The following is a 280262-nucleotide window of genomic DNA, read 5'->3' on the forward strand; positions in this document are numbered from 1 at the left end:
TTTGTGCATAAAACAAGCTTTTACATCGGTGGGCACTTCAAAATTGAGTGGGTGTTGTATTCGTTTGTTAATTTTCTTAATTTCTTGGGTCTATTTTTGTCCTGTTTTCACCAGTGTAAAGGGTCCTCATGTCCTAACCTTATCTTAACCTCATCATGAAATGATCCGTCAAACAATACCAAACCCAAATAGTCTGATCTGAAATTATTGTTCTTAAGAATATGCTGAGAACTCAAGACTCATGGGCAATGACCATAGTTATGGGTGCTGTCACACATTTCATTCCTTAGTCAGCTAGTGTTCCTTGTCACTAGTGTAGCGGTATTTAATTTGTTTGTGGCAAAAGAATGTAAACGTTCAGGTAAGGGTATTTAAGATGCCATTTTGTCATCTTTTCTCTTTCTTTCTACTTCTGCTCTCCATCTTTACCTTCTCTCTTCTCGTCATACTCTCTTGCTCTTTAATCATCTTTCCATATTTCATATATTTGATTATTTGTATCATTTTGGGTTTTATTTTACATTCACTCAGCTGTTGCAACCCTAACTCTAACTATGCTACTAAGTATTAGTTTATGTTAATTAATTACTCACCATTCTTCCAATATGTTTGATTGTGTCATGCCTATCTGCATAGCTAAATTAGCATCAATACATAACAGTGCCATTCTTATTGTTCTTATTAATTAATCGAGTCAGAAAAAAACAAAGTTAATTATATATGTTCTGAATAATAAGCAAACCTTTCATTTTTAGTCAGGACAAGTTTCATTCAATGTGAGCAAACACATCAAGGCATGTCAGTTGAGCTACGTGAGATGTTCAAAACTCACAATTCAAAAGCAGCGTGAGTTAACCCAAATATACATTATTCAAATCATATAGAGCCTGCTTGGAATGTGGCAGCGATCAAACTGTGTTGTGCCCATGTGTTTGTGTGAGTCTCTGCAGCTACCAGTGAACATACTCCTCCTCTGTTTTGTGAAAGTTGGAATTTATCATTTGTGTCAATAAGAGACTAGTGCAATCTTAGCCTGGAGCCTGTTGATCCACTTCCAGATAGAGGTCTATTAAAGTCAGCGATTGGTTAATGTCTCTTAAAGTGAGAGTTTTCAGCAGAACAGGAGTGAAACGTCAGAGCCAATTGCTCACAGTTGCTCAGGCAAATTGTGTTGTGTGTTAAGATCCTAGCAGGGTGCAGAGTGTTGCAGCAAAACAGGCCCTGCTTTCTCTTTCCTACTTACTACTGTGAAACAAAACAACTTTCAGCTAAATTCTTGCTGGTGATAAGGGGCCATATTCAGTTAGATTTTTTTCTTGCTTTAAAAGATTTATTTTGATCTCACTAGCAGCAGAATCATCCTGAGTTTGTTTGAGTAAGACAACATATAAGTGTAGATTTCGGTAGAGATGATGGGGACATAGACCCATTAATATTGTACACATTTTAGCAATCTCAATCAATTAGTAATTTTTAACTCATATACTATATAACTTATTTACTTTCATACTAATATAATTGCAAGGTTGTTGAAAGTTGTTTGATATTTCCGCTGATCTGGCAACTGGCGTCAGGCTGCACCATGTAGACCAACAAATGTTTCATTAGCTGCAGGAAACTCTTTAATTGCCATGCCCAAGTCAACAGACTGGAGGGGGCACAAAGCAAGACAATATCAGGTGAGGTTTTAAAAAAGACTATGACAGAATAGAACAGTAACTTTGAACTATTGTTAAAAATGACCTTAGCCTCATTAGTAAGGCTTATTTTGTCTCTCACAACCCAACTCATCGTGTAATTACATAACGGAAACAGTGTCAAGTAGTGATGATGTTTATAACTTTGTTTGGGGTCTATAGAGGTGGTTAGGGGATGTATAAAAATGGCCAAAGGCATACGAAATAAATACACTTAAAGTTTCAGATTTGCTGGTAAAAAATATCCTTGGTTACACTACAGACCAAACATGAACATGTGTGTTGTGTGTATTATGGTTAAAATGATTTTTCTGTTGCTGCTTATCTATATGCAGACAGTGCTCATATGTATTCTGTGACTGGTAGCCTTAAGTGGTTTTTAATCAAGAAATCAGTCTTCTTCTTCTTCTTCTCATAGTGTTATTATTTGGCCAAGTTATATGGATGAATACATTTACAGTAAAAGGGTAAATAGATGTTACATACATAGACACTGGCCTGATTGCTGTGAATTAGGGATTTTATTCAACTGTGTTGTGTAGTAGGTAGACGTAGGAATTTAATGTAGCAAAGAGGACCCGTAATTACTTGAGAAAGATATAGGTTGCCCTACAACCACCATCCTTCACTCTGCATCTGAGTATTCCCTCTCAGTATTCTGCTAGTATTCTCTGCCCTCACCTTACACAGACCAGTATTTCTTGGCAAGCTTGACAGATGAGAGAATGACAACACTATGAAGGTTCCAATGCCCCTCACTTAATTGAATGCATGAAAGCATGTAATCCCTCACACTGTAATTTAACGCACTTCCTGAAGAAAATGTGCTGTGATTGCAATTGTCAGAAATTGTTGCCAAATGCTGATGAAATGCCGGAAATTTAAGTGGGAAGGCCTGAAAAATGTGTGTGTGGTTTCTGTACCTGAAAGGATGAAAAGCCTGAAGGATATTTGAATGCATTTTTAACATGGAGTTGCTAAAAAATCTTTACATTTGGGAAGCATTTTAAATTGGTGCTATCTAAAAAAAACATATATGTGAAAATTAAATTAAAAGTCTGAAGGCCTGAAACATGTTTGAATGGTTTCTGTACTTGAATGAATGAAGAAGGTACAAGCAATTTGATTCACAGGTGACATCCTTTGTATCTGTCTTTTGTTTATAACGCAAAAAGCTCACAATTGTTGTAGACACAATTACCCTGATATTCCATGAGTTGAATCACAAGATTTATGATTTAAAGGAAAATGCAAGTATTGAATTTTCTTACACAATACTTGCAATACTCTGACTTTGTAAGACCTCCTTACAAAGTCAGAGTATTGCAAGTATTGTGTCAGAAAATTCTTTTTACTTCTAAAACCTTCAACAGTCACAAAGCAGTCATATAACTCCCTGAAAACGATACAGAAATCCTCCAAATCCACCATCCTGAAAATTGGTTACATTACATTACATTATGATCATTTGGCAGACGCTTTTATCCAAAGCGACTTACATTACCATTACCCTCTGGGAGGGGGGAGCAATTGAGGGTTCAGTGCAGGGTTCAGCAGGGGCTCGAACCGGTGACCTTCCGGTTCCCAAGCGGAAGCTCTACCCACTGAGCTACTGCCTCCCTGGTTAGCCATGTGTCTCACTGGGAAGCATTTTAAAACCCTGTTTTACTAAAAAGTGGTCCTTTTCTGAGAAGCAGTGGAATCAATGCACAAAACCTCAATGTTAACTAACTTTCAAGATAAACCACTTACTGGAACTCTAAGGTCGGGATTTTGCCTCATAGCTCTCTCGAACAACATCCGATCCAGTCATGCCAGACGTTAGAAATCGTAGAAGCTCTGCTATTTGATTAAACCGGCGTTGATCAAAATGGAGTGGGAGGAGAGAGCTTTGTCCATAATAAGAGATTGGTCAATTCTCTGTCAGTCTGACCAGCATGTGTTCGATATGAAACCACAAAGCCGGTGTAGCTCTGATCTCAGTGTGGTTTTGATCAGAGCTGCATTCAAGCTTCAAAATGGTGGCGAGTGTGCAAAGATTCCATATCTAACAGTGTTATGGCTGAGAAAATGTTAGAACCTCAGTTTAAAGTATGAAGGGCAGTTTTGTTGTTGCTGTTGTTTGTCTGGTGCTTCTACTGGCACGTGTGTGTGTGGGGTGATAAGCTAAATGGTACTTTGTGTGCTTGGGGAAGTTGCTAACTAGTTTGTTGAGGTGAAAAAAGTTGTTCAAACACTTTTATACAGCATTTTATAAAACTTTTATAAAGGCTTTTGTTTGGATGTTGGTGTTTTTGTTGTCATAACCTGTGCACAAAGAGGAGGTACAGCATGGACAAAAGTGCACCCTGTCATGTTTTGTCATGGTCCTACACTGTTTACTTTGAGATGCAGCTTTGGCTGTGTTGGGTTAATAAATGATAATACTGTATATTGATGTTGTATACCCATATTGATTAAGCAGAGACAGCACCAAAGACAGCTTGCTTGCTGTGGCGCTTGCTTCTGGTGGGTTTTGCAGTCCAAAGCCTCCTTTGTGGAGGGGCTGATAGGAGCTGTGGTCAGAAGGTCATCAGTGCCTGTTGTGGCGGGCACCCGAGAACCCGCTGGTGGACATAAGCAGCAAAGGACAAAATTCCATTTTGTTGTGGATGCTGCAAGAGAGGATTGGGAAGACAAAATGGGAGCACCTGCCCTACAACACGTATCTAGATTTGCCATGTAGTGTCTTTCATGTCATGTTAATTCATCTTCAGCTTAATGAATTAACATTCCGGTCATTTTCTTTCAGCAAGATCAACAATTTAGGCTCACCTAAGTAACCAGGCACAATATACTGTATGTGTGTCAGCCCTATAGAGGTAGTCTCTATGTAAGGTAGGGAGCCACATGTGGATGGTCACTTACACTCCGTCAAACAAGACCTCCTTACAAAGTCAGACAGCTGTCTCAATAAACAAGATTGTCAGGCCAAATAAATACTGTATTCAGCACTGACAGTGTGCAAAAAAATGCGAGATTTAATATTCCAGTGACTTTAACACACCTTCGCTAATTTGAACTTGCTCTTCAGAGGATGGGAAATTTCACACATAATTGACCCTCACTAATTGAATGACACTTAAGTAAATTTAATAGAATACATCCTTTACTGCACTTAAAATATCCCCGCCTGTTATTTGCGCGATCCTCCCAAAAGCGTAATGCTTTCATCAATACATAAAGGAGAGAAGTGCACCTTCCGATGACCCATGGAACAGACAGGCAAACTGTGCTTCGAGGTCCATGTGTTTGTTTGAGACATGATTTTTATAGCAGAATGCATCAAAATCTGCAACCCCAAACCAGTGCAAAGCGCTAAGTTCATCTGACCCTCATCACTCTGCTCAGCAGCCAGTTACACTGTCCCTTCTTTCTCTCTGGGGCTTATTGGATTCTCACAGCAGTGCAAGTTGGAAGCACAATGTGATTGGCTACAGCAGCAGAGCATTCTCATGCATCTATTTGTTAATGTTATTAATGTTGAGTAAAGACAGCTAATAAGAAAAGTTGCCCTTTTCAAGCGTTTCATGAAAAATCGGGGCCGGCCGATATCGTGTTCACTTAAGTTTAGCATATTATATCTGCTTTCAAAACAGAATAGACCAGTGCACGAGTCCAAGGTCTCTGTTAAATAATTTCATTTAGTTATACTAAATTCAACATTCCCCAAAAGGAGAAAATCATAGGTCCAAAGAACCCTTTGAATTTTTATTGAAAGTCTAGAATTGTACTCCAATGACTTTATAAAGGGCCACAGACTAAATAGTTTGGTATATGTATTTGTTGTTGTTTGTTTAGTTTGCTATTTTTTGTTTCTACTGTATGTGACTGGCAAGTGTGGTAAATGCCAGAAACACGTAGAATCGACACCTTAGTAGTGAATTTCAATCAAAAATATCTCTGAGTTTAAAATTGAATTGGAAACTCCACAAATGATGCAAGGATAACATGTTTAACTTTTTCAAGCAATGCAGTTGATGTACAGAGGCTGCAAAAAAGATGATAAGCAAATGTAGAATATTTTATTTTTATATAACGATTTACAGATAAAGATAGGTAGAACTCGGTAACAGCAACAGTAACAAGGACAGAAGGCATAGTACCAATATACCAATATACCAATACCAAAGGCTTTACTATCAAACAAGACAGGTAATATTTGATGGGAAAGATCAATATTTAAATGTTACTCAACAGAGCTGATTTGAGGCAGAACCAAAGAACACTGTGAACAGGAACTAAATTAATACAACCTGGAAAGACAAAATCAACAAACACAAAAGCAAATCTTCCGCAGGCAAAACAGCAGTGGGCAATGGATGAGCCTTGGAAGGAAGGAAATTAATTCATGAGATGTTACAACCTCAGTACATCCAAGAGGAGTGGGTAACTAACATCAGACCGGGGACAAATATACCAAATTTATTTTATTATTTAAACAACTGATGAAGGAATAGTAATTTATATGGCACAACAACTTCACTTACATTTAAACACAAAATATAACCAGTCAAGAACACAATGACAAGAGATACATGAAGGTGGATTCTGAAGACACACAACCAAGGGAGGGAATAGTGTTGTGCAAGGAAAGGTGTGGCTGTTAAGATGGATGTTGACATTTGCCTTCAGTGTGTGCCATATGTACAACTGAACAATTACAACCATGTCCAAAGCAAAAGGACTTCCCATTAAAAACAGGGGCCAAGAACATTTTGTAGTTCAGTAGCAATGTCTACCTCAGTTCAAGCAATTGGCTGTTGTGGAGCCAAGAGGCTCATCCTCAGGTCCTCATTAAGATCCTGCAGAGTTGCACTCCACTTGTTTACTCTCAGCCATCCTTATGCAGCATCCCCAGCTGGGAAACAGCTGGGAACGCTGTGGGTGTCTGACTGTGGGACATATCACAGCTGCAGACAATGACTGCCTCACATGTGCACGGGGGGATGTGACTGAGGTTTAATGGAGCCAGAGGAAAATCTTGTTGGTGTCTTCTTTTGCTGTAATGTGAGTCTCAAGATGAGTGCTGTGCAATTAGGCACATGAACTGCAATGCTTTGGCGAAAGGAATAACATGAGAATTACTTCTAGATGATCCTTCACCTCAATGCAAGAAAAAACTGGTAAAGCAACATGATGTGTTTTTAACATTTGACACGAAATAGCACGATATCTTTGTCTATAAAGGTCTATACTACTTTGCTAGTACTAGTACTTTAATGATGGGAGCAGTGTGAAGAGACTAACTGGTCATTGTGACATACATATTTACTTTTGACAGGAAAACAGGAAACTTCTGGTAGAAAATGTGCTCTGATCCACACCCATACACACACACACACACACACACACACACACACACACAACACGGATATTAAAAAACATGTTTGTCGTAAGAAAAATCAATGTATGTGTGCGTCTCCATGAACCCCATGGACATACCCCATTAAATATTCTTACCTGATGCACAAAACCATTTGCTGCTGGTAAGTGACAGTAAATGATGCCCAGATGTTCTCCAGCAAAAGGTTCTCTAGGGGGTTTGGTGGTCAGATGGGATTTGGTTCAGCCACACTGCTTCCAAATTTACTGTGCAATTAAAGGCACAGTAAATCACAGTGAATTAAAGGCTTGTACAAACTACTGTACAGTACCATCAAATGCCTTCACAAAATTGAGGTGGGTATATTTAAGGGAAATCATACAAAAGTTTTAATTGAATTTGCCACACGTATGATAAGGAATGCTTCTACACAGATGAGCAATAGGTCAAGTATAAGGCCACAGACAAATAATCCTAAAGCTGAAGCCTTTAATATCTGTTGGTGTTTTAATAGTTCAAATATAGCACTCCCTAACTCTCTAACTTTAATAGCTTTGATACACACTGAACAATCCATTCATATACATAACTTCACAATGCTAACTTATGGTTTAATGGGATGGAAAGGAAAGTAGGAGATAAGGTGGAAGAGACTGAGACATTTCCTATTGGAATTAAAGCTCCATATATTCTTATGTAAGGTAAAATGTTTCATCCAGAATTACACTGTACACTGTATCGAACATTATCAAAAACTATTATAGGATAAAGGTATCAGAATATTTGAAGGATTCAACGCCTTGGTCAGGATAAAAATAAATTTGAAAGAGGTATCAGTTCAAATGTTTCAGGTTTAATAAACAGCAAGTACTGACTTAAATACATGTTGTGTGTGTTGGTAAAAGGTAAGAATATAAGGACTTCATTACTTACAGGGAAACAAAAATGGTAATTTTAACAATTGAGTGCCCATTGTGGTTCTCCCTGGGGCATGTAATGTAGTCTTTAACATGAATGTCTTAACAGCCGTGTGGACTTAACATTTGATGACACTGCCAAGAACATTAGTTTAGCAAATGAAGCCATTCCACTAATGTCACCCTGAGGTGAGATCAACTCATCTCACTAACAAACCAGCTCTGTCTGCGCGAGGATCATTATGCAGACAGCAGCCTGTTAACTGTTACATTTAATGTAGCTGATCTGTACACCAAATGGCCCTTTAAATTGCTTTTAATTCTTCTGGAAGAGTCACTTTTGTAAAAGAGCAAGACATTCACCTCAAAATGGCTAACGCATTAAGAATGCTCATTTAGAAGAGAGACAGTTCTTCAACGTTTCTGATGCTGTCGTCAAAGCAGCAGTTTGTAAGATTGTGGAGTCGGTGGAATTGTAAAGAAAATGTATCCACTCCCTCTCCCTCCTCCCTCCTCCCTCCTCCCCCTTCTGCCTGCTGCACCCCAGTCCTGCCTGCACAACTCCTTCCACCAACAACATGATTGACAATGGAAGCAGCGATTCCATTTGTGGTAAAGAGTGGTACTATTTATTGGGTTCAAAGGTTTTCCCAGATTTCCAGGACACAATCAGTAGGAGGCACTTACACACACGGAACACTCAATTTATGGACTCCTATCAAGTTACACACTTTACATTTAAAAAAACATGTTTGCATCTAAAAGTGAAAACATGTTTTACAACATACGGCAAAAGCATTATCACTGTGGACCATATTCAGATTCAGCATTAAGATCCGCTCTAAGATATAGCAATGGCATCAAACACAACTTCTACAACATATCATAACTCTGAACCTTTTTTGTGTTAAGCCCGTATTACTGTATTACATGTTATTCTTCTCTCTTGTCACTTATATACATTAAGGCATGACTCTTATTCTTAATTGTAAACATAGGAGCAAAGTTGAATCATTCTCAGAATACAGATGCATTTGTGGCTGTACAAGTTGCTCTTATAATACACTTATTTAGAATGGGAATCAGGTGTACTGCCTGAGTATGTTCACACATACTTACATATACATATACAAGGAATGACTGGTTTTCAATCTCTTTTATGCTTTTTCCCAATCCACAACGATACAAAGAGCAAGAGAGATATACAAATTAAAACTGAAAAATGTGTTAGTGACAGAAAAATGGGTCAAGATCGGGAGGTAAGAAGGGAGAACAAACCATGATCCGCTATCAGAGATCCTATTACAATGCAGCACAATCCAGGTAATGAGAACTTTCTGCAATCAGTGTGTAAAGAGTTGATAAATAAATTTGACAAATTAAAAAAAGCTGATAAATAAAATATTGCCATACAGTATTCATGACTTCTCAGAGTGCTCAATATGCAGGGTATAAAGTAGCTTATTCTGGTTTGACGGTTAATTCTAATTTAAATCTTAACTTTTATTTTCAGACCATCGTGAAGATGCTGTTAGATCAAATGTGTCTTTCTGCACTTGCGTCATTGATGTCACCATTTCCCAATTAGTAACACAAAAACAACAGCGGCGTCACGTTTGAAATGCTAATGCTCATTCATTTGGGGTCAGTTTATGGACGCCGCACACGCACAAAACAGTGTTTACAACACTGCTGCAGCTTTGATGATTATTTCATAAAATACGGCAAAACGACACACACTTCAAAGATAATAACTTTAGAATGACTCTTACACCTCGACATACTGTACCAAACTACATGTTCTTTTCCAGCTCCTAATTTATCAATATGTCACTGCTATACAAGTGCATTATGGGAAACAGCATTTACTTTTACTTTCAATACTTGAGTTAAGTCATTAAGCATTGGATGTTCATTTTACTTCAGTATTTCTTAAACTGGATATATTTCATTTAAATTTGTTTGAGCAGTTGTATTTTTTCTTAGATATCTACTTTTATTCAGGTACGGCTCTTTACTTCATCCTCACTGGTTTTAAGTTATCATCATCACTGAAGGTTACAACTGGCAGATCATCAACGCCAGCAAAAACACATTCTGTGACCTCTCCAGTGTCACAAGGAGACGGTCTCTGTGTACGCTCCATTCTGTTGTTTTTATTTCCATATTGTTAGTGTATGAAGCCCAAAATAGAAAACTCCTCATCGCTTCACTTTCTTTTGGTCTCATCCGCGTGGCTTTACAGTGATTACATGATTTATTCCCTGGAAGCTGGGTAATCCTCAGGGAGTGACATAAATAACTAAAAGCTGTCTTGATCACTGCTGCGTTTAATTATGTCAGCGTTGTTATTTACAGTTTGACACAGGCATTAATTAAAATAGCTAGGAAGCCTGAAGAAATTCAATCAGAAGAACTTGGCTTTGGTAAAGTCTGTTGCGTAGTAAGTAGTAAGTAAGTAATCTAGAGCAGGAGGAAGATATTGATCGCTTCATCTGACCAGATCTTGCTTAACCACAATGACTCCAAGTAAAGGCATCGTCCTGCAGAATACATATAATGCTAAGTATTCATCAACTTTGGTTACACTGAGGAACAAACGCCAGAACAAAAGCTCATAAGTAGGAGCCTAAGAAAACAGGAAGTGAGGATTGAGTTGGCTCAGAAAAATTGCAAATCAACAAATCAATCAACAAAGCATGTGTGCTTGCAGTGATTATATCCAAATCTGTTCAGCATAAGACAAGTTGGACATGCAGACCGGAGACTAGTCACCTGACCTGACTGGGGTTAAGAGAGAGACGTCTGAAGAGCTCCACTATTGACTCTACAGGACACTCTACAGGACGGCTGCCAAAGTGATTTTGGACCCATTATTCCCAAAACAAACTGCCAAACAGGGACAATTGCTGTGAAAATGACCTGGCAACCCACCAACCAACAGGACGGACAGCAGCCCTGCTGCCTAGTGCCACAAAAGTGTAACTTACAGCTCCCAGATATGCCTATTGAACATACTGCTGTGAGAATCTTTGTGTTTCTTTGTCAAAGCAACAAACTGACCATTGCAGGCTGATAATTTCAGGCTGCAGATGCCAATTTGACCAAATGACAAGTTTTATAATTTAAATTGCTGTGATGGCTGCGCCTCCAGCTGCACAGCCGGATTTCTCTAACTGCTGCAATATGTTTGTTTAATTTAAGTTACTTTTTCAAGAACATTGCACCTACACCCATGGAACCACACATTACTCTTATTCAATATAGTTTTATCAGTTTGTCAGTGTTGCAATTTAGTACATTTTGCACTTCTGGTTGGATGCTAACTGCATTTCAATGGCTTCTACGTGTACTCTGCTCAATGACAATGCTAATCTAAATTAACCATCAACACAGTCATCAGTGTGGACATGTGGATATGTGATCCAATACCTGTAGTTTCAGATTACCAGGTGTGTAACTGCACTCATCCATCTTATTAAACTACTACTACTTAATAAATAAATAATAAATAAAACACCACCAGATTGGGGGGCAATGTTTTGAATTGTTTGTGACTCTTTATTCCACTGTTTTCCCATGCTCGGTCAGAATCTTTAGCATAAGTCTGTGTCAAGTCCATCAGTCAAAATCACAGTCAAGGTTAGGGCAAAAGTGTAGCGAAGTGCAACAGTACACTGCTTCCCCCTCCAAAGCCACTGACACCAAACAATCAACAACATAAAAACAATGCAGAACCTTACCAACTACTTCCTGGTAGAACTGTTCTTTATTATCTTCTGTTCTTTTCTAAGGGCAAAATTGGCACTGCTGGGAGACAAAGTTGCACCAAAGAGCTGCACCATCATCCTGAAGTCAATGAAGTCTTGATTAAATCCCCATCGGGCCACCAGAGAAACGTCTCAGCGTCTCAGCATCTCCAGCTTGTACCGTTACTTGGTGAAACATGGATTCCACGCCTGCCATGATCACCACAGGTTCCTTTCTGAATCTGGTCACTACACCAATCAATGAACTGGTAAGGTCAGACCCCTGTAGAGGCTGAGCATCAAGAGATGTTTCCTGGAAACTCGCCCCACTGTCAAACACAATTTGGATCTTTCCTTATTTTAGGTGATAAGAGGCTGCGCCTCTCTTGCAGCTTACAAGCTATAGTTCTCCAGTCATCCCTGAATGTAAAAGGCAATTTCCTTATAACGGTCTGCATGTTGACAGGCATGTCTAGTTCAAGCAAATATTGCACCTCCTCGATAGTGTTAGAACAGCATCTGAGCAAAAAGGAGTTATCTTGAAGAGCTTTTACATCTTCTGTTCTGATGAGAGGACATGCAAGAGCCCTTTTCATACACAGTATACAGATGCAACTTTCTGCCCATTTGTAAACTGTTCCCGTAGTAGAGTTTAGCCTTAGCACACATGTGTCAAACTCAAGGCCCGCAGGTTGAATCCTGCCCGCCACGTCATTTTATGTGGCCCGCTTGAGCAAAATAAACTCTATGTTGCTTAAAAGCGTACATTGTCCATAAAATACATTTCCCACAATGCATGTGGATTTTGTTGTTTTCTATTATTATTTCTCTACAATTTCTCTCCATATAGCAAGCACATTATTATTAGTTAGTATTATTTCCCTCCTGTATTGTTGGCAGTGAAAGAAGTTGTATCTGTCCACGTAGAATTAAACTATGTTCCTCCAAGACTTTTTTTTGGAGTTATTCATGGCTAGTGAGTCGCTCCAGTTCACATTACTACACAAATGTGGAAATGTATGTAAATTTAAAATAATTTCGAGATCTATTGTTATTGTTTTTTTTTCTTGAAATTGCACTTTTTTGTTGTTTGTTGATTGTTCATAATTTGTTTTGTAAAAAGATAGTTCATTAAATGTAAACATTTTCAATATGTACTTGTACTGTTTTGCACTAAAACAAAGGGAAAACTAGGCCTTAGCATATCCCCTCCCTGGAATAATGTGCTGGCAGCTTCTCACAATCTATTTCGAATGACCTTTAATGTAATGTTCCAGAAAATAGAGTTGGACGCTGTAGCTCTCAGTGTTTCCTTCAACACCATTCTCAAAAGCTTTAAATAATCCATGATACTTTCACAATCAAAAATGAGGATCTCTCTCTCTGGCAACAATGCATTGCTGTCATGTTGTTGCTATGTATCAAGAGCATAGGTATTTCTTTTTGCATTCTCATTATGTCCAGAATATAGTTTTGATCCTAATTTTCTGACTCATAATCTGCTTTAAACTGCTCAAACCCCCTCTAAATTGAATTTGTGTGTTGTCCTTGGAATTGCAATACACTGAATTTTGCTTGCGTTTGGGAAATGATAGGCTCAGAATGAATTTTCTGAAGTGCCATTTTCTCCTTAGATCTTGTTCCAGGTAGTCATGTTTTGTCCAGGTAGTCCTTTTGTTTGATTGGCATTTGTGGAACAAATTAATTGGCTTCTGCACTGAGAGCTGATTTTCCTGTTTCCAAATAAGGGTTAATTCAATCTGAAAGCTTGTTTATGGATTCTTTTTTCCAATTTAAGATTCTCTGAGATTGTAAACACATTTAATTTAGTTGTGTGTGCTGCAATTTCCTCATTCAATTGAAGCTGCTTCTTCCCTTTCCCTAGCTGTTCCAATTCTTCTTCCAGATGATGTTTGTCCTTCAATAATTTCTGTCTTGCCATTAATGCCATCAAGTCAGCCTCTGTTCTAAGACATTAAGAAGAAGTAGTAGATGTAGCTGATTTCCCTGCAATAGCAAAGTTTTGTGATTTATTTTCCCAGGTTAGGGTTAGACACACAGTCACCTGGTTTTACATCATCTTGAATTTCACCTGTCATGATCATGGAGACAGCCTTCAGTTGAGGTTCATTCAGTATTGGAAAGTAAAGCTCTACTTCAGCTTGGGCAGCTGGATTGGAGTGATAATGGCAGCCATCATGTAGCAATTCCTCAGATATAGTGAACCACATTTTAATGTTATTTTTATGAAACATGGTTGTATTTTCACAAAATTGACCTTAAACTCTCCTACTCCACATGGGGTTACACATGTGAAGCATTTTCATTTCCTCTCATCAGTGCTTTCATTGCTGGTATGAGCCTTTATTGACAGCAATTTTGTGTTTGCGCTGAAGTTTCTTGACTGTATTCACAAGGGCCTTGGCAGTGAGTGTTGTTTTTCTTTAACGCATTCTATTTTGAAACTTGCAACATTAGCATTTATTTGCACATTTTGTTCCCTTTTCATTTTTTTCAATACATTCTTTTGCATTTAAACACATGCACAGGTCAAAAGGACATCCCTCCAACAAGATGGAGCGGAGATTCCGAATTTGACAGCATGGAGATAATTCAGAACTGGGAAGCCTTTTCAAAATGAAAAGGCAGTGATTAAATCATCCATCAAGCAGGCCCCAATGGACAAACAGCAGTGACTAGTCCAGCTGCATTCCTTCCATTAATATACAGTTTCAATGCGCACATCCGCTGGTAAGCTTACCTGGATGTGGTTAGCTTTGACTGTGACTCCCAAAGATGTGCGTCTCTCACATGCTTTTTATTATTATTGCTTTCATACTTTTCAGTAAGGTCCTTGCCCTGATGTGCCATCTGTTGATGTCTGTTGACATCTTTTTTTGTTGACAAAATGTAGTGACTTCAGAAAACAAGCTAAAAGTCGCTGCGCGGCTGCGGTAGGTCTGATTTGATTTGTCTGACAAGGTATCAAAAAGGATTCGCTGAGATACTACAAAATGCCTTTGATAACTTTTATTAAAGAAAAGATCAAGTAATAGAATGTGCACTTAAGTATAATCTACATAATCACAGCGATTAAAGTTAATGCCAAAGTGCATATGTGCGTAAGTGCAGTCAACCGTAAAAAATCTGCGACTCACTCACCCTCTCTCCATCATCCTGATATTTTAAAACTGTGTCTCAGTTAGTCTTGATCGCCGCAACATGCCAGACTAGAGAAATTGAAAAATCTTTCTGGAGAAAAGGTTTGCCCATTTTAACTTCTATAAAGGCATGAGATAAGGGCGGCAAGACCAGAGAAGGGCATTCATGGGTGACAGAACCTGTGAATCTAATGTTGTGCAGATGGGAGAGAGACTGCAGTGGATGACCAAGGTCGTCCAGGCACACAAGTCTTGGTATGACGAGCCAGTATGGTATTTTGAGGCACTTAAGCCATTGCAGTAACTTGAATAATAAATAACTCAAATGTGAGTGGTGGAATGCAGTTGTTTTGGTCCCGAAGAAGGATGGTTCTAAAAGACTCTGCATTGAGTTTAGATACTTAAACATAGTGTCAAAATGTTATTCATACTCAACTCCCTGAATTGATGATTTGGTTTAGCGCCTGGAGAAAGCTAAATACCTCACTACTATCAATCTCGGTAAATACTATTTGCAGGTGCATCTGATAGGAGGGTTACCAGGATTTGACAGCTATCTGTACTCATTGGGCCTTGTTTTAATTTATGATAATATCATTTGGACTGCATGGAGCCCCCGCTACTTTTCAAAGGCTGAGGGACCAGGTACTCTCAGGACTTTCAAGCTTTCCTTGTGCATATCTTGATATTGTTGTTTACAGTTACACCTGGCAAGACCACTTGAGACATTGATCATTGGCATGGCATAGTTTTTAACACAGGTTCATTCCTAACTTTTCAGCCAAAGCTGCTCTGCTTTCAGATTGAGTAAAGATTCCCAAACCAAGTCCTGAAGTCACAGGAGGCCTTGGCAGGATTTGTGGATATACAGACTATTCTTCATAGTCCTGATATTCATCAACCTTTTGTTTTGCAAAGTGATAGATTGGAAAGCGTTGTAGGAATTGTGCTGTAAGTTGTTTCAGTTATTCAAAACTTCAGAAGGAAGCTTTGGCCTTTGTGTGCACCCTTGTCTCTTTCCAATATTACCTCTTGGGGAGGTAATTCATCTTGAAGTTTGACCACAGAGCACTATAGTAGCTTGAAAGACACCAACAGCCAAATCACCAATGGTACAGGACACCTTGCAATGCAGCCCTCTCTGTTCACTGTACAGTACATTGTAAATGTAAGTATATCTAATTTCTCTAATCTAATCTAATTTCTCCAGCTCTACTGTACTGTACAAAGATGTGGTTAAACTGAATGGAACTGCTACCAGTTAAACCGTTTGCCCCGGAAATCGACTGTACTGTGTACTATGTCGCACCCTGTTGACCCCAGAAGTATCTGAAATTCCAGGCCAGGTGGAAGGTGGGAGTCAATCCAACAGCATCCAGTTGTTTTACCAGTGGAGGGATTGCTTGTAGAATGAATGTGTATGTTGATTCAAATTTGAGATTGCAATAAAATGTAACTGATGTATGAATTAACTTGTGAATGAACTAATGATTATTTCAGACTTACTTGGTGATACCTTAGAAACCTGATATCAGATCAACTGTACAGCCACAGGACATGCAAGAGCCCTTTTCATACACAGTATGCAGATGCAACTTTCTGCCCATTTGTAAACTGTTCCCGTAGTAGAGTTTAGCCCTTGCACACATGTGTCAAACTCAAGGCCCCGGAATGAACTAATGATTATTTCAGACTTACTTGGTGATACCTTAGAAACCTGATATCAGATCAACTGTACAGCCAGTTTCCCCCCATATCAAAGAAAATCACAATTTCAAATGCTCAGGTGCCTACATTTTTTTATTTAACATTTGCTTGTGTCCTTTTCTTTTTTTGGTTAAGTTTGCAGAATGCAATTTGGAATGGGGTGTATAGCTCACTGTGTGCTGTATCACTGTATCATAGCAAACAACCTAAACTGGCCCTAAAACTCCTAACTTGTTAATTTCTAAATCTAAATGGTCATGACCACCACTCATCACCATCTTCCTTGTTCAGATCATATGAACATTGCTGTGTCACCTTTATTGTGGTTGCTCCACAAAAGCCTCTGTTCCTCTCCTTCTTTTATTGGAATCTTGGGTGGGGATTTAAGTTGGAACAGTTGGAAAATTATAATGGGTGATCAGGGCTTCTCACCCTTAAGAGATTGTGTCTAGTTGGAGTTTAATAAGTTAACACTTTAATAAGGGTGGTACAGTTATTTTTTCTCTAGCAATGTTTTAATTTAATTGTATAAATTTAGTCAACATTTCCCCTGGGTTCACTTCTTAGTCCCTTGCCAACTTTTTCTCACTGAACTCTGTCCTCTAATATGGTCTCTTCTTCAGTGAGTCCCACAGGGTAGCTAGTTTGAGCTTAGCGTAAACTTGGGTGGCCACTAGTTTAACATTACAAGCCCAGTTGTGAGGGATTTAACTAATAACTATTATTAACTATGCAGCAAGAGATTAAGCAATTACCCGCTGCTAGGTAGGAGAGCCATGGCCACACTCCTTCCTTTGCCACATCCTACCTATGTGAGCCTCAATAAACACAAAATATTGGTCCAAGCTGGACAATGAAAAGCGTCTGACAGCTGCAACCCCAATTTTAAAAGATCTGCAGCACAAAGCGAGCCCACACCAGTCACTGAAAAGATGTGCAGATAAAAAATGTGATTTTTGCAAAGAATACCTTAAAAAACATTCTTATCTTATCTGCAGAAAAAGTTTGGGAACCACTGTTGTAAAGTGCTCTGTCCCATCAATACCAAAATAAAATGTCCATAACAAGTGACAGGACATTACCTGAACAGATGCCAGACCAATCTGACATACCCAATACCCTGATGTAAGCTTTCTGTGTTTTTGTGTAAATTATGCACTTTTCAAATGATGTGTTGTATAAGATGAGAAAACTATACCTGCAATGCCAGAATGACCGTGAAGAATGAAACCTAATTTCCCTTTCAAGCAGGAACTGTCTGGGGTGGTTGTGTGGTGCAGCTAGAGGGCCGTTAATAACTTTAATAAAAGCTCCTACAGAAATAAGATAAAAAAGATAGCAATTACATCCTCAACCATGGCCACCCCCTGATAATGGCAACCCTGGTAATTTACACATCATTGTTAGTGTAGTTGTTAATGTTAGGGATAGCACTAACTAGCCCAGCCCATTTGAAGCAATGACCCGAGGCAACACAACTGTTAGGGAGCCACAGCACAAAAACACTGGATCCAAATGCTCGATTCCAAGACGAGGTTCAAATAGCAAAATATCCTTTACTCCAAAATCATTAGACTTTACAAGGTCAAAAACTAGACTTGATGTGATACTTGAACTTGACCCTCAACTTAACATGGCTTTACAAGACGTTGCAAGACAAACTGGCAGAGGACAAGGGGAGACATGGACTACTCATACATGAGGTAATGAGACACAGGTGACAACAATCAAGGGCGGGGCAGACGATCAGAAGACATGAGTGACGGTACTTAACATAACGTGAGACAAGGACGAGATACTAAACACTGAACATGAACCAAACTATAACATGACTATGATTTAAGGACATGACTTGATCACTGAACATGAACTAAAGTTAAACTATAACATGGCGTGACTATGATTTAAGGACATGACTTGAACACTAAACATGAGCTAAAGTTAAACTATAACATGGCGTGACTTTGATTTAAGGACATGACAAACACTGAACATGAACTAAACTATAACATGGCGAGCCATCACAACAACAAGCTAAAATGCTAATCAACGAATAAGCCCAAAGAACCATGCAATATATGCATTTATAAAACACACCTACTAGTTATACCATTTATATGTAACTATTTATGACAAAAATAATTTGGAAAAAAATCCACACTAGTAGAAATAATCATCTTCCCCGCTAGTTTTGGTCTCAACTGCATCCTCATATTAGTCAGGGGGCCAATTCTGAAAAGGGCTTCCGTTAAGACTTTTGCGGACATGTTTTGGTACAAGCTGTCAACCTACTTTTTCAGTTAGAAGACACCCATAGGTAAGATATTAGGGTGGTTGTCAAGCTGAAATTTTTTTGTGTGACTTTTACAAGCAATTTCAGGCCAATTTTTAGGTTTCCCGCTCAACATAACATGCCAACAATAAATGTTGAATATCTCCACAACCACAAGGACCATATACATAAAAATGGTATCAAATGAAAGCTAACACTCATGGGATGTGCCTAATATCACTGCTCTCTCTCTTGTTTAGGGTTAGGGGTTAGAAACTAGTTAGTAGTGAAAACTATGTAATAGTCATATGGCAAAGGTATTTCTTTCCCCATCCAAGCAGTGGCACTCAGGTAGGCAGCCAACGGAAGGCACCCAGGGACCATGTGCATGTGCTCAGTCTGAGTCCTGGTCAGGGACACGAAAGAAGAGTTTACTATTCTGATTCTGATTACCTTAACAATACAAAACATGCATTACTCCAAAGGGCACAATATAAATCTAATCTACAAAACTATATCATGCCAAATAATCTGAAACAATACAGTTGCATATAATGTGACAACACTCAATAATAATGATGTGAGTACCTGAGTATTCTTGCACCAAGCTGCACAGGCACACCCTCATCACTCACTGCAAAATATTCCACTTTTTCCACATCGACACAGCCTGATACTGCACTGACTTCCACTTTCCTTGCAACCGCAGTTTGTCAGCTCCAAGCATCTGGCCTGTACAGGTTCTTGGTTAAAAGCATTCCATCCTTCATGTGCCAACCACAACTGGTTGGTGAGGGCAACTGTGGATGGGTCACTAGTGACTGTTTCCAAACCTTTGTTTGATGATGAGCCCGCATGAGGTGCAGAGACAAGGCATCCTGAGTTGGTGGTAAAGTATCCACATTGGCTTTCACTATCCTAAACAGGGCACAGCGAACTTCATGCATTGAAGTGCTGGTCGTTTTTGGCTCATAAAGTTTGCAGAAAAACTGTTCTGCTGAGGATAGAATAGCTAGAATTGGTACTTCATCCTCACCAAAGTTGTGGAGAAGATGAGGGCACTGCTGGAACACTTTCCATGTCGTCCTATTTCCTTTTCGAGTGAACTGACTGGTAGTGTCACATCAAGTGATGGCATGAAATGCCAACAGACCATTTAGAATCTCATTTGACATTTGAATATCATGCACTTAAATGTAGCGTGGTTTCTTGGCAGTTCCTGCTTTCATCCAAATGTCTGGGCTCAGCAGGTGTGCAAACACAACAAGCAGCAACAGTACACCTGTGTCTCTGCACTGAATGATGAGCCTCTCATACCCTTTGGTTGTGGCATCAACAGCATGTAGCAATATGCGGGTATCTGCTTCTTCATGTGTAGCCCGTAGGTGGGAAACATCAATCCCAGCTGCCGATGCCACTTTTTCAGCGGTGTCATTTCGAGTGATGCCTACCAATCCTCCAGCAACCTTTCCCGTTTTGTTGATGTGCTGAAGGCAAAGATCAAAAGGCACCTCGTTGAAGCTGTGTTTGGCCACCATCCAGGAAGCTCTGGTAGACCCGTGGTGCCGCCTGTGCCAGATGTTCAATGTCTGCTGTGAATACAGCACCCCATCTTGTGTAATAGGTGTGATCATATGCAGCAAACCAGGGAATCATGCTCTTGAAGGCCGACATGTAAGCTTCCAGTCACCACATCTCAGTGCCCTTGTGAATGCCAGGAGAATAGACACAAGGTCCATGTATTGTCCCCAGAAGGTAAATGTTGGTTTGTCTTCATTAGCCTTGTCAAACTCAGCAAGGAGATCCTGAACCTCTCCAACTTTTGAACCAGATCTTCATAGCATGCTGCAGCTGCCTCAATTTCTCCACATCGTATGTGTTCTGAGAGTGCATCTGCCAACTCAGAGCAACTTTTGTCTATTGTGCTATCATTGTCATCCACCTATTGCAGACAGGTTGGCCACAATAGTCTCCAAAATGCTTCAAAGGCAAGTTTGTGTGCACAGGCTACACGGTTCGATCCCTTTCCCTTCATGATGTTTTCAGCTGTGTTCTTTCCGAACACGCCCTTTCCTCAAGAATGTCCCTCAGTCCAGAATCAGCAAGATGCTGGACAATGAACTTTGAAAAGTTAATCTGCACATGAAAGCCACCCAAGAGAATAATAATATCCTCACACTCTTTTTGGTGGTGCCACTGAAGCATCTTTGCTTTGCAGTAGAGCTGCTCATCAAAGGTTATGATTGTGTACCTTTGGCCCAGTTTTGTAGTCATTTTGTGGCAGATCTTTAACACTGTCCAAATTGTGTCATAGTCATGTGCTGGAGAATTTGTGATATCATTCCAGCTACTGTTTTTGGGTGATCTGATTTTGACACAAGGTGGTTGAAGCTACTCCAAGATGGAACAACCTGACCATCTGTCTTCTGTAGTCTGCATATAATCCAGGCAAGATCTTGGTTCTTTGATTGTTTAGTTAGTTGTGTGTCTGAATAAATTGGGTTGACACCTACTGTGATCATCTTTACTGGATCTGCTGCCCCAAATCACAGCTGTGCTGATATAACAGTGCCCCTTTTGGTGTGATACTCTTGTGGTATTTATTGATTATTATTTTTTAAAGATCATACGCCACATAAATTGGATTATGTCACACATTTGCCCAAAATTACAGGAGGTAACATGGAAGACAGAGGAAACACTTTGGGGAAAAAATCAGATCAAACTCAAATACACAGGGGGCCAAAATAAGAAACTGTGACCAAGACTCCATATTTATTGAAAGATTGACAACATATTTTCCCTTCTCTACAGATATATAATGATTAACTTTTTCATATGGAAACAAAGCTTAACATAACAAACACATGAGAAATCAAAGTGTGGCATTCGTTTCTCATCTTTACTTAAATAAAATAGTAATAAATAATAACATAATATAAATGTTTATGCCTCTCTCTACCTTTCATGTTAACTTTCAATGGAACCCTTTTTTGACAGAACAACATCAACAACAACCAAAATAGAATAGTAATTTCAATGAAAATCCAACAATTCAACTATAAACAGTCCAAGACAAAAGTGCACAATGAAAGCATTAATTCAAGTTCAATTTGCTCCATTCTACTCTGGTGCACATTGGGCCAAGCCAGATACCTGGCATCTCTTCTTAGATGCTAGTTCATCAATGTTTGGGGTCAGGCTCTGAACTGAGGAAATCCTCAAGCCTGATTGGAGGTGTTCATCAGTGAGACGACTCCTGTGAGATGTTTTGTTCATCTTCATCAAAGAAAATAGCTGTTCACACAGATATGTGCTGCCAAACATAGACAGCATTTGAGCAGCTTGGGTATGGAGATGGGGCATTGTGTCTGGGATATAACGAGGAAACTGTGCAACGCCAACAGAGTCATACTTTTGCTTGAGCGTGTCACTGCACTGGAGTTCAATCAGCTCCATTTGGAGGTTGGTTGGTGCGTGTTCCACCTCCACAGCAAAAGGGTAACTAAGCAGTCCAAACCTAGATTTCAGGGCTTCAAAGTCGTTAAATCGCCGGGTAAACTCGACGCTGAGGATGTTGAGTTTTTCACCAAACTGTGCACCTGGCAACACGGAGGTAGAGATCTGCTGTTGCATTGTTTTGCAGCACGGAAAATAGCCCAAGTTTCCTTGCAGCATCTGGGTTTTCCACAGGCACAACTTTGTTTGAAACACCCTCATCGCAGCGTACAGATCTGCAATAACACGGCCCCGGCCCTCTTATAAAGTTAACCACTCGTGGCAGTAGTCGAGTGGGTAGAGCTTCCGCTTAAGAACCGGAGGGTTGCCGGTTCGAGTCCCTGCCGAGGTGCCCCTGAGCAAGGCACCGAACCCTCAATTGCTCCCCCCTCTGCGAAGGGTGGTAATATGATGTAATGTAAGTCGCTTTGGATAAAAGCGTCTGCCAAATGATCGTAATGTAATGTAATGTAATGTGTTATGGTACTCGTAACATGTTCCATTTTCAGCGATTTGCCACACAACGATTCCTGGTGTATGATGCAGTGATAAACTGTAAACTCACCTGCATGGTTCTCCCGCCTCTTCTCTCACATCATGCCCAGTGCCCACCAAGCCACTCTTCCAACCGCACATTGCGGGCGCACCATCTGTCGTCAGTCCCAGTTTATCCAAAGGCAGCCTCATTCCATTGACACATTTGGATACCTCTTCAAAGAGTTCTTGTCCGGTGGTTGTGCCATGCATTGATTTTAATCCCAAAAGTTCCTCTGTAACGCACAGGTAACACACAGGCTTGAGTCCACTCCTTCAGTAAAGGGACGGGATGATTTAGCAATCTCTGCTGCCACAATAAAACCTTTAGCCTTTACAGCAGCCTCACTTTCTGAATTGGCGTTTGTGAACACAGACTGCCGTGAAACGAGACTTCTTTTCATCACCTCTACTTTCTGGAGCCTCTGCTTCATGACCAGGTCCTTGTACTTGTCATGGTGCTTCGTTTCATAGTGTCATTTTAAGTTATATTCTTTCGTTACAGCCACGTCGGCTCCGCACACAAGACAAACAGGTCTGTCCTTTACAATCGTGAACAGATAATCTGCCTCCCACCTGTCTTGAAAGCTCCTGTTTTCCATCTTGTTTGGCCATTTTTTCGATTTGTTAGCTTAATTTATTTGCACAAGGTGACTGGTAACACGTTGAGGAGGAGCGGTCAGTTGCGGTTCTTCATTGACGTGCCAACGCACTCGCAGAGCATTCTGGGATGTGTAGTAAGCGATGCATGCGCGCTATACCGGCGGGCCAGCTCTAATAGACATTTGATTTATCTCGCGGTCCAAATCTAGTTGAGTTTGACACCCCTGCCCTAGCTGTTCCTTTATATGGCCGGTTGGGTGGTTATTCAGTCAATGTGAGTACAAAGTACAGCACAAGTGGAAAACAAAAATGTTTTTTACGGAGTTTTGAAGTGCAGAAATATGCAATTGAGTAAACATGGAGAAATAAGACCCATGTCCATTCACAGAGAATAATTCAAAATGCCAAACCTCACCATGTGAACATTGAGGTGGAGGCCTTTACACTTTCCTCTCTGAGTGGCTCTCTGCGGAGGTTGGTAAATGCATATTATATATATATATGTACATCCAAGTTGGTTCAGCAATAAAAATAATGGCTTGTAGATCCCCCAGAGTATTTGAGAGAGCAAGAAATTTAACACTGTGGAAGGAGGCAACTGTGTGCAGTCCTTTTAAATGGCTCAGACATTTTAGCACAATAAATCTTTCTTATGAATCCTGGCTTTTAGTGTGAAATAAAGCAATGAAAGGAGCTGAAAACAACTGTGTGTTGTGCCACTGCAAGCATAGATTCCTTTTACTGTTTTGCCACACCTGCATGTGCAAATCTATTTCAAGAACAACATGGGATTTACAGTATATGTGTTGTGTCATCTATTCTTGAAAAACAACTCTTTCTGTTAATAAGTGTTAACATTGCTGCAGGGTCACTATTGTTATCTTTTAAATTATTAAGCAATATTTTTGGGAAAACCTGCACCTGTTGTTGGAAGTGTGACAATGACACTCAGATCAAACAATGTAAAGAGCAAGGATGATGGTTGAAAGTTTGTTCCGCCCTAAGGTCACATGGAGTCATGACAAAATAAACACTTTGTAATACTTTTGCCTTCAGTGACACTCTGGAATGACTATAATGGCTATAAAAATGACCTTGTATCTTGGTGGACCACCCTCAAACAGCTGCACCCTGTGAATCTGCTCCCACTTGGGGTTTCTGTCAAATCTGGAGTCCGGGTCAAGCTGACCTCCCTGCTCCAACCTTCACATCGTAATATTACATAGAAATGTTTATGTGCAGAGAAAACTGCTTCAACTTGCTGTTCCACAGTGCAGTCAGAGTAATGGCAGCTGTTCATGAATCATTTATGTGTCACTGCAGAGGATGGGGCTGCTTGGCTTCATGACAAAACATGTTGAGCCCCAATCACTCCAATCACATGGCTAGTAGAGATGAAAATGGTGATAATCATCTTTATTAATCATTTTTATTGATCATTTGAGTCTGTTTAACAGAAATAAACATGAAGATTTGACAAATAATTCATTCTGGCTCCGCAACTTCTTCTTCTTCTGGCTTTACAACACAACCACACCACCCCATAAAACGAAACTGGGCCAATGGCTTGGCTGTATAATCTCATTTCAAAACGCTTTGAAAGATGCTGTGGATGAGTGCTTTATCAGCCCAGAACTGAAGTTAAATGATGCTTTCACCTATCCCCATGTCAGACAGTGGAAGCAGACAAGTGATGAAAGTATGAAAGAAAAGAATAGAGTGAAAGACATCTCACCGCCGATAAGTTAAGTGACAGTGGATCGACAGCATTTACTAAAACACATGATTTACCTATAATGGTCCCAAAGTAAGCAGGACTCGGCAGCACGTTCCCTGAAAGTAGCATTGTAGTTGATGAGCGTAGGGGAGTTTGTCCTGCCTCTTCACTCTATGGATAAACTTCATTGGCATTATCTACCATCTCCACATTCTAGGTGCAGGTGCCTGTACCGTGTTGTTGTGAACTAGGCCCAACTAGACCCAAGGCTATAGCCAGCTATGAGGTCACAGAGGTCCGAACCAGAGTAACTATTTCAGAGTGGAAATAAAAACTGGCTGTATAAGTGTAGTCAGGGATTAGAAATGCCTCCTTTTAGTTTCTGGCGGCTGTGTGTGTGTGTGTGTGTGTGTGTGTGTGTCTGTGAGAGAGAGTATCTGAGAATGGTGATTGAGCCCACAAGCATGTGCAGTCCATCCAATATCACCTTCACCACCCGAACATCAGAGCAGGTAGAATCCAAGAGAACACGTGACAAGCAGCACAGCAGCTGCAAAGCAGCAAAGCAACAGCTGACAGCTCTGTAGCAAACAAGCTACATTAAAATACCAGTTATATTAAAATACTTATTACATTAATGAGAGGAAATTTCACCTGTATTGACACCCCGAATTAAGGAAAGGGACAGTCACCCCCCTGGCACAATACAAGTTCATCAGCCTGGCTTAAACTATCACATATGATGAATTCCTCAATTATCAATTTAATATGGAAATGGGTGGTAGACATACCCAGGACCATCCAAAACCAGCAAACTGGGACTAATCCTGCTCAACTGGCTAGCTGCGTACAAAAGCAAACCTGAAACTGGAGGAGAGGGTTCTCAGACAGTGGACAGCGACTGGGCACAGGAGGATCCACTGGAGTTCTTAAGACTGCAGCATTAATCATAATTTTGATATTTAACATTGTGTATGATTGAAAATAACCTTTTAATAGGGCTTTAAGAGCTAAAAACTTCACATGTTCTTTAATATTGTTATGAATGCTGTTGGGCTTAAGACATGGGCTTAAGTAAGAAAGATGGGCATAAACAAAGAAAAGAAAACATGCAGTATTGTTATCCTCACTTAGAAAATGTGCATTTTACTCAAAGTAAAAATTGAAAACTAAGCCCACAGACATGAACGTCACACAACAGGGTTAATCCATAAATTGACACACCTACTTGCTTCACCTGTTTGGGTAAAAAAATCCATGAAAAACGTTGTTACTGTGAATCTTTGTATGACAGTTTTGCTGCGCTTTGTCTGTTTTCAGGGTGCGCAATGTTTTAATCAGAATTCTACGCAATTTTTTCTAAATGAGGTCCCAGGTCCCTGGTACACATCAGTCAGCACATTGGGACACAGCCAAATTTCGTTCTCTCTTTACATTCATAGGATAAAAAAGAAACTGCATTTCAAACACACTGCTGAGAAAAAAAGAGCAGTACTTTGAGCCATTTATTCATAAAGGAGATACAATTTAAACAGGTCAAGATGGATTGTAAGCAAATACTAACAACTACAGATGCACTGTAGTGGTACAGGGGTGAGGAGGACCATGTGCCTAAATGGTTGGCACATGCAGTGGCTTTATTGTACAGTTAACAATGGCACTGTGCAAGCTACCTACAAGACCCATTGTCTTTGTGTCACGTATATTTTTTATGTTGCGGGTTGGGTGTTTTATGATGTGTCAAGTGACCTTTTGTGACTTGAACCAGACGTGCCACATGCAATTTTAGTGCCAATTGGTGAGTTATACACAGATAGATGCAACTGATCAGATTTGTCTTCATCAATATTACAACCATTAGTACTGAGAAAATGTCACTGTTATAGTGCCACGATCACCATCACTACCGATCAATGTGAATGTTATTTTCTGTAGCTTCCCAGTTTGGAACCAAACAAAACCAAATATAAACATAGGACCTTTTGACACTGACCATGTCTTTGGAACTGAAGCAGTGTGGAGCAGGTTACTCCTCCATTCACCTCCATGTTATGTTAAATGACTGAGACTGAGATAAGATAACGTAAGATAAAACCTTATTTATCCAGAGAGAAATTGCTGTGCAACAGTAGGAGTACAGTGGAGATTGAAAATATGTTTGTGATACACAGCTTTTGAAAATATATACCACTATACATTTTTCTTAATTCAGCATCTCTACATGTATGGCAGCCATTCCATTCCAGCATCGGTTGAATTCCAACACAAGCGCACCTCGTTCTACTTAATGCGCTACTGATGAGGTGGGATGGCAAAAACAGTGCTCGTAGTACCTCAAAAGTAATTGGAATCAGAAAGTAGTTGAAAAGAATAGTTCCATTCTGGCTTTACTGGCAGAGGGATACAGTGAGCGTCAGGTTTCTTCCATCCTTACAATTTCAAAGACGGCGGTCCATAAGAACAAGGTCAAGCAGCAGCCATTAGGGACAACAAAGCTACAGACCGGCAGAGGGCCAAACGGCTCTCCACTGACCGGGAAGACTGCCAAGTCATTTCAATGTCACTCAACAACCATAAAATGACATCAAGCGACCTACAAAAAGAATGGCAAACGGCAGCTGGGGTGAAGTGCATGGCGAGCACAGTTCAAAACAGGCTCCTAGGGGCAGGGCTGAAGTTGTGCAAACCTAGAAAAAAAAGCAATGTATTGTAGCGTGTTGGAGACTATGGGGGGTTAGAAACTTCACAGCATGCCTTGGGGCGGGGTGTTTACGTTTGCTGCGGTGTGCTTAACTATTGCTGAATGTTCTGTTGAATTGTTTAGTAGAAGTAGTAGTAGTAGTTAATGTTATTCACATGCCAGCCCCTGACACCGACTGACTGAGAAAGGGCAGGCATTCCAGTGGAGCGAAGACTGTACAAGTACCATTGCACAGCTCCGATCGGCACTCATCGAAGCTCCTGTGTTGGTGTATCCAGATCTCCAGCATCCCTTCATCATCGATGCCAATGCCAGTAATGTAAAGGGTGTTTGTGCAGTGCTGTTCCCGGAAGGTGAGCATGGTGAACAAGTCGTCGCTTACTTCAGCCATAGCCTCAGCCGACCAGAGAGAAACTACTGTGTCACTCGTCGAGAGCTGCTGGCGGTCATCCTGGGTCTGCACCACTTCTGACCGTACCTCTACTGGCAGAAGTTCCTCCTACGAACTGATCATGCATCCCTCACCTGGCTCCTGAAATTCAAAGAGCCAGAAGGACAGCTGGCCCGGTGGCTTAAGATATTACAGGATGATGATTTTGAGATTCACCACCGGGCTGGCCGACAACATGCCAATGCTGATGCACTGTTTTGAGGGCCCTACGAAGGAGAGGACTGCCAGTACTGTCAACGTGTGAAAGATGCTATTGCTCCAGTGGTGGCAGCCCTGAGGAATGCACCTACATGCGACAATGGTGGGCTTCCAGTGCACAGAGAAGATGGTTCCCAACTGTCCCCATCGTCGATGCATGTTCACAGCTTCACAGACATCAATCCTGAACACCTTCGCCAGGACCAGAGTAAAGACCCTGTCCTCTCCCGTATCCTGGATTGGGTGAGGGCAGGCCTACGACCAGCTTGGCCAGCTGTCTCTCCCCTGGACGCTGAGACCAAGGCCTTCTACTCTCAGTGGTCCAAACTGGTAAATTGTGACGGCCTCCTCCCTTGCTGTTGGTGTGCTCCTGACGGAAACCAAAATATCCTCCAGTTCCTGGAATCCATAACCAGTTTCCCTTAAGCAGTTTTTGGCCAATTATTGCTCCTGTCACATTTTTACTCACTGTGGGCTCATTTTTCACTGCCTAAGTGCTGCACCTCTATGGAAAGAGCACAATCATGGCTTAAGTAGGAAGAAGTCAAACATGGCATAAATCATAAACAAACAACAACATCACATATTTAACTTGGAGCAAGGTTGAGAACTCAATTGCATGGCACAAAACGTAAAGTAAAAAGTAATCTAAATGCTAACGCAAAAACTGAAGAAAAAAAGGAAATCCACAAAAGCAACAAAATGCTTGGCAGACATCAGGAAATAAACTTACTTGTAATAAATAATCCCTTCAGCTCAAGGAACAGATGAAGAATTAAGGAACAAGGCAAGAATCCAGAAAAAACAAGGAGCTGGGTTCATCTCAGGAGCAAACTAGAAACAGGGAAAAGTACTGGAGGAGCACAACTGGCTTAGCACAAGGTAATATGAAGAGATGAAGACCTGGCCAAGTGCATCGTAAAGTAGAGAATGTAAATCCATTAGGAATAAGTAAAGGGAGCCAGACCAGGAGTGTGATGCTGGAGATGAGAGACATAGACTGATAGGTGGACACAGACATGACAGTGTCACGGTTTGCAGAGCAGAAGACCCAAGCGCAGATTCACAGATACACAGATACACAGTATTTATTTAAACCGGCCAGAAGTATCCAGAGGAGAGAGACGAGCGCCAGGGACAGGCAGGGTAAATCCGTGGGCTGGGGGTGACAGAGGTCGAGGGCAGGCGTAGGTCCGAGGACTGGAGACGTAAGACGTGGTCAGGTACAGGCGTGGGTTGATGCACATGGGCGTGGTTTGTCCAATTTTTTTACAAACGCAAATATGAAGATGAACACTGGACGTTTTGCGTTGCTGCGCTGTTGTCTCTCTGTCTCCCGAGGCCGTCTGATTATGGGATGGACCGGTCTCTTTGTTTACAGTTTGAAAACTCTTTATTGGTTAATCTTTAAGCACTTTACCCGTGTGGGTTATCATCATTATCTTGTTTCCAGTTCCTTTCAAGTCATGGGTTGTCGTTCTGTATTTTTTTTCCTTTCTGTGAGTGAGTGAGTGAGTTGTCAGTTATTTAACTGCTAGCCTGTATTTGGATTTATTCTCTGTCACCTCTTCTCTATGGCTCTTCGCAATGGTGTTGGGATGTGTTGTGGCTCTAGGAGCTGGAATGGTTAACCACTCCTGATTTATTAAATTCAAAGCTTTGCACACCAAAGCCATCACCTCATTATAATCGCGTTGACTGTTTTACATTTATTGTCCACGCGATGGCACAGTAGAGCAAATGAAGCACCGCAAAGCTTTTGCCCATGAGTGAACGAATTGGATGGAAAGCTTCAATGCTTCATGAAGCTTCATCTAGCCATCACTAATATTGTTTATTGTCCTCGTCATTCCTATTTATTGTTGTGATTATTGTTTATGTTACTCTCCCAACCTCCTGTCCTATCTATTGCGCCTCCTGAATGCAGCTCACATGGCGGTGGTATTCTCATATGCAGCTTTGATAAGTAAATCTTCATTTGCAGACTAAATCTGTCTTGCCTAGCATTTAGACTCCTTATGCTGAATGTGTCATCTGTTATGGACTGGACAGGATGACTTGAAAAAAATTCAACAATTATAATATTATAACATATTTATTTTCCATTGGGTGAAGGATTCAGGTGACGAACGATGCAGGTTATTTTCTAAACCTGTGCAGACGAGACTTGTCCATCAACAATTTTTTCCCTTTTCCTTGTGGTCTGAGGACTTGCAAATAATGTCCTCCCCGCCCACCGGGCTGGAATAGCTGTAGCAATACTTCCTTATATGCCTGTAAAATTTGATGACCTGTGTCATTCTTCTGGGAATATCAGGTCAGTCACAATTTATAAAAAATGACTTATGAACAAAATAGTATGGTGTGTTTAAGAAACAGAGGACGTTACACATTTTCTAAAATTTTAGGTTAAGAGTTTTGCTAAACACTTTCCATTTTCCCTGCAGGCACAAAGAGACAGATACAAAGATAGAAGCTGAAAAAAAGAGAGCAGCTTGCTGTGAAAGTGTTGATGAATTCAGAGACTATGGCACATTTTAAATTGTAAATGTATATTCTGTTTACATTTCATTACATTACAATCATTTGGCAGACGCTTTTATCCAAAGCGACTTACATTACATTACCACCCTTCGCAGAGGGGGGAGCAATTGAGGGTTCGGTGCCTTGCTCAGGGGCACCTCGGCAGGGCTCGAACCGGCGACCCTCCGGTTCCCAAGCGGAAGCACTACCCACTGAGCCACTGCCTCCCTCAGCATCTGTTCGTCTGTTGTCATTTTTGAAAACACATTAACTACACATTAACAGTAAATGAAGTAGTAGTCTAAGCATATTGCATATATGCGGAGAACAACACATTTATGTTTTCTCAGGTTCTGTGCTTCTGACGTGAATGTTCATGTTTGCGTGCTGGGGTTGATGGAGCTCACCTTTTGTTTGTGTTTGGGAAGGATGTGACTTAGTAGTGTGTGACTCATACTGAGATTGCTTGCCTTATTGGAGCGAAGCTAGCGTGACAGCCAGGCGATGATCATGATGACCAAATCTATGAAAAATCACCCTCAGTATGCAAGTGCAAGCTGATCTGGGTCAGGTTACACATGTCACCCTGGGTTATGAAGTTAAGCCGTGGAATCAGCAGTATGCAGTTCATGCGAAACAGTCAAGGAGACTGTGAACATCTGTGAATGAGTTTCAGTTTGCTTTTAGTCCAAACAGGTGTTTCATTTATCTATTAATATCTTGAAACAAGGGTTGCTTCTTTACTATTCAACCACATCTAATGGAAAGTATAATGACTTTTTAACAGACTGTGCCCAGCATGTTCATTTTGATGCTATTTTGACAGCTGTTTCTTGTTCCTCATGCTTTGCAGCCCATATACAATATATAACAACATTACACAAAATATGCAGCTAGCAAAGCTATAACTGGTTTGCTTACATCCAATAAACCATCCCTGTCAGGTTTCACTTATGAAGCAATCTATGGCTGACATGGTCATAGATTTCAACCATTGCAGTTGAGTCACCAACCCTTATTAAGGCTTCCTCAATTAAAACACTCTCTACAAATACCTTGCTGTTGAAATTTACAACACATTTGTGGCTTGTGCAGCATACAAATTAAGCAAGATGCCACGCAAATTTCCATTTTGTTTGGAGTTTGAGAGCTTTAAATATCGACATTGTCTTGCTGTCACTTTTATTCTGTTGTGCATTGTTTGCTTATTTTTCTACGTTGTAAGCACTTTTGGCTCTATGCCTCATCGAGACCAGCTCAGACTCAAAAGAGCAGTCTGTCGAATCACTGGCGAATCAGTAGCTTGCCTGAACTCCAATCAAATGTGCACCGAAATTAGACTCATTAGGAAGCATCTTAGCCATCCTCTCTGTGGCTATCTGAGCAGGAAGCAGGCATCTGCTTCAATGTAACACCAGAGCCAAATGCTTTGGCTGTTTTGTTAGAGCTGCTGTTAGAATGTAAAACACGATACAAGGTTGATTCTCTGTACTACTCTTGTTTATTTTTGTGTAAATTATAGTGTTATTGTTATTATTTTAATTTATATTTGTTAAAGTGCATCTACCTAAATGCTGTTGTGGAATTAAAAACGTTTTTTTCGGGATATCTTGGTCTTGACTTTGAGTAATTCCGTTACACATGATTCAGTATAGACAGAAGACAATGGACTTATGAGAAGTGCCTGTACACAAGATAAAGTTCCAGTACTCCAAGTGAAAAATACATAACGATTAGTACCCCCCTGCCTCAAGCACTAGTCACAGTTCAATAAAACACATAAAGCCTGTTATGCTGTAGCTCCATGCTGATACTTGTGACTCAAACACTCCATTCTTTGTTCTTGCCCACTCTTGTTTTTCCTTGTTAAAGCACAGATGGTGGAGTCTGAATGCTTATGTGTTCGACTGTGGCAACCTCAGTGATATCTCGTGCATGCTCTCTGTCTGATGGGTACTAACAGCAATATGACCTCCTCCTATATTTGATACTATTTGCATTGTACTAAATGTCATGTCTTTCATGTGAACTACATTTTACTGAAACACAGATGTCAGATTCTTTTTTTTTGTGTGGAAATATTATGTAATTAAGTCAAGAGTATTTTTCATATCCTGGCCTTGGGTGTTTAAAAGCATTGAGAGCAGAGTGCAGATGTTTTCCTCTCTTAAGATAAAAAATGTAATCAAATAACTATAACAACGACAACAACATTAATCTGACCTGAATTAGATCCATTAAAAACCTACCCAAACACAACCTGCATAATTCTGCATCAAGAAATGAGACCCAACCTAAAATTGACCTGACCCAAGCCAATCCAAAGATGTCATCATAAAACATCCCATTGCATTAATTTATCTGCATCTAACAAGCTTTGTAGAGTATTTGTGTGAGGGACGAGTTTTCCCCTGTGTTGTTGTGAGGATATAAAAACTGAGGTGTGATCTGAAAACAATTTCCTTTCCCCATTTCTAATCTGTCAGACAGATAAAATGCCAGAGGACACAGAGACAATTGTCAAGTTTGACACAGAACATCACTGGTGTGAATTTGATTGCTGACACTTTCTCAAGTGCTGCTGTCACTCAAGGCCATGTGGGATGAGCATGATCAGGATGCCAAACAGTTCCCTGACTGCTAAACAATCGGTCCTCTGCTTCATTAAAAATACAACTACAACCACTCATTGTTCCTTCAACCAAACACAATATAGTAAAAAGTAATCATGGTTATATGATCAGGGATTCTCTTGGGTTACACTTACTGATGTACTGTGGTTTCCCAATATCCAAATCTGTTGACTCATTACTTGGATTCAAGTCATTAAGCGGTGTTGAATTTGACTGTTTTTCTCACACTCTGTTGTGGCCCTAATGATGTCACACGGTAGGTAAGTTATTGACACAGTGAAGCAGGTAGTGGGGATGTGATGGTGTTGTTTCTGGGGCTAAACACCATGTATGGTCTTAACTTAGCCGGACCATCTTTCTTCGTTAGACAACAAACAAAGACCTCAAGGACAACATCCTACATTCATAGTGTCTCTTTCCACAAATAAGTGACGGTTGGCTATTCCCAGAGGCAAGAACCATTCCTGAATTCTAGCAATGGCCACTTTTGTGCATCGCCTCTTGAAGATGTGGCTTCATCAGGGCCAGAGCGCACATCTGTGTATGTATGAAAGAAAACAAAACAGATTGAGAACACCCCTACAGGCACCAACAGCTTGGTAATAATGCCCTATCTGGTATTGCCTGCTAAAACAAAAACATGGCATGATGTTAAGTGCAAATGTGCTCATGCATTATTGATTATGAGCATGGGTTATTACCAATAGGGCATGTCATGATCCTGGATCGCCTTGTTTCCTGTTTTATTTTGTTCTCCCCTCTGCTCTCATTTCCGTTCACTTCACTTCCTGCCCTTGTGTGTCTCCTGATTGTTAGCCCCTCTCTTATTGGTTTCACCTGTTCCTGATTAGTTTCCCTTCAGTCATGTCACATGTCTTTGTCAACCAATCATTTGTCTCCTCTTCCCAGCCTTGCACTTCTGATCCACATTCCTTCATGTGTTCCTAGTATATTTTTACTCCCTGTTTCACCTTGCTCTTTCCAGTTCGACTTGCTCTCTTGTGATGGTCCAGTCGTGTAATCTGTTTCCTGTTTGCTCCTTTGTTAACTTGCTAGGTTTCCTATTGTGTCCCTTGATTCCTTGTTTGTGCCTTGAGCTACTTCATTAGTGCCAACAAAGTTTATCTCAGTCTGCTCTGCATTTTCTGGATTAGCTTTTTCCACTGTTATTTTGCCCTGTGGGTGATCAGTTTTGCCCTGTCTGTCCGGATTATGGTTTATGCCTGTAAGGATAAGCAGCTATGGAGAATGAATGAATCAATGTTTGTTTGAGTTTTGGACTTTGTATGCCCTGTGCCCTGTAACTGCCTATGTTATTTGCATTACCCCTCATTTCTAGGCCTATTTGTTTGTTTGACTGCTTTTTTCACCCTTCACTTCCTCTTAGTTCAATCTGTGGCAGGGGTATTGATAATGGTTTTGTGTTTGGTTAGGCCATAGTGTCACCTGGCCACTTTTCTGCAATGAAGGAGATCTATGCACATGAAACACAGCGCAAATTGCGGACGGATTAGTGTCCTGCATTTGCAATTGGCATGAAATGAACGTCTATTTAACTGGTAACGCTGGTAATTACGTAATCAGCAAATCTGCCCACCCATAAAACTCATTTGGCATGAGAGTTTAAAAGGTGCAGTTGAACGGTGGAACCTGTCCAGCATTGAGCTCTGGACAAGCTCGGAAAATAGATTAAAATTCAGTGATAGACATTGAAATACTCATCGATGACATGACAAAATATCAAAACATTTTACAGGCAAACAATACAACGCAGCTGCGAAAGATGAATTGGGATGTCTATTAATCATAAAATCAATGCAATAGGAGGCAGAAGAACTATAGACAAATTAAATCTGCCTTTGATCTGTCAGATGTTGCTGTTCCCGAAGATGAAACTGTCATGGACACAGTTAATGTGTTCCTTCCCTGCAAAGGCATCCTTGCGAATTTAGTAGTAGTAGTAAATTCAAGGCCATACGATATTGACATTCATCCCCTCTGGTATTTGTGCGGTCCTTCCTCAAACAAAGATGCATAAAGGAGAGAAGTGCACCTTACTCATGGAGCTGATAGACAAACTGGGCCTGTGTACCTGTTTGATACCGAACACTCATTTACTAGAGCCAGGGTGTCTATTCTGAACTCCAAAACCATTATATTCGAGTCAACTCAAACCTGATTGACATTATCTCACAGAACAAAGCTTAATTGTACAAATTGAGTAGCTTCTGCTTGCTGGCATGGTCATAGACAGCTATAAGAGGTTCAGTGCTTTGTCTTGTTGCAACAAATGCTTAAGAAAGGTAATGAGAAATAAGTAAATAAAGTATGTTTATAATCCTACAGTTCATACAATTGTCAAATCAAAAAAATAGGACAAAGTATAACTGGACATTGTTCTGTTGTAAAGGCAAAGGGTGGAAAGAATCTAATAAAAGCCATTGGCTGAAATCTGAAAACCTTTTTTAAGCTTTCAGAGTACCTTAGCTTGGCCTGCTCTGATTCCTCTCTCTTGTTTACACTTATCCTGCTCTTTATTCCCCTTCCTCTCGGCTTCAGTGTTGATCGGAAGAGCTGTCTGGCTTCTGTTGTGAACCAAGGTCCGTCATTATTGTACCTAATCGTGGTCCTGGTGGTGATGCGGCTCTCACAGTGCATTCATCCATATTTGTAGCTTCCTGTGTGAAGAAATTGCGATCGCAACAATACTGTAGATTTTCATTGTCCACCCTTTTCAACTCTTTCATAGTTGTGACTGCAGCCTTTTCCGTTTTTAGCTTCTGCCTGTAGGTTGGAATAAGGTGAACAAAGCAGTGAGTCCCTGTGCCACGCAGGGGGAAAGGCAATAGTCCAGTCCCTCCAGACATTAGGTGCAATACACCGCCCGGCCAAAAAAAAAGTCGCCACCTGGATTTAACTGGGTCTAGGTCTAGGTCTAGGTTCAGCAACATTATGTGCCCAAAGAATGAGGTCAGCTGACTACCTGAATATACTGAATGACTAGATTATTCCATCAATGGATTTTTTCTTCCCTGATGGCACAGGCATATTCCAAGATGACAATGCCAGGATTCATCGGGCTCACATTGTGAAAGAGTGGTTCAGAGAGCATGAGACATTTTCACACATGGATTGGCCACCACAGAGTCCAGACCTTAACCCCATTGAGAATCTTTGGGATGTGCTGGAGAGGGCTTTGCGCAGTGGTCTGACTCTCCCATCATCAATCAACCATCATCAATCATCAATCATCAATCATCATCATCAGTCATCAATCAATCAACAAAATATTAGAGTGTGTGACCTTTTTTTTTAGGTGGCGACTTTTTTTTTGGCCAGGCAGTGTAGTTGTAATGTTAATATACTTCGCTCTGGTTAGTGTGGTCCTTGGGATTCACCAATAACAGAAACAAAAGTGAAAAACAAGCAACCAAAGCACTGAGGACCTGTACTACAAAGCGTGTTTAAGGGCTTAGTCGTTGTTGAAACAGAAGTTGAATTTTCCGTATCACCAAGCTGACTGCAAAGATGAGCCTATAGCAATAAGATAGAAGGGTCACGTTCAGATGCACAATTCATGTCAGAGGAGCTTGTGTACATGTTTTGTCCTATTTTTTTATGATTCAGTGGAAAGTATATTGAGCCATTCATGTCAAATGCCCTTCAAATAAAGTTGGATTTGATTTGACCTCACCAGCAATTATGAGTTGTCTTTAGTGTCATTACTGTATCCTGTTGATCAAATATCACCTGTGATCGATACTTTAGATCAAGCATTATTCTCATAATTTTTTTAATTCAAGTTTTAGTTGCAATCACGGCAGCATGGCAAAGCAAGCAAGGGGCGAACATAAAGGGGCGGCAGTAGCTCAGTCCATAGGGATTCAGCTTGGGAACCGGAGGGTCCCTGGTTCGAGTCCCGTATGGACCAAGTAAGTGGACTGGTAGCTGGTGAGTTGCCAGTTTGCCTCCAGGGCACTGCCGAGGTGCCCCTGAGCAAGGCACCGAACCCCCAACTGCTCTATGGGCGCCGTAAATGGCTGCCCTGCACCCCCTCTGTAATGCATGTGTTTGTGTGTGTGATATGAGGGGGTGCAAGATAGATTTCAATTGTGTGTGTTGGAAGTCGCTTTGGATAAAAGCGTCAAGCTGCATGGCTGTAAATTAGATAAATTAAATAAAGGTCTGCCTTCCTTCGAGAATCTGTAGCATTTGTAAAGTCAATCATGATCAGATTCATCAAGGGTATCTTGTATGATGACACTTACTTCCAAGCAAGACGATTGGTCGAGATACTGTGCATTACATTTCAGCCCAATTAAGCTTCACCACATTCTGCACCAAACCTAAATTGCTGTGGAGCATAAATTTCCATGGCAACAGAGTGCAATCAGAAGTGAGCCAGCATCGTGTCACTGAAAAATCGATTTAAGCTTCATCATAGCGGACTAAGCCCTTAATTTGTAGTACAGGCCCCAGGTAATAATCCTGGGATAAAGTCTGTAGTGAATGATCAAAAGAACAATGTCGGGATGGTACCATGAAGGTTTATGCCCCTCTGATGAAAGACGCTTTCATGTGACCAGAGCAAACTATTCACAAGACCCAGCTGATGACGTATCTGTCCTGCTTTGGGGGAAAATGTTGTGTTGTTGTTAGGAGTTTTTATTTCAAGAATTGCTGCAAGTTGGAGCTTCTCAGTCCATGCTGAGCACAAAATAGATCGCAAACTGCCTGGAACAGTGCGAGGTACTGTCATTTACAAACTCCAATGCTCTCTTAATGACCTTTTTAAAGTTTTGAATATGGTGTTCTGATTCAATTTGATCACGCAAAAACGTTGTCTTGCTTTGAAGATTAAATAAGTTATAAGAACAATGGGATTGGACAAATACAGCTCATCCCCAGTTGTGTTATCTGTTGATTTTTAAGCAGTTGGCATCCTTACTGTTACTGCCATCTGTTGGACTGTCCCTTGCCCTTTGAATACATTAAAAAATGCAAGGCAGGATTATCTAGGCACATAGTTGCATGTGTGAATACGGAAACAAAATCACCAATCGCAGTGCAAAGACTGTTTAACACACCCAACAGGGGCACACAAAAGTAGAGACTCACCTGAGGCCTACGGGGCAGACTAGAGCTACTCATCCTACACGCATTAAGGCACTACAATTGCTTCCCTTCAGCACATTGAGCTAAATAGCAACCCAAAAGAAAATTATACTGGATATAAAACTCCCTGCACTCAATATCTAGTCTGACAACAGTTTAAAGTTGCAGCAAAACAAATCAAGCTAAACCCACAAGTAAAATCCAGGAACTACTAAAGAGGTCTTAAATCAGCAACAGTTAGGCAAAACAGTTCATAGGAGGCAATCTTAAAAGAAATCATAATAAAGAGGCAGCAGAGGCAAAACAACAGCTGAAGGACTCCTAACAGACGTGAAGTGGTTTAACACACACACCCAGCAAGGTACAAGTATAAATTCAGGTACAAAGTAACATGTGAAAATCTGTCCTGTACCTTGGCTGCCAGGCTATCACTCCTGGGGGCCACCAAAATGGTTGTACTCATCACTGCTCTGCTCAAACTGGCACTGACGGCTGCACACCTGTCCCCGTCAGTATTTATACACATGTATATGCATGAATATAAGTACACATATAGACACATATACACACTGCAGGCTCGATACAGCCCAATATGGTGACATTTGCCCTGTACCTTGAATAAAAGGCCATTCACTCCTATCATCAACAGAGTTTACAGTCCCAGCTGTCTTTCCCAAACCATAAGCAACGGGGAACGAGTCGGTCCGGTGCTGGACATTGCATAAATCATCCTGTTACATTAACATCAGTTGGAAAGGATGATGGTCCAGCTTTCTCTAGGTTCTTGCAGGGGATCCGAAGAGGAGCGATATGAATAAGTACCGCCCCAGGTAAATGAATGAATCGATACTTCTTCATCATCAGACCTAATATGATTATGATTTGATTATAAATATCACTTAAGTTGTAGGGGGAAATTACTTTATTTTTTATTTTTTATTGTATAAAATGTATGTTAACAACTTGGGAATTAATAAAATATACAAACTGAGCATAATCTTAATAATAAGCCATTATAAAATAAAAATATCGAGGGTTAAAAAGTATTGTCATCATTGTCATTAGCATTGGCACTGTATATGAGATTAACTGTTTTTCTCTGTAGAAACCACATGATTTATATTATCAGATATTGTACTGTATTATTCTTTGTTTCTGTGTTAGATGATGGCAGCCACTGCAGAATCCATTGTCAACCAAATCAAACCTGTTCAGAATCTGCTTTATGGGCCAAGCATGGATAAACATGCAAGGAATTTGACACAATGTACTTACACAAAATAGACTTACAGAACAAATGTAGTATATTTATATACTATGTAAAGATGTAAAATTAAATGGCAATGATGACGAATTTTACGTGAATTTTAGATTGTTTTTTTTCTCTGAATATACTGAATTTAAGAAAATAGAATGAAAGGCTTAGGAATAGTCTAATGATACTATAAAATCAATTACTGCAAATTAAGGGCCTTTGTTTTACATATTTATTGAGCATACAAAATAGAAAATTAATCTCTAAAATAAACTGATATATAGTGACGAACAGCATATTACCCATCTACATTTGCTTTAAGGTTAATATAACAATTCATTGGTCCACTTGGTCCATTCATTGGTCCATACAGAAATTCTTGTGTCATAGCTCATTCTTATCCTAGTCTGCACTTTAAATTGCTTTCAACTCTGGAGAGGAAGGGAAATAGATTGAATCCCAATAACCACCATCTGAATATGGATGTAAATGCCTGTTGGGCATCTGTGCGACCTTGGATCATAAAATATTCCCACAGCAAATTGACTGAGTCTTTTAACCGGTGACCTTGCAGTGAAAGTTCCTCTGTACAGCGATTCTGTGGAGAAAATAAATGACCGGAGCACAAAGTCATTTTTATTCCACAGCTACAGTGAAGAATGTGACATTTCTCACATGAGATCCAAGCCTTGAAGTCATTTGCCCCTCTACCTTTAAACACAAAGGCTTTATGATCATTATGTCATGGTGGGAAAGATTTGCTGACTGGAGACTCAACCTAATTAAAAGACATACAACTCGACTTTGGAGCCACTTCGTTGTGACTTTACTTGGACTTGAGGCTTTTGACTAGAAAAAAGCAGATACAATTACATTTAGTCATGTGGCAGATGCTTCTATCCAAAGCAACATACTGTGCATGTGAGATTTGAATACAACACAAGCAAAGTCTGGAGAGAACAACAAGTTAAGTGCCAAGAACCTAGGTTCTAGGTTGATCTTTTTTTTATTTTTATTTTATAAATATACATTGGATATAAAGGTATTCATTAAAGATGTGGGTCTTTAAAGACAGAGAGGGACTCAGCAGATTGAATGGAGTTTGGTTACTCATTCCACAACCTTAGAACTAAAAAGGATAAACGTCTGGCCTTAAATTTAAGGCCTCATTATGATGATGGCAACAGGCGCCATTCATTAGCAGAGCAGAGTATAAACATGAATGAGGAATTCAGGTTAGTTGGTGCCATATTGTAAACTGTTTTGTAGGCGAGCATCAAGGACTAGCTACAACTAGTAGCCAATAGAGGGATAACAGCGGACTCAGGTGTGCTGTTTTAATTCCATCCTGGATCATGTGTAATACTTTGAATGCCCATGCTGGTAGACCTGCCAATAAGCCGTTGAGACGTCAAGACACGAGATGATAAGATCCTGTACCAGGTGCTGTGCTGCATACTTAGAGAGGTAGGGTCGGTGTGATGTTGCACAGGGCGAATCTGCATGTTAATTGCTTTGTCTATCATTTTGAGGTGTTCCAAGTGGAGGTGCCAACAGACATTCAAGCTCTTTTAGCCAACTCAGTGCAAATTCATCGGACAGATGACTGCAGACCATCACGAGAGTGCAGGCTATAATGCTCTTGGCTTCTAAGCTGTACAAGGAAGAAGGCAGCAGTCCTATGAGAGTTTTATAAATGAAACTCATCCAGAAATGTCCACTCAGCAACTGCTTACAGAATACAGTGGTGTGTGTGATATTTATAGCCAGTGATGAGTGTAATGCGCAGCTCAGGCCATAGGAAGACTCAGCTGGGAACTGGAGGGGTCGTCGGTTCGGTTCAAGTCCCCGTGTGGACCAAGAAAGTGGACTGGTAGCTGGGGAGTTGCCAGTTTGCCTCCAGGGCACTGCCGAGGTGCCCGTGAACAAGGCACCAAACCCCCAACTGCTCCAGGGGCGCTGTAGATTTGCTTCCCTGCACCCCCTCTGTCATGCATGTGTTTGTGTGTGTGACAAATTTCAATTGCATGTGATTTGCTCGTAAATAGCATGTAACATGATGAATAAAGTATCTTAAACTAATGAATCTTAAATCATAATGACACACATACGCTGCTATGGACTATGGCAGTGGTTCCCAAACTTTTTCTGCAGGGCCTCCCTTTCAGAGATCAGAATATTCCCATACGTCCCTCCCCCCCTCCCACCACACACACACACACACAAAACTCACACACAAACTATGACACATGTACACATCTTTAGCTTCCAAACTCCCCTTCAATTTATCTTAAACATTGTACTTCATAAAACTGCAACTTATTATTTAACAAAAACCAAATAAATAATACAGTGACAAATCTCCTTTACAGTGGAATTATTAAAAGTCCAACTGGGTAATACTGTGTAACATAATTTCAAAATTAAGTTACTCTTTGCAAAAATTTCACCTTTAATCCCCGCATCTTCTCAGTGACTGGTCTGGGCTCGCTTTGTGCTGCAGATCTTTTCGAATCAGGGTTGCAGCTGTCAGACTGACACTCTTAGTTCATTTTAAATGTCCAACTTTGACCTGTATTTTGTTTTTATGGAGGCTACTCACATAGGTAGGATGACCATGGCTCTCCTACCTAAGCAGTTGGTAATCGCCCATTCTGCTGCTGCGATACGAATAAATTGTTAACAGTAATAATTATTTAAACCCCTCAAACTCGACTTGTAATGGTAAACTAGCGGCAAGCCAAGCTAACGAAGCGTCAGACCGGCTGATCACAACGCCGAAGAGTTAAGACCTGATAACAGAGGATACAAATACATAGAGAAATAATGTAATCTGGACGCTCATTCTCCTGCAGCCATAGGAAGAAGTATCGCCTCATTCATTTACCTGAGGTGGAACTTATTCATATCTCTCCTCTTCCGATCCCGCGCGGGATCGGTAGTGGGAACCACCGGACTATGGGCAGCATGTGAGAATGAGAAACAAGGCATATTTGTGAAGTAGAAGCCTAAATTCATGTTGAGTTTAGTGACAAGATTTAAAATATGCAATTTAAATTACAGAGGATGATCACAGAGAAAGCCCAAGTACGTATAACTCTAACTCAATTTCTTACTCTTTAGATGTAAAAATTCTCTGCAGATCAGGTTGTAAGGCTGTAGCATTGGTAAACAACATAAGTTTAGTTTTGTCAGCATTTATTATTAATGTAAGTTGATGCAATCGGAGACTAAACAGTATTACATTCAGCCTGCAAAGAGTCAAAGGCATGCTCAGCCTTAATGGTGAGAACAATAAATAATGGTATCATCAGCATTAAAACTATCCATAAACTGCCACAAAGGTTATTGACACATATGAATACCTTGGGATACTCCTTTGGACACTGTCAATAAAGAGGAAGAATGCCCCTCCACTTGAACACTTTCTCCAACAATTACCTTTTCTACTGACAAGTAATGTAAGACTAGTTCATGGACAATTAGTCACACAGACACCACAATACCTGACCACATGCTGTGTGAGAACAGAGGCTTATATGAAAGTGTGTGCCATATTCTTGTTTAGTGTGTTTGGGATGTCTCGGTGTGACTGCCAAATGAGCTCAGTTTCACAGTAATAAACATAAACTCAGTAAATTTGCTGGTAGTTAGGAAAGAATCTACACTACCCATAAAAGATATACACAGAGAGAGACCCTGTATGGCCATAGCAGTCATTGGAAATAAACAATACCTTCCTTGGTGTCTTTTTGTCATAATCTAAATACATTACTTTGAAAATGATTTATGGATTGACTTCTTAAATTGTGCTGGTATAACTATCCTTGCTATCTTTGAGTCACGTTGAGCTGACACATGATATGTAGGCAAGTTCATATAACTGTGATTCCTCTGCAAAATCAGATGCAACATGTACAACAATAATAAAGCTTGGGCCAAATTTAAAGCATTGACTGTTGCCTACAACTTGGTACAATTCAGGGACAAAGTGGAGCCTATCTATCAGGGCTCTAACAACAGAAACATGTAGGCTGGACTACAAACTATCACTACAAAAGGAAAACCTACAGTGCTGAGTGCATGTCTGCTTCTCTCCCATATGATCTGAACTCTATGCATGCCTCGAGAGCAACTCCTCTCTTGAAGAGCAACAAAAGACCCAGGACCCCTGCCCACCAGTCATATTATGGGCTAATGTGTGCAATTGTTTCAAAAGGATTAACCCACAGCTGAACCTCGTGGAATTCCGGACCGAGCTCTTAAGGCAGGGGTGTGGCCCGCGGGCCGCCATTTCCCGAGCTGCCAAACCATGAAAGAGCAGATCTCTACCTCCGTGTTGCCAATAGCACAGTTTGCTGAAAAACTCTACGTTACCAGCGCCGAGTTTACCCGGCAATTTGCAGAAATGTAAGTTTGGACTGCTTAGTAATCAGTTTGCAGTTGACGTGGAATGCGCACCAACCAACCTCCAAATGGAGCTGATTGAACTCCAGTGTAGTGACACGCTCAAGTCTAGGTACGATTCTGTTTCCTTGTTTCATCTCCGACACAATGCCCCAACTCCGTCCCCAAGCTGCTCAAATGCTCTCTATGTTCGGCAGCACGTATCTCTGTGCATCAGAGTAAATCAGAGTGAAGCAAACTCAGCCTTTATGCCTTTATTCACTTTTGTCTTGCCTGACCTAGAAGAGTTGACTTATTGGATTTTCATTTAGGGAAATTATCATTGTATTTGGGTTGTTCTGTGAAAAATAGGTTTCCATTGAAAATGAACTTGAGAGGTTACAGATAGAGAGAGGCATAATAATGATTTTCTTTTATTTATTTAAATAAACATAAGAAACGAATGCCACTGATGTATCTCTTATTAGAAAATCCATTTCTTCTGTGTTTATAATATTAAGCTGTGCTTGTTCCAGATTTAATGTTTAAGCTAAACTTAAGCATGTTTCCATATGAAAAAGTTCATCATTATATATCTGGAGAGAAGGGAAAACATACACAATTGTAGTCTAAGAAATATGGAGTCTGGCCTGCGACTGAGTCCCAGTTTTTTATTTTGGCCCACTGTGTATTTGAGTTTGACACCCCTGTCTTAAGGTGTGTGCAGATCAACTGGCGCATGTCTCCACAGACATGTTCAATCTCTCACTGCCCAAGTCTATAGGCCCCATATGTTTTTAAGAGACCACCATTGTCCCTGTCCTCAAAAAGAATGTCAATGTCTGAACCCAAGACCAATCATAACATTCTGTCGACAGATGTTGATGTAGTGAGAATATTTTGTTGTTGTTTGAATAACTATTAAAAAATCAGCCAACACAAAATCTACCAAGGAAGCATAAAAGGCCTCATGGTGGACTAGGCCAAAATAATGACCGAAACCCATAATTAATCTTTTAAATGAGCTTTCTCGTGTGTATTTTTGACTGACGCTAAGCAAGTCACAAATATGAGCTAAAATGTGAGGCCCAATCTGAACACATTCAATTGTTTGTTGTTGAATGTTTGTTGTTAGGCTACATCCATGTATGCCGGTGACAAACTGGCTGTCAAATGTATGAAAATATATTCCTTGAGAGCCCACCTAGTTTCCATATGTGCCCTTGGAGCAATGTGCAGAGCACATTTGACTACACTTTGGGAACATAATTTATGAAAATAGTACCATGAATGAGATAAAAGTGCCAGTCCAGGATTGTAAAGTTGCATAAAAATTGGTCACTTAGGCATATTGCTGTAATAAAAGCGAAAGGTGTTTCCACTAACAATTTGTTTATTGGTGAGCAGACTCATCCATTAAGAGTACTGTAAAGTGTGTTAAATTTGGATTGCAGAATGAGTGGGTCGGTGCTCAATATTTCACAGGGCATGTTAAATGTGAATACCAACGCTTTGTCCTTTTCCAGCTTTGATATGGCATCACAGTTGCCCTCCTGGTGTATTTGTTTTGTAAAAAGAAAACTAATTTGCAGTGTGAACACTATTCAGAATCAGAAGAGCTTAATTGCCAAGTAAGTTTTCAATTTGTTCTGGTCGTTGATGCGATCAACATATAAGAGCAACAACTGTGCAAAAAATGTAATTAAACCACACAAAATTAAATAAATGAATCAAACTAAAATGAATTAAACGAGCAAGTTACAAGGTACAAATGTGCAAGTATCAATTGTTCTGAATATATTGTAGTGACACTGAGAATTTAAACTTTACTCAGTAGAGGATAAATTCACTGCTCACCAGAGAAAATAAGTGACGTGAGTGCAGTCCATTCGTCTGGTAGTTTTTGTATTTTGTGCTGTAACTGCAGAGAATTGTACTCACACAGTGGGAGCTACAGCCCAGGACCAGCTAATGAACTCTGAGTCCACCTCATCAGTTTCCCCTGTGGACAGGCAGTGCTGGAGGTCAGAGCAGGCTGCAGGGAATGCATGTGAGTGAGAAATCTCGTTCTGTCACACATGGAGAAATAGCATCATGTGATGTTACACTATGAGATAAGACAGACAAGACAGAGGGCTGATAAAGAACTGATGAAAAACAAACCGAGTGATGAAAGTAGAACATGGGCTCTTTCATTCACTCCTGGATGCAGTGCTGATGCTGCTACTCTTGAGGTGCTCATTCCAATGAAGAATAACAACCAAACAGTTGCTCATTCGAGACTAGGATAATCATTTTGTATTAACAAGATATTTGCTTTTGTCCTGGGGGAACCAGTTAGGGTGGTGTAAAGTTGGCAGAATTACAGTTTACATTGAATTACAAGTATTGTTCCTCCACTAAAAACTATCTTTTCAACAATAGCCTTAATTAACTTTACCTCAGAAACTTTGCCGTGGCGTGTGACACCGGGCTGTAATTAAATATTAACTGCAGACACTAAATAAGCACTGCAATTACTGGCGCTCATAAAGCTTCCCTTATGTTAATTAGTGCATGGGTGGCCCATTACTGACAAGTTATTGGGATGTGTAGGTAAAAGCCAATGAAATCCATTATGTAAATGCATACGTTAATGCACACAACCTGCACGGGATTCAGGAGTGCTGGAATGACTGCTATTGCTAGAACACTTTTCACATTAGAAGCATCAGCTACAGAGAGACACAGCTACTCTGCAAAGACTGTTCAAACCCCAATGCAATATTATTTATTTGGTTGCTGTTGACTTTACCTTCAGCAGCTCGAGTTGTGAACTGAAGCAGCAAAGCACAAGAGTTTTGTGTGTGTATCCTGTTGCAGCTTGCTGTGGGCTACAAAACAAAGTCCAAGCACTAAAAGTACATGTCTTCAAAATGCTCATTCAGTCATTGTACACTTTTTATAATTTTTTATCATTCCTTCAGTAGTGCGTGAACAGCGAGTACCCACAAGCCATTATTTTGCCATATTCAGCTTGAAACAGGCAAGTGGAACGCATACAAAATAGATTCCTGCAAACAAGTCTTGCTCCCTCATGGTCCACTTCTGGGCTGCTTCACTGTTCTGGCTCCATCGTACAATGTGAATGTTGTAACCTATTAACATCTATGTCAAACCGAAAAGCAAGATGCTGCACTAGGGAAACATTCAGGCAGCGTCAAACAGTCCTTTGTACTTTTACCCTTTTTACCTTTTTACCTTTGTATGGCTTCCTGTTGTGCAAGAGCAAATAAGATGGGTTAAATCAGCAAAGAAAACTCTGCTTTAATTCCAAAAAGAGACTACTGAGTCTCTGTCTGTGTGTGTCACGGCACACTGGGTTTGGGGGCGTGGCTGTGGTGTGTGTGTATGTCAGAGAAGTAGATGGGGGCTGATGCTCGACAAAGAGACACAGCTCCAGAATAGGTGTAAGATGAGCCCAAAACGTTTTATTTAAATAAATTGACTAATCAACTGAATGTGATTTTCATTGAATACTAACATGTGAACTAAATACAGTTTACACATCATAAATATTTCAAATAGTATTTTGTGTCAGTCTGAAACAGGTCAGTGTTCATGACATGAAAAAGGACAGCAGTTAACCACAATTAAGACTTGGAGCTTAAGTCAGTCCTGTACTTGGGGGCTGCCTCAAATAACTTACCTGAGAGGTGCATAAGTCCTCTGTCTTCTGTCTGAAATGGAGGAGCACAGTTTTGCCTTACAGACTTACACACAAATATCTCTTAGTTGTACTTGTTACACTGAACATTACTGCTTCTATTTGTATTAAAGCACATTATTAACATGTGATTTACAATAATGAATCATTTAGACAGAGAGGGAAAGAGCATGCCTCTCCAGTGATTGATGACAGTGTTTGATCCTATTATTGTGAGTCAGTGTGATAGTGCAGCAAAATGGAAAATATTACCTAAATCAAGGATGTCACAATGTGTCATTGAGTAAAATAGCTTTTTCTTCTCATTTGCTCAGGTCAAATATTCCATTTATCACACCGCTGCCTTCCGGCTCTCACCTCCATCAGTGACCAATGCTAAACTTGGACAGGAGAGTGGTTTCATTTCATAGTTCAGCTTTGTTCAATCTCAAAGGAAAGTGATCAGTGCTGCTTTCATTTGATGAATTCTGCAGTATCTCTCAGTGTCCTGGTATTACTTTACAAACGTCTCCAGATAACCTCAAAGGACAAGGAATAGGATTGGTACTGAAAACTTGATTGTCATTCTGAAGTGAACACTGATTGAACACATTGATTAATTGGGTAAAAATAACATGGAGCATTTAAAATGACTTGATTGATCAATTAATTCATTGATACCCACCCCTAACCAGGAATGTATGTCAGACACAGAGGGCAAACAGTCACTAGATACTTCTTTTTAAAGAACACTGGGGAGGAACACCATGTTTTACTTTGAAGTGTCACAGAAAATGAAGTAATTCATCTGTTTTATGATTTCTCACATTCTTCTTTCTTACTCCATGTACTTTTGCAGCACTGTTTCTCTACTGTGTTCAGCTTTAATAATAACAAAGTATGACTGAGGATTTGCCCCTCGGCTTTTTGTCACTGTCGACACACTAAATTGTTTTATTGTTCTTTTTGTAAATAAAGCTTTCTTATGGCCTCAGTAACTCACAGTGCAGCCGTTAGCATTTAGCATCAGATGGAGATGGAATATATTCAGAGTGGCCTATGGCCATGATTCATCCCCACAGTGTGACTGAGCGTTGGCTCAGCTTTTCTCACTGAGGGATGTTATGGTGACACCAGTAATTTATCAAGAATACAAACCGTCAACCTTTCGAGTAACCTCTGAACACTCACTGGGCCGAACCGCTCTGACCTCAGAATATGCCGTGTTGGTGTGAATGTGTGTATTTTTGTCTATGAAGAGAAAGTTCTCAAAAGTATTCGCTGCAGTATGATCAAGAAAACCACACCAGATTCTAAAAAGTTCTACCCATACCATAACATTGTTAACAATTTGGTTTTAGGAAATTTCTTCTTGAATTATGCTCAGTCAAACGAGAGAAAATGTCTGGAATGTTCTTGTCATGTGATGTATTTCATTTTTCAACATGGTGCTGTTGTTGTTTCCAGGCACAAATTATTTTAACCTCAAAGAGTTCCAACAAAAGGAGCCCTTCATCTGGTTAATGATATGTTATTGTTAAGACAGGTTTCATATGTATATTTCATTTGAAACAGCTGTGTAAAATTCTTGCCTATATGTGCCGGTGTGTTTTCCAGCTGTTATCATGCTCAGGGAGTGTTTTCCAGCTGTTGTCATGCTCAGGGTGTGTGAAAGGCAGCAATCTGCTCTGGCTCCACATGATAAATGTGACCAATCACACCTCATCACCAGCACGCACACACATATACAGTTTACCCTGAAGAGCTAGGTGAAAATGTCACCTCAGTTATGTTGTTTTTCGATTTATGAACCATTTAAACAACAGTCGACCCATTTGATGCTGTTCTTTACCCAGCATGGTCAAAGTTTGATCTTATATTTTTTAGATCGATTCAAAACCACAATGAGTGAAATATTTTGTTTAATCTGTGTCAGCACACGCACCAGCTCTGTTGAAAATGATTCGTTTTCAAATGCAGCCATATTTGGGTGCTGGCAAACAATCAATGATCTTTTTTTTTACCATGAAAATAGTTTGGTTGGTTTGGCAAGATGATGTTTGCATTCAATGTATCTGCATCTATCATCATCTGATTGCATTTATTTTATTCTATGCAGTTGACGTTTTTATTGAATTAGAAGTCCAGTGTCAACACAATCCACTTTTCTAGATGATGTTGCCTGTTGCCTATTCGTAGTCCAAGTACACACTCGTCTATGCCTGGATAAATAGAGTCAGTCATAAATAGAGTCCCTATGATCAGTCCCTATCTGAAAATGGATTTTTGACCACCGGATCAAGATCATGATCCAGATCCAAACTAGATGCCATTAAGGTTTCTATCCATTGAGGAAAAGTATTAGTTCAAAGGTTGATGTATATTTTTTTTAAGAATCCCAAAACATTTCAAAAAACATAAGAAATGGCCGTTCTCACAATCATAACAAAAAAAAAAAATGTAATAATACAATACAAAAAGAAAATTTGTAGTAATGTGTTGTTAACATTTTGAATTATCTGGGCATCCATTGACCAAAGCAAAACCATGACCTCCTTGAGAGAGGTTATAAAATAAAGAACAACCACAGTAACTGACAGATGGCGCTATGGATCCTATTCTGCAAAATTGACAGAATCTTTTCTATTCTACCTGAGACATTAGACAGGATGAGGAATTGTCACCTGTAGGTATCTTCCAGTTGTGCATTTTCTTCTAAATAACAGTCATACTAAAAGATAGCAAATATTGGATTGTATCCCACTAGCTTCCCCGTTATGGGAAATGTTCACATGTAGTGCCTGGAGATCACAGCATTCACCATTTACTACTATGATAAAAAATGACCTTCACTTCCATTGCCTCAATGTCTAACATAATCCAGGAAAATAATTAGTGATGGTGTAACTAGGGCACAGCGGAAAGAATAAGGAAATGATGGAGGGGATCAGAGTGCAGCAGAGACCTCAGTGATAAAATAAGATGAGTGAATTAATTTCAAAGCTGTGTTATGCCTTCACAACTATGCATTCACACATTCAGTCAACACAAACCTCTACCAATGCTTAACTTTGTTCTTGAATTTGCAAAACGCCTAAACATGTATTTACACATATTTACATACATTTGACTATAATCTGATTCATTGAATGCAAAAGATCTCAAATTTGGAAATCGTGAAGCCGCTCAAGCTTACCTCAAAATCTATTCCTTTTTTACGGTCAAGCAGGCATACAAAGAGAAAGAAAAATAACTAACAGAAACAATCTGGATCTGGTTCAACCATGAAATCTGATCAATTCACCTTTAGTCCAAGACCCAAGTCACTTTGATAGCTACTAGCTTTTTAATGACAGTATCCCCGTATGGATGGTGGGCCCCATCATTTACTGTCTGCTATACCTCCTTCTGGATTCCCTGTTGCCTTCTTGATTCATCTGTGGTATTTGTTGCTTTCAGATGAGATAATTGGTCCCCTCCTAGTCCATAATGGGGTTCTCCTCTTTTGTTATGTTGTGAGATTGCCGATCTCAGGTGGCTTGCTTTTTTGCTTGACTGTGGGATCCATGTGTCCGTTTCACACCACATCTTATGTTCTTTCTTTCTTGTGCCAGAAACACAACCTGTATCTTAAATGTTTGATTTTATGGAGGAGAGCCATGGGAATTTCACCGGTGTTGTCACTTTTCTGTGTTGTGTTAATCTTTTAGGCTGTACTAGTAATTGGCCCATTATGATAAATGTGTGGGGGTGTGTTTGTGCAATGGTTTTTTTTCTTTGTGTGTGCTCAGTGATGCCTAACACTTTCAACACTTGAACATTTAACAAAAGGTTCACCAGTCTGTGAAGCAGAAACAATTTCACAGCTGTGCATCAGAGGCTTGATGAATCAAGTAACAAAATTAGGCATTTATCTATAATTGTCTTCAAATATAAGTTGGATTTAGATTACATAACATAATTTTGGCCTGAATGAATAAATGGATACATGGCTGAAAAAATTTAAAACATCCTTTGGTCTTCCAATCCCGGGCCCGGCCCCCACCTGCAGTAGCTCTGCGCCCCCCAGTTCAATAAACACTAATGCAATCGTGAGAATAAATGTACAGTTCACAGTCCATTCACCTGTCACACAGAGGTGAGCTGTTCAGTTTGATGGTGACAGGCAGGAATGATTTCCTGAAATGTTCTTTGTGACAGGACTGTTAGACAACAATCCCTGTCCAGTGTATCATGGAGGGGGCTGGGGCTGGGCTGTTGGTGATAAAGATCTTGCTGCACATACTGAAGGATCTCAGCTTCCTCAGTAGTACAAGTAGAGCTCATCCCCCTCCTGTACGCAGCTTCACAGTTGCCTTCCTGTCATGCCTGATGTCCAAGCAGTCACCCAAACATTTATAATCCTCCACATCCCTCTACCTCTTATCACAGCTCACAAGGAAAAGCACAAGGGTCAGGACTCATACGTAGGCCACAAAGGAAGAAGATGATCTGTCCAACATTTTAAAATGTCCGGAACAAAAAAAGTCCAAGCAAACAGTATCCAGAAATTAAATGAATATTCTTTGCAAAAATTCAAATTAATGGAATAGAAAGGAGGCAGAAGAACAAATGCATTCAAGAAAACCACCTATAATCCAGAAAAGAAAACGATAATAATAATTATCTGTCATAGAAGCAAAGCTTAGCAGAAACTTGGAAAAAGCGTATTTACTTAACAGTGGGGAACAGGAACACATCAGGAATCCAACAAGGGATTAACGAGCAAAAACAAGAGACCGGAGGAGCAATAGTGACCCAGGAACATCACAGGGAACCATAAAACAGGAATATGGGAACATGACGACATGGAAACCAGAGAACAAGAGCAGTGGAGCTGACAGAAAAATGTAACGTAATAAAGTGGCCAGGGGCAACAAAAAACAAGAAGAATAAATACACTTGGATAAGCAAGGGAACTGATAGGAAGACAGAGACATGGGACAGAAGGTGAGGAGAACATGAAGTTTAGTGGGAAAAAATGGATTAAAATCTTCCATGGAGCGAGGAGGGAACACAAACTGAGAACTAATTACAATGCAGGCAGCATGCAGGTAACAAGAACACTTCAGGCATAAATGCTGCAGGTGTCATTTGAAGAGACTTTCACTTGATGTCATACTTCCCCGACAAGACAACACTGTCCCATTTAGGATCAAAACAAAACAAAACGCTTTGCACGACTGATATTTGTTTCTGATATTTGTGACAGTTCTTGTTTTCTATGATACAACAAAGATCCCACCCATTTGTTTCGGAAATGTATGATGAACACGAATAGATTATAAGCAACATATTGGCAGGGGATCGGAATAGCTTTTTAGCTTTTTGTGTACTAATTTTTCAAGATTTTGGTTTGATTTTCAAAGAACAAAATAGGTTCGTGATTGCCCTTTATGGATATGTGTTTTGACTTTTAGCAAGGATCATATAATGCTGTTTTTCTTAATTTCTCATAACCATAATCATGGCCTATGTAAGAGTGCAGAGGCCACGCCCTACAAGGATACAGCCCATGAAATGAGACAGCCACAGTTCTGTAAGGGGCATTTAAGGGGCTGAACCCTCATATTTAAACACATTATTTCCAGCACATTTCCCTTTCCTGTACTAAGGTACCATAAATGTGAGCTTCTTCAAATGACTGGCTCCGTGTCCTGGTAATGAGCAAACTGAGCCGACCGTTACCTTTATAATGATAATGGACCATTGGTAAGTGCTAATTCACCAAGCTAATCTTTCCATGGAAATTAAAAGAGTTGTTTAATATTCAGCACAGTCCAGGTGATAATATTGAATTTAAAGTAAATTATGGTGGACAGAGAGTTTCAGATGAGGAGAGGAAGCTGTCAGCTGATGCAGATATGAACAGCAGTTTGTGAGGTCAGAGAGAAAGAATGGTAGTTCTGCACGGATTCACAGTTAAACACAGGCTGTAATGAGGGAAGATATAACTACCTCGAGGAGACGTACAGTAGCTGTGTGTTGTCATGGAAACAGCGGTTATCACCTGTAAGGACAATAATAACCTTTCAGGTCTAATCAGGTTTAATTTACGGCAAGAGAACAGCTGAGTTGTTATGGTAAAAACATGGCCGAAGCCAGTGTTTACAACTATGTCCGTGTGTGTATTATAAAATATTATTCTCTATGTATGTATGTGTGTGTGTGTGTGTGTGTGTGTGTGTGTGTGTGTGTGTGTGTGTGTGTTGTGTGTATGTTTATAATGACCTATTATTCTCAATGTGTGTGTCTGTGTGTATGTGTATGTACACATGTACCTGGGTTGATTGAACATTTCCCTTGGCATTTCCCTCCACCTCCTCACTTCATGGCTCAATACTATTTATACTAAAGCAAATAAGAGGTTTTCAAACCCTGACTACATAGTTTATATGTAGTTTTATCATAGATTTTCTTTTCACCATGACATAATTACAGAGGTCCTAATTGGCTACTGCCACAGCTAAAGAGGAAGAGTCATGGGACGTGCCATTGAGATAGACACAGAAACCAGTCAAATTCCTCAGAGAGACGTTACGGCAACAGCAAACAAGCATGCTCATTTGAGGAGACGGATCACTATCTAGATGTGACACACAGTGACCCTGCAAGAGATGATTTGGGAGAGAGTTGAACACTGATCGAGCCTCCCAAGCCATAGATGCATAGCTTGACGAGTCGATGCTTCAGCTGAGAGATGTTCAGGAAGTTGTGCACAAAGCTTTTTATCAAGTTCTGCTACAGTGTCAAGTGGTGTCACATACAAAGTCGTCAAGAGATTCTGCGGCGGCTGCAGACTGCCTACAGGGCCAAAAAGATGGTAGATTATGCAATTAATGTGGGACTCCATTTCATCTACCAACACCTTGACACCCCTGGGATAAACATGAATATTTTGTATTCATCTTCAACTCTATTTTTTAAGAATGTTTGCATCTCTGGAACAGTTTTGTCAACACAAGACAGCATTTTGTGCTTCTAGGTGGCCATTGGGGTTCTACAGGGCTTTGTACTCTCTCCTCTACTTTTCCTACTTACATGAAAGACTGCATCCCTGCCACCCCACCTGTGAAACCCGTCAAATTAAAGATGAAACCTCACCGATAGGTCTCATCCAACAACAATAACAGACAATGGTCCCAGGCTTTAGAAAAAAAGGCCATTATACAAAATCATGGACATAAGTGGCTAATTTGTAAGCAAAGCTGAGTTGTTTACATTCATTGGCATATTTATTTTGTTTCTGTTCAGTCCAGCAAGAAATTCTGATTACACAGCCATCATTGAGCACACTCAAGCATCAGCCACAGTGTAAATCTGTGTGGCTTCTGCTTAGGCCAGGGGAAAACTGCAGCAGATAATCCATAGGGCTGAGAATATAATTGGCTGTAGCCTCCCACCCAGTCACAACAGCTCACATACCTGGCCAGAGTAAACACCACACCAAACACCTTTGCCTTAGATTTCCATTTTTGGACCAGAACCACAAGACACCACAACATATTCCTACCAAGAGCCATCAGCTATCTGTGAACAATAGTCTTATTTAACTCCCAACTGATATTCATGACACAATGACTATCTTTCACACCAAGCTCCTTGTGCCCACCATTGAACACCAACATTTTTATTTTTTTGAATGGTCTCTTATATTGTATTTGAAGTTGTTGGTCCTTACCATTTATTCTATTCTTTTGCCAGTTAAATTCCATGTACAGTACTTTAGTTTTTTCATTCAAAATCTGAAATAAAGTATCTATTCAATGAAAAATAAAATAAAATGATTAGCTAAATTACTAAAAAATAAGACTGCAAAGGTTTCAGCAAGTAAAAGTTACAGTCAAACCATCCAGCATTAACTGATATACATCTTTTAAGATATATGAAGGTGCAGCAAAAAGTTCCCTGACAAATCCTTCCACAGATGCAAAACAAGAAATGTAATCTACTTTCAAATTCCAGCTCTGTCTTACAAACAGAAACATTGCTACTTCAATGTAATGGCATCCTCAGGGAGCCATAGATAGACTTTGCAGAGATAGATGGACCATTTCATTACGTGCCCCATCTTGTTGTAAATCTGCAGCGTTCTCAGAAGGGTGATAGAACAGACGCATCATTTTCAAGCTGTGGGACAAAAACAGAAGCTGGACTTGTGTTTTGTTTGACAGGGAGGAACAATATCCCCGTCTCCTGCCATTTAAATATACTTTACCCTTTGAGAACTGTGTGTGTCTGTATTTAAAGACACCGACGGTGTGTGTCCACCATTGGTCCCCCAAAAACGTTTTATTGCATCTAATATTTAATCAGTGAGATTGAAGTTCTCCTTAAGCTGAGGTAACATGTTTTCTGCTTTACAAGTAAAAGTCATTTTTGATTTGGAGAATGACATGAGAAGGTTTTGAAGGCACAGCAGATTGATGAAGGCCAGATTGAGAGAGATTTAAACTCCAGCTGACAGCCTGTGTGTGAGACTCTCTCCTCCTGCTCACACATACCTGTGTGCTCAGGTAATAGCTTAGTGGAAGACAACTGTAGTAGTTTGGTTTTGGCAGCTTATAGTGCTTGACTTCATTAGCACGGTAATTGTAAACAATGTAGATAGTTGTTAAGTGACTGAGCCGTAGGTGCTTCTCAAACCGTTTTCTTTGAATTGTTTTCTCCTGTGATAGGACTTAGTTAAGACTGTTGTATTTAGTTTTATTTGCTTTGACAGGGTCGCTTTGGGAAAACAGGTATTTTTCTTTGTTGTTTTGGCTGTGCTCACTCTGACGTTCTCTTTCGTGTCGTTAAAATAATGTTTACTGTGAAATTACTGTAAATCCTACCTCTATTGATCCTTAGAAATTTGGGAAAAGGGAAAGTCTCAATCATGTCCTGGTTATCAGCTTACTTTTACTCCCATTAATTGTCTCAGCATCCATATGACAGCCCGTCCATGAGTCAGACAACTCCTCTGTGGGTCGGTAGAAGAGACTGCTATTGTATGGTCATTAACATGCTTATTGCTGAGATGTGTGGCTTTATGATGGCACAAATGCTGTGTAAGACGTGAAAGATGGGGCCATTACTAATTGTGGTGAAGATTGTGGGCTCAAGTTTAAGATTTCATTTGCAACCCGCAGTTGTGCTGCCTGCTGTATGTAATTCTGTTCGTGTTGTTTTGCATACCCCCTCCAAGGCTCACCAGGGAGCAGAGGACTGGTAATATTTTTCAACATTTGTGGGACTATAAAAATACATGAAAGATACCAACACCAGATATCACAGCAATAATCTCCTGAATATGCTGAACCATTTAATGTTCGAACAATGTCTGAAGGTTAGTATGCAGAAGTGCCTGCAGAAGAATATATTGCACATATATTCCTAACAACATTGCTGCAGACAATCACAGCAACTGGCAGACCACATGATCACTTACCGCCAGAAAGCTGTTTCAGTTGTAAGTGTCAGTGATTTCACATCTGCCAATCTGACAAGCTGCCTGAGAAAAATTCATCCACTCATCTCACCCTTTGCCCGACCCCACCAAGCTATAGATTATAAGAAGTGTTATTATTCCAGAGCTGTAATGCTTCCCCTCTGTAGAGACAGGCGGGACTGATTGTGATAAATTTAATGAAGAACCAAATAATGTGTTTGGCACCGTCAGTGTGCACTCATGCAGGGATGAGGTGACTGATTTGATGTCAGAGTTGTAGTTGGCTGCTTTTCAGGTAGAGATTGAATGTCCACTGTCCTTATCTTGTTCTTCTGGGAAGCTGATGTTCTGAACTGAGTCCAAACAGTGACTCAGACACAGCAGTAGAGCAGAAATGATGCCTTGAAAAGCCCCTGTTAAAATGTCTAAGAATTTGGATCACAATTTGTTCCAGTAACATAGTACAATATCACCACACACCCGCTAGCAGCTGCAGTAGTGAACCTGTTTTTGGAGGTCGGTGACTCCTGAAAAGGTGAAATAGCACGACACAAAACAAATTCATAATTATTCTGTGGTAAATAAGCTCTGCAATAACTGAAGCTCATGCATAAAGCTTCACGTTAATTATACCACCGGTGTACTAATAGGCTCTGTGGAAGGTTTGTTCCAGGTATAAGCCAATTAACAGCCACTCTTTATCCTGCTACCTTGGATATCAAAGCTTAATGAACATGGAAAATCAGCAGAGGAAACATAGCGTCTCTACTCCTGCAGCTTTTGGCAGCCTGATCAAAACTTTCCCCTTGAATCAACTGACTAATCAGTAGAGTGTGCTCATCTATTAAATCTTGTGGTTATGAGAGGTCATGAGAGTCTGAGGGTTCCAAAATGTTGCTTCCTCCATTGTCACTCAGGTGTTGCTGCAACTTGAATATTCTCCAGATATTGGATGTATTTCAGATGTTGCACTCAGCCAACAGCTCTCTTAATGATGTCCCATTATAACAGGAAGATTTTTTGTTTCCCAAAATGCACTTATTTGTAACAATTTCACATAATCTAAGATTGTTTTCGTTGTATTCTTCCAGGCCATGTTAGTGTTTAGGTCAGTCCTGCCTGTGTTTTCTTTGGAACAAGGTGTTGGTTTTGCAGACTGAAGGAGGATTCTGTTGTAATTGGCTCCCTGTTATTTGCTGGGAACAGGGAAGCTGAAGAGTGTTAGTCAGCCTGCTTCCATTAGTTTAATGGCCCATTTGTTCCTGTGTTCTGCTGAGGTGAGCACACGCAACCTCTGTGAACAGAACTGTGTTTTTCAGAGTAATCCCTCCATCCCACCACTGTCATCAGGAGCTCATATTGTTCTTGTAGCAGCGGAAAAACTGGGTCTGACTCATTAAAACACAAAGAAGTTTTAAGGACATTGACATGCTGAGGCCACATGCAGTACTGCCAGACAATGTGGGCCACATTCAGTGTAAGTGACTTATGTTGAGTGTGTGAGTGGGAAAGCTTGAGTCAAACGTGTGCACATAGTTGAGCTGCATGCAATCAACACCTCTGAGAATTCCAGGATCGTTTGAATGTTCAGCTTTGTGTTAATTAGGTTTTCCTGTGCAACCAGTTCCTCCCTTCATGAACAAGCATCTGCCATTAATCACCTCAAAACCTGGATGATAGGAAGAGGACAGATACCCAGTGACAAATATTTGGATGTGATCACTATCATGATTTGATCAAAGGAATCAATTTAATACTAATAGATCTGATATTTGAAAATCATTTAATTCACTAACAGGAGTGTCAAATCATAATCTTAAATGTCCGCAGAGTTTCAGCTACAACAACAACAAAGGACCAAGGCACTGTAGGCATCTGTAAGAATAAAGCATCATTTTGAAAGTGAATTAAGAGATTTGTTGATCAATTGGGATGATATTCAAGTTAATGATCTGGATAAATGTTGTAACACCATGATGGACGTGCTCGTAATTCATTTAAATGTGTTCGACAGAGTTTATTCATCTTGGCTGAACAACGCTATTTGTTAGTTCATGAAAAAGAGAGAAATTGCATTAGCCATGTTTAAACAATGAAAATATACAGCAATTGTATCAACTACAAAGGAGGGAGTTGGTGAGCTGTGTTAAGCAAAGGGAGCTTATTTTACACAATACTACAGGCAGAATGACAGCTGAAATTTTTGGAAACATATTTCTAAAACCACATTACATTACATTACATTACGATCATTTGGCAGACGCTTTTATCCAAAGCGACTTACATTACATTACAGTACCACCCTTCGCAGAGGGGGGAGCAATTGAGGGTTCGGTGCCTTGCTCAGGGGCACCTCGGCAGGGGACAACAGAGTTATTTCACATAAATGTAAACACCTCTAACAGTATATTCACTACTGAATTTAACACTTACATGATTAGCCAATCAGTTGAAATACTGTCAGCAAATTTTCATCACTCCTGCCATCACAACTGCCAATTCTTTTACTATTTGTTTTTGTTGAAGCAAACATTTTACATGACAGTGCACATACAGTTATTAAGATATTTTGGAGATCATTTTTATACAGAAAGAGGGGGGAGAGGAGAACGAGTGATAGAGAGAAAGAAGGAAGGTTGTATTATTATTATTGTTGTTGTTGTTAAACGTTTTACGTAGACCCTGAGGCAATATGAGGTAAAAGTAGATTGATATTCAAACAGCCGGAAGCAACGGCCGCTGTAACATCCTTAGATACAGTATCAGAGGTTGATAAAAGTACATTGAAAGTCAACTTTAGAATACAAAAGCTAAAGACATATTTGGGTTGGACACTACTTATAAAAAACACAGGCATACTGTGATAAGACCCATATTAAAACTTACATTTATCAAATAAGTATTACATATTTTCCAAAAATCTATCAGAGCCCACATATCTGGAAAAGGGGAATCAATGTTCGAATTTACGAGGCTGGAGCAACTTGTAACGCTATCAGAGCTGCACAGCTACGTCTTCATGCTGGGAGATTCTCTCATCTGTCTCACTATGTCACAGCCTGAGGCAGGATTCCCAGTTAAAAATTACAACAGTAACATCTTTATACAATCAGACAATGAAATAATGGCTCAGAAATCAATGAGATAGTACCAAAGTTTTACAAAAGTATAATTGACTTTTGTTGTAGTATTGTTTTGATAACTTTGCAAAATGATCTGTCATAAATATATCTTCTATGTATATTTTAAATGCACACATGGTCATTCCCCAGAAATGTTGTGTCAGTCTATCAAAACATATAGATGTCGCATAAAGTGTTTGTTCCCTTAAAATACAAACAACAAACAAAAGAAAAATGGCCTGGTCAGAATTATAGATACCCCTTAAAGGTGATAATAAATCATTGTAATCATTTGACTTGACGTTATCCCTGTGTTGTTTGGTATCATCGTGTGTGGGACCTTTCATATAATATTTTATTTTATTCTGTTTTCTAATGCAGAGTACTTCTCAGTGCTGGATACTAATCAGGGGTTTGGTAGGTGAGGCTACATGAGGAGAGTTCCAAACCCTGCACTTTTAACACCCAACTGTAAGATACGGGTTTCTGCGTTTGGCTTTTGGAATATCATCAGCCCCTGAAGTGTACCAGAGGGCTGTCGAACAGATGGTTGAGGACTTGGAAGGACTTGTCAATATTATTGACGGCTTGCTGATGTGGGGAAACATGGTGGAAGAGCTTGATTAGAGACTGTAAAACTGTGTACAGAGCAAGAAAGTAGAACCTCAGACTAAATAAAAAACAAATGCAATATTTGAAAGTAATTTGGACACACTCAAATCAACGGTGAGAGCAGTAAGAGAGCTGCCTCCGCCAAAGGACCAACAAGGCCTACAAAGGTTTTGGGGATGATTCAGTATCTCACCAAATTAATTCTCAACTTGTCAAAAATCTATGCACTATTGAAACATACACTTGAGAGTGAAGCAGAATGGCACTGGGAAGAAGATCAACACAAGAGTTTGGAACATCTTCAAAAGGCACCGACCGAAAAGTTTCATGATGTCAAAAAACATTAACACTGTCAGTGGATGCACGCTCAGAAGGCATTGGAGCTGTCATAATGCTGGGAAGACATCAAAGAAGCACTGTTCCCTTATTGGACACTTAGAGATTAAATCAGTCGTGCATCTGGACTGATGTTTGGGCAGCATAACTCATTTTTTCACAACAACTGAGGCCTGAATTTCTCAATGAAATTCATAAGTCACATGTAAAGGAAGGGCCAGAGTTATTCTGTATTGGCTAGGAATGTCATTACAGATTGAATAGATGATATCTCAGTGTTCTTTCTGCTATGAGAATAAGAAAAGTACCTCCAGAGAACAACTACTGCCACACCCACTACCAGAGCACCCATGGGAGAGAGTAGGGACACAGAAGAGAGAATGAGAGAATGAGAGCATGCCATCATGTTGAGATGGTCCAGTTGACCTTGATGCTCATGCTGTCTCGCCCCAAATCCTCTTTTACCCTGCTTATCCTCTATGATTCATCTACAATTCATGAAAACAGAATAATTATCATAATAAAAATGACCATGTACAAACAGAGTGTGTGGAGCTGGCAGCATCCAGCACTATTTGTTAGTATTCTAATAGCGCAAAAAAGGTTTACATACATCTCTACTTAAAAATCCCAGTTGTCACAAGTGCGTCAAAAAATTACCCAGGATACTCTGCAGACCTGGAGTCCAAATTGGAAAAATGGTGAGGATGATAAAAAATTTGTAATGTGAATTTATGCATTTAAATCAGCAATGCACTGCCAGCAAACCTCTCTGACCTTATTGGCACCAACAATGTTGCTGTTTGCCATTAGGGGTTGTCAACTCTTCATATTACTGCATTATTTATCTTGCAACCCTCTCTTGACATATGGAGTGAGCAACATATTCAAACATGTGACACATAATGCTGTAACAACTCCCACTTTATGTGCATGCACAGACTTTAACGGTGTCAACTTCGCACTCTCTTAACTCTTTATAGCCAGTTTTACCATTTAACACTTATCCCGGCAGTGGTGATTTGTAAAGATGGATCTATTAAGTACCCAATGTTAACCAAGCTCCCTTCGTAGTACACTCTTTCGGGTAAAACTGAAGTTTTTGTGATTGCTGCTAAGAGAGATTTTGCATTCTTCACCACTATATATGATATGATATGAGCAATATATATATAATAGCAACAGATCAATGGATTACATGTCCACGTTGTTAAAAAAGAGTTGGATTGGATTTTGTATATATTTCAATATGTTTCATAAATTGCTACTCTTATTCCAAAATGAGAATATGAAGCTCTTCACTCGCATAAACAATGGATGTTGTCTGTCTCTTCCTTTAAGCTACAAGAGCTTTAGATGTGGTCAGGGCCCAATGTTGCTGCTAAGGTCTGCATCTCTGGCCCCATCTCAATATCTTGATAAGGATATCTGATGCTAGGATCTGAGGCAGTAGCTCAGTCGGTACAGCTTCCGCTTGGGAACCGGAGGGTCTCTGGTTCGAGTCCCTGCCGAGCTGCCCCTGAGCAAGGCACTGAACCCTGCAACTGCTCCCCCCTCTGTAATGGGTGGTAATGTAATGTAAGTCGCTTTTGATAAAAGCGTCTGCTAAATGATCGTAATGCTAATGCTACTCATTTTTGACTTAGGCTTAGACGGGCAGGTGTGACTTCTATTTTTTGGATGTATCAAAGTTTCATATGTCCGCTGTGCAAGTCAACATATTGGAATGGTTCAGTTTTATCAGTGCAAACAGAGCAGACTGTACAGTGGGAAGCGAGAAGTAGCAAGTCTGAAGCTGTGATGTAGTAAGAACAGATGGATTAATAACAACAATGACTGTGCTATTGTTCCCTGTTTATTTATAAGGTGTGTGAAAAAGATGGAACAATGAAGCTTTTATTATCTGAGGCGTGAAGCTTCAGAGGCACCGAGAGAAGGAGAAATATCTGCAATTTTAAATGCCAAATGTAAAAAATAGAACATAATGCATGAGTCACTGAATTGTGGTGGTAGAAGAACAAAAATGTATCAGTGATTTGACATTTGCATTTTCTCTTATGCAGTCAGATCTTGGCTTGGTTTCTATGGCTTTAACATTGCAAGATTGACATTTTGGCTTCGTTTTGAAAAACTAACTGGTACAATTATGCACTGATCCAGATCTGATGAATGTATATGCTGGGTCAGAGGTCCTATTTGTGCTGTTGCTATACATTATCAAGACAGAATGCTGAAACATGTAGCAACCACCAGTGTTACTTAGCTGATGCTGGTTACCATTTTAGCTACACACATAGATATACATCTAGATTAGGAAGATGTCACTGTAATTCATTTAAATGATGGATATTTTTCCATGTCTGATTTCAGTACAACCTGAATTTGTATTGGTGTAAATAAGAGAATCACAAGACAGTTGGGCTCTCAGCATGAACTCTTTTTGTGTGCCACCCATCCCTCTACCTCCCTTCATTTCTGTCATCTCTTGTTTTGTCCCACTTACCATTCCTTCATCTGTTCTTCTCTTCCCATCCCTCTACCTTCCTTTCTTTAATCCACCCTCACTGCAGTCTTGCCTTTCTCAAGTCTTCCCTGCGCTACATTTTAATTATTTACTGACACTTTCTTGCACATGCAGTTGCAGTATTCAAAGACAATGAATTATTAAAGTAGTTAATTAATTATAGTCGCTGTTTTTCTTTTCACGCTGTGCAGCGATCTCTGAGGAGAGGAATGAGACTTTCTTTTTAGATGCTGCTCTTTGTGTTGAAATACAAAACAAAGTTTGTTAGCAGGATTACTCCAAAATATCTCACGGTGGAGCATGGCCCAGGGAAGAAATTATTGAAATGTGGGTAATTTATTTCTAATTTTTTTTTTTTACTTTCTTCAAAAGACACCAATCTGAATGATTAAAAATAAGGCATATTCTAGCTGCTCAGTGGGGAAAGCAGCCATACATGAAACCTATTTACCTTATTTGCGACTCAAAATGGGTCTTTCTTGGCTGTAAGCCACATGGCACGACAACGGACTCAATTGTGTTGTCCAAGTATTTGATGCCTGGCTCAATGACACGGACATTTTGTTTAAGAGAACATCGTACATCACAACACATGAGCAATATCTTAACTACAGTATATTCACTTTTACTGCCAAAGATGCTGAACCAGCATTAGTAAATGCAAACAAACCAATATGATGGTACATCAACATGTCATTCCAGATATTGATGATATTTATTCCATGATAGATTAATAAAAAGGTTCAAGTTGGTCCAAAAGCAGAAACTCTTATGAGAAAAGTTCAGTTCAAAGTAATTTATTAACACGCCAGACAGTTTTCCATAAATGCTTATCTGTGCACCATGGAGCAGCAATGACGTGAGGGAGAGAGAGAGCGTGCGAGAGAGAGAGAGAGAGAGAGAGAGCACAGCAAACAGCAGAAGCAAGTCCGTCATACATTCCTCCACACACTTCATTTTGGTTGAACTCTTTTTTATTTCAGATGCAGCTCCACATTATATATTTTCTTGTGCATCTGGCAAGTTTGGAGGGTAACAGAATAAATGTAATGGCGTTATGTAATCAGCATGAAAAAAGATTATTATGTTTCTTTAGTTAAATTGGAGAATGCAACCTTTATCGCAAATCAATGATCGCCTTCCTTGGTTAATTAAATAATCTTCTGCTATTGTGTTTAATAGGCAAGTCTTTTTTGAGATGGAGTAGCACCAATACGCAATATTTTTTTCCTAGTACTCATGCATGTAAATGAGAGCACTGCACTTTGCATCATGCAGTCATAAATTTGATCCAAAGCAGCGGGCTAAACAGGCGTGACTTTAAGGAGTTACTGAGTGACATTCTCAGCGCACAGTGATCTTTTTCCAAGAGAATTGCCTAGCAATTCATGGAGATGAAGGGAAAACCTGTCGTGAAGCTCAGTAACAGCAAGTGACTGTGTGATAGCGTTCATGGTGGACATTACTGAGTACCTCTCAGAGCTGAACGTCAAGCTTCAGAGCCCCGGCAGCTTCTTAGCTCCCCGCTTTCAAACGTGAAATCATTTGAAGCGAAATGAAATCTGTGGAAAATGCAACTTGAAAGGAGGAACACTGAACATTTCCCCACTATGCAAGGACAAAAGCCATCTACAACATCTGAATAAGCTGGTGTGCAAAACAAATTGAGGCATTTAGTAAAGGATTCAGGGTGTGAAAAGTAAACAGTTGAGTTGAACATCTATGCTACATTGTTTAATGTGGAACCAGCTGATGAGTCTGATAACGTATAACATGAAGGAATTCAGCTGCAAAGCGATGACGAGCTCAGAGCAAGAAACCTCCCGCTGCTTAGTTCTGTAGGCGTCATGTAACAGCGTTGATGAGTTTCTCACTCTTAGGAGACATGCACTGAAATATGCATCTGTTTGGGACGACTTCCTGCTGCGAGCAGTTCGTTTCAAAACTGACATCCGCAGAGAGTTGACTGACCGATGCAAAGCTGGAAAAGCAGGTGGGAGAAGCAATATCATCAATATAAGCTGACACCAAATGCCAAACTACCAAAGAGAAACATCTCCAGTCAATGCACTAGAGGGGAGTCAAATGTTTGACATTGAAAAAATCTGATTGATTGATTGATTGATTGATTGAAATGATAATTTTGTATGCCCCATGATTGATATAATTATCCAAATAGTCCTTGATAGGAAATAGGTTTCCCATGCCCGGGTTGAAGCATGTCTGAGCGGTGAGAGGAAACTTGGTTCCTAACAAGAGGTTAATGGAATGAATGATTGTATTCTATTTATTTTTGGTAAAAGAGAGCGATGCCATGCTGGTTGAAGTATTTTGATCAGTCTGCTTCAGCACTACTGCAGCCCCTCACCATACACTACATGAGGAATGTCTTCCCGAACATGCAATGCAACGGTTTCTTCATCTAACTCTTAAAGACCCACAAAAATAACACCTGCAACCGTGTTCCATTTAGCCAAGGACATGTGCCAAATGCGCACTGTTAGAAGTGAAGGATTTAAGAAAAATGTTAATGTGCGTGATAAAACATGTGTCATCCTCCTGCACAACTGTGCAAGTTGCTCTCCGATCACTGTATGGTAATTGTGAAAACTGACTGTATAGTTAGTCGGTTGGTCTCTGCTAGAAGTCATGGCATAGCGCTGGAGGCATGAGAGCAAATTTGTGGCAAGACAAAAGGAACTGAAGCTTCCCACTCGCTTAACATCATATTCCAATAGGTGGGCAGCTCATGTCCTCGTCTCATCCCAACATGACAACACACTGATGGAAGCTGTTCACAAATCATATCAATAAAGAAGAAGCGTCTGGTGAGATCACTGTCAGCATCTCTTTTGTGCAGCCCTGTTGAAAGTTGAGGTAGATGATACGTAACTAACAACAGCAATAAAGAGAAGAATCCTATAGTACCTATGTACCGAAACAGAACACTGGACTCTGAACACACTGCCGGACTCTGCAGTTGATCCTACATTCAGTTATGGTGACGATTTGCTATTAAATGAAACTTCAGTTGCAGGCAATCATCATCATTACTAAACCAGAATGAAATGAAGCACTACAATGTAATCTACACACAGATACGTATACGCAAGTTCCTTTATATTTTTGTTGCAACTCTCAGCTACTGTTACGCCCCTCAGACTCTGACACACCACCAGTGGAAACCACTGAGCCTGAAACATCTGCAAAGGAAAGGAGGACTTTGGGTAGATTCTTTAAGCTTCCTGAAAAAACTTCACAAAGCCTTTTCAACATCATGAACGCATAGCTTGTAAGCTGCAGGCCTATCTACAATCAAGTAACTTTGAAGGTGAGGGATATCCGTATACGGAGGGGTTATTTTAGTACAGTGAGCTGTTGCACTCCTTTTCAAGTCAGATCATGAAAGGTAGAACTGTCTTTTTAGACAAAAACCTCATGCAGTAACCGATGCAACAAGAATACTTTTGTTATATACATTAAGCACCAGCAGACAAGAACCAAGCTTGTATTTTAAGTATAGTCTTATTTTTCTGTTGCAATGTTCTCATTTTTACTATGATAACATAGTTATTATGACAACTGTTAATTACCACGTTTTCCTTTTAAATTTGGCTAAATAGAACAAGAAACACTGTCGCAAAACTGAGCAGGATCTGTTTTCACACCACTGCTCTTTGCTATAAACTAGGATTTTCCCACACACCATTTTGATGAATGCCATTTTTTCAGTTACTTTCCTACAGAGCTCAGTGCTCCGTAACAGAATAAACTGCTATCTACTGTATTAACTAAAAGGAATCTTGGTGGTGGTGGGTAATAATGCTGTAGTCACATCTCTTTAGGTCTTGCCTCCAGCTGAGGATAATATAGAACTGAGCCTCAGCAGAGGCTGTGTGGCCAAAAATAAAACACAAAGCACAGTCCAACCACAGACAAGACATATTAACACAAATGGCTGTTCCTATAACAGGTTATTTTAAGGTAGTGGCCAACTCAAGAGAAATACAAACAGTTTTTTATTGCGATTGCCTTATGTAATAGCTGCTTAAACAATCTGTCGTGTTGTGTTGTGGACCAGGCAGCCAAGGCACTAGGAAACACAGGTTTAAGATTCAAAAAGTAGAGGAGTTAATTTCCTCAAAAAAAGATAAACAAAACAAATTACTGAAGGCAACTGAATTAACAAAGCTGTAAGGTCCTCAAAATAAAGTTAACAAAACAGAACTCTACTGAAAAAACATGAATATTAAAGCAAGATCTGAACTCAACTCAGAAAAACAGGTCAGAATGAAACCTGAGGGAATGTATATACTGGTGGAACAACCCAATGTAGACGACTCAACACAAACAAACTAGGCATCACCCTCTGCCCCACCTTGGGTCTGACCAGGACAGAGAATTCGATTAAAAATATATCAGAACAATGTAAGCTAAACATTCAAACACAAACAAGCTGAATGTGTTTTATGCAAATGTGATGCCTTCAAAATGAGCTCTGTATGTTTAATTCTAAATCAAATATATTACCATCAATGATGAAGACCAATAAAAAAGGATGGACCCACATTTTCCCCAAGCCATCACCCACATTTCTACCACAAACCTAGAACTCTATAGTTGAGGGACTGGCAACAGTAGACATTTCAGAGCTCGTTACTGTGGTGGAACAGTGGCTTTCAATAAATACAACTCTTCATTGAGCTTACTTTGGTTTATAATGAGATCAAAATTGAAGGTAGAAATGACTCAATTTCTGTGTTATTTATAGGTGAATAAAAAGATCAATCTCATTTTTGGTGCTGTCAGGTGTTATGTAGGATGTGATTGTGGGTTGATGTATGTTCAGGCTCCATACTGTTTCTCTCTGTTTGAAATCTGGTGGTCTCTTTTAATTGCTACGATTTCTTTCCAATAGTGGAACGTGTCCAGGATTGACAGGCCTGCAGATGGCACACAGACTGTGGGTGGGAATGAATTCCAGTGCTGCAGGAGCAAATGCTGGAAGTGTGACAAGACAATTATATTAACTGTTCAAGGAAAAATACATTCATTGTCTAATCTTTGCAGATTAATGATGCAACCAAAAGGTCTCTCATTGCACACAGACAATTTCTATTCTCACTTGCACATTTTAATTATCATTATTCTTAATAATAATGACAGTTTTGCCCATGTAGCTTGCTGCTGACTGAGAGTCCTTAACACCAACAACACACTTGTTACCTTCATCTAGTGTGTGAACTTTGCAAAAATAGAATAGAGGTGTGTCACAAAGAAGCTGGTCCAGGTCCAGGAACAAGGCCCCGGTTGCAGTGAAAATTTTGCATTGAAGTATGAGTGCACACAGGACCCCTGTAATTTGCTCTGAAATGAATTTAGAACCAAACTCTCCCTGGAACACAGAGGTGAGAACCACAAGCTGAAATCATCATATCAATTCCAGGAGAATACTTGAAGACTTGCAGCAACAGAGGAATCAATGAGAGCAGCTTGGGTGCGAAACAACACAAACAGAAAATTCTCTCACCTTGAAATAAGAATGTGAGTGAATGTGAGTGAAGAATGACATTAAGTTTACATTAAGTACCATACTGGTCCAAGTTGATGGTCCATGTTGATGGTACTTCATGTTGATGGTACTGTATGGTGCTTCATGTAGTTTTATTTATTTTCTGTTACATAAGGGATTTTGATGAATCTTCAGACAACACAGAAGATACTGGTTTTTAACAAACGTTTTCAGCAGTTTGAGCTCTGACTGTGAGCTTGCTAATTGCCACTACTGCTGCAATGAGCAGATGAAAGATGACAGAGAATGGATAGAGATGACACTTGCAAGCAGCTGTGAAATTTCTTTTAGGTCTGGATTAAATTGCATTTTGGAGCTGAGTCATCTTAGTGAACAATTGATGTGTGTGAGTGTCCATGTTGCTTCACTTGATGGATTCCATATAAACATCAGCAATGATGTCGGTGGTTAAAGTTTCACAATGGAAGGCAAGTCTATAAATGTTATATTCAGATCATAACAATAGATGTTTGCTCAATCAATCAAAAGCACATAAAGTACAGCAACTTCAATAGTTTGTTCTAAATGTTGTTACTGCCTGTTGAGAGATAATTTCAGGGTTTTTTAGAAACACTCAACATTCTGAAGTTAAACCCGAATAGTTGTGTGTGCAGATCAGTTCAGAATGAGAGGTGCAGCTGAGGAGTGAATGGATTCCTTTCAATGTATTTAAAACACGCCCATTTGAATAACATTTTGTATATTTCACATTTCTGGGACCAGGAAATCTCAGTGGACTGACATCTGCAAAAACATCCAAATGAGCTGAATAGATATGTGTGCATGCTCATATACATAAATGTGTGTATGTGTGTCAGGGTGGCTGTTTAATGTTGTGTGTGTGCCAGTGTTAGAGCGTCTGGCAGCTGCCATGTTAACATCCCCTGTGGATGAAAGCAATTGCTTTTCATGGGCTGAAGACACTGAAGAGGCTTCCATCCAAACACAAACACACTGCCGTAAATCTTCTACCAGTCACAAGGTCCACACTCAAGGGGAAATCAATTACCGTGCTTCTATTTCACACTCGCCGTTCTCAAGTTGACCTTGATGAGAGAGACGGCTCTTTCCATTCGGGGCCCAGACTAAACTCCTTGGAATGATGTCATTTAAATGGAAATGACTGCTCCGTTCATCAGTCTGCAGAGATTTGCCTGAATTGTGTGGAATATGAGGATGTGAAGGATGGAATAAATGCTTCCGGATGATCTGTACCGGTAACCTTAACAATCACCTGTTTGGAAGAAATGCATTAAAAACAGTGAGGACCTCGCACTTGTACATTTTTTGCAGAAGAGATCACAGTGGAATGTCTCTGCTGTCTAACCAAAGATAGTATTTGACTGATGAGGGATTGGGGTGATGGTGGTGAGAGTGAACCCATTTAACGTTGCTACATCCTGACCTCACTTGTCATGTACTGTAGGTTGTGGCTGTCTGCCTGAGAATATCTTTCATATTAATCAGTTGTCAATATCACGAGGAAGGACTTTGTGTTTTTGTATCAGGAATATGCTCCGGTTATTTATAACTACCAAAATGCAGTACTCACAATATGACCAGCAACGTATAGGGAGGACACCTTACCCGAATGCATACTGAGGTGAAGCTATTTTGTTTATTAACAATACCAAAAACGGAACAAAGGCTATGGGAGTTTGGAGGTCTGGACAGAAGCCAACCACACCATGGACCACAGGACCAAGAGTTCCTCTCCCTTTACTAAACTAAACTAAACTAAACTAATCTAAACTAATCTAAACTAAGTTGTGAAAATTTAGCCTATCATACCTCCATCCGAGAAATAAAAGGAAACAAATGCCACAAGATGCATATGGAGAGTTGCTTGGTCTACAGGTGAGTGAGAGAGACTCCTCCTCCACTCTCCCTTAGACTGGCCACGACGGCAGGCCAATCACATCACCTACGTCAGATCGCCTTGGGAGATCGAAGAGGAGAAGCACCCACCCTTAGTTAGTAAGTGATTTATGTCTTTTACACAGAAAGTCGCAGACAATATACTGCAGCAAGTTACAAGCAATATAACGCATCTGCGACCACATTGTCTCTGCCACCGGCATGTTTTACAGCAATGTTGAAGGCTTGCATGAACATAATCCATTGCATTATCCATTGATTAGGGTTGAGCATCTTCTGTAAGGAAACAATAGGTTTATCATCAGTAAAGACTGCAACAGGAACATTAGGTAACCCAACATACACCTCAAAATGGTTCAAGGCGAGAAACGCTGATGACGGTTGAACTTTTTTGAGAAGTAGGACACTGGTTTCTCCACTCCATCAACAGCTTCATTCGGCTGCAACAGAAGAAAAGTTCCTACAAAAACCTGTGTAATAACCCGCTATCCCAAGGAATCAGCTCAGGTCTCATCTGGAACCAGGAGCAGGGAATGCTAGGATTGCTTCCATCTTGGACCAGACAGGACACAATTCACCTCACCCACCACTTTTCCCAGACGGGTCATAGTCGCTTGACCAAACTCGCAAATTTGCAGGAAGACCAGACAGCACGACATTAAACAGCCTTTGAAATGTAGCGGCCGAATCCCGAAGGCTATCACTCTATTATAGTGCAGGAAATCATCAGGTTTTATGAATGTTCCAGTACCACTTTTATAAGTTAAGCTTGGTTACATAAGAAGCAATGCCAACCTTGTCAATACAATCCTCCATTCTAATGTAGAGGGATTTGTTATGTTATTATACTTTTGTAAGTCTGTGCAGAACCAATCAGACTTATCCGGCTTGTTAACCAATATCCACCCATCCATTATCTATCACCGCATATCCACTCGTGGGCCCTGGGGTCGCTGGAGCCAATCCCAGCTGTCAACAGGCGAGGGCGGGGTACACCCTGGCCAGCACATCACAGGTCACACTTATACACAAACAACTTTCATTCTCACATTCACTACGGAGTAACCAAATTAACCTGCATGTCTTTGGACTGTGGTAGGCAGCCAGAGCACCCACTACCCACGCAGACATGGTGAGAATATGCAAACTCCACACAGAATGGCCCTGGTCTTGTCAACCAATAGATAGGGGGAATTCCACGACCTAAAACTGGGCTTAGCAATCCCCTACTCAATCATATAATCAACCTTCTTTACAACGATGGTGTCAACTACAGGACTCAACTACATCAATGTCATGCTGTAGGACTGCTGTGCGTGAAGGTACATCAGTAAACAGCCTTTGAGGGAACCACAACATTCTTCCTTCCCCCGACAGAGCCCACACCAGGTCTTACAAATTCAGAACTGGACAGCGTCATCACACAAGTAGGGACGGGTTTAACATTATCAGCACTGGACAGCGCCGCCACATATGCAGGGCTGGTTTAACAGTATCAGCACTGGACAGCGCCACGACGCATGTATGAGGACAGGCTTGACTGCTATACGACTGGCTGTCACACAGAGCGGGCCAGGCTTGCGGACTGGAATGGGGGATTGATCGAAAAACCAATGTGTGGTTCAGTGACGAGAATGTAAATGTAATAGCACATTGTCCTTGCTACATTTTATGTAATTTACAGTCATTTAGCAGACGCTTTTATCCAAAGCGACTTCCAACACACATGAATTGCTTCATCATCAACCTTCTTAATTACTACTTCATATTACAGATCCAGTTTCTAGAAAAACTGAACAGCATTTATCACAGAATTGTAGAATTGCAGCTGAGAAAGAACACAGACGTAATATCTCTTGCCTCAACTGGAACTTGGAAGGGCCTCTGTTAGTCAAACCGCACAATGAACAGATAATAAAAAGCCAAAAATGATAAACTGACTAACCAAGACACAATCAGTCACACACAAGGAACACAGTCCAACCATTCTATCTGCTAACCCCAGATCTCTGACAGCTCCCTTAGGGCACTTTAACTGACAGATTTGTCGCCCAATTAGGTGACAGATTCACTGACACTCTGTAAAAGTGAACAACATACCGTTGTCTATCTGAACATATGAGCAGTATCTTAACTATATTCACTCTATGCTCGCTGAACTAGCATCACTGAAAGTAAACAGTCCGGTATGAAAGTAAATCAACATGTCATTCCCAGTCCATGACTTAATCTTTCTTTGGAGTAACTGAAAATACTTCAGTCCAAATATGCTCACACTGAGTGTTCCAACAGCCCCAGAGGAGAGTGGAACTCTGCTTCTAGGTATTTGTCCTCATTAATAATAATGTACACACTTGAGAGAGGCTTATTATAACAATGAAAACAATGGAGACATTTTTACTTTAGGCAGCAGCCCTCCAGCAAAGTCTTTTTGCATAATAGAGCATTTTAAAACAAGCAAGCCACTGCTGTGTAGCTTTAAGGGGGGCTCCATTCCTCTTTTCGTCTCTAAGATGAAAGAGAACAAAGTACCAAACAGGCAATTTTTCTTTTGATTAATGAATGAATAAAACTCTGCTCCTTTATGTCCAATCATCTGTGAAATAACCTATTCTGGGCATTAATAAAACATATGAATTCGTCAGATCAAGGGAACAGGCCCATTTAAATTGATCATATGTATTTTGAATCTCAGGAAACCACGTGGATATATATGTATGGTTTTAAGTGTCTGCTATTTCTAAACCTTGTTCACAAAAGGGCTTTAATGATTAAGTGATCTTTTTTGCTGGAACATGCTTTTCAACACTTTTGGAATTTTGGAATACATGCAGTATATTGATGAGAACTACATAACATGAGATCTGGTAACAAATTTTTTTTTAGATGAATGTTTGGATTTCCTCTTCATTTTTCAATAAACCAGAAAACATGTTTTCTGGTTTATTGAGACATGAGCTGCTTTGCAAATCATCATTTATCATTGCCTGTGATCTCACATTTGAAAAGATTTGTTGTTAAGATAAAGTGCTGCCTGCTATCATCGAAAAAGAAACTTTGTTCAAATGTATATGTCCAGTATTTGTACAGTGTAAATTACTAATTGCAATATATAAGTTTATGAAGATATATTAGGGGTATGGATTTCTGAAAAAAGTCATTATAGCCTATCCATAATAACAATGTATGTGATATATACTGTATATATACGTGTATATATACATTGACTATAAACCAGTAAACCCACAATCCATCCGTCTATTGTCTATACCCACTTATCCTTTCAGGGTTGCTGGTGCTGGAGCCTATCTTAACAGTCATTGTCCCCAGTCTATTGCAGGGCAAACACACCGACTCAGACCACTCAGTCACACTCCCATTCACACCTTAGGGTAGTTTAAAGTTTCCCATTCACCTTAACTGCATGTCTTCAAGGGTGGGAGGTAACCGGATATAGCGGAGAAAACCCACACAACAATGGGGAGAAATCTACAAACAGAATGGACCTGGCCCCACCAGAAATCCAACCCAGGACCTTCATGTGGGGCTAGAGTGCTAGTCACTGGCCCCTCTGCATATCCGCTACAGAGGTGTGGATAAAGACTCTGCAAAGGACGCTTATGCGGATGTCAACAAGATGAGCCTGGGTGATGCCCTTACAACAATGCCATGCCTCCTTGTTCATGGTTTACTCTTGTAATGGGGTATTTTTACTATTAATTGTGCCTAATAATACACAATGCGGATTCTGTCTGATTTATTTCTTATCTCTTATCTCCCAGGTTTAGCTTAGTTCATTCTTTGAGTTCGTGCCACGGCCATCTGGCAGCAATTGTTTTCAACTGCCTGCTAACTCCCTTTTGGTGTGTGTGTGTCTGTCTGTCTGTGTGTGTGTCTGTCTGTCTGTCTGTCTGTGTGTGTGTGTGTCTGTGTGTGTCTGTGTGTCTGTGTGTGTGTGTGTGTGTGTGTGTGTAGTGGAATCCTGGCTATTGTTGGAGGTATTACATTTCTTTATTTACATGTTTATGTGTTAATTTGCTGATTTGAATCCAAAGCATTCCTGGTTCAGGCAGACATATTAATTTCTTCAGATTGAACATACATGGTATGGGCAATCCAACTAAAGGTTTTATGCATCTGCAGCATCAATGGCTTAATTCTGGAATTTTGGCATGAGCCTCATCTTGGACTCAAAGCCATCCTTGGTTCTGGTCTTCCTGGGTATTAAAGGTGGAACACTAATGTTGGTGGTGGCGAGTTGCCAGTTTGCCTCCAGGGCACTGCCGAGGTGCCCCTGAGCAAGTAGAATGTAGAATGGCTGCCCTGCACCCCCTCTGTAGTGCATGTGTTTGTGTGTGTGATATGTAGGGGGTGAAAGACAAATATCAATTGCATGTGATTGCCGTGAATTGCGTGCAACATAACAAGAATAAAGAATCTTAATCTTCAGATCTAAATGTTGAACCCTCCGATGGGGTTAACATTACATAATTTCCATTTTTATCTACTGATGTTATTACTGATAAAAATGTCAGATACCTTATAGTTACAGGTACAATAATGCAGACCCAGAGTGGTATTATTATTATTTTATTATTTTTCTTCTCTCAGGTACATCAGTCATACACAAGAATAAATTAATTCATCATAGACAATATTATCAACTCATGATTTGTTGCATTGGGCAACTCGTGCATTCTAATAACTGACCATGCACCATTATTTTTTAGATATTCACTCATCTACACTTATCCCTGTTTGGAGATTCAGACTCATTGGGAGTTTCTCTCTTTTGATGATTATACATCTTATTCATTGCTTAGGGAGTGGAAGCATTTCTTCGAGGACCAATTATTTCAGATTTCTCCAATTTCAGTAAAAATCGCAAAAGCAGCCTTCATCAAGAATGTGCATCTGATCCCTCCCTAGATGTGTTTAAGTATAGCATCTTGTTCTTCAGGCGAAGTTTGTCTCATTTCTACCAGAAGCACTGAAAGACTATTGTGTAGTACTCAATATGAACATGGTGACAAATCATATCTTTCTCTGGCACACCAACATCAGTCTACCTCACTTTTGATACCTCAAATTACATAACTTATTCAGATCCTGTGCAAATTAATGCCATATTCAAATTGTTTTATTCTTCCCTATAATTCCTTATGCAACATAATTGGACACCCCAATTTCCCTGAAACAATTACATTCAGAATTACACTAATCCAGTCCAAGCAGTGCAATGAAATCGAATACAGCCCCAGGTCCTTATGGATTTCCAATATTTTACATAAATGTATTGATAAATTGGCACCTTTACTGTTGTTGGTATTAAATAAATATTTGAATAATGGTTTGTTGCCTTCCACACTGACTCAAGCTTCAATAGCCCTTCTTTAAAATAAAGACAAAGAGCCCACCTCATGTGGTCCTTATGGGCCTTTGTCTTTATTGCATGCTTATGTAAAAGTTTTGGCCAAACTGGGTTTTGCCTCACATTATCTCTGAGGAATAAAATGGTTTTATCAATGGACATCTTTTTTAATACTCATACTTACTGACTCATATAATTAACTCGACATATTCTTATAGTTTTCCTGATAGTAATCTCATTGGATGCTAAAAAGGCATTTGATAGTAGAATATGCAGTATTCATTTTGTCCTTAGAGATAAATTAGTCAGTTGGGTGAGATCATAATACACTTTGCCACAGTCTAGTGTTAACAATACTCGTTCTGAATACTTTGCACTAGAATGTGGGATATGTCAGGGCTGCCCTTTATCATCACCATCTCTTCACCTTGGCTATTGAACAACTGGCCATATCATTCAAGTCCCCTATTCAAGGTGTTTTTTTTTATAATGGTGTTGAATATTGATTATCATTGTACGAGGGCACCTTGTTGCTGTATGTGTCTGACTCTGCATCTACCACTACTACTCTGGATACCTTCAGTAAATCAGGATATAAACTAAATCTTTCAAAGAGCGATTGTTACCTCATTTACGCAACAGGTTTGTAGCTTCAGCCGGCTGACTTTGCGTTAACATTGCTCATTCTAGTTTTAAGGACCTCGGTATCAATGTGCCACATTCTCAGGCCTTTTATCTTCAAATGTTGCCTCACTCATATTGAAAGTGAAATTTGTAAGTCTGTCTCTGTCTATGCTCCCTGCCTTGTTTATTTGGATGTTTTCCCCTTCCTCTTGCTCTCCTGTCTGTGTCTCTCTCTGTTTGTTGTTCCTGGCTAGCAGTGGTTACCTGGTTCCTAATCCAGCCAGCACGTCCACATACCAGTCACCCATCAGCCGTTAATCTATCATCAGCTGCCTGTATATCATTTCATCTTGAAGCACTTTGGATCTCCAGCTTCAACACTCCAGTTTCTACAAAGTCTTCGCCCAGCTTCCGTTTTCCTGACTGCAGCTTGAGCTCCTGCTCCCAGCGCTTCAATGCCCGCCTGCCTTTGCTTGGTCCTGTTCCAGCATTACTTCCCCAGAGACTTTGAGTGTATATTAAATCACTGGGAAGCCACTCCATGCACCTCCTAGCATTATTGTGTCGCCTTTAATACATGCTATTTTGGTAACAAAGTCTGATTTCAGAGATGGAACAGTCTGTTTCTCTCTCTAATTGGGAAGATTAATGTTGTCAAAATTAATGTTTCATCTAAATGTCTTTATTTGTTTCAATCGATTACCTTATTCTTACCTAAACATTTGTTTTACTCCTTAGACAAAATGATCAGCTTTGTCAGTTGCAAGGTCTCCAAGGGTCTCTAAATCATTGCGCCATAGATGTAACTTCAGTTGTGGTTTCACCTTAAATACTCTATTACTGGGCTACACACATTCATAATAGACATTATTGGATTTTATTTTCCTCATTTAGCTTGGTGTAAACTGGAAGTCCAGGCTTGTAACAATCACCTGTTTGTTGTGTGTGGGCTTATACGGTCTTGTGCTTGTCTTGCAGTTATTCAGTAATTTTATACACAGGGTCAATTTATCTCATTTGAGATGAAAGAAATTATAATATGGATAAAATACTCTTATCTACCAACATCATTTTTCATACAGAAAGAGGGGGAAAAAGAGAGAGAGATAGAGAGAAAGAAACAAGGTTGTATTATTATTATTATTATTATTGTTGTTACTTAACTTTTTACGTAGACCCTGAGGTACAATAGGCAATATGAGGTACAAATAAATTAAAATTGAAATAGCAGGAAGCCACGGATCCTGTTGTTACACGCTTGTGTTATGTTGGGACTCTGTGTGTTATTTTGTACCTTGTCTTAACTTATTATTTGATTGTAATTGGCTTCTAAAGTTACCTCTTCCTTTGTGCAATTATTCTACTAGTTTCCAGGGCAGGGTTCTCCAACACGTCGCTTGCGAGCTATGAGTAGCTCGCCACCCGTTTCTGAGTAGCTCGCTAAAGGTTCAAAGATTACATACATTTGACAACCCAACGTCACTTCGTAAACCTGTTTAAATTTCTATCCAATCAAATTCACAGACATCCCGCCCCCCTTTGTCACAGAATGAGTATAAGCCAATCAGCTGTTAGTCAAACAAATGACGCTGCTGTCAAGTTTGTTTATGTCGGTGACATCGTAACATTAGGCAATGTTAGCAGGCTAGGAAGCGCAAGCGGGATTGGCCAATGACGACAGAAAATAGCCCCAATAAAAGGCACAAAATATTTCCATGAGGAATTAAAGTATGTGTGTGTGTCCTATTTGCTGCACGAGCGCACAGCAACTTTCCAGGGTACTTTCCGGCTGCTGGCTGGCTACAAACAGAGAAGCTAAAGGAGCTCCATAAGAGTGAACCTAAGAGGATACACTCCAGCAGACACCACACACTCTATGTCATCTCATTAGCATCAGAACAGACTGAATGCATGTGAATTACAGATGATAAAGAAACTACAGGGAATTCCCAGAATTACAAGGAATGTGAAGGGAAATTGGGACAGTGATATGTGGACAGACAGAAAATGTGAAATATGAAAGGTAATGTGTTAGAAAAATAGTAAAATAAGTAACACACGTAGATGATAGAGCTTAAAGCGTACCAGTTCAGCCTCTGAGCTAACAGGACATGCTTGCCACTCCGTCCCTGAACTAAGTTAGTTAATGAACTAAATAATTATGGAGTCAGATAAACGAAGGTGTTGAACTGTAAATGAAAACAATTCCTCCTGGAAGCTAGAATGGGATCCACCTGCCTTCACGTGACACTGATTTCCATCATTGGGCCAGGGACGGTCCTTACAGGTTAATCCCTTTAAATCCCCCCATTGTTACGGTGAATGGTTTACAGGGGATGGGGACTAAACTAGGTTTAGGGTTGTGAATTGATATTAGACGTTGTCACTTCTCTTGTGCTGTTTTGACTTATTTTGTTTTTTTTGGTTTCGGGGGGTAAGGATTAGGGTTATGTGAAGGGGGTGAACTATTTGGGGTAGGATGTTACCGGAGGGTTTGCAGGAAAAGGTAGAAACACCCAAACCACTTTTAAGGGGTGGGGCAGCGTTTTGTGGTGAATTTCCTAATGTTAACGCTACTTCCGGGGATAGGGAGGAGGGTAAGAGAAGACTGGGGTTAGAGGTGATGGGCACAGTTAGAGTGAAATATCATGCGGAACATGTCGGGGGTCAGCAGGGAGAATGTGTGTCTTTAGCATTTTTGGTGTGGAGTTGCGAGGAGTACCATATACAATCTGATCCTCTACAATCGCCTCCAAACTTGTGAAAAACATCAGCTCAGGGGTCTGGTCTTTGCATAGGTGCATTGTATTGTGTCATTGTATTTTACATAAATACTTAATCTTATTATCTATTTGTATTACCAAAAGGTTGACATGATGACATAATGAATGATGTCACAGTTGACATGAATATGATCTCCCCAGCAACCCCCCATAATGACTTTGAAGGAAAACAAGACTAATAAGAATAATCATGATTTGGGTCATGGGTGAGCAATTTACCTTTTTAACATTTAGCATGTATTCAATGTCAGAGATGAATATGTATTTTGTATTGGTTTATTATGGTTTGACAGGTTTGACAGGTTTGGTTTGGGTTTTTTAATGAGGCTCATAGAAATCCAGTAAATGGGTAAAATCCTCAAGCTTGCAACCCTTTATTGAACATTTTAAGATACAGTATCTGTATAATTTAATCCTACAACACTAAACTTTGGAAAACAGATACAGGACTCACTTTCACTTTGAAATTAGATATCGATCCTGCAAAATGTTTAGTCATGGTAAGGAGTTCAATACCTGTAGTGTATACATGTGTCAGCAGAGACTATATGCATATGAGCATACCATTATCTGATTACAAGAGAAGTTATATGTCCATGCAGTGATCTGACAACACAGAGAGTTGTATGGTGTGTGTACAAGACTGTACAAGTCTGTACAAGCAACTAGATTCAACTCTCAGCAGTGTACATATTTTAGACAGTGAGCGGAGGTAACATGGCTGCTCACTCTCATCTACAGAGACTGTTTCTCTTGCTGTAGCTGTGCTTGCTCTCATCGCTGGCTGTACATTCATCAATCTGTCCCTGTGTGCTCTCAAATCTGCAAGACTGATTGATGCGCAAATGTGTTTTGAGGTCACTCAGTAGTTTTGTCAATAATTAATTTCCATATTTATTGCAGTTACTAGACCCATCTCTCACACAATACAGCCTCAATAAGAGCCCCAGAAATATTTATAACTATGACACAGCTGCTGTAAGAATGTGATGTTTATGTTATTTTGTCTAAGCTGATTTCCCTTAACAAAGAATACTTATAATAAAAGAAACAACAGTATGCTTAAACTACTTTGATTTTTTTAATACATTTATTTATTTTCATACATTTTTAACCTTGGCAATGGTCTGTTGGCCATTTCGGTCAGCAGTGCAACCAAATAACGCTGAATGGATTCCTATTAATTCACTGACATTAACTGTAGATTCAGGCAAGCGTGGCAGACATCATTAAGATTTCCCAGGATATCCTAGTTTCCTTCCGAGCACTTGACATTGAGTTGTTTCTATCAATCAATTTATTCTATTCATCTAAATCATTCTATCATTACCAGCACAACAAGATGATACATAACTCTTGAGCTTTTACTCTCAAGTGCATGGATTCCACTTCCAACTCCCAAAGTCTCCCATACAGCAAACAACAGCTGCGGCAGATCTTCATCCTGCCCGTGATGGATTCGGCACAGTGTTTTCGGAACATGGCCTTTAATGTGTGGTGGAACCTTTCCAACATGCCCTGACATCACTTGACTACTTGAATACTTTTGACAGAATATTGGTTCCCTGGTCCGTCTAGACATATTTTGGCAATCCAAAACATACTTCATCACTTTGGCTTTCACGCTGTGCAATGCCTCAGCAGATCAGTCATGAACCTGTCATTGGAATCAACCATGTCATCGAGCTTCCAGTCTTGGTGTGTGCACCCGCACATGCAGTCAAAACTCAGGGGGAGGAACCACTTTTCTTTAACTAAGCTGGATACAAGAGAGGAGGACATGTACAGTGTAGGGAAAGCATAGCTCAATTTAGCATTATTTTCTGGAGCTGTCATGTATCAAATACTGTAAGTGTCAACTTCACACTTTGTAAATGGTGAGACTAACGCAATGCATGTCACTTTCATTCACACTGAAGCTGTCATGGGTATTGGGTGAAGATGGTGTTAGGTTTTGTGAAGTAGCAGATGATATGGCTCTTGAGCTCTTACCTGAAAGAATTGCTTCCACCACCAACTCCCAAGGTCTTTCTTCCACGTCTTTGATATGCATTGTTAACCTGAGCCCTCCTACAGACATGCCTGGTTAGCTTGGAAGGTTGTGAGGTAGAATCCAGCTTTCAAAGCCAGCTCTACACTTACAGGCGGAGCTGGCTTGAGAGACACACCTCTTTCGCCCTCTTACTCAGGCTTCTTTGCCTTTAGAGGCACTCAAATCAAAGAAATCTAATTAAATAACAATTATCAACAGACCAAAATATTTAACTTCCATTATTTTTTCAATGAAAGGTTTAGTGGCAAAAGCATCCAAATCAAATCCCTCCATTTTTCACCCCACAAGGAAAAAAAGCCAAACGAGTAGACACAATAGTAGAGAAATTTACAAAATTACTTGCTCAGAGAATGGCAGATGAACAAATTATCCCCCGGTTTATTTAATGAAGGACAATCATCTAATTTACAAAAACGGGAAACATGCAACTGAGTCACCAATCTATGAATGAGAAAATGTGACATCCCCAATTTAGTAATTTGTGTCATGCTCTGGGCTAGGGAGAACACAATTTCCCCTTTTAAAACTTGCAAAGACCCGCGGTCTATTGATAGTGAAAGTTTTATTTGAACAAATATGAAGCATAAACCTGTAAGGATGAAAAACCTTATTCCAAATACGATCAGAGATGGTTAACTTTATTTTATCCGACTTGCTTCATTCATAAGAATGGCACTGTGATTTAGTGATGCTGATTTAGCTCTGCAGAGAGGCATGGCACAATAGAAGTTACATGAAGGATAAATAATATATCAGCATAAGATGATAGTTGACATTACAGTTATAGTTGCAACAGCTGAAAGAATGTAAAGTAAACCCCAAACAATACAAATTGGGTAATAAAGTCAATCAAACCAGGAAATTATGATATGGAATAATGGAGAAGGAAGCAGAGAATAAAAGTCAAAGTAAAAGTAAGAGCAAGAGAGAGCAAGAGAAGGAAAGACCCAGAAGAAAAAGGTAGAGCCTCCTCCATAATGGCCCCACCAGTTCTTTGGAATGCCGATTGACTACAGAACAAGATGTGTGACTGCATGGACCACATGTAGTATTCCTTTCTGTGGTGAAAGCATCATTCTTGGCCTTTTATGTTGAAGCTAAGATAAAGATAAGCCCTGAGATCCCTTTTCAGTCACAGTGTAAACACTGATGAGAAACTCGACAACAGCAGACCAAAGCACAATTACACAACACAGGAACACAACTAAATAATTGCTTCACTTTGAGACGTCCACTGAGGTTGAAAATCACCAGGCTGACTTCTGTCTTGTGTGCAACAATTTGGATGTCCATTTTGTCTTATGCCTCATGGCCAAAAAGAACAACCTAATATAGTCTCATCCTTACAGCTTGACAACAATTACTACAACAATTTACAATATTTCCAAGTACACCACTAAATGAAATGGAGCATAGGCTACTAAATCACCAATACCAATAAACAAATTGGAATGGTGCCTTGAGTTGTGATATATAAATACAATTGAATTGAATTAAATAAAACTCAATCAAACTAATATCATTGTCACACATTAAATGAGCAAGCCGAGGACACCAGTGTCTTGTGAGTGGGGAAGGAGAGAGTCTCCCAGGCAGGGTGGCAGGTGTAGTTTAAATCTCCTCCAGTCTGGTTTGCAGTCTTATGTCTGCAACAATTGAAGAAGGGGCCACACCTGCCTGCTCATTTAGCCAACCAGGCCATCTGTAAGACACTTAACTCAACTACACACACACACACACACACAAACAGAGGGTAGAGAAGCTTCACTACATTATATAAGCATTAAATTCACACAAACTAGTCATAACACTATTATGTGAATGAGCACAACTGCAGTCATTGCAATGAACTGCTGATAATAATGATCCGCAGGCTGTTTAAGACATGATAACAAATGTGTGGAAATTGCTAAATTGATTTTGCTACAACACACAATTATTGGCTGAAGTATGTGTGGACTAGAGCTTGAATCAGGTCTGAACCTTGCCCAAACTTTAAGCAAAAAGTGCGGTCCCAGTCCATCACGGCTACACTCAATAATGCTTTGAAGCTGAACCAAATTGTTGTCGGAAGAATTTGTGTTAGATTGTTCTTCCTGACACAGAGCACACCCCAACTAACTGTAACATCACAAAACTCAACAACCACATTAAACAACAGCATACTTTTCATCATAATCAGCACACAAAATCATTATTGGCAAAATCATTAAATTTTTGACAAAGTCATGGCAGTTAATTGATGTTGCCATAGTTACACATCATGATATAGAATTGCTGGATGCTTGGAAATATAAGTAGACTCTGAGGAACATAGTAATCAGTTTATATATCAAGTTCTAACCAGAGAAAGACACCTCTCCACATGTATTTCCCTTGCTGGTGGATTGTATATAATATATACAATCCCCCTATATGCACCTGACTGAAAACAACGTGCATATATACATTCTGACTTAGACTGTAACTTTTGTGATGCAGAATGTGTATATGTGATGCATGCAACCTTTAAACATTGATCCAAAGTGAGCTGATTCTTGGCCAACTGAATGTCTTCTTGCCTCCACCAATGAGGTCATTCGGTGCTGCTTGTTAGTCACTTAGCTTTCTCCAAAAACAAAGCTTACTGTGAAATGTAGGGTGAAGACTAAAGAGGATCTATTAAGTACTTCCCTCATCATAACTGTGATTCCATCTCTAGATCTCTGATTCCTACCTCATTTGACACATTAATAACAGCCTAACATTCTTGGTAAATTTGGCCTGTTGATTATTGTGTTTTTTAGCATTCTGTCAGATTTCCTTCTGCCAGTGGTGCCAGTCAGGGTTCTTTATACTCCAATAGTGAAATGCTTTCTTTCAGGGATATGGAACAAGCAGACACCTGATTACTGGTATTAAAGCAGCACAGACAGTGTCATTCTTCTCTTCAGGGACATCTATGATGCAACATCTGCTATGTGCTGTACGATGCAGCTGCAGAGGTTGTCACGCTTGATGAAGCTGGTAACGGCAACACCTATTGCAAACTGCTGTATGACTTTGGCTCGAAGGGGATTTTAGAGTGATGGACTGTCACGCTGGCTCTTAGCATATGACTGGGGGTCACAGGCTCAGAGGGAAGAAACGAAACTAGACTCGTGTGTATGAAGGCGATGATATGTCACATATAACTGCTCCCTAACCTTAGGGAACATAGAGGGATGTATGCAATGAGTGTGTGCTGCTTGTAAGAGAATCAACTCACAGTCACCACCGTACAGACCCAAATGTGTGTATACATATATACAGTTTGTATTGTATACAGTATATATATACAGTATATATATACAGTATATATATACTGTATATATGTACTGTATATTAGTAAGTGAGTAAGTGATCATGTGTGTATTATATCCTGTTAATTACTTTGACTGAAAATGAATTTTAACAATTTTACATCTGCCAACATCATTATAAATAAATATAATCCCGCTGCTGTGATAGGAAAGTGTGTGTGTTTGTGTGTCTGTGTGTTTGTGGGCGTATACTACTGACCACAATTAAGGGGTTAAAAAGCTATGTTTAAGCTGGAGTCGAGCCGAAATGAACCAGTATTAAACAGGTGAACAGGAACAAGCAGTGATACAGTCTGTCTCACTTTCTCCTGCTTCCGGTTGTTTTATTAAACAGTCATCAAATCATCATCACAACATCACGCATTTCAGTCATTTCAGTTCAGTTTCCGTTCACTCAGTATTTCAACTATTTCTACACAACAATTATTTACTCTCTTTAGTAGTTACAGTACGCATTTTCACACTATCTAACTGGTTGAAATGCTCTATTGTCTCTGGAGTCGTTGACAACAGTATATCATAACACTCCCCATATACTCTACCAGCCCTGATATTAACCTTGTGCAGAAATTACAGGCCACTGAAATATTTAAACTAGTGCATGAGTTCCATTCTTTTTAACCATATATTATACAATACTGGCCTTAAATGTCAACTAGTATTTGTGTTGACCTCTTGACCAGTCACCACATTTGGAATCCTTAGAGGGTTTTCTGTACAAAGCGAGGCGAGGATACTTAGCTAGCCACAAAATACATTTGAAATCCCAGAGGAGATCATTCACCAACATTTCTGAATTACCGAATAATTATTGTGGAATCCCCAACGATCCGACACAGCTGGCATACATTTTGTAATCTAATGCTATTTTTCTACATTCTTGGATACATCAGCTAAGCTAGCTATAACTATGAAATTTCAAAACTGCTACAGACCAAACATATCAGTAATTCAACACATTGCTTGTTTGGCAGAGCTATTATTATATAGTTACAATATTTCCTTGATGGTAAGATATATTTTGTTTTTATTCAGATTCAGATTTTCCTCTATCCCTCATTCGTAGAAATAACAAATGAAGAAAAACACATTTAAGCTTCCACTATATTCCATTCTTCTGAAGCCCCATCATCAGTGTTCATATATGGTTTCCACTGTAAAGGACACATACTATCTTATTAACATGAAGACCCTGCTTATATAATAATAATAACAGTAGTATGTAATAATTGGGGGATTCACATTGCCAACATTTTTTTCCCTATTGTACCATCTCTAAACCATCACAATGAATACGTCTTTCTTTGAGCATAAATCATGGTTTCAGTTTTCTCTCATTTGCTTTGGTGCTGCTCTAGTGTTAGTGGTGTGGTGTGGGGGAAGATTAGGGATAAAGATCCACTGACAGCGAAAACCTGATGGTAACATACATAAGGTAGATATACTGTATATATACATCAGAAGGACAGGCCCCTGCTGGAACACAGTGACAAATGGGTGGAGAATCTGTCCAGCGGGCTTCTCACCCAGTCGAAGATCACTGTAATGTCCAGGGGGCTGAATTCCAAAGTTGCTCCAAGGGAAATCCTGGTGGTTGAATTATGGATTTTGCCATCGTGGATAGAATGAAATATAAAGGACGAGGCTTCTGACCTACAATGCCTCCAACAGCTTCAATATGTCTCCACACCTTCATTTTATATCACAAATTCATATTTTCATTGTTATTATTATTATTTATTCATTTACTATATATTACAAAAACAATTTCAGATTCAATTTTGTTTGTGTTGTATTTGTAGCGTTAGCATTTATATCATCAATCAAAAATGAAATTCAAAAGTATTATCCTCACAACTATATCAAAAATAGGTTGAATAGGGGCTTGGAAGTATGTGACTGATTCATACAATATTCATACTATGGGAATTTTCTTCCCTCACTAAGCCTTATATTGACTGAGGTGGTTTCCATGGAAACCAAGAGGAGAGCTGCTAAATGTCACAACTTCATTAAATCAAGATAACAAATGCTGCTTTTATATTGATTTTCTGAAACAATTTGTGAAGTCAGATTCCCGGTGATCAGAGTTAAAATGTGCTTGTTTTTAGTGGTGAGCATTTGATCTTTTCTTCCGAGCTCTTTGCTCACTATTTTCCTCCTCTGGCTTTGCAACTGTTTTTTCAGCAGACATCTCACTAAAACTATGATGCAGGGATGTGCCTGTCTGTAAGGATCAGGTCAAATGTGGAGGACAAATCATGTTCTGTTCAGTTCACCACATTAAGAGTGAGAAACATTTTCTCTCGAGTCGCGTCCCTGAGGTGTTTTGAGAAAATACTGTATGTAAATCTATCTGGATATGAATAATGGCAGAACATGTAATTACATCAGTGAAGTGCCTTGGGAAACACCCTGCGTGTGTGTTCAAATTAATAGCTGAGACCGCCTCTGCCTGACATTTCTGTGAGGAGACTGGAGCCCCATTGAGCCTACGAGTTTGAGAAACCCCAAAGGGAGATGAGAAAGCGCTCTGAGCCTAAAGCTGAATCCATCCCTGCAGTTTTTCCTCTGGCCCACACCTGCTTTCCAGCCCCAAGGTGTCCTTTCCCCTGTTTACTGGAGGCTGTTCATTACTGCTGAGAGACACCAGTTTACCAGCAGCAGCTCCTTCACCTCCTCCAAGGTTAATGAGCAGCAGTGTCTCACTCTGAAATAATTACACGACCAGTTTCTAAGGAGCAGATAAGATTCATCACAAAGATCTCTTGACTGAGCTGCTTTTTATTCATTTATCAGCAGGGATTGAGGGAGCAGGTGAGACCACACAACTCAACCCTGGTTGATTTAATTATATGTGCACGGATGTTTTTGCTGATTAGATGTACAAAATGTATTAAAAGTCAAATTCCTATTTAGCGTTAAGTAAATCCCCAAACTACTGAAACTGAAAAAAAACGTCATCCAATGGAAATAATATCAATACATGTTATATAGCTTATGATCTTGAAAAACTGTATGGTGTTACAGTGGTTGCCAGTGTAGCAAGAAGGTCCAAACTCTGCTCTTACCTCCTTAACCAGTGTGAAGTTTAAGGAGTACGTAGTTAGGATGGGATAAATCCAGAGGTGGAATTTCACAACACAAGCGTTGGATCATTTATGAGCACAAATGCTTGATGAAGTCTTTCTAATATATCAGTGACTTTCTTGTCTTCCTCAATTAACATCCACTCCTCAGTGAAGTCATGCTGCTCTTCTTTCTTCCCCGCCCCCTGTAATTTTGGCGAGTATGTTTGTATAAAACAGAGGGTTACAGAGTGTTACGTTTTACTGGGAAAAGAGGAAGGACTCCAGTGCAGAGAAAACTGATTTGATATGACGGAACTCACGCAAAGAAATAGCAACCGCAAGGATACAAGCAATGATGGCAAAGGGAGGAACAGATTAAAAGGGAAAGCGCAAATACAGGCATGCAAGCCACAGGACTAAAAGGTAAACACAAACACAGGAGGGAATCAGGGGAAAACAAAAACCTACTCTAGTGTGTATCCATTCCGTCATGTTACACACACGAGCAATATGTAATATTAAATTCAATAAACCTTGTGTAATGAACATTTTGAGGTTATGGTATTTTTGTCACGCTGCTCACGCTGACATATTGTGATTCGATTGCCATTTAGTTTTTGTTTTTAAAAGAAATCAATTTACTCGGCCCCTGCAGTGTTTCATTATTTGACCTGCCTTCTCAATCATGATTCTCACTATTTTCCAATTATCTTAACCTCTAAACATGCACACAAAAATAACATTATTTTCCATGGCTCATGAAATTACAGAAGAGACACACACAGCCAATCCATTTGTTTCTCAGTAGCTATTTGGAACACATGCTGGGCGTGTGACTCGCCAAGCAGTGTTGATACCAAGCAATGTGTCACATGTGATGCACACTGTATAAATGCCTTTTGAATCTGGATATTGGTTATTTTCACTGCTTTGGATACCATTTTAACATTACAAAGCAAGCAGTCAGACTCATGGAAACAAATTGACAGTTTGCAGGACACAGGCCTCTCTGGTGGGAGGAGCTGAGATGCAGCAAGAAGGAAGGGGGCAACCACAATGTTGCAACCAGTATAACGCTGCTTAGGAAGACTTAGTTTTGCAAAACATTTCTTCTCGACTTCAATGGCGGAGCAGTGAGATCTGATCCAGCAGAATGCCCCAGTCTTCCACATGCTGTTAGTGAATTGTCCAATGCCTGATGTTAGAAAAGTGGACAAAATTTATCACAATTAACCATAAATGGTACCTGATAGTTGTTCAGAGGCACGTGCGACACTAAAATTATTCTACTGTGACTTGTATCATACACAGAGATGCCCCAAGATGGTGCCAGGTTGCTTTTTAGTTGTGACTGTTTGCTTGCGTAGTGATACAAGAGAGTAAACCTGGAACGGAGGTCAGATAACACATTTTGTGGTCATTACTAGCACCCAAATTTTGCGATTGATCAGTCACGATTGGGCATTACAGAGAGACATAGAATAATTTGTTGTAACTGATTAAGGGTTTAGGTTCGATTACAACCTTTGCGGCTGTCTGATGTCGTTGGACTCTGTTTGAGGTGATGTCATAGATCGCAACAGGTAGGTGAGAGGAATGTTGACATAACTGACAAAAATGTAAGAAAAGAATTATGAAAGCAAGAGATTAAAATTCATATTTAAATTCAAATAGCAACTGTAAAAGAAAAAGAGGCTAAGGTAGGGTAAGAAACCACGGCTACCACAGTTTTTCAATACAATAGATTGGATATCTTCATAAATTGTTCCTGAATTTCAATAGTACAACAGTGTTCCACTAATGGCACTTTGAATAAAAGGCATGTCTTAGGTAAAAGCCAATGAAAATGAACATATATATGAAGTGCTACATATTTAACAGAGATACTCTAGACTGCTTTATCTGGTGTCAAAGCTAAATGGACATCAATCACCAAAGAACACCAAATTATCTGTTTTAGAATTCCATACTTTCAGAGAGAAGGAACAGAAATTTGCATCTGCATCCTTATAGGATCGGGTTTCCTGACCCATAGAGATGTGGTGTCAAGTGTGTCAAGTGTGTCTGTGTGTGTATGCGCATGTGAGGGGAGATACAATGCACAGGGGTAGATGCTTGACTCTGTACTAGAACAATGTGCCGAAGATCTATTAAAATAGATTATTAACTAATCAACTGAGTGGGCTTATATATCAAAGTTATTGATCCTATTTGTGGCAAATAATTAAATTGTTGTGGGATGGTGTGTTTTGAATATGGCTTACACAACAGTTAAATAACATCTTCCAATACAAACCCAAAAGAGGCCGGTAACTGATGTTTATGTTCTAGTGTGGCTTAGTGTGATGATTCCCCTAAGACACATTAAATTCCACATTAATCCTAATGTTTAACTACCAATTTTCCTCTCTCAGCTGTCCCCGGAAGAGTTCGCAATCAGGCAGCAAAGTAACAGGAGAAAGCACATTCACACATTCCTATACTGTGATCACTCGGTAAGTCTACTCTACTGACATTCATCTTACTGAATAGTCTGGAAAGTGTAATCATGACCGGATATGGTTAATTGCCCATTAAACAGAATATCATTGCTACCACCAAACCCCTGTGTCAACCTTCATGTGACTCCTGAGGACGCTTAGTGGGAAGTGTCCCTGATTTACATGTGATCCAAAATGTCCTCAACCCAAACAGGATTTCAACCGTGAAAATAACAACTTTCTTCTTATCAGGAACGGCAGCGAGAGCCGATTTCTGCCACCTCAATTGGGAATTTACTAAATGTGACTCTTGGCAGCTGCATGCTCTAAAAATAAGCCTGACTTGTTCCCGCACTGTGAATATGAGATTGCCATATCGCTGCCTCTTCCCATAACAATTAATCAAGTGCAGCTGAGCTATCCTCAAATGAAGTTATCCCTTCCAAAGGTATCAGAATACATCAAACAATTCAGAGGAAATTGACTTTTGAGGAATGGCTGTATCCCCACCACAGTATGGGAGTGTGTTTAGGCAGAATAACAACAGAGTCCGCTAGCATTTCAAATGAAGGAGAGCGTGGAGTCGCTACTACTAGCTCCCCTCACATTCATGCAGAAATCATCAGTACACAAATTGTATATATGCTGTATATTACTGGGCTTGGATCATCTTTTCATCATCATCATCATTACAAATTTGTGCAGTCGTGGAGTTTATTTTGTAAATGTTAAAGCTGGTAAATGATGAACCAAACATATTTATACTCACCCTCTAAAATCTTATCAATTTGTCCATGAAGTATATAGAGCATCATGGTCCACAAGGAAATCTGATTCCTGATTCTGAGCAAAAACAGAGTGTTCGTTCTGTGTGATGTTCCGCAAATGTTTTCATCCTTTTAAAAGCTCCAGATGGAAAAAAACAAGTCAGAAGTAGTTAAGTGAGGGCTTTCATACTTTTGTCCCACCAGTTGAATAATATAAAATACCAAGAATAAATACATATACGTCAATAATTTAGTGCATTGCCATTTAGAGAAAGAAAATAACTCAATGTGCTATGAATTGTAGATGGAAGTTCTGCACCATAGAGTTCCAAAAGCTCACCGTTCATTAGTCACATACAAAATAGATGACAGTGGAAAACATCAAATGTCAAAAATATCTTGAAAATGCATAAGTGCTTTTAAAACCTGAACAATAAACAACAATAAACAAAAAACAGACTGTGTTCTGTGAAATACTTGTTCTGACTTTTAACTCTAACTACAATATCAATTTTGATTCAAACACTTCCTCTCAACAATGCCTATATGATTATTATTGTTATTACCATCAAATAATTGTTGTTTATGTCAACTGATTTAAATGGACAACAGTGGAGTTAATTCACTATCTTCATGAACATTTAAATATGTATTCCTTATAATCACATGGACTACAGTGTGTAGTGCAACATAACATAACATAATGACTACCCACCCACTGTAGCACCGGGGGCACGACTTACAAGCTGCATGTGATCTCTATATCTGGATAACGCCATCTGGTCACATCCAATACTTGCCTGTGTACCATGAACTACAGCATATATTCTCATTATATGTAATTACTGCTTGTTGAAATCACTTGTTCAACCTCTACATCATCAGTCATTGTTCACAGCAATTTCTCACTCTTGTGAAAAATTGCAAATGCTTGAAATTGTGTTAGATCAACAAACCGGTTCCCTTAAATAGCTTCAACTATATAAAGTATACAGACAGAACACAACGCAGTGTTAGATTTTCTGACGATAGATCAAGAAGAAGGAAATGAACACGGTCCAAAGCTGGGAAGAACAAGAGGAGTAAGGCTGCATCGTGGTACGGTAAGGAGGCAAAACAGAGGGAGAGGTAGAATCGACCAAGGACAAAGGCAAGTTCCCCAAGAAATAAGGGTTTTTTCATCTTTTCCATCATATGCGTACATTGGCTGGTCAAAGAGTGCAGCCAAAGCTTGGGTCAACAATCATGTCCTCAATCATTCTTACGACTTGTGAGACAGAATAGGTCTGAAATCCAACACTGTGCACTGCACTGTAATACTCTATACTGTAATGCTTCTTATTTACCTTTTTTCCATTTTACAGTATATAGTAAATATACTTTATAAACTATATGACATAAATATTTGCTTTTGAGAGATAAATAAGGATTTGGAGCAGGTTACCACTTTTGCAGGTAATCCATTGTTTACTGTTTTGCAAATGTTGATTAGGATAGATGATTTAAGAAATGAACCAAAGCGACTGAGAAAACTGTAATCCCCTGTAGAAAACTGTAATCCCCCCCCAATCACTGTACAGTGATTGAAGGGCCTCTGATCCACAGCAACAGATTTACAGTTTTGGAGTGTTGGAGATGTGCATGGTTACAGGGTTGAGTGTTTGTATGTATCTGGATAGATGATGATGTCTGGACTGGCGTTCACAAGAAAATACATTATCTGATTCTGCTGCGTGTGATGCGATGTGACTGTGATGTCAGTGGGCAGGTTGCTTTCCTTTGCCTTGAAGGGTTTTGGGATTTTGGCACTGAAGCTCACTCCTCTCCTCCTACACTCACCCCCTTGTGATGACTTCATAAACTGGACTATTTCTGTAGTGCAGTGCTAGGAATATACTTAATAAATATAGATGTGTACGGTGTAATACTTTGTGGCTTTGCTATAGTCCCTCATGGTTATCAATAGGGAACTGACACGAGAAGAGATACAGGTTAACTGTATTTATTAGTGCAGTGTCCATCCTGGGTTATAACTCACACTGCACTTATATAGTGCTTTCATCCAAAGCACTTTACAATGACCTTACAATCATCCATTCATACACTGATGGCAGAGGCATACATGCAAGGAGCCATCCTGCACATCAGGAGCAGTTAGGGGTTCAGAGTCTTGCTCAACAACACTTTCACAGGCTCTACCATCCTGAGCCTCGTCTTGGGGTGAAAGGTCATTCAGTAGTACTCAATGTTACACCATTTGTGCAAATAAGCGACATGATAATACATCCCCTTTTTTGGGGGGAATAAAAGAACATTACATTTGAAAGATAAAGTCTGGTGATTCAGTGTCATAAATACTGTGTACTTAAATCTAAGTATATATAGGACGCAGGAACGCTAGGTTAAATTGTGCAATGTTTGCTCAGTCCCTTTCTCTTTTAAAAAAAAGTGAGTAACAGTTAAGTTAAAAAATTCAATCTGCATTTCACTTCTCATATGTCATGTCTAGTTTTTTCTTTACAGACAAGGAATAATTCAATGAACATCTGGACAGGATTTTTCTTCAGTTGTAGTACTGGCACTGTCCTCGTCGCTCTCTCTTACTGACCTTTGGCAGATGACCTGTGGTTGCAGGTGAATAGCTATGGTGGGTAGGATGGATTTCAACCTTCAGCTCATGAGAAGCCGTGCTGATGACTTGCAGCCATCCACTGGAGCATTCTGATACTCCAGTAGACTGATGCCTTGTCCAGCATTTCTTTGGTGGTTTGGACTGTTTTTGGACTTTTCTCTCCATGCCTGTTGCTTTGCGGATAGGCTTGTTGTTGTGGGTTTGAAAGGTCATGTGCTCACAAAGCTCTTGGAATTCTTGTGAGAGACATTATCTGAAATTACTTCTCCGGAATGCCATTCCATGAGAACATGGCTTTTAGCTTTTGGAGTGCAGCTGATGATGTGTGTGTGAGACTTCAGCTACTCAAACTCAAAATAACTGCTTTATAGTGCTCTCCTTTCCAGGAGCACTGGTCATTGGCCACAACCTGCCACAGGTTTGGGTGACATCATTAGCTCTTTCGCGTTCGCCTTTTGATATACAAGGCAGGTGGAACACTTAATAATAATATTAACTTTATTTGTATCGCACCAAGAAAGATGCTTGACAATATGCACAAACAAACGGATAAAACATGCATATACATATATATATATATATATATATATATATATATATATATATAGAGAGAGAGAGAGAGAGAGAGAGAGAGAGAGAGAGAGAGAGAGAGAGGGCCCAAGTTTGACTGACTATTATTAGTCTTATTGGGGAGAACAGGGGGGAGTTATTACAATCTCAGTCTTAGAGTCATTACCTGGAGGGGAGGAAGATATAGTTGTATGTCATCCACACATTTGCCCAAATGGAAGCATAGATACAAAATAGTAGAGGATCCAAGATGGATGTCTGGGGGAACCCTGCAGATGAGAGGGGTGCTCTGCCTGACTGAGAATTATCTATTCTTTAGGTATGACTTGAACCAGTACAACACTGTATTGGTTGTGCCAACAAACCTTTCCAAGCAGTTGACTAAAATGTTATGGTCTACTGTATAAAATGCAGAGCTAAGATGGAGGAGAACTAACACTGAATAAAAACCTGCATCTGCATCAAGCAATAAATCATTGCAGACTCTAATCAAAGCTGTCTCGGTGCTGTGAAGAGCATGAAAGCATGAATATTTGATTGCCATCCATAAAGGAGATACACAGAGACTATATTTTCTAAAATATTAGATTATAATGGTAGTTAAGAAATTGGACGAAAACATAGGGATCCAGAGAGGGTTTCTTATGGAGCGAATAAACTGTGGCCTTTTTAAAATAAGAGGGGAAGACACCAGAAGACACAGAGCAGTTAACAATAGGTAAGATTGTCGGCCCAACACAAAATACTTCTTTTAAAACCACATTTTTTAATCTCACTGCCTTTATTTTATAACAGGGGTGCCCACACCATATAGTATGGAACCCTGTGACTACCAGAGGCCCCCAACTGTTGAGTGTGTGTGTGTGTGTGTGTGTGTGTGTGTGTGTGTGTGTGTGTGTGTGTGTGTGTTCACTGATCATTTCAGGGGTGAAAAAGGGCATCTTTTGAGGGGTGTGTCTCATGTGTCTTTGAAGAGATGCTTGAGTAGAAACATGGCCTCCTGCCAGGATGAAAAGTCCTATGTACGCTTCAATCTCTTGGGCATCCACATCACTCCATCCTGACACTGAACACCCACTGAATGTAGCGCAGCGTCTCAGCATAAGATGGAGACCAGACTTGCCGGTTCTTCGCTGTCCACGCAGAGTTAGGATGGGCAGGATCCATACTGTCTTCTCTACTTTCAAGGGAAGGGTAAGGGCACTCAAAGAAGTGGAGGACTCCAGTGAGCATTCCGTGTCAGACTCCCCCTCGAAGCTTGTACTTCTTTGGATGACTCCTGCATTTTGCTGGCAGGTAAAGGCTGCATGACCATTTCCAAAGCCTCTTCTGCACTGAAATGCCTCTTCATTTTTGCTCCAGTTCTTTCTCCTCTTCTGCTCACTAACGAAATAAGCCCTCAGCCAAGCATGTTTGTCTTTGGCTGTGAAAGCAGCCAGGTGCATAAACACATTTACAGTTGTTTTTGTTTTTGAGCACAAAAGTAGAGAGGACACTGAGGACGGGGAAGTCTGGTCTCCATCTCATGCAGAGACGCTGTGCTACATTCAGGCACCCACCGGCATGATGCCAGGGCCCTTGAGATCAGGAATCCACAATGTGGCATCCTCTTTTGACCTTTTCTTCACTCCTGACATGGTCCAGCTGATTTTTTTTTTTAAAAAGGACAAAACCTACACGGGAGGCGTTCAGTGTCAGGATGGAATTATGTGGATTCCCAAGAGATCCCAAAGAAACATGGGACTTCTCATCCTGGCAGGAGGCCATGTTTTTATGCAACTCTTTTTTTGCAGGTCTTCAAAGACACATGACACACATCCCTTAAAAGATTTTTCACCCCTGAAATGATCAGTGCCTGCTTACGGAGGCACACACACAACTGTTGGGGCTCCCTGGTAGTCACGCGGCTCCATTCTATAACTGGCAAAAATACAAGAATTGCATGCCTACAATGGGAAAATGGTTGAATCTGGTAGAATACACTAAAAATGTCACTTTTCTTCCAAATGAAATGTTGACATTACAGAACGCACAATTTTATAAAGTAATGACAGTGAGAATAAATGTGGTTTAAATGGAAGTCAATGGGGGCATTTTTGGCCACAAAGGTGTCCAGAGGGAGTATCTGACACTACATAAAAAATACTAATGCAATCAAATCACTTTTGTTGCTGATCTTTGACATATCTAAGACTCTAATGACCACCAAAGCCCCATCTCTACTATTTATTGTCAGGAAAATAATGACCTTTTTGTGGGTTTTTTGTCAGAAATAATGACATCCTTCAAATAGTTAAACAGGGTTAAAAGGGTAAATATCCTGAAAACCATTGAATGTTTGGTAATTTTGAGCGACTAAGAAGTTGTTTAAAAGATTTATTAAATCGCCGCTCTCTCACTGACCATGGCAGATTTCCTGGAGTTGCAGGTGAATAGCTATGGTGTGCAGGATGGATTTATTAAAAAATTATTTTATAGCAGTTTTTATGTGTGGCATCTTTTGCCACAAAGGTGTCCAAAGGGTAATACATTTGAGGAGGGCATAAGGGTTAAAAACCAAAGTGGGTATGCAATCAGCATCACAGATGGATGAGTTTAAAGGTGTCACAGTGCATTCCAGAGACAGCAGATATTTACACAAATATCAACATAATTATATTTTTATACAAGTACTCCTAAAATTGCCTAAAAAGAAATAGAGTAAAAAAGAGTCTATGAGTTTAATAAAATCAAAGCTAAAAATGGAGGCGAGACGAGATCTATGAATAAAATACATGAGACAGGGCTCTTTCATTTTAGAATAAAGGAATTAATTCTAAATGTGGAAAAGCAGAGATAGGAGAGTAACTAAAACCCTTTCTAGAGATCACTGCTAGACCACCACCACCGTCATTCTTGCCTGATGAAAAAAATGAAAGCCAGAGGGGGGGGACTCAATAATGGGAACAGATTCATCAGGATTGATCGAGTAACCATAAAAAAGCAATATTGGGAGACATAATAAAATATTGACAGATAAAGGATTTGTTGGCAAGAGAACTGACATTTATTAGACAGAAAGCAGCAGTATTGGTGGTGGGGCCGTCATTGCAGTCCTAACAGTTGTGAGGTTAATTCTGTGTAGACTTAGTATATTTAGGTTCTGTAAAATGCCTTGTTGTATTGTAATCCTCACAGATATGACGTAGCATAAGTAGAAATCTAGCTTGTGCCAGCAGAACCACAATTGTCAAAAACAGAACTATTAAAGCTTGAATTAAATGGCTGTGAATGGTCATGCTGGGGAACCAGCAAGAAATGTTTCTAGGCAATATGTTTAATGAATGAATGTGTTCCTTTGTCCCTCTGCCTTTTGGATGCAGACCATCAATTTTAAACAGTTCACAGTTGGTCTAGAAGTTGTTGAAATTGCTGATAAAACCATGACCAGTAGCCAGAAAATGCAACGGTGTAAGCTAAAAAGGCATCAGAAACTGTCAGATGTTAGACATTCACTGTACGAAAGGGTGGGAATAGGCCCATATAGAATAAACTTCTTCCCCATAGAGGTAGCTAAGGACTCAATGTCATACTGCAATTAAATTGGATTTCTGAATCTGATATCATTGGTGCCAGTGTGCACTATTGCAGAGTGACCTGAGGGATGGATATCAATGAGAGCAGGAACAACCTCCATAAAATAAGTTTTACCTCCAGAGAGACAATATCTGATGGCACCAAGTAGCTTTACAAGTCTGACAATTGAGTAACCGACATTTAAAATTTGAGGCTGGTCATGACAGGGGTCGCTAGTGTACAGAGATAGTTTACGGTGCAACTGCCGGTTAACGCTGCTAGCTTATCTAGCTTATCTAGCTTTTTTTTGTTTTAATTTAGCTTCAAAACTTAACTCATTAAGATGGCGTCAATGAGTTAAACACTCGTCTCAGGTCTATCCCACCAGTTATTCTTACTGGTCACTGTTCTTCTGGTTTCTGTTTGCAATGTTTTTAGGGTATAGGGACCAACACTCCACGACTAAACTAATAATGAGTTCCACTGTGTTGTTAATTATAATAGACGTTGATTACTTAATCAGCAGACTTTCACACAGATGGAAGAAAGCAAATGGATAAACATCATCAACATCATTAGTAATGATTACAGCACAATAATATCAAATATCAAATGGAAATAAAACAAGGGAAAAGACAGAATCAAAATCATTTTAAGTGTGTGAGAACAGAAAGTAATGTAATGGATAAGTGTAAAACAAATGAAAAGATCAATCAAATAATCTAGATAGTGAAACCGGTAGTTATATTTTGTTATGAGTCTGGGGGTCATATGTGTTGGATTCTGTTATGTCCTGCAATTGGCTGGTGGCTGTTGAACAAAGCTGCTTCCGGATTGGACAGGCTGGTGGCAGTATGCTATTTAAAGCTCCAGCTGACAACAATATGCCTTCTTCCTCTCTTTCGTCTCCTACTCTCAAGAAATACGTCTGCCGTAGCTGTGCTTGATCCTCAGTGAGATGTTCTGTGTCAATCGTGTTCATTGTGAAATGCCATGTACTAGCATTAAGTAGGAGGAAGAAGCAATCTTTTGTTTTACCAGCTTTCTTCTGTTTTGTGTTAGGAGTTTAGGTAAAGGCGAATGTTATTATATCATTTTTTATCTTTGCTTTGTTAGGTTAACTCATTTAGCTGACGTTTTGGACATTGCTTCCTCGGAAGCCAACAACATTGCTACTGTTAAGTTGCAGATCTATCGCAACTGGCTGTTTCTTGTGGAATGAGTGGGGAGGCACTCACCATGTTGGGTCTGGCTAACTTGAAAACTTCAATGTAATTAAAACACCCCGATGCAATGTAAAAGCTCGCCTGTATTTTTGGCTTGTTATTTATGCTTATAATTTTTTATAAACAAATCACAGAAACGCAGCAAAGCTCACAATTGTTCTAGCCACCTTCACCATGAGATTCAATGTGTTGAATGAAAAATAATTATTTTAAATGAAAATACAAGTAAAAATCCACCTGTTTTTCAATTTGATATCAATCACCTTCCACAGAAGTCATAGAACAAAAAGCATGCTTTTGTGTTCCCATTGCTGTCTAAACTGTCTGAGTTTGTGGTGTGATGAGCTTTATAAGTCATATATCTAGCAAAACAAAGCTAAAAAAAAAAGGTTTTCCTGTGAAAATTAACTTATAAGTTAATTTTCACAGGAACCCGTCTGTATCCATTCAACTGCTTTACACAGGGCTGCTACCCGTCAACTTTCCTTTTGGTCCCTTGCGCTTCTGGCTTCATTTCTCCCTCAAGGATTGGCGAAATGGCGTAAACAATCTGAAGACAACTATCTTACATTGTCAAAAAGAAGCTTAGAAGCTCTACTATTGAATAAAACCGCTGTTGATCAAATCGGAGTAGGTGGGACAGAGTAGTATTCAGTCAAAGTGATTGAACAGTTCTTTGTGTTAGCTGTACCCAAGCTGAATGATGTTGCTTCCGGCTGAGATTACGTGGCAGTGCCCCATCTTGGTGGTGATCGTTTCAGGACATTACAACCTTCTGAATGCCGCAAATGTATTTGTAAAATGAGATATGGTACAATTACAATTGTTCCTGTAAAGAAATCCAAGGCAGGTAGGATATTGAAACTTGTGTGTGTGTTTGTGGCAGTAATCAGCTCGTCTCAAAAGCAGTGATTCCATGTGGCTGCAGTAATTATGGATTGTATGAAATTAATATTGATGTGGGAAGGAAGGTTCTGCCAAATGGGTAACATGGGTTTTTAAACTGTAATTTAATTTATACCGATTTTTCTTTCATAGCATATCATGGTGAAGGCTGTGTTTCTGTGGCGTGTTCATAAAGAGTATAAATAACAAGCCAAAAATACAGGCGAGCTTGTAGCACAGGGAGAGGCAATAGGTTAAAAGGTTAGGAAAAAATTTATTAGGAAAACACTGCAACCACTGAAAGATGCAGGACCATAATAGTATTTCATGATCAAAATCATACCAGAAATGTTGGCTTCAACAATTCTTTAAGGCAACCATGGAGCAACAAGCTATGTATTCTATGGCACACCATGATATCTGCAGCCATGAATACAAAATCACACGGAAGAGGGAATGAGAAGTAAACTTAAAGGCAATATGTGTTAATGCATACATTTATCAGCTGACAGCTAAGAGGAAGAATCATAGAGTGATGAATTGAAATCAAAGAAAACATGACAGGCTGTCAGTGAGCAGACAGCTCGTCTAACACAGACACAAGGACAACTGAGACACATCAAGATGCTCTGGAAATGATTTGTCACATACTGGTGATAGAGAATTGTTTCATAAAAGGCCACGGTGAAATACACATTTCCTCTTGGTTTGGTTTGAAGCACACTGAGACATTGCGACAGGCACCGGTATTCAGGATAAATGAGCTTGTTCTCCTTTCTGGGCTGGGAATCCAAATGTATGAACCAGCTGCTTTGGCATTTAGAAAATCCATTTAGCCTGATTGAAAGTATCCAGCTGAAACCACTATAGTCAGTCTTTTCACCCTCGAGTGCCAGAAAATCTCACAAATTATTTTTGTTGAAAAAAGAGTCAGTTTCCATATATGGCTCTCAAATTATCCTCCTTCCTTCTGTCCATCACAACACTATCTGCAGCCATCCATGAACATACCATGTTTGACATCAAGATCGGAAGTATTTTACTGAGACATAAAATATTCATAGTCTTATACCTGAAGTAAACCTCTCCTCATTCTGACCATTTTATACCCCTGAAGAGCCAAACATTGCTGCCTTTATTGGAACCGATAAATGCTCTTTATTATTTGTGTTTATTTTATTGGATCCTCATTAGCTCCTGCAAATGCAGTCTATCCTGTCGGCCTTTGATCCACAAATACACAAGAAACTGATGCTAGATTCATATTTTCATATACCTATATGATAACAAATAGTAAAAGATTAAATATGAAGTAGACAAAATAAACAACATTTATAAGAAATAAACAGAGCATATATATATATTTATTTATTTATATTTTAAACCATATATAAATGACTCCCATAGACAATAAAATTGGTAATCGATCATCATCATGACACAGACATTAACTGATGGCAGAGGCATGCCATGCAAGGTGCCAGCCTGCTTATCAAAGGCTCCGTGTCTTGCTCAACAACACTTTGACAGGCTCCCTAGGAGGATCTTGGAATTGAACCAGGAACCTTCTAATCCCTAGACAACTGCTCCACATTCCAATCCATGCTACACCAGTAAATGCAATGTAAACAAAGCAGGACTCGATCATTTCAAAGATTGGCAATAGCAGTTGATTCGCTGCAAGAAAAAATTCACTTGCACTTTGATACCGTTTCTATGTGATTTATATATGTTGGCAATGAATTGCTGTCAGAGGAGGTGTAAAGCAAGAATTTACTAATTAGTAATTTTTTAGCATTTCTCCTGAAATCACTGGGTCTGTCCCACTACCTAGTGAGCTGCCTACATGCATTTTAAGTCGATCAAATGCCATGTCGACTTACTGAGTAAGGCAATCCCACAATGCAATGTGATGGAGCCTCTTGTAAAACAATTTTAATCCATAATGACGGAAGCAGACAAAAGCAGAGTGACTGACAAGCCATTTTCAAATGTAAGTTATTTCACCCACTATGGATGTTTTGGATTTGTTTTGCCAAAAATAGTAACAGGAAATTGTATTTGTACATAAGTAGTATAAATGCTCTTTTTGACATTCTTGTTCAATGATGTTTTTCATGGGTTAGCATGTTAGCTAGTTGTGTTGCAGGTTAATGCTAACATGGAAATAGAACACTTAATTCAAATCAACAGGGTTATTAAACTAATCAATCACTGTTTACTGGCACTTATCTGTCAGTTAGTGGCTGGGCAGTCATTTGTTCTTTGGTTATATGAGTCTTCTCATGTGAGTGTTCTCGCAAACCTGCACATAAATCTATGAAGGAAGTTTCCCTGGTGTTGGCACACAGTCTGCAGCTGTACTGAGGGGAAGAGTTTCGGTTGCCATAGCACCAAGCACCCAGCTCACCTGGAGCCTTAAAGCGAATATGGCTGCCTACAATGACCCCAACAACATGGGAAACTCTGTGCTCTTTCATTTGTATTTATCTATATTTACATTTCTGTGATGTTATGTGTTAAATAAAAAAATGTGTATTAATCGCCTTGTTCCTGTTTGGCTTGTATGTCAAAGCACTTGGTGCTATGCAAATAAAGTTATTATTATTATTTATGGAGTAAAATGTTCTACTTAAACTGAGGTAAACATCAAAGGTTTCTTTTTATTAACGTATTATTTTAGATTGTAATGAAATGCACTGTGTTTACAAAGATACGAAATATAGGATGATGCATTCTCCGAAAAACTGTATACATTACAGCAATGGTTTTTTTGGGATTTTTTAAAATAACTTCAAAGTTTGTATATGCATACTGTATGTTCTTCTCTCTATTATTAATGGGTTACTAATGTGAAAAGGTCTGTTTCATTTCCTTAAGTCTTTAAAATTACCTTAAATGATTTTATTTCAAGCATACCAATGTATGGGTTAAGATGTTAATCATAACAAGAAGAAAAGTCAAATAAAAACGCAGCCAAAAATAAGCTGCCTGCGGACATATTAGGCTGAGGCTGTTTACCTGTGAGTTCATCCACTAGGTCTGTGACAACTGAAACAGAACATATTAGTGTGGTACAATACTTACTGATTTCTGAGGATGTGTCTCATCCCTGAGGCTCCACAGCATTTGATCCCCTACAGAAGATAACATAACGTCTCTCATCATTCAACAGGAATGTCAGCTAATGTCAGGCTATTCTGTGCTATCAAGATAGCATAACATTTAGGTGAATGTGCTTGTTCCCCTCATGCTCTTAGAGAGATTTATCACCACTTACACTCTTCTCATCTAAGTGTTAAAGTACGCCTTAGGAGATCAAGAGAGTATGTGCACTGGCTAGGCGTTAACAAACAGATTGAGTCCTATGTATCAAAGTGTGAGAACTGCCAAGCAGTGGGAAAGAGACAAAACACTGAAGGGCCCAGCACAGCTTTGGAAAAGATAGGCAGTGATTTGTTTACATTCAAGAAAAAAGTCTACCTCACCACTGTAGACTACTACTCAACCTTTTAGGAAAAAGACTACCTGTTAGATACCTTGTTTACAACAATGATAAAGGATCTGAAAGCCTGTTATGCCTGTTAAGGTACCTCCAGAAATGTAGATTGTATTTTGGTCAATCTTCAAAGCCTCCATTGCAAAGCTGTGAAGGAGGCCATCAGACTGAAGAAGGAGGCTTTTGGTGTTTGCATAGCCCAGGGGCCTCCTGAAGCACTAGACAGGTACCGGCAAAGCAGACAATCTGCAGCTTCAGTGGTTGTAGAAGCAAAAACCCAGATCAGAAGGTCTCAAAGACATTCTGATAAACTTTCACATAACTCAGGAAGTTACAACTGAACTCATGGAAAGGAAGGTTATGGTGCTTTTATGTCAGGTGAAAGAGATATACCAGCCACATCCTGGTCAGGTTGAGAGCCAAGTAATATTTACCCTTTCATGTAAGGGCATTCTAAAGTGCTTTTAGCAGTTTAGCGCAGATACTTTACAGTTCTTGTGCGGTCTTAGTGGTTATCGTCTTAGCCAACTAGCCACTTGGCTTGATTGTCCTGATGTTGGTAGTGGTAATACTGCTGCATTAGCATCCCCTACCATACTGTCCGATGGTATCTTATCACTGAGCCACGTCACATATACATGGTTGTAAAATGATTTTCACAGACAATTTAAGTATGTCACCTCCATGTGCATTTCCTCAATGGAAGGATGCGCCTCATACAGTAAATTTTGCAACGTGTGTAATCACAATTTTGTTTTAATTACATGAAGGACAAATTGTCAAAAGTACTTGGAATGTAAATGTCTAGCCTGTTGATGCTCTTCCTTGTGATATCAGCAGCTGTGTAAAGTCTATGAAGGTATAGGTTAAATATTGCCAGCTTTTGCTTTTTTTATGTATTTTACTTTTTGTATGACTCATGAAAGCACTTTGAATTTATTTTGTGTCTGACTGGTGCTGTATCAATAAATATTTCTCTGCCTGTCCTTCCTCTAAGGGAGGAGCTAAAGGCCCGCAGCCCCGGCAGCCAGATTACCACGCATATTGTACATGAATTCTGTGATGTGAAATTGAATTAAAATTGAATTTCAGCTGTGAACTGACAGCTTTGAGCTCTAATAACCTCTCAACATTCCCAAGTGGATTTGGTGTAACATGCTGATATAAAGAAGCTGACAGCCTTTAATCCTGGATTATTTCAATGAAATCACTTAATAAATCTGATCTCCATATAGACAACATCATTTATCACATAAACATTCATTGTGTTACACATAAAATAGGGAAACTCATTGATACCAAGTAGATTCTCATGGATTTTACTAATTCAGAGTTCAACCTTTTATGCTGAGTCACTTTGTATTTTTCATCATAAACAAATTCATGTTACATTGTCTCTTGTCTCTCCCTCTGGCGTTTGTTGTAATGGTTTAAGGTTTCCCATGTTTCTGGTTTGAAATTCAAGACCAAAATGGTTGAGTAATGATCTTTTCATTATATTATTGAAATTTAGGCACAGTAAATGCAACAACCATATTCATTCTGAATTGCTGTAGGCCTGCATCCTTCACAAATTACCAATGAACAAAATTAGTGATCTGTCCGAAATAGAAGTACAACAGAAGTGAACAGCTCAATTGTCTGATTCCAAAAGAAAGAGGAACATGATATAACGGTTGGTTTATCTCTCTATATACTCTGAAATATATGAACTACAGTATAGATTCTTCATAGGCATATCCCAGTTTATCAAAGTGATGCTAATGCCTCAGTCACTCTGTTACAAGCTTACATTACATTGTCGACCAAACAGGCATACTGTTCCAAATAGAAAGGAACAGAAACACACACATTATGTCAATATTCACAGCGTTCACATGTCATATTAGCACACACCACCTAACCACTCTCTGTGGACAACTCCACTCTGAATTCAACTTTCATCAAAAGATAGTTGCTGGATATCACATCCAGCAACTATCTTTAGCCTTTAGTTTACAACGCCTTTTCATAAAGAAATGATTTCCATATTGTTTTGCAACAAATCTGCTCCCTGTGGAAATTCCCAGATATATTGTTTTGTGTTTGTAAATGAAAGATTTATTGGAGGGATTTGTATAGTATGATCCTATCCAGTACTGATTATCAGTGGATTTGTATTTAATTAATGTCACGCATACAAATCTAGCAACATTTTAATCCATTGAATCATCAATTCAGCTATTTTAGCTTCTGTTGGTGGATCCTCACAAACATCTCAATGGTTTGCCTGTGTGTTATTATGAAATTTGCAGAAACAGGCAGAAGGGTGGATAAATTGCAGCTCATTCCACAGCAGCATTCCTCTCAGAAATTCCACTCGATATGTGCTTCCAAACCTGGAAATAGTGCCATATTTGCAGAGCTGCAAACACACATATTTGGATTTAATGCTCAGGATAGAATTCAGGGCTCCTGGTGTGAAGTTCTGCTTCATTTATTCCTTGATGAATTCATCATATATTTGATAGCTTGGTGACATCACCTGAATTCCATTTGCATTAATCTGCATAAGAAGTTTAAAGAGGACAGAGAAAATAAAACTTCAAGAAAAACCTCAGCAGTGATCAGATCAGAAATCTAAAATTATCCTCAAAATCAGAATTTCAGATTACGGCTGCTGACTGATGTTTTATATTCCTGTTAATCATGTATGCTGTTAATGTTTATTTCCATGCTTTATCTGAACTAACTGTCCCACAGTCTGTATCAGCTGAAGTGGGAGCATTAATAACACTGCTGAGAGATTTTGGTTTATTCATTGTTTTATTTTCCAAACACTCATCTGCCTGCACTGAACACAAATTCTGTCTTTAACCTGCAGCTGTCAGGCTGCTGACACCGACTCAGTGAGGAGCGTAATACAACATGTGGGATAAAAACATGTCATCCAGCACTCTAATGGATCTCTGTGCTTTTCCTCAGAGGCCTCTGTTTTCTGAAAGCAAAAAGCTTTAAAAGTATCCTGATCTGCAGGACAGATCGTGTTGCTTTCAGGGAGCAGAGAGGCTGTAAAGAGCAGCTTCTGTTATCTTTGAGCAAGAGGACGTTCCTCCTCTGAGAGGATGTGGCTGCTATATCTCTGTCACCTGACACAGAGGACACGGTAAGCAGCTATGATAGATCACCTGCTTCTCAAAGAGTGGCCCAATCTGCTCCATCTCATCTGTGGAAAACACATTATTGTGTCCACAAGAAAACCACATCAGATCATGATGCCCAGAGTCCTTACAAACATGAAGCTTATCACAAAGAACAAAGGAAAACCAACAAGATGAAAATGTTTTACACAGAGTTCAAGGACATGCACAATCACCAGACCAGAGAGGATTTGGCAACACGGATGGAAAATCAGAGAAATAAGTCAGGTTTGTCTCATACCAGCCATTCCACCCCATCATTCTAACGTAGACTCAGTCAGACATATCAAACACTAACACCAACAGTGTCACATTTCTGTTCTTATTCAGGAATTACTGAATTTCTGGACGATTGAAAGACTATGTAAAGCAATTTAAAGAACACCAAAACAAAACAATAACATAAATGTACAAAATACACAACATGTATGTATACATTTATAAATACATAGACAGTACATATGTACAGTACAGACAATAAAACAAACTCCACAACCCATTATCTATACACTAAACATATAATGACATACAGTCATTATCTATTATGATTGTCCTCTTGTGTGTTGTCACATCTAAGAGGTTCCCACTGAAATCCTTCCTCTCTTCATTGCAAAACCTCATAAACACCAAAAGCTGAGTGAGATGGGTTTATATCAGTTGATACATCCACTGCTTACCCTCTTAATGGCAGCATAATGCTCCGTCTGCACATCTGCTGCTAATACTTCAGATCTTTTACAAGCTACAGTATTCTAGCTGACACAGGTATCTGCCTTACTTTTCCCCTCAGTTCAGTCTTTTTGTTTGCCATCTAGCAAAGTCTCTACACTTGCATACATGCACTCCTTCACTATCTCACCATCAGCAAATGGCTTTTTAATTTGTCCCAGTATCCGCTGTATCAGTATACATTTTCGCTATCCGACTTGGAACCGGAAATCTGATTTGGACCACACATCTCTATCACACACACAAATCTATATCAGGACTTGTTTTTGAAGTTCAGTAAAGATATTGAGTTATGTCTACGTTTTTTACATTTAGAGATGTTAATAATAATATGGAGTTATTTGTTGGGGAAGAGGTTTAGGTTAGGCTTAGAGGGTTGGGGACAAATCTACAACTTTTTGCAATTCAGTGCCCGGATGTGGACGCCTTTCTAAATGCGACCTGCATGCGTGGTCCAAATCAGGTTTCTGTGTCGAAATTGACTAGCAAGAATCATGTTCTCACATTTGATCAAGAAGCAGCAGTCCGAGGACCTTATGTAGCTCTGCTGAGCTGCCCTATCAGCACCTGTACAAAAATCTCACCTAGCTATTGCGTATAATTTTTTATCATTTGACGTTTTGGGGTCCTGATAAAAGCATCTTGCGCTCAATCGCCACTAACACACACGCACACGCACAGCTAGACATGCACTGATTACTGAGATCTGGAACTCTGTGACCTCTAAGCTAGCTACAGCTTTAAATGTTAGCAAATAGCGATACTGGCCTTTCCCAGCATCTGCACAGCAGCAACCTGCGTTTGGACTGATCCATTCTGTACAAGCTGGAAGGGGGATATTGCTTGCATACTCAGCTATATGGTGTGTATGTTAATGTCTGAGTTTTTGTAGGAGTGAAATAGTTACAACTTAACTTATCTTCACTGGCCCTTGTAAAGTCCTGCCTCCCCTGTATCATTCAGGGTATTCAGGCTGCTCCTGCAGCCCTGCCACTGTAATACTGCAGTAAATACCTCAGCTGACCTCCTGTAGTCAAAAAGCTCAGTGCAGAATTTCCTTTTTAGTGGAGATGGTGCAGAGGAAATGTGGTAGGTGGTTCAGGAAACCAAAATGTCCAATCAGAAAAGAACTTTTCACTCTGCTGGATCAGAGGGGCTATGTGTGAATGTTAAGAAGATGTTTCATTACTTTTTATCAAAGTTCTCTGGTACTGAAAAATCAATCTTATCTAGTCATTTGTTGTTGAACGAGTCTGGCTTTGATACAGTTTTTTTAAATTTCACTTTCATTGTAGATTCTAATATTTCTTCCAATCTGAGTTTGAGTTGAAGTTATAACTACACAACCACAAAGATTTAAAAAAAAAAAAATAGTTTCTGGGTTTTTTTTATAATAGACAAAGGACACTTGTAATCGTAATAATCGTAATCTTTCCGTACAATCTTTTTGGAATATCTCATATCTCCACAATCTCCAATCTCGTGTTCATGAAAGCGGTCATTTGTTTTTAGATGGTTATATCTGGAACAAAATGAGAGGGAAGAATGAACCTGAATCCAGCAGCAGCACGGAGTGAACGGGGCCTTTATCTGTCCTGCGCTGTGATAACACACAAAGCACAACATGAGTTATTTTACAATTGGCTCAGCTGCTGCTGCACATCAGTGCTTTAAATTATAGATGAGCTCATTAATTGATTTAGCTCGAGAGTGTCAGGAGTGTGTCTGGTTACCTCACACTCACTTCTAATGTATGCCGTTCTTGGGACATCATCTCTACTGCACAATTTAGTGTGGAAGATGTGTAGATGATGACTAAATATACTAACCTATATTACTATACTAACAATTTCTTTTGTGAAGGAGTATATATTTTACATTATGATTGGTAGACAAACACACGTGAAATGTTGAAGATAAACCTTTCAATCATACAGAACTGTAAATGTCAACTTAAAATTTGGACTTTAAAACGTAAGAGTATACGGGCAAGGGAAATAAACTCAGAACATTATTCCACCCAGTAAAAATGTCTGCCTTTTTTTTCCCAAAGCACTTAGCTCATAATGCTTTACATTCCTACGTTTGGCAAAGTAACTTGAAGGACATTACCTTCTATAAGTGATGTCATTTTAAGAGGCAGCATTGTTTTATGTGTTCCTCTCCAGTGTGTGTTGGTGTATGTAAAGTAACTGTACACATTGAATGCTGTTTAAATAAAGGTCACTTATCCTGTCTGGATTCCATCAGTCAAACACTGCGTCTCTGTTGAACGATGAGAAAGTCAAACATTTGGACATGTGACCTGCTCTCCTCCATATCCTCTGAGTCTCTCCCTGGGGTTGGATCAGTTCCCATCCTCTGATGCTTGCTCAGCTCATCTGTGCTGCAGAAAGTGGGTCTCTGTGCTGGGGTGTCATGTTTCTCCTTACGCTTGTTGGTTTCAGTGAGTTTCTCCACAGTCGTGACCTTTCAGTCCAAAGCTCAGTTTGAGCTCTCACAGTTCACTGCAGTGCAGCTTAACCTAGAACAACAGGTCTGCTCTCCTCATCCGATCAAAGGCTCTGCTGCCATGGACGCCATGACAGGAATTTACCCCTAAAAATAAAAGCTACATAATACATATTTAATATTGATTTATGATTTATACGTTATACATTTTTCTTTTCTGACTGTTTATCCATGGAAAGCTTTAATGGTGATGGATGGGGATGATGGATTGTCCATTCCCCATGATATCTAATCTAATGTGCAGTTGTTCTGAAAAATTCACATTGAATTTTGCGGTTCAATTATGTAAAAGTTCTACAGATAAAAACGTCTAAATGCACATATTAAAACACGTATTTGTGTAACCTTAGAGTTAAGTAACATTAGAGCTTACTATAAACTATATATTTTGTTGCAACCCTGAGTGAGACTGTATGTGTGATTTTTTAAAGTCTGTAAAAGTCTAGGTAATATAGGAAATGTAAAAATATTCTTTTTGTTTATACTTCTCAGGAGAACCCAGGTAGCCTTAATGTTAATTGCAGACAATTGAATGGGATTAAAAGTGAATTAATCATGCATTAAATATAAATTTTACAAAACATATCAATGCTAATTTGACGGTGAAAGCCTGCTGCCGTTATTATCGAATCCTGTTATTTAAGTTAACCACATGCCATTTTTCAACAGTAAAATTTGACCTAATTTCCATTTTGTACCGTACTTGTGTGTGCATGTATTCGTGCGTAATGTGTTCATCATATTTGTTGTTGTTAAATTCTTCAATTGTTTCACTTATTTTTTTTAATCCAGCGATGTCATGGGCCAGAAGCAGGGAAAATACATCAAACATCATGTTGGTGTGCCTTGCGTAAGCGCTTTGACCAAACCATTGTTATGAACTGGAGGAGACACACGCACATTTGGCCATTTGGGTGCCAAGAGGAATCCAGGATATATCTGAAAAAAGTTTCCACAAGCAGTTTATAATTGTTTGTCTCTGGAACCTGTGGAAGTTTGTGTCCTATGAAATGTCCAGGCTCTTCTAGGACAGACACTTTGTTTATGGAAATTCACTGTGTATGCGTGTAATTTATCATTACTGCACCTGAATGTTCTAATGGGCCTTTGTTCCCTTTGATGTGAATGTTTGTGGGGAAGAAAAAAAAATTGTTCCTCAGCCAAACTACAAAGGCTAAAAGCTCATTTTCTGTCTTCTTGTCTCTCAGGGCTACTCAGGGAACAAAACAGAAAGGCAGAAAATGGAGCAGCGAAGAAGACAGGGAGCAAATATCATCCAGTGAGCCACTCCAGCTGCTATGAGACTCCTGTTTGGAATGTCATTGGAGGGGGTGATTATCCCATTTACTGTTCTTCCTTTGCTAAGATGGAGGTGCCCCTTTTGTAAAAAACCAACTACACTGACATAGCTTCACATAGGAGTGAAATGCAAAAGAAGGACACCTTTTTCAATCCACAGTGAGCATTTTGTACAGACTGAAGTAGAGAAACTTGTTACCTCTCTGGATATTGCTGGGTTCACATCATTAAATGTTGGCTCTGAGTTTTCACCCAAATAGCCGCTGGTCTTTATTATGAATCCAATTTTCTCAAAACACAGTCTGTGATGCTTCTCTTGTAAACATCCTGGGTAATGGGGTGACATTATCATCACAGGGACAAATGAACAGACAGCTTTAATCAAAGAAAAGTAAGCTCTAAAGAAACAACTTTTGTCTGGTAGGTCCACATTTGGGAATGTTTCTTGTTGGATGACTAATTCTCTTCGCTGTTGTTTCCCTGACAGGTCTTATCTCAGAATTATCTTAAAGGAGACATGTTATTCGAAAAACAGTTTATGTTTTCTTTGCTCAAAAAAACAACAACAGATTGTTCATCATCATTCCCCGGTTTGATTTACTTTTTTTTATATTTATATCATTTTAGTTTTTTTACAAGGACTCTGCTGTTTCAACTGTAACTGCAATGATAAGTATCAGTTTATGTGAATAAATTAATCACCGTTCTTGTAACCTCTGTTGTGCATTCGCAGAGATAAATCAGCTTCAGTGCCATATTTATCAGTTAATAGAGTCAGATGAAACAAATTGTATAATAAGCAGATGTGGGTGTTATAGACAGAAAGAAGGCAAACCCAAACTTTAGACCTATTCCTCCCTCTCCCTTAGACACATGGAGAGTAAATTTTCTGTAACAAAGCCATGCCAAGACACTCCACAGGAGCTGTAACAGAACCAAGATAATGCTCTGTGGGGACACGTGGCGAATTAACAGCTTATTAAATTTTGAGTCTTTAATTCCTAATTAATAATATACACAACTGTGCACACATGTTTTCAAGAGCTCAGTTTTTAATATATTTTCTATTTTACCAGTTTCAGTATCCGCATTAATCCCTCTCTGACCTAAACTTACTAAAGAAGATCTCTCATTTCTTTTATTTATTATGTAAGAACTTTTTACTTAAACTTTTAACATGGCTTTTTAAATGCTGACCGGAGAGGTCAACAGGATATTGATCTATATCTTTCACTAGTTACAGCTAGTTATACCCAGCAACTTGCTGGGTGGAGGCAGCTATTCCAGCATAGATGCAGCAAATCCAATGGGAATTTAGATTTTCGTTCAGAGTGGAATGCTCCACTGTAGTCCATTGTATTTTGCTATCCCTGTTGCTCACCTCCTCCGAGACACAGCACTTTTACAGTTCTTGTTAACAAAGCCAGAAGTGATTGGTAGTACTGATGAAATTGGCCAAAGAAGCCCAAAGAAGAAGAAGAAATGTACCCTGACAACAAACAGTTGTGTTGGCAATCCCCCCTCAAGTTTCTATGGAAGGCTATGGTCAACGCAATCCAGCAATGGCCCCAATCCCCAATTTCCTCCAGTTGCAACAGATCTTTCAGTAGATTTGAGACAAAGTCGGTAAGGGAGAACCTCTCAACACCTTCTGTTACTGCCATTAAATGAATATTGCTCATCCTGTATCTGCTCTTGAGTTCTTCACAAACATGCTAACCGCTGCTTCCAATTCAGGTAAATGAGCGTTGGGGTCTGTGGACAGACGTTCAAATTCATACACAGTTAGTCCTGGGTCTTGGGTCTTGGGTCTTTTTTTGCAGTTGAAGTTCAATCGATTTCTTTAGTTCCTGTCTCACATTGGTATTTTCAGACTGAAGGATAAAGCATCAATAGAATGGAAGATTGCTGCATCCTGATTGCTAGTACCACCAGCTTGAAGTTGAGTCAACAAGCTCTAGGAAATCTGTAGTTGACTGTTTTAGAGTAAGGTATATTGTAAGGCACATTGTCACAGAGGCACGTCAGGGAGGCACGTCATACTCATAAGACACTGTGTGCAGTGTCTCAAAGGCCTTTACAGGCCACCCTCACATATACTGCCACTTCACTGAAGAGCACTTAGCCTTGCATCCTGCTCTCAATGAAATTGTATTCGTGGGAGAACAGTAATATTTTCCTGTTATTAGTCAAATGTACTCCACTTCACTGAGAAAGCATATTAGTGGTCAAATCCTCTAGTCAATAAAGATATCCCAGGGCTCCAGGTTTTCTCTGTAATAAGAAACATGGCCTTCACCCTGTCAGCAAAATAGACGAGAAAGAAAACTTTGAAAAGTTGTATCATATTAGCAATGCCAGCTAATGATTTAAAAGCAGTACCACGAGAGCAGAACAACTTCAGCCTAAGAATCACATTTTCTTTTTAATTCAAACTGCTCCCACATGAAAGGAGACCAGAGCTTCAACAGAGCTTTCTCACCTGCAACAGCTCATTGTGCAGACCCAGAATATTTTGGACACATGTCATGAAAGATAAGCTCCATTTTTTCGTAATTTATTAGATTAGACATTAGTTTCATCGATGTTACTGAAATTGCACAGTAAACAAACTGGAAAACATGGGGTTATTATTACCATTTTATTTAAAAGGTGAGGTATCATCTTTTACAAACAACCTCATCATATTGTATACCCTCATTGATCGGTTCTGGGAACATCTGGAATCTCCCTGGAAAAGCTACAGGATATGGTAGCCCGGATCCCGTTAAATTGTGGAAAATGGAGGAATGTTAGAAGAGCACACCTTTGAAAACCTTTGGAAAAACTCTCTTTAACAGTTTGAGATTTGGTGGTTGGTGCAAAGTTGTATTCTCCCCTGAACAGACAATTTTAATGATTGCTAAACATGCAATTAGCTTGAATCCTACCTAGATACACTTTCCATCAAATGTAAAAAACAAATCAGAAATCTTGTTTTTATCATTAACACTCCAATATTAAGTCAACTAAATATATTATGACTTAAGAAATATCTCAAGAATAAAATCTCCAAATGTCGCCTAAATTCATTAATTTGCGCTTTCATCTCCAGCAGACCGGGCAACAACTCGTTCGGTTTTATTCACTACCTTAAATGTGAATATTTAACATACTTAAATGATTATTCAAAATAGAGAATCAATAGAAAGGAATTCTTTTGAATACAAACTTTGTATGCATTGTATACATTCATTTGAATCTGAGAAGGATATCAGCCTATAGTCATCATTATTTTTTGTTACAGATAAGGTATCAGTCTGTCTGTGTATTTGTGTCCTTTCATGTCACTTCTGTCACTCTGCTGATGTGATCCTGACACTGTACAGCAGGAGTTCTGTACTTCTCTGTAGTTTATCTGTTAGAAGGCTAATTCATATGTGGGCTCATCTACCAAACCACCTATCAAAATATCCATACACTTGATTATCTTCCAGCTGGATATGGCCAAAAACATGACACCCACACCTCGCAGCTATAAGGGTTGATGACTGTCTTTGCACATAGTTGAAAAATGCTGGCATAGCATGTGTCATCATATTATGTCAAGCTTGGTAAATGAATCACAGTAACTGAACATGAAGAAGGTGGGCAGAGAGGAAATGCTACAGTTTGACCCATTAAAGAGCAAATTGTTTTTGCAGCATTATTGATGACATGTCTTGTTGAGCAACTTAAAGGCAAAAAGCTTCAGGTAGCTCATACCTCATACATCATACCCCTGTATTACACCAATCCTGCAGTCCCTGTGTTGGTTGCCAGTGTCCCACAGAATCAAATTCAAAATACTGCAGTTCAGGAATCTCTTAATACATCTGAACTCTGCAGACTTTCATTGGTAATGCTCTTGTGTGGTCAGGTGTTACTCCTGATTAAAATATTGCCATAAACTTAAAGAATGGGTGTATGTGGTTCATGTTCATAGAAAAAACTGAGCGATTCCTGCATCTCAGTGAAATGAGCAGAGTGGTGTTGCAGCTGATTTTAGTGATTGAAGTCCAGAGGTGCATCCTGGAGGCCCATTGTGGCTGACTGACAGCTCCATCCATCATCTAGTTTATCAGAGTCCAATTCACAATGACAGCACGGCCTGTGCCCTACATTATGTCAAAAAATCTCCCTTAGTGTGATTATAATGGAATAAGACTGTGAAAGTGACACAAAACCTTCAGAACCCTCAAAATTCAGCCCATGTCAGGAAATACAGGCAGTCATTGTAATGTATTTAATCTGATTTCATTTGTCACTAATAATTGTTGACGTTAACATTGTTGGGACATAGTGTGAATGATTTTGACATCAGCAGCTCTTCTTTTAAAGTGTTAAATGTTCTTCACCTGGTATCAGCTTTTTTGGCAGTGTAGAATGAATGATAACTGACTACTGATTTTTTTTTTCATCCCGGGGAACTGTGTTTTGAGCCAGTGATTCAACACGGTTCATAGATGCAATGTAAAAGCAGCCGTGTATCAATGTAGCCCAGCGGCAGATCTCCAGTGGAAAATCGGAATTGTACCTGAAACAAAAGACAACCGTCGTTTTTCATTAAGTCTGATCATCTGATCTCATCATGAACGCTTAGTTACTTAGATATCTTGTTTGTGTCCATGTTCATCTTTCAGTACGTGGAATGAGACACACATGATGGAATAATGCAACAAAAGGCATATTTTGTGTTGTTTGATCTTTTGTATTATTGGTTTGTGCTTCCGGTGACACTGGTTAGGTTGAGTATCTATATTATTCATTAGTTTTCTCTGAAGGCTCCTGAAGTCATAAATCAATACTGAATAATTGTTCTAGTCTAGGTGATCATTATTGTGTGACATGTGCCAAAATATTCATTATTCATCGATCAGCACATACTGCAATATTTCTTGGCTTTGACATGTTGCTGACTTTGAATGAACTGAAAATTAAATAAATCTCTTATGACAATGGCAAGCTGAAAAATCTCCACATAGAGATGGATGAGACCAGAAATTCCCTTCTTGAATTCTTTAGAAATTCCCCTTCAGTGGGACCACGCAGAGAAGACACAGATAGCAGTGATACTGAATACACACCTTAAAGGTTGCACTGTTCAATTTATAATGCTCCCTTTAACATTCTTTAAGCAGATTACAAAGTCATTGCAACAGAACAATAGGGGCTATAATTACACAATTAATCAATGGTAATGCACTGCTCTCTGGAAGATCTTATTATGTAGCCGTCAAGATTAATCATCCTATTTCTCAAGACAAGGGCACGCCTAACTATTCCTATGTACTGATGATATAGAAGTGTAATCTTCAGCATCATCAGTGAACTTGTAATTAAAAACAATTTATCAATACATTATTTAACTTCGGTGAATATGGCAAAGGCACATTTATGTTTATTTGTCAGGTTCAAGGACTGTTCAGGTTCAGTTTGTGGGAAAGATATATATATCACTCAATGAGTCTTGTTTTGGTATCTGTCTTCTCGTCCGACAGGAGTAAAATCATATGGCTGCATGTTAAATTAAACTGTACTCTGCATAAATCTGCTCAACTGCTTTAAGGTTGTGAATTTGCCTTTCAAACCTCGATTGGATCTGTGTTGCTGTGGCTTTAGTGAGGCGCTCAAGCAAAGTTCTGTAGTCAGCTGGAGCTTTGTGATTCTAATCGAGTAAATGGGTGACTGGCGCGTAAGTGACTTTTGAGTTGAGGGGATTCTTAAGATTGCTCAGCTTTAAATGAGTACAATATATTATAGCTGAGGTTAAATACAACAGGTATCCATAGTAAATACCTTCTGTGTTTTGAGGTAGTGAAGAACTGAGCAGAACAGGATCTCTCAGGTCTTATCAGTGTGGCTGCCCTCACGCTTTCCCCACGTTCTTAAGTGATAACAGCCACCGCCAGCATTCATGGCTCATTTCATTTCATTACCGTGTCCCATTCGCCTCGTCGCCTCAGTTCCCAGGCTACCCTTTCATCTCAGCATGTAGGCAATCACTCATAGGCAGCGACCATAATGCAGGTAGGGGGATCATCTAATCCAAGGTTTGTGAAACCAATTTACCATGCTTTGAAAAGAACACTCCAGAGGCAATGCACTTACAAATGGCCTAATTATATGTGAGATGCACTTTCAGGGTACTAGTTATGGTATGAACTCTGACCTACCATATGAGATTGTTTATCAGTAAAATATGACACACACAATTCCAATTGCATCCTGTGTGTTATTTATGGATGTGTAATAGCATGAGGCTAGGCGGTCTGCTGTTTTGTTTGTCTGCCTCTTGAGTTATCATATAAGTCTACAGTGCCGTGAAAATATGCTACGTAGCTGAAAACGCACACACTCGACGTTGTAGATCAAAAGCGAAGACTTTCCATCATTAATGCAAAAGACTTCTTCAGTTCAGGTCAGTGTGTGTGAACCGGAGCCGGTATTTCTCACCTGCCAGACCTGTCCATCACTGAGACAGACTGCCAACTGTGAGATACCACGTCAAATCAAGTGATCCCTTATCTAAGATGGGAACACTGCGGCTTTTAAAGCTGTGTTTTTTTTGTATACTATACCACTGCTGAATCCTGTCCACAAAAAGCTGAACCTATGCTGAACCATATGCCTTTGGGGTGGATGTTTTGGTCTCCCAAATGTATAAGCAAGCACACTCCTGACTGCACTGAATGGCATACATAAAGATGCTCTACTGCTGTATGGAGATGTGGTCTTTGGGGTGGATTAAGTGGGTTTGAAAAAAACAGTGTTGTTGTGTTAAGAGAAACTAATTAGGAAGTTCTGAGATACTCCTGCTATGTACAGAATAACAATGTGTCTGCATTTGGCATGCTGTGTCTGTTGTAACCTGGTTTTGGGTTAAATGAAAGCCCAATTAGGATATTAACATGATTTTAGTGTTTGGTCAATGCGTTTGTGCGTTTCCTCTCAGGAAAATATGTTCAGTGGACAGAGTCATAAGTACGTTAAAAGATCAGCTTTCTGAGCATTCTGGGAGACACAGTGTCAGTGGGCATTGTGACCTGTGAAGGTCACAGTTTTGCAGCCCCCTCATATCTCATCATTTGGAGGTTTTATTGAATGTCACCTGGTCAGATGGAGCTCTGGCAGTTTCTCCTAAAATGGACCATGAAAGATGAATGGGTCAGTCCTCTGATCAATAACAGTTATCAAAACACATCAACCTGTACCTTGTCCTCTAATTTCTGCAGAGCTTGACTTCATCCCTTCTGGAAACAGTGCCTGCCATTTTTCTTTCAGTGTGTGTAAAGGAAATGTAGGTTCTAACAGGTTTGCAGGGCTTCTTTCTTTTACAGTATTCTTTGGCAATCTCTATGTGAAAAACAAATTAAAATCAGCACACTTGTGCATTCATTGTTCATTGGTTTGTTGTTAGAAGAACAGGGTGAGATTTTACTCAAAGGAAACTGTGAAATTGATGTGGCAGCCTGGTGGTCTCGAGCATGACGGCCACTGATTAAAGGAGACATCGTGTCCTTACCTCTCCCAATGCCAGCCTGCCAGGCACAGATTACTGTCACTGACACCTTATCCACTTGCCAGGGCCAACCAAGGCTTTGTTGATGACCTAAGTGACAATTTGTGTAGGTAGGTTCAAGCACTGCCACAATTTTCTGTGAGTAACAAACCTGTCACCCAATCACATGATGGCTTCATGAATCTATTTTAGTTGACTGATTTATGTTTATTACCTTTGAACTCAATAACATGTTTGACATTGGTAATGTTTTTGTTTAGTATAATACAGCTGTGGACATAACATTACACAATAAAATAATAAAACACCACAAACTATTACAAATAATGACTATCAAATTATTAATAGTTTTACACTAACTTTTACTTTACATAAAATATTATCATTTTAGTTATTTCTGCACATCCGAAGATAGCAGAATTACCACAATACTACATTTCTAAAAACAACTATTAGCTCATGATGTGAAATAGTAGTATTGATATTACATATCAATCAAAGTAAGCTAATTTATTTAAAAGCAAATATCCTTTTTAATGAGTAGCATTACTACTTAGATAGTACATGATTCACCACAAGGCACTCTCAGGTCATCATAAACATCAAAACATTTAATGAGCTTTACTTTGCAGGAGCTACTCTCTGCTGCAGCAACTGTGATCCATCTCATACACTTCTTTATCAGAGACCTGTGCAGCAGCAAAGCCAGTACTTCAGTGTTGAGTCAGAAAGCCGTTGTTTTCCCCAAACAATGCCACATCCAGTTTACCTAGACCCAGGGTCGGCAACCTCAGAGTCGCATTTGTCTCTTTTGCCCATCTCCAGTGGCTCGCTGTGTCTTTGACAAAAAAATATTTGGAAATGAAATTCAGATGTTATTGTTGTGAGCTGTACATTGTTCAATTATAAGGCTTATACACCGACTTTAAAATAATGTTTTAAAACTAAAATTGCTTACATCTACCGCACCTTTTCCTCTGGGGATGAGAGAAAGAGAGCAATTTCGGAACTCCTACGAAAAGCAGAGCTGAGCCAATGTACTTTTAAGTATCTGATCAAACCTCCAAACTCCACCACTGCAGGTAGATGCTCAGGAGCTGAAAGACGAGGAAAGCTGTTGGTGGACGGTGAGTACATGAAAGCATCATTCATTAAAATAGTGGTGCATTTATCTACGAAAACAAAACGGAGATAGTTCAGAAAAGCAAAGACCATCAGAGACAAAGACAGGGCAAAGAAACTGGCAAGAAACATCATTCATCAATTCAGCTGCAGTATACTCAGTTAAACAATATCGGGTAGACCGTGCTGCCGTGCAGGTATATGAACTCTGATGGGCCAAACGAAACCACCCTTCTGGTGGATGGGAGAGAATCTGAAAATCTTAATCTCCACAGTGGTTCTACTTGTTGTCTTCACCTTCCCATCTGGCTGCATCAGTGCCTACTTGGCCAATGAGATTGTAGAGCTGCAAGGATCTACACAGTATACCTTCAGGAGGCCTGGTCGGTGCTTGCAGCTGTAGAAGGAGGCACTCCGCTTGTGCACTTCCTGACTAAAGCCTCCATCTGAAGATTAAATATGACATCCTTTACCTTCACGACGTTCCTCTTTTGGCCGCGGATTCCCAGCCTCTTAGATCTTACAACAGCAAACTCCTTTGAAATTTTGAAAAATAAATTTACATATTAATTTTATTCAGCTTAACTTTTTTATAATTGTTAATGTTTTATAGAACTGTTATCAAATGTCTTTCATCTTCATTCCTATTTTTGTATTTTACTTGTTGTTATGGTTTCTCTTGTTTGTTTATTTTATTATTTTAATCTGATCTGATCTGATTTTGTTCCCTTTGGGCTGCATCTTTGCATAAAATGTTTATTGAAATGTATTATTATCATCATTATATATATTCATCATACTTGAATTATAACATTACAACAGAATGACATTTTCAAGTAAATAAATACAAAATTGAATTGAATATTCTAATATCTTTTGTAATAATCTCCATCTGAATTTGTTGACATGTTCAGCATATAAACTTTAGAGCTCCACCAGCAAAGTTCAGTGGGACAATGTATTAATGGAATAATTGAGGAAAAACATATTCATAAACCACATCCTGGTTTGGCTCAGCTGCTTTGTTGTGAGTTGTTATGTACAGCATCCAGACAACAAGCGAGATAAATGTTTCATGACCAGCTACTAACTCACTCATATACAGCCATGAGCCTGCAATGGACTTCCAGTACCATTTATCATGTCAGACAAACAGCAATAGACAGAAATTATATGATTTTTTGTATTCATGGTGGATTTGTAGGATTTCTTTTAAATAGTCTATAGTTTCTATCACTTGTTTTGATACTGGTGAATATCAGTAGATTTTGTAATGTACATGTACATGTCAATTCTCATTTTACTGTGTCAAATCGGGAGAGAAAATCAAATAATTTCCCTGCTATTGGTATCAAGTACTAAAATTCTTTGAATATACTGACTTCCTGTTATTCTAGAAATATATGGAAGTAGAATGACTGGACGCAGTAAACAGGTCCCACTCTTCCAGCGACGGAAACAACAGGCTATAAATCATCTGGAAAAGATGAAAATAGTGCCAGATATTTTGGCAAACTGGAAAGGTCAGCTTCAAGTTGGAAGCAGCAGCTGTTAATGTCACCCTCCCCACCACCACCCACCCTTCAACTCGACCACACACAGCTTCTTATTTTTTACCAACTACAGCAGCTTGATCATAGTTCCCAACGTTTTTAACTTTGCTGCAGGACATAAGCATGTGGCGACTTTTCATCAATACTTAGAGCTTTTTTATAGTCTTTCATTGACTGATTTTCTCACCTGTTGTTGATTAGTTCTTGGAATCGGAGCATGATCGAAAACATATGCAGTCTATGCTTGAGAAGAGATCAGTGCTGCTCACACTGCTGATGGCTGAGAACAGACAATCAGGAAATTAACATTTACAGCAAAGGATTTGCAGACATGTTTAGGTCCAAATGAGTGAAATACTATGTTGTTTTACTAAATTAAACTAATTAAGTCATTTCCAGGTAGTTTGAGTAGTTCTACCTATTTCTGTGTTGGTAGGTGCGTATATTTTATATAGATTTTTACTTGATTCAAAGGGGTGACCTTGTTAAAGTCTGAATTTAACGACAGAATTAAATCCCAGATTGAGCCTCATAATTCCTGGATTCCTACAATTGAATTATTGACTTTTTAGTTGATCTGTCCTCAGCAGAATTTGATTAATATCTCCTCAGTCAAACAAACAGACTACATAGAGACACTGGTGTACTCAACTGCTTTCCAAATGTGTGGTTGTGTCTGTAAAGCATGCAGCAAATTATTTCATACAAACTCCCTGAACTGCCTTGCTCGTTTTACATCAGTGTGAGTATATACCCTGCACATTTTTTTAAAGCAAAATTCCACATCCCTGCCGGCGATTTGCAATGGGGCTAATAAACGCGCCCCATTGAGAGGAAACAGTGAGTGGCAGAAACCTTAAAAGGTTGCTGTAAATCAGAGACAAGCACCTAGAAAATAAAGAGAGAGCAGTGGAACAACTGCAGAGCTGAAAAACCTGGAGATAGTGTTCACCTCAAAGCAATGTCATGAACCAACAAGGAACAGCTCATAGTTTATGTCTGGTAATCAATAATACAGCAGAGCTACAAGACAAATTCAAGATATGATATAGCTCCACTGCCAACTCATTGTCCTTTTCGTCCTAAGGAATGCCTGTTATTATGTAAACACCATTTACCAGCACAATGCTACAGTTTTCCCATAGTAACATGGTCAAGGTATCACTTTAGTCCGGACCATGGCAAAAATGTTTTCTCACCTGAATTGTACTAACTCAGGGTTACTAAGAAATGTATCGACAGCTTCGTGGACCATGGTTCACTTGTTTGCGAGTGAGTGTGTCCTTTGTCAAGTTAATTGTTTGTTTTAGTTGTTACAACCACACTCAAACTGTTTGGCTCACGATATGAACAGCAACATATAGGGAGGACACCGTACCCAAGTGCATTCTGAGGTGAGGTTATTTTATTTATAAACAATACCAAAAATGTAACAAAGGCCAAAAGAGTCTGGAGGTCTGGGCAGTAAGGAAGAAAAAGATGAAGGGAATCTAGGCCAACCATGCTATTGGCCGTAGGACCCAGAGTTCCTCTCCCTAATCTAACCAAACAGGGAATAACTAAACTAATAAAGCTTTTTACTAAGTGCAGAACACTATGAAGCAACAACAGTAATTACATTTTTGCAGCGCTCAATATATGTTAGGACCTAAATCATTCAATGGAGGTATACAAATCACCTGAGGAGGGCACCAATACACGTTTGCTGCATCTAGTCTGCTGTAAATCTTAACAGAAGATTTTCTAATGGAGTGAAGATGAGGAGAGATGCAGTAAATGGCTGTTCTTCAGAATGGAATACGAAGCAAACGGCTGTGAAATATTTTATTTACTTACCTTGTGATGGGAGAATTTAATTTGAAACATTAAGAAAGAGAAACTTATGAAGGCAACTTAAACTAAACTCTATAAATACAAAATGAACATGTACTTGTGTTTCATAATACAAAGTTCACATGTTATCTTTACAATTCCAGTGAGCAAGCATTAGCTCATATCCCTAAATAATACTCTAAAGATTTATGTTCGTAATGTTTTAAAGTTGCATTATCATCTGTAAAATCCAAGTTGTTGTCCGAGTTGTCCTTGATTTGCTACATTCTCTGCTGGTTCTCCTCACAGCCCTCAGTCAGTCAGATAGTTCTTAGCTGTTCTGGAAGGTCTTGCAGGGTTCAACAATTTCAACGTACAGTTCACTTGCGGCAACCTCACCACTGATTGGGGATGCACAATCTCAGTAATTCTGTTTGATGCAGCAATGAGCTTTCTCATCAAGTTGGCAGACAAGTTATATTGGGGTTCAGTACTGGCGAGCAGCACCTAGCAGATGACCTTACCATCTCAGTGAAATAAGAACCTGATGGGTGATGGATATTGCAGAACTTACATCAAACTCACGTTTGGAGCATGGATGTAGTTCAAACCTGCAAAATCCAGAAGCCTGGTGCTGAGGAGACGGCCTATCCAAGATCAGTTTCGATTCGAGAGAATATAAGATAATAACTGGTGCTCTGGGAAGTGGTACAGGGCGTACCTCAACAACAAACAGAGTCAAGATGGGGGGCCCCAAGCTGTGTTTTCATCTCATCTACTACACGTTGCCATCCATAGGTTTCAAAGGATTTTGGTCAGATGTGTTGTTGCTGTAATCAGACACCCTCGAGGGCCCTCCTATCTCGAGTGCCACATGCAATGCCCTACCTTGCATCCCAGCAATGTTGAAACTCAGATTACCTCTGATCCAAACCCTGAAGTAGCTCTGTAGTAGATGCAGAGAGAGTTGGCTAGCAAATCACCTGAACTGCTTCAGCTTCCTGAATGCAGTCTTTGTTGTCTAGTATATCTGTATTGGCCCACCACAATTTGTTATTGGACTAGAACTGTGGATGTTGTCACTGGGGCTGCTTTCAAAGGCAGTGTGCTTTCTGGATGGATCTTGCTCGCTCTTGTTGTTAATAGCCAAGGAGACACCATCTACCACCACCTTTAGCACTCGGTACTATCACCATTGGTCATCTCCTGGAGCTTTTGGAAGGCTGAAATGAATATGTGTGAATGTCCATGTTCATTCTCTCCAACATAGAGGACAACATGGTGCCTCGCTCTAGCATTAGATATGGTTCTGCTGAAACAATGTCACTTAAGTTTAATTTGTGGGTTTGTAGAATCATTCAGTGACCTACATGTGCACGCATCTGTATGTCAGTGTGAACCAAGATACAACATTACAATTCTGTTAAACATTACAACTCACTTGTTAAAAAAGTATTGGTGTTTATCTGGCAAGTTTTATGACCACATTAGTTTGAGCCAGATATCTGACTTTTGCTTTTGGCCCATGCTAGGAAATGTGTCTTCCTCATCCTGCTCTCTTTCATCCAGTCTTTTCCCTTAAATCTACCTTGAGAATCTAATAATGCTGCTTTGGTCAGTTAAATAATTTGCTGTTTGACTTTTGGAAGATGCTACTGACCTGTGCTTGTTGTCACTACAGAATTGTGTAAGAGATTTCTATCTACTTTTTACCACCATGACGTCCGTTGTCTCTGAACACAGATGTTGGATTAGCGCCCTCAGTTTTTTAGCGGAGTGAAACAAATGTGCCTGATGATTTCATGTAAGCACAGATAATATGAATGTGGTCTTTGGATCATTAGTCATGCTAATGAAAGCATGGCAGATTGTAATTCCATCATGTTCACATCAGAACCTGGGAAATGCTAATGAAGAGTTCTGTATCAGGATCATCTTGATTTAATGCCTAACACATGGCGAATGGAATCTTTTTAATTCCAGTTTTCAGCAAGTTGATAATTATGCATTGTGTCTTAGTGTCATGCACACAAATACAAATGTTCCTCATTCACTTGAGACACACACCCTACGACACCTATTAATCATACATGATCTGCAGAAATATATTGCATCAATATGTCTTTCCCTCTGTTATTTCCTCTACACCCTCACATCAATTTGGAGGAAACAAAAAAGGAAGGGTGGAAAGTGGAGGAGAAAAGGAGACAGAAATAAGACAAATGTTTACTGATATCATCATAAAAATCCTGATTCATTGTGAGTGAGGGGGATGGGGAGGGGTAATAAAACATGGTGTAATGAAGAATTATTAATGAAAAGGAAGATGTACAGTAGGGAGGAAACGAAACATGGAAAAAGAGACTAGAGAGAGAAGAGAAGGAAAAGAAGAAACAGGGAAGGAAAGGATGCTGAAGTGTATGAAATGAGAAAGGCAGGGGAGTAAAGGTGAAATAGAGACTGTCAGGATCAACATATTATACAAAATAACTATTTTACAAGCCATTTGCTATCATCACAGCTTTCAACTGAGGTCAGAGGGAAAGGTAACCGATGACTTAAAGCTAACATTTCAGACAGTTTATCATGAGGAGCATAAGCAGGGAGATCTGGGTGAAAACACAGTGAGCAGACCAACTGTGACAGGTTTGCAATATTCATGAGGCCAAAGCCTCTACAACACATCAGGTGCTGTGTGTTGGATGCCTTTGGTAATTGGTAAAGTCAAGAACTGGCAATAAGAGCGAGTGAGGCGAATGAGAACAGAGAGCATATTAATTTTGTAATGGTGTTGGTGTCTCCTCAGTGGGTGTCATTGTGATGAAAACACAAATCATCTGATTGTTTTTTTAATCTTTGAGATATGCAGGTCAGGACAAACACTTCAACATGGGTTTGAGATAAGCAACAATAAGACAGATCACATCTATTCACACCTGAAAATCAACTATTAATCCGTCCTCTTCATAAATATCACAATAATAAGACATCATCAACAGCTTCTTGTGGAGTGGAGAAAAACAAAATTACATTTGCACTCTGGTACCCTAAGAGAGCAATTAAGTAAATACAATAAGGAAGCAAACAAAGCCAAACAGGAATACCATCCTTTTTTTATTTCAAGCAAAATGAACAACCCCAGAATGCTTTTGAAAACTATCAGCTGTTTTTAATGATTACAAACCACCAGTTATTGAAATTGAAGGTTATTTACTGCATTCCTCGATGATTCTAAAGACTAGGTAAATCCATTTGAACAACACTGAAAATTGGCAGGAATTATACCAAAATTATTACAAACATAACTCATATCCCTTTTTGTGTGTGTGTGTGTGTGTGTGTGTGTGTGTGTGTGTGTGTGTGTGTGTGTGTACATGGACCTGTGTTGATGTTTTCTCTTAGCCCTCCATTTCTTCACTTCATGGCTCACTGAAACAGATACAGACAGATACAGAAACACTTAAGTTATGATCATAAGTTTGTGCAAAAGCAGAAGGGAATTCTTTTTAATAACTATTAGAACAACACAACTAATCGCACCTTTCCATTGAGGGCTGTGCTGGATCATCATGTGTCCAGATGCATCCCACTGCATGCATTAGCCAGTTTCAGGTTTGCTTTCCAACGCAACTCGCCAGTTCAGCAGGATCAGTTCTGGTTGCCGGTTTTGGAGGGTCCTGGTTATGTCTACCACCCAAACACCTCACTATGTAACCATATTGTTTTGGTAATTGAGGTTTTCATTATCTGTTGTGGATTAGCCAGGCTCATACATTTGCACTATGCCAGCAGGGTGACACGCCTTTTCTTTATTACAAGGTGTCAGTAACAAATGGAATTTCGTCTTTTTAATATAATTAGTGTTTTAATGGATCTGACATTTTAATGAAACTTGTTTACTCTACAGAGCCGTCAGCTGTTGCTTTGCTTGTGTCCATTTAGCTGGGTCTCTGCACCAGTGCTGCTCGTCATGAGTTTGCTGGGATTCTCCCTGCTTTGCTGTTCAAGTGGTGAAGGCGATATTGTATGGACTGCGTGCAGTATGCTTGCACACTCAATCATCACACACACGCACACACACGCACACGCACGCGCACACAAACACACACACACACACACACACACACACACACACATAGAGCTGCCAGACACTTGAAGGAGATGCTTCACTCTGGTCAGGTGCAGGCTAGCGCCTTGCTCTGCATCATATCCATACTTCCTTCTTCAAAACTATTTTTGATCAAATTTCTGAGGAAATGCAGAATATTGTTCACTGCAGTATTCAGGTTTGTATTTTTCCAGAATCATTTTAGACAGCTTTGTCTAAAGAGCTCTTCTCAAAAAAAAGTCATCTTGACCTGAGATAGATAGATAGATAGATAGATAGATAGATAGATAGATAGATAGATAGATAGATAGATAGATAGATAGATAGATAGATAGATAGATAGATAGATAGATAGATAGATAGATAGATAGATAGATTATAATACTCCTCAAACATATTCACATAACATGTTACGTGTATTTACCGAACCACAGAATCCTATTAGTTCCAGCCATGTATATATCTTACTTGGATGTTTGCCTTAATCAATCATTGTATGTGGCCATAGATCAGCGGAGACTCAGCAGCTCTGTCTCCTCACAGTCCTTATCTCTCATCAGTGCTCAGAATGGAGGGAGGGCCCGGTGACAGCGCTCGCAGCTTCAACAAGTTGAATTTGGCTGCTGATCGTTCACGCTGAATGCTGGAAGTGCTGAGCTCTGTCAGCTGATAGTGATGTGTGTGACTGACTGCGATAAAATCATGTAGCAGAAACAATGATTTATGTGCTTGTCAACCATCCACTGAGAAAGTGCAATGGTTCTGTGTTTGGAACTGAATTGTTTGCATTAATTGTTGTTATTGGTTTTGGTTTCATCTATTTTCTTTCAAATTATTACAGCTGTTGGTACTTTAAGACCTAATTAACTAATTCATATAACGATATTGATAGGTAAATTAAATAGTATAATTGTTAGACTCATTTTATTGTTTTGATGTGCAAATATAGCAAGACAGACGAGCTAAATTCTTTTTATAGTTAACAATCAAGCCCATCCACCCACTATTATGGTCCATGAATATATATTTGTTATGTAACATTTAAGAATTTGTAATAGTTGAACAAATGTGTCTGGGTAAACCAAATACTATCTTCACTTTTTTAGACAGAACGTCTAATTCGTGATTGAAAGATATCAAGTTGAGGGTATTTGTTGTATAATCATTAACAGCACTATTCAGATCTTTAGTATCAAAAGTAGTGTGACTACACATCGAAATCAGCAGTGGTTTTCATTGATCCTTGTAAATGAGGAATGGGACCGATGGGATCTGGAAATAACTTCTGCATATAGTGCAGCTTAAAGAGAGTTTGTGTCTGAAAGTACACAATCCAATTTAATGATGGTTCTTTTCCTGGACCAGGCTATGTTTACACCATCATTATGATAGTCCATCAATAGCTGCAACTTAACTCCTTATCATTATAGCTGTTTGTTTGTTTTAAGAGAACAGTTTCACCATACAAGTGTGAAATTAAAAAACACAATTTGAATCAAACCTCTACTTTAACAATGTTTGGCAGGAACAGACTGGATTTACAACAAGAACTCCAGTTTTGACCTCAGAGGTAGAACATGACCATTTATCCCTGAGGTACTATAAGAAAAAAACACTCTCTTATCAGTAGTGATACTGTACCTTCTTGTGAAAGAGACTTGGACCTTTTGAGAAAAATAATGTTCTTCACTGCAGTGTGTTTTTCTGCATTCATCAGGCATAGAAATAGAAATCCATCTGCTCTCTAATGTTGATAGCATCATTGTGGCCATGTTATTAGTGGATGCTCCCTGTGTTCCTGTGTGGCTGTCTTCATCAGGGAACTCAACAAAGACATGGACAGGAAGTCAATGCCAATGTTGGTGTATAATCAAATGATCTGAATAGTCCTGTTCCTGGCAATATTAGAGTCGGAGACATTCACAACACAAACACCATTCTTTACTGGGGTGAGCTTTCACTTTCTCCAACATTAACATATTGCCGGTGCCTGAAGGATCAGATTAGAGAGTCCCCAGGCAACAGAACACGCATTAATCCTGCAACAAGCTGACACACCCGCGACAACGACGATATTGGTTGGGTGACATGGAGAGTTATCAGTGCCATGATTGCTTAATGACTTTTTAAGCTTCTTTGCTGGAACAAGGATTTTCATTAATTCAGTCAAAGCCTGGAAAGACAACACTCATTTTTAACCAAATACATCAGTATGAGTAGAAATCGACACGTACTGAAAATATAAGCAAAATAAACCTAAAAGTAACTTCACTTTAGCGAAGCAATGACATAACCCCATAGATTTGTTTTAATGAAATCCAAACCAAGAACAAATACTACATCAATATATTGGGAAACTGAAGTCCCAACTCAAATCAATAGCAAACATCAATAGCAGAGACACTTTGGAGGAAATTTGTGATTGAGAGGAGACTTTCCAAATGTTTGGACACTTCAGACGCACATTGAAAACTGTAACTGTAACTGTAACTCTAAATATGGATATTGTACTAAATGTTTCTGTACACAAATAAAAACAATGCACTTTTTTCAACAGTAATAGACATGTCAAAAATACATTACCACCGACCTGTATGGTTGGTTATGGTAGAGAAACCAGGGTTGACAGATGGACTAAAGGAAGCACCATTTTCACAAGTGATGTGCTTGGCCTGGCACTCCAGGTTTCATGTGAAGACAACCCTGCCGTGGTTCATTCCAAACTTGTGAAATGAATCCAACACAACTTTTGAATTTGTTCAAAACAGAAGGACATATGGATTAAGCCTCGTGCGCTGGTTTGGGGTTCAGATTTGACGCATTCTGCTCTAAAGAAAGAAGGTCCATGCAGAAGTGCATTCTGCATGTCAGCTCTGTGAGTCATTGTAAGGAGCTTCTATCCTTTATGTATATGCATTTAATGAGGGAGGAACGTGCATATCCTTGCATAATTGGCAAGGATATGATAAATGTAGTTAATTATGTATTCTGTTGAATTTATTAAAGTGCCCCGCAAGTAGCACGGGTCAATTCTGCCTGAAATGTATCCGCCTCTGAAGAGTTGGTACAAATTAGTGAAGGTGTATTAAAGCCTCTGGTATAATCACAGCATGCATTTTGTTGCACACTGTCCTTGGTGCTAAATACACTGTTATGGCGCTCAAACACATCGATTTCCCCACAGCCAAGAAGGTATTTTACGCACTTAACAGGAATTGTGTGAAATTTCCGGATGTTAATGGAGCTATAGCTTGTACTAACATACTGCTTGTTCCCACTTCCATCAGAAAACATTTATAGAAATCAAATAAACACAAGTTGTCCGTGTTGCAACACACAGAATCACAAATGTTGTGGCAAAGTATCCTGGCTCTGTCCATGACAGTTTCATCTTCAGGAACAACATCTTTTTTCTTCATCACTAGTGTTTATGGTGACTCCTGCTCATATATTTTTTTATTAAATTGGTATCATTAGTATTTAGATTTCAATAACACTGAATTTAGATTTTGGTTTATTTTCCAAGCTTGTTGAGGCTCCATGTTGGACTGATTCCACCATTCAACTGCACCTTCTGTTCAGAGCTGGAGATACTTTTGGCAGAATTGAAACAAATATATTCATATTAATAAATCGTAAACAAACCTCTCTGCATACTGCAATGTATGTGTTGGTCAAATGTCAATAAATGATCACATAATCACTTAATTAAATTGTGCAATATCAGTGTTTCTAATTGTACAGGCTGCCAGTAGGAAAGACTAGACAATGTATTACTAAATGTATATAAGAAATATTTGAAACAATTACTTGAATTACTCATGTGTTAATTTTGAAACAGAAACGCAAAGGTAAACACCAAAGAGAGGAATATATTTTTGAACATGAAACTATTTCAAAGAATGTATAGTATTTATTACTTTATTATTATTAACACTGTTCATACTGCTCTTAAGGTTTGTATATAACAGTTGCAATACTCTAACCGACACATTTTTTGAAATTAAACTAGTTAAACCTTTCCTCTCACTCTGGGAGTTGACAAAGTTCACAGGCAATCTGAGGAATTCTCAAAGTACCAGTTGTCAACCCAGCAGATCCTGAAGACAATGGTGCTTGGGTCCTTAATAATCTGAGCGATCCTGAGAGAATTCACAGTACTGTATGGTTGGACCTCTAATAATAAATATCCCAGCAAAAACAACAGGTTTCCAGCACTTGGACCCCTATTGAATTGCTCCCACTGCAACAGTAATGTTAGTCGATAATCTCAGAAATTCCTCTTGTCATGTGGCAACTCTTTGTATCCATATTTAAGAGAGTACAGAAGTTTATGCCATGTGCAGATCAATACTCAAAAATACAACAAAGCATGTCAGGTGTAGGTACAGTATATTTTGATTGTCTAGGGTGTATCAATGGCCTATGTTTCTCGTGTGAACACCTTCAAAGATGACCTTTAAAGATGTTCGCTGCTCCTGTCTAAGGTATTTATCCTGGTGAGTCAGTATTCACCTCTGAACATCACAGCATGTTTTGCTACTGTGAGGCTATGACCTTGTAAATGTAAAATAGAGATGCTTTCTAGATGCTTTTCTGTATGAAATAGTGAAGTATTCAGATGTTCCAAGCTTCCATTTAGACTTCATTATTTCTATTTCGAAAAATGGAAATAATTAGAACGATTGATAGCAACTAAACATGGTGTTAGACTTCTAAGATTCAACATTTACAGGCATCACAAAGGTTTCTGATAACAGTTTCTGTTACATTTAATTAGTTTAGTGCCTTGCAGTAGACTAATAGGTGGTGTCATGATAACATTTCGATCATCCTTTGCATGTGGCCATTTTATTATTGGTGATGTTGCTGAGATCCGATCATATCCTGTTATGATCCTATCAATACATACAATATAAAGTATAAGTCATTAGTATTCAATCCACCAGCCGTCTTTCCTAAGCTTTCCCACTCCTAACTGATCATCTGACTCCCACACCTCTTCCGCATTCCCTCTGATCAGTCCGTAGAACACATACCAGTAGCTTTCCCCTCATTCTCTGCCATATTATCTTAAAAGCATTGCTCAAGCTTCCCAGCCATTTTCTTGTCACCAATTTTCCAGTCTCTAAGAAAGACCTGCCTCCTCCACTTATTTCTTTATTTTTATTTATCTATTTATTATTTGGAGACGGAAGACATTGGAAAACAAATCCCACTCATTTAAACAGAGACCAGTATACTTAAGACCTCTTGCAAGAATGGAGTGCTTTGTTAAGGACTGCCTCGAGAGAACTATTCTACTTGTACTTCTTACTTCCACTTATTCCTTTGTCTTTTCGTCCCATACTGAGCAGGAGCTCTGTCGTATTTGCCAGCGGCTAGATACTGTGGTATTATAAACAAACATTGTGTAGAGGCATTGCCCTAACAGAGAACTGAAACACTATGATTGTACCTAAGCACAATGCCAGATTGAATTTAATGGTTTTTTTTGTTCAATATGTTTTGTTTAAGAAACCATTTGACATGGCAACACAGTTATGACTAGCATTGAGGGACGTTTTAAATTTATCTTAGTTTCTATATTGAGTCAAGAAGTGACTTAGGAAAGTACCGCTGACTCTCCTGGACTGTTTAAATTGAAATCTGAAGAGTTTAAACTTCTTAATCCAGCATTGTTTATAAGGTGGTGAATGTTCAAACTACTTCCTGCATGATTACATGCACTACTGGACCTATTAACCTGTTAGATAGAGATGCTGGCACAAGAGGATCTATTCAGTATTGCTAGTGGCATTGTTAACATGTTCGTTGTAATATACTCTGAGGCAATTTAACATTTTTTCAAACTTCTTGATAGTGCCTATCATTGAATGGAATCAGCATGAATCAATTCACTTTAACAAACCTTGATTAGGCAAAAGTAAATCCCATGCATTAATTCACTATGGACTAATAGCAATGTCTCATGTTTATTCTGTGAACCACAAACTCTTTTAATATGACTGTTGTACTGAGAGATTTTTTTATTTTATCTACATTACAAATAATGTTAAGTACAGTAAAACATTATTATCAACGCTGCCCAGCAGATTTTTATTCCATATCTTTATCAGTATTATATTATATATTATATATAATCAAACAAAATTATATTTTTTTGAGAAGTTTGGCATAATAGACAATTGTTTCCAGATCCAGGTCTAAATGAAAAATATTTTGTTATTCCAATAGCTTTTCAAGGAGTGTACAAACAGGGCAAATGAATTTGATCTCTGTTATATTGTTGATTTTTGTAGTTGTAGTGTGTGAGTATATATTTTCAGAATTAGTCAATAATCGTTTTTTCTGTCATGGATTAATTTCACAGTGTATAATCACATAGCAGCTGAAGCAGTTCAGTGGGTTCACACACTTGGAAGCAGCATGTCCACATGCCACACAGTAAAAAAAAAAATATTTTCAAGGTCTGTGTTGTATGGCTCAGGTTAGCTGCTCAGGTTGCTACTAAAGTACTTACACTTATTCTTATACACATATCCCCAGTCAATCAAATAAAGTGGTCCTCAGAATTTGATCATTCCCTGATCTCAAGAGTACTATTGGCCAGCTGTACAAAGCCTTTTCTGGTGGTAGGGGGCTTGTTAAAACGTGTTATGTATCAAACAGACACAGAGGCCTGCATGTGAACACAATGAGTCATTACATATAAATTTAAGTGACGTTTGCGCAAATAATGAGCAGTGATATTGTAAGTGCAGTTTATTATGTATTCCGTCACCAAAATTAGTAGGGGTCTGTATTCTGCGTGACATTTGTCAGTCTACGAAGAGCAGGTCCAAATTACAGAGGGTGTAATAATGTCTTTGTCTACAATATGTTTCACACTATCCCTGGTGCTGAATACACTGTTACGGCTCACAAACAGTATATCAATTTCCAAAGAAGATATTCAACGCACTTGCATAATAACATTTCCCAATGTTATTGGAGCCATAGACTGTACTCACATACCACTTATAAGGTAAGGTTAAGTTTATTTATTGGAAAGCAAGCATTACAAAGTGCTTCACATGAAAGACAAACCGGCAACAATCAAAGTGAAACACAATCAAGCATTGCAAAGAAAAAAACAAACAAACCTGTACAGACAAGGCCTGTCTGTTCAAGTAGGTCCACACTGCTGGCTGACTTACTGCTGTTCCAAAGCCTTGGGGTCACAACAGCAAATGCTCGATCCCTGTTGAACGATAGTGGGAGCCTGGTTATGCAGAGCTTTGTAAATAAATAAGAGAATCTCCTATATTTGAATGGAAGCTAGTACATTAAAGCTGGAACAGGATAGATGTGTGTTCTATGCTTGATTCTTTTTCAGTGTCAGATGGCAGGTGAGGTTTATGTGGGGCTGAGTATGTGAGGCAGGGGATAGAGGAAGACACTTCATGTCCTCAATATTAGGTGCTGATCAGGGCAAACATGTAGATTTCTGGAACATGCTTTAGTGGGTCAAGACTCGGCTGGACCTTTGAGGTTATGCACTGCTGGCCAAGAAGGAGGACAGTAGCCTTACTGTTTAGCTGTAGTACTGTAGCGTGTTTGGGGACTATGGGTGGTTAGGAACTTCCCAGCATGCTTTGGGGTGGTGTTTGGTGTGGTGTGTTTACTGTTTCTGCTGATCATTAAAAGCTGTTGATGATCTTGTAATTTCTTGCCCCTTTTAATATGAACCCCCTACTATACTATAAACATGTATATATACACTGCGCTGACATTGTGGTAACCAAGAAGGACATCATCGTCAATCCTAACAATACACCCTACATTACAAAAAGAAATGAAAGACTGCATAAAGAAATGTAAGCATTGGAAATAAGGACAGGGCAGGACTGTAAAGTTATTCAAAAATAATGTAAACAACTCTTTTCAAATGCAAGGGAACAACACAGGTTTGGGTGTGTGAGGTTTGAGGTATTGGAAGCTCTCAAAAACTTAAAAACTTTGGGACTAAATGAAATAAGTTACAAATATCAAAAATCAAATGAACTGAATTACTGTTGTGGTTTTATTCACAAATCCTCTCTTGCGCGTGACAATATTCTGTATGTTGTAGTCTCTGCCAGAGACTGATGTCACCTGTTCGCCGGTAGTGGAGTCTTTTCAGTAGGATGTGCACTAATTAGTCCAGAGGCCCAGACGGACTGCCAGCTTCTCTGCTGAAAAGCTGTGCAGAGGAATTGACATCAGCATGACGTCCCATATTCCAATGGTACTTAGATACTTACACTGTCCCAGCTGTGTGGAAGAAGTCAATCATAATACCAGAGCCTTTGTGCCACAGTAAAGAATGGTTTTTATTGTGTAGCTTTGACCTCCGTTGCCATGATTTCTCTTTAGAAATTTGTAGTGCTCTCTGCTCAAGAAGGGAGTCAAGCCAACATCAATGTGCTTATAAACATGAGTGCGGCACTGAAGACACCATCCTCAGCATTTCACACATTATCTCCAACCACCTTGAGAACACAAAAGCCTGCACTAGAAGTGTATTTCTTGACTTAAGTTCTGTTAAAAACGTGTGCAACACCAACTGCTTTTAGAGTAGCTTAAGGATATGAGTGTTAATTCCATTCTGATTAGATCGCTCTATCATTTTTTAACTAATAGGACACAGCAAGTGAAGATCAATGGGACACTGCCAGAGACTGCACAGCACAGCAATAAGCCAAGCAATCACTGAGGTGTCAACGTATAAATACCTCTGTGTCCATATAGACAGCCTTCTTTGCTGGAAAAATCACATCAATATCCTGTGCAATACACTACAGCAGAGACTTTACATTCTGCAGCGACTGAGGCTGTATGGAGTGAGAAGCATCACTATATATGGAATTACACTGGGTCAAAAAGTAACTATGAAGGAAAGAGGGAGGAAGTATTATGAACCCATACAGAGCCAGTACAAGAAGGCAGCCAGGAAACAAGCAACAATAACTCTCAACATCCGCTTTTCGTCTGAATACAAACCTCTGCCATCAGGAACAAAAGTCTGGGTGCCAAAGTGCAAATCAAACCATTTCTATTTGCTATCATTTGTAGCTATTATTTGTTCCAGCCTCAATCAAGCTGCTGAACTCTGCTGTTTCTTTTTAAACTACTGTTGGAAAATGTCAATATTATTGTTAAATATCTCCTTCGTGTTTTTAAGATGTTTTTATGTGAAATAACTGTTTAGGATCATGTCAAATACGTCCTGTGTTTTTATGATGTTTTATGTGAAGCGATAGAGTGCAGCACTGTGCCCAAGACAAATTACCCCTGGAGGACAATAAAGTTTATTCTATTCTAAACCCACTGAGTCACACAGGGAGACAGTAATATCACAGGTTCTTCCAATCAGTAACCAATTTCACAGTGAGTAGCCAGGTAGCATGCTCAACAGTCTTCTGCACACACTTGACTGAGTTAACATCTAGCAAGTTTCTTGAGTACATTATTAATTTTCACCACCACTAAACCAGAGTTGGAAAAATATCTCCATTGTTTAGTTAGTAAATAAACAATAAATTGTATTCTTACCCTGGCTGGTATTTCCTGGTCCAGCAAAAGGTCCTGAGCTGAGGAACAGGCTTCCTTAAATATGTATGTGAATGTAGCATACAGGTGAAAGCATTGTTTGTAAGCAAGAGACCATTATTTAGCTTTTATGTCAGAAAATGTAAATGGCAATCATGTGAAATGTTGCAGTATTATCCTGGTTAATGGTGTATTGTGCATAATTGTCCCATTAGTGATTTAGTATGGTCCAATGGGGGCAGTCATGCACTTACATTTTGGCTTGCTATGCTTTATCCACTGAGGTAATGTTTCTAAAAGACTCTAAACAACATTTCCACTAATGCTACCATATGTCTAATTTACCATATGTCTACTTTGTCTATGTGTTATTCTTAAGACTTTGGGCTTGACTAGTAAAAGTGAAACTTGCCTGAAGGGAAAATGGTTCTTTTCATTTGAAGCAGGAGTCAAAAAAGTTGCAAAATGCGTTGGTTATCATCCTGATAGTCATATATTACATGTACAGTACATTTTCACAAAGCATTTGACCAAAATACTACATGCACGTACAGTGCATTTAACATTGAGGGCAAACTGTTGTGCCCTAAAAAATGAATTCATGTGTAGTGTTGAGATTATAAAGGAAGACAGCAGCTAATATTTCATCAAATGTCAAATGTTACTGAGAGCCTGTATAATTTAGCACTTTTCTGTCTATATCATTATATTTTCTCTGCATGGATAGGACAGATGAGAGCTCTCAGCCAATGGCAGTGCTACAAAAGCTTCACACAGGGCTGATTGAAGGTGGAGGGCTTTAATGTCAAAGAGCCTGTGCTGGTTTAATGGAGAGGGCTAAGCTCCCAGCTGGGTGTTCCACACTGAGGCCAGCTGACACTGCCAATTCTCATAGTGTCTTAGTAAGTGAAAGGTTTTTTTCTGCTGTGACAAAAAAATAAGAGAAACGAGTTTATTACTTGTATTACTGCTGTACTCTGCTCATCTCATCTCGAAGTAATCTTTCCCTCATGAACACCTTGGCCAAGGATTGGTCCGCCTAGGCTCGCCTTCAACTGCTGGCCAACTGGCAGTGCACTTGTGCATTATCTCTTCCCGTGTGGATATTGAGACCACATAGTGGCAATCGTATTGTTGTTTGTGGACAGAGCTCAACCTGGCACTCTGGGTACAGGTCCAGCCACTTGACCCTTGACTGCAATGGTTTTCTTTTCGTGAGCAAGAAGCTCAATGCAGATTGGAAAGGATTGGGTACTATTGGCTTGGATAGCATAGAGTCCAGTTTGGTGACATTGAAATAGCTTCTCTGTTTTTTGCAGACTTGTGCATTGCACAGACTGTTGAATCCAGCAGAACTACATCAGTTTGCAGCTGAGATGAGGATCCATATCTACAGATTGCACAGATCGTCCACATCTGCAGCCTGCTGACAATGTCAAAATGTTGTAGTGAAAAGAGAGCTGAGTCTGAAGGCAATATACGGGTCAAATCTACATTCTTATCTGTGGTCAGGAGGGAGCTCAGAGTAGAACCCCTGCTCCTTCATGTCAAAATAAACCAGCTGAGGGGATGGGAAGTATTTTTGGCACACTCAATTGGGAGGAGACCCGGAATGCACTGGAAGGATTAATGTATCCCATCAAACCAGGAACATCTTGGAGGACATGGCTATGGGAGAAGGGACATCTGGACTATTTTGCTAGCATACTGCCTTGGCAGCCCAGTTCTGAATGAGGTTTGGGTGAAGGCTGGATGGATGAATGGTACGTTTGGCACTGCAACCTTCCCGAGCATACAGAGAGAAGCTTGTGATAGAAAGTAGAGCTGTCAAACACATCACTAACTAAAATCATTGAAAACTCTGATTCATTATTTTATTATTTCCTCTTTTCAGTCCTCCACAGTTTAAGACAGCACACACATACAGAGCAAGAGCAACTAGCTACAGCTGGAAAAGAAACGGTTGAGCCAGTTCTTTTCATCCCTGTGCGTAAATGTAACAGTGATGACAAAGAGAATATATTTCTATATTTGACAGGAGACCCTGTGGGTGAGTAAAGCCTTTTACAGCATGGGTATGCTTCTGACCAGCTCAGTATTATGACAAATCTCCCTCAAAATGAGAATATGCTTGTAATATATCAGAAGGTTAGAGAGGGGCTTCACAAGCCTGAATGATTCCAGCTACTGCAGTCTGGCCGCTCCCTCTTTTCTCTCTGTAAAATGATGGATGTAAATGTAACATCAAATATATATATTTATGGTTTATTTATATATTACTTTATTTAAAAAAAATGTATATTTTACAAATGGAAAGAAAAAAATTTAATTATATTTTTGATCTTATTTCACATTACGATCATTTACGATCATTTTGGCGGGCGCTTTTATCCAAAGCGACTTACATTACATTACCACCCTTCGCAGAGGGGGGAGCAATTGAGGGTTCGGTGCCTTGCTCAGGGGAACCGGCGACCCTCCGGTTCCCAAGCGGAAGCACTACCCACTGAGCCACTGCCTCCCTTTCACACTTTATACACAGCTTGGGTAGGGATTAAAAAACAAATGAAAATAGCACACACACACACAGACACACACACACTCACACACACACACACACTAACACAGACCAGTCTGAGGAGAAAACAGGTTTGCTGTAAAAATGGGCAAACCCCCCCAGAAATATTAATATTTATAAGCAATATATATATATATATAGTAAGCCAATAGTTTTTTCAATATAATATGTGTTGGGCATTGACATGAAATAGCTTTCTGTGGTTAAGATGAAGCCCCTGGTGCCCGATGAGCACAGCATAGCAAAAACTTTGCTTTATTATTTGGCCTCCAGCAATTTTAAATAACAATTGAACAAGCCTCAGGTTATATGTTCAACAAGTCTCCCAAAGCTATCACGCTTCCAGAACACCAAGCGTGGAAAATAATAAAACCCTGCAGTCATGTTGGATCTATCAAGTGTGTGTTTATATTTCAATATGCTCTGTGTGTGTGTTCGTGAGTGAATGTTACACTAATACAGATATGTCATTATATGCATTGATACTCACCTGTGTCTCCATTGTGCATGAAACAATACAAACAGAAATTCTAAATAAATATAAATACAATAACTGAATACAGTTGAGTACAGTGGCAGAGGTGTAACAAATTCCTTATTTTGAATTCACAAGAAGGTCTCAAATATGTCGTGTCTGAAGTCAAGTCCAAGTGAAGGCATACATCCTCGTATCAAAGCCAAAACTGAGATATTTTGTTACTATATAAGGAGTCTACAGGCTTGAATAGAACATTGTGACTGCATCCTCAACATTATGTCTAATCTAATGTCTAAATACAATTTCAGTCAGAAAATACATGCAATGTGTGATTTGTCTCTACCTTTAGTGAGAGGAGGCACTCAGTAGAATTCACCTTTAATAAAAAACACCTTAACTTAGTCTTCAAATGTTTTGAGATACAATAATGTCTTTTTAGAAATTGAGGCACTGTCTATTTCCTTCTTTGTTGTGGTAAATGATGATGTTCTTGTTCCAAGTCTGCAATTAAATAACAAATACATCATAATCCTCTGTAAGAACATTCCATTCCAAAGGATCTTCCAATACAGGTAAGAAATGTGGTCCTTTCAGTTTGGATGACACCAATGCTGTTTTACTCGCAGTGTCTCATAATCATCTTTTAATTAAGGCTCCATGTGGTTGGGATCTGAGCTATTTCATCAGGTCACGGGTCTGTGTGTTCATAAATGTTTTATTCGAGCAGATCCCAGAGTCTCTAGCTGCTCTCCCAAGCAAGTGTTCATGTACTGTCACGCCCATTGCAGATATTATTTCCAAGATACGCATCCATTCATGAACTGAGAAACCCAGTTAAAGTTATTGAGACTAAAACTTAAAGGATGTGGATAGTATATTATGAGTAATGGAATAATTTTGAGCAATCATTTTTTTTATTCTAAAGGATTGTAGGATTTTTATTCACAAAAAGGTAAATAATAATTTTGTTCACTGATTACAATGAAACAGATTCGTGCCACAGATTTCCTCTGGTCCTGTCCAGCTCAGTCTGACAGAATTTTGTTGGGCTAAATTTGAGAGATGGAAAATTCTCCTCTGTGTCGGGCCAGACACAAATTTGTTGGTTTGCAATCAGGTTCAGATTCAAAACATTATCCTGGTATTGGAACAGAATGGAGCCAGACACGACACAAGTTACAGCTTCTGGTAGTGTTCAATGTTTCTAGCCCGATTCAATCTCCAATCAGCTCTGAGCACATTGTGTGTCACAATCACAGCAAATTGTAATTTCTGAGGTGAGAGAAAGTGCAGGATGGAAAATGAATGTGTGGAACCAGTTCATAGAAAAACTGCTTGTTAGATGTTGGAGCATCGTGCTGCTGCCTGTGTAGGTGTTCTTTTATTGTTTGGATTCGCTCAGGTCAACGGATTTGGACTTCGGTGTCTGTGCTGGGTCGGGCTCCATATTTTAAACCAGTGAATCAACAATCCAGACAGACTCCATTGTTATTTCTTCTTCTTGTCAAATTATATGGATATGGATACATTTAACATGTAATAAATCAAATGTTAGAAATTTTAAACGTTTCTTTTATCATTTCCATTCATTCGTTTCATAATTTTGATGAATTTAACATGTCAATTCATGTTTGTTTTTGTTTTGCTTTTCCCTTCTTTGTTTATAAAAACAACGTGCAAAATGTTTTATAACTCATGCTCATTGTCATCTCAAACGCTTCCTTCAATGAAAATATTCAACAATGGAACATGTCAGTACAATTTCTTGTTGCTAAAAAGTGATGCTTCCAACTTCACGTCTTGACAGTGACCACTCATATGCACCATGAGTTATAGAGGTGGGGACTGGAAGTCACGGTGGGATGGATGTATTCTTCAGGGCTCTGCAGGACACGATGATGAAGGTTATGTCCTTTCAAGGAGCCGGAGCCTGATTTGGAACAAAGCTATACTCTTTACTAAGGAAGCACAGAATCTGCTCTCCTGGTATGGTCGCAATGTCTTGCTTAGCAACACTTGGGCACTTACGACACAGTAGGAAATGGCAAAAATCCTATGCATAATAAATTAAACTAATAGAGAATTGTTTTGGTATATGGTTAGAATACTGAAAACACACTTTTAAAGCTGATGACAGTGATGTAAATATAAGCAATTATCATAATAAAAAGGGATTTAAGGTAAAGTTGTGGTCCTACTCTCAGTTGACTTTTTAAGTTTTCTTGTTTTCCTGTTGAACTTTACAGTTTCACTCAAGTTATGTGGTAATGTGTGTAAAATAACGCTTTCAAGCCCACATTTGCATTTAATTTCAACGAACAATGTTAGTTATTTCTGAAAACACCTCATCATCTGATCTACATTAAAAAGAAAGTGCAATCTAAAGTCATATCTAATTGTGCTAGTTAATTTTAATTAGAATGGATGATTACTTTGATATTTTTAATTCAAAGTGATAAGTCTTCAGAGCTTGGGGTTTTTCCTTTTATTTCCTGAAACTGGCTACACTTATTCAAGTGAAAAACATAATGCAGGTTTTATTCTGCAGAATGACTGATCTTATCTAACAGGCTGAGGTTACAGCGTCTCAGTGCTGCTCGCAATGCGGAGGGAACATTCATCTGAAACTATACATTCACACTAAGGACCACCTCTGACACTGAGCCAAAAACCTTAATCCCACACCATAAACACATTTCTTAGTTACCTAACATTCCATTGGATTTACTGTTTGTGTCTGGTTCAAAGGATCAATCACTCATGGCGTTATCACTAAAAATGTTACAACAATTATTTATCTTTGGGAAACAAAAGGTAATTGTCTTTGCCGATCAGCCTTTCCATTCTCTGTGGACCTGCTTTACACAGTCACTTCCATGCTTCCTCTCAGGTTTTCTATGGTGGATTCTCATCTGTGATGATTGGCACTTCCGCAATTCCCATTTGGGCATTTGCCTCGGAGTCAATGAAGAGAACCATGTGATTGTAATGAAAGCTTGTGGAAAATGAATTGGCTTTCAACTGGAAAGAAAAGCTGTGAGGGAGCAATAAAGCAGAGCAGAACTTGAAAAGGCAATGAAACAAGAAACATTATCTTTGGAAACGAGCTCCATAATCTATGCAGTTATAGTGAAATGGCTGACGATGACAGTTAGCTGTTTCCGTTGTACTGCTGCAGTGCTGTCGGTGTCCGTCACTTTCCGTTTGTCCATTTCTGAATCTCTGCGGAGTTCAGTTGACAGAAGAGGAGCACAATCAGGCTCATGGAGATGACTGCAGCTCAAAACATCAGAATTAGTTTGCACCAAAAGTGAGAAAGATTCAAAGGCTTGTCACCCATCCAGCAGTAAAATTGTTCTGTTAACATGCCAAGCTTTGAAATGTTGCTGTAAGGCCTCTGTGGGAGCAAAGTAAGATCACCTGAATCTGTGACTCCTCTCTGGTCGCAGCTTCCTGGGGATCTCCTCTCTGACACAGAGCCTTCCTCTGTCGCAGCCACCGTGGACAATTTAATCTGGGACACAAAGGCAGTGCCGAGAGTTTCACTCATGTAGATGATGGATGAGCAGTAGATTTCAAATGCATAGAACTCTCACATATCGAGCTGATTGTTCTCCTTCATCACTTTTTCTACAGTAACCACAAAGCTGTTTCAGCTCAAACATTCTGGTTGAGATGAATATGTCTTCATGTGTTTGTGCAGCTGCAATTACAGTAAGCGAGAGTGAAACATATTCTGTAATCAACACGTTATTTTGTGGCTCCTCAGGTGTGAAACACAGCACTTCTACCATAAAAAACATTTCACTGTTTTTCAGTAAAATTGTCAGGTTATTTTGCCCTTGAGTTTCACATCAGAAAAGTCTGAATATTTTTAGTTGTAGTAACAAAAGATACAGACCATGTGACAGGTTGCAAACACATCCTGAGAGTCTACTATGAAACCATCTGCTTTGAGTTAAACTCGTCGCTGCATGCTGTAAAAGTGTCAGTGGTTCTGGCACGTTACATGGAGCGCCCCCTGGTGGTTTCATAGAAATGTTAGTTTTTTTACTCACTGTTCTTCTATGTAGATGTCCTGAAACTGCTTTAAATGACATCTGACCAACAGCTGAATTGAAATGACTAATGAATCTGACTCACTACATTTTGGACAATTCATCCCTGTATTCTCAAAAAGGATTTGGGTCATTTGTATTAATCACGGCCACCATCAGCAGGATTGTTGGATGGGATGACAGATGCTCATAAACTGAGCCAGTGTCTCTCCTCAGGCTTTCCTGGTCTCGCAGTCGGAGCACGGCACTGCATGCTTACTCTGCTCTACCCACACCTGAAGAGCTAAACTGCGATATCAGGTGAGTTCACTTGATTGAGAGTCGGTGCCTCCTAGATCCTGATTTGCTAAACACACCTGATTTAGCTCACCAGGTGTGAGTAGAACAAGGAGAGATTGGAAACATGCAGTCCTTCGTGTACTTCTCCAGAACTAGGAACGATCCTACAACGTGTAAAGGCATTTGGGCCTGCAGGTGGCGCTACAACTGTGTCATAAATGCAAAAGTCCCCAATTGAGCGGTCATGATTAGACTCACTGTAAAAACAAAACAATGCACAGTTCATTGTTGTACAAACAATTCAGAACAGTGTAGTAAATCATTTCCATCGACTGTGAGAATGGTTCCGTTAACGTGTGTACGCTGCGAGAGAGAGCGTCTGAGAGAGAGCGGGAGAGCGAGAGAGAGAGAGAGAGAGGGAGAGGGAGAGAGAGAGAGAGAGAGAGAGCGAGAGAGAGCGAGAGAGATGGGAGTGTCGACGTTGGATCGGTTTGCTCCTTCTCATCTCTCCCTCCATTCCTCCGCGGTGGAGGAGCTTGGCTGAGTCTTTTTCTCTTTTTCTCCCGAGGAATATTCTGTTTTTCCGCGGCTGAAGGATGGATTTACTGTACATAATAAGCCTTTATTCTCTGAGCGTCTTCAGCGCAGCATCCGCCGCCACCAACTGTAAGTGCATATTTTCACCTCACACACACACACACGCAGACACACGCACTCACACACACACACACACACACTCACGGACACACGCAGCTGTAATGGATCACCTTTCGTCTGTGTTTTCTGTGGAGCTCAATGAGCTCCGAATGCGATGAAGGTCAAGCAAACAGGTTAATTTCTTTTATGTGGACAAACAGAACACGGCGTGTTTACAGCTGATACATTTTCATCCTAAAAAAATTGATATGACATCTGTTTATTCTGTCTGAGGACCATCTGACCTCAGCGTCATGACACAGTGGAACACTTCGGCATACACAGAAGTTTGTGTCAGTCTGAGCCGTTGTCTTGCTCAGGCTTGGGTGCCACATTCATAACGAAATCAGATTCATGCGTATGGATTATAACAAAGATCAACACGAATAGGCTTGTGTGTCAAAATTAGTGTAAATGCGGCGTAATTGACAAAGCTGATGACCTCTGATGATTAAATATGTGGAATGTATTTCTCCGTGGGGGATTTCCAGGCATTGAACTGTTCATGACACCATATGCATTCAAGTATTTGTTCGAGCTCAAGTATCAGAACAAATGTAATAAATGTGATGCCTTTTATGTCAGCAGAGAAAATAGAAGATTTTTGTTCAAAAGTTTGGATCAATATCTTTAGCCTGCTTGTCTGTGACCTCATTATCACCTGGCGTTAGACGTCGTTCTGCTATGTGGATTGTGCTGCATGGGGATTGGATCAGTGCAGGTTAGCCCGCACACAGCAGCACATGGAGGCTCGCTCACCTCTTCTGTTGGGAAGATACAAGTCAAAAAGCCACAAAGGCAAATTTAAATTCTAACTACACCTGTACAAATAGCCCCATAGATAGAAACCAGTCTCTCTCATAGGTTATCCAGCGTATGGGTCAGTTGAGCTTTCAAAGTGGTGGGTTGTGCTGCTTTGTCTTCTTGAGCATCTTTAAGTGTTTTTGTGTGTAGTTGGAACATTCCACCCCTGTTTCGCCATCTGTTTAAACTGGCCTATTTCTATAAAATACATTTAGTTAAGCGATACCGTCTGCTCTCCAAGTGGACAAGCTTCATTATTAACATGAATCATTATATTTATAACAGAGATGCTATCCAGTGTTTCCCAGCTATATCACATTAACACCTTCACAAAGACTGCATAGGTGTGTGAGGTGTAAATGAAGCCCTTTGTCTCAGGTGGATTAAAGCAATATAACAAATTACAAAGGTTTTTAAAGCCCTGCTGTGTACTTTTATAATTACAAAAGTTCAACCATTTCACCGTGTTTCATCAAAATTGGTGTAGAACGTTCATTTACTCAGAGAGATAGATGCACAAACAAATAAACAAACGGATGACATTGTGTCCTTAAACCTGTAGGATATTTTGGAATTACCTTCAAACTGATGCATAGGGGAACAGTCCAGCTCAGCCACATAAATTGCGATCAATCATAATCGTTGTTAATCATGCTGGGCACTGTGATAGAAAGTAGACTAGTTGTGAGACCGCAAGCTAGCATCCTAACAGCCGCGGATAATGTCTAGAGACTGGGCCGCGTGTGGACGAGTGGTGTGGCTGAAACACACAGGTCCAAGCGTCAGACATAATCGGAAGAGGGTTATTCAGGATACTGTGACCTTTGACCTCAACGTGGAGATAAATAACAAATGGTTTAATGGCGCATATATGGAAGCTGGTGTCCAATGCAAACAGAAGAGAGCGACAGATTCAAGCAGATGATGCATTCATTGTCTTACTGCGGTGAAAACACTTCAGCCAGTGTGTACGATGTTCACACACACCAATGCAGACAAACTTGTGTTGTTGTAGGAAAATATGTACAAAAGGAGGCAATTTTGATAATATATCTAATGTCAGTGACAGTTTTTCAACTTTGCAGAATAAAGTATATTTTTTTTAGGAAAATATAAGAATATTCGTTATTGTATCAGTTTATGGGAAAAGCAAACTCTTTGCTCATCATCAGTCATTGTGATATATGATATTAGATCAGTTTTGTTGTTCTCAGTACACAAACTGAACTATCCAAGTTGAGTTTTGTTCAAAGAAAAACATGAAGGGACCTCACAGCGGAACCAGACTGATTTACCCCAAAACTGTCAAGAACTTTGAATTATGCAGTGATGAGGATTTTTTTAGTTTGAACCGGAATAATTGGGACCTTTTCTCTGACAGCCCCACCCTTCAGTGTTGGCACTTCCTCTCACGCCATCCACCACAATGTCAACTTTACACATAGATTTGATTTACCAATAAAGACGGAATTGAACCAATTAAAATGCCACCGTGAAATTTTAAACTCTTGAAGCTCTAGAGATCTTGGCTGGTTCTCATCAGCGTATGAATGTATCAGTGGTATGACATCATTCCATGTTTGCTCTCTGGGGGCGACTGTGACACCAGGCTTGTGTTTATGTCAGTGATGTAAGCTTATGAAGAGAGCTAAACTGACAGCTGCATTACTCATTTATGACGTTCCTGTGGCTCTCAAATGTCTCTTGTGATCAGAATTGACATGCTGTGCTGAGATGAAGGAGCAGGACGCTCCTGGAGGACAAACAGCTCCTCATATTTACCAAAAAGAGACTAAAGATCGATCATAGCGGCTTTCTGTGGCCATGTGGCAGGTGACATGATGGCAGCCGCATCTCGAGGACAACGTCCTCCAGGACATGAGGCTTCTAATGTTCGTCTCGGCTGTGTTTTTCAGCAGACATCCTGTATTCTAAGTATTCTTTCAGTATTACAGATCAAAGGTAACTAAAGGAGTTTTGTGTCTTTATCAGATTGATCGGACTTTAATCCGCAGCTCTGATATGTGGCTGTTCACCGACGGGCTGTGGTGAACATTGTTCCCTGACAGCTGGTGGAGCGTGCCGAGCTGCTGGACATCAATCTTTTATCAGCCAAAATGTGTGTGTGGGGCGGAGCAGCACAGCACCAAACTGACATGTTTTCTTTACTTAAAGTTTTATGATTCACATTAGCTCAGTGAGCAAATGATTCCCAGTTGAAGTACTCGCCGCATGCAGGAGCTGAGCTGTGTTCACCAGCGCAGCAGAATTGATGCTGCGTGCCGGAGCAGAGCTGCGTTCAATATCACAGCTGCATTTGCTTAACTAATTAATGTGAAGCACCTTCTCAGGGACGCCTTCTGCTGCTCCATAGTCATGAAGGGTGTGTGGCACAGGCTCAGGCTGGATGTGCTGCTGGGTTTGGCTGTAGATCTCAATTAAGCAAATGTCCTGAAGTGTGAGGACACCGCATAAAACACCCCTGACGAAGTTAAACACAAATATTGATATATAGTTCTTTATTTCTGACTATTTTAACACTGATCCTGTTCCACAGTTCTGCCACAAAAGCTGCTACATGCTAACAATGCTTACAGGAGAACTGAAGAGGAAGGTCGAATTCAACACATTTCATCATGATCGGTGGATTGACATTTTTCTTTAGACATATCAGAGAAGCTTGGGTGTGTTTAATTTGTGGTGAATGTTGCGGTTGGAAAAAGGAAGTACCGAAGCACTTCACAAAAGCTTTTCAGAGGAGTTTCCATCAGGTAAAACCCTTCACACAGGGGCAAGAGAGTTGAAAGCTTTAAATGAAAAAATAAAAGCCTCCCAGCCCAGATCTTTATCATCAGTAAGTGAAGGAAAAGAAACTGCAGCATTTCCCCTCTGCTCAAAGAATGAAACAGCTGCACACCTGCTTCAAAGTGCCCAGCATGGCCAGACATTTAATGACATATTTCATGACTGTGAAAGGTTTGAGCCATGTGCAAAAGCCATTATTAACCTTAAGGTGAGAACCAATCGTATCCAGTTTCCGGAATTAATAAGAAACATTCAAACTGCACCGTGGTGGAAAAATTCACTTATTCACAATATTTATTCTTTTTGTGATAATGTTGAAATGATGTCATGAAATGTGTGTGCTTTGAGCCGTGTGTGTAGTAGTGTTAAGCCATATGCTGGGTTTAGGGAGACGTGTTGGTTCAGATTTGATTCAAAAATTTTTTAACACAAATGTTGGTCGCTGTTCAAATCAAAGCAAATTGATTTGTATAGCCCAATATTGCATACAATGTCTCAAAGGGCTTTACAGGCTCACAACCGCAGAGGGATCCTGATCCAGCCCAGAGCTCTGTAGGAAGACAAGGAGCAACTCCCAAGAGCCTTAATAGTAAAGGAAAAGGAAGAAACCTTGGGAGAAAAGAAAATCAGAGAGAGATTCCCCCTCCTGACACGACCAGGTGTGCTAAAGGAACCACAGGTGGGAAATACAAGAACACAGCAAACAACACAGCAAAAGAGCAATTACATGAGTCTTGACGCCCACTCCAGTACTCAATTGATACCACAATTGATTGGATTTATTTGTGTTTGTAGATGGCAGCAAAATGAGACATTTTAAGCCCCCCGAACTTGATGACGGACAGTGACTAAATGAATTTATTTTATTTTATTTCAAATTGTCAACTGCATGAGCCAGTTGCTCCAGATGTCCGGACCTCACAAGGTGTGTGCTCCTCTCTTGGCTCCTTTCAGAGCCTCTCTGACTTCTGTTCTCGTCTCTTCATCCATTTACTGGCTTGTTTTTTCCCTTAAAAGCCTGCAAGATGGAATGGCGTTCCTGGGCTCAATTGTGCATAACATAAACCAAACACACTTCATTATCCACTATGCTGCAGGGACGAAGAATTCTGTTGCTGTTATTTTCTTAGCTTTACTGAGTGCAGGCAGTTTGGAGAGATGGTGTAGAAGCAGGGGTCCCCAACCTTTTTTGGGCTATGGACCGGTTTCATGTAAAAACATTTTCACGGACCGGCATTCAACGGGTTATATATCTATATATATATTTATTTATGTATGAACAAATAAATGTACACAATGATAAATATCAGGCTGAATTAGTGGGAGGCCTAAGCATGTGTCTCTGCAACAAACCAGTCCAATCAAAGGTTAATGGGAGACAACGACACCCGGCGTGTGCGCCTTATGTCCAGTCTACCCACTCTTTCACTGCAGAAGCCCCGCTTCACAAAGACTGGATGTTGGAAATGTAAGCACAGTTTTCAGTGCTTTTTGTCAGGATATTCTGCCTTGATTTTAAACCAGAACACCAGCAGAGTTGTCGTCTGAAATTAACTTTTAATGCCACCGTCATTTGCAATCTTCTTCTAGCACGGACAGGCTCGATTCACCTGGTTTGTTCACATATGGGTTGCAGACACATTCTTTCGTGATTGCGAACCAGTGCGGAGAATGGGTGCTCTAAAAAGATGTTTGTTTTCCACTCATTGGTGCTAGCTTGTTGGCTTAATTTTGGATGTTAAGTATGTTGTAACTGAGACGTGTTTTAACATGTGTCAAGAGACACAGCCGCACAGATGAATGGTTCCAGTTATTTTTCAAAATAAAACTCTCAGTCTGTCTGTGCAGCATGGTACCAAATGGCCCACGGTACACACAGTAAACACTCGAGAGTGTATTGGGCAGGTCTTGCTTTTTGGTAATGGTATGTAAAGCCAGCGCTCATGTTTGGGATGCTGACAAAATACTTCACAGCTTGCAGATAGCATGCATGGCGCTTAGCTCCTTCTTTCCTGGTAGGCGATATTCCAAAGTGTGCCCAAACCTGTGCCCCTCAGTGATGAAGCCCTGATAATACAAATTAAAAATGCACAATAAACTGAGAAATCAATAATAGCAATTTGTGAAAGAGTCATAATCTTACACAGACAACAATAATAATTGTAACAGTAACCTTGGGTAGTAAAAGTGGCAAAAACGACACTATAAAGTCCCATGTTTGAAGAAGAAAAAGTTTAGCTTGGCCCTAATTGCTATTGTGAGATGTAGAAGTTTAACAGTACTTAAAAATAAATGATCCATTTAGGCACTCCTCTTCCGGGCACTTTCATTAAGGTATTTTCTGTTTACAAGGCCAGGTTTAACATTTGATTAAATGAATTGCATCATCATCTCTGTACTTCTGTTAGCTACAAGCTAATGCAAAGATAGTGTTAATGGTTGCTAACTCGGCTAAAAAGATGTCCTGCTTGTCTCAACAAAATCTGTCTCTGTACACTTTCTCAACACCATTTTGTTGCCATTTCATTTCATTATTAGAATATCAAGACCCTTTGGTTGACCTGTTGTTCTTTAAAGCGAGTGCTAAATCAGCAGCTTCTTTCTGAGGCTATAATCCTAATATCCATGCTGACATTGCACATTGTTTAAAGTTCATTTAAACTCCTGCTAATAGTGATAACCTCACCATATTTTTTAATGCATGTTGATAGAAGCACAAAAGGTTCTTGTTCCTGTCAGATTTGAGATTACTTTCAAATTGCAAACTTGTAAAACAATTTATTTTAGGGCAAACACAAATGATGCTCTAAACATTCCTTTCTTCATTTCTTTTTCTTTGTTCCATTCAGAAAAAGGTTGAAAATATGTATAAATGATCTAATGGAAGCTTTCAGGTTCTTTGCAGGCTCTCTGGCCGTGAATACACACAGACTTTTCATTTTGTCTCTCAGAGCCTTTAGTTAGCTTTGTTTTGTTATATCCCTGCTTATTAGGGTGATGGCCATGTAGATATCATGCTGTGGATATATGATATGACAGCCGCATTTGCTTTCATTTATTTTGTTCTTCACATGGGTTAAGATGTTTTTTTTCTTATTTTTTCCTATTACAAAAAGTTGCGTAAGGATTAAATGAATCAGCTTGTTCAAGGATTTAAACTTTTGTTCATGTGCAGCTGCGGTGTGCAGAACAAAAAGTTGTTTTATAAAATTGCTACAAAAGAGGGAAACATGATGGATACATGATATAAGGCTATTTAGAGCAATAATTTCTGCTTGCTCTCCGGGGAGCAGGAAAAATCTATTTTGATGAATGTGGCGCCGGTGGAGGCCTTCCCATTTCCAACACTGATGCTGCACTAGCTCTCGATCTATAGACGCAATGAATATGCTGCACAGCCCCCTCAGTTTCATTTTGAATTTATTTTCTGTGTTACCGGCAGAGGGTTTTGAACGATCATCAACACCCACTTTCTATTGACCGGCCAATGAGACAACTGCAGTAATCAGCCACTGCTACACTGTCCCTTTGCCCTCAGTGGAGGTGAGGTGAAGTATTTTGTTGTGGTGCGATTATTGATGCCAAAACAAATATTAATAAAAATAATAATAATAATAATAATAGTAATAATAATAATAATAATAATAAAACTAAGATGTTAGGAAAAAGCACCAGCCTCTGTTTTTGGTCCTCTGTCTCCCCTTGATCGATTCTGTTGAAATTAACTGAATTCCTTCGATTCCTCTTTCACTTGCTATGAGCCAACATGTCTGTACTCTGACCTGCTTTATTGACCAAACACATAACTCATCGGTAACATAATCAATGAAGAAATTACGCTAAATAATGGTCTATTCCTGTCCTGCTGGCCGAAAGTGTAAAATCTCCATATCGTAGCGTAGTAGTTGTGCTTATTCTGCTATATTCTTCTTAAAACATATCGTATCATATTGTTCATATGTGACACATCACATATGAACAAAAATCATCAGTCAAAGTAGAGTTTTAGTGATCGAGATAACCCTCTGTGTAGGGGTTATTTGTCAGATGAAGAGCCTGAGGCTTCAGTTTTTCGCATTTTGGTTTGAGCTTTGTTAGGTTTTCTGCTTCATGTAATGCGGATAGACAGACAACTTATGTGGCGATAACATCCACATGAACTGCGCACATAACTCCTCCGTTTAATGTTTTAAGGTCCTGTTTGCACCTTACATAAGCATGCAGATTCGTTGTGCGTTCTGATTTGATGGCAGAAGATCTTTTGTTGGTTTGTATCTCCTTCTTGCTCTGTGGATGATTTTGTTCCATTTTTAATTTTACAAAATCATTTTAAGTGTGGGTTGGCACTATCCACATTCCAGGTGCAGGTTTCTATTTTCAGCTCATCACAGCTCCTGATTCAAAACAATTTTGTTCATTAATGAGAGTGAGCAGGAAGATGAGGCAGGGTGACGCATATAGTTTGTTAGTGGTTTTGACTGTGTCCCAGCTGTACAGATTGGATATACATCAGTGAATCCCACAGATTTAGGGGGTATATGTGCCTATGGTTTGTAAGCCAGATTTTGTGTGTATTGGAATCTCTGCCAGAATTGTGCCTAAGCCAAAACAGCCCTTTCTCTTTTCCTGTGAGTGTTCATACCTCACAAGAATATCTCCTCTTTCTTACCTATTTTAAATCTAGGATATTACAATCATTACCTTGAAGAGTATTGGAATATTGTGGACATCATCTTCTTAACCAGTAGGAGTAGGAGCCAGTAAGTAGAGTTCGGCCGTGCCATAGGAAACAGGTTGTGCAAGACCTGAAGTGTAATGGGACATATACCTATAGAACAACCACTGCTTTCATTTCTTTTAGGCCAAACCATATGGCCAGTGATACATTGTAATGGCGTAACTCGACAAATTGCTATTTGTACGCAAGGTCACAAATGAAGCTATATGACAACATACTGAAATGGAGACAAGGTTGACGGAACGAAGGTTGGTCAGCTGCTGAAAGATCCATAACAACACCAGGACCAACAGCATTTGCGTCATTGTGGTGCAAGGAGGAGCTGTTGTTGTTGAAGTAGAAAGGGGTTCCTTCAATATGCAAACATAAACAATCCTCTGGCTCTGCCTTGACATTTGTGAATTTCCCCGTTGTGGGACAAATGAAGGAGTATCTTATCTTATCTCACATTTAATTTTGTTTAGCATAATTCTGGTGGCCGCACACAGACCACTGTGTATTAGCCTAAAACAACTTGTGTCCGTGCCATGTCAATCATTTGCTAATTGCACATGCACCGTGACCTTATTTGAAACAGATGCCATCTACATTTCAGACTGTCAATCATGCTAAGGTTATATTGGACCTGAAGTTGAAGCTGAGATGACTTTTTGGTGGACACTTGAAAATCAGAAATATTGTTTTAAAGCGTGGGCAGTTACATACAGTATGTTATCAAATTCAAATTTGGACTTTCTTTGTGTATCTGAAACATGATTAGAACATGTGATATTTGTTTCTATTTGTGATATTTGAGATGATAGGTAACATAGAACCTTGGGAAGAGGAAGAGGGGTGCTGATATACATGGGTATGTGAAAAATGGCATTAAATATAAACCCATTATGTTCAAAACGGTGAAAGAGGTGAACATGGGATTATGCTGCATTAAAAATAATCCTGTCCCAGCAAATGATTTCATTGTAAAATGAATCTATTTATTAATAAATCTATTATAACATATGAAGAGTGCAAGCACAACCAATGATTAATAAAATTTGATACAATATAATTCAGATCAGTTAATAAAAGGCCTGACCAGGATTGCAAAACTATCAAGTAGACAAGTAGATATTCACAAATACACCAGAATGAATAACCAAAAGTTACAATTTGATTACTGGTTTATCCAATCATAATTTAGCTCTGTTTGCAAGGAAACTGAATTTTTAGCAAGATTCAAACAGTCTACAATAAAGCACACAACTGTTTTACATTGTATACCTAAAGGCAAGCAAGCTGCATTTGGCAATGCAAATTGCATTCCGATGATGTACTCTCCTCTGACAATTTGGAGTATGGTTGTAACTTATTTACTGAACCCCTCACTGCTTCTGATCTGATGTGTTGGCTCCTTGCATGGTCTGCTCCTGCCATCAGTGTAGGTGTGGGTCAATGCGAGGTCGTTGTTAAGTGATTTAGATAAAAAAATGCTACATAAGTACTTACCATTTATCCATTTAGCAGTCCAAGAATAGAGATTCAGCATAAAGGAAAGCTGTGAAGTCGAGAAGAGAGAAGAGAAGTTATACAAGAACTGAGATTAGACAAATCAGGTTTTTAATCTTCATATAACAACGTAAAGAGTGAAAGAAAACAGGTATCACAATGTTCCTATTTCTAAACATCCTCCCTGTGAATGCTCTGTGTGGTGGAACATCCTACCAGATCAGTGTTGTTGTTGCATTAACAGCTTTCAACTCAAATCTGCTGAGAGCTTCTCAACTTTGCAATCAGTGACTCTATGTTTTATGCATTTTTCTTAACTAAATTATTTTCGTTTTGTTTGGTACTCAAATGTCCTTGTTTTTAAGTTGTTTAACATCATGGTGCTGGTGCTGGTCAAGGTGCTGATCAGGTGTATGTGTGTGTTTGATATACAGTATTATTGTAGAGGATTTGTATCATGTATTCTGTTTTCTTTGTCTAGCTTGCTTTATGTTGTTCTGTTACTGAGTGGAAGTTTTAATTGTGACCTGCAGGGGATTGTAGATTAAAAGTAGCCTTAGGTCTACTCTGGTACAATGCATCAAATGGTAACATTTATGTTAAGTATTCTACATGTTCCCATACAAATAAAATAAATACAATAATATACTGATCTGCATCTGGATCTTGAACTCTTTTATCATAATTATATCAATATCTTGATCTCATATGATTAGGACCTCCTAACTGGAAATATGATCAAAAATCATGTTACACAAATTGTCCAAATAAAGGTGGGTAATACCTAAATCTTTCAGAATAAAAGCATGCTTGTTAATTCTCTGCAGTACTGTGAGTTTAGATGAACAAAGTACTGCAGTAACCCAAGCAGCTTCTTAATCGCTTGTATCAGTGCTCACTTCCTGTAGTTTAGCAAGCATTTGGGATTAGCTGTCAGGTGATACATCAGTTCCACTGAAGTGATCACTGGGTAGAGTCACTGATCAATTCATGCTGACATAGGCAATTGCCTTGGGCAGCAACTCACACGAGGCAGCAAGCAACCAGAGACCAAAGCAGTTCCGCAATTGGAATCATGTGGTCTGCTTCGTCTCTCATTCTTAAACGTCTATTAGCAACATTTAAGACTCCCCCGATATTCACTCATTGTCCTACCTCAACCTAGACATTTATCTACAGATGACATTCATAGTCATATTTGTATCTATAATCATTATCTGTCTGCCTTCCATTCCACTCCGTAATTACTTTAACCACCTTGCATTTTAAATGGTGTGTGTGCTTATATGTATGCTACTTTTATTGTGTATATATTGTATTGCACATCATTCGAGGAGTGTTTGCCTTGAACGAGGCGTCACCACAGTTTTGATAAAACACACTGACAGATTCAGTGGGATGGTAATTTCAGGGGTAATGTTTTGGTGGGTGAGGTTTTAAACTGTATTTGACTTACATGATAGTGATCAATAAGTCAAATATATGAACACATTCACTTGTTAAAAAGTCAACCAATCGCTTAGGACGGCAATAGGCCAATGCCAAACGCTGCCATTCTTCTCTTCAATATCTGAAGACGGAATTTATTTTTTAGTTAACGCTTGCATTAAAAAAACAATATTAAATCTTCCAAAAACAGATTTTCTCTTTTGCATAAGGAAATGGAATGTTTGTGATAGATATGAACACATGTGTTTTAACCTTAACGTGTATAATCAAAGTCAGTGCTGCTGGTATCTTCTGAATTAAGCTAGTAGATGGGAGTCATATGAGTCATTGAGTAAATATCAGCTGTTCAATTGAAAAATGTTTTTTCTTTAAATAATTTTTTAACCAGTTTGGATTTATTAGCATAATTTCAGCTGATTGTAAACCACAGTAAATTCTGCTCAAATCAGATTAAGAGGCTCATGTTTTACACGTTGTTTCTCAGATTATGCTGTTTGCCGAGTGCGATTAAAAATGGCATGGGATGTTTGTTTGATTTACACACAGCAAACACCCAACACTGCCTTACACTCGCATGTGTTTTAATCCTCAGCTGAGCTCGAGCTAAAAATGTTTGTTCAATTGACAACCAAAATGCCTTCATTTACACATACTGATTGCAGTAGGAAAGTGATTGGTTAGACAAAGCAATATTCAGCCATTTTTGTGCTTACATTCTCTTCAGGGATTGTCTTCTAAATTGATGAACATCTCAGATGCCAAAGAGCAGAGTGAAAGCTCTCACTGTGAATCTAAACATGTCTGCACTCATCCGTCTCTCTGCGCATCAGTGTATCATCGCTCCCCTCGGGGAGAGAAAGAAGGGAGAGAGATGTCGCATCTATTATTTTTATCCCAAACACAATCAGCCAGAACGTCTGAGGTGGAATACGAGCCCAGAGTCATCGGCAGGAAACAGATGTCTTCACACACACTGTCGTTCTTTCTTGGCCAGGTCACTCTCGAAGAAATCTGTTAGATTGACCGGGTAAAATAATGATAAAAATAATGCAATAACAATAGTTTTATTGAGTGTTATACTATTAATATATCAATGACAAAAATGCCCAAATAGAATGTCAAGCATCTCTAATTTGTGGAGTCATTTGTGGCCTTATATACACCTTGTAGCGATTTTTATGCTGTCATGGGAGCAAAAGAAGGAATTAATGGAAGAAATAAGAAAAAGGAAGGAATGAAGTTAAATGAAATTAAAAATGTGAAATTTACAAAGGAGTCTCAGCCATCACATACATTTAATTAAACAAAAGTGCAGTATTTCCCTCAGAAATTTTGTAAATGTAAAAAATCAGTCCCCTAAATTTCGTAGGTGCAGTATGATTTGGAAAATGTTCTCTCTGTGTCTAAAAGAAAACATCAAACTCGCTCAAGGTGTTTGATCTCCAGGTATTTATGAATTGAAGAAAGCAGTGTTGACTCTCTCCTCCATGTCTATCAGATTTAAGCTCCCGCACTTTGCATAGAGAGCACAATTACACTCATAGCCTCAGAGAGTTTTCAATTATCCCACAGGCCAAGCAGGCAGCAAACACGGCCAAATCTTTCTCCATCCATAAATCTTGATTGACAGCAGAGAATATGACTGAGAAGCAGCTCCAAGGATGAAGACTGTAAACAGCTTCAGGCTTTGGAAGATGAAAACCCCCTACCTGCACAGATTGTGTCTGTGCTCAGAGTTAAGGCCCACATGTCAATTTCACAACGTGTTCTGATGTCATTAAAGTCTGATTGTTTTTTTTTCCTTTTTCTAAGCTGTCAAGGTCTCATTTGTTGTGTGTGGATGGCTTAAGTGTGAGAAATGGAGAACTGAAGGGTCTTTAAGGTGGTTTACAGAGGTGAAAGAGTATGACCTGACATTTACAGCCGCGCTGCAGTGAGCACTGAGAGAGCAGCAAACACAACAAAGCTGCATGAGTTCTCTTACATTGTCACTGGGAGACATGAAGGATGGATGGATACGAAAAGAACATAGAAAGCGTCTTCCTTTTTGGATCAAAATGTCAAGTTGGATATCACAGTCTTATGACAGATGAAGAGTGTTGCGTTTATATCAGAACTTCCTGCAGTGGTATTATAGGGTGTCAATCAGCTGTGTGTGCCTTTCTGGACCAACATCTGTGGCTGTGATTCAGTGGAACCAAAAAGCAGCATTTCATCATTTCAGTCCCACTTCAAGGCTGCATTACGAAGATATTTTGTTGAGTGATCTAGGAGCAGCTAAATCAGCTGAGATGAGATTTGGTGAGAGGCCCAGAAATGCACAAATGCCGACAATCACTCCAGTGAAGAAGCTTCTAGTATCCTTTCAAAAATGCTGTCATCAGTGGATGCAAATGTCGCTCCCACTGCAGGCTGATGGAGCCAACTGTTAGTTTGCTTAATCTCGTCACAGTTTGTTGTTGATGCTCGGTGCTCTTGTTGCGCCAAGCAGGACTGATCTGATCACACCTAAATCACTGCAAGTTTTAATTTTCCTGTGTGTGTTGACAGGGCTCTCAGGCTGCTGCACACACACGCATACACATTCGTTGAGCGCTTTGAGAGGTGATCAGTGAGTTTTATTATACAGTGGTTGCATAGAGTCCTGTTAAAGTTCATTTGTTCACCCCAAATCAAACAGAAAGCCATAAACTCATCATCACATCACTGACACCATAACATGTACTGTATGTTCAACCAAATCTTTATTCTCTATTTTTTTTATTTTCATTTTTTATAGAAGAATCCCAAGTATGACAAAGAGTACAACAATTTAGAACCCTTTACAATGTAAACATCCATTTCAAAGTGTGTGTTTTTAAGAAAAGACCACAGCATTAATAAATCAGTGTAATTTCTGAATTTGTGTGCATTGTTATCAATATTAAAGGTTTTATATAGAGATATTAAATAAATTGTATTCTGCCATCCTGTCACTGCATTGGGAAAATATGAGATGTGAATTAAAATTTCATGAAAGCATTATTTACCAATAAATTCAGCAATGATCAAATGTTGAAAGACAAAAATGTGTTAATTTTTGGAAAGAATTATAAAACAGTAACATAATCAAAATGAAACAGATGATTAACTGTGGCCACTTGAAACTTGATTCGAGGTCAACAAAAAGCAGCTGAAGCTATGAACAAAACAAACCTGCCCAGCCTAATAAATGACACACAATAGGTTATGTGTTCTCAATCAAAAATAATTTCCAAATGCAGGTATTTGCTCTCATAGTGATGTTGAAGTTGTGTTTTGTACTTAAACTTTTGCAACAAATCTTTTTCTTTGCTAGATAACTGTAACGGTCCTCTGGCGTCCTTGCTGCCCCAATCATCCTTCCTCAGCTCTTCACGCTCCTCAGTCACTGCTGCTGCTCACAGCGCTCGGCTCAACAGAGGAGACGGTGAGTAGGGACAGACGAGCTTCCTGCATTGTTAATCGTGACATCAAATTACTTTGAAGTCAGTAAATTATTGACTTCTATATGGTTATATTTTTACAAAAATATAAAGCTCTGAGCATTTAGATCATTTCAGGAAAAGCAATGTCAGGATGAAAGAACTTACCTAAAAGCGTTACTCATTTGTGTTATTACTGCTTTTCAAACATGAAAAGTCAAACACCATTTCAAGAGCTATATTGCTTTGTAGTTCCCTTTGGTCTGCAGTGTTTGTGATACACACAAAGCTTACATATAGCTATCTAGCTTGCTGGTTACCTAACAGAACAAAAGAATAAGGAAATGTCAAGACATTCACAGCAAACAAACGTTAGACTTTCAGGCAGCTAATATTGGCACAGAGTCACTATCCCTACCAATCCTAAATCTGTAAAATCACATACAGTTGGAACTCTGGAAAGCATCAGCGCAATATTCCCCAAGGGCACACCAACATTTCAGTTATTTTTCAAAGTGAGCTTTGTGTATCTGAGTCTTAACCGCAATGATCCACCGTCCACTAAATCCATGTTTCATGGATCCAGGTGCAGGAGGTTGGTCGCCCATGGTGACGGACCGAGAGCCGTGGCTCCAAGTGGACCTGAGAAACAGAATGGAGGTGACAGCTGTGTCCACACAGGGGCGATACCACAGCTCAGACTGGGTCAGCAGCTACCTGCTGCTGTACAGCGACACAGGCCGGGCCTGGAAACAGTACAGACAGGAGGACGGAGTCGGGGTAAGTCACACGTTTCATCATGCAGCTCTTGGCTTTTTGATGTTTTGGCCTATATGCAATGATTTCACAAAAACCTTTGAGGGAAAATGTCATAGTTCCCAGTACTGTTTCAGTGAATCCAACAACAGAGCCATATTTTCAGTGTCTATAAGATGCTCAGAGTCAGATGTTGTCAGAATTGGCGAAGCCTGGTAACCAAATCCACTAAGTCAAGGTGTAAAAACAGTAATCATGTGACATCCACCACTAGACCCCTCATACTCTTGACCTGAACAGCAACATCTGCGCTGAATGGAAACCATCATCACATTATACATAAATATAACATGTAGAAGACGTTACTCATTTAAACATTTCAATAATTACTCATGATGATTTGCTTCTGTTGCTGCTTTTAATAGACTGTAGACCAGGGGTCTCCAACATGTTGCTAGCAGTAGCTCATCAACCGTTTCTGAGTAGCTCGCTAAAGGTTCAAAGAATACAAGAATCCGGCGTGCAAGCAATTTGCAATTTGACAGTGGCCGCGGAAAATAGTCCCAATAAAAGGCACAAAACATATCTCATTTGTGATTCAAGCGTGTCTGAGCTCCAAAAGGGTGAATTTAAGAGGATACACACCAGCAGACAGCAGACAATCTCCCTTATCTCACTAACATCAGAACAGACTGAATGCATGTGAATTACAGATGATATGGGAACTACAGGGAATTACAAGGAATGTGAAGGGAAATGTGACAGTGATAAGTGGACAGACATAAAATTTGAAACATGAAAGGTACAGTATTAGTCAAATAAAAAAATAAGTAATAGCATGGTTTTGTTTTCTATGAGATTAATATGTTGTGAATATTTTGGTGTGAGCTTGACACAACACTCATGTTGCTGAATTTAAGATGTATTTGATACAAAATGAGTGAGTGTTGGATATCAACATTTTGTAAATGTTCACACAAAAGACGCTTATTCAGCTGGTTTGAGTGGAGAATCAGCCATGTGGATAAATGTTACTAATAATGTAATAGATGAGTAGCTCTCGGACACTTTTGTCAAATTAGCTCTCAGAGGAAAAAAGGTTGGAGACCCCTACTGTAGACAAATCTGAACTTTGTAATATCAGATGAACAGGACAAAAAAGTTGTACAGTGATAGTACACTGTAGATTCATCAGTGTGTCTCTCACCTTTGTCTCTCTGTCTCCTGTGGGTTCTATTCTATTGACATCTATTGAATTCTGAGTGTTTTACTGTTTGTGTTCTGTAAGTTTTACTTCTATTCAAACTGATTTGGACCCAAGTGCATTCACTCGTCCTGAGTATGTTAACCAGAGTAGAATGGCGACACACCTGACTGCAGGTATCTCAGCCAGAACCATGCTTCACTTCTACTGATCTACTGGTGCTGTTTTATTAGATATGATGTCATCCATGACCAGAATGCATGTTGTGCAAAATGTTTCACTACAGTCTGTCTGCAGCTCTATAACAGTTTGGAATCATCACAGACTTTGTAAAAATGTGCATGTTTTATAATCAGTTTAGAGCCACTGAATCATATCAACAGTAGACTTTGATCAGATGATGTCACAGTCTTATCTCCTGCTCTGGTGTACACAACATGACATATGTTGTTGCAGGTCATACTCAGGTGCGATAACATGTCTTCATGCTGACACGTTTGTCACATTTCTTGGTGTGTGAAAATATTGATGCTGTTTTTGTTGCATATTAATATTATAGTGCATTTTTTAATCTTTCATGCAGCACCATTGCGTGTTTACCCAAGCTGCGCACAAAAGAAAACAGCCATTTATATTTAAACATTTGATTCATTCTTAAAAGTCACCTGAGCTTGCCCCAGTTGCGTCAGGGACTATTTCCTGTTTAGGTTATTTTAAGAAAATTAAATAATAATCAGCAGCAGAACACTCAGAAATTATGTGTGAATGAGTGTATCCAGTGTAAGGCGCCACTGTGGAGGGGGAGAGGACCATCATCCTTAAATTGTTGAGTTGGATTTTTTCTGATTTGAAGACCACAGTGAAGCACGATAAAAGATGGAGCAGGATGAATGGCAGCTCATTAGGTAGCCTATTCCAATGAAAACCACATCGAGCTGGCTAAGCTTTCACCCAGGCTTCTGCCTCATGCAAACCCATGTCTGTGTGACTTTAGAAGGAGGTTCAGAGGTAATGGCTCACTGCAAGTATATGAACAGAGGACTAATGAGAGAGAAGCAGCTGTTGCTGTGACTGCTTGCTCTCAGCAGCCCTCCCATTGCCTCATTAGGCTACACGTATAAGGACCCCTTAGTGCACCCAAGAGGCTATAATGTTCATTATGCCACACATAGTGAGGACATAAACAATACATTGCCGATTTTGCCATTCTTAGACGTAAGATCTGTCCTGAGGGTGGGGCTGTGGGATATGTCATGGGATCATCAAAATCAAAAAGGTTCATTTACATTTCAGCATATATGTTCAGCAAATTTGATGGTTCCATAGGGAATTTGATGAGCTTCCGTTTAGACGTTACACTATCTTCTTGAGAGAAGTGATAAAGGAACGCTTGTGAAGTGCCCCAAATTGAAAGGTTCAAACCTTGCAGAGCATTAATTTGCTGAAAAGATATCTTGTGGAGAAGAAGAATACTTGGCATTATAGTTCTGCATAAGAAGAATGTCACCAAAACCACAAAAAACACATTTGCATTACATTTAGATGCAAATGATTCATCAATCATGATCTACTTTTACATTTAAGCCACATTTACCCCTCCCATTAAAATGCAGTCTCATTATCTGGATGCTGCCTGCATTCTGATTGGATCTCAGTTGGCAGCTTATTAAAGTACATCCTTTCTCTGGCTCCATAGATGCCTCTATCCATTTTTGAAATGAATAGCTTTTCTATGTGGACGTTTCTGTCCTCATTCAAGGTGTGTACACATTTTTGGGGGTTACTGTCCTCACCCAGAAGAAGTCCCTCCCCACGGTAGCTTGGTTGAGGTGGCTAACTGAAAGCCTTGAGCAGAGCGTCAAGCTCCCCCTACCCAGAAATAGAGCTTCACTGAGAAGAAGAGCAACAAACAGGCAAACAATGGGTTGCCTGCAGCCTGATGAAGAGTCGAGAGGAGACTCCAGCTTCTCCTCGACTCTCCATCAGGCTGCAGGCAACCAATACACAATATATTTTTTGTCCCTTTAGTCCGTGTCTCGTCACATTTCCACTTTCCACTCTCTCTTCTCATTCTCAGAGAAAAGTCTCTCTTTCTTCTTCAGCTTTTACTTGCTGGCTCTGGTGAGTGGCACACTCACACATTTAAGCTTTGTGTTCCTCATATCAATGGTTACTGAGTAAGGCTCTGCTGAGGAATCAGGCTGTGGTCTTAGTATTTGTATGTTATTGTTGGTATAAAGATGATGTTTTCATGTCAAAATTACAAAGAGCTGCTTCAATGACCCTGAGAAGATGGGTGGACTGTATCTTATGAACGTGTGCCAACTGTATGTATTACATTTATACCTAGATTATTGTGACAGGATGTGTCTTATTGTATTCAGAGCGCAGTGTATGTTGCTTTCCCTTATCTGGATAACATTTTACATTTACATTACATTACATTTCAAGCATTTGGCAGACGCTTTTATCCAAAGCGACTTACATTACATTACATTACATTACCACCCTACGCAGAGGGGGGAGCAATTGAGGGTTCGGTGCCTTGCTCGGGGGCACCTTGGCAGGGACTTGAACCGGCGACCCTCCAGTTCCCAAGCGGAAGCTCTACCCACTGAGCTACTGCCCCCCCATAACAGATCTAGATTCATTGTAGTGCACTTTGCCTAGATAGAGCGTAAGCATTGTAGAAGGTGGTGTGTGGCAGGTGGATTAACAAGCAGATTTTTTAATTAAACTTGACCACCACCATCCTCCCCTATGGTGAGATTTAAGTTTTAGAATCCCTCTTCCTGTTACCTGTAGTTTATTCCTCTGACTCACATCCCAACAGTTTATTTCTGTGGGGGTGTTCTAATGAAAGAGGCCCATGTGAAACACCAATGCAATTCTCATTATGATCTAATTTACCACAGAAAGGACGGGAAACCTGCAAAAATGAAAACAAGCTTTGAGCAGATGATTTGTGGAATTAGTTTGATACTGATAATCCAAAGAGACCTGGAGCTAATATGTGATATTAGCTAAAATGTGAATATCATTTCTTCTATATCAGATTTTTTCTTTAAATTTTATGCTTAATCATGATCTTAAGAAATGGCACACTGCTTTAGAACTATTTCCTAATTTGCTGTCTACACCGCAGCAGTGAGTCTAATACCCCTAGAATATGTGTGTGAATAATTTGAACATTTTCCTGGTAGGAGGTCCAGATTACCATAATCTTCCTCTATGAGACCTTTGATGTTGTTCTGGAAAAATGTTTGAGACTCTTTCTGCCCTTTAGGATCATTTAAACTATCATGTTCAAGCTTGTTAGCTGTTCAGGTGTGTTCCATGGGAATACCAACACCCACTGAATTCCCAACAAGGAGGAAAAGCTGTTTGTGTTTTTACTGACTGCAGATTTTTCCACTCCCAGTTTAACAAAAGCTAATTGTACAGTGTTTTCTTGTGCCTCCAGTGTGCTCTGTTGTTTAATCTATAAAAAATGAGATTTCCAATTATTATAAGAAATAATCCATCTCGCCATTTACAAAAACAGATAAGTCTAATTTTTATCGTGTTCATTTCTTCTGATTAAAAATGATGAGTTTAATTGATATTGCACACATTGAACAATAAAAAGCATGATTTTGTTATTTAATGAGAATGTTATCTGTTTGAGCAAATGAAATGTGAGTGAGTGTTGTGTATCAGCAGTTTAAGGTGACTGTGAGTCTTTTGTGTGTTTTTCCTCTCAGTGCTGGTGGACTGAGAGGACTGTTTGTCTCTCCTCCAGCTGATTGATGAACATTAAACCTGGTTACTAAGCTGGTGACACCTCCGGGTTGTTGCGATATTTTGTGACCGCAGGATTTATCTAGAAGGAAGTGATGATGAAAGTTCAGTATGTGATGATGAGTGTGTGTTTGTCTGTGCTTCCTGTATTCATTGACATAAAGGAAAAAATTGTCCCGAGGGGGCTCATCAAAGAAAGGAAGAGTAAAGACTCCTAATGAAGGAGGAAGGAGGCTTTGCACAGTTGAAACAGAAATAGATATAATGAAGTCACTATGGGGTTATGACTGTTTATGTTGACCAGGACCAACGTCAGATCCGTAGCCTGCTGGGAGATCCTCTGCACCCTCAGGATGCTTACAGGATGTGCCCTACAGTGGAAAGAACACACACGTCATGGGTTTGTGGTGTTCATGCTAGACCAACAGTCTGCAGGGGTTTTACACACAGCTCCTAATGACTTAAAATTTCCATGATAACCAGTGATGAGTTTCAGTCAGAAAAGGTGATTGGCTGGTGAAAGAAAAACAAATATGACATATGTCATATTCAGTTGCAGCAGATCTACGTTTTGTTAAACGGTAATGAAAGCATCTAGCCTAAATTCTTCGATGGAGACTCTTGGTCACATTATCATCCTATCCATATCCACATATTAGCACATAACATTGATTCATTACGCCACCTAATCAGATCAGTTTCTGCAGCTAATTATACTAGTTACATCACACGGCCGCCTGTCCAATCAAATGCAAGAGGACAGGTTTAAGAGCTATTCTCTAAAATTCACCTGTGCTGCTTTTAAGTTCAAGAAGTAACTTCTTTACAGCTCATACTTAGCTCAAACTACTACAATCTACTAACTAGAAGAACAAGTGACTAATAATAAGGCTTTTGATGTCCAAATGGTACAAAAGTCGGCCTAAACCTGTCCGACAAAAGCATGACAAGCAGCAGCATGTTCACTTTAGCCTGATTCCCTGGACGGCACCAACGTGGAGCTCATCTGTAAGCTGCAGGGATGCACAAAACATTTTCTGATTTCATTTGCCAAAAAGCTTCTTGCGGCTCAGAACACTAAAATAACAGCGATGTGTGTGTAAATCCAGTGAAACGCATTAATGGCTTATCTGCAGATGTGAGTTACTGAGCACGTGTAAGTGCTTAGTTTGCACCTCTTTTAACTTTCAGCCACCAGGCTCCACTTAAAAGGCTCCAAATATGAAAGCACGCGCATAAATCACAATAACAGCCTTGCCCTGTCCCACTTTCTTTCATTATTTCTGTAGAAGCTGCATCCTGCTGTATTTATTTCCTCCGAGAGGATCCCTGCCTTCACACTGCAGCGAGCCAAAATCCTTGGACAGCCGTTTGTGCCGCTTGTCAGTGAACCTCCTCACATGGCAGCATGTTTGCTGCATTTGGGGGAAGATAAATTATCAGGCTCGTCTGACTTTGTTGAGCTTTTCACCAAAGCCTGAAGCTTTGATGTCAACGATGTTTTGATTTGTTACATTGTCTTCTTGTATTTGTTATGAAGAGGCTGGTCATCAGTCATTGAACGGCGACTCTCTGACTCAGATTGTGTCCCCGGGCGGGTGCTATTTTTGAGGGTCATGGAATTAAATTGAAGAAGATTTCTCACACTTCCACCCAGATTTTTTATGTTGAAGAGAGACGACAACTGTTTTTTAAACTCTCTAAATAATCACATATTTATCTTTCTTATGTCATTCTTATATCAACAAATAGTATGTACAAGGAGAGAAGAAGACCTTTTTCCTTGGATTTGACTTGTCAGTCCTTTGTTGGTGCTATTTAAATGATTTAGATTTTTTTTTCAGCTACTGGATTTAAATTTTCACTTAAAATGAATATTTTTTACTTTCAGGGGAAAATGTGACTGTGTAAATGTGTAGTAATTGTATGTATTTTGTTCATGGGACTATAACTTTAAATCAGTCATTTTTCAGTGACACATTGGTTATGTTACTTATTAGTATTATTATTATGTTATTGTCATTTGTTGCCATCATGGTAAACACTCCCCTTTTTCTCTCTGTGCCTGCAGAGGTTTGTGGGAAATGTGAACTCTGAGGCCGTTGTCCAACACATCCTCTCGCCCTCAGTGAGAACCCGTTTCCTGCGCTTGGTCCCTCTGGACTGGAACCCCAGTGGCTGGCTGGGCCTCAGACTGGAGGTGTACGGCTGCGCCTACAGTGAGTAATGTACAGTGTTGTGCACACACCACCTACAAAGATTAATGAAGACCCGGCAGCTTCCTGTGTAACAGCTCTTTAATAGACTATTTGCACTTCATTTTCATATGCTGATTCTCCTGTGAGGAGGCCAAACAAAGCCTGACAGTGTAAAGCTAATTTACACAATGATCTCCTCATATTCAGCAGTGTCACAATCAAATCTTTAATACAATCAAACCTCTTATGCAATCAGTCCTTTAACCTATCCACTTTACACCAATTTTCCATTGTCCCATGGCTTCAAATGTGGAGGAGCATCCCAGCTATTTCACATGCACTAAACTGATCAAGGGCCTGTAGATGGGCACGCTCTGATGAAGCTAACAGAACTGCAAAGACCAGAGATGATGAGGTTATCACTGGCAAGACACAGCACAATGGTCAGCATCAATCCATAAAGCACATTTAAACCGGATGGGTAAAAATCCATGACCCCTGCCAGCACGATGGAGAGGATGGGAAGCTGATCCATCAATCTTAGTTTCAACAGTTTCCTTTGTTTCAGTTTAATGTGGGAGGCTGAGAAGAAGCAGTGTAATTTCCTTTAATTGGAACACACACTCATTCTCTCGCTTGGTCATCTGACAATTTCCCAGAATCTCTTAGAGGCCAACTGAAAATTATTCTCCATTGCATGACTGCCCATCCCCAAGTTTTTGCTTGAACAATCACAGATGCTCCTTCTGGTCTGCCCAGTACTCTGGGCTACCAAGCCCAACAGGCCTCCTTCTTCAGCCTGACAGCCTCTTCTAACTGCTAATTCTTGGATTGCCATCATGAGAGGCAACGGCAACCTCCTGGCCAGATCTCAAAGCAGACGATTGCTTTCCCATCTAGCTGACAGCAAACACTACATATGTGGTCTGGCTTGCATTGTGATTGGAGCTCTGTCACAAGTAGCCAGGTGTAAATAGAAAGGCATACAGTGTGGATGCATTCATTCATGAAATCCTCCAATTAGTTGTGAGGTCACTCCGCTCTCATTAATAAAGGTACTTGAAGGGGAGTTGTGTCTTGTCATAAATGAGGGCATGTCACTGAAACATGATCACTGACAGCCCAAGCATAAAAGTTAATAGTTATTTAATGAATGAATGATGATTGTCCACTGAGCAATAAGGAGGGATTTGCTTAAATAGCGTGATTGTCTGCCAACTGAGATCCGATCATAATGCAAACAACATCCAGATAACCAGGACGTACATAATGTCCCGTGATTGGATCAGAAAGGCAGTCAACATTGCAGCTCATAGTCCTGTGTTACAGGCTGGAAATTCAAAAACTAATTTGCAAAAGGCTTCAATTTCACCTTGCATAACCCTTTGACCTCATTATCTAGTTCACATATCTGGATCGCAGAGGTGGATATTCAAGCAAGGTGTTAAATGGTCTTTATTCTGGTAAAACCCAAAATTATTAGATGAGTGACTATGCCATGGCGATGCTGCTTGACCTCTGGACTCAAATGGTTGTATGACCAAGGACTACGTTTGTTATGAGTCAAAAGTATTCTGGCTAATTACATTTGAAGTTGTTTTTGTTTTCAGAGGAATGATTCTAATGAAGTGGTTTCTTTTAGAGTCTGATGTGGCTGACTTTGACGGCAGAAGCTCTTTGCTGTACCGGTTCAACCAGAAGTCCACCTCGACGGTGAAGGATGTGATCTCTCTGCGCTTCAAGAGCCGTCAGGCCGAGGGGGTTTTACTGCATGGGGAGGGTCAGAGGGGAGATTACATCACCTTGGAGCTTCACCGAGGCAAACTGGCCCTCTACCTCAATCTAGGTGAGATGCACAGGTGGTTAAGATAGTAAAGATATAAAAGATAAGCATAATGAAGCCCCACTGACAGATCTATTGACTGTCAGGAGCAGTGAGAAAATGAATATATGGACTTCATTATGAAGAGGGAAACTGACATTTCAACACAGTGTCCATGTTCTGGGTTCCTCCACTTCATTATTGTGTTCTCCAGATGACAACAGGTCAAGGTTCAGCAGTGGGTGCGGTGCCGTCAGTGTGGGCAGTCTGCTGTGTACGTGCGTGTTGTGTGTGTGGTTTCCTCACAGTTCTCTGTCTTGTCCAGATGACAGCAGGTCGAGGTTCAGCAGCGGACGTTTTGCGGTCACTGTGGGCAGTCTGCTGGACGATCAGCACTGGCACTCCGTCCTCATCGAGCGCTTTAACAAACACGTGAACCTCACGGTGGATTCTCACACGCAGCACTTCCTCACCAAAGGGGATGGAGACTCGCTTGAGGTGGACTACGAGGTGAGTCCGTCCACAATCAGTACACACACATTAATGAGTGTTTTTTTTTGTGTGTGGAAGCACTAAGGGCCAGATTTCCGAAGCATGAAGCAAATTACCTTCCAGAAGGCACATTTCTATGTAAAAAAAATCACATGTGAATACAATTTCATTTGAATCGGTCCCTATATTCTTCTTTCTCTATCTATCATTTCATTTTACATCAGTGTACCACACAATACCATCTATAATGACAAATTCTCGTTTTTTTTTCTTCATTATATATGATTCTGCCATGTTGACTGATGTCAAACATAAATAATTACAGGTTTTTTTGATGAATCCCTCAAACTGTTCATATAACATGTAAAACTGAACAATATAGAACTGCTGATATTGCTAGATGGGCAAAAGATCACAAATAAAAAGCAGCAGCAGATTGATCTATTCTAGATATCCAGAAACACTCTCCTTTTCAACACCTCGCAACTGCTGCCATGCAATTAAAGTTCTGCAAAGAAGTTAACACCTGCTTTTCAAAGAGGGTAAATCATAGACACATTTGCCTTTGCCCCAGCAGTGACCAACCATGATAAATCAGCTGTAGCAAGCCATATGCATACATTTCCATTCTCTTTACCAATTTTCTGTGGCTTCACATCAGCGCGCCCTTAAATGTATATGCATTAACGCAAAACTTCACATTTTACGGTTATGGCTTTTCTCTCATTTTACAAGCACAAACCCTGCTTTGTCATGTTAGTAACTATGGACAGATGCTATTTTTCTTGCTACCATCTGAATGTAAATCCCAGCAAAGCGCTTTGTAAATCTGGCCTGTAGTCTACCTAGTTCTAAGAGTTCTTCCTCTCCTGCCCATCACAGCTGAGTTTTGGAGGAATCCCGCTGCCTGGAAAACCTGGAACCTTCCTCAGGAAGAACTTTAATGGCTGCGTGGAAAACCTCTACTACAACGGGATCAATATCATCGACCTGGCAAAGAGACGCAAGCCACAGATCTACAGCGTGGTGAGTTCAATTCCCTGCTCAGCAAGGTAACAGTATCGGTGAGCCATGAGGCATTCAGGGTCACAGTAAAGTAAAAAGCAGTAGCCAGTAACCCTTCCACAGTTTTGATGAGACAACCGGCAGAAACATGACAAAGCATTTTTTTCTACTTGAGTAGGTCTGAGATTCTCCTTCAGCAATGTCCAACACCCACAACTGGATTAAACATGAACCCTAGACCACAAAAGCAGCAGGCAAAATAGACCTCAAAACTAAATGGACTTGGTGTAAGGTCACCCTCTAGTGATAGAAATGTGTCTTTATTTCCAATAAATGTTTAAGATTTTTTTATAAACACAGAAAGGAAAGTAAAATATTGATAGTAAGTAAAAGGTAATGGTACACATGAAGAGGAAACATAAAGCTAACAAAAACATATCAAACAAACCCCGGGAACCAGTCTCACCAACATTCACACACCCCATCCTGGCTTTTTCGGAGCAAAACATGTGATTACACTTAACAGAAAAATTACAGCATTTAACAAACCAGCCTTCAGTCCAGCAGATCTGCAAGTCTGTAAAATTTGATATGAAAGCTTGCCCATTTGTGAACAAACTCATCAGTATGTACTGTCATTGTATATTTAATTTTCCGAAGTTTAAGAAAGCTGAGACAGTGGGAGAGGAGAGGGAGAGAGTTCCACTGTAGGAGTAGACGGCGGCCGGCTAATACGGATGAGAAATAATCATTTGTTTTTGCATAGAGTTTAATCGACCTTGCTCATCTGGGGTCTCATAGATGGCAATCAATGGAGAAGAAGGTTGTAAATGTACTCCAATTATGGTAGACACTGTATTAAAATAACCAGACCAATAATGATGTAACCGTGGGCAGAAGAAAAACAAATGGCTTAGATGAGGATTCAAACATCTATCACATTAAATCTCTACCTCTGGGTAGAGATTTAACTTCAAATAGTCTTAGTTAAGAAAAATGGCCCCAGTGAATAACCTTAAACTGAATGAGTAGAAGACGAGCACAAGATGAGACAGTGTGTAGCCCACCTACAACGCCTTCCCACCATTCCTCACTGTGTTGTGCTATTAAATGTGTCTTTGTACTTTTTAAATCCACACTTTTCAGTTGAGGCCATGTTTGAAGTTCATGAACGTGATGGTCATGAAATACAGGTAAAAATGCAAAATACTTTTTTTTATGATTGTACCTGTTGATGTTTTTTTAAATTTGCGTTCTACTATCAAAGCAGTAATGTGAATCTCTCTGAGTTCATTTCCAATTTATTTTTGAAGATCAAAGGAGGGAAGAAGATTCCTCATTTACACTGATGTCAAGTGACACACAATAGCCAATGTACCTGTCATGACTCCAATTACATTTCAGTAATTGGTGTAGTCAGTGTGCTGTGCGATCACAGGGACCCCAATGGAGAAGCTTCCTATCTCAATCCACAAGAAATCACCTGTGAATTTTAACACCATTACATCAAGAATTATTATATACATTTTTTTTTTGATTTTGCAGAATTATATCCCGTTTCAACTTTGACTTACCATACTTGACCTTGGAAAATAGATCATGTAATATATCATTACCGAGATAATTGCTGCCAATTCATGCAGCTGTCTTGCTGAGAGGTGACATATACTGTAATTATTGAATGAAAGGGATTATGGGTAGAATGTGATGCTGTCTCATACATGTATATAAGTATAAAAGTCATCTGACCTCATCTAACTTTAAACTCTAATATCTATCTTACAAAGACAGTACTCTCTGAAAAATAAGTTATTGCCATTTTTCTAGGGACATTTCTGACAACAGCGAGGTTGTTGGTTTGATTTAACACAAAATGTCACTCAAAGTGTCACCACTTTTCAAATCCAGCTAAAAATTAAGACCAAGGATTTTTAAATGTATGCTGTGAAACTGAACTGTGTGTTGAAAGTTCAGGGATAATGTAAGTTTAATATTTGTTTAGATTTACAACATGAAAGTTATGGTATTTACTGACATGTAAAAGACTTCCTACATGTCATATGAAACATTTGCGTTTAATTTGCCCCCTGACAAAGACATCCCTTGTGAGATCTGTCCTAATCTATAATTAATTTTGTCTGCACCTTTGTCTTCCTCATCCTGCAGGGCAACGTGACCTTCTCGTGCTCGCCACCTCAGCTTGTGGCCTGCACCTTCCTGAGCTCCAGCAGCAGCTTCCTGTCGCTGCCACTGACCACACCGTCTGCCGTCGGGGGGTTCTCCGTTCGTTTCCAGTTTAGGACGTGGAACCCAGACGGGTTGCTGCTCTACACGGGACTGAGCCCGGAGCCCCTGAGACTGGAGCTGCAGATCAGCAAGAGCCGGCTGAGCCTGACTGTCCACAGCTCGGGCCAACAGAAATCACAAGTGTCTGCTGGTGAGGACACACACGGGCACAAACGGTTGTTTTTGAGAAAGAGCGAACAAGCAGGTGTTTCTTTGTAAAAAAATGTTATCATCCCCAAGATTAAGACAAACATTATCTATACATATACCATTGCTACTGTTCTACTACTTTAACTACTGTAGAGTACATGTAGCAAATTAAAACAGATCATTTCTTTCTGTCTCCAGCGGTGTTACAACTGGTGGGTGAATTTAACCTCATGAATGTTTCTTCTTTGTATGCGTTGCATTAACACCTGGCTACTTGTGCGAGAGATCAGAGATCCCAATGCGAGCCTGAACATACGGTATATGTGATTAGGTAGCATTGCGATCACAATGTGTTTGACAAGAAAAGTGCAAATAGGGTATTTTTAAATCATTAAAGACATCTCTGTGGTTCTTCACCTCAGCATGAACTTGTTTCAGGTCTGCAGCACTTGCTTATTGTTCTGGCTGAAAACCGAGAGCTGACAAACAATTATATCCAAACACTGTTTTATGATTACTTATTATTAGCTTTTCCCTTGTCTGCTGGATGATACATGATGGAGGAATAGGTGAATTTATTAACGACAGCTTTTTGGTATATATTTTGGACTGTATCTGAGGCAGTGTGACGATCCCATTTCTGTATGCATTCCACAGTGGTGTGGACTTGAGTTGGATGAATTAATATGGAGTGGGAGTCTTCACTTGACATTTAAACTCAGAAAGACTTTGAGCCAATTTTACAATGAATTCATGACCATTTGTAGTCAAGTACAGTCTCTTTGTATTTATTAATACTCACTCTGAGGCTTTCTGCCTGCCAAATGACATGAAAAAGTAGCTCCACCGAAAATTATGAGTTTGGATTGTTGCATTATTATGTATTTTGGGCATTCCTTTTTTTATGAGGGGAAGAATATGGGAGGAGGGATGGAGATTCACGATAGAACTGAATTATTTATCTTTGATGCAGGAAAGGGAACTGCACCTTGTTTTTTGCAGCTAGGTGTAAATTTTAAGGTGCTAATTGAGGACAATTCATCACACACATACAGAGAGAGAGAGAGAGAGAGAGAGAGAGAGAGAGAGAGAGAGAGAGAAGCCAGAGGGAAATCAGTTACCATAGGTTCCTTTTATCGTCATTCATCAGTGAAGACGGGTCAGCAAAAATATTGCATTAGATCCAAAAAAATATTTCACACTATTTCCCTCCCTAGTCACCCGTCTCTGCCTCGTTAATTAGTTTACAGGCAATTCACAGTTCACTGAGACCTTGCATTAGGTAGAAGCAGGCAATCATTGATCTTTCATAATTCCAGGATTTCTTGCATTACCGACTTTTTATTTTATCTTTCCAGAGCTAAATTTAACACATATTTCCTCAGTCAAACACCCAGCCTTTGAAGAGCAACACTTGAAAGAAATTATAATTTATAGAAGCAATTTCTGTTAATAACTTGCCTGTGAATTGCCTGTCTTGACTTGGGACTTGAATGCCCAGACTTTGACTTGTGAAATCTTTTATTTTACTTCTTAACCTTGTGTTCTCCTCGCTCTGCAGTTTAATGAGAATTGTAAATAGTTGTTTTTCATGTTGACAGTTAATACCAGAGCAGCGTTGGTTTGATGAAGTGCTGCAGTAAGGGCACTAATGTGGAGAGAATATTGATCAGTCTTCCTTTGTTCAAGTCGCTGCTCATCTTCTATCACAGAAAATGTTGGCTGATTATATGTTTGCATTTGATTTTTAAGATATTGAACTAATCAATCATCAACCATCTGTTTGCTTATAAACAACAGCAAACAATGTGAATCATACTCCCTCTTCCAATTGTCACTGAGCCTGATTTGAGGAGGGTTTGACACAAACTCGTGAGTGGTTTGTTTGTGGTTTGAACATGATCTGTACTAGTTCTGAACCCACTACAGGGTGATCTAATGATCTGTTGATGGTGTAGATAAAAGAGATGCTGTGAAAAAGATGGTAACATATCAAGCTTACCTAACACATCTACAGATTAACATGTGAAAGACTAGCAAGTGTTTGTGTGTGCTCATAACAAACGGTTGTCAGTAAAGTGTGTTCCTCCTCAGGTCACCGGGTCAATGATGGACTGTGGCACTCTGTGAGTGTGGACACCCGGAATCTACAGATGACTCTGACTCTGGATAATGAGCCGGCCTCCACAATCCAACTGTGGGATAAGCTGGAATCCAGAGACATGTTTCACTTTGGAGGTCAGCCGGAGCTCGGAGGAAACTGAATTTGGTTGTGATGTAAACCTTTTGGAACAGACTAATGCCTGAAAGCTGTAAAACTAGAGGTTTGTCCACATGTCTCACGTGTCGTGTCCTCACAGGCTGCCCCTCCACCAAATGTCACAACCCGACACTGGCCTTCCAGGGCTGCATGCAGCTCATATTCATCAACAGCCAGCCAGTCAACCTCAGTCATATACAGCAAGGAATGCTGGGAAACTACAATCAGCTTCAGTTTGATATATGCAACATAAGAGACAGGTCAGTATTTATATACCTTATTTATACTCTATGAGACAAAATGTTTCATCATGTGGCAGCAGAGAATTATCAGAGCCCACACGTCGTTCTTTGTGTGTGGTTCAGGTAATTTATTAGATGTTTGATGAAAATCCACTGATTTTGGTATCCCTATTACAAAATGATTTTATTTTATTTCATTCATGATTTCACTTTCATTTGAATTGTCGTCTCTTTTAGGGAAATGCTATTTTTGACAGGAAGTGAAGATAAAGCTCAATGAGACTTCATCAGTCAAAGCTCATCACTCACCGTGTGTGTATGTGTGTGTCTATGATTTCATGACCTGTGAGGGCATGAACACAATAGAAATAGCTTGATGGTAATTAAACCAACGGCTGTAACTTAACCGGCACTGCGGCCGGCGCGCTCGGCTGCAATTAATGGCTGAAAGATGAAAGTCTATGAAATTATAGATGCAAGCTTGAAAGGCCGCAATTATGTGAAACTCAAGGAGGCTCGAGGAAGGGACTATTAATCAGAAGAGAGCAGTTTGGAATTTCAGTGAAGCGTTTTCTGTATTCAGATCCCGTAAACAGCCAGGCTTTTATTGTCTAGCTTTGATAAATCGTCATTGACTGTGAAGAATCAGCTCAGATCTGTCTTTGAGCGATTTTTAAATAGGAAACCAAGAGAAGCAGCAGAGCACAGGATTTCTGCTTAACACAGGAAACATGTTACATGATCCGAGTGTGTGACCTTTAATTTCACCTTTTGTCTCAATCACAAATGTCCACCATGATGTCTTCATGTGTCGGTGCTGTAAATGTTCTTCCAGGTGCCTTCCTAACCTGTGTGAACATGGAAGCAGCTGCTCTCAGTCCTGGACCTCCTTTTCCTGTGACTGTTCAGGGACGGGCTACACTGGATCCACCTGCCACACCTGTGAGCTCCCATCTCACTTTTACTTACCCACCATGCATTGTTCTTTCCCAGCTGAACCATGTCTTTCTTCAGCTAAGGGCCGCCACCAAATCATCACACAAACTCGAATACATACAGTCATAAAAATAATATTATTGCAGATTCCTTTTTCATACAGAAAAATATGATTTCTGCACAAAACAACCAGATATTACAAATTGACAAACAGAAATCAAACTTACATGAACCACAATCTTGTGAAACGTTGTTGATATAAATAAGATGTTGAAGTGTCCTTAGCTGTTTCTGATTAGTGAATCAAAGTGTTTCCTGTTCTCCAGCAATCTATGAGTCATCCTGTGAGGCCTACAAGATGATTGGCAGCTCGTCGGGCTACTACTCCATCGATCCAGATGGCAGTGGCCCCCTGGGGCCCACACTGGTGTATTGCAACATGACAGGTGAGCTGACACAAGAAAGTAACATACTGTGTCTCTAGTCCAGGGGTGGGCAGGCCAATGCAAGCACATGCTGCCCGCTTTTTTTAATGCGGCCCGTCATATATTGGTACAATTATGGACGGATTGCCGAATTAAACTGGAAAAAATACTGGCCTGCTTAAATGGATCCAGGATAAGGTAAAAGGTGACATTTTTGAGCTGGATGTAATTTCCCAAATTTTTTCTGCAGGGAAGCGCAGGTATCGCGTCTCGGTGTGTGTGTGTGTGTGTGTGTGTGTGTGTGTGTGTTTGTGTGTGGACGAGCGAGAGAAACAGTCCGGTGCTACTAGATCGGTGGGGAAAGCAATGTTATGATTACGGGTTATGTATGAAGATATGAATGTAAAGTGGGCCAGAGTAGGGTGAAAATAAAGCTGCTGCTGCGGGGTTAAGGAGCATCACCTTCAGCCCTGGAGGAAACATCTCCCCTGTGCACTGTAACTTAGTTCAATTAACTTAATTCAAACGTAATTTTTACCTGTTTCAGCTTTAATTTTCTTTAATTTGTTCTATTTTTAATTGTTTTGAAGTGTCCTTTTCTTTTCCTGATTTTTTTTATATCTTAATGTAAAGCACTTTGAATTGTCCTGCTGCTGAAATGTGCTATATAAATATAATTGCCAACAGGAAAATGTTAATGTAACGCTAAACTAGCTTGTGAAGCAGCACAGATCAAAAACAACAACCAGGCCGAGTCTCAGTCAAACGTGATAACAGAGGATACAAACACATCGAGCAATAATGTTATCTGGACGCTCATTGTCCTGCTGGAATATAAGTATTACCTCATTCATTTGCCTTGTCGTGCCCCCCACTTTGAGAACCACTGGCATTATCCATGAGGAAGCCCTGGGCAGCTTGATCATGAGGTGAAGCCAGTCGTAAAGTTTGTCAACTGCATATGAGGAAGGGACTTCAGCATCGTCAGCACCTTGAGGAAACTGATGCTTATCACCAGGAACTGCTTTACCACTCAAATGTCCGCTGGTTAAGTTAAGTCTATGAGTGTGGGAGCTCAAAGGGGGGATTAGCTCATTTTTGGAGTCAATCAGGGAAAGCTGATGATTTTCCTGAGCAGAGCAACAGAGATTGGCTTTGTGATTTTGCCTTTGCTGTGGACATATTTACACACGTGAATGAGCTGAATGCGAAGCTACAAGGGAAAGATCAAGACAATACAGAAATTACATAAAAATAAAAGGAAGAAGTGAGCATTTGGGGAATGTATTCAATAGCTTTTATAGGTAATTTGTTAAAGTTCACACTGGCCTGGCCCTTCTGTCAAATTTAAAAATCATTGTGGCCCCTGAGCCAAAAAGTTTGCCCACCCCTGCTCCGGTCCATGTCCGTGCCTTTAGTCAGTTTCTCTACTCAATGTCTTTTATCAGTGTCCCTAGTCTCTGTCCATAGTCCATGTCAATGTTGCTGGAATAGGTTGCTGTGTTGTGCATACTTATTTGATTTTCATCAGAAATCCAATTTTCTGTGATAGATCTAGGAGAAGAAGAGACCGGTGCAGCTATTCATTATTGAAATATTTCACCTGTGTCGTTAAATGACACAGACAGAGCAACATCTAATTAATGGGAGTAGTTTTACCCCTGAGTTGTTACTGTTATTTGCCTGAGTACGTTTGATCAAACCCATGTTGTTATGAGGGTGTCAGTGCAGCCCTCTGTATCAGATCAGCTGTAGCAGGTCTGCCCAATCAGAAACAGATATCCACTGAAGACTTCTGCATAGTATGATATGGTCTTGTGTTTCATCAATCATGGCTCTTCCAACAATTCCCCTCGCTCCTCGGAGGAGAAATAAGAGCTTTGGGACATCCTTAAAGACGGCGGGCCAGATTGATTACGGAGTTATGTGAGGATTCAGGAGCGTTGAATCAAATAAGATCCTCAGATACCAAATGCACAGACGTCTGACCATTTTTGGCTGTTATCCATTACTCTATTTCCATCTTTGCCTGTATCCTGCCTGCCTGTTCACCCATAGGTGTAACTTATTTCTGGGCTATAATTAACCTCTTCACCCGATGGAATTTTGCCTCTCCTGATTACAATTTTAGTTAAGAAATTTAAGGATTTGTAAAGATCTGCTGCTGACTTTGGATCACATGAAAACAAGGGCATCAAAGTTTCATTATAGCATAGAATGCTGTTAAATGATGCTTTTGAATGAACAGGACTAGACTGAAAGAACATAGCAGTATTAATAATGTTGTAGGCCATTCATTACGTGTTTTAACAGTTGAATGCATATTGTGTGCTCCTCTGTTAGTAAAGTATGACAATGATTCAATGAATTTAACATTTTACAGAGCATGTTACAATTCTACAGTCAAATACCTTTCTCACTGCAATTGGTCAGTCTGGTTGCTACCAGACAACCTGACAACTCACCTTTTCCTGTCCTGCTGTAAACTGTCACTGATGGACTGCTTTATAATTACTACACTGATAAAAATAAGCTGTATTGAAATCCAGTCCATCACAATCCCTCTGTCACTGACGCTGTCCTCAGCGAGGATGAGGAGCGATTCTATACATGAAGATATGAATGTGTTTACAGGTCATTTCACTATACTGTTAGTTATTTCTTTGAATTGCTGACAGTGATATGGACTGTACACCAGTGTTGTTATCATTAGCTGATCTACATAGAGCTGTGTGTGTGTGTGTGTGTGTGTGTGTGTGTGTGTGTGTGTGTGTGTGTGTGTGTGTGTGTTTTGAATGAAATATGGATGTAAGATTGTGTCCATCACTTCATCTCATGGAAGGTGCAAACTAAATAAAGATGTGTATTAGCAGCTCATATATGCTAATAAAACTCCAGTCTAATGTTTTAATGCACAGATGGAAAAAGAAAATATCCTATAGATATATGTAGTTTTGATTTAAAACATTGTGATCTTCGTAACTTTGAGATTTCAGTTGTTGAAGGAGAATCAAAGTTTAATATTAAAACAAATAGTAATGAAAAGATGGAGCGGTGGGGATCATTTTATGATGCTTACACTAAAAGAATAAACATTATAGATTAAATATTAAGAGTGGAAGCGGGGAACCACAATAAATAAATGAATAATAATATTTTTAAAACCCGGAGGCCCTTAGCCCAAAATGACGGTGACAAAATGATGCGAGGAAGCCGTGGTTAAATCTCCAATCGGCACTGTGAAATTAAGACTGTGAATGAAGTTATTATTGTATTTTAATGTTCTTGTTTATCTGACTCCATAAAATTAAAATACTGATTGTTAGGTATAATATAAACGATTGATTCTGAAAATAGATTGCCAGTTCTTTATTTAGAATAAGAACTTTTAGGTTTCAAATCTCTATTAGTGCGGAAATTCGGGATTAATTTGGCATTGAATATACGTTCTCAATTACACTAAGGCTAGATTATCCGTTCAGACAGGGCGTACTTATATCATTTAAGATTTACCACTGGCCAGGTTACAAGCAATTGTTCGACATGTACTGGAGAGGTTTGGATAATGTGAATTGATTGACTAAACATTCCTATCAATTCAGTGACATGATTGGATGTACTTTACATGTGTGTTTAATAGGCTATCTACTTAGCAAATCAGGGGCTGAATGATAGGATGGTCTTCTCCATGCCATGAACATAGGGAAGACAATGTTTGAACTGATGTTGTGCTGTTCGACCAATTCACGTGAAGACAGACAACCATCATAACAAGCAGGGAGGGGTGACGGTCTACTACAGGTATAGAGCAGGACAGAGAGAAGCAGAGATGAGTGACAGATGGAAAAAAAGCAGCATTTGGATGCATTTTAACAATTGTTGACAACATAAAGGCAGAATGCAGAATCAAGCGTTGAGCAGGGTCCACAAAAAACCTTCACAGGCATGAGAACTGTGCATCCAACAGTTCAGTTGGAAGAAGAAAATAGCTCCACCCAGGCTCTCAATCCAGTGTGTGTTCTTCCAAACTGGGAAACACTACTGAAAAAAACATTCCAAAACTGTAGGACAGAGAACGTGCTTCACTGCAAGAACATTCCAGAACTACTTTAATTCCTCATGAAAATAGTAACACCCTCTCTGTCATCGCAACATCAGAACAGACTGAATGCATGTGAAGTACAGATGATATGGGAACTACAGGAAATTCCCTGAATTACAGGGAATGTGAAGAGAAATTGTGACAGTGATATGTGGACAGACATAACATGTGAAATTTGAAAGGTAAAGTATTGGTGAAATAGTAAAATAAGTAACTGATAATATAAAGAAAATAATAACATTGTTTTGTTTTCTATGAGATATGATGTGAATTTATTAGTGTGAGCTTGACACAACATGCTTATATTGCTGAATTGAAGTGTTGGATATCAACATTTTGTATATGTTCACACAAAAGATGCTTATTCAGCTGGTTTGGATGGAGAATCAGCCATGTGGAGAAATGTTACTAATACTGTAAAACACGAGTAGCTCTCAGACACTTTTATTTTGTCAAAGTAGCTCTCAGAGACAAAAAGGTTGGAGACCACTGTGTTAGACCCAGCAATATTCTATTCATCCTAATTCTTTACCCCATGTTAGTCCCCCCCTATCTGACTATCTCAATGATTAGGTTCAAATTAATTCAGAGATCGCCGTGCGTCCTGCTCTGTGATTCAAATTAACAGTAGGACTAATCCCTTCGCAGTTTAAACGTGGAAATAAAAACTACTAAAATAATCGCACAAAGGATAATCAGAAGTGAATCAACATTAAACAATTATCCATTTATTTAACATTTGAATGTTTGAAAGTCGAATAGTTATAAAATTGTTTCTAAAATTCCTTCGTGTTTCCAATGAATAAAATTGTGTGTAGCTTGCTGAGAATTTGTTTATGACAGAGATAATCTCTCTCATTCGTGGGGAATGTTTTGGATACATATGTCATAAATGCCATATATGACCTATGGCAGATATTTAGTGTAAAGATTTCTTCTATGTTGGTGTTTGGTCAAAATGGGTTCAAGAAAGTTGCAAACAGGAACGAAGAGATAAAATAGCAGTAATGGTAAACATTGAGAACATGTGTTGCTGTATGTTGTTGGTCACATGTGCATGCTGGCTTAATGCTGATGCAATGTGTGTTTCTGCGCAGAGGAGAAGGTTTGGACGGTGGTGAATCACAACAGCACAGCTCCAGTCAGAGTCCAGGGCTCATCTCTGCACACACCTCACACCATGACGTTCAACTACAGCGCATCGCCTCAACAACTGCACGCCATCGTGGCAGGATCCCAGCAGTGCCAACAGGAAGTGGTTTACAAATGCAAGATGTCCCGTCTCTTCAACGCCAAAGGTGAATCTGAACATCATTTTTCCTTCTTCTGTGTTACACCGAGAGACACAATGTGAGCAAATTGCTGTGATTGCTTCAAGCTATCACAGATATTGTTCTTCTCTCTCATTTCTTCAATCATTTTCACAGACAGACACCATTCCAACATTACAATATTCTGAATATGTATATAAATTATATAAAATAATATCTTTTATATAATTAAATATATAAATTCTGCATTGTTTTCCACTCAAATGTCTTCTTTCAACCGAAAAATCATTCAAACATTTGTCAGACTTCAGTCTTTCAACCACCTTTTCAGTGTAGGATATATGACGTATGAAACACATGGTCGCCTAACCAATAGTCATTGTGTAACTTGCCAATTGAATGGTGAATTTAATCTACCATTTAAGCTACCTCTATCAGGTTAATCTGTTTTTAAATCTGGCTCTGATACTAGCGTCAAATGAGATTTATTTTCATTTATTGTCCAAAGCTTAGTTTTACATCTTTGATTTTGTTATTTCATTTAACATGCCAATTTACGCTTGTTTTCCATTCTTGTTTGTATTGCATTTGTCAAGGCACTATTTCTTTGTCCATGAGGAATTATGATTGGAGAGTGATTTGGGGGTAGGGAAAAAGGAGTGAGAAGCATGAAGGCAAGAGAGAGGATGGAAAAGATGGAGAAGTGATGGTGTTGAGAAGTGAATAAAGTGAAGTTCGAAAGTCGTCCCTGTTCCTTGCTTTGACACACGCGCCCACGCAGAGAAAACTGTTGAGGATCAACCTCTGATGGTACACTTGTGGCAGCAGGTTTGCAGATTGTTAGGGCTTGTTGGGGTCAAAGCCCTGGCTTGGAACTCGGAAGAAAGTAAACTGCACAGAAGGACGTTCAACAAGCTATTAACTCCATGAGTGAGCATGGCCAGTTATGGAAATCTTTGGATGGAGCTGCCCTTTCATTCAGTCCCATTCCCTGCTATACACCACTGGAAAGGATTCTTATCTCATGCTTTCAAGGGAGATGGAGAAAAAGATTTTTCACAATGGTGCAGACGTTATGAAGTGGCGGTGGAAGCTAATCCCAATTGTGATGAGGACAGTTTGGCTAAACTGTTGCCAACACGCTTGGGCGGTGCTGCAGTCACTTACTGCCAGCTTCAACGATGCTTCAAGATGACCACAGGACCATGAAAGACAAATTGGAAGCAGTTTTTGGACAGAATGCTTATATTACAACATTTTAAATTCAATCGATGCGTATACCCGCCTGCCAGGTGAGGCAGTCCCTGTGTTTGCTGCTTAAATGAATCGGCTGCTGATGGAATATTTTGCCACATATGGACACAATGCAAAAAATGTAGAATAATTCAGACATTTCATTGTCATATAGTCAGCTGTGTTGTTATAAACAAGGTGTTCAAACTTTAGGAGGCTCTTCAGTTTGCACTCCAAGTTGAAACTGCACATCAGGCCATAGGGTTTTCCTCTGGTGCTGATATATAAGGTTTTATACAAACACCTACCATATCTACTGCTTCACATCTGGACACACTTGCTCCTGCCTGTGCCTTCACCTGCGCCTTCAACTCTCACTGTTAATTTGTTTCACTCTGCTGACTGGAGGATGCAGAAAACCCTTGAGATACTCTCGCAGCGAGTTGAGCAGCTACAACTTGATGTACGGCATCAACAACAAGACACCCCACAAACATCTCCAGACCCTGGATTTTGCCTAAGGGACCACTCACTTGGCCATGAGTGAGGCTGTTGTTGTTTTCCCTATTCTGAAAGATATACAGATCCCTCCTATGAGAGAGATCACTACTCAAGATGAGACAGCCCTTCCTACAGATATCGCAGACGTGAGCAACATCATGACGACCAGCGGCTCATCTGAATGTCATCTGCGTGGTTATAGCCCTTCGCCTAGAGATAACCCTCAGCGAAGAGGGTTATCTCTAGGCTGATGTAAGAAAACATCAGGAAGAGAGACAGCTTTCTTCAACTCCTGGACGTATACGTTTCCTTTCTCTAGTACACTTCAAGTATGAACAGGCAAACTACCACTAGCTGACAATGGGGATTAACTGGTGATGCAACAGAAGAAAATTGATGGAAATGAGACCAATAGCCCTGTTACACTCAACAGAGGCCATTAGTTAGATGTTGGATCAATTGTCAGTGAGGCATTTAGAATGTCAACAGCCTTCCCTCCACAGGAAGCCAGTGGTGAAATAAGGTGTGCACCTCACTGATGTTACAGGTGAAACACAGTTAACTTGAGCATTGCTCACAAGCCTATGACTCATACCCTTCAGCTGGTAAGAAAGTGTTGACAACCTCTCATTTTGGGCTGGGATTTTGGTCTGATGAGTATGGCCACACACAAAATTGTGACTAACTATGACACATCTTGGCCACACAAAGAGCCTTTCATACCTTTCCCATAATGAAGGCTGAAATTCACTTCCAGGTGGAAGAGCTTAAAGCTCAAGACATCATTAAGGAAAGCACTGGCCCTCGGGCTAGCCCTTGGGTAATGGCAAAAAAAGAAGGATTGCACATACAGATTCTGTGTTGATTTTCAGAAATGAAATTCTGTCACTTTCACCGATGTACATCCCCTTCCCAGAATTGATGACAGCCTGGACGCCCTGTCTGGCTCCCAGGTCTTCTCCACCAGGGACATGTCAAACAGATACTGGCAAGTGGAGCTGAATGCTGCCGACAGACACAAAACTGCTTTCAGTACTAGAGATAGACTATCAATTCAAGGTGATGTCTATGGGTATGCCTATGCCTATCATCCGTGTTGGACATGACTTGATGATCTTCTTCACAATTTGAAAAATATCCAGATTTAGACAAGCAGGTTTGAAATTAAATCCAAATATATGTGAGTTTTGTAAATCTGCAGTCACATACATTGTCATTGTCATGGTCACATTGTATCACGTGATGGTTTGGATCCATTTGGAAATCACCCACAGAAGAGGATTGCTGGTATTGTGCTCTAATTACAGACGCTTTTTTCACAGATGTGCATTTTTTACTCATCCTCTGCACAGTTTTAGACAGAATAAGATTGATTGGACAGGTGAAGGCTCAACAGTAATTCAATCATTTAAAAATGCTCTCACTTCCCTTCTAATAATGGCATTTCCAAACTTCTATCAGTCATTCATTTTGAGTAACCAAGCTAGTGGAGCTTTTCTTTCTAGTGCAACAAGGTAAAGAAAAGGCAATTGCATATGCCAGTCATGTACTGAGAAATTGTTTGGTCTGTGAGTCATTTTAGACATTATTTACCTACCCTACAAGGATGTCCCACATGATGTTGTGGTCTTTGGACGCATCCCCCACTCAAGTCCTGATGCCACAATCACAGAGGACACTCTGCTGCTTCTGCTTCTCCAGATTCCCAGTTTGTTCCTGCCACACAGGAAGCTCTACCTCCATTACAGCCAACTAGCACCACAAAATTAGCCGCCCAAGTCTGTTCATCACAGATGGCAGTTGAATGACAGAATATACATTTTATATGAACAACTGAGAGACCCTGTGCTCTCTGAAGTATAGATATGGGTGCAGAATAACAAACATCCATGTGAGAGGCAAGAGAGAGGATGAAAAAGATGGAGAAGCGATGGTGATGAGAAGTGAATAAAATGTAGTTAGAATGGGAATGGAGAAGTTGTTTCTCCCTTGCTTTGACACAAGCACCCACGGAGAGAAAACACTTGAGGATCAACCTTGAACTAGCCACTGCCTCCCCCTATTGGCTTGGGACTGTTGACAGGGTTGTCACGCCACAGAGCCAAGCACACCGAAAAAATCAGAGAGCAGACAACATACGATTTGGGCACAAGAGGCAATTCAACTGCAAGGAAAGACATTTTCATCATGCGGAGCCTAGTTTAAAGTATAAGCAGAGACATTTTGAGTGTGAGGGCTGGTGAATAAATAAATTTAGCTTTGGATTGATGGACCACGCTCTTGAATTATGATAGGAGGACAGGATAGAGTAGGGACAGGCTTCAGCTCTGAACAGGATAAGTGGGTGTGGATGGATGGATGGAATCAATTCAAAGGCCTCACCCACGCTTGAACATGAATGCGTTCTTAAAAAATAATTTGAGACAGTTTGGCTGACAACTGAATGAAGGTGGAAATTGGTTCAAATTGATTTGTTCTCTTGGACAATCAGTGTTCAATCATGTTTTAGTGTAGATCAGTCAACATTGTAATACTTACTGTATCATGAATTGTCTGATATAGAAAAGGCTCATCCTCTGACGAGCATTAATATGCAGACATTTCATTGAACTGATTGTGACACTAGAGGGAACCTCATTTTTGTATCCAGTTCCATTTTTCACAAAAAAAAAAATATTTTTGTGATATTTGAGATTAAAATCCATGATTCTGCTGTGTCAGTTTCAGCAAATTTTGCTATTTGTTTCCCATACATCGCATCTGCTACACTTTTTATCTATACTCTCAAAGTTTAAATTGCACCTCTGTTGCTTTAAGAGCTCTCCCAGAGATGAGTTTGCACCCTTTACACCCAGCTGCTCTCCACTGGGGTTAGTCAGCTAGTTGAAGCTCAAATTAGATTTTTGGATGTCAAAAAGCTGACTCATCTCTGACCACACTCGCCACAGTTACTTTTGCACCATGGCAACTCTCGGCACCATATGTTAGAGCTTAGTCGGGATGAAATATAAAGCCCAATCTCTTGCCCAATCGCCTCGTTTGGAGGAGCTTGACATGACTTCATCATGCTCATTTCATTAATTATAGTAATTTTCAGGTAATACCTAGTGGCCTAATGTGTCTTGTATTATGAAGTCAAATTATAATTGCTATCATTCAACATGAGTATAGGATGAGGTTAGAAAGCTGTGATGTTTCTGCGTTCACAGCATCACTTAATTGACAGACAGACAGGCTCTTTCTGCTGTCTAGCCCTGCAGCTTTTCCACTTATTTTCTGCTTCCATCTTTTTGCAACAATGACACAATATTTGTTCTTTGTGTTTTTGTTTCCTTAAAGCTGTAAGAGAATAAGAAGTGTAGCGTGGGAAAACCCTTGTCACGAGAGGGTGGATTCAGCATTGAGCAGTCTGTCAAAGACACAGAATGCATCACAATGTAGTCTATAAAAACACATTTGCCACAATCCTACACCGTTTTTCCCTTGATAATAAATGACAGACTATTTTCTGTGATTCCATAAATTGCCCATTAAGAAGGCTGGCTCTGTAATGGGCAGCAAAGCAGATACTTTTGGGACTGTGATGGAGAAGAGGTCACTAAACACACCCTGATCATCCTCTCCATCACCTGCTGGACAGACAGCGGAGCTCCTTCTCTAAGAGACTGATTCGGCTTTGCTGTCACAAGGACCGATACAGGAGATCCTTACTGCCCGCTGCTACGTCCCTTTACAACGCCTCACCACTGTCTGATAGAGAACACTCTGCCCCATAGTCTTTGTTTAGGTCACATCCACTCTTTCTGTCCTTTAATCAGTAGTTCTATTGTATTATTTATTAATGTTATTTATGTTTTTATTTATTTACTACTGTGTGTGTTGTGTTTTCATTTATTCTAGCCTGTTAAACTGTAATGCTGCTGTGACAGAATAATTTCCCAGTTTGGGATCAATAAAGTCTATCTATCTATCTATCTATCTATCTATCTATCTATCTATCTATCTATCTATCTATCAATCAATCAATCAATCAATCAATCAATCAATCAATCAATCAATCAATCAATCAATCAATCAATCAATCAATACATCTATCTATCTATCTATCTATCTATCTATCTATCTATCTATCTATCTATCTATCTATCTATAGTAGGCAACAACAATACCATTGATAGTGCAACTTTCCTTCTTTCTCTCTATCTCTCTCTCTCCTCTTCCCCCTCTTTCTGTATAAAAAAGGATCTCCAAAATATCCTACAATTGTATGCGCAATGTCATGTAAAATGTTTTCTTCAATAAAAACAAATATATATAAAAAAATTAAAAAAAGATGTGTAGGATGGATGGATGGACAATGAATTGATAATAGATGTATGTTGTTGTTGTTATTAGAACACTGCCTGGGTGGATAAGCAGTTTTCTGCTAACAGCAGGAAGAATCTGCATCTCATTTAGTGTCCGTGGATTACTCGCTCCTGCTGCAGCTCCACTTTGTATCTTAGACTAATGTAATAGGTGTGTGTTCACATGAAAATCTTCCTTAATCTGGTTTAATGTGTGCTATGAAGGAACACTGCAGCTCCTGCTCAGATATGCCTTTCTCTGCAAGCTGCTCCAGTCTCTAATGCAGACTCACTGTGTGACAGATGAATCAAACTGCAGCTCTTCTGCTTGTGTGCTACACTCACTGACAATGACGGACCTAATGTCCATGCACAGGACACCCACAGTTCTGATTCCACTCACATTGCTGCTGGATGATAATGGCCCTCTTGCCTTAGTGGGACATGGACCACAGCAGCATATCAGCCTTCAGTACAGACCTGTAAGAGAGGGATACAGTGTGATAGGATGGATAATGGTGATGTCATCTTTGTATGTGTGTTTTAGCTATTTCACGTGATAATTAATATACTGTACATCAGCTGCGACATCAGTACCATAAGCTTGTTAGCTTACATCAGAAGTGAGTGGGGAAATACACTGAACAGACACTCAAATACTAAAAATATATAATTAAAATTGCTGTATGTTTTTGGCTACTGGATATTTGAAGTATACAAAGTTGATAAATAACAAGGTTTTGAAATACTGCGATGAAACTGAGAGAACATGAAGAATATGTTTGTTTTTCTTCATTTATCCATGAACGATGACAATGACAACAATTACATGTTTACATAGATTGCACTGGCCAGTTCGCCAACGGGAAATTCAGGCAGATATCTATAAAGACAGATATCAAATACTTAATGTCAGGCTGAAGTTTGAGCAAACGTGGCAAATTATGTTCACCCACAGTATTTGATTGAATGATGTGACCAGTTACAACACGTGTTACTCAGTGTACGCAGCCTCCATGTTGGAAGAATTCATATTGACTCAAAGCCAATGTTTTTACTTATAACAAGCCACCGTTGAGAAAACTAGTCTCATTGCTTGACTGACTTGAGCTCAGTCAAGTTCATCACTGCCACAGTTGAATATAAGAATTGCACATTAAAGAGAATATGATGATATATGTGATAGTATGGAATACCTGATTATATTATAGTATGGAAGTAAAGTTATAGGAATTTGTAGAGTAGAAAATAATGAAATTATGCCTGGACTCTGTCTCCTGTAATCCTGCAGATGGGAGTCCGCTGTCCTGGTGGTTGGATCAGGGTGGACAGAGGAGGACCTACTGGGGAGGCTTCCTGCCTGGAGTTCAGCTGTGTTCCTGCAGTCTGGAGGAGAACTGCATGGACATGAACTACTTTTGCAACTGTGATGCAGACACACAATCATGGTACAAACACCAGAAATACACATGGAAAGATCCTTACTGAGAATATTCACACACAAGCAGATAGTAGTACAGTTAATCAAAGAGATCCACACAATATCTACTCACTGTGAATTATTTAATGAGTTATTATATACCTATTTAGGTGCATGTTGAAGCTAAAAACATAATCAGAGTGTTGATCCTGCTTAAGTTGTGAGATCTGTTTATGTGCAGTTTATCCTGTTAAAAACCTTCCGTAACAGTAAACCAGGCTTTTATATTATTTTCTTGTCACACGCATCCATTATAATTATGATCTTTCACACCAATTCTGACATATGAGATTATGCAAATGAAGATTATGTAAATTGTAACTTTCCATGCTTTATGTTCATCATCACTTCGATGATCCTCTGTGGGACTCCACACTGACTCAGAGCTCTGTTAGTCTCCATGGTGATAAATTGTTCCATTTTAATGGGTTTACTCCAGGTAATTGCAGGGAATGAATTGTTTTATATGGACGTGTGGTTGTTCCCTGTCACAGGGCCAATGACACAGGAGTCCTCTCCTATAAAGACCATCTGCCAGTGAGCCAGATTGTGATCGGAGACACAGACAGAACCGGATCGGAGGCCATCTACCAAATGGGTCCTTTGCGTTGCTATGGAGACAGTAGGTGACCTTTGGACTTGGTTGCATGTGGAAGTGTTGGTTCTTGTGCTGGATGATGATCTGAGACACACCATGTTCCTCCTTTGACCTTTCACCTTAGAGCTGTTTATGTCCGTATGACTGAGAGAGGTCACATCAGGTCAGCTTTTTACGATTCTCATGTTTCTGTTTGACTTTGGCCTCAACTTAAGATAGATTTGACAGTTTCTTTTATGTCTGATCCTTGGTTTGACATATAAAGAAAGTCTAAGTGGAATCTAACCTGCTTCCATCAGGGATCTAATCTCTACTACTCTACTCTTCTTTTCTTTCCTTACAGAGTCCATATGGAATGCTGCCTCCTTTTACCAGGAACCTTCCTACCTGCACTTCCCCTCCCTCCAGGCAGAGCTTGGTTTGGATGTCTCCTTCTATTTCAAGACCAGTGCTCCTTCAGGAGTCTTTCTGGAGAATCTGGGCCTCAGCAGCTTCATACGAGTAGAGCTGAGCTGTGAGTGAACCTTCAGAATAAGACAGAAATGACATGAGAACAGAGTTGAGGACGTGCTGAGAATAAATAGTGAAACGCACAGATGCACCTATGAACACCCACATAGAAGCTGTCAGTCATATTTTTGCTTCTCTCACACGGAAATGCTCCCTACAGCTGACAGCTCCACTTCCTGAGAAAGGAGCTTTCAGGTGAACATCAGCAGCGTCATGCCATCAAAGGAGCCTGAACAGCTCAGAGTCATTGAGTCAACACCAATGAAGTGAAGATGAACTCCTCAGAGTGTGGTGGATTTGACAAAATTATATCTGACCCAGTTCACTGAAGTTGTTTTGTTCTAATTATTCGGCAGTTGTACAATGCCATCCAATTATGTAGAATAGAGGAGAGAATATTTTGGAGACATCAAGATTCAAGATTCCCTTTACTATCATTCCAGCCATCCACCAACAGGTACACAGTAGTAGCAGTAGCAGTAGAAATGTTGTTGCTCCTAGCTCACCATAAAAAACACAATTTAAAAAGCACTCTCAACGATAAGTATAATGTTTTCTAAATAAATAAATGAAATGGTTATATACATAAGATACCACCTCATATTGCACCAAAGATGGTGTGATATTGCACATATTAGACATGGTCATATATATATTATTACACAGATTGGTGAGGTATTTTACAGAGATTCTAAAAGTGTGGATTATCTGGAGTTCAGCAGCCTGATTGCAGTGGGGAAGAAGCTTTTGCAGCATCTGTCTTTTCTGCACTGTATACTCTGTATACATACATGCGATACCCAAAGAAAATTGATTTTAGAAGTCATTACCATCAATATAGCGTAACACAGTTCTGTTTGGGAATATACAAGATAAGTTTAGCATGTTTGTGGGAATTTTCATCAGCTCACTTGTGGCCTTCCAGGATTCAATGGAAGCAGCAAAAGGGAGTTTATACATTGTCATCGTAACAAACAAATGGAGGGTTCAGTCATCATTAAAATAGCCATGTTAATGTGTCATTACACCGTGAATGTCAGGAGGGAGTTCGCACTTTTTTCTCAGGATATTTGGAGCCTGAATGTTTTACCGCAGGTTCCTGCTGCAGGAGAGATATGGTGAAATATTGACGAGCTGTCAGCTGAGCCTCCTCATAAATCCACTCAGGTCATCAAGCTTCCCCACCGTCTTTGTATCACATTGCATCAGCAAGGGAAGATATATGGGAACATAAAAAAACAAGTATCCCCTTCAGCCTGACCCGGCTGTCTCTGTGTGTGTGTGTGTGTCCGTGCCTCAGCTCCCTCTGCGGTGACTTTCTCCTTTGATGTGGGAAACGGTGCGGTGGTCCTGTCTGTGAAGTCCCCCCTCCCTCTGAATGACAGGCAGTGGCACTACGTGAGGGCGGAGCGGAGTGTGAAGGACGCCTCCCTGCAGCTCGACCAGCTTCCCCTTCGCTTCCTGGAGGCGGAACCTGACAGACACCTCCGTTTACGGCTCAGCGGCCAGCTGTTTGTGGGTAAGCTCAGCTCAAACAGTGGTTGAGTTTAGTACATATATGTTTGTAGCTGTAGCTGTGCGCCCTCTCACTATTTATCACAGAAATCATACAAATTAGTTTTGCCCTTACTGTTTATTTTCATATACATTTCACTGACAAACAAAAGCAATAATAAAACTATAACAAGTAAAAGGGACAATAAAAGCTCTATAAAGATTATTCATATGGCGGTTCAGCACACAAGTAGGTGAACTACTAACTACTACATTTTTCAGTAGCTTGACAGTCGTCCAGCTATTTTCTGAATAATGTAACTTTTCCAGTAACTGCTACTTGGGGTGAGTCATTAATAGACTCTACAATAACTGATGCTGCACTTTATTCCAACCACACTTGCACTTACCCTCTGTAAGACTGGCTAAAATCTAAAATGTTTAGGATAAGGTAATTGAATCAAAATGTATCTTTGGAGTCACATTTTGAGATTGAAATTATTTCTGCTACATCATTACATGCAATATCAGCTTTAAGGCGTGGTCCTGCTCTTAAATACAGCAGAAGGAGATTCAGATTTCATTTATTTTCACATTGGTTTACACATATTTCAGCTTGTTTGCTTTAAGAGAAACATAGCAATTTAATAATGTGATCTGTTTAATAGTGTCCCTTTAAATAGCTTCACTGTAGTTAGCTACTGCCTCAAAGGAGCTTGTCGTGTTGCTAACTACTTAATTAAGAGAGTAAGTTGCTGCAGCTCAACCACCATTTCAAAGTAGCTTCGCCCACAATGCAAACGTGATGAGTGTGTGATTCACAAATATTACATTTTAATTATAGCTGAAAAAACACTGTTGTTTGTTATACACTTGTAATTGCTTATTAACTTTTACAATAAGGGAAGCTGCTAAACAAATCCTTTGAGGTTACTAGTCTTGAAGCGAGATCTTTGCTGATGAAAGCGACACCAAACTCCCAATGTAACACAGTACATTCAGTCTCGTATTTTACAAGGGTGGACAAAATGTACCCTGCTTTTTATGTGTTCAATGTCATTCTCCTCACATTAAACAAAACATTTCATCATAAGTTCTTTATCGCATTAAGTATACCTTCCATGTACTGTTGTACTGCAGGGGTTAGAGGTCGAAACAACGAATCCTTGGCTTATGCAAATAAATGTGAACATAATGCACATTTTAAGTGTTATTTATGAACAGTAACTTTCTGATTAGATCCAAACACATAGTAAATTATGCAAAATATAAGTAGTTAGGTAATAAAAACTTCACCTTGCGCCTGTTCTCCCCAGATTAATGTCATTAGTATATGATGTAGTAAACAGTGGAATTATGGTAAATGATCTGCTGTGTGTTGAGCAAGCTGAAAAAAATGAATATGAATAGTTTAGACTTCCAATTTTAATGGATTATATATGCTCATGGTGTTGTCTTTACTAACAGAAACACTCTTTTTTTATTCCTTAATTTCTCCAATGAATCCTGACTAATTATTCAATTTAAGTGTCATCTCTGAACAAGATTCATGATTTTCTAATGGATTTACTTTAAGTTGATTTGAGGCTCCAGTAATTCAGCCATTTAAAAAAAAAAAATCCTGCTGGTTTACAGGATTATTAATAAGTTATTAATGCAGAGAAACAATCATTCAATTTAGCTACATAAATGAAATGTGTCCAATGCCCATGACTGATCAGATGCAGCAAAACTCAATTTGACAATTAAAGGTACTAAATTAAATTAGATGAATAAATTGCATGGTAATCAGTCACTGTTTATATTTTAATAGCAATGATGAACAATGTCTCAATAAACACCTTAACTAAGAAATTAATAGATTTTTACAAGCATGTCCTGTTTTGCTGCAATGATAATATACAGTATATAAGCAACAAACAATTAGTTTAAGAAGGCTGAATAAATATGAATTAAATGAATCAATTTAATAATAAATACATTGTCCTCCATATGCAGTTTGCATTGTATTTGTCATGAACAAGAGAAAAGTGTATTAATTTCATAATATAACAATTGACTCTGGTATATTATTTTACACATAAGAATCCTACTGTAGCTTCTGAAGATGTTTAAGGTCATAAACCTTATCATTTTACAGTAGTAAGTCAGCACAGAGCATGATGTCAAATAGGTAACGATGGCTGTCTGCCGCCCTTGTCCCAGGAGGAACAGCATCCCGGCAGAGAGGCTTTCTGGGCTGCATCAGAGCTCTGACCATCAACAGCGTGACTTTTGACCTAGAGGAGAAGGCCAAGGTGACGGCAGGGGTGAGCTCCGGTTGCCCTGGATACTGCAGCGGCTCCAGCAGCCTCTGCCACAACAGAGGGAGGTGCATGGAGAAGAGCAGCGGCTACACCTGTGACTGCTCCCAGTCCGCCTATGGAGGGCCCACCTGTAAAGAAGGTGAGTACCAGTGACACCAGCCGCAGTATCCAAGTACAGATCATCTCACTGGGTCAAACAGACTCATTTAATGGGTGATTTACACATACATTCAACAAAGTGTGATTTTGTAATAGTTTGCATTTACATTTTCCACAAAAGCATGGGATGACATTGAATGACCAATGAAATATGAGAAGTATGAGTTTGTTCTTGTTTTGTTCCTGTGAGTTAAATGAAAAGAGCCAGTCATGTTAAATTAAAAGAAAGAGCCAGGGTCATAAACAGGAAATGATTTGTAGCAACTTTTTTCACAAACTACAGACAACAAGTTTGAACACAGATCCTATACCGGATGGAGTGTTGGTCACTGTGGACATAGTTGGAGCAAATATGTATCGGGTTCTGCTTGCTTTGCACACCTAATTTTGAACTGCTACGCGCAATGTAATAGAACAAGAGCAGAGAACAGGAAAGTAGGATTTGGGAACCATGACGACATCATTAGTTGAATTAATTATTGCGGTGAACATTTGACAGAACAATTAAATCTACATAAAAAGCATTAAAACATGGGTTTCCATAGTATGAAACTGATGAGAGGAAAGAGGTTAACAAATAATGTGATGTTCAGGTTGGTGACATGTTAGGTTCATAGAGAGAGCTCAGATTAGTGAAGAGTGGCAAAGAGGAGGGGGTGTGTTTGAGGGGGTGATCAAAGTGTCAGATTGTGGCTGTTCCACAGTGCTCCACGCTGCTGTGTCTGTCAGGATCAAACTAGATTCATGTTTTTTTGCTTGAGGCCAGTCAAGCTTTGTGAAGTTTTAGGAGTATAGAGCAGCTGTAGCTATAAACTCAGCAGGATGGCTCTGTGCTATTGTCAGAAAAAGCTGGATGAGAGTTCCACATCCAAAGCAAAACAGTGCGATAAAACAATGAACTTTGCCTCCTGAGAAAGCAAACAGTTTCCTGTGATATTATTTATTCATAAGCTTCATTGTCTGTTGTTGGAAAAATAAACAAAGGAGCCTGGAGATGATCTGCTTCATGGATCTGCTCAGTTCACTGCAGCATTCTAAAGCAGCCCTCAGGTCATCACCATTATCAGCATCATGTGTCTTAAATAACAATGATTTCATAACATTTGCTGTCACTGTTCATGGTGCCTAGATCAGCAATCTTTGTGTTTTTCTGTGACCCTTTGATTTTTCCTGTAGCAGCAATTATCAACAAGCAGGGGATGGATTGTACATTTTTGGTCCCCAGAGGATGAACTTTCTCATTAGTACTCTCCATGATATTTCCATGTGCCCATGACCTCTGCTGTTACACCCTTAGGCCAAAACTCCCATTTGTAGCCCCAATAGTGTTGGGGCTGTTAGAATCATAAACCTGTCAGTGTGTAGTTCATTTCATTTTTGTGGGCTGCAGCTGTAATGGAGCTCCGTGAGTTGAACTCCTTTGCACTTCCTTTGTGTACAGAGGTGTCGGTGTCCTTCGACAGAGAGTCCTCTGTGACCTACACCTTCCAGGAGCCCTTCTCAGTGATGCGGAACAGAAGCTCTCAGGCCTCCAGTGTGTCCAGAGAAAGCAGCAGTAGGGCCAGAGAGAACATGGCCTTCAGCTTCGTGACCTACCAGAGCCCGGCCATGCTGCTGACTGTTAGCACCTTCAGTCAGCAGTACATCACTGTCATCCTGGCCACCAATGGTACTTTCACACTGTGTTTGTCTAGACAGAGAATAAACAAACACAATAGAGCTTTGACTCATAATGACAACATCACCACACATCCTATTCAAGACTTATTTGAATGTGAGGACTAGACGATCAACTGCCTTCATGTTCTCCATAAAGACAAGTCAACAACATCGCTGTAAGATTAATTAAGTCCCTTTTTTTTTACAGCAAATACTCTTAAGGCTAAGGCTACTGACTTACATACAAGACAAAAGAGTCATATCACTACAGAAATACAACCAAAACCTCTCATATACACTGTATATAAACATATACTGTATCTGTATCTGTGTGTCTGTATCTGTATCTGTGTGTCTGTTTGCCTTGGTGCAAGTCTACTTTCATTACGCCGCTGTTATTCCCCGCTGTTAGTACGAGTCCTCACTATGTACACAAGCCATTGAAATTGTCCCATTGTGCCATCTGTTGGAGTGTTTGTAGCTCGCTTCAATATTTCAGACCATCACAGCAGTCAGCTAGTAGCATTGGGAAATATTAGCAAACATGTTCTTCCACACAGAGGTAAAGCTGTGTCATCACAAATAAATCTGATCAGTAGGTCACCACAAAATGACCACAGACCGATATGGACGCTGCCCTTCTTACTTCTATATATTCAAGTCAGAAATCATCTTATTTCCATTCTGTGAAAGAAAGTAATTCAATTCTAAAAGAGCTTTGGGATGATGTAAAATGTAAAATAAGACCATAAAGCTGTGGGAATTGTCAAGGTTGTGAAATTGTTGCTGAGGTCTTTGTGCTCTATGCGTATGTATGAGTATGATCATGAATGTGTCCCACTCAGAGCTCTAAAGAAGAAGGTACAAATGACTCAGGTCTCTGTAAACACTAAAGCCTCAACGAGACACTTCATCACTTTCATCATTTTTAACTGTAGAAGCTAAAACAACACAAAGCCTTCTGAGCAACAGCTGTAATATTGACCCATGTCCACTTTGTGATGCTCAGCTTTCCGACTCTGTGATCTTTCAGCTTGTGTGTGTGTGGGAGGAACACTCAGCACATATTGACACATTCAGTATGGGAGCAAAGACCTGTGAGATATATATTTATATCTCAAAAGGCAACTGAAGTACAGCAGATATGGAGGTCTATTATAAATAAGCCACCAGTCAATAGGTGCATTCTCCTCTGTGTGATTCTAGATTGCAGTGTGATGAAAACACGACACCAAAGTTAGAATGGGGGAAAAGTAAGACTCGCTTCTGAACTCCAGTCTGTGGCTTTTAAATCAATCTGTGTGACAGAACACTTTAGAATCTGTCTCACCCTGCTTCTGAAAGCTGCCGGGGCTTTTCATGCTGTTTCTGTGGCTTTGTGTCCAGGGACTCTGCAGATCTGGTATCACCTTCAGGTGGACCGGAATCCAGACGTGTTCAGCCCCACCTACAGCAATCTGGCAGACGGACGACTACACCGAATCAGAATTCACAGAGAGGGCAAAGATGTCTATGTACAGGTGAGTGATGGACCATCAAGTGTTCCGCGTGGACGTTAAAGAAAATCTGGACTTGGGCAGCAATAAATTTAGGGGCTATATGAATTCTGCAATGCGGAAGCGATGAATATATGCCTCCTATTGTGGGGAAATTACAGCAGCATGCGACACAGACCAAGATGTACTTATAGAGAGGTAAAGGGGTTTACAAGTAACAGTGAAATATTATATACATTTAATACAAAATAATGAATGGAACTTTTTATTTATTTATTTTCTGGGCACGTCCTCGTTCCACTCCAGTGGACTCGGTTCAAGAAGGAGATGTGGCATCCTGTGTTTATATGGTTACTGTAAATGGATAGCTTGTGTTCGTATATGTATGCACGCAGTTTAGAGCCAGAGACGGAGCAAACAAATCTCCACAAAAGTCATGTAACAATTACCTTATGTAAATGCCTCTTCGTGTACAACATGAGGCTGGGGTAAGGGGGAATGGGTAGAGCTGGGCTGAAGGGGGTAAAATATATGAAGTAAGGAAAAGAGTTTGGGTCGAGTTGCGATGAGCTCTATTCCTACAATTGACTTCAATGACCGTCACTGTCAGTAAGAAGCCGTACCATGACAGAGATGATGAGCTCACTCCACCTTTGTCCAGCAATAGTTCCTTGTCAGGCTGGCTTTCGCAGTCACCACACAATTCAATTCAATTTAACTTTATTTATATAGTGCCAAATCACAACCAACATTATCTCAAGGCATTTTACATACAGAGTATTTAAAGAAGCCCAACATTCCCCTTTGAGCAAGCACTTGGCAACAGGTGAGGAGAATGAGCGAGTTGGCATCTTCTTCCCTAAGCCTGTGTTTTCTCACGACCTGCTGTATACAGCCTTCTCCAGAGGAAAGAGAGCAAGCAGTGTGAAACTTTTCATTGAAGATGATGAGGAATGCACCTGAAGGGTAAACATAAAGCTAACAGATTGGCAACAATGGCCAAATGTATTATTAGTCCTTAAAATGAAGAATGAAATCAATGAGCTCCTCTAATTCAGAAAATGTGCAGCAAGCAAGACCCTTTCTCCGCATTTAAGGTGATGCAGACTAGTAATGTGTGAGTGAACGGGCGCCGGTACGACTCAAAGAAGTCGAAGCTGCTGTTTTACGAGTCAGTGGAGTTACCAGTGCTGCATCAGGAGGCACAGCCAGCAATTTAACCACACCTCCATGTTCATAACTTTATTATATCTCAGTATGTTCTGACTTTAAAATCAGTTATAGCTTAATTAATGTCTAGGATGTCTTTAAGATACAATTCCTTTGAGCTATAGGAACATTTTCAGAAGATAATTAGCTTGTGGCCACAAGAGAATTATCTTGCCTATACACTTTAAATAACTTGTGGCCATGTTATTTTAATTAAGAAAAGATGTCACCTCTCCTCTACCATTCCGCTTAAGCTACCAACGAATTCTCATAGCAATCTTGTACTGGAGTGCTGACAGAGGGAACAGCTCCTTCTGTTTGATCATTTGAATCAGAGCCATCATTGTTTTCTCAGTTTCACACACAACACATGTTTTAGAATGTTGTATAATGTAACAAATTATTGAAACAAAGAATTGTCTAGCCTCCAGATGATGTTTGAGTTATAAAGAGGTCTGGAATAAAAATCCCATTATATACACAGTGAAATCTGCTGTCAGCAGGAGCTTCTAAATGTTACTGCAGTAACATTTAGAAGCTCCGTGACGTCTAAACAATGACCTGATGAAAACACACAAAAACTGTGCCAGCCCCTCTGACAATGAATTAAAAGTAACAATTATGCAACCAAAATGTCTCTACATCCCTGTGTTGATTCTATTTCAGTTCTGATGTGTATCAAGCTGGGGGAGCATGTTGGTGTGGAAGCTGAAGGTGTGGAGCACTTAAAAGCTCAAAGTGATGTGTGAAGCAGTGAAAAACACAATACTCCATCTATAATGTATTGAAATGTGCTGCTGTTGCTGCCTCGGCTGGGATTTCTTGTAACCGGCTTATTATTTGATTACTTTCCACTCATCCAGACGGACCAGGACATCCACAGGAAGTACACCCTGTCATCTGATGCAGAGCTGATCCTCATCAGATCCTTGACACTGGGAAAAGTCGTCCGTAAGTCCTTTAATTGACGCGTGGTTTTAAAAGGAAGCTGGAATTACATAGCATTAATAACACCCTTCAACGGTACAGGATATTTCCATTTATTATTTCTGCAAACATTTCTGATACATTGTCAGAAATGTGACTGCACTGGCACAGATGACAGACTTTATCATACATACTGAGGGAGATTTTACTTTAATTATCATCAATGCTGCTTTTCAGATCTTATAAACAGCAAGAGGCTACAGTATACGTCTCCAGTTCCTCTTGATATATGAGCTCCTCTGTCTCTGTGTTTGTGAACAGTCCACACTGACTTACAGCTTTTCATTTCCCTTTGCTTACAAATGAGGACATAGTTTTCTTTCTGAGAGAATTGGCATAAATCCCCATTGTCTGTTCACACTTTATATGGAATTGAATCTCTGTGTCTGCAGGAAGAGAAAATTTCAATGAGGAGGTGATGCAAGCAGCTTCAAAAGGTTTCATTGGTTGCCTGTCCTCAGTCCAGTTCAATCACGTGGCCCCTCTGAAAGCTGCGCTTCTGAATCGAGGAAGCTCATTGGTCACCATCCGTGGTCCGCTGGTCCAATCCAACTGTGGAGCATTGGCAGACTCACACACTCTGCAAGGTAACACACTGAGCTGTGCAACACAACTACAGACAATTATGATGTATATGTTGAGGTGATGTCCTGATGTAAAATCACTAAGCACAAACTAAGGCCAAAGAGAAATTTAGCTGATTTGGTCCAAAGCTTTGGTGACTGATATTCAAAACAGTAACTTGACATTGCACACATTTTTTACCAGCCAAGACCAAAAAGTTCAAATTTGACTTTACAGGTTATAAGATTCGTGTTGGATATATAAAGTAAGAGTTTGATGCATCCTCGGTGTTTGTGTGCAGTAGCAGCTGCATAGCTCTGACTCACTGACAGATGTTTACACTTGAACAGTCAACAGTGAACAGATACTTTTCTATCTGCGACATCATTGTTAAGCAAGATAGATCAACAGCTTACAAAAAGAATTCCTCCGTTTACCCGTTTCTCATTTCTGCTTCTCCAGATCAAAGTGCGACAGCCAATAAAGAGAAGGAGCAACACGGCAGCCAGAGCCAGAGTGATTTGGCTCTAATAGCAGGTCTGTTTTCCTCTTCTTGGCATCACCTATTTTTCTTTCAAATGAAAATTATTATTAATATTATATGAATTGTTATTTTAAAGGAGTTCCAGCTGTTGGTAATGTGTCACCGTCTCCTTCTGCTTTCGATTCCTTCTCTTTGTTCCTCTCTTGTTCTCTCTGTCGGTTCAGCTCATTCAAATCATAATGATGTTTGGAGATGAGCATGAAGCTGCTGCTGATCATTTAGATTGCTTTCAAAGCAGATAAATCTGTGTGTGCATTGTACTTAAGGATCATTCTGCATTCCCCTGGTGCTCCATAATATTGCCCATGAGTGTTCGCACTGCAAAGTCAGCTGTGTGTTCACATTAGTGATGTCTCCAGTCAGTTTTCAGGATCACTAACGGGGCTGATCAAGCCCTGTGTGAATGGATCCTATCGGCTGGGAAGCATGATCCTTTTCCAACTCTTTGGCTATTGTAACCTACTGTTCTGCAGGTGCAGCAGCTGTCAAAAACAGCATCAGTTCCCAATATGCAGCTTTGAGAGAAATGAAGCATGAAGTTTCATGAGCAAACAGCAGCCAACACTTTAGATGAATGAAATCCACAGTGACAGCAAGCAGAGCTGCTTGTTTCTCTTTGTTTCAGTCACATTGCTCAGGTGAAGCACACCTCTAAATGAGATTCAGAGACTTTCCAACACCTGCCAAAACATCAACCACACACATTTACACTGACAGTCTATACACAGGTAAAATGAAGGCAGTGATGCTGGTTGTACTTGTTTGACTGTCTGTGTTCTTAATCTGTTGCACTGTATTATGCAGTGAAATAGAAATGGATGAGGATGTATTGAGCTGACACCATTCGCACTGGGACCTGCTGACGTGTGTGTGTGTGTGTGTGTGTGTCTTGTCTGCTCCTCAGGTGTGGTGTCAGCAGTGGTATTCATTGCAGTGTGTGTGTTGGCTGTGGTGACCCGCCTCCTGTACCGACAGCAGCAGGCCCAGAGGAGCTCCAGCATGAAGCAGAAGGAGCACAGACACAGTGTGGACACAGCCTACCGGGCAGAGCTGCACCTCCACAACTCAGTCAGGGACAACATGAAGGAGTACTACATATGACAGCAGCATGCCGTCTGTGGGCCCAAACCACATACCTCTGGACCAGAAAGGACTGACAAGGGGACGAGCTGCTGCAGCATTCCTCACAACCACAAATCTGTGCCCCGAACACTGCAGCAGACTGAGGACTGTCCCACTGTCCAACCCTCCAGGACATCAAGGAGCTGTATCTGTTTGAGCCTGAGATGATTGACAAGCAGGGTGTGGGGATGGGGGGGGGGGAGACTCCAGCTGATGACAGTGAACAGAAGCTGCTGCACAACTTAAAACATTTTGTTAGCAAAACGTGCTCAATGTTTTCCCATGTCAGTGGGATAAATTGATCAGTTCAATGTAGGCTGGCCTGTTAGATATGAGCACATTCGCTGCTGTCTTTGTTTTTCAGTGTGGTGGTGAATGTTGACGTGGAAGGAATGGAGGCCGATACTGCCTACTGTATGAGTGCCTAATTTACCTCTAAGTGTTTATTCCCCTTTTTTGGAGTAATAACACATTCACATATACATCTTACTGTTCTTCTTTGTGTAACACACAGTGGAAGGAATCTGGGAATAGATGAAAGACAGAATTGCACAATAGCTCAGCCAAAACATTTGCTGTTTGACTTTGAGACAAAGTGTGACTGTAAGTAATGATTCTTAGCACTTGGTTTGAAGATGAAATCACGTTTATTTTTCATTTAATCACCACAATAATCAGTTTGGAACAATCCAGGCCAACTGTGCTCAGCGCTTTGTGCAGGTCAGAATAAAGCAAAAGGCAAAAATCCATCAGCTGACATCATTTGTCCATTTATTGATCTATGTATTGAGTTTTATGTATTGATTTTATTTATTTGTTGTATTTCGAACAGGACATTTTTATAGATGTGTTACCATCTCAACACAACAATGTAACTCCTTAGGGTGGCTGTGTGGGTGACAGAGGACAGGGCTCTAAGTGCTTGGATCCTATCTTTGCACGTGCTTGATATCTACATATGACTCAACATGTACGAGTCTGCAGAGCTCCAGTATCAGTGAATACATACCTCTCAGAGTGTTGGCTTTATTTTGTGCTTATTTCTTCATTATAATGATTTGTAGAGCTGCAGTTTTAAGGATATATTGTCTAGATGAATAATTTAATAATAAAAGTGAAGATATTTGTATCTATCTGTGCTAACATGACTTTACTTGCTCTTTCCTGTGAAGCATCAGGATTATTTTTTATCTGTGCAGCGTCTCTACGTACTGTGAGTGATTCCTGGTATGTTTGGTGAACATCAGCAAAAAACAAAATGTTACCATCAGAAGGAAAACATGAGTTGTCTATTTGTGACTCCTAAAAACTAAAAGAATATTTCAATGACAACTTGTTTGAGGAATCTTCAAGATGCTACTGTTACTGTCTATTCTTGTGCACGATCTGCCTTATTTATGGTTCAGGCCAGTTTACACTTACTACAACAAAGAGACAGCACGACACAGCTAGTTGTCCTGACAATCACCCACTGACCATCCGTTAGTAATGGTAATAGTAATAGTAATACTATGAGCCAAAACAGGGTCCAGCATGTCACGATTGGAGCCCCAATTATTAAATGGGCTGGGGTGAGTTAGCATTTCAACAAAATGACAACAGTCTAACAGTAGGTGATACACTGAATTAATTGTTTTACTGACAGACTAAATAGACTGCACAAACATTTAACAATTTATCTGGCTGGAAAAATGTTTCAATTGAAGTCACTTAACTGTAAGAAGACAGAAAGCAGTAAGGAAAAGCTCAAACAAGGCAATTTAGACTTTCTGTCTTGCTGCAGCCCATGACAACTGACTTACATGCTGAAGGAAAAGGCAAAAACGGTTTTATATACTATAAACATAGTAGCCATACAACCAGGCTTAGTAAGGTTGATGTGAAAAATAAACAACGAGCATTGTGGAAGCCCACAGGACGGTAACTTATGCTCCGCCGCAAATCTGGTCTAGAGCAAAATGTGTTGGAACTTGGTCAGGCTGGAATGACCTCGTTTGGAAAATAGCATCACAGCTCCTGCAGGATCCCCTTGACGTATCTTTAAGTGTATAAGGTTGAATGAGGATATTTACATTAAATCTGCTTTAATGCCCAAGGATATTCTTTACTGATGCTACAGAGGGTATACAGTGTTTATGTACACCTCTTGCTTTCTTAACCATGCATTTCATACTCATATACTGATGGGAAACACATATGCCACACAGGACTGTTCCATGTTGCTCCTATAGGCTCGTCTTTTATGAGAGCACGCATGTCTCTGCAATGGCCTTGTGTGGAGATGCTCATTAAGATATGGTCATAGGGATCTACTGTCGAAGGACTTTGAATAATAATGAAAGTGCAGGCAGTAAGGTGATGGGCCCTGATGTCTGCAACAAAGGTTGAAGTGGATGTGATTTTTGCAGTCTGCCGTTTTCCTTGCTGTTCTCTCCAGTTGTGTCTTCTCTTCACCTTATTGCACCAAAATATAAGACACTGCGAAGGTTCATCCCAATCATCCATCTGTCTAGAAAGATTTAGTGCCAAACTGTTCATCCAAAAGGCATCTTCAGTTCTAAACAGTGTGTATATGTAGTGCTATAAAGAAAGAAAATAGAAAAAATGTAAAACACTGTATAACACAATGAGGCATTCATTTCTAGTATCACTGAATTCAATGAGTTTTCCATTAAGGGAAAGTATCTATCTATCTATACATTGTCTCTCCATTATTGAACAGAGCCCAATAAATATAGGGACTGATCTTGGGGCAGCTGTAACACAGATTTCCCCAAAGAAATATTTACATACTGTATATAAAAGTATCAAGTATATTTTTATATATCTTCCCTCAGTGAGGCCTGGCTGGGGGTTGCTGAGTGACTCTCCGTTGTGGCTTTGAGTGATCTTTTCCCTTTTCCAGTTGGTGGCTGAACCATTCTTCCTGCTTGAATCTTTGCCAAATAACACCTTTTAAGCTAAACTGTATTTTTACAGAATAGGAGAGGTAATCCTGCAAATTAACTCGCGGCCAATTCTAAAAACAAGAAGGAACAAGATAATTATCTATGAAGCAAGCGATCAAAGTTGCTTGTTGCTTGTTGCTTGTTGTCCGTTCAGCATCTAAACACCTGCAACAGGATCAGGAAAAGCCAACTTTTTCTACAACAAAACATTAGGGTATGTAATCTGTGACTTTGTTAACTACACCCTTGCTGACTTTTTTATTTTTGTTACAAACATGCTGTTTGAATGGAGAATTGTTGTTGTTTTTTATTGTTAGAATATGCCTCCCAAACTTTAAAAACACAACAGCCTGTGAAAGCTGCATCACGGCTCCACATGGCTTTTATGTGCATTAACTCGCACTGGTGACACTGACATGACAACAATTGCCCCGCTTAGTACATTTTTCACATTCCAGTCAAGTACCACATACTCGTAGCAACAGAGTGTGTGTTAAAATAAAGATAAAAGAAAAAGCAGAAAGATAAAAAAAATGTTTGCCAGCCACTAAATTCCCCATAATGAGCATCAAAAGTATGTCCATGAGTCCTTTTCACAGTAAAGGGTCCATTATCTCCAATTGTATCCACGCAAGAACTTGGAATTATCTCCCTCTCCCATTGAAGGCCAGGCTGGATTCTGTTTCTTTAATCTCTCTTCTACTCCAATAGTGTCTGCTGATTAACACACAGAATTCTGCTTGAGCTTGTTAGGTGCTCCCATGTCTGCTCTGCACAGCTGCTATGAGCACACTGTGATAGCTAAACACAGCACAGAACTGTTCATACTGGGACCGAGTCGACAAACAACCGATCTGCTTAGACAGGCAAAGCTAACTTTTATTGGTTCAGAAACTCGCAGGCAAAAACAAGACTGTCATGATGCTTGTTTATTGACACCATACAGGGATCTGACACACAAATTCACTGTTCAAATGGGGTGAATTTGAGGGAAGTCGAGCTCAGATGGAGGATATATTAGGAATAGTGCTGCTTGCTGTGTGGGTTGTGTCGTCTCCCTATCTGTGCCATCAAGTATTTGCGCCATCAAGAAAGTGATTAAGTCATTCCATGCAGTGTTGTATGACTTATGAAATACCACACAAACCTTATTACCTCTGCCAAAAGTGTTGAATCGCGCTTATATGGTTTCACTTTTGACTCCAATTTTGGGTTGTACAAAGGAAGAACATCCACACGGTGTCAAGGGATACACAGCCTCCCCTTACTGGCCTTCTGTGTGTACGTATATGCCACTCCTGCAATGACAATGTTGCGCGTGCCTGTGAATATAAACACACAAACACACCCAAGCTGTCTAGCCAGACGCAATGCAGTGGAGACTACATAAGAGGCTGGAGCTCGGTGCCAAAAGTGTGTTTGGGACTAAAAGAAAAGAAACACGCAATAACAGAAACTAGATGGATGCAACAATTACACAGCACTGATTCAAACAAGCTATCTCCAAGAAACAGGTGAAATATACAGGGTTGAGTAGGTCAAATGCTAGCAGGTTTGACATGACTTTGGACTGGATCTTTTATCTTGATCTCCATCTGATTCTTAGCCACATTAGGTTTGGGGAATTTAAGCAGTTCGTGCAAGCTAGCATGGGTAGCATGTTTGCTCACTAGTATCAATAGCATAGTTTGAAGTAAGTAAAGCAATTTTGTGTTCCTAACCTTGATAGGTCAGAGTCTGGCTTTCAGCTACTCCCTGAAACATCTTAAAACACCTTGCTTACCATATTTCACAACCCCATTGTACCTGAAATATGCACAAAAGAAACAAATCTTGATTTGGTAATTTTCCATCTTGTTGTCTTTTTACAACAAAACTAACTGAGGCCTTCCCCACAATGTCCCATGACACTTTGTTTGTGCTCATCCAGAGTAAATGAGGGTGTAATGGCTGTTTGCTGTCAGACCAGAAGGTTACCAAGTAAAGGATGTGAAGTCATCACTTCAAAACAGATCAGTTAGTTTAGCTACTTCACAGTCGTGGTTGTCTTTCAGGAGGAGAGCAGGTGTTTCTGCAGGCTGCATGAGGAAAAGGATAACTCTGCTATTTCCACTTTGGATGAAACCCTAATTAGCAGCTGCAATGTCAAGAAAATAAATAAACTTATTTTTAAAGTGACCAAATAAGCATCAATTTTATCTAACTATCAGAAGTCTATCCTACATCAGCCGTGCCTTACTCATCATAACATATGGGATGAATATGCGATGTGTAAGGCCACTAAACTTCTCTCTGTCCTTGTTTCATGGAAGGGGAATAATAAAATAAGGGACAATTAACCAGAATGACACTGCGCTATTTCTGCCCTGTGCCATTCTAAATAGTCTACGTGACGCATGTTTTCCATCAATCATTCAATATGAATGATGACCATCCACACAGCAGGAAGGAAGTGCAGTATCTGGCAAATGTCTGGATAGTGAGAACAGATGTTAATGCCAAGCTTCTTTTTGGCAGCCTTTTTTTTTTAACCATCAACTGCATTAATTCAATAAGTCTCTTGTCCTTGAATCTACATTTCACATTACGAATCTGTTCAATTCATATCAGTTGGAACAAGTACTTTTAGCCTTTTGGTTACTTGGTTTGACCTTTTTCTCATGTTTGCCCCAGCCACTATTAATCTTTGTACAAATAATGAGTATGGTCATTGAAATATTTTTTCCCATTGTTCCCCATATGTCAGCTGTTTTTTGAATGATGTCGGATGCAGTGTGTACCATTTCATGTCACATGTTATAGTACAAGCCGGTACATGTCCTCTTGTTTTAGTACTTGGCTGTGGAATCTGATTATAGTCCAGAGACATGCACAGCAATTAATCAAGTTGAAAAATGGGTTTATTATTTTCAAGAGGTTCATTTGATTCAGAGTAAAAAAAGGGGGTTTTGCTGGAGCTCAGGTTCATGGTGTAGATTAGAAGATAAACACTCGTAGCCTCGGTTACTTTTTGTAACAACGAGGTGACCAACTCTCTGCATGTTGGGGACGATCCAGTACAAGGGAGACTCTTGTCACAGTGACCTCTAAACAACTCTCTGCTGGATATATTGGTCTGTTTTCAACCAATATACACCCGCTTTTTCATCTTTATGTCAGACCTTCAGCCAGAGACAGGAGGAATGTTTAACTTTGTGCAGAGTCATGGAAATGGGACTATTTTTCCTCAGCAGAAACTTGTAACAAATGAATTCCGTATTTGTATGTTTTTTATAAATATAAAGTGAAAGAAATAATTTATTTGTTTATTGTGTAAAATTATTTGTGTCTTTGGTAAGTAGCCTTATCATAAGCAGGATTGCGTATTGTCAGCAGATGTTTAATGTGGAATTAATGTCCGACAGAGCAATCAGTAGAAAGGCATGGTGAGTAATTTGCGTCTAAGTAATGCAGCACTTTAAATTGTATGAGACAATGCCCAAGGAGGGCCATGTTTATTTTCAAATGTGTCCATCCAATATGCCAGTTTGGATTTTGTTGTCGGGCCTCAATATAATCTGTGCAGAACAATAAACCCTGTTACACTTTTTTAACAGTGCAGTTCAGTGCAGTCAGTCTTTTGACTCAGCCTTGGTGGTTTTAATGTCCAAACAAATAACTGCCAGTTCGCTCTCCAGGACAGCCATGACCTAATTTTTTAAGATATCAGTGAAGTTTTAGTACAAAAGAGCAAGTAGTTTTGTGTCTTCAGGCCTCTGTGTCTATAGTTACCGTGACAGTCGATGGGATAGTCAGTGTCTTCCTTTGTGTTTGACAGAAAGTTGTGTTTTGTCCTTTGGTTGACTTGCTATTTTACTTTGCAAATGTGGGTTCGACAGTGTGAGATGAAATTGAGCTAGGCTACTTGTGGTAGTATGTGCCAAAAAATATACTGATAAACATCTGCTGAACTCCACAGCATGCATCTACTCCATGGCTTTTTCAGCCTGCAGCTTACTTTTGACGCACCTGATTTCCAGTTAAGCACACTTGAAAATGACACTAGAACGTCATAGTGACACACAATCTGGCTATCATATGAAGGCCTGACATATGAATCAGAGAGCATCGCCTAATCTATCTAGAACAATTTCTTCATAGTGGCTGTTTTTCTACAGGCGATACTTTTGATTACTACAGTTACCTTTTTTTGGACCACATTTCTGGTCGGTGGCAATGTGCACTGTGTGTGACCTTACCTCGTTTTCCCAGAAGAAGGAGGTATACAACTATAGCCAGGAGGCTCCCTGTGGAACTAAAACTGCCCTTCAATACTCACCCACTGACCCATTGTGACTTGTATCACGAGAGAATTACAAAATTAGATGACATATTTATTGATCCCACACTCAGCTTGCACAATTCCACACATAAAGTACAGCATTATTCAGATTGTGTACTAGATTTCACTCCAGCTTTTCCTCATCCTTATTTTTTTGACGTTGCTGTCTTTTGGGAGTGCTATTTCTATCACCACCACTATCTTTTATTCTTTGTCCACAACTACAATGTCTGGTTGGATTGTCAGGATACTGTGTTTGCTTACAAAGGACAAAGGAAAACTCAATTCAGTAACTTCTCCTCCAAGACAATTGATAAAAGTCAGCACACAAACTCTGCATGAGAGACCTTCCTTAGTGGCTAAGGGGGTTCAAAAGGTAAATTTGCTAGGAAAATAATATTGACTGCTAGCACAAACCCCAGAAGAATTTCACCTTACATTTTACACCTTACACACTACTAGACACACTAATAGAAACTACTCATCTACACACATCTAACTAGCCCAAAGAGTCTGACCAATCATAAAGGTCCAACTTGAGCCAGGAGGGGCAATAATCATTAATCTTCAACTTGATTAGCACATTCCTGTGATGGCTAATGGTTTTCAGTTATTCAGAAATATTCACTGCACTATTACATGAATACAGTATGATTTGTGTACATCCAATAGTACATTTGACCACATGATTTGCTCAACAGAATCATGATGAAGATGAATGATTGGAGACATGTTAGGAGACATGAAGCACCTCAAAAAACACTTGTGACTTTGTTATTAGCTTACACATGCATATGAATATTAGTATTATAATGTTGTTATGTTACACACATAACAACATTATAATTGAGCATTGCAGAACTGGCTTGACAAAATCAAAACCCTGTAATCAGGCTTAATGGGTATCACAACGCTACCAATCAACAGCCTTTATTCATTATGGCCTTCTCAAAGCTGAGAGGTGCATGGTCTCCAAAAAGGGGGCATGCCTATGGGAAGATGGAATGGTCTTGTGTAGATACATAATTCTTGTCAGAGGAGAGGAGTGTATTGTCCTGCTTGTTATGCTTCTATGTAAAATGCAGTGAGCCATGCATGTCAAATGCACTATAAATAAAGCTGGATTTGATTACAAATTACAAGTTATCTTCAGTGTCATTACTGTATCTTGTTGATCAAATATCACCTGTCATCACTACCTCAGAGCAGTGGTTCCCAAAGTGGGGGGCGCGCCCACACCAGTCACTGAAAAGTTGTGCTGATTAAAAGTGTAATCTTTGCAAAGAATAACTTAATTTCGAAATTAAGTTACACAGTATTACGCAGTTGGACTTTAATAATTCCACTGCAAAGGTGATTTGTCACCTTTTTTATTTTGTTAAATAATAAGTTGCAGTTTTATAAATTTCACTGTTTAAAATAAATTCCAGTGGAGTTTGGAAGCTAAAGATGTGTCTTTTGCCAATAATCTGTAGTATTGGCAAACAAATATCTCTGGAAATTGAAGTGATAAATATCCCTGCTTTATAGAGGGAATTCCCCTCTAGTTATTTAGGTGGTGCTTTATATATTTTAGCCTGACTAAACTCCAACAAATTCTACTCTGGACCAGAAGTGGAATTGCCGTGGAGCATAAGTTACCGTGGCAATCAGCAGTGAGTCAGCTTTGTGACGCTGAAAAATTTCAGCATTAACATAGATGACTAACCCCTTAATCGTGTTTTCGAAATACAGGCCCAAGGTTGACTTGTCTTGAAAGTCGTGTATCATCAAAGCATGCTGTCAAACATGAAGTGTTACATACAACAAGGCAGACCAAATAAAGCCAGAACATGTGGGGTACCAGAGGTGACAGATCATCAATAACTCGATTGACAGAGCTCAGTCACCATGTCACGTCACAACAACTTGAAAAAACGTAATTCACCATTAAAGTCAGTACTTCAAACTGATCTGCACTGCCTTATGCTGCCTCTATTTCAGCATGTAGCAGATGGCTTCATTTAGTTACACATACAGTAAGCGTGAAGGCAATGATATCAATTCTGTTTGTGTTAATGGAAAGTAGGCAGACCTTCACTTGAAGGTGGTGGAACACCTCAGAGTAAAGTGCCTCCAGAATCATCACAATCAAACTCTCATTCCCACAACACCATCCATTTGTAGCTTGTGTTATACTTTAATATGCCTGTAGCTCCAAATCAACAGATACAGTGCCACCTGCTGTCTGCAACTCATTCCTGGCAGAAACACATCAGATCAGCTTTCCTCAGCCGGAAGAATTAAGAAATTATTCAATAGAGCATTTATGATCAGGGAGGTTAAATGAATGGCAATTACTTAGATTAGCCTTGCTGGTTGCTGTGACACACCTTTCCTTTCCCCTCCTGGTCTGGTTTCATATTCCAATCTCTTGGGTTCTCATCATGCTCCATCATGTTGCATTTTATCATGCAGCAGCAGCTCTCTACAGCTGAATAATGAATCTCAGTGCAAATAATCTTTATCACCAAGTTGCTGTGAGGCCTAAAAGGAATATTTATTCATACACCTTTTCTTCCAGGTCTAACATAAAGGCACCACTATGACTTTACACTGCCATATCTAATATCCATATTTATATTCATGTTGATACTCATGTTCATGTATTTCTATAAACTGAAAAAGGGACTGGGAATGTGCTGTAATGCACTAGTCAGGTTTTGTCCTTATTATGCACGAGTCAGCGTTTGTCCTTATAAATAATATAGATACTAAATATTAGATAATAGACATAAAAAATAATCATCATCACAGTATAACGGTCATAATGTGACATGATTATATCATTTTTTTCCTAGACATGACAGCCTTTGTCTCCTGGCTACTTTGCCCACACAGTGTTTAATCTGTCAATTAACAGTTTTATGAAAAAGGGTGAATTCCAAACATAAATCATGTTAGAAAGTCTCCACCGCTAACAGTATATTACTTTTCAACAATGGAAGGATTTTGCAGAGATGCAGGCTCTTTTTAGCATCTCAGCGGCCTGTGAAGCTGTTGTTCAACGACAATACCATCATTTCTAGGCCTCATGCTGCGTTCATTAAACATGAGTTTCCAAAGCTTGGACCACTGTCAGTCCAGTACTCTGCCTTAGGTGACAGGCTAGATTCCCCAGATAGAGCCTGTCCTTGTCCACAAAATACCAACCTGGCCTACATAACTTTCCACAACAAATTCAATCTTTTGAAGCTGAATGATGTGGTTTGCTCTGTGACCTGGCACTGCTGGACATGGCCTCCAACCAGCTGTCTGAACTGCACATCAAGGCCCTTCTGAGCCTCTAGGCATCCAGCATCAGTGTCCTCCTGGGTGATGACCCTTGCCACTGTGACTGTGACCTGCACAAGGTCTTCAGGAAAATGGCCAGTGTCCACTAGTTATATTTGGATGATTACCAGAGCCTGTCGGAGTTAAAGGACAGTTTAGCAGTGGAAGCGATTCGGTTTAGATAAGAAAACTTTATTTTCCCATGAAGGCAAAGTGCTTTTGCAGCTGACCATTCCTCCTTGGGTTTGCTTTTTTTTTTTTTTTTAAAGATAAATCAATCAAGAATCATGAAGAATGGATGTTGCATAACATAGGCTGTTAGAGAAGACATGAATAGCACATATAGGTTATGACATTGAAGGCTTCAAAGGAACAGGGCCCGAGCGTGGTAAGCAGTGTCCGAGGAGTCCCAGTGGGCTGCTGGTTTTTGAGATATATAATCACTTGTAGCAGGTGCAGCCCATGCCAAAAGGGGGGATGCTGATTAGGGGTTAAGAGCAGCCCCACTCTTATCAAAGAAGTCAGTGGCTCTCTGCATTGATAGTTCCGCATTAGTACAAAGGCCCATGGGATTGTAATTAATTAACATAAACTTGCCGTTTTGGTGATGCTAATGTCCATGTCAATTGACATACGTGTGTTATGTGATTATCAGTGTTTGTGTAGGGAAGTGAATTTGAATTGATCGACTTAAATGTAAACACCATAACTGAAATGTCCATAACAATTAATCATGTCTGGCCAGACACAGAACATTATTTGTTGTTTAATCTGTCTGTGTTGACACTTGTTAAATTGAAATAGCCATTCTCGAAGTTGTACAAAAGAAAAATCTCTACCTTGTGAGTTTTTCAACCAATGCTTGCGATGACCTCTACTAACAATTGCTAAATATGTAAGTTCTGTACGTACCCTATGACTTCATTGCAAATACAGCCCACTTGTATTTTTCCTCAGGGTCTATGTATGTATAAAGTTCAACAACAATAGTAGGGATATCACAACCTGCCTCCCTTCTCTCTATCTCTCTCTCTCTACTCTTTCCTCTCTTTCTATATGAAAAATGATCTCCAAAATTCCCTTTAACCTGTATGCACAATGTCATGTACAATATCTGCTTCAATAAAAACAAATTGCAAAAAAACAAAAAAAACAATTGCTAAATAGGCAATAGTGCAACAATTAGCTTTGATAGCTTTGTCAGGCAAAGTAGATAGAGGGGAGCCAATCTACCACCGCAAGTTGGTATTAGACAATAAAAAAACACTTTAAGAGTCACCAACCAAGAGCGCTGAGCCACCTTAGCAAGCTTGGCCTGCATCATCTAGCTAGCCCAAATGTGAACACAGCCTCACCTGAAGCAAGCCTGAGGAGGAAGCCTCACCTATGCTGTGACAGGACACAGAAGTGGAGAAAGCGCTGAGGAGTTAACGTTAGGCTAAGGGTTAACCCCATCAAATCGGCTGTTCACACCGTCATAATGGCAAGTGGTCGCTCTTTGGAAAGCAAGAGGGGAAATTTCAAAGAGACCCTCAGTGTGGATCAAGAGACTGTTGCATGTTTGTGTTCACAGAGATGTGGATGACAGAAAACACTTTGGACTGGAGTTGAGCTGGAGGCGGTAACTCTCCACAGAGCAGACAGAATAGCTTCAACATCAGGGAAGCTCCAGGGAGGCGGCCTGGCTGTATACACAAACAATTGGTGGTGTGGGGATGCTGTCACATTCTGTCACCTCATGTGCCACTTCCTGTTTTATTTTGAAACTCAATGTCTTGTCTCTGTTTCAGGTGTCTTCACTCCCTTCCCTCCTGTGCTTCTCCGTCAGTGTGATTACCTGCCTCCCCTAATGTCGTTCACCTGTGTCTCATTGTCTCCTCCCCTGTCTGGTATATATACACCTGTGTTACCTGTGCCCTTTGTCAGTTCGTTATCATTCGCAGCTTCCTAGTGGTCCTTGTTCCCCGTGACAGTGCTCCTCTTTTGATCCCGAGTTACCTCTTTTGATCCCGAGTTACCTGTGTACCGACCTATGCCTGAACTTAACTACGTCTGTTTCTAGTGATGGCGAGATGAAGCTTCATGAAGCGTTGAAGCTTTCCATCCAATTGCTCGACACATGGGCCGAAGCGTCACGGTGCTTCATTTGCTCTACTGTGCCATCAAGTGGACAATAAATGTAAAACAGGCAGTGATCATATTGGCTGAATCCCATGGTACAGCAGGTTCGCGAGGCTTGGAACATTACAACATACATCACCAGAACACAACACACAAGAGAACACAAGATTATGACGATAACCCACGGGAAAAGTGCTTAAAGATCAACTAATAAAGAATGTTCGAACTGTTAACAAAGAGACCGGCCCATCCCATAATCAGATGGCCTCGGGAGACAGAGAGACAACAGGGCAGCAGCACAAAACCTCCGGTGTTCATTTTCATATTTTGGTTTAGTTTTACACTTTCCTACATCCATGGCGCTTCTGTCAGTAGCACTCTGAGACTGCGTGCGCACATTAGAATGTTTCATGTTTGAGAGTAGTATATGTAAAGAAATATTACGTTGAAATCAGACCGCTTTTTGTTGTATTGCCAAATACAGGCATATGCATTGTAGATGTTTATTTTACAATATGAACATCTTGTAGACCAAGAGAAAAATCAGTGAGCACTCCAGCCGAGTCACACGTCAGCCGGGGGATCGATTGCGTTTCGCTGGCCCTCATATTTCGAATCGCGTGCCAAACCGGCGTACCAGCTCCTGAATCAGTCACGTGGTACGGCAGGTTCGTGAGGCTTCGAACGTCACCACATACGTCACCAACACACACCTGGATACACGCTTCGCAAAAAAAATCCTGGAAAAATCCTGGATTACTCTACACAAACTCAAAGCCTCGACACGAAAGGACGCCTGTCCCCTACCCGCCTCTTGCTCGCTCCACTGGACACTTTTGCCTGCCTGATTAAAGACTTTGTTAGCTGAATCTGCGCTTGGATCTTCTGTTCTGTGTACTCCAACAGAATGAACTGACCAGTGAAGGATCCAGCAGATTCAGCACCACTCTTGTCCATTCTCCAGGAACAGCGAGGCAGGATTCTACAGACAGAGGCGCACCTCGATCGTCTGGGAAGGGAAGTCAAGGGGATGTCCACTGGTCAATCGCACCTGCTCCAATCCTTCGAGGAGCAGCTTGAGATACTTACCTCTCATGTCGAGGAGCTCAGAACACAGCCGTCACGGCATCCGCAGCTGGCCCAGGTACACACCGCTCCCTTTGTCCGCTCCTACCTCGATCCAGCTCGCCCGCTCGCCCGGAGCATTTCTCAGGCTATTCTGGAGTTTGTCGCCCATTTTTAACCATCATTTAACGCACTGCGAGTTACATTTTAAGCTCCAAGCTCCTTTCCTTCTGACCGCGCTAAAGTGGCATTCCTCATCTCCCATCTCACAGGGAGAACAGAGGCTTGGGCCACCGCTGAGTGGAGTCGGCTATCCTTCGCCCGATTCCAAACGACTTTTCAAAGCGTCACTTTGGGCCGAGAAGCAGCAATAGCACTGACAAATCTGCAGCAGGGGGCTCGTTCAGTGGCCGATTATGCCATTCCGACACTTGCGACGGACAGTGGCTGGCACAATGGCGGTCTCAATGTCCACTTCCATAAGGGCCTTTCCCCACGGATTAAGGATTGTTTTGTCCCTCTTGATCTGCCGAAGGATCTGGATTCTCTCGCCGCTCACGCCACCAGAACTGACCCGAGAATCAGGGAGAGGAAGGAGGAAGCCAGAGCCGATCCGCCTCGCAGAGATCAAGTCGTCCGCGGAGCAGTTTTCAAGTCTCCGTCAGTCACACACCACCTGGTGCCCCATGTCACTGCAGAGGAACCTATGCAGTTGGGACACACTCGACTCGGCCCGGAAGAGAGACAACACAGATTCAGAGAGGGCCTTTGTCTCTACTGTAGGCAGTAGAGACAGCTTAGGCTCCTCTTCCAAGCCTAAACTGGTGGCTGCAACGGTGCTCCCAGAGCAGCCCAGGGACCTCACCGGTGTGCCCCAGTGCTACCACGACCTCCGTGAGGTGTTTAGCAAAGCCAGAGCCACATCGCTACCACCAAACCACCCATACGATTGCGCCATCGACCTTCTCTGGGAAACCACTCCTCCCAAGGGGCGTCTCTATTCACTGTCTCGCCCCGAGACGCAGGTGATGACGGAATACATCAGAGACTCTCGCGGCAGGCATCATTCGTCCATCTTCCTCCCCATATGAAGCTGTGTTTTTGTTTGGGGGGAAGAAAGATGGTTCCCTGCGTCCCTGCATCGATTAGCTTTTGAACTATTAAAAGGGGGCCACTGTATCTAGTAAGCTGGATCTCCGCAACGCCTACCACCTTGTCCGCATCAGAGAGGGTGATGAACGGAAAACCCCTTTCAACACACCTTCCGGTCATTATGAATACCTAGTCATGCCATTTGGTCTCACTAATGCTCCTGCCGTTTTCCAGGCCTTGGGGAATGACGTTTTCCGAGATATGCTTAACATTTTTGTTTTCGTCTATCTAGATCAGGGGTGGGCAATTATTTTTTCCATGGGGCCATATGAGAAACAGAAAATATTGTGGAGGGCCGGGCCAAAAGGCTGAACTCAGTCGTAAATCGTAAATCTCAGCAGTAAATAGCATCCTTTTGACAAGCTGGTAAGAATATATGTAATAATTAAGCAATGAAAAAGTGAGGTTGCCTTACAAAAAATGTCATTTATTCAATCAAATTTCCCCAAACAATGGTAAACAAAATGTGAATGTTTTTTTTTTTACCATTTGTGATTCATATTAGTGAACATTTTCAGTAACATTCACTCCAAAACACATTGAGTTTCATATACTGTTGGAAAGAGGTTCTTAGCCTTCTAAAGACATCACAATATTATCTTTGTGCTCTAAACATTAAGCAAGAGACATCATATTGAACTGTCACTGAACTGCAATGAACTGTGATTTTGAGAAAAAGGCCTCCAAAGAAAGTTTTCCAGTTCACTGCTAGTGCTGGTGCCTTTACATGCCTACATTTGTAGTCTAACCACCTCATTTAGTGTTTTTAAGTTCTTTTCTGTTGTTCAGTGAGGGAAATCTAGTCTCTGCTGGGCTTTAACGAGTGCATCAAAGTCAGGTTGAATGTCTGAGGTGGAGATGCCAAGCACAGCTGACAGATGATCATTAGTGAGAGAGGATCAATACCTGGATTTCGTAAACTTCATCAATGAAAATGTTTGTTCACATGAAGGTAGAGCCAAAGAGAACCAACATCTTCTGAGCATGTCTCCTCATGTTTGGAAAGTTTGCCTCCTTGAGAGGAGAGTAGAAATCCAGCAGAGATCCTGACTTAAAGTGCTCTACCATTACTGCATCAGACTGCAGGTCAGTGAGTTCCAACTGAACATCACTGGGTACATTATCCAGGAGGAAATGTGTTGCTCTCCAGTTGGCTTAAAAGAAACTGCATCTTTCTCATGAAAGCCTTCACCAGGCTGTGCATTTCATGAACAAAGGGCCCTTGCCTTGCAGTTTGGTGTTTAGTTCATTCATCAGTGCAGTCACAAATGCAAAATCTGCCATCCAGTCCTCATCTGAGAGCTCTGGGATGTCTTTGCCTTTCTTCTCACAAAACTCTCGAATCTCTGCTTTCAGGTCCCAAACTCTTTTCAGCACTTTGCCCAGGCTGAGCCATCACAGCTGTGTGGTAGCCGATGCCATTATGCTCAGTATCATGCTCCTCCAAAAGTGCGACAAACTGTCTGGGATTTAATGCCCATGCCCTGATGAAGTTTATTTTAGTAACAACATCAATAACATGGTTAATTTTTAGCACTGACTTGCACAACACATGTAGGTGTATAATACAATGCAAAAATACCAATTTCTGATCTGCGTCGGTTTTAGTCACTTTCTCATGCATACGTTTCAAAAGTCCAACATTTTTCCCTGTAAGATTTGGACAACCGTCTGTTGTGACACCTGCAAGTCTGTCCCATATCAGTCCCAGTGTGTCCATGCACGCATTTACCTCCTTGAACAGATCGCTCCCTGTCGTCGTCCCTTTTATAGACCGCATAGCTGCCAGCTCCTCCGTAATCTTGAAGTCTGGGGTTATCCCACGGACAAATATGAGTAACTGGACTGTGTTATGAATATCACAGTTCTCGTCCAAAGCCAAGGAGAAAAAGGTCAAAACTTGCCACTTCACGTTGCAGCTGAAGCTCCAGATTTCCCGCAATGTCCTTGATCCTTCTCGTCACGGTTCGCCTGGACAGCAGGACTTGCTCAAATGCTTCTTTTTTTCCACGGCATATTAGTGCTGCAGAGTCCACCAAGCACTCTTTGACAACCTCCCCCTCCGAGAATGGCTCACTGTTTTTAACAATTTTGTGGGATATCACAAAGCTGGCCTTGGTTGCTGCATCCCTGAATGTGTGAAGCTTGGTAAAAAAGCCTTGCTGGTTTTGCAGCTTAGCTAGCAAAACTTCCGATGTCCGCACCCTTTCAGCATCAGTCAAGTTTTTGTATTTCTCCGCGTGTTTCGTCTCGTAATGCCGACTCAAATTGTAGTCCTTATACACGGCGATCTGCTCTCCGCAAACTAAACACACGGCTTTACCTCTGACTTCAGTAAATAAATACTTAGCAGTCCAATTTTTGTTGAAAACCCTGCATTCGGCATCTACCTTTCTATTTTTAGCACGAGCGGACATTTTTGAGGGCTAAAGTCGTGACCTGCTTGTGACAACGATCCAATGGGAACGTCTTGATATACGTAAAGTGTAATTATTTACGTGAATAAAAAACAACTTCAAAATAAAAGCAATGCAGCTTTTGTCTATGCATGAGGTAAAATTAGAAAATATGTTTATTTTGTAATTTCAAGTTCACCGCCAGACAGGGGCGCCCAACAGGTCTGATCCAGATGATATCCTAATCTTCTCTCCCAATGAGCACACCCATAGGCAACACGTCCGGAAAGTCCTCCAGTGCCTGATGAGTCATTAGCTGTACGTCAAGGCAGAAAATTGCGAATTCCAGGCCAGCACCGTCTCCTTCCTGGGCTTCATCATTTCACCACGAGAGATTAAGATGGACCCTGGTAATGTGAGAGTGGAGTGGCCGCCACCTACCAATCATCAGATGTTGCAGAGGTTCTTTGGTTTTGCTAATTTCTACAGGAGGTTTATCCGTAACTTCCACTCTGTAGCGGCTCCCCTACACACAATCACTTCAACCAAGGAACGCTTCAGTTGGGGTACTCAGGCCGAGGCAGTCTTCCTAGACCTCAAGACCTGCTTCAACACGGCTCCCATCCTTCGTCTGCCTGACCCTCAGCTTCAGTTCACAGTGGAAGTAGATGCTTCCGATACCGGGATTGGAGCCGTTCCTGTCACGAAGGTCAGTCCCCGACCAGAAATTTCACCCCTGTGCCTTCTTTTCCAGAAAACTCTCCAGCGTCGAGCTCAACTACGGATGTTGGTGACCGCGAGTTGTTGGCTATCAAAGCGGAACTGGCTGGAGGGGTCGGAACATTTGTTTCTGGTCTGGACTGACCACAAAAATCTCGAGTACCTGCGCTCAGCTTGGAGGCTCAATCCCAGGCAGTCCAGATGGAGCCTGTTCTTCACCCGATTCCATTTTTTAGTGACCTACAGACCCGGTTCCAAGAATGCAAAGGCGGACGCCCTATCCCGTATGTTTGACAAAGAGGTCATTGGCAAATTCCCCGACCCGGTGCTTCCCCAATCACTGGGGTAGCTCCCAATTCCTGGGAGATTGAGGGCCGGGTCCGAATTCCGCTCTGCTGCCCCGCCAATAAGCTGTATGTTCCGTTTTCCCTTCGCTTCCAGGTCATACACTGGTGCCACACGGCCGAGTGTGTCTGCCACCCCAGAGTGAACCGGACAGCAGTAGTGGTCAGGCAGCATTTCTGGTGGCCAGGGATGATGAAGAACATCCGGGGACATCCGGGCGGCAGTAGCTCAGTCTACAGAGTCACTTGGCTGGTAGCCGAAGGGTCGCCGGTTCAAGTTTCAGGAGGACCACGACGATAGGCTGGTGGCTGGAGGGATGCCGGCACATCTCCTGGGCACTGCCGAGGTGCCCTTGAGCAAGGCACCTAACCCCCAAATTGCTGCCCCCCTCACTCAGCATCTCTCCACAAAAATTGCTGTAGACCTTCTTGCATGGGAGTGTTTACATGTTTGTGTGTGTTTCAACTGTCTGTGTACAACACAGCATATAACTGAGTGAGGAGAAGAATTTACCACGGGGATTGATAAAAGTTTCTTCTTCTTTTTGAATACGTCGCCGCATGCCCCGTCTGCGCTTCTTGCAAATCTTCCCGGGCCCAGCCAACCGGGAAGCTCTAACCCCTGTCTGTTCCTTCTTGCCCCTGGTTCCACATATCCCTGGACTTCGTCTCTGGGCTGCCATCGTCTGAGGGCATGACTGTCATCCTCCCGGTGGTGGACTGTTTCTCCAAGAAGGTGCATTTTGTCCCTCTACCCAAACTCCCCAGCGTCAAGGAAACGGCTGAATCGGTCCTCCACCACATCTTTCGGGATGCCCAGAGACATAGTGTCAGACAGGGGGCCCAAGTTTGTCTCCCGCTTCTGGGTAGAGTTTTGCTCCCTCACACACCAATGTTGAAGATAAAACAATGGCAGCTTTTTCTTTAAAACTTCAGATTCTTTTGGTGTCTTAACACTGATTAAACACACTGTTACCTCTTAAATATTTTATAGTGTTTAAAGTAACCACATATAATGTACACCACAACATTGACCACTCTGCCATCCTATATGGTTTTATTTATTAATATTATATATTCATTGCCATTTATTGTGTTGCATGAAATTTGCATAAAAACAGTCAGATGAGTTGGTGAAGGTCAGCAAAAGTTAAACGATTAAACTGATTTTAATCAGACATGGAAGAATGTTCTGTATGTATCCTCAGAGAGAGAGTGTAACATTTCATGATGCTGGGACTGATTAGTTGGCAGATATCTTCACCAAGATCTAGCAGTGGAAGGAAGTAATTGGAGAATTCTCCTTTCATGCACACTCAGCAACTGAGCCCAGACTGCTTTAGTATCAGTACTGGCAATCAGTCGCTGATTAGAACAACACAGAGCTCCTCATTGGACAAAGAGGAATGAAAATGAATCATGTCACTCAAAGACGAGAAACAGAGAGGAGCTGCTGTCTCAGTGTTAACCTTTCAGAATCAAACCCCAACCAGAGTGAGACAAGAAAGTCTTCCAAGACACAGATTGAGGACCAGAATTAATTTCTAGGGGGAGTAAAACAAAACATCTAATTTGATTAAAAATAAACATTTCTTGTCTATTATGCTACACAGATGTTTTAGCATTTGCTCTTAAAAAGGCATTACAACGTTATTTCCTCAGGTAAGATATTAATAAAATGCACCATCACACAAAAACACATGTTCAGGTTATTTAAATGAAAAGTTTTTATCTGATCTGACACACATTCAAGTTGAGCTGCATCTCTAACTCAGCATTTTTGCTCTACACACACACACACACACACACACAGCAGCCCCCACACCCTTTTGAGCTGTGACTTGAAAACACAATAGAGACACGCAGGCAGTATAAATGTTACATTGCTGAGCCCTAAAGCAGAGAATACAACTTTTATTTGTTGATTTGACATGTCCATTTTACTGTTGTTTTTTTTATTGGTTCTCAGGTGGTGCACACCTGACAAGATGCCAGCAATGTCACACCAGTGTGCCAATTTATGACAGGGAAGCTTTAAGAATGAGCTTGGATTCTTGTGATGCATATTTAGCCTCCTGCAGTAGTAACTGTTATTTATTATTAATTATCTCTCAAGTCTGAAGGTGAAGCTGACTGAATTTTGAAGGATGAGTTCACACAGAGCGTTCTACATCACAAAATCTGTTTCTGTGTGCTAGAATTTACCACGACGAACCTTTGCACACATATGCAGTGGCCTTGAGCACAGGGGTCAGGGTTGCTGTTTCTTAGCACAGTGAAGCCAGTGACATGTGTGCCAGAGCAGAGTGGTCATGGTTGGTGTTCTCCAAGTCCCTGCTGACATGTTATCTCAGACTGGATAATAGTAGAGTCATTGAAACTTGCCCTTATCTCTTTTTGTATTATACTCTGGTTATTCTAGTAGTTAAGTCCTTGTCCCTGTGTGTTTGTTCTGTTCTGCTGTCTCTCTTCTTGTGCTGCATTATTTTGGTTTCCTTGTTAGCTCCAGTGTTGTTCATGTTATCTGTTTCCGTGTTTGCTTTCTGATGTTAAACTTTTTTTTTCTGTCATCTCTTTTTTTTGCCCTGCATATGAATCCCCCTCCCTAGCTCAAGATCTAGCTATCTGTCCACTGTCCTAAGCTTGATCCGTGATAGAATGCACTTGCCTAAGATGGACTTCCAGGACCGCTGCGCATCCTGCATTATCCTGTGTAACCCCACAGCCCATTCCTGGTGCCCAACTCCAAGTCACCCGACCCAGCGCCCGCCTCCAAGTCACCTGACACAACGCCTGCCTCCAAGTCGCCTGACACGGCGCATGCCTCCAAGTCACTCAAAATGCTGCCCGGTTTGAGACCTGCAGCAGCCCCTTCAGCACCTGGTCCGACGTCTATGGCAGGAGTCCCTTCACCAGGCCCTAGACTGAGGGCTCCTGCCCTGACCTGAAGCAGTTGTGTTGTCTGTTCCTGAGCTCATGCCTTGCCAGTCTCTTTATCTGCTCCTGATCTCAGGTCCTTTGTTCCTACCATGATGACAGCAGCAGTCGTCCTGACATCCACCTGACTCCCCCAACCCGCCACCCCTGATCTGCCTCAGGAGTTCGACACATGAAGCTTCCGGTGCTACCCCTGCTTGGACTTGACTAAATACATACAGGGGTGATGACAATGGAGAACAGGTGAGAGTAATCACACAGAATAAAACCATCAGGTATTTCGAGACAGGAAACACAGTGGCAGTGAGTAAACTACAACTTCTAAACATACACAACAACAGAAAACACAGTCGTAGTCCAACACCGCCGTCGAGGCAAGCACAGCCGTAGAGGCAAACACAATTGTAAAGGCAAAACAGAATTGTAAAGGCAAAACAGAATTGTAAAGGCAAACACAATTGCAGAGACAAAACAGCAGAATATTCCTGGATCAGGCTACTGCACTGCAGGAGAGCTACGTCCCATAGCAGCATCAGACATGTGCTGTAGGGTCCCGATCTGGCAAAGCCACAGAAAACGCAGGAGAGCCACGCTCCACAGCGGCAGCAGACATGAGCTTGCAGGATCCCTGCAAGAGTCCACACCCAGCGATACATTCAGTATTTAGGCTAACTGTCATGCTAAGTGTGCAACAAATGGCAACCACCGCAAACTCACCAGTGCCAGCAGAGGAAGCACATAGCGGGAACCTGGAAGTGGCCTTCTTGTCAAAGAGCAAGTGGAAGCAAGAGTGAGTGAGCAAGAGTCACTGACCCCTCTTTATACGGGCTGCCCCGTGTGGTGATCGGGCTGAACAGTTTATCCTGCTACATATGGATAGCGTTGGTTTGTCAGTGTTTTTTTTATTATTTACATGGTTAGTATGATTTACATTTAGTACAGCTCATTTTCGGAGTGTGGTGAAAATGGTATGTTGAATGTACATGATAAACTGAATAGCAATGCAACAGCCAGGATTATTGTTGGAATGTTGGAGTAGATGTTCATGATTTTTCTGTTATAAAAGAGAATATGTTCAGAAAACGAGAACACAGAAGAAGTTACTTGTGTGAGTGTGGCTAACTGCGTTGTAAAAATACATATTTTGGCTCTTTGCAGAACAAAATAAAAGACTTTCAAATTAAATGTGTAGTGGAGGACAACTTCACTGTTTACCACGCTACATTTGCCCTGAGGATATCTCGCCCTAAGACGGTAGGATTGGAGCATCTGGGTCCACAGGTTGAATCTTGTTAGCAACTGGCTGTAGATGGGGATGATGAAGTGCGATTTCTGGAGAGGGGGTTTCAGTCCTATTGTCTGGATTCATGTCACACTTGATTAAGATGGGCAAAGGAATCTGTACTTTTCTGTCCATGGACTCAATGATAAAGTTAGCAGCTCTCCTGCCTGAAGTCTCTTTTTTTCCAGAACAGGTTTTCAGGGTGTATGGGGTGGAGCTGGCTTTAACTTTGAAGAGGTTGAAGAACTCAGTCTTTCCAAGAGACTTATTACTTTGTTCATCAAGCACCGCATACATCTTAACTGCCTTCTACACACTGAAGGGAGGAAAGGCTACTCTGTGATCCTCCTTGTGTTTGCTTCCAAAGCTTATCCATTTTTCTTGTAGGTTAAAGGTGAGCTTTTCCACTATTTGCTTCACACCACTTGCAGTATCCAAATACGAAAGCCCTGGTAAAGCACCATCTTCTTTAGCACATTGCAGTTCAAGGAGAATGTCTCCTAGCTCTCCTAGTTTAGAATTGTCTGTATTAGTGAGTCTTGGGAAGCTTTCAATCTTTTTGAACAGTGCGTCTTCTATGACCTCTGGTGCCCCATAACACTCTTCGAGACGTTCCTAAACCATATTGACACCTGCTGCAGGGTTTAGAACTTGTACTGTACGAATTCTGATTGCCTGCTCTGATGATTCAGCTCCAAGCCATTTTGTCATCAGGTCCGGTTCTTGTCTCGGTGAGAGGTTTAAATCCCTTATAGCACTTAGAAAGGAGGCTTTCCATGAGCAATAATGTTCAGGTTTATCATAAAATTTCCGAAGGCCAGAACTTTCTGGGTTAACAGTGTGCTTTGGAGTAGTATGGAAGTGAGTTGTGCCCTGTTGTGAATTCACTGTCTCTCTTTTAATGTCCTCATATGCTGCTTGTGCATTGCTTTGCACAGCATGGTACAGTGGTTTAGGTGCAGATATTTCTGATTTAACATTTTTTCTATCATGTGACTCCATTTTAGGGTGTCCAGAAGTCTGTTCTGCAAATAACAAATCCGACTGTTGTTGGACGTACTCATTTGTGCGTTGATCTGACCAGAGGGGTTCCTTTCCAATGTAGTGTTTTCGGCTTCCCTTTTTGTCTTCCTCATATGCTTTTCATCTTCCTCATATGCCACAGCCTCAGCTGCAGGAACAGCTCTTTGGTACTGAAGAAGATGGAGGTTAGCATCGCAGTCCGCTCTCTGCTTCATCATGTTAGCTTCTCTCTCAGCATTAGCTAGTTGAGCCCTGGCAGCTTGTGCCTTGGCGTAGGTTTTTGTAGCTGAAGAAGCTGTCGACGATGACTAAGAAGAATGTCTGGTGGATGCTTTGGATGACCGTGACTTAACAAACTTGAGAGGGCTCATGCCTCATGACTGCCAGATCTGCAGCTTGTTGTTGTTCACCACAATCTTCATTTTGTTGCATAGTGATGTCCTCTTTAACATACTCTCTCCTGAGCGTAGTTTGCTGAATTCTGTATTTTGAGCTTGAGCCCGCCGTGCTGTTGTCTTTTTACTGTACTGCCCTTGCAGCGGGTGTTATCTTTGCGGTAGCTAGACAGCCAACTAACAAACCAAAGGTTCTCTTCAATAATCAAAACAAGGCTTGACTTTTCTTGTATCTTTTACTGTAGATACTGTAACATTACGAAGAAAAAACACTAAATAAGTAAAACATACATACTGTAACATATAACACTCATCAGCTTACTTACAGACAAATAGTCTCCAAGGCAGAAGAACTGTTGAAAGGTATATATTCCTGCATATTTAACAGCTTAACTAAGACTTTTGGTGTAATTTGAAATTGTTAAATTATGTTTAATGTCATAAATGCAATGTATAAATGTAATTTTATACTTTAAATCTCGGAATAGCTAATAGTCGCTAACAGCTCATTAGCTACGATTAGATGTCATTGTGCAGCGTTTTATCAAATTGCAGACCATGACGAGAAAGTCGACAGACATCTCTTCTTATTTTAAGAAGAGAGAAGAGACCGAGCTGACGGTGGAGCGGCAGCAAAGGGTGAGTGAGGGTGAGGGGGAGGGGGTGGATGCGCAAACAGCTGCAGCATCGGTAGGACAGCACAGTGACGACAAAGAAAAGGCAACAGCAATGGTCACAGTGACAGAAGAGACGCAGGAGGACGCAAAATCAGCTGGACCAACATGTGAAGTTATTACTGAGTGGACCTGAAAATTATATGGATGGCTCAGCTAGAGAGTAATGCTATCTGAATAAATGTGTGGTCATGGTGTTTCTACATTGAGTTAAGAGTCATGACAAAATCACTTTTTGATTCATGTTTATTGGTAATTGAGATTGAAAAGTCTAAATAGAATTTTGTATAGGCTGATATTAGAGGTGTAGTCAATAATTACTTTGCAAAGGGGCTATCTATTCATATTAGTATTATCATTCTTATGTCATAATAACTGAGTTATCCTTGTTTCATCATAGATACCTCCCAGTCAAGAGCAGAGCAGCACATGCAGTGTCAGGAGCTGATCGCGATCGCTATGTTTTGTTATGTGTTTCCTTTCTCCCCTGTTTTCCTCTCTGTTTTCTCCCCACCTGTGTTGTCATTTCTGTCTGGGCGTGGTTACCTGACTCTGGTTCCGTCATCTCACTCCACGCACCTGAATCTCGTCAGCTATCCAGGAGTCATCAGCTGCAACTACTTAAACCCAGGATCATCCCACCAGTCTTCGCCAGATTGTTCCGAATGCTTTGCTACTCCGTACGAGACTCCTGGAGGTTGTGTATGTATGCTTGCATCTTTTTGGCTCGTCAGTTTTTGTCATTTTGCTGTGTCTCCTCCTGGACCGTTTGTAGACACAATCTCCATGCTTCCAGCCACCACGCCGGCTTCTCGTCCTCACCTGCCATAACGGATTTGTGTCCTCCCTCACTGACATACTGGACCCAGCTCCCCGGTGTTTTTGAGTTCTGCACGGACCTGACTATTAATAAACCTTTGTTCTCTACTTCTTTCCCGAACCTCTGGTGTGGTGTCCGCATCTTTGAAACCGCTTCCTCAAACCAAAGATCACTAGATTCTTAAAACCCTTAGATGCACGAGTGACTGGACCCTACACTCTTCCAGAAGTGGGTCAAAAATGACCCATATTAGAATCAATGTGTTTTTATGCCATTTTTGTCAATTTGGTTAAGAATAATCACTTGTATAATATTTAGTATTATATTTAGGACCACACAAGAATGATTTCATGTTTGAAATATCTTTATTTTTCACTTTTTAACATTTTTGAAAAAGAAACTTACCCAGAACAGCAATAGAAAAATGTGAACATCCATTGTGTGTGTGTGTGTGTGTGTGTGTGTGTGTGTGTGTGTGTGTGTGTGTGCGTGTGTGTGTGTGTGTGTGTAACTGTCCAGTCATTGACAGTTCCTCTCTCTTTTCCCTGTTTTGCCTTCTTGTCTCATCACTGTATGCAGTTCAGACAAACTACCTGTTTCTGGCTGTGATCATTGCACACAGGTACATTGCATTTCCCACACCTATTGTTGACTTTGCGATCTTTGTTACTTGGGCAGATCTGACACCTCTTTCTCTTTGGTTGGCCCTGTCTGCTTCTTTCCTGTGGCTGGGTTGTGGCTTTTGTCACCCCACACCTTTCCATTGCTTCATTAATCGGGGTTTGCAGTTGGGGGCAGCCTTCCAGTCTACTCCTCATGTGTGGTGTGACAAGCTCCTTTGACAGCTCTTTGAGGAAGAGCCGTCGTGCATTGGTGATGCCGCTCTTGAATTCTGGGTGCTGAGCCGTGAAAAAGGTGTAGGCATTCAGGGTGGCGATGTCAATTATGTTGTACCAGAGCACCATGGGCCACCTCTGTGTTTGGCGCTTGCAGGAAGCATAGAAAATGCATTTTCTATGCATGCGGGTCATTTTTGACCCACTTATGGAAGCTTGGGGTAGTAATACAAAAACTACAATTTCTTAAAATGTATAAAAGGTAAGTTAAAAATGTAAATGGCATTATATCAAAAACATGTTTTTTGAGGAATACCTGGAATATGAAATGATAACAATTTTTCATTACGAAGATATTTCAAGAAAACAACCTCACCGGGTCATTTTTGACCCACTTCGCATCTAAGGGTTAAGAACCAATCTGGCCAATCATGGATCCAGCAGATGCGAGGCCAGAAGTTCCCCCAGTTTTTCAAGCTGTCGCCAGCCACGAGGTGCAGCTCGACCAACACCAGATTCGGCAGATCGCCGAACTCACCGCCCAGATCGGCGCCCTCGCCACAGCCTTCTCACCGCCAGGATTGGTTCGTCTATCCCCGCCGCGGCCGCACGCGAGCTCGGCCTCACCGCATCAGGCCATCAACGAGTCCTTCACTCCAAATCCAGAGCCGTTTCCAGGTGATATGGACAAGTGTAGGGGCTTTTTGCTTCAATGTGCGCTTATGTTTCAGCAGCGCCCGCAACCTTTTGTTCCGACGGGTCAAGGTTTTTTTATGTTACCTAACTTTTACGCGGCAGAGCGCTGACTTGGGCTGAGGCGTTTCTGTCCAGGCATCCGATGGACTCCTTGACGTATTTTCGTGCTAGAATAGACTCGGAGAGGTGTTCAACCACCCAGATATGGGGGGCTCAGCCTCAGATCATCTCCTAGACATTCGGCAGGGGATTAGGTGTGTGGCAGATTACGTGGTGGAGTTTGACACACTCGCGTTAGATGCCGGCTGGAATGGGGAGGCACTGAAGGGGGCATTTTCGAAGGGGCTCAGCGAGAAGATGAAGGACGAATTGGCGTCCAGAGATGCGCCGCCGGATTTTGATTCTTTGATCTCCCTGGCTCTACGGATAGATGAGAGGCTGCAGCTCTGCCGTCGGGACCGGTCGGTGTCTCGTCCGCAACAGCCTCACTTCCACACCGCTTCCTCGGAGTTCCAGCCGGGACGAGGTCCTCGTTTCCCCGTCACTAGCCCCGCTTACACGCCGACTACCTCGAAGGAGGTGCCCATGCTGATGGGGCGCACAGGACTTTCGCTCACGGAACGTCAGCGTAGGATTCGTTCGGGTGAGTGTTTGTACTGCGGTGAGCGTGGCCATTTTGTTTCCACTTGTCCAAGGAAGCCAAAAGACAGGTTCCATCAGTAGACGTGGGGGTCTGATGGAACAATCCAGTTTTTCCCCCACTTCTGAACTCCGCCTCCAGATTCCCGCACAGATCTGTATTAATCATATCCTCATAGACTCTGGTGCTGAGGAGAATTTCATGGACAATAGTTTTGTGAGGAAGGCAGGCATCGTCACGGTTCCGCTTGAGGCGATCCCTGGTTACACCGGCATAACCCGCCCATCGATTGGGCAGCAGGCAGAATAGATGGGTGGAGTGACACCTGTCATGCGGGTTGTCTGCACTCCACCTTGTCTCCAGGTGGGGGTGTCCCTCCTCAGAACCTCAACTCGGGAAGTCAGGACCTGTCATCTGTGCCAGTGGATTACTATGATTTAAAGGGGGTTTTTGACAAGGACACCGCAGCCATGCCTCCTCACAGACCATATGACTGCGCCATAGATCTTATTTCGGGGGCTCCGCTCCCTTCTAGCCGATTATTTAGTCTCTCTCGTCTGGGGAGAGAGGCCATGGAGAAGTACATCCATGAGTCTCAAGCGGCTGGAATTATTCGCCCGTCCTCTTCTCAGCTGGGTGCAGGGTTCTTTTTTGTTGGGAAGAAGGATGGTTCCCTCCGTATTGATATCCGGGCTCTTAATAATATCACAGTCAAAAATAAATATCCTCTGCCGCTAATGAACTCTGCTTTTGAGTGCAGCCGCAACTGAAGAACTTCCCACAAACCTATCAAGGGGATAGAAGACGGTGCTTCTCAAAAGACTGGTATAATACCCACAAATGGCTTGAATGCTCTCAGAGTAAAGACTCTGCCTACTGTTATGCCTGTCAACACTTTAGTCTCCCCTCCTAAGGCGATTCAGTGTTTTGCAGAGGGATTCAAAAATGTACCAAGATGGGGGACTTGTAGGCCACGCCAAAACAGAAGCACATACTAATGCAATGTTAGCATGGGCAGACTATAACAAATCTACTGCAGGCACATCCTCTTTGTCAGCCTCCTTGTGGCAGTTTCCCCTGCCACTGGTAACGCACTACATTAGCACACCTCTGTATCTTTCAATATACTGATCACATGTTAGCCAGGTAGCATACTATAGTTAGTTTGGTGGGTGCACACACTGAGCTACACGTTACATCTGAAGTTTCCTGTCCTAGTTATTTTCATACAGTTTGCAGAGTCACACACAAACCCGGTTATTGTTTAGGGGTATCACTTTATTAGGTGAATATTTGAAAGGCCTAATTGTTTTCTTACAGGAGTGCTTCCCGGTGCTGGGCAGGGATAAAGGACCCCAGCCGTGTTGCAGGCGGCCTTTTGTAATGCCTGAGTAGCCTGTAGGGAGCATGCTCAGTCCATCTTAGTGAACCCTAACCAATGTGGGGTTAAAATGGGTTTGTAAGCTTATTTCTGGATTGAGTATGTGTGGTAAATAAGGGTAAACAGTATATAATGATTTCTGGTATGGTAAATTACCTGTGGGGTTTATTGATTATGTGATTGATTCCAATTAAAGGTGGTACGGTCCAGTGGGAGGGGCCAAGCCTTTAAATGGAGGGATTGTACACTGCCTTTGCAGTCAGAGAAGGGCTGTGGAGCTGTGTAGACTCAATGCTGGTTTGCTTGGTACGTTGTAACTATTTGTTTTGTTTTCACGGATGCAATTTTGAGTTACTTTTTGCTCACAAACTGCCTGGACTGTATTTGAAGGACAATAAACCACGTCATCTTTCGCATCCAATGGACTCTGTTTTGGTGACTTTTTGGACATTTTAAGGTCAAACTACACTGTTTCCAGTTAGCCTCCAGGCTCACTACCCACACTCGAGGGCGGAGTGTGACACTCCTTAAATGCAGAATATGATAAATTAGTGAGGGAAAATAGAGAGTACATTAAAACTGTTGCAGATACCCTGCTCCTCACAGCTACGCAGAACATTGCACAGAGAGGACATAGGGAAGAAGGTGAGAATAATGGAAATTTTCCGATCTAATCCACTGGACCCGAGCTACGGCTGAGAGCATTTTTAAGGACTGGCTCCATCAAATAAAAAACTGGGTCTGATGGAAAGCGTCGGGGCCCATCGGCCCCACGCACCAACATAATAAATCTAACTTAAAAACTTTCTCCTTTCGGGCCCAGAGGAGGAGCTGCTGCTGAAGGGATTAACTTTCATTCCTGCCACAGTTCCGAGACACAGGGGGGATCTCGTGAGGGACGTCCACAGATTTAATAGGAGGCTAAAAATCATGGACTATTTTGGCTACGAGGATGACTACCAACACAAACCATTCACACTCCCATCACAGTGGGAGCCGCTACTGACACAGACATCATCACCAATTAATAAACTCATCACATATAACAAACAAATTCTACACAGTCATCCTCTTGGCCAGGTAGCACCAAAATCAAACCTCAGTCCCGCTCAAAAAACTGCAATAAAATCACTCAGCAATAACCTGGACATCATTATTAAACCGGCTGACAAGGGGTCCTGCATTGTGATCATGGACAAGTCCCAATACATACAGGAAGCGCCTCCCCAAAATCCACAAAAACCCAGAGAAGTGGACTGTCCCTCACGAGATTCCCCCGGGGAGACCTATCGTCTCGGACTGTGGCAGTGAGTCATACAATATTGCACAGTACATAGGTTCTTTTCTGCAACCCATCTCACTCACACATGATAGCTACATACAGGACACATATCACTTCATAAGTAAAGTCAAACACATAGTCATGCCTCAACACTCATTTTTATTTACAATTGACATAGATGCACTATACACTAACATCGACACAGTGCGGGGGCTGGAGGCTGTTCGTCAAGCCTTCGGGAGGCACCCTGACCCGCTCCACCATGATGAGGCCGTGCTGGCCCTGCTGGAGCTCGGCCTCTCCCGAAACGACTTCGTTTTTGAGGGCCGACGTTTCCTGCAGGTGTCCGGCACGGCCATGGGCAAGAGATTTGCCCCCTTTTATGCGAACATTTATATGGCGGAGTGGGAACGGACCCTCCTGTCGAGCTGCGGCCTCCGCCCCCGCCTGTACCTCAGATACCTGGATGACATCTTCGGGATCTGGGACCACGGTCCTTCGCCGATTTCATCCGACAGGCTAACACTCACCACCCCAACATTACCATAAAACACACCTCAGATCCACTCACCGTTAACTTTCTGGATACGACACTTTTTTGCCTGGAACAGAACGACAACACAAAGATTATTCACACCAAAGTATACTTTAAAGACACAGATACACATAGTCTCCTTCACAAACATAGCTTTCACCCAAAACACACATTCACCGGCTTAATTAAATCACAACTGATACGATTTTATAGATTATGCACCCACATAGAACATTTCCATCACGCCACATCAGTTCTGTTCCAGGCATTAAAGTGTCGTCACTACTCCAAACGACTTCTCCGACAAATCAAATCAGACACACTCTGGTAGTTGATGGCGAGGGACTCGGCCCAAACTCCCCCCACTCCCTCCCCTCCATCGACGCCACCCACTCCCCTTTCATCCTGACCCCTTCACACAATCCTAATCTTAACATCCCCTCCTCCCCAGGCCATGTAGACATTGTCTTAAACAATATGTGGGGGAAACAAAGAACGCACTTTTTAATAGGATAAAACAACATAAATACAATATTACATATAACAATAAAGACTCACCCCTAGTGCACCACTTTTATACACATGGCATCCAGTTTTTAATCTTCTTTGGCCTGGAGAGCAGCATCCTGTGGAGCGACAATATACAAAAGAGAAGAGAGAGAGTTTGGATCAAAAGACTGAGAACAAAAATGTCATCCGATTTTAACGTAGTTTAATTATTTATTTTTTGCGTTTTAGCCGATCCTAACATTATTTAATTATATATATTTTACTTACGTTTTCCAGGTTTTAGCCAGTTTTTAAGTCATTTAATGATTTATATTTTAATTAATTTAATTGCGTTTTTCAGGTTTTTAGTCTTTTACGAGGTTTTACATATAATCCGTCACACTTTTATTCCCTCTTTTTTAACCTCTTTTATTCCACAGTTTTATTCAATCTTTTAGATGCTGCTCTCCAGGGTTAGGGTTAGGTCCCGCAAACCTCAAGGTATAGAATCCTCCAGAGGTTTGCAGTTGTGCATAAACCTCCTATTTGGCCACCTAAACAATGCTCACAAGCAGGAACGGTTGCAGTGGGATCAGAAATACATGAAGACTAATTTTCAAACAGTCTTGTTTACTGATGAGTGCCATGCAATCCTGGATGGTCCAGATGGATAGAGTAGTGGATGGCCACCATGTCCCAACAAGGCTGCAACGTCAGCAAGGAGGTGGCAAAGTTATGCTTTGGGCCGCAATCATGGGGAGAGAGCTGGTAGGCCCCTTTAGGGTACCTGAAGGTGTGAAAATGACCTCAGCAAAGTATATAGTTTCTGAATGACCACTTTCTTCCGTGGTACAAAAAGAAGAACCGTGCCTTCCGTGGTAAAATCATCTTATGCATGACAATGCACCATCTCATGCTGCAAAGAATACCTCTGTCATTGGCTGCTATGGGCATAAAAAGGAGATAAACTCATGGTGTGGCCCCCATCTTCCCCTGACCTCAAACCTATTGAGAACCTTTGGAGCATCCTCAAGCAAAAGATCTATGAGGGTGGGAGGCAGTTCAGATCAAAACAGCAGCTCTGGGAGGCTATTCTGACATCCTGCAAAGAGATTCAACCAGAAACTCTCCAAAAACTCACAAGTTCAATGGATGCAAGAATCTTGAAGGTGATATCAAAGAAGGGGTCCTATGTTTACATGTAACTTGGCCTATTAAGATGTTTTTGATTGAAATAGCTTTTGATTACAGTAAGTATGACCTCCTAATGCTGCAAATTCAACAAATGGCCATGTTTAGTTCTTTACAACCTATAAAATGTTTTGAAACTCTGTTGTGCATAAACATTTGGAACAGTGCATTTTTGAGTTTCTTATTTAACAAAAAAATAATGTTATCATTGGGAGGTTTGTTGTCACAGTTCAGTCATCCAGCTCTCAGTGTTATTCCATTGATCCTGCCTCCGGCCCACTCAGCCTGCCAGGCACACCCACCTCGCCAGTCTTCTCTACTCACCTGTGCACACAGCTGCTTCTCATCACATGCAATCAGCCCAGCACATATATTCACCAGCTCCACACTCACTCCTTTGCCAGATTGTTCTTTGCCATGCGAGACCTTCCAGCATACTCCTGCCTGTCTTCCCTCCTGAATTCCCAGGTATCCTGTAGTGATGGGCAGATGAAGCCCCATGAAGCCTTGATCCTTTCCATCAACTGGTTCGAGAAAAGTTTCATTTCTTGAGGCTTCATGTGCTCACAAACCCCCTGCTGGTCCAAACCTGTTATTGACATTTGAACTGTTTGTGAGGCCTCTTGGTGCATGGGAATAATCACTGCCAACAGAAATAAAAACACCTTAATTTGATTTTGTATGGTTCATTCATTCATCTATTCTGTTTTGATTAATATGTGGGTAATGCTAATAGTGGTGTATTAGAACTAATAATAATAATATATAATAATAATTATTATTATTTTTTACTTTACCAGTATCATTTCAGTCAATGATTAAATAAATCCAATAGGACATGAGATGTTTGTTAAAAGTGTTAGTGTTTTCAAAGGATGGGGCAGAGATGGGACATCAATTGTGCTTGTGATTTTATTGATGTTTAAAAACAGCAATTTCTCAACTGTGGTCGGACTCAGACGGTTTCTTTTCTTGGAGACAACCTCTCCAGCTTCAGAAAAAACTTGTTCACATGGTACTGAGGAAGCAGGGATGCACAAGTATCCAAGAGCAAGCCTGTATAGGCTTGGGTATATTTGCCTCTGCCTCTCCCAGTACTGCAGAGGATCCTCAGTCCTGGCAATATTCGGTTCTGCCAGGTACCGTTGTGCTTCCACTGTGGCATCAGCAAAAACATTTGTTGTCTTCCTTGACTCCGATACCATGGCTCCAGAGTTTGTTTCCTGAAAGCAGAAAAATATATAAATAGTAGTAGTAGAATGTAAATCAAACCAAAAATACTGACCAGTAGAGATGGGATTCTTGGCTCTTTGGAGGGAGCCGTTCATTTGGGATCCGTTCACTTCAAAGAGCCGTTCAAAAAACTGGCTCATTTGGCTCTTTTCTATATATTCACTTTTTAAGAAGCCAGTCTGGGGTTAATTCCTATTATCCTGTAAATAAGAAAGAAGGGAGGAATGATGGGCTGAGATTTGGATCAGAATAATTTCTAACTTAGATTTCCCACAAATATTTGAATTTGAATTATTCTATCGTATAGATTATAGCTTCATTTGACATGTGTGGACAAGATTTTTTAAGTCTGATTGACAGTGAGATGACAATTTACTCATTGTATAAAGTGTGTGTACGCGCGTAAACCTACTTTGACTTATTTTACTTATCCAACACCTTAATACTTACAAATACATACAAAAAGCCCAAAGCAAGCTACAAAGAAGTTGCAAAAGCTTTTAGTGCAAAAAATTCAAGAACATTACAATACAGATTTCAAGAATAATACAAAAAAACCCTCAATACAAACAATATTATATAACACAGGCTTATAATAAAGGTGCACATTTTAAAGAAAACAATAACTAATATAAATGACAAAATATTTGCATACAAAACTCTAAAACAATACTTCAAGTGTTATCAAAACATATAAAACTGCAATAAATTGAGAAAAAATGTGCCTACTGGAAATACTGGTACAAACTGTACAATAGACTAAAACCATAACCATAACTCAAATAACATCAACTGTAGACAAAATAAAAAATAAATAAAATAAATAATAAAGCAGCAATAATAAACCATGCTTTACGGCCTCTCTTTCTTGTCCCTTGGCAAATTTGCATTGAGGAAGGTAAGTGCCCTTACTTTTTCGGGCTTGAGGCAACTTCTCCTCTCTGTAATTATTTGTCCTGTTTTAGAGAAAATTCTCTCGGATGGAACTGATGTAGCCACGACACAAAGCTTCTTAGCCATGAGTTGGCTAAGCCTGGGGTACACAAGGACCCGACTTTTCCACCACTTCAGAGGATCTTCGTGTATTGGAACAAGAGGCTCCTCTAAGTATGCCCGCACCTCCTTGACAGCGGCTGCTGAGGGGTTCCGAGTGGCCACTAATCCAGCTACCTGTTTACAGAGGGGGGAGATAAAACAATGGGGTGGGACATAAAACAATTTTATTATGAGATTATGATGTTAGACTCATGTCATCCTAGATTTTGAGAAAACATTGTGATGAATTTTTGCCATACTTACGTCCTCATGGAAATAGCTCCAAACAAGTTTTCCCGGAGCAGCACTGCCTGCTCCTTCCTCTTGGCCCGGTTGCTGGATGGCTTCACTGCTTGTGAGTCTTACTGCTGCAGTTGAAAGTCGATGAAAAGCCTCGTCTGCAGTTTTGCCATCCATAAATGCCATCCTTTTAAACCGTGGGTCAAGCGCAGCAGCATCTGCAAGGATGTGGTTCGATTCCATTCGATGGAATCTTGCTGACATACCGGATGAAAGTGAATTCACCATGCTTTTTGCTGCCTGTGTTGTTGCCCCCCTCTGGAAATCAGTGGTGGCTCTCTGCAGTCCCCTGGCCAGCAGTATAACTTTGGAGGTAGTCACGAAGCTAGTGAGAAAAAAGCAAAATCTTATTATAATGATACAATTATTAGATAGATCAATTGATCTCTCTAATGTCTATTGATGTCTCATATGCTGGTCACTGGAGTGTAGTGCATGGTCTACACAACAAGGAAGTTATTTGTTATTTCATTACAAAGAAGTTTGAGGTGGCTGAGGACATGTGTTGTGTTCTGGTGACTGGCATGTGAGACATGTTTTCAATTGTTTCACACTTATTTCATTATATGTGTTAGTATGTATTACACAGTATCTTTCATGTATCAAATTCTCAGAATTTAGTATCAGCTAATTTGCATGCATGCTATCGAAAATTACTGCTGACCAATTGAACTGCATACCTTTCTGCACTGAGTTCAATAGTGACCTCTTCAAATGGCTTCAAGAGGGTGCATATCTCCTGCAATGTCGTCCATTCTTCTGGAGATAAGGGCTGGACAGATGCATTTGTGATGGCCAGGGTGGAGACAATGGGGTCCTTGCTAGTGATGAAACTCTGCAGCATGTGATATATTGAGTTCCATCGTGTAACACAGTCCTGTTTGGGTCGTAATACGTCCATCTTCATTTGGAGCTGTGTTTCCTTAAGTTTTTGTGCTCCCACTGTGCTACGGTGAAAATATTCCACTGCTTCCTTGACCTTGCTGATGATGGCTTGTGGTCCTTTGAGGGCATCTCGTACCACAAGATTTATGGTATGTGCCAGGCAAGGGAGGTGGGTCCATCCTGTGATCTGGATGGCCTTAGTGATGTTTGCTGCATTATCTGTTAAACAGCACACCACCTTCTTATCACACACAATGGGTTGACAGGAGTTGAAAAGTACTGACTCAGAGAACTTTGTCTAGATTTTGTGGATTCAGAAGAAACTGATTTACCGGGTGCATCGTCAGGTGAAGATGTGGGTCTGGAGGTCACAGAGGCTGCCGCAGATGCGGAGGCAGAAGTACCGGCACGGCCCTCTTCATCATCAGAGTCACGCTCTCTCCTCACCTCTGAGATTTGAAGGGTGGGGTGTAGCGTTTTAATGTGCCTTCGCAAATTGTTGGTGGAGCCAGACTTAAAAGAAATTGACTTATAACAAATTTTGCATTTTGCCTTACTATCTGCTTGAAGAGAAAAGTGCATCCAAACACCGCTCCTTTTTGGGCTCATCTTGCTGAAAGATAATCCTCCCCCTCCGTGCTGCTGTCTTAATTACACTGTTGACTCAATGCCAGAGGCACTCGCATTTTATTGTTTCACACTCACGTGAAGGGAGCGTGTCAGGGTGCATGTCACATTTGCATATTAAATAAGCGCTCCTCGCAGGTGAGGCGTGGAGAGAGCGTGGACAGTGGAGGGAGGAGCTTGGCTCTCATCGTTCATGTTAATGAGCCGTTCAAAAGAACTGGATCGTTCGCGAACGTCACATCTCTACTGACCAGGTCTTTCAGCTCCAGAATCCTGTGAAGTGGACACTACAGGTGGCATTGAATGAGAACTACTAGACCCAATAATATTTGCACATTCAGCTGTGAGCCGTTTGATGGTTCCTCTGTCTTCATTGGACAGAAGAAGCCAAGTGCCTTGAATCTTGGGTCTAGCAGTGTTGCAAGGGTCCCTCAGGAGCCTTATGAGATGCTCTCCCAGTTCCCGAGCCACTGGTACTGCTACCTTTGCAGTCTCCTCCTGGATCATCTTCTCAACCATTTTGAGCGATGGCACCACTTTGGAGCCAGATACTTTTTTCTCTTCTGAGAGCTCAATTGTGGCCTCAAAAAAAGGAGACAGTACTGCCAGGCACCCACACACAATAGTGAAATCCTCTGAAGTCAGAGCAGGAATGTCAGCTTTTAGGCCCACCAAAGCTGCCCCCACAGGCTCCCTGAGCTCTGCTACTCGCTCCAACATCTGGAAGGTGCTGTTCCACCCAATTTCAACCTCTTGGATTAATTTCTTCTTGGGCATCCCCATCTGGTCTTGAACTTGGTCCAGCTTTTCCTTTAAACATAAAAAAGTAAATGTTACACATGTAGCAATGTAAAATAATGTGTAAATAATGTTACTCACTTTGGCAGTTGTGCTGCTTCTGAAATAGCCCACCAGCTTTCTTGCCTTTATGCGAATGCTCGATAGTGCTGGGGTTAGTTCCAGGGCCTTTTTCACAACTAAATTAAGTGTGTGAGCAATACACACTGCATGGCGCAGCTTCAGCTCCCTGCCACAGGCAACCATGTTTGATGCACCATCAGTAACTAGATAGATAGATAGATAGATAGATGCTTTATTGTCATTGTACAACATATACAATGAAATTGAGGTGTAACTCCATGTTCTCACATTCAGCCTTGCACAGTAAACTGACCTAAACAAGTTACTTTTGATCGGATGCCCCATTCCTCCATGAGGGACGATTTCACACTGGCCAGGTTTTCTGCTGTGTGTGCCTGCGGGAATTTCAGTACACCGAGTAGTGTAGACTTCAGACATGTTTTAGCATCAATAAAATGGCATGTTACAGCCAAGTATGCATCCATGTTTAGAGATGTCCACCTCAGCTTTGGCCTTCTCCTTCTCACGCTGGTGTCTCTCCTCAACCATGGCCTTTACAGCCTAAAGGAAAGGTGAAAAGAAAGGTTAAAAGAAGAAAATAATAATCAGTGCATTGAATCCAATAGTACTCTCATGTTTCATCCATGTCACCAAACAAACCTTTCTTGTTGTGAGGATGTGGGTTGGATCTAGTTTAGCCACAAACTCTCTAAATCGAGTGTCCTCCACTATACAGAAAGGCTGGATGTCTTTTACTATCATTGACACCAAGGCATCATCCAGGTCCTTCTTTCTGCTCACTGGGAGAGAAAATAAGACATGTTTTTACAAAAATATAGCATTAGTTATGTCAAATTACATTATTATAGTTGATTAGAAGATATGTCAGGAATTGAAAAGTATGTTCATACAGTGGATATTTTAAATGACTGACCTGGACTGGGTCCAGCCACATTCCCCTCACTGTTTTCATGCAAAGCATGAAAATGCCTCAACATGGATGAGGTGTTATTGTTGTATGCCAATTGCTTGGCACACAACAAACACTTCACCTTGGATTAAAAGACAAAAAGTGAAAAAAAAAATAGATGAATAAGTAATAATAATTATTATTATTACTGAAAGTATACTTACCTTGTTGGGAGAGATCAGCTCAAAATGTTCCCATATGGGGGAAAACTTCCTCTTTCTCACAGGTTCCATGGAAAAATGTAGTTGTAGAACAAGATATATATCTATGTCACTCACAAACCAACAATTCACCATCACAAACCCACAAAGTGTGAGCGAATCCATTGCAATACTTATAGATGAATGAATCCCGCCAAAAATCGAACCACTTCCTGAACCACCGAGGCTTCGAACGTCATCAGTGACGTCACTAGCCCTAAACAACACAAGCGTCGATTCGCGCTGCACTAAAGACTCCGGGATTTCTCGACACACGCTCCGAAGCATCGGCACGGAACGACCCATCACTAGTATCCTGACTGCCCGCCTGCCTGCTCCTTCCTGGTACCTTTGCTGGATCGACTGCCTGCCTGCCTGCTCGACCGATCGCTAGTGATGGCAAAATGAGGCTTCATGAACCAATGAGGCTTTCCAGCCCAAAGGTTCACTACCCGAAGCCTCATTGAATCGTTCTCACTAGTGACACCCGCTGTGCAAAGACTAAATTAACCCTGAGCCAGAGTATCCTGGAATGTCTATGTATAAAATAAACTATTTTTGCCACTGTGTCTCAATGAATATAAAAGTGTGTGTTTGCATGGAAATATCATTAGTTGAGTGTTATGATGTTGAACACTCAAAATAAATGCATCAATGTAGACTGACAATGAATGCAAGAGTGCTTATGGAACTGGGAGTGAGCAGTAACAACAGAGCAGTATGGAAAAAGGACAGAAATTATTGATTTTTGTTCAAAAAAATAAGCTTTTTAACTGTGTTGGGTTTTAGGCGATTACATTTCTTGGACACAATCTCCCCAGCCTTAGAGAATACCCTCTCGCATGGCACTGAGGAGGCCGGAGTGCATAAAAATGCCAGTGCCAGCTGATACAAATGGGGATATTGGTGCTTTGGTTTGTTCCAGTAGATTAGCGGATCCTCATGCCTTGCCAGGTTTACTTCACTCAAGTAACGGTCTACGTCAGCTGTTGCACTTGAGCTCTGCCTGCTCTGTCCCACAGTGGTATCCAGCAGATGCCAAAGGTCACCTATGAGTTTACAAGGGAAACAAAAAATCTATCAATGATTGATATTACAACAAACAATCAATTACAACAATAAACTACATTGAAGAAAGACTTACTATTGTCTGAAGATTGGTCTGATTGTGCAGTCTCTGGTAGCTGAATGGGGGTTGAAGAGGGAGAACTTCTAATAATCTCAGCACAATTCCCTTTCAGCCTGATTATTGCGTCATCCAGTTTTGTGGAGCTCAAGAATCCCAGTTTTTTTAAATCTGGGGTCCAGGAGAGCGGGCATGGTCATACCTGTTATTGCCTCTGCTTTCAATGATCGGTCTATGACCCGGCGTACCAGATTGGCACCAAGTTGCCTCGCCATGTTCGCCATTAGGCTGTCCGTCTTGGTCTGGGTAGTGTGACCTAGCATCTTCAGCATCGGTATCACCTTAGATGCACTCACCCATTTCTCCCCGGAAAGCTCTACGGTAGCCTGCTGAAATGGACCGAGAACCTGAATTGCCTCTTTGATGGTGGCATACTCCATAGATGTTGGCGGGGTTATTTTGGTCCTTAGAGAGGCCAGAGCTGCTCCAACTGGCTCTCGAAGGTCATACAGGCACTCCAGCATGCTGTATGTGCTATTCCACCTCGTGTCCACCTCTATTATCATTTTCAGAACAGGTCTCCCCATCTGCCACTGTACTTGGGTCAACGTTTCCTTTGCAGTGGTGCTGATTCGGAAAAAAGTAACCATCTTGCGGCATTTGGCTCTCAACTCAGACAGACCTGGAACTTCATCAAAGGACTTTTTGACTATTAGATTCAAAGAATGTGCAATACAGAGAGCATGTCTGACATTCAAATGGTTCACACATGCAATCATGTTGGCAGCAGCATCTGTCACCAGACATTTGACTTTCTCTTGTATGCCCCACTCCTCCATGAACCTCGTATGAGCCAAAGCCAAGTTGTCAGCTGTATGGGCGCTTGGAAAATGTTCAACCCCAAGCAAAATGGTCCCAAGCTGGTCCTCTCCATCGATGAAATGACAGGTCACTGCAAGATATGCTTCCATGTTGATGGACGTCCACATGTCTGATGTGAGGCTGACAGAAGCAACTTGTTGGAGTTTCTCTTTGGCCTTCTCCTTAGCCTCCTCATACTTTTTGTCCACCATTGCCTTTAGGGACTGTAAACACAAATATGAATAGTTAGCCTATATTATTTCATGCTCTAGTAGCAATGAAACACTTAATACACATACCATACACACCTGCCTGGTTGGTAGAACGTATGTAGGATCCAGTACATGAATGAGCTCCTTGAAACCCACATCTTCCACAATGGTAAAGGGTTGGGAGTCTTTGATGACCATATTAAGAAGGGTGTCATCCACCATCTTCTTTCTGAAATCTGAAACAAAATGTAATGGGGAACATTATATGGGCCAACCACATGATATAGATAATTCAAAAAAGATGATCTTTGACTGGTGTCTGGACCGCTGCCAGCAGACTGGGCATTCTCATGTATTGCTCTGTAATGCCTGATCATGGAGGAGGTGTTGTTGCTGTAAGTGAGCTCCTTGTGACACAGCAAGCACTTTACCTTCATTATGACAATGAAACACATAAGGAAAGATTATATGTAGGCTATGGAGGAGATAATAATGATGACTTAATGAAATTCAAATACAATTGTAACCTACCTTGTTTTGAGCTACCAATTCAAAATGTTCCCAGACAGGAGAAGTCCTCCTCTTTCTGGGTGGCTCCATGGTGACAGGCAGAAGCCTACCTAGCCTACACCTAGCCCACAAGTAGTCTACAATTAGTCTATACTCTATTATAATAATAATATAGATAATAATATACTAATGTAGATAATAATATAGATGTATAGGTAATATAGATATATAGCAACACTAGTTGCTATATAGGTTAGAATAGTGTTTAGTAGGCTAGTTGACTAATCATCTTATCTAATGCAGTATAATAATAATAATAACTGATATAATCTATGATATAGTATCTGAACTTTAACCACTAACACTTAACCAACGCACAACCTACCTCTCGCCAACTCAAAACCCACGAGAAGTGCTGCGAGGCTCGAACCCTCTTTATGCGGTAGCGACACTCAAAATGAACCAATGACGTGTCCCACAGAATCTGAGGCCTCGTTTGTCATCAGTCACGTGATTTTTACGGTGATGACACAAGCCTCGAACTGGGGCTTCATCTGGCACGCCCCTTTTAGCTCGACACAAGCCTCGGAGCCTCGCTTCAAATGTCACATCACTACCGATCGCCGCCTGTCACTGTGTTTCTGTGCTGTTTGCCTGTCTGCCGGAGTGTCAGTAAACCGTTGAACTTTACCAGTGATTCTGAGTCCTTTGTACTGCAATTGGGTCCATACACCACCCGTTACAGTACAATCTGGCCAGACATGGACCCAGCAGGACCACCTTCACCACAGAATCGGTTTGAGAGGATTGAGCATGCGCCAATGCAACACGAGCAGAGAATGGAGGAGGCTGCTGCACACACCAGACGAGCTGCAGAGGCCAACGCCGACACCTTTGCAGCTCTCTCCGTCCAGTTGTAACAGCTGATGTTCACTCGTCCTTCTGCAATTCCAATTCTCACCCCGGAACCTGCTGCTCCTCTGCCACAGCCAAGGATGATCTCCGAGCCCCGAGTGGGAACCCCAGAGCGATATGATGGGAATCCTGAACTCTGCAGTCCATTCCTGACCTCCTGCTCCCTACTCTTCAATCTGCAGCCATACACGTTCGCCTCCGATGAAGCCAGGGTGGCGTATGTGATCAGCAAGCTGACCGGCAGAGCCCTCCTCTGGGGAACAGCAGAGTGGGAGAGGCGGACTCCCGCCTGTGCATCATTCCAGGCCTTCTCTGAGGAGCTACGCAAGGTCTTCGGGTTGGGTGCTTCCGGCTCTGATGCTGCCCATGATCTGCTGTCCCTGCGCCAAGGGAACCAGTCGGTGGCCGACTTCTCCATCGACTTCCGAACCAGGGCCCGTCAGAGCGACTGGAACACTGCGGCTCTGCGTGACGCTTTCCTGCATGGTCTGGCAGACTACATTAAAGATGAACTGGTTTCCTATCCTCTACCTTCCACACTTGATGAACTCATCGAGCTTACTGTCCGGCTGGACCTCCGCATCCCCTGGTCGTCTCGACTCAACCCGCTGGCCAGGTTCCCCATCTGCTTCCGGTGCCTCTTCACCTGTTATGGATAATTGTGTAGAGCCTGAGCCCATGCAGGTGGGCCGCACTAAGCTTACACCGGAGGAGCGAGAGCGCCGCCGCAAGGGGAACCTGTGCATGTACTGTGGTCAAGCTGGACATTTTATTTCCCGTTGCCCGTTAAAAGACAGGGCTCGCCAGTGAGTGAGGAAGTCCTGGTGAGTCACACGGCAGCAAAATCTTCCTTCTCAAGCTCACGTCCCCGGTTCCAAGTCAAGCTCCTCTTTCCTGGTGGTGCACACACCCTGGCCGCTTTCATAGACTCTGGTGCAGATGCCAACATTATGGCTGAGAGCTTGGCCATACAACTGGGACTAGAGAGGGTCCCGCTTAACACCCCCATCCCCGCCAAAGCCCTGGATGGCCATCTTCTGGGGACTGTCAATCACCAGACTTCTCCTGTCCACATGCTGCTGTCCGGTAACCACCACGACACCATCCGGTTTCACCTCCTGTCATCTTCCAACATCCCGCTGATCCTAGGCTACCCTTGGCTCCGTCGACACAGCCCCCACATTGACTGGGCCACAGGGGCCATCCTCGGTTGGAGGAACTCCTGTCACCAGGTCTGCCTTAAAGAGGCCTCTGTACCCCAGCAGACAATGCACCCCAGTTCCTGTCCTGACGTGTCCAGAGTTCCTGCCGAGTACCATGACTTCCAGGAGGTGTTCAGCAAGGCTAAGGCGACTTCATTGCCCCCTCATCGCCCGTATGACTGCTCCATTGACCTGATGCCTGGCACTTCACCTCCCAAGGGGCATCTGTACCCCCTGTCTGGTCCTGAACGGCGGCCGGGATTATCCGTCCTTCATCGTCTCCTGCCGGGGCAGGATTGTTGTTTGTGGCGAAGAAGGACAAGACCCTGCGCCCCTGCATTGATTACCGGGGACTCAATGACATCACCATAAAGAACCGGTACCCTCTCCCCCTCATCTCCTCAGCCTTCGAGTTACTTCAAGGAGCCATGGTCTTCACCAAGCTCGACCTCCGTAATGCCTACCACCTCGTCCGCATTAGGGAGGGGGATGAATTGGAGACCGCTTTTAACACACCCACCGGACATTATGAATATTTGGTGATGCCATTCGGCCTCACCAATGCCCCGGCAGTCTTTCAGGCCTTGGCCAACGACGTCCTCAGTGACATGATCAACAAGAATGTTTTCGTCTATTTAGACGACATCCTTATTTTCTCCAAATCCCTCGAAGAGCATATCCACCACGTCCAGACAGTTCTCCAACGCCTGCTGGAGAACTCCCTTTTCGTGAAGGCCGAAAAGTGTGAGTTTCACACACAGTCCGTGTCATTCCTGGGTTACATTGTGGCCCAAGGTCGCCTGGAGATGGATCCTGCCAAGGTGGGCACAGTAATGGGTTGGCCAGTCCCTGAAACCCGTAAGCAGCTGCAGCGGTTCCTGGGCTTTGCCAATTTTTACAAACATTTCATCCGCAACTATAGCTCCATCGCTGCCCCTCTCACAGCCCTGACATCCTCCAAGACTCCCTTCCGATGGTCCCATTCGGCAGAGACTACCTTTCAGACCCTGAGGGACTGCTTCAGTTCCGCGCCCATCCTCCAAGTCCCCGACGCCGAGCGGCAGTTCGTGGTGGGGGCTGTGCTGTCCCAGCGAGCTGCCAGTGACCAGATGCTCCACCCATGTGCCTTTTTCTCTCGGCGTCTTTCCCCAGCCGAGAGAAATTATGGCATTGGTAACCGGGTGCTCCTAGCTGTTAAACTGGCCCTGGAGGAGTGGCGGCACTGGCTGGGGGGAACCAAGCAGCCCTTCCTGGTATGGACGGACCACAAGAACCTGAAGTACATCCGAACCGCGAAGAGACTTAACTCTCGGCAGGCACGATGGGCCCTCTTCTTCACCAGGTTCAATTTCACCCTCTCCTACAGACCCGGCTCCCGCAACGTCAAACCTGACGCTCTGTCACGTCAGTTCCAGAGGGAGGATGATGACGCCAGTGCTTCAGACACCATCCTTCCGTCCCCGTGGGTTGTGGCCTCCCTGACTTGGGAGATTGAGGAGAGGGTGAGAGCTGCCACAGAGAGTCAGCCTGGTCCTAGTGCCTGCCCAACAGGTTGCTTGTTCGTGCCTGCAGCTCTGAGGTTGGATGTACTCCAGTGGGCCCATGCTTCGAGGTTGACCTGCCATCCTGGGATCCAGAGAACCCGGGATGTCCTTCTGCAACATTTCTGGTGGCCCGCACTACAGGAGGACACTTGGGAGTATGTCAGAGCCTGCCAGACCTGCAATCAGAACAAACCGCCGCGCCAAGCCCCATCCGGCCTCCTGCAGCCTCTCCCGGTGCCACATCACCCCTGGTCCCACATTTCAGTGGACTTTGTGACGGGCCTGCCAACATCGGATGGGAAGATGGCCATTCTTACCATTGTGGATCGCTTCTCGAAGATGGCCCACTTTGTATCCTTATTTAAGCTCCCGTCAGCTAAAGAGACAGCCCAGCTGCTCCTCAACCATGTCTTTCGCCTTCATGGGATTCCTGTGGACGTGGTCTCGGACAGAGGGTTTCAGTTTTCCTCAGTGTTCTGGCGGGAGTTCTGCAGCCTCTTGGGAGCCACCGCCAGTTTGTCATCCGGGTACCACCCTCAATCTAACGGCCAGACTGAGAGGATGAACCAAGAAATGAAGACGGCCCTCCGGTGTATGGTATCCCAGAACTCATCCTCTTGGTCCCAGCATCTGTTGTGGGTGGAATATGCCCACAACACCCTGACCAGCACCGCCACCGGTTTGTCCCAGCCCTGGAAGGGGAAGTCTCTTGCCCCTCAGTCAAAGCCTTCATCCGTAGCTGGCGACAGACCTGGGCCCCGTGCTAGGGCCTCCCTCCTGAAGACGGCAGACTGGTACTCCTCAGCAGCCAACCGATGTCGCTCTCAAGCTCCAGAGTACCAGGTGGGCCAGAAGGTTTGGCTCTCCACCCGTGACCTTCCTCTGTGTGTGGAATCCAACAAGCTGGCTCCCAAGTTCGTCGGGCCCTTCGCCATCGAGAAGGTCATCAGCCCTGTGGCAGTCCGGCTCAAGCTCCCCCGGTCTATGCGGGTGCACCCGACATTCCATGTGTCCAAGGTCAAGCCTGTCAGCGAGAGCCCGCTGGTTCCGGCTGCTCCATCCCCACCCCCCCCCTTGCCTCGTTGACGGGGGACTCACCTATGCTGTGCGCCGCATCATCCGCTCTCGCCGACGTGGAAGGGGCTGCCAGTACCTCGTCGACTGGGAGGGCTACGGTCCGGAGGACCTGGGTTCCTGCTCAACACATTCTGGACCGGGGTCTCGTCCGAGACTTTCACCTGCAACATCCGGACCAGCCCTCCTGCAGCAACATCGACAGGGTTCCTCGCCATAGGAAGCCTGCTGCTGGCCCTTCCACTGCCCCGGACCGGTGGGAGGACTTCCCGTCTGAGGATTAGGCAGTGGACCCGCCGGCGCACTCTTTCCTCACAGCCTGAGGATAGGGAGTCTTCGGGCTCTCACAAGTTTTAGCCCGCCTTCCAGCTCCCCCTCCTCTCACCCTGGTTCCCCAGACTGGGTTTTGGGGACTTCAGGGGCCGTCCCTTGAAGGGGGGGTTCTGTCACAGTTCAGTCATCCAGCTCTCAGTGTTTTTCCATTGATCCTGCCTCAGCCTGCTAGGCACACCCACCTCGCCAGTCTTCTCTACTCACTTGTGCACACAGCTGCTTCTCATCACATGCAATCAGCCCAGCACATATATTCACCAGCTCCACACTCACTCCTTTGCCAGATTGTTCTTTGCCATGCGAGACCTTCCAGCATACTCCTGCCTGTCTTCCCGGTACCGACCTTGCCTGTCCCCGATTCCTCTGCTTTGTCTGCCTCCTGAATTCCCAGGTATCCTGACCGCCCGCCTGTTCCTGACTACCCGCCTGCCTGCTCCTTCCTGGTACCTTTGCTGGATCGACTGCCTGCCTGCCCGCTCGACCGATCGCCACCTGTCACTGTGTTTCTGTGCTGTCTGCAGGAGTGTCAGTAAACCGTTGAACTTTACCAGTGATTCTGAGTCCTTTGTACTGCAATTGGGTCCATACACCACCCGTTACATTTGTTCAATACCATTTGAATTATACTCTAACGGCTGATGACTTGAAAATTATACTGACTGTCATTTGCATCGACTATTTAGGAAAATCTGAGAAAAATATCCCTTTCATAATAATTTGGAACGTGGTGTACAAAGATGGGGGACTTGTAGGCCACACCAAAGCAGAAGCACATACTAATGCAATGTTAGCATGGGCAGACTATAACAAATCTACTGCAGGCACATCCTCTTTGTCAGCCTCCTTAAATGCAGAATATGATAAATTAGTGAGGGAAAATAGAGAGTACATTAAAACTGTTGCAGACACCCTGCTCCTCACAGCTACGCAAAACATTGCACAGAGAGGACATAGGGAAGAAGATGAGAATAATGGAAATGTTCTTGCTATTATGGAACTGCTAGGCAAGCACAATCCCATAGTTAAAAAGAAAATGACATCTCAATAAAATGCGACATACCTTGGGCATGCCACACAGAATGAAATCATAGATTGCCTTGCTGAAATGGTCCGCACCTCAATTATTAGTGAAGCTGCACAAAGTGAGGCGTTCAGCATTTTGGTTGATGAGACCAAAGACCTCAGTAAGAAGGAACAGATGTCCTTTGTGTTAAGATATTGTTACAATGGTCGGTATGTGAAAGCTTCCTCACCTTTAAAGCAGCACAGCGCCTGGATGCTGCAGCACTATCACAGAGTGTTATCCAAATATTGCAGATATATGGTCTTGACTACAAAAACCATCTAGTAGGGCAAGCATATGATGGAGCCTCAGTCATGAGTGGAAAGAACTCAGGTGTGCAGGCAAGCATTAAATCAGTGACAAAAAATTGTGACAGAGCTACAGAGGCAAAAGCTGTATTGGCCCAAATAAATCTCCAGTTTGTTGGCCTCCTTGTAACATTCACCAAGGATTTTGGCAACAACAAATATCGGTCAGATACTTTACAGTCCCCAAAACTCAATTTGGGCACAGCCGGTACACTCATTGACTCTCTTGTTGACACACTGAATTGTTATAGAGAGGGCTCCATTTTCAATGATATTTGGGATAATACTGGGAGCCTTGTAGAGCAATGCAACATCAATGCTGCACCTCCAGGCCATCAAGTCACACCAAGTAGACTTGAAGGGCATGTCTCCACTATAATATTTAAAAAAGAGGTCATCACAAACCAGGAGTCGTTTCAGACAAGGTCCTTTATTCCCATCATTGATGTGCTTCTCTCTGAGATTAAGGGAATTGCATAATAATGCAAGGCATACAAGCCTTGAATCCCTGCAGTTCCACATTCTGTGAAAAGAATGTAGTGTTCCCATTTGCCTCCCAATATAATTGCAGCACTGATGATCTACAGCAGGGGTATTCAACTAAAATTTGAAGAGGTCCAGTTAGAGAAAATCTCCTCAAGCAAAGGTCCGGAACATGATAATGTCTAACTTGCGTTATGATTTTGATATATACAGAAGTAGCCTAGTAGTTGTATCAACGTCTGTAATCAACAATGGACTGTCAAATCAAGGAAAGTACAAGTTGAAAACATTTCAACAAAATTTATTGTTAACATTGAACTGACTTTAAATGTAAATATAAGAAGGGCTGCATTTAAAAATTAAATAGAGAAAATAAATAAAATGGCTAAAATAAAGTGCTTAAATTCAGAAAAAATTAAAAGTAGCAGCAGCTTGACTTACATCTCAACGTAACAGTCTCAACCAATTTTACAACGGATAGAAACACGAATCTCAAAACATCTTAACAATTTTACAGTTTATCTTTCTTCCTTCCACTTCCCCATTTTCAGGAGAATTGGGCTCTAGCTTGTCCTGCCAGGATTTTAAATCTGGGCTTGAATGGTGTCAGGGCCATTGTCCTGCACATGTGCAGGTGCTCATTGGTGAGCCTGGAACGATATTTAGTTTTAATAATGTTCATTGTTGAGAAAGCTGCCTCACAGCTGTATGTGGAGCCAAACATGGTCAAGATGAACAGTGCTACCTTCCTCAGCCCTGGGAAAGCTGTCTCAAAAACCATTTAGAGCCAGAAAGTGGCAGGGTCAGTTTTTCCAAACTGCTCTTTCAGGGCCACATCTGCTTGGAGATCAATCAGTTGCACCTGGAGAAGCCCAGCATTTGCCCACTTGAAGTGCTGTGTGACTTCTTTTGAGAACATCGGTGATGAGATATGGGTTCTGAATGAACATGGTGAGTTGCTGTTCAAAGCTGAAGTTGTCAAAATGTTTGCTGAAGTTTTCCATCAGCTTATCAACAAAGTCAACAAAAGAAGACACATCTCTCTGTCCCTGAACCTGTTCCTGCACTGCTGGGAAGTGTGCACAGTCTCCCTGTAGGTCTTCTTTGAACACCTCAAGTTTCCTCTGAAAGGAGCGGACAGTTGTCATCAGTTCACAAATTGAATTGTCCTTGCCTTGTAGCTTCAAATTCAGTTCATTCAGGTGTGAAGTGATATCTACCAAAAAGGCCACATTATCCATCTTTTTTTCACAATTTAAAAAGAGAGAAAAGTGTGTTGCTTTCTGACTTCTCAGCTTTGCCAAGAAAGCCGCTAATTCCCTTCTAATGGACCAAAATCGCTCCAAAACCCTGCCTTTGCTGAGTCATCTCACATTGTTGTGAGGCAAAAGATCATCAGCGTTTGGATCAACTTCTCTGAGGAATTCCCTGAGCATGCGATGCTGACAAGAAGAGGATGCCCTGAGAAAATTTATCATTTTCATCATTGTGTTCATCACCTCAGCATGCTCATCTGACAGGGTGGAGCATAGGACAGATTGATGAATTATGCAATGGTAAGAGATTAGCTCAGGATTGTCCTCTTTCATTCTTGCCACAGCTCCTTTCTCCCTCCCCATCATGGCAGGGGCACCATCTGTGGTTCTGGAAACCACTTGGTTTGGCTCTATTCCTCACTTTGCTAACATCTCCTTAATGGCCAGGTAGATGTCCTCTCCTCTTTTACTGGTCTGAAGGGAACTTACACCTAACAGGTCTTCACAGAACTCTTTCTTGTCTTTGTTGAATAAATCTTGCATAAACTAACAGCTGAGCATTGTGAGACACATCAGTGGACTCATCTACAGCCAAGCCTACACAAGACGTCTTATGAATGGCTTCATCCAGCTGGGCTAGCACATCCTGGGCTAATATTTCACTTTTCTTTGTGGCTGATGATGCTGACATAGGTATTTGCTTAATTTTGTCACAAAGCTCTTCTTTTTGTTTACCCTCAAGTAATGTTTCTGCTACTGCACTCATGCACTCCTTGAAAACACCTCCATCTGTTAAGGGCTTTTTGTGTTGACCTAAAATCCAAGAAACTCTGAAGGAACATTCATGAGCACGTTGTTGGGCAGTGAATGAATGGGTTAAGATCCTGGTGGATTGATCGTATTGGGCTCTGAGACTGCTAATTTTCTGGGACCTCAGTTCAGACTTGGGTGGGTATGATTGTTCAAAAGCTTTGTGCTTTGTCTCATAATGGCGTTTCAAATTGCCAATTTTAATAAGTGCCACGGTCTCTGAGCATATGAGACACACTGGTTTTGTGCTCGCGACGGGATGAATAAACATGTATGCCTCGGTCCATTCCATGTTGAAAGCTCTGTTTTTGCCGTCAACTTTTCTCTTCTTAGAAAGCGCCATTGTTATTGTACCTCTCCTGACTCCCACTCACTTGCCTGTCTGTCTTCTCTCGCTGTAACGTTACTTTTCTCGCCTTTCACCTCTTTACTCTGTCTGCACTGAGAGTCGCAATGTTTATCTTTTTGAATGCACAGATTTGATCGGCTGAGTAGCATCACGTGGGTGGCTTAACTTGCACGCGATTGGTTTGTAAATTTCCTGCTCCACGATTGGCCGAGTGCATCACGTGGGTGGCTTAACTCGCAAGCGATTGGTTAGTAAATTTCCTGGTCCACTGTTCCAGTGCCGTAAACTAAAGTCTAGAAAAGCTGTGCCGCTTAAAATAGAAGCACCCCGTCAAAATTAAAAATAATTTAATAATTTGTTGACTATAGGTCCGGGTCCGTATGGGATGGTGTCTGGGTCCGGATCCGGACCGCGGTCCGCCTGTTAGTGACCCAGGATCTACAGTATGAGATCCCCAGCTGAAGCAAATTATTGAGAGGAAGCACACCAGTGCAACACCTAGGTGTTCTGTGAAGTCTTTAAATTGTGCAAAATCGCACTTGCATTGCCTGTGAGCACTGCATCTTGTGCATCTAGTTTAACAGTATTAAAGCTAATCAAAAGGGACTTAAGAACTACGATGTCTGATGAGTGTTTGACTAATTTGGGGGTTTTGAGTATTGAGTCAAGAAGGGCACGGGCCCTAAATCTGTAGGAGTTTGTGGATGTGTTTGCCAAAAACCTGGTAATATGCGGATAAAACTACTTAAGTGTTTTTTGTAGGTGTGTCTTTTGTAGTTTTGCTTTTGTCTGTCAGATTCCTCCTCTACAACATCCGGAGGATTCATCCCTTCCTCACCGACAAGGCATCCCAGGTGCTGAGCCAGGCTCTTGTCATCTCCCGCCTGGACTACTGCAACTCCCTCCTTGCTGGCGCCCCAGCTTCCACCATCAGACCTCTTGAGCTTGTCCAGAAAGCTGCTGCTCGTCTGGTGTTCAACCTCCCCAAGTTCTCCCACACGACTATCCTTCTCCGTTCTCTACACTGGCTCCCTGTAGCTGCTCGCATCCAGTTTAAGACTCTGGTGCTAGCCTACAGGGCAGTGAAAGTAACAGCTCCTTTGTACCTCCAGGCTATGGTCAAGCCCTGACCACTTCGCTCTGCTGCCTCCAGGCGGCTGGCTGCCCCTGCGCCCTGACGCGGTCACGGCTTTTCCCTGTTCTGGCACCTAAGTGGTGCAATGATCTCCCGACTGATGTCAGGAAAGCTGAGTGGCTGCCCATCTTTCGCCGCAGGCTGAAAACCCATCTCTTCAAGAGACTCTACCCGGATCCGCTCTCTTAGGACACCACCTATTTTGTCCTAGCTCTTTTGATGCACTTATTTGTTTTCTAATTTGTAATTTTTTCTCATTCATCTTGGTACCTAACTTATTGCACTACTACTCTAGCACTAGTTATGCTTATAGCTGTTGGTTTTGGAAGGACATGCACTTAGGATTTCTTGTGACCTGAAGTTCTTTATCTACCTATGTTGAACGCACTTATTGGAAGTCGCTTTGGATAAAAGCCTCTGCTAAATGACCGTAATGTAAGTAATGTATCTAGCCTTTATACAACAACGGCGTCATAAGGCGTTTGATTTTGGTTGGCCCCCCCTAGATTTTCAGTGGCCCCATCTGGCCCCCCCTGGGAAAATTTTCTGCAGGCTCCACTGCGTGATTGGTCAAGTGTGGGAGGGGAGGTGTGAAGTAGTGATGGGTCGTTCGCAAACGAGCCGGCTCTAAGACTTGGCTCTTTGAAGTGAACGACGGGACTCGGCTCCTGTTTGGGAGCCATTCATTTTTTTTATTTTTTATTTCATTCACTTTTTTTTTTTTCTGTTAAAGCCGCACGTGATTGGTCAAGATATGTGTGGGAGGGGAGTTGTGAAGCGCACCCCCGTCAACAAATTGTGAAACAGGTTCCCTCTCGTACTGCTGCTCACTGCATGGTGTGTCTGTGACCCCCCCCCCTTGGTCTAAGGGGCAGGAGGGGGACACAGCACGCAGTCGCAGTGAGCAGCAATACACGAACGGGAGGGAGCAAGACAAGAGAGAGAGAGAGATAATGTATTTTTGAACTCTGTTCCATGTTGAGTAAATTAATAAAGCCATATAAATGATAAACATTTGATATAATGTATGTTTAGTAATTCATTTTACACATAATTTGGTACAAATTGATTTCAGCAACAAAAAATCTGAGGAGCCACTCGGGAGCCATTTGGGAGCCAAAAGAGCCGGCTCTCTTGGAAGAGCCGGAATGCCCATCACTAGTGTGAAGTGCACCCCCGTCAACAAATGTGAAGCAGGTTCCCTCAAAGTCAGAGTGTAGACTGTGCAAACTGCAGACCCACTGAGCTGGAGACCAAGTGTTCAGTCTACCCACGTCTTACAAAGCACCCCTCAAATCTGAGGCCCTTCGTTTTTCTGAATGCCAATCCTTCGTTAAAGACTTGCAAAAACTGTCACATGGATGCTGCCTTTTCTTTTTGTTTTGCACATTTTAATTCATATTTTATTGAGTGATGTTTTGTTGATGTTGTGGTGTGTTGTTTCACTGTACATAGTTGCAAATTTACAAATAATGTACACAGAGATTGGACATTTTTTCTAATTGAGTTGTTTTTTGGTATTTGTATTTTTGTTCCATGTTGAGTAAATAAATAAAGCCATATAAATAATAAACATTTGATATAATGTATGTTTAGTCATTCATTTTTGCACATAATTTGGTTGTAAATTGATTTAAGCAACAAAAAATCTGAGGAGCCACTTGGGAGCCATTTGGGAGCCAAAAGAGACGGCTCTTTTTAGTGAGAAGAGCCGTAATGCCCGTCACTACCACACTGAGAAAGTTACCCCTCCACGTCAGCAGAGGGCGCGATTAGTATAAGCTAATGTGCACTAAATAAACGTCTTTAATGTTATAACTTTCACTTATTTTATAGGCAGCACAATTGTTAAAATGCATCCAAATGCTGTTTTTTTCCAGCTGTCACTCATCTCTGCTTCTCTCTGTCCTGCCTTGTACCTCAAGTAGACCGTCAGCACGCCCCGCCCCTCCCTGCTTGATGTTATGATCCTTGTCCGTCTTCACGTGAATTAGTCGAACGGCACAACATCAGTTCAAACTTCAAGTCTTCCCTGTGTTCATGGCACGGAGAAGACCATCCTATTAAGCTGCAGAAAAAATAAAAATGGCTCTTGGATGGGAGCCTGCTCCCATTGTTCACCTAAAAGAGCCGGTGCGTTAGCTTACGACACATCACGCCCTGCTGGCAGTCGGAAAGTCCCGTGAAAAGTTGCTGTTGACTTTGGTGAAGTGGCGCTCCACAGACGCATTTGTACCGCAAATGAGACATGCACACACTTGCCATTCTCATTCGTAATTTTTTTTTTATTCTTTATGAAAACACTATTTGTTGCCTTTTATCGGGGCTATTTTCTAAGGTCGTCCTGAAATCCGGCGTGCGCTTGCTAGCCGAATGTTACGGTGTCAAGTAACCAAACTTGACAGCAGTGTCATTTGTCGGACTGACTTGGCTTATAAGCGTTCTGTGACAAAAGGGGGCGGGATGTCTGTGAATTTGGTTGGATAGAAATTTTAACAGCTTTACCAAGTGACGTGTTGTCAAATGTATGTATTCTTTGAACCTTTTACGAGCTACTCAGAAAGGGACGGCGAGCTACTGTTGGAGACCACTGATCTAAAGACATTTAAATTTGTGGGGAAAGACAATTGGTTTGAAATTTTTTTTTTTAAATTGATTAATCAACCACAGCTCGTTGACCCCCTGTTGAAGACCCCTGGTCTAGACAAGTTGTGATCACGGAATTTCAATAGCTGACCCAAGGATGGAGGCCACAAACACCCAAACAGAGATCAGGTAATTGACATATTTATTTGTACTCCAACCAACACAAAGAAATCAGGATCAGGTAAGCTTGGAGCGGTGGCTGAAGACAGAGGCTGGAGATATGGAGGACCAAGCTGCGGCTAGAAACACTAATGCTAGGCGCTGCTGCTGGAGATACGTTAACATAATGTTTTTTGCCAGAAAACATGGTAATATGCGAATAAAACTACTAAAGTGTTTTTTGAAGGTGTGTCTTTTGTAGTTTTGCTTTTGTCTGCATCTGCCACTTGGCCATTAAAATAATAATGTATAATAATGTATATAATGTGTATAATGTATATAAGAAATAAAACTGTATTGAACAAGATTGCAGGCCAGTGTTGTGTTTTTAAACTTGAATAGGCTTGTTCCCAGTAAATGTTTGGTTCAGTACTATTATGTACAGCACTCCTTCACATCAAGTTTTATATTTGTCTTTTTAAGGAAATGGTAAAAAAAAGTCTATTTGAAAAACAATGACTTGACTAACACATATACAGATACAAAACACATTAAAACAGTATTCTTGTGGAACTGTAAGTTAACTGTATCGTTATAAGTCTATCTTTTCTCCCTCTACACAACATCTCTTGTTTCTGTTATTCACTCCCATAACTTCTCCTACCACTGGACCGCTGATGGAAGTGAGAGTTAGTGGATCTAAAATCCAGGAGACGGAGTTCTCGGAACTATCTGACGAAGAATGGTTGGATGACCTGGAGCTTCAATATTGCAGCTGATGAGTACTGGATGGTTGCTGGTGATCAGATGTGTGGAATGAGATGGCGGGAACAGGAACACGGAAGCTGCGCCCAGCCAGGAACAACAACAACAGAAAGGAGAAGACAAAAAACAAAACAAACAGAGCAATCACGAACAGACCCTGACAAGACATTGATAATGTTGTAATGACTATTACAGCTGAATTGCATCAGCATGCAAATGCCCATTTTCAGCAACTATCTCACCTGGGTTTCAAACACACATTGTGTTGTCTATCTTACCATGTTAAAAGGCTTATTCATCACATCTGAAATTGTGCTTCATTGTGCTGTTAGCTTACTCCTGTCACGGTATGACGGAACAGAGGACCCAAGCGCACTGAGTGCAGTGAGTAATCCGCCTCAAAAGGCAACCGTCCAAGGTGCGGGCCTCTAAGGGAATTGCCAACGGCGTGAGTGAGAATTCGAGCTATTCTGCCAAGCTGTCATCCATAAGGTTGGCGTCTGAGCAAGAGTCCACCATTTCCTCTTGTGACAAGGAATGGCGCTGTGAGGAGAGAACAACAGTGATGAGAGGACGAAAGGGGTCTGGGTTGGGCTCACCAAGGCCCTTTTCAGTGGTGAACCCTGCCTTCTCCCGGACAGAGGCCAGTCGATGTCCCTTCTCCCCACAGTAGAGACACAAGCCCTCCTTAAATCTTCGTTGTCCTTTTTTCGGACCGAGCTGAGTGTGCCACAACTGCATAGGTTCCTCTGCAGTGACAGGGGGCGACAAGTGGTGTGTGACCGAGGGAGACTTGAAAGCTGCTCCACGGAAGGTTCGGTCTGTGCAAGCCGGATCGGCTCCGCGGGTCTGATGGCAAGGGCAACGAGAGAATCCAGATCCTCCGGCAGATCGAGAGGGACGCAACAATCCTTTACCCTTGAAGAAAGACAGTGAGTACATCCTCGTTCCAGCCGCTGTCCGCAGCGAGTGTTCAGAAGTGAATGGCATAATCGGCCACTGAACGAACCCCCTACTGCAGGGTTGCCAGTGCCATTTGCCGCTTCTCAGCCGGAAGTGATGTTTTGGAACATCGGAGAATTAGGCGAAGGATTCACACACCGGCGATTGCCGACTTCACTCAGCGGTGGCCCAAGCCTCTGCTCTCCCCGTGAGATGGGAAAGGCGGCGGCTTGGAGCTCGAAATGTAATTCGCATTATGTTAAAAATGGGCGACAATCGCCTGAGAAACACTCCGGGTGAACAAGCTGGATCGAGGTGGGGGCGGAGTGACAGGGCGGAGCGGCGTGTACCGGTACACGCTTGGTCAGTTCGTTGTCACGGTAAGATGGAACAGAGGACCCAAGCGCAGATTAACAGTATCAACAGGATTTATCAATAATCAGAGGTATCCACAGGAGCAGGCTGGAGGTGGTGTCGGGGATAGGCAGAGTGAATCCGAGGGCAGGCGGCGAGAGACAAGGTCTGGTGCAGGCATTGGTCTATACACAGGAGTAGTGATGTGTCCTTTCGTGTCGAGGCTCCGAAGCGTGTGTCGAGTGATCCAGGAAGATTTTAGCGAAGCGCGTATCGAGGCGTGTGTTGGTGACGTATGTGGTGACGTTCGAAGCCTCGCGAACCTGCCGTACCATGTGACTGATTCAGGACCTGGTTAGCCGGTTGACTGATTCAGGAGCTGGTTCGCCGGTTTGGCGCGCGATTCGAGATATGAGGGGCAGCGAAACGCAATCGATCCCCGACTGACGTGCGGCTCGGCTCGAGTGCTGCTCACTGATTTTTCTCTGGTGTACAAGATTTTCATATTGTAAAATAAACATCTAAAATGCATAGGTCTATATTTGGCGATACAGACAAGAAGCGGTCCGATTTCAATGTAATATTTCTTCACATATAATGTTCTGTTTTGTTCTGTGATTTTTTTGCTCCTGGCATAGTACGTTTTTAGCAGAGAGAGCATTATCAAAAATATTGGATGATCAAACATTAAGTTTGACCTATGTTAAACTTCAAATCGATGTGCATTCGATCAGGAAGACCTATCATTAAGGTAAAACAAAATCGGTTATGCAGGTTTAACGTTGGTCTTCCCCTGCTGTGCATTGTACCCCCTTCTCTGCTGCTGTTATTGCTTCTAAAATACATCATTACTTTGAATTGTGTGCACACTCTTTTACAATCACTTTGCTGCAGTGTTACCGTTGTGCAAAAAAATCCACTCAAGACCAAATGTATGCTTATAATGCATCATGGTCACTGTCATATTAGAAACGATCCTAAATGGCTTCCCCATCAGTCGCAAGGAAGCTATAAATAAAGGAAGGGCCATTATGTCAGTGTGTAGAACGTGAACGCATATTGGTGCCACACTTGAAAGTTCTCTGTGCAGTTATGGCAATCTTATGCTAGGTTTAGAAAGGTTGGTATTGAAGTTTCCAATGATCAATTAAGATTCTTTTTTTATTCAATTATACAGGAGTGATATATCACAAGGTAAAGTGAATATGTACACAGAGTTATTCTTAGAGCAGAGAGTGTATAAGGGTGGATGTCTTTCCTGTTATCATTTCCTGCTATTGTACTGTTGTAAGTCCTGGCTGCCTAGGCAACCATGTCGACAGTGACCTTTTCTTACACATAATGCCATAGGTATAGTGTTTTCTTCTACATAATAAACCCTATATGATTCCAAAATCGGCAAAATGATGATGTACACATTTTAGCTGAAACCGTTCAACCAGTGACGAGCAAAAACTAGCATCAGTATGCTAGGAAAATTCTCTAACAACCCCCTTGCCTCTCTCAACTTAATCATGGGCTATCACACTTTTGCGCTGGTCCTGGTGCCATAGCACTAAAAATAGGTTACAAATGTAATGTAAGCCTGGCAGATCATGTCAAGTCAGCATTTGCCTACGGTGTGTAGTTGTGTGTAGATCCTCCTGCATTTATCAATCCAGATGCAAATACTATGAGTAACAAAGGCATGTTGTGCAGTGGGAGATTCTTATGCATATGTGATTAACTTTAGTAACTAGTAATTTTTCCTTGTGTTTCTGGGCATCAGAATTCCATCAGCTTTCCCCCCCTTTTTTTCTTCTCTTGTTACTTTTTCAACCTCCCTCTCCTGTCTCACTGCAGCCTGTTATGTCCATGATGCACCTCCAAAATGCTTCATAATTGCATGCTCATTTTCATGTCAAATGCTCTCTGAAATAATAAAAAGACAACAACATACAGAACAAAACCAGAACGGACCAACAAGGAGTGAGGGGAAGGCACTGACTAAATACACACAGCATTGATGATAATGGGAAACAGGTGTAGACAATGACAGTTGGAAATAATCAGACAAACGCAAGACAGAAGCGTAGCAAGCAGCGAAGCGTGTGTACAAGCAAATGAAACAAGAATAGGTGATTGCCGTGTTCAGAATCTTCAGGCCAGCAAAAAGGACTTCAAGTTGAGAGAGGTCACACTTAAGCTGTTTATTAAGCAATTGAGGTAAAAGTTGTGATACAGAGTATAGCTGAAGTCTCAGATTCTAAGTGGTCAGTTTCAGTGGTCCACAGACTGCAAGCTGTCTACACTTTCCCTCATAAGCCCGAACTCAGGATTTACATGCAGTTATATACTTTTCAATGTGTGTGTCTTCTCCTTTGTGTTGGGTTCTGTTTGGTGCACAGGCGAGTCCACACCTCTTGGCACACGATTCCTCTTCTCACATCCTATGCATTGCAGATGGTATGGCGGTGGTTCGTCTTCCCCATATTTGGCTTTGTAACCTTTTGTCAGTTATACATTACCTTATTTCGAGCGTATTATTGAGCTTTCTGTTGGCTGTTGAACATAGGTTTCTTAGAATATCTCCCTCTCTGTGACGGCAGGCTTCTCCTTCTCCTAACTTATTTGAAAGTCCACTGAAGCCTTTACACAGGAATAGCACAGTACTTTTCCACTTGGTTACATCTACCTAGTTACTGTGAGATCCACTTTAACAACACCACTTTCTTTTAATTAATTGTATAAAAGTAATCATTAAGCTAAATTTGTTTCTTTCTGCTATGCTACTGATAAACAAGGATATGAGACTTCGAAGACCCATGTTTTTGACTTTCTTAGAATCATTGTTTACACATAGAAAATTCTTAATGTGAATGCACAGTTAAATGGAATGAATATGATTATACCACTCTTCAGTGATACAAATTCAAATTATAATAATTATATACAACACAAAAGAAAAACACAAGACGACAACAAAACACAAGATCATGACATTGTTGTTGATTACCACAAAATGTTTAAGGTGTGAAATATATCAAATGAAAATCAACTCACTGCCATCTCTCTCCGGTTATTGAGAAGCATCTGACCAGAGCGTCATTAAGCAGCAGTAGCAGCGATCAGCATTAATCTTTTATTTCTGTCCACGAACTACCTTCTAGCCAGCACTTTGGAGTCCATTGCTCCTCTAAAGCATAGGCCCTGCAAACAGGAAAAAGTGGCCCCTTGGTTCTTGAATGACATCCGGTCACTTAAACAGGCATGCAGACGGTTAAAACGGAAATGGCATCCGAATAAACCAGAAGTTTTTCGACTCGCCTGGTCTGATTGCCTCTTAGACTATAAACAAGCACTCTTATTCAAAACTGCTTAATTACAATATGAGCAACCCTAACTTCCTAAGTTTTCCTAATTTTTTTACGAACAAAATCGATGATATAAAAACATCAATCGATAACTCTTCTCCCATCACGATAACATGTTCTGATGTCGCCCCTACGAGGGACCCTCTGACCTGCACACTAAGTTTTTTTGAGACAGTCTCACTGGCCAGTTATGACAAGTTAGTTGCCTCCTCCAACCCCGCCACCTGCTTACTTGATTCTCTCCGTGCTAAAATTATAAAGGACCTATGCTCTGTGCTTGGGGCCTCTTTTCTTCAAGTTATAAACATGTCGCTCTCTTCGGGGGTTGTGCCAGCTGCTTTTAAAACAGCTGTCATTAAACCCCTTCCATTAAAGCCCACCTTAAACCAAGACGGCTTACATAACTATAGACCAGGGGTCCCCAACACGTCGCTTGTGGTCACTTGGTAAAGCTGTTTAAATTTCTGTCCAATCAAATTCACAAACAGTCCGCCCTCTTTTGTCACAACACGATTTTAAACCAATCAGCTGTCAGTCCAACACATGACGCTGCTGTCAAGTTTGGTTTACGTGACACCGTAACATTCGGCGTGATGTGTCATTGTCAACATGTCAACAGGTCTTTTAGGTGAACGATGGGACACAAAACAAAATGATAGGATGGTCTTCTCCGTGCCATGAACATTGGGAAGACTGGACGTTTGAACTGATGTTGTGCCGTTGGACCAATTCATGTGAAGACAGACAACGATCATAACATCAAGCAGGGAGGGGAGGGGCGTGCTGACGTTCTTCTATAGGTACAGAGCAGGTGACAGCTGAAAAAAAGGGGCATTTGGATGCATTTTAACAATTGTGACAACATAAAGGCAGAATGCAGAATCAAACCGTCACGTTCAGCAGGGTCCACAAAAAACCTTCACAGACATGAGAACTGTGCATTCAACAGTTCAGTTAGAATTAAAAATTAGCTCCACCCAGGCTCTCAATCCAGTGTATGTTCTTCCAAACTGGAAAACACTGAAAAAAAAACATTCCAAAACTGTAGGACAGAGAACGTGCTTCACTGCAAGAACATTCCAGAACTACTTTAATTCCTCATGAAAATAGTACCACACTCTCTGTCATCTCACTAACATCAGAACTGACTGAATGCATGTGAAGTACAGATGATATGGGAACTATAGGGAATTCCCTGAATTACAGGGAATGTGAAGAGAAATTGTGATAGTGCTATGTGGACAGACATAAAATGTGAAATATGAAAGGTATAGTATTGCTAAAATAGTAACTAATAATAAAAAGAAAATAATAAAAAAAAATAGTTTTCTATCAGATGAATATGATGTGAATTTATTAGTGTGAACTTGACACTGAAAATGTATACAGAAAAAAACAAGCTTATGTTGCTGAATTAAAGTGTTGGATATCTACATTTTGTAAATGTTCACACAAAAGACGCTTATTCAGCTGGTTTAAGTAGAGAATCAGCCATGTGGATAAATGTTACAAATAATGCAAAACATGAGTAGCACTCGGACACTTTTATTTTGTCAAAGTAGCTCTCAGAGACAAAAGGGTTGGAGACCACTGCCATAGACCTATCTGAAATCTCCCTTTCCGCTCTAAAATTCTTGAGCGTCTGGTAGCAAATCAGCTCACCGACCAACCTTGACGCAAATACCTTACTGGAGCCGCAATAATCTGGCTTTAGGCCGCTACATAGCACAGAAACTGCGTTAACAAAGGTCTCAAATGACCTACTTCTCACCGCTGACTCTGGCGCCTCTTGGGTACTAATTCCCCTAGATCTAAGTGCAGCCTTAGACACTGTGGATTATAAAATGCTACCTGATCGCCTTGAGACCCACATTAAAATTTGTGGTCTCGAACTTTCCTGGTTCAGATCCTACCTAACAGATAGATCTCATTTTGTTTCATTAAACAATATCAATTCATCTTGCCTGTACTCGGCCCATTATTATTCCCCATCTATATGCTTCCTCTCTGGAACATAATTTGCCAGTTTAGTATAGATTTTCATTCCTATGCGGATGACACCCAACTGTATGTTTCCATAAATCCCAACAATCACTCTGAGATCTCCAATTTGAAGTCCTGTCTTCAAGCTATTGAAGAACATTTGACGAGTATCTAACGTTCAGCAGCCATATTATCAACGTTACAAGGGTTGCTTATTTCCATATCTGTAATATAGCCAGAATCTGACCATTTCTTAGCAAAGCGGATGTTAAAACACTAATTCACGCATGTGTCACCTCAAAACTGGATTACTGTAATGTGACTGTAATCTTCTCTTCTCAGGTTTCTCCTCTGCCCTTAAGAAACTGCAGCTTGTTCAAGACACTGCAACAAGACTACTAACGAAAAACCCGAAGATTTGACACTATTACACCGATTCTAGTGTTGCTACACCCTGTGTATCTATCTAACCATATTTCCATATTTCTAACGCTCCCGCCCGACCTTTAAGATCCCAGCAGGCAGGCCTGCTTGTCATTCCGAAGGCCAAGACAAAAACCTTTGGTAATAGAGCATATTCGTATTGCGCTCCTTTGCTCTGGCACGCACTTCCAGATAGGCTCTCTAGAAGCTTTCAAATCCCGCTTTAAAACGCACCTTTTTTCAGTAAACTTTGATAATTGCGAAATGGGCAGGAAGCACAGTCTCCTCCTTGCAGGAAAGTGATGAGCTAACCCAGGTTAAACCCAGGGCCCAGTTAGACTTAGTGCACTCTGGTTAGTGACAGTGTCAGTGTAGTAAGAAGATGCGGCACATTAGCTGATTTTCTCTTTCCATCTTTCTCACCTTACTTCCTATGTCTCCTGATGTCCACTCATCATCTCTCTGGCCCTGGGCCCCACACCCTTGACCAGTGGGGTCCACAGGTCAGCTGTTTTTCAGCTCCATGGCTGTTTCAGTGACGGAGGGATGCGGAGGTGCCCCACCACGAGGACTCTGCGGCTCACTCTCCCACCCTGCCACCCCCCCCCCTCTCTCTGTCCCTCCTGCATCCCTGTCTTGCGTGCTATTTCCCAATCCATAACTTTTATGTGTTTTGCCCTGCATGCCTTTGTAGAGAGACTCTCTCATGGAATTGCCTCTCCTGAGGTTTTTTCCTTTTTTCATTATCCATCTAGGTTTTCTCAGGAGTTTTTCCTAGTCTTCCTTGAGAGCTTTGGGCTGGGTTGGGAATTGTCCTGATATTGTGGGTCTTTAAAGCCCTTTGAGACATTGTATGTGATATTGGGCTATACAAATAAACTTGGCTTGACTTGACTTGACAACTGTTGACATGACTGCTGTCTTATTATTTATTATTTAAATGCGGAAACAGGGGTACATCAGAATTTCGTATGATTTGACTTGTGACTTGCTTTATTTATAGCAGGGATTGAGTTGACTTGCTTGTGACTTGAAGGACGAGACTTGAGACTTGCTTGTGACTAGCACATTTGTGACTCGCTTACCTCTGCCAATCTGTAAATGCAACATTGAAACAGTTTAGGCCATAATTCACACAGCTACAAAATAAAACAAAGCAATATATCCTGAAGAGATCCTGCTCTCTAAATTGTAATTTTACTGGCGGATTTTGATGTGATTTAAGAAACTGAATGTTTCCCCTGAAGCTATGAAGAAGGAGCTACTCAACACTCATCCATTGTTGGGTGATAGGATGGCAGTCAGGACTAATGGCAGTGTAAAGTGCTTGTGTCAGTCGGGGGGATGGTGCAGTCCATCAAAGCAAGGCCTTGGCAAACAGCATGTTATGAGTTATTGCTAATGTGAAGCCACATCACTGACACACAGCCATGCTGCTCTTTGGCATGCCATTAGTCCTTCCAAAGAGGAAGAAACCTGAGGTAAATGAAGCCTGCACTGTGTCTCGTTGCACACTGACCTTCACATGCAATCCCAATTAGGCTGACAACAGCCCCAAATATGATACGGACACATTCAGAGGCTGTTGTCCTGTTGAAAAAGTATGACTTTGTTGCAAATGAGTTACATGAGTTTTTTATTATGTGTTGGTGTGTCACATTTTATAGTTTTAAACGGCCAATGGGAAAACATGCATCCATTAGTTCCTATTGTTTTCTATTTCCCAGAAATGAATGTCAGCGCACTACACTAAATTACACTACACTTAAGATTTGGGACTCAAGAATAACTATCTAACTAATAATAATTTAATATTAATAAATGTGATGTTAATCTAAATCTGCTGTTGTAATTGAGTATTGGCAAAAGTGAATGTCAGTCTTCTTTAATAATGCTAGATAAGGCAGGAGGCTGAGGTCCATCAGGACGTTAATGTTGATATCAATAAAGTCACAGTGGTTAAGACATTTTATGATACACCATGCGTCATGTGGAAAAACAAAGATCTGTATTAGACTGTTTGTTCGTTACTTTCCGTCAACACATGTGCCACGACAAAATGTGGCAACTGTGAAGAGCGACATGTTTGTTCATTCATTCCACTGAGATCCAGGCTCTAAAATGTCAGCTCACAGCCTCCTGCAGCACATTACACAGCCTGATGTTTGCACCAAGGGGAGAGGAAATCTCCAGTCAATAAACAGAAAAGGTCAGACTATGTTTTCCTGCAAGAGCCATGATACTCAATGCCTTGTAGAATATTCAAAAATGTTGTGCATCTGACATTTGCCTCCTTGTGACTGTGACCCTGTCATGACTTGAGCAAAATTTGTTTAATCAAAACTACATTCTTGAACCCATGGTCACAACAATTATTAATTTTCCCATGGGAAACCTTAGCACCTTTCAGTGTTTGTTGCAATTTCAAAAATGGCCACTCCTTTATCCATCCACCCTGGGATAAAATCACATCTCTTTGGCAAGTCCACAGTGCATTATTTAATCAAAATTGGTTCCTCATGGGAAAATAACACCAAGACATTTCCATTGCTGTTCCCCAAGTATTCTTAGATCAGTCTATTCATTAAAAAAATAAAGAGTGGCTATGAACATCCAAGCTTTCTGATAAAGCCTTCATTACCTCACCATATATAAATGACAGGGTGCTAATTATCACAGTGAGCCTCAAGCCATAAACTCAACTCTATCCAGTTTTTAGCTGACCTTTGTCTCTTATAGTTTTCCCTCATTATCATGTCAGTTATCAATGTTATTACCATTGTGACAGAATAAGGGAATCACAGTTCCCATCCACACAGACTTCATTATTCATTTCTACATCGAACTGCTCTTTTACTGTAACCCAGCCTCAGCTAGTCATTCAGAAAGATACTTCCGGAGGACTTTGTGCAGGGCAGTCAGAAGGATATGCACCCAAGATACACACAGCTTGAGAAGCAGCACACATAACTGGTTGTCTGTTTCCAGCAGTAAAATATATAAGTTTGAGGAGCAAGTTACATTAGAGAGAAAACTGAACGGCCCTCTGCCAATTTGGAGGGTTATAAACTTTGTCCACCAGTAGGCTGACAAACCTTATATCTAGCTTCAGTAACCACTGTAAACAACGATGGCGGCATTGGCATTTATTTTACCAACGTTATAAAGATAAATGAAACACGAACCAATGTAGATGTAGAATGTATACAAATTCTTTGAAATATTTGTTTTTTTATGTTTTAAATTCAGTATTGTACTGACTTTTTCTCCCGTTTGACAGTGCAGAAGCAGCATACTGTTTCTTGTATTCATATTACTCTTGCTACTACCACATTGCAATTATGTATTTTAACATCTTGAAGATCAGAAGGCCTGAGAGGGAGCTCCCAGAATGAGCACAATAATACATACAATACTCTCCTTTGACTACATGACATATTTCATCTTTTGCAGACCCCAAACTTAAGCAGCCCAGGATAGACACATGACACGACCATGGAGGTTAAATTGTGGAAGGACTAACAGGCCAGTATAATGTCAGTACTATCATATATTTCAGAATCTATAGTACTGATGAGTTGAATTTATATATGTAGTTGGTCAGGGCATTTCTGAACAGTAATCATCCATACAATCACCCACTTCTGATTAAAATTGCAATCTAATCAAAAGAAGTTCACTCAATAAAGCAATATACAGATCTATCTCTTCCCTGCTGTAGCTCCTTCTTTTGTCACACTCAGTCCAGAAGGTTAGACTAGGGAGGTCTGACACCAGGCAACAAAAGGTCACCTGCTTGCACTCCCACTGCCAGAGCATCTGTTGTTAGATGAAGGCTGCTCAGACGGCTCGTGTGATAAATGTAGCGCTTTGACAGCTGTCACACTTAACTAATGGAGGACAGAAAACATGCCTCAAAAACATGGTGGAGTTTTCTGCCTGGTATCTTGTAACACAGAGTTTTAATCAGTGGGCCAAAAGTCAAACCTTTTTTCAGATCACTAAAGACTGTGACATTTGTCATGGGAGAAAAGGGTTTCACCTTTGACCCCCCTGGTTACACAAGTCATTTCATAGTGGTGAGCAAACAGCAGAAACATTCTTTCCCACAGATGTGTGTGTGTGTGTCAGTGTTACACTTCAATCACCAATAATGCCAATCACGTTGCCCCCTGTGGGGCCTTGGGTCACTCTGACCATGCTATTATCCATCTAATACCTACATACAGGCAGAAATTAAAGCTAAACTATGGACTGTACTGATGGGATATATGGTGGACTGCAACCAACAGTCTTGATGAGTACACAGAGGCCACAACTTCCTACTTCAGCATCTGTCAGGACATCTGTGTTCAATCATCCACCAGGATTTCAAAAGGAAGATATTTTTAGGAGTGATGACAAGGCCAGGTTTACAGTGTCAAAGAACAGGTTTACCCCCCTCAGGATAAGCTCGCCTGATTCCACCTGCAGGTGGATCCCAGACTTCCTGTCTGACAGAAAACAGCAAATGAAGCTGGGCAAACATTTCTCTGACTCCTGGACTATCAGCACTGGATGCCCCTAAGGCTGCATCCTTTCTCGTCTGCTCTTGTTCCTGTACACACCAACTGCTGCACCTCCAGTCATCAGTCCATCAAGCTCCTGAAGTTCGCACATGACACCACCCTCATTGGACTCATCTCTGTACTTCCTGCGGCAGCTGAAGACATTCAACCCAACTTACCAAAGATAATGATGGTGCACTTCTACACTGCCATCATAGACTCAACTCATCCATTACCATCTGGCGTGCTGCTGCCACTGCCAAGGACAAGGGCAGACTGCAGCGTGTCATTTGCTCTGCCGAGAAAGTGACAGGCATCTATCTGCCATTCCCCCTGGAAAGACCAACACACATTCCTTGTTTGTGTAACAATTAAGTGATTCTGATTCTGGTTCTGAATAAGTGACATTGTTATGGCAGATAGTGTCATGTGATTTTGCTGTGTCATGTTGCTGTGTCCACTGCAGCAAAATTGCACAATCAAGCACTGATCCTTCCCTGAGGATAAATGAACTCCTACTTGAAAATATTTAAAACTATGATAAACTACTTGTGTGAAGAAGAGATTGCATATGTTTCAGGCACTTCCACACACTCACAGAACTCCATTCAGGAACACGCAGGTGTAGTGATGTCACATCAGCTTCTAATATAGGCTGTAGCTAGTTCTGATGAGTTGTTTACTGCTAGAGTGTTATGCAGGTAGTTATGACTTCACATGGTAGCAGAGCAGTTGTATCTGTCGTTGGATAAAACAATTGAGCACCTCTTGTCCCTAAGATTTAGCTGTGGTGGAATGCGATATTTCAGAGGTAGCCATGAGCGTCAGTACCTCAGGCTCTACAGTGAGGTACATCAGAGAAAGCACAAGTATCACACTCCACCACAGCTACAGCCGAGGGACTGGAGGTGACAGATTATCAATAAAGCTATTATATGATCCAACAGCAGATATGACAGAGAGCCCTGCCACCAGGACAAGTCATAACAACCTGAAAGCACCATTTGTTGTTCATTTTTACAGCTAGCACAGTGAGGACCCAGAGCAGAAAGAGTAACACCTTTGAACACACAATTCTGACACAATTAGTGAATGAATGAAGGAGAGCAGGAAAAGGAAGTGAATAGGAAGATGTCTGTGCAGCAACAGTGTCTTTTTTGGAAGATTATTGACATAGCCCAAATCAAGGCTCGCTACAACAGCACTGAGGAAGCTTCACAGCTCCTTTTAAAACTTCAGTTCTTTGGTTTCCTGACTTTCTATTTGTGAATTAATGGAGGAGAGTTGTGAGGGTACGGAGAAAGGAAAATGTCTGAGCAAAGGCACGATCTTTACATGGTAGTTTCTGAGTGAGGACATGTATCCCTCACTACCCAGTAACTTCGGTCATCAACCATCTACACATCAATCATCATGCATCAGTTTCTTATACCTCGATCTATCGACGAGACAACGACAAGACTGCCAGCCAACACACCTCTAAGAGCATCAACAGAGTTTCAGTCGGCAGATTTTAGTCTGAAAATACTGCGGATTTGTGCAAAATCCAGTTAGGAACTAGAAGTCAAAAGTCATGATTTGACTAATGAGAGTACCTTGTTATTGCAAAATTTAAGGCGCCAACATTATGCTTTACCTATACATCCATGATTGGCCTCCTTTTTAATCTCAGACCAACAGCCTTACTCTCTCAGAGGTCAACGCTTTGCTATTGGTTATCGATGTGAATGAACATGTCATCAATTTGAAACCTTGCTTGAATTTATTTCAATTTGCAGAGGTAATTTGCAAATGACTCCATCGATCTGAGAAAATATAACCTCATACATGCACATGGTGGACAGTTTCTAGCCTCCTCTGCTGTCCCTGTCCCGCCTGTACAGTGAGCTGAGTTGCTACAAGCTGAGCCACTGGGGAGGCAGTGGCTCAGCTCCATAGGGGACTCGGCTTGGGATTGAAACTTCAATCGAACTGCACCTTTTGGGCTGAGAGAAAACGGTGTCAGTGCTGCTAAATGATAAATAAAGCTGAAAAGCTGGTTAATTTCTGTACTTGTTCTTACAGAGCAGATAATGCATTTTAATGTTGTACACCTCCACCTTTATTCTTTATTCATCAAGCAGCATCAGAACACACTTAAGGAGCATGTACCATACTCATACCGATTTAGCCCTTTCCAATTAGCCCTCAAATTCAACATTAGTCTGTGTGTGTGAACTTGCTGGGAGTAGCAGACTTTTGACTCACTGGTTAAGATTCTTAATTAATTCAATTTGTCTCTTGTTTGAGATGAACTGAAAATGAAAGGAACTGATATCACAAGCCATTGCCATGTTTTACAACAATAAGTCAGTCGCCTATACCAGCCTGTTTTTAGTTACTGTACGTCTTTATAATATAGCTCTTCAAACCTGGAACAAAAAAGGTAACCAAATCCATCATGCATAAATTAACCAACCATGAATAAATGAACCAACCTGAAAGAGTTACTCATGTGGGGAGGATAACACACATGATTAGTCCTTAGCCATGCTTGCTCATTATTTCGCCCTCATGTCTCACTTCAACATCTCATTTCCTGGCCCATGCAATGAGAAATCAACTGAACCAAATAGAAAAAATACAGTGTAACAAAAGATCGATCATCGGTGCAGACTCCAGGTGTGAAAGCAACGTCAGACCTGTGAAGACCTCTAATCTGTATCATTTAGAGTAAATTTGCATTTAAAAGCACTTGATGACACTGCAGAGGATAACAATGAGGCTGAAGTTAATTTTCCCTCATTATCTTGTGACTAGTATAAATGGTTTTTCGTGGCAAATGTAATTTCTGTGCATTTTCTTATCTTGATATTAGCCTGCTCATATTTGCAGAGCAATAACCCCATGAGATGAATTATGATTATCTATTTCTTTCATTTTGCAGATGTGGTGGGTGGTGTATTTCTCCTTAGTGTGGATTGATCTGCAACCTCCTCTACCTCCTCCATTTGCTGTGAAAGGAGCTGTGAGTGATGAGCTGAAGAATCTGTATTTGCATCAGAGAAAAGAACAAAGCAGTGAGCTGCGTCACTAACACTCTTGAACTAAACCATTCACATGTGACTGCTGGAATCATTCTGCTCTTTCTGGCACTCTTTAAGCTAAAAAAGAAATCAGCTTAGGCTCTCACAAAGAGCTGCTACATAATGTTTATGGCACTCCAGGAAACTATGTAGATAAAAAAAATGGATCCGTGTCATTACCCAGATTTCTTCTGCATTTACACTTGGGAAAAGAGATGCAAGATATGTAAGCTTTGTGAAACTTTATGTCTCCAGTCAGGCCCAGTCCCCCCAAATCCTGAGAACATGTAGCAGTGAAGCAGGTCCAATTTTGTAGTCCACCAGGTTCCAGGTTTGCTTACAGGTATGTGAGAGTTTGTATTGGACCCAGAAAGAGGCTGATGATAAGATTAAGGTACTCTGGATTTTACCTAATGGTTTAATTTGCTGACTTGAAAGTGCCTCGCCATGTCAGATTTTGGCTGACTCTTTAAGCACACGGCATTTGGCCAGGAAGCAGCCAGGCTGGTAACTGATTTTTTCCTGACTTAGCCAATTCTACAAGTGGTCTTTCTGTGCAGATTCTTTGCAGACTCAGCAGCATTATGAGCATCAATGTACAAGCAGACTGCTGTAATACTGCATGTTACCGCATAAATGAAGACTGTGCATGTTAAGAGCCAGTTGGCTTTCTGGATCAGCTGGTTCAGAGGAGAGGAGACAATCATCAACCACAGTCAATGGGTGTTTCCACTCATATTGACCTCAAGTCTATTTTGGAGATGGACAATATATCATCATGTGACATTATGACATCAAGTTTATATGTTTTGAGAAACAACAGGAAAAACATCAAATCTGATGGATCAGACTGGTGTTCAGTGACACAAACAAGGAATCAATAATCCATCATCATATCACTATGCTACAAAGTACTCTGAATGCTCAAGTTATAACAACACATTCCCATCCTCTCTTATTCCCATTCTCTCTTATTCTCTTTCTGTCTTTAATAAACTGTTAAATAGTGAGCTATAATAAGAGAAAATGCATTTTGTGTACATCCTGAGCTACACATCTACCTGTAAGCAGGTTTTAGTCTGTACTTTCGGCTACGGTTCGCTAAAACATAAAGCATAAAAATAATTAATCACAGCAATATTCCCCAAAAAGCAACCACCACAAAATAACAAAACAAAACACTCTTATACTGCCGGAGTAGATGGTAAATCATTGATGCCCATTCTGTGAGTGTAATTATTGTCATTATGGTGATGAAGTTTGTGTGAGACGCAAGACCATCAACATCTCACTGATTTCATACCCTAGCTACAAGTGCACTCATTAGAGCGCATTCCACCAGCAAGGCCTTATGGTTTTCTAATTACGGCTCTTCAATGATGCAAACCACTTGAAATAGTTATCAGCATCTTGGCTGCATTATGGTGGTACTTGAAGGATTCTATCCGTGTGTCGGGGTAGTAACTCTCTATATGCGACCCCCGTCTGTACATATTTCACTGCTCGTCCCTATCTGCTCCAGACCACATCAATTGGAAGATAACCTTATATAATTTACATGATTAAGTCTCTTTACTTGAAAAAATAAAAAATACCCAAAATGAAGAAAACCTCAACATCTCACCATTGTAAAGAAAGTGGGAATTCTTTATCTGGATCCCCAACTACATCAACTATAAAATTGAGTGGATTGAAAATTGGTTTATAGCTTTTCAAGTAATCCTGCTGTCAAACAGCCCAACCAACACGGGCAACTAGATGTGTCAACTAAAAAAAAGCATGATGATGAAAGTCAGATACAGCAATCATAACATGTGATTTGCTGTGAATATTGTGCTTAATAGTTAAAACAATATTCGTCTCTATATCCTATATTATAGGCCTAAAACAAGGGACAGTGAATTGGAACCTTTGCACTGCAGAAACGCTAACTGCAGTGACATAAGCGTTGCCAATAACTTTATATTGTAACAGATACATTTTTTCTTTTACTTTAATGAAGCAATCACCTTGGTTGGGGGTTTTTTCACTCTTTTTTTTTGCAACAATAATGTCACAGACTTGTTTTTTTTGTTTTCAAATTTCCAACACTTGCTGTAAATATAGCTGGGAAACACACCATCATTTCAGTATTGTTTGTTTACCATATAATTGTTTAGTGACTAACTGCCAATTAAAAATCAACAGGCTGACATATTACAGTTGCATTGCTTTTCATCGGCCATTTACAAATCAGATCACTAATCTGGGTCACTCTGGGGTTTCATGACGTCACAGTGTTAACTATGGTGTATTTTGTGGTGGAGATGGAATTATGAAAAAATTAAATTACAGTTAATTTAAGAATTCCTGATACGTATTTTATATACTGTTAGTAAAGCCCTATAGCAGCAGTTGGGCAGTTGAGCCGGTCTGTACTTCTTTTTCTGATTTGTTTTGGAGCTTGAAGTTTGGAATAATCTTTGCACCATGAAATCATCCCATTATCTTTTTACTGCCTCTTCTGCCAAGTATTCCCAACAGCACTGTAAATATAAATAAATGACAATAACACCTCTAGAGGATGACAAGAACTACCCAGTGCTGCTTTAACATGATCCAGAGAGTTATTTTGGCTTTTTACTGGGGGATTTTACCAGCACGTCTGCTGGTGAACACTGAACAGAACAGATTCAAGCGGAAAAAGAGGAAGTGAGGAGCTCAGCAAAGCCTTGCTAGGCCAACATCAAACCAGAAGAAACCAACTGAAGAGTTTTCAGATGTTAAGCTTACATTTGTAACAACATGAAACACAATGCTAATGTGCTGGTATGAAGACAGAGAATGCTTATGGAAGCTGGACTGAAGATCTGGATGTTGGGGTGGAAGTCAGAGGGAAACGTTGATAGGTGCAGGTGATAAAGGTTGGAAACAGAATTACACAAAGAAATAAAATCACAGAGAGGAGGAAACATGTAGGGCCATCCAATTCAGAAGACACACACCCAATCAGTATAGCTAATGTTACAAATGTATTAAACAAACCCATGTGTCAAATAAAAATAGATATATGCTTTGTAAGATATTTGGAATTACGAATGGAAAAACGAGACAAATACGACAAAGGCTTTGGCAAACCATGGCAACAAATACAATACATTAATTGCATTACTGATGCAAACAGACTAACCCTAACCTTCCGCACATCTCTGCCCCATTCTCAATCAAAAGCTGAAATTGCACAAAACAAGTAATAAGGCTAATATGCAGCCATTGTCCTCTAAATGAATTCATTACAGACAGCACAATATCATCTGTTAATGATGTGAACTTGGGGTTACAGTGAGCAGTGCAGGTTGGTTTGTGTAAATATATTAGACTGCAGCATTTGCTTTCTTATTCTCACAAACTATGAATACAAACCAAAGCATATTATTCAGTCATATTGTGGTAATTTAGTTTGCTGACACAATAATCAAACAGTTCTCACACAGGAACTTTGCTGAGCTCATTAACGCACATATTCCCTGGAAAGAAACTTTGCCTGTAATTCTCCTTATTGCAATAAAACAGGAAGTGAGCTCCCAAGAGTTTATATAGGTGTCCCAGAAGTCATTACACCAAGTTCACAGTGTGATGAATAAGCAGCAGAATGATTGATTCTAATCACTTCATGTCACTCTGTAGATTTGTCACAGAAAGTGTGTGAGAGATAGAAAGAGGGAGGGGAGAGAGAGAGAGAGAGAGAGAGAGAGGGAGAGAGAGAGAGAGAGAGAGAGAGAGAGAGAGAGACTTGTGTATGAAAAATGCACACAAAGAAACAGATTCCAAAAATGGATTTGTACGAAGTCTTTCTTTAAGGGATTCAAAGTTTTGGATTTCCTGAGTATTTGTACGTATAAAGTCATCTAAATTGCACAACGTTTCTCAATCCGGTTGAATCAATGACACTGTCTTGTAGGAGTCGGATTTCAGCTCATATCGATCCGAGTCCATTAAAGAATTCCGACTGTCTGAGCTGAGAAGAGGGGATTAGTTTCATCTGTAAGCATGGAGTACAGCGGGACAGAGGACGGACACATTATCCATTTAGCTTAGCATAATGACTGGAAACAGAGGTAAACTGATAGCATAGCAATTCTACTTTTTTAGGTTTGTGAAGTAGTCATGGATGTGGGGCAGTTGGTAAAAACATGTTTTTGCCATATTTCCATTTTCAGAACATATCTGACACTAACACACTGGCCAACTAAGCATTTTCTTTTTTTTTTTGCTATTTGTTTTTAATTGAAGCAAACATTTTACATGACATTGCGCATACAATTATAGGGTATTTTGGAGATTATTTTTCATACAGAAAGAGGGGGAAAGGGAGAGAGAGATAGAGAGAAAGAAGGAAGGCTGTATTATTATTTCTATTGTTGTTAAACTTTATACAGACCCTGAGGTAGAATACAAGTAGATTAAAATTGCAATGATCTCAAAGGGTAAATACAGTTTTTGCAGGATGATGTCAAACAGCAATGTAGGTTAGTACAGATCACATCATAGGCTGTGGTACAGAGAAGGAGAGAAGAGACAAACAAAACAATAACAAAGAGAGGACATCCCACCCAGAAACCCAACCCAACCCCACATCCATACAACCCCGTCCTGGACCGCCTGGGATGTAAAATAAAATGAAAAAACAAAAAAGAACTGTTCAGTGTTCTGGTAAAGCGTCACTGGTTTGGCATAGCCTGTAGATCTGTGAAGTAAGAGATAAATGGTTGCCATCTCTGATAGAACTTAACAGTGTGACCCCTCTTAGTGTACTGGATTGTCTCGAGTTTAAGAACTAAGCATTTTCAGACACTATTTAATTGCTGTTTGGTTTGAACATTTACAGATTACTTACTAGATCTTGCAGAGAAGCAAGCTGGAGTGTTGTGAAGTGGCATAGCTTTTTGTTCACAATTGTCTTTTCTTAGTTTCTGATGTCTGTGGAGGGTCCAGCTTGTATTGAGTTTTTGTGTTTAACCTTTAAAAGATTTATGTGTGTTGTGAATCAAAAATATGAAATGAAATATTCCACCAAACCATCTTTGTCTCAAAAGTCTACACTTGTTTTCCATCTTGCCACTCAGCTGACCTTTATAGTTCAGAATAAGTTTCCCCTTGTGTTTAGGTTCAGTCTGAAAAATCAGTCAGCTGTGCTACTTCACCCTTTTTTGACTATATAAATATAAATATATGTAATGTAATATAAATATATATAAACATAAAATGTTAAATACAACAATATATTTTAGCAGTTGTTTTTAAGATTTCTCTGAATTGCATGTGCCTTCCATAATCATTTCCATCCTATTCAGTTCTTTCCAGTAAATCTCTCTTCATGTTAACTATGAATGTGCAAATTTATACCAAATTGTATAAGCCTGTCAATTTGCAGTTCCTTTCTAATTGGGTCAGACGGTTAAGGAAATATATGGAACATTAAACACCAGATTAGATTTGTGCTATTTTCATCAGGACATGTACAGTCAAACATCCAAAAATCACTGGTTATCCGTGTAATGCTTGTCATAACATTGTCAGTCTGTAGGGACTTGGTTAGGAAACCGAAAGGTTGAAGGGTCCCCGGTTTAAGTCTAGTGCAGACCAAAATTATGGAAGGTGGACTGGTAGCTGGGCACTGCTGCGGTGCCCTTGAGCAAGGCACTTAACCGGGTGCATTCAATGGGCAGCCCCCTCAGCCCTGTCATCTCTCCATTACTGCATGTACTGTACTGCATTGTATGCTTTTTTGTGCATGTGTGTGTATTTCAGGCCTGTGTGAATTCCCATGAGTGGGACGATTGAAGGATTGTTCTTCTTCTTCTTATTAGATTCATGTTTTCCTCCTAAAAGTAACATTTTGCTCACTGATGTTCACCAAAAATACATGTAGAGACGCTACAAAGATGAATACAAATGTCTGGTTTACAAACATACAGCTCTACCAATCATTATAATGAAGAATTAAGCAGCAAATGAAGCCATTACTCTTAGAGGTATGTATTCACTGATACTGGAGCGTTGCAGACTCATACATGGTGAGTCAGAGATAGGATCCAAGCACTTAGAGCCCTGTCCTCTGTTACCCACACAGCCACCCTAAGGAGTTACATTGTTGTGTTGAGATGGTAACACATCTATAAAAATGTCCTGCTTGAAATACAACAAATAAATCAAATAAATACATAAAACTCAATACATAGATGGACAATGGACAAATGATGTCAGGTGATGATTTTCACATTTTGCTTTATTCTGACCTGCACAAAGCGCTGAGCACAGTTGGCCTGGATTGTTCC

The 280262-nt window shown here is 40.7% G+C and overlaps 2 protein-coding genes, 1 long non-coding RNA gene and 1 pseudogene across 3 annotated transcripts; 1 reads left to right on the top strand and 3 right to left on the bottom strand.

Annotated features, from left to right (window-relative positions):
• Window positions 1-21991: 21991 nt before the first annotated feature.
• On the bottom strand, window positions 21992-28312 carry LOC143004111 (general transcription factor II-I repeat domain-containing protein 2-like). Its single transcript, XM_076155002.1, has 3 exons — window positions 28102-28312; window positions 22961-23136; window positions 21992-22624 (listed from the first exon to the last, which is right to left on the bottom strand). Exons 1-3 carry the CDS (start codon window positions 28310-28312, stop codon window positions 21992-21994), a joined length of 1020 nt encoding a protein of 339 aa, XP_076011117.1.
• Window positions 28313-28723: 411 nt separating this feature from the next.
• cntnap5a (contactin associated protein family member 5a) lies at window positions 28724-204933 on the top strand. The gene is made up of 24 exons (XM_076155011.1): window positions 28724-28928; window positions 160674-160784; window positions 161366-161559; window positions 168591-168738; window positions 170360-170563; window positions 170865-171049; window positions 171914-172057; window positions 174203-174473; window positions 176567-176710; window positions 176833-176992; window positions 177810-177916; window positions 178237-178356; window positions 183535-183735; window positions 191080-191236; window positions 191763-191890; window positions 192210-192380; window positions 193677-193895; window positions 196076-196315; window positions 197777-198004; window positions 199381-199514; window positions 201563-201650; window positions 202079-202273; window positions 202713-202787; window positions 203699-204933. Exons 1-24 carry the CDS (start codon window positions 28724-28726, stop codon window positions 203893-203895), a joined length of 4026 nt encoding a protein of 1341 aa, XP_076011126.1. The 3' UTR covers window positions 203896-204933.
• A 15022-nt stretch (window positions 204934-219955) lies between these two features.
• On the bottom strand, window positions 219956-220615 carry LOC143004126 (general transcription factor II-I repeat domain-containing protein 2B-like; annotated as a pseudogene).
• Window positions 220616-237105: 16490 nt separating this feature from the next.
• LOC143005422 (uncharacterized) lies at window positions 237106-241912 on the bottom strand. Its single transcript, XR_012964028.1, has 4 exons — window positions 241731-241912; window positions 241436-241620; window positions 241269-241366; window positions 237106-237699 (listed from the first exon to the last, which is right to left on the bottom strand). It is a non-coding gene; the product is annotated as an uncharacterized LOC143005422 (long non-coding RNA).
• Between the last annotated feature and the right edge of the window lie 38350 nt (window positions 241913-280262).

The sequence above is a fragment of the Genypterus blacodes genome, unplaced genomic scaffold (genome assembly GCF_046128005.1).
Source record: "Genypterus blacodes isolate CSIRO-AG114 ecotype Tasmania unplaced genomic scaffold, CSIRO-AGI_Gbla_v1 ptg000008l_1, whole genome shotgun sequence".
NCBI classification, from domain to species: Eukaryota; Metazoa; Chordata; class Actinopteri; order Ophidiiformes; family Ophidiidae; genus Genypterus; species Genypterus blacodes.

Bases quoted from the DNA above. Each gene is read 5' to 3' on its own strand.
- cntnap5a (XM_076155011.1), top strand. From the start codon at position 28,724: ATGCATGTTCACAGCTTCACAGACATCAATCCTGAACACCTTCGCCAG. The intron at 170,564-170,864 runs GTGAGATGCACA...TGTCTTGTCCAG, and splicing joins GGCCCTCTACCTCAATCTAG to ATGACAGCAGGTCGAGGTTC. The intron at 191,237-191,762 runs GTACAAACACCA...TCCCTGTCACAG, and splicing joins GATGCAGACACACAATCATG to GGCCAATGACACAGGAGTCC.
- LOC143004111 (XM_076155002.1), bottom strand. From the start codon at position 28,312: ATGGCTGAAGTAAGCGACGACTTGTTCACCATGCTCACCTTCCGGGAA. The intron at 23,137-28,101 runs GTCAGTCGGTGT...TGTGCGTTACAG, and splicing joins GGAATGCCTGCCCTTTCTCA to AGGAACTTTTGGGATTAAAA. The intron at 22,625-22,960 runs GTGAGAGAAGAG...ACTTTATAAGAG, and splicing joins TGGTGGGCACTGGGCATGAT to GGCCGGGGCCGTGTTATTGC.